Raw genomic sequence first — 243793 nt, forward strand, 5'->3', positions numbered from 1 at the left:
AGTAATAACAACGCAAGTCTATAGATACACTTTCCTACTCATTCATTACTGCTGTAGTGCTTGTTGTAGCGCTGAGTGGAAATAGGAAGAACGCGCATTTTATGGCTTATACAGTGCCTTGCGAAAGTATTCGGCCCCCTTGAACTTTGCGACCTTTTGCCACATTTCAGGCTTCAAACATAAAGATATAATACTGTATTTTTTTGTGAAGAATCAACAACAAGTGGGACACAATCATGAAGTGGAACGACATTTATTGGATATTTAAAACTTTTTGAACAAATCAAAAACTGAAAAATTGGGCGTGAAAAATGATTCAGCCCCTTTACTTTCAGTGCAGCAAACTCTCTCCAGAAGTTCAGTGAGGATCTCTGAATGATCCAATGTTGACCCAAATGACTAATGATGATAAATACAATCCACCTGTGTGTAATCAAGTCTCCGTATAAATGCACCTGCACCTTGATAGTCTCAGAGGTCCGTTAAAAGCGCAGAGAGCATCATGAAGAACAAGGAACACACCAGGCAGGTCCGAGATACTGTTGTGAAGAAGTTTAAAGCCGGATTTGGATACAAAAAGATTTCCCAAGCTTTAAACATCCCAAGGAACACTGTGCAAGCGATAATATTGAAATGGAAGGAGTATCAGACCACTGCAAATCTACCAAGACCTGGCCGTCCCTCTAAGCTTTCAGCTCATACAAGGAGAAGACTGATCAGAGATGCAGCCAAGAGGCCCATGATCACTCTGGATGAACTGCAGAGATCTACAGCTGAGGTGGGAGACTCTGTCCATAGGACAACAATCAGTCGTATATTGCACAAATCTGGCCTTTATGGAAGAGTGGCAAGAAGAAAGCCATTTCTTAAAGATATCCATAAAACGTGTTGTTTAAAGTTTGCCACAAGCCACCTGGGAGACACACCAAACATGTGGAAGAAGGTGCTCTGGTCAGATGAAACCAAAATTGAACTTTTTGGCAACAATGCAAAACGTTATGTTTGGCGTAAAAGCAACACAGCTCATCACCCTGAACACACCATCCCCACTGTCAAACATGGTGGTGGCAGCATCATGGTTTGGGCCTGCTTTTCTTCAGCAGGGACAGGGAAGATGGTTAAAATTGATGGGAAGATGGATGGACTCACTTCTGGAAGAAAAATGGAGTCTGCAAAAGACAGCTGGGACTTTGTCTTCTGATCCAAAACATAAAGCAAAATCTACAATGGAATGGTTCAAAAATAAACATATCCAGGTGTTAGAATGGCCAAATGTTATAAAAAAGAACTCTGCTGTTCAAATGTGCAAAACTGATAGAGACATACCCCAAGCGACTTACAGCTGTAATCGCAGCAAAAGGTGGCTCTACAAAGTATTAACTTAAGGGGCTGAATAATTTTGCACGCCCAATTTTTCAGTTTTTGATTTGTTAAAAAGTTTGAAATAACCAATAAATGTCGTTCCACTTCATGATCAAAAAAATACAGTTTTATATCTTTATGTTTGAAGCCTGAAATGTGGCAAAAGGTCGCAAAGTTCAAGGGGGCCGAATACTTTCGGTTGAATACAAAGTGTTTTGTCTCTGTAGTCATGATTTCTTATCAATTTTGCTGTAGATTTCTTATACCTGCTATGTTACTGCAGACACAGTAATCTGAGTCATCCCATTGGCCAGTGGTAGGCCTATACTTGATTTGCTCTCTGGGCCCGCCAGGAAGGCAGAGTTTGTACCTTCAGACACAGTAATCTGAGTCATCCGATTGGCCAGTGGTAGACCTATACTTGATTTGCTCTCTGGGCCCGCCGGGAAGGCAGAGTTTGTACCTTCAGACACAGTAATCTGAGTCATCAGATTGGCCAGTGGTAGGCCTATACTTGATTTGCTCTCTGGGCCCGCCGGGAAGGCAGAGTTTGTACCTTCAGACACATGAAATAGTTCAAAATGGCAAAATAACATTAACATACCGGTGTAGTGTAAACATTCTAAATGAACCTGCATTCTAGTTTCCTTTATTGTCATTTAATGAAATTGGGGTCAAAGTGGTCAAATCACAGTCTTTTATTTTCAATACATCGATATAGGGTTCAGTATGTACTGTATATAGATTACACATTTAAATGTTAATAGGAATTAGGCTAGCTGAGCAAATATAACATGGATTATGTTATCACAATAAATAAGGCCAGTATAAAAGACTAAAAAGAGCACACGACAGGTTATACCAGGGTGTGTAGGCTTTACTTTGCTGCTGCTTCAGTTAAACATTGTTTCCAGGACGACAGGATGGCCACGGAAATGGAAACCGGATTTCAGAAATCAGAGAATGCTGATGAGATCCCAGATCCTTTCCCTTTACGATTGGAGTAGTGTAGCCGCTATAGATGAGCGCCTCTCAGTCTGGTCTGGCCTCACCTTTGTTTAAACATGGACCTGCCTTCTGTTTTACTACCTATACTTCCTTGCTGTAAGTAAGTGTTAAAAATAAAAAAATAAAAAACTTTGTCTCATTTACTGTGGTAGTTAGTGGCTGTGTGTGGACAACTAGTCCATTGCATGCTGATTTTATTGTTGAATATGAAAAGATGAAGGTGACAAAAGTAGAAAGGGTTGTAGTAGAATTTGAGGTAATCATTAAGATGCTAGTTGTGGTCATAATACTCATAAACACTTTTTGGCTGTTAGAACTATTTCTCTATTTACTGGATCTGTTGTAATATCCTACTGCGTGGGACAATCATTTTGCCAACATACTGTATTTGCCACTGTCATTTTTATGTGGAGATGTTTATTACTGCATGTCATTTGTTAATAATTTGTTTGTAATTAGGATTCTAAATTAACAGAATAACACAAACATCTGGCGGCAGCAGGGCTGAGGTCCCAAAGTGGGTAGAGTAACTCAAAAATATCAGGGCTTCCTTTCCTGTGGCGGTCCTCATGAGAGCCAGTTTCATCATAGCGCTTGATCGGTTTTGCGACTGCACTTGAAGAAACTTTCAAAGTTCTTGAAATGTTCCGCTTTGACTGACCTTCATGTCTTAAAGTAATGATGGACTGTCGTTTCTCTTTGCTTATTTAGCTGTTCTTGCCATAATATGGACTTGGTCTTTTACCAAATAAGGCTACTTTCTGTATACCACCCCTACCTTGTCACAACACAACTGTTTGGCTCATACGCATTAAGAAGGAAAGAAATTCCACAAATGAACTTTTAGCAAGGCACACCTGTTAATTGAAATGCTTTCCAGGTGACTACCTCATGAAGCTGGTCGAGGGGATGTCCAGAGTGTCCAAAGCTGTCGTCAAGGCAATGGGGGGCTACTTTGAAGATTCTCAAATATAATTGTTTTTGTTTTTTGTTTAACACTTTTTTGGTTACTACATGATTCTGTGTTTTTTTAAACCCTGGAATGAGTAGGTTTGTTCAAACTTTTGACTGATACTGTACATGATGAGTAAACAGACAATAGTAAACATCTTCACGAGACAGATATTCACAGAAAAAGCACAAGGGAATATATTATTAAATCAAGGTCAGATTCAATCTTACCTCTAAGAGAACATAAGAGGGTACACTCTATGATGTCTACAGTGAAGCATGATTGATATTGACTGTGATTCTGTGCACTCCTGAGATTGGATTGTATTGATCCACAAAACATGTGCCATAAAACCCTATGATGCTGTCTTTATGAGTTGTGTGCTGCAGCAGTAACTGTTACTACCCTACACTCTCCCGGGGATGCCTTTGCACCCCATTCCATCGCATACATTGTATCAATAGTCAACTACAGTATACAGAATACTGGGTGCTCACAGCAACACATTGTAATAAGAGTTAAGTTACTTTCTTTATTTTGTCAATCTTTGTAACACCCTCCCCCCTTTTAATAGTTTAATAGTAATAGTAAGCTTTACATACGTGTGCAGTTTGTGTCACAGGCACAAACCTGATCTCACAAGACACAATAAACCAGGTCAGATATGGATTAGGATGCAGGAAAGGTATATGTCATTATATGATCTGGCTACGGTGGCCTCAAAAGTACAGTATACAGCAATATAATAGACTCATTGATATAAGGCAGCTCGACTTGACATCCATAAGAGTGTGCGTGTGCGTGTGTGTGTGGTGTGTGAGCGTGGTGAGTGTGCAGTCGTAAGTGTGTCTGTCTGTGTGTCTCTGTGTGTCTGTGTGTGTGCGCGACTGTGTATGTAAGTCAAGTTTATTAGCAGGTCCAGGAGACCATGGAGAGGTATCAGATTGTCTCAGCTGAAAATTATTGACGCTGAGCGCAAGTGCATGAAAGCGATACAGGCACCAAGCTCACAATGAGGGGCATTGTGCTGTGGTTCTGTGGCACAGCAATCTGACTCAAGCATCCCAGGGACCAAAGGCTAATCGACATACTTACATACTATACTGTACAGACACCTAAACACAGAAGCTTTTGTTCGGGAAGGAAGTGAGCTTACACATGAACCCATTTCTGTCTGCAAATGTTGATATGTATTTAATTTTTTAAAGAATGGAATCTAGGACAGATTTTGGGATGGCTGAACGACCTTTGTGAAACTAGTTTGTTTTAAACTATGCCAATGATATGGTGCTTGCTGAGCTACAGTCATGTTCTAGTGAGGGGAACGAAAGGAATAATTGAACTGGTGAATATCAGGTTTTCAACACATAGAATAAGGCCTACTGTATATCGATGGTTGGCTCTGCATTTATTTGGTAGTAATACAAATATGTATCTTTCTTGATAGTAGCAAGACACTGATCCCTAACCATGTACAGTGCATTCAGAAAGTATTCAGACCCCTTCCATTTTTCCACATTTTGTTACGTTACAGACGTAGTCTAAAATGTATTAAATAAGACATTTTTCTCATCACTCTACACACAATACCCCATAAAAAAAAAACAGAAATACCATAGTACCATAGTAATAACAAGTATTAAGACCTTTTGCGATGAGACTCGAAATTGAGCTCAGGTGCATCCTGTTTCCATTGATCATCCTTGAGATGTTTCTACAACTTGGAGTCCACCTGTGGTAAATTTAATTGATTGGACATGATTTGGAAACACCCGTCTATGTAAGGTCTCACAGTTGACAGTGCATGTCAGAGCAAAAACCAAGCCATGAGGTCGAAGGAATTGTCCGTAGAGCTCCGAGACAAGATTGTGTCGAGATACAAATCTGGGGAAGGGTACCAAAACATTTCTGCAGCATTGAAGGTCCCCAAGAACACAGTGGCCTCCACCATTCTTAAATGGAAGAAGTTCTGAAACACCAAGACTCTTCCTAGAGCTGGCGCCTGGCCAAACTGAGCAATCAGGGGTGAAGGGCCTTGGTCAGGGAGGTGACCAAGAACCCGATGGTCACTCTGACAGAGCTCCAGAGTTCCTCTGTGGAGATGGGAGAACCTTCCAGAAGAACAACCGTCTCTGCAGCACTCCACCAATCAGGCCTTTATGCTAGAGTGGCCAGAAGGAACCGAAAGGACTCTCAGACCATGAGACACACGATTCTCTGGTCTGATGAAGGCCTGATTGGTGGAGTGCTGCAGAGAGGGTTGTCCTTCTGGAAAGTTCTCCCATCACCGTGTTTTATATAATAAATCACTACCAATTCAAGGTGGACTGCTTTAAAAAAAAATGTATTACAAGTCTATCATCCAGATTTACAGTAATTGAGGAATCAAATTCTAGACAGGCATAATTTTTTTATATTGTGAAGTAGAGATATTGACAAATATCATAGCCGTATTGCATACCGTAATACCATGGGAGTGAGTTAATTACAGAAATCAAATTCCGTGAAACATAGCTACCCAGCTCATTAGCAGTTGTAATGTGCATCAATCCTACATTTTTAAGTGATGCAGCGGCATCTTTATGAAGCGATCCATATGATTAAAAATGAAGTTGCTGAACAGCACAACCACTAATTTGTCTCAAACATTTGTATAGTAACCCTCATTTGTGCTTAATCCAGATATCCATGCACAGTGATATGATACTGGTACTCCATATAGCTTAATTATTGTGTATTTTTTACCACTTGTTACTATACTCATCAAAAAAATAAACGTCCTTTCATTGTCAACTGCGTTTATTTTCAGCAAACTTAACATGTGTAAATATTTGTATGAACATGACAAGATTCAACAACTGAGACATAAACTGAACAAGTTCCACAGACATGTAACTAACATAAATGGAATAATGTGTCCCTGAACAAAGGGGGGTCAAAATCAAAAGTAACAATCAGTATCTGGTGTGGCCACCAGCTGCATTAAGTGCTGCAGTGCATCTCCTCCTCATGGACTGCACCAGATCTACCAGTTCTTGCTGTGAGATATTACCCAACTCTTCCACCAAAGCACCTGCAAGTTCCCAGACATTTCTGGGGGGAATGGCCCTAGCCCTCACCCTCCCACCCAACAGGTCCCAGACGTGCTCAATGAGATTGAGATCCAGGCTCTTCGCTGGCCATGGCATAACACGGACAATCCTGTCTGCCAGGAAATCACACACAGAGCGAGCAGTCTGGCTGGTGGCATTGTCACGCTGGAGGGTTATGTCAGGATGAGACTGCAGGAAGGGTACCACATGAGGGAGGAGGATGTCTTCCCTGTAACGCACAGTGTTGAGATTGCCTGCAATGGCAACAAGCTCAGTCTGATGATGCTGTGACACACCGCCCCAGACCATGACAGACCCTCCACCTCCAAATCAATCCCGCTCCAGAGTACAGGCCTCGTGTAACGCTCATTCCTTCGACGATAAACGTGAATCCGACCATCACCCCTGGTGAGACAAAACCGCAACTCTTCAGTGAAGTGCACTTTTTGCCAGTCCTGTCTGGTCCAGCGACGGTGGATTTGTGCCCAGAGGCGACTTTGTTGCCGGTGAGGACCTGCCTTACAACAGGCCTACAAGCCCTCAGTCCAGCCTCTCAGCCTATTGCGGACAGTCTGAGCACTGAGGGAGGGATTGTGCGTTCCTGGTGTAACTTGGGCAGTTGTTGTTGCCATCCTGTATCTGTCCCGCAGGTGTGATGTTCGGATGTACCGATCCTGTGCAGGTGCTGTTACACGTGGTCTGCCACTGTGAGGACGATTAGCTGTCCGTCCTATCTCCCTGTAGCGCTATCTTAGGCGTCTCACAGTACGGACATTGCAATTTATTGCCCTGGCCACATCTGTAGTCCTCATGCCTCCTTGCAGCATGCCTAAGGCACGTTCATGCAGTAGAAAGTCAGTAGAAAGGCCTCTTTAGTGTCCTAAGTTTTCATAACTGTGACCTTAATTGCCTACCGTCTGTAAGCTGTTAGTGTCTTAACGACCGTTCCACAGGTGCATGTTCATTAATTGTTTATGGTTAATTGAACAAGCATGGGAAACAGTGTTTAAACCCTTTACAATGAAGATCTGTTAAGTTATTTGGATTTTTACAAATTATCTTTGAAAGACAGGGTCCTGAAAAAGGGAATTTCTTTTTTTGCTGAGTTTATTTTTACTTTTATCAATGTATTATTTTTTTTATCTCTGCATCATTGGGAAGGGCTCGTAAGCAAGCATTTCACGGAAAGTCTACACCCGTTTTATTCGGCGTCTGTGACAAATCAAATTTGATATCACGGTCACTCTGCTTGCTTACTGACACTCTTTAATATGGTAGTAGATGATGGTCTTTGGTTGATGAATTACCTCAAGACTGGCATAGAACCCTAATAAAATATGCAGTCAGGCCTTGCTCTGCTCTGCAATCTCTGCTAATGTAATGACTCTGAGGCTTTGTTAGATTCTATAACCCTGCGTGGCAGAAGTGTAAACACTAAACAACACAGCTATGAATCCACGAAGGAAGGCCCAGCCTGCCTGTCCTTTCGGCAGAGTGCTTTACCACCCTGGAGAAATCTGTACAGACTCCAGCGACACCTGATAGCGCTCAGCGTGTCACAACAGAATGAATAGTTGGCCTAGTTCATGAGCCTCTCGTTTCCCCGTTATGTGATGATGGGGCTACTGCTGTGTGATGATGGGCCCACTGCTGTGTGATGATGGGTGTGTCGGCCAGGTGTTGTGTCATATGATTATGTTTCTTGGCCTTTTTAAATCTCTAACTTTGGTGGTTACATAAAGAGTGGTTACCATTGTGCCATCTTTAGAATGGGTATCCAAGGTAATTTGAAGTGTATCACCTGACATTTGACCATTTCAGTTTGCCAAATATACAGTACATACATTTCAAAGGAATTTGGAAACGTTATTGTGTTTGTACGTTGTATGTAGCGTATAGTAGGTATTGATTCGGGCACAGAAAACAAACTTTTAACCTAAATCCAATGACATGCTGAATTGTTTTATTTATTTCATGTCTAATTCACTTTAGTTGACAATTAAACCAACTGTAAATCAAAACTAGATGTTGAAAAGATGTCTTTGCCCAGAGTTCGGTAATCCAGAGTAGTGTGGCAAAGGTACAGGATGGCAGGCAGGCTCAGGTCAGGCAGAGGTCGGTAATCCAGAGTAATGGGGCAAAGGTACAGGATGAGTCAGGTCAGGCAGAGGTGGGTAATCCAGAGAAGGGGCAAAGGTACAGGATGGCAGGCAGGCCCAGGTCAGGCAGAGGTCGGTAATCCAGAGTAATGGGGCAAAGGTACAGGACGGCAGGCAGGCCCAGGTCAGGCAGAGGTCGGTAATCCAGAGTAATGGGGCAAAGGTACAGGATGGCAGGCAGGCTCAGGTCAGGCAGAGATCGGTAATCCAGAGTAGTGTGGCAAAGGTACAGGATGGCAGGCAGGCTCAGGTCAGGCAGAGGTAGTGGGGCAAAGGTACAGGATGGCAGGCAGGGTAGGCATCGGTAATCCAGAGTAATGGGGCAAAGGTACAGGACGGCAGGCAGGCTCAGGTCAGGCAGGTCAGGCAGTGGGTAATCCAGAGCACAGGACGGCAGGCAGGCTCAGTCAGGTCAGGCAGAGGTGGGTAATCCAGATTAGTGGGGCAAAGGTACAGGACGGCAGGCAGGCTCAGGGTCAGGAAAGGCAGAAAGGTGAAAACCAGGAAAACTAGAAAACAGGAACTATAGACAAGACAGGTGCAAGGGGAAAACCGCTCGTAGGTTTGATGAACAAAACGAACTGGCAACAGACAAACAGAGAACACAGGTATAAATACACAGGGAATAATGGGGAAGATGGGTGACACCTGGAGGGGGGGGGGGTGGAGACAATCACAAAGACAGGTGAATCAGATCTGGGTGTGACAGGATCAGGCTTCTAGCAAGTGGTTTGAGAGTGATCTGTCAGACAGGATACAATGTGGGATTTCTGATGGTGTTAAGTCTAGTTTCCTGGATGTTACAAAAGGTGTACCGCAGGGGTCGGTATTGGGACCTGTCCTCTTGACTACTTATATAAATAATTTTGGTCTGTTAAAATGTGTAATATTTATCTGTCTGCAGACGACACTGTGATGTATGCCATTGACCCAACTGTTGACCAGGCTATGCTAGAGCTACAATATGACCTTGTTGTTTTACATAAACCCTGGTTGGTTTAAAATGTGTACTTAATGTGGGCAAGACTAATACATGTTGTTGTTCAATTCTTGCAAAAATGTTCATATGGTCTACATATTTATTAATTGGATGGTTCTCAGATCGATCGAGTTTCCACCTAGAAATATCTGGGCATTTGGATTGACAAAAAAATGTATGAATGTACGAATGTACGAATGAGCTAGTTAAAAAGCTAAGATTTAAAGTGGGCTTCTTTTATTTAAATTGATCTTGCCTCCCCCTAAATAGCAGGAATCAGATTGCACAACTTTCCTGCCAGTTCTTGACTATGGTCCCACTGGGCACAGACATCAATTCAATGTCTATTCCACCATTTCATTGGGCCTCCTGAGTGACACAGTGGTCTAAGGCACTGCATTGCAGTGCTAGCTGTGCCACTAGAGATCCTGGTGTGTGGCCAGGCTCTGTCGCAGCCGGCCGCGACCGGGAGACCCATGGGGCGGCACACAATTGGCCCAGTGTCGTCCGGGTTAGAGGAGGGTTTGGCCGGCTGGGATGTTCTTGTCCCAACGCGCACTAGCTACTCCTGTGGTGGGCCGGGCGCAGTGCATGCTGACACGGTCGCCAGGTGTATGGTGTTTCCTCCGACACAGTGGTGCGGCTGGCTTCCGGGTTAATCGGGCATTATGTCAAGAAGCAGTGAGGCTTGACTGGCTTGTGTTCCGGAGGCTCTCGACCTTCACCGCTCCCGAGTCTGTACTGGAGTTGCAGCGATGGGACAAGACTTTAACTATCAGTTGGATACCACGAAATTGGGGAGAAAAGGGGTTAAAAAATAACTAAATAAATACAAATAAAAACAATTTAATTGAAATGACGTGGAAACAACATTGATTCAACCAGTGTGTGCCCAGAGGGTTGACACCATTTACCAGATTGCAGCAGCCACTACTCTTACATTTTTTGGATGCCGTCCAACATAGATCAGTTCGCTTTATCACAGGGGACATTTTTAATACTCACCACTGCATCCTGTATCAAAAGGTTGGCTGGTCATCCTGGAAGTCCCGTTGATCATTTCCTTTCTCCCTTTTTATTTACAAATCTCTACTTCTCAGGCTTACAACTTACCTACCTTCAATGCTAAAGTAGAAAAGAATGAGCTCGCAGTGTTGGTTAACTCTTGGTCTATTTGGTCTCGACCAATTTAGGTAAATCCTACTTTAGTTTTATTTATTTTTATTTTACCTTTATTTAACCAGGCAAGTCAGTTAAGAACACATTCTTATTGACAATGACAGCCTGGGAACAGTGGGTTAACTGCCTGTTCAGGGGCAGAACGACAGATTTGTACCTTGTCAGCTCAGGGGTTTGAACTCGCAACCTTCCGGTTACTAGTCCAACACTAACCACTAGACTAGTTGTTGGAATAACCTGCAAAATTACTTACATCTTGATTCCCTAGGGCAGTTTAGGACAGGTGTTAAATTAATTAATTGAAGATTGCAGTTGTTTATATTGATTGTAATGGTTTATTTGTTTAAATTGTAGTGTTGTAATTGTGTTTTATTTTTTTATTCTTGTTTTATTTGGAATGTTAATTTTCTAGAATGTTCAATGTTTGTACTCAGGTCACCATTGTCAATGAGACCTGGATGTCATTTGTGATCCTCTGAATAAATCAAAGTTAAATGAGGCATTTATATGTTATATTCTTCAAGAATCAATGGGGTATATATAATTAATTTATAAGTCCAGCTTTAAGGATTCCCATTTGTTTTAATATAATTGATCAGGTAATGATTGCTGGTAATGGACCCTGAGATTGGATATTGTTTTAATTATATTGGGAGAAGATACATAGTTGAGATTTTGCTGTATTTAGTCTTGTTGAATATTTCCCTAGCAGCCCATTCCGCACCCAAGCACTTTAACCACAAGGGGGCATGTGATCATCAGGGCATACAGACACAACACTACATTATGACTTCAGGCCTTCCTCTTCACTTTCTCTTCATTTATACACAACAACAACTTCTGGGGTGTCACTGTCATGTCAATGAATGTACCCTGACCTGAAAAAATAGGTTGTTGTTGGAGACTGGGTACCTAAGGTAAGACAAATAAACATAACATGTGTGTTGTTCATTTCTAGAAGACTGTGGGGTTTATACTGTTGTAGAGAGGGAGAGAGAGAGAGAGAGAGAGAGAGAGAGAGAGAGAGAGAGAGAGAGAGAGAGAGAAGAGAGAGAGAAAGAGAGAGAGAAAAGAGAGAGACAGAGAAAAGAGAGAGGAGAGAGAAAAAGAGGGAAAAAAGAGGGAAAAAAATTCTGAAAAGTAGTAAGAGAAAATACATGCCATCTTCAATTGGCTAGAGAGATAGGGAGTGTATTACTTGAAAATACCATATTTTGCCCCACCATTCTACTCACAGTTGAGGTGCTGATCCTCACAACCACATGACCCTGATAGTCTTTAAACTGAGTGCCATGACTGAGACCTCTGAGGGCAGCAGTCTCTCTCCAGTCTCCGGTCTCCACACAACCAAAAGGCCATACAACCACTCTAATGCACTCTTTATTCTGCCTCTGTTCTTCTCTAGCTTTGTGCTGCAGTGTACTTTTTCTACATTTCATTCCTTTTGTGCTAGGCTAAAAGTGCCAGCAGGCTCTTTTCAAATCTGGGGCAGAGCTTGTGTACAATTCACCCCAGCTGGTATCAGGACAGTGCTAGGCACAGGACAGGAGTAGAGCCTCAGTTGAGAAATGGATTATAATTATTCTGCCAGTTGTAATGCAATATTTCCATGGTCTTACATTTTTAGAAAGCAGTACATGTGAAAGAGGAGAAAAAAAGTGTAGTGAAGACCTGGAATCAAAATGTGATTCATTTTAAAGCAGCATAATTGATGACTGCAATATATGCCACTGAGCACCACAACAGATAATATCTGCTACTCACAAGTGTCCAGTGAGGTTAGATACACAGGATAATGAATAATGTCTTGACTGATTAAATGATCCTATATTGTTCAGATTAATACAGAAACATACCACCCAGTCATCTCTCCTGCCTCGGGACAAACGAAGACAAAGCGGTCCATTAGCTAATGTAGAAACATAAGTCATAGCTCCTGTATGGTTGAAAAGAGTCCTCCGGTTAATAGATGTCATCCTAGTCCTATCTAAGACAGTCTCAAATGTTTACAGCCATTCAGCACTGAAACCCATTACCACTTAAATGGGGCCCATTTCATCTTTCCCATTCATTGAAAGAGAGATGTTTTATTGAGAGAGAGAGAGAGAGAGAGAGAGAGAGAGAGAGAGAGAGAGAGAGAGAGAGAGAGAGAGAGAGAGAGAGAGAGAGAGAGAGAGAGAGAGAGAGAGAGCTACAGTAGCAATGTGGCTAAATTGAGATGAATAGCTCAAACACAGAGCCCTGTCAGTTTTGGCAGTGTGCACCTGGGAGAGCGTGGATGTACCTTAAAACATGGTGACATTTATAAGGCCTGTAAAAGACAAGGAAAAGGGGAAATTATGTGTCCTTTCGTGGAGCAGGGAGGGACACAGATTTGTCAGATGATATATATACACATGTCCTCGGGTGCAACTTTGGTTTTAAAAGTGGGGGGACAATTTATTATATATTTTTTGTCGGATAAACTCTCCAAACAGCCTACCTGACCGATCGGATGCGCCTGCACAGTCCTAAAGCACACCGTTGCCTGGTTTTGTTTCACATTCCAATGATATAACTGAAATGCAATGATAGAAAGAAATGCAATTTCAGATTGTGGTGCCTACTCTCAGACAGGGTGAAGATCAGGGAATGATTTAGGTGATTCAGATGAGCTGATGAATCAGACTACTGACGTCCCTCATCCTCCAGTTCTATATTTTCAGGCTGCATCTTACATTCCGACTGCGTCTCAAAGTCATACCTGTGCCCTATGCTGTTACTATCGTAATACCATCGTACTACACAGGTATAAGAACAACTTAATGTTACCCATATATCTTTATTTTATATCTAATCAAATCTAATTTTATTGGTCACATACACATATTTAGCAGATGTTATTGTGGGTGTAGCGAAATGCTTGTACACAGAGACTATAAGCAACAATGAGACATTATCCTTTAAAGTACTTTGGCCATTCTTTTAATTTTTCGCCTCGTCTCAACCTCTGTCCTTTTTGGAGCTGAGTAGATTTATCAAGTTACCCCTCGGAGGATTAGTGAGAAACTGGAGCACTTTAATCATGGTTCCCAACTGAACTTTGGGCTTCTGGATGCTGCCATCAAAGGGATGGGCTGCTTTCTTCTCAACCAGAGATATTGCTGATAACAGTACTTCTTGGTGCACATCTGATTGGAGCCTATTGACACACACAGTGACACACTCCACACAACCAACAACAAAGGCCTGCTGAAAATTCATGACACACATGTTATAGAGCAACTTGGTTCTTACCTACAGCCTTGAATGTGTCAGGAATCAAGGTAAGACCCAGATGCAGACTGTCGAAGTAACAATGTTTATTGCGGCAACAGAGGTAGGCAAAGACAGGTCAAGGCAGGCAGGGGTCAGAAATCCAGGGTAAGGCAAAGGTACAGGACGGCAGGCGGACTCAGGGTCAGGGACAGGCAGAGTTCAGTAATCCAGAGGTGGAGCAAAGGTACAGGGCGGTAGGCAGGCAGAGAGGTCAGGCGGGTGGGTACAGGGTCAGGACAGGCAAAGGTCAAAAACCAGGAGGACGAGAAAAGAGAGGCTGGGAAACGATAGGAGCTGACAGTAAACCACTGGTTATCTAGAACGAACAAGACAACCTGGCAACAAACAGAGAACACAGGTATAAATACACAAGGGATAATAAGGAAGATTTGCGACACCTGGAGGGGAGTGGAGACAAGCACAAGGACAGGTGATAAAGATCAGGGCGTGACAGAATGCTTCAATTCAATGTGATTAGCAGTATATTAACAAATGTGTATATCCATTTGTTAATACATGCTCTAGATTTTTTTTTTACTCGAGTCAAATTTATTTGTCACATACACATGGTTAGCAGATGTTAATGCGAGCGTAGCGAAATGCTTGTGCTTCTAGTTCCGACAATGCAGTAATAACCAACGAGTAATCTAACCTAACAATTCCAGAACTACTACCTTATACACACACGTGTAAAGAGATAAAGAATATGTACATAAAGATATATGAATGAGTGATGGTACAGAACTGCATAGGCAACATGCAGTAGATGGTATCGAGTACAGTATATACATATGAGATGAGTAATGTAGGGTATGTAAACATTATATTAATGAGTAAAGTTAGTTGGATTTTGTGTCAGCTGTCTGAAATGGAGTGCAGTGGCAATTGGGAGCGTTGGTGCTAATTTACAACTTGATTATGAATATGAATATGTGTCACTCGAATCTCACAGTGTGATGGGCAACAGTCATATGGATGGTGAGAAAATAGAATAAAAACAGCATCTTCAATGAGAGACAGTGAGGAGAGAGAGAGACACAAAACAAACCCACATGATGGTTTTAACAAGTCATGACAGGCTTGTCATGTTTGAATGTGGATAGCTGTCATCTCAATACCTCTTAACACGCCTCAACAGTCTCCTATCTATGTAGATTGAGATTTGAGGAGTATGTGTGATGCAGTCATATGTGACGCATGATGACAGTGGACAGGGGCAACGTCATGATCATAAAAATAACGTTAATTGGTACAAAGACTAGTAGTGAAACCTTTGACCTTTAGAGTACAGATGTGGGATCTTTATTTGACCTGTTGTCACAGTAAAATAATCTTGCAGGAACAGGATTTTAACGTTTTAGTCCGTAATGTTGCTTAATCGGTGGTTCAGCTATTAGCTGGCCAAAAGTAGGCTACATGAAAAGAGCAATACTGTAAATGTAACCCTGTGTTAAGGCTTAATTCAATCAAACTGACATTGCAGTATTTACACAGTAGCTCTTTTTCCAGTGGTCAAATGAACTCACGGACTGGTCTTGGGTACTGTATAGAAACCTACAACTACAACCAGTGCAACCCCCCTCACAGGCATGCTTTCACTTTTCAGAATTAGACGTCTGTGGGCACAGGATGAATATTGTAAATAAAGACACTGCGCAAACATTACTATAGTGGGTTTGAATGAATCCCGGCCCGAATGTGGGTATTCAGTGAATTTATGTAAATCCCAAAGCTCATCCTGCGGTGCAGGGAAATTCTCAGCAACAAAAGAGTAATCAAATTAAGGTCCTGCATCTGCAGATTTCACTCTATTACCTGGAGGACTGAGGAGCTCAGCAGGCTTATTCTGTCCTTAAATAACAGCTGAGTAGGGCAACAATATTTTGTTGAAATGTTAAAGAAATTTCCCACTATTCCTAATATTTCACACAGAATGCTTGAAAAGTTGCTCTGTCACAACTGTGACAACCCTGAGATGGTGCTGAAATGGTTTGGCTGTATTAGGATGGTAGCACGTGTGAGGAAAAAGTGACCAATCAATCTCTTTCAAATAAGCAATCAATCTCTTTCTCCATTCTCTAAATCACAAACTGTTTAACATTAATGTTGGCACTCAAAATCAACCTTAATCACAAATCCATCAAACATCTGTGAGGAAATGAGAGAAAAGAATGGAATAACTCTAAAGCTATCACGAATAGAGGAGTGTGAGCAGTTTTGACACTGGCTGGAGGGTGTGCAGTGAATTGGCTCATTCAGACAGAATCTTAAATAGACAGGGCAAACATTCTGAATATTCAATGCAGGCAGCACCCAAAGGAAATAAACTTTAAACGCTCTTCAAGTCCCATTGAATAAAAGCCTGGTGAGGTAATACACATGTATTTGTTCTTCTTGCTCTGGCTTGGATTACACACAGAGTATTACCTTTACATTCTAACTTGTTGCAACAAAACAAAGGAAGTCAGAGGCAACTCTGAATGGTTAGGACGACATTGTTCTTTGATCTAGCCAGGAAAAAGCTTTAAAGCTTCTGAGACTTTGTCAGGCAATAATACAAACGCCGTAAGCTCCAAAATCCATGACTTAGAGACTAAGACGATGTATATCAAAGGGAAACAATACTTATGAGTCCAGTAAGATCTACAGTCTCATCTACAGCTCCACTGACAGTCCTAGAACAAGTTGGCAGACCTGGGTTTAAACACTTGAAAAATCTGCTCAAATACTTCAAGCATTTGCTTGAGTCTGTTTGGAGTGCCAGATGGGTGAGGTTTGCAGTTTGAGGACTTTTCTATAGGTTTATTAAGCCGGGCAAGATCAAACAGGCACAGATATGTATGGAAGGAAAATACCTGATGGGATATTAGAGTACATTAGTCAGCATGATCCCAAACAACCCTGGATTACCTCATCCAATTCTACATGCAAGAGGTAGAGAGGGGAGGACAGTAGGAGAGCTATGAGCCTAGAGGGCCCTGGGGTGATGCAGAACTGCTATTTGTTGGAGTTTGTTATGTAAGAGCAGATGGAACAGGAAGCGTGATTTTATTGTGAGTCAGTGAGGCTAGACATGCACCATGTGGGACCTGAGCACTTAGAGAGAGGATGTCCACTGTCAAAAGGGCGTCAGAGAATAATCTGTAATATAGACTGTTTACTGTTTCATATAAACACTGATGGCTAGTCACTTACCGCTGAAGCCTAATACTGCAACTTTGGAGATATCCAACCAACGGCTTGACTGGGATGCTGAGCTCTACCCATTGGCAAAATTACCAATAGAACATTTAGTAGTTTTTAGTGTTTGCTCTCACAGGGGTAACCAGATGATTCAACAGGATATGGCAATCTCCAGTTCAAACAATAACAAAGCGTCACCCCAGCATTGTTTTGGTAAAAAGCTGAGGGATGGGACTGGAGAAATGTAACCACTCAAAAATGCATAGACAGAGCTATGGATGTAAGGATTGACCATCCATGATATCACAATTATAAACCTCTTCAGAATGGCATGGCTTCCAAAGTTTTTGTATTTATTCTCAGTAATGCCAATTACACTACCGAAGACATTCTTTAAAAAACTATACTCGATCATAACAGATTTTTTTATGGGCAAATAACATTCATAGACTAAAAAGAAGTTTTACATCTTCCTAAGTCTGCGGGTGATTTTAATTGTATCAACTCGTTACCCAAGGCTTTTTCTTGGGACATGTAGTTAAATGCATTAAAAAGGAACAGTGGTACCGGTACATATTGAAGATGCACATGCTCACCCCCAGAATCTTTTTGTGCGTCTATTTTAATAGTATAAATGCCATACAACATTCCTTCCGTGGCCTCCAACTGCTCTTAAACGCTAATAAAACCAAATGCATGCTTTTCAACCGTTCGCTGCCTGCACCCACACGCCCGACTAGCATCATCACCCTGGATGGTTCCGACCTAGAATATGTGGACATCTATAAGTACCTAGGTGTCTGGCTAGACTGTAAACTCTCCTTCCAGACTCATATCAAACATCTCCAATCTAAAATCAAATCTAGAGTCAGCTTTCTATTTCGCAACAAAGCCTCCTTTACTCACGCCGCAAAACTTACCCTAGTAAAACTGACTATCCTACCGATCCTCGACTTCGGCAATGTCATCTACAAAATAGCTTCCAATACTCTACTCAGCAAACTGGATGCAGTTTATCACAGTGCCATTCGTTTTGTTACTAAAGCACCTTATACCACCCACCACTGCGACATGTATGCTCTAGTCGGCTGGCCCACGCTACATATTCGTCGCCAGACCCACTGGCTCCAGGTCATCTACAAGTCCATGCTAGGTAAAGCTCCGCCTTATCTCAGTTCACTGGTCACAATGGCAACACCCACCCGTAGCATGCGCTCCAGCAGGTGTATCTCACTGATCAACCCTAAAGCCAACACCTCCTTTGGCCGCCTTTCCTTCCAGTTCTTTGCTGCCTGTGACTGGAACGAATTGCAAAAAAAAAATTGCTGAAGTTGGAGACTTTTATCTCCCTCACCAACTTTAAACATCTGCTATCTGAGCAGCTAACCGATCGCTGCAGCTGTACATAGTCCATCGGTAAATAGCCCACCCTGTCATGGTTTTCATATGGTGAAGGAGAGTCGGACCAAACTGCAGCATGTCGATTGCGATCCATGTTTATTTAAACAAACGTAAACACGACTAAACACGAACACTACAAAACAATAAACTAAACGAAAACCGAAAACAGCCTATACATGTGTCAACTAACATCGAACAAAGACATCAAGACAATCACCCACACCACAACCAAAGAATATGGCTGCCTAAATATGGTTCCCAATCAGAGACAACGATAAACACCTGCCTCTGATTGAGAACCACTTCAGACAGCCATAGACTAACCTAGAACACCCCACTAAGCTACAATCCCACTATCTACACACCACATACAAAAACCCATGTCACACCCTGGCCTGACCAAATACATGAAGAAAAACACAAAATACTACTACCAGGGCGTGACACACCCAATTTACCTACCTCATCCCCATACTGTTTTTTTAAATGTACTTTTCTGCTGTTTTGCACACCAGTATCTCTACCTGCACATGACCATCTGATCATTTCCAGTGTTAATCTGCTAAATTGTAATTATTTGCCTACCTCCTCATGCCCTTTGCACACAATGTATATAGACTATTTTTTTCTACTGTGTTATTGACTTGTTTATTGTTTACTCCATGTGTAACTCTGTGTTGTTGTCTGTTCACACTGCTATGCTTTATCTTGGCCAGGTCGCAGTTGTAAATGAGAATTTGTTCTCAACTAGCCTACCTGGTTAAATAAAGGTGAAATAAAAATAAATAAATAAAGCTAGAACATTAATAACTCCATAGTTAAGAACAGTATAACAATACGGAAGAAAATGAAACGTATTCTACAAGCAACAATATAACTCTCTAAATACACAACCTGATTTTGCAAACCTTAGATAGCTTCTCAGAATTCACAGATAAATTGGTTCACATGGAAAACTAAAGGCATAGAAACCGAGAATGACTTGATAACAGGAAATACATTTATTTCCATGACCGAAGTAACCCTTTCCTGTCAGTTAATGAGCAAAATGCTCCCTCTTTGGCCTCATGGGTTAATATTTATTAAATATATAATTTCATAATTAATAATGATTATTTCAACAAAAAAAAAACTGGTGTTTCTAATGTCAAAAAGTTTTGTTATTTCAGTCTTCTGTGATGTATATGAAGTGTAATATTCAAATCAAATCAAATTGTATTAGTCACATGGGTAAAATAACACAGATGTAGACCTTACAGTGAAATGCTTACGTACAAGCCTCTAAACCACAATGCAGTTTTAAAAAATACAGATAAGAATAAGAAATAAAAGTAACAAGTAATTTAAGAGCAGCAGTAAAATAACAATAGCGAGACTATATATAGGGGTGTACCGGTACATAGTCAATGTGTGGAGGAACCGGTTAGTTGAGGTAATATGTACATGTAGGTAGAGTTATTAAAGTGACTATGCATAGATGGTAACAACAGAGAATAGCAGCGGTGTAAAAGAGGGGGTTGGGGGGCAATGCTAATAATTTGAGTAGGTATTTGATTAGATGTTCAGGAGTCTTATGACTTGAGGTTAGAAGCTGCTTAGAAGCCTCTTGGCGCTCCGGTACCTCTTGCCTTGTGGTAGCAAAGAGAACAATTCTATGACAAGGGTGGCTGGAGTCTTTGACAATATATAGGGCCTTCTTCTGACACCGCCTAGTATAGAGGTCCTCGATGGCAGGAAGCTTGGCCCCAGTGATGTACTGGGCCATTCACACTACCCTCTTTAGAGCCTTACGGTCAGAGGCCGATCCATTGCATTACCAGACAGTGATGCAACCAGTCAGGGTGCTCTCAATGGTGCAGCTGTAGAACCTTTTGAGGATCTGAGGACCATTGCCAAATCTTTTCAGTCTCCTGAGGGGGAATATGTTTTGTCGTGCCCTCTTCACGACTGTCTTGGTGTGCTTGAACCATGTTAGTTTGTTGGTGATGTGGACACCAAGAAACTTGAAGCTCTCAACCTGCTCCACTGCAGCCCCGTCGATGAGAATGGGGCGTGCTCGGTCCTCGTTTTTCCTGTCGTCCACAATCATCTCCTTTGTCTTGATCACATTAAGGGGGAGGTTGTTGTCCTGGCACCACATGGCCAGGTCTCTGACCTCCACCCTATAGGCTGGCTCGTCATTGCCGGTGATCTGGCCTACCACTGTTGTGTCATCGGCAAACTTAATGATGGTGTTGGAGTCGTGCCTGGCCGTGCAGTCATGAGTGGACAAGGAGGACACAAGGGGATTGAGCACGCACCCCTGAGGGGCCCCTGTGTTGAGGATCAGCGTGGCGGATGTGTTGTTACCTACCTTTGCCACCTGGGGGCGGACCGTCAGGAAGTCCAGGATCCAGTTGCAGAGGGAGGTGTTTAGTTCCAGGGTCCTTAGCTTATTGATGAGCTTTGCGGGCACTATGGTGTTGAACGCTGAGCTGTAGTCAATGAATAGCATTCTCACATAGGTGTTCCTTTTGTCCAGGTGGGAAAGGGCAGTGTGGAGTGCAATAGAGATTGCATCATCTGTTTATCTGTTGGGGTGGTATGCAAATTGGAGTGGGTCCAGGGTTTCTGGGATAATGGTGTTGATGTGACCCATGACCAGCCTTTCAAAGCACTTCATGGCTACAGATGTGAATGCTACGGGTCTGTAGTCATTTAGGCAGGTTTCCTTAGTGTTGTTGGGCACAGGCACTATGGTGGTCTGCTTAAAACATGTTGGTTTTACAGACTCTGACATTGAGAGGTTGAAAATGTCAGTGAAGACACCTGCCAGTTGGTCAGCGAATGCTCGCAGTACACATCCTGGTAATTCGTCTGGCCCTGCAGCCTTGTGAATGTTGACCTGTTTGACCTACCAATAATTACTCTGTGTGACCATGATTTATCCCACTGAAGTAAAAGTTTAAAAAGCCATGTTGGACTGACCTTAAAACTTACATATAAAAAAATGTTGATTTCAGATATGTTGGACATCAGAGCAACCTTGAGGGAGTCTTTGAGTCAGAAGAGGATGTTCATATGATAGGTAAGACATACAAAACCTTGCAGAGAGCATATTCAACTGACATTCCTCTTTGAAAAAAATATAAACTATTGGAACCAAGACTTAAAAATAACTGATGTTGGCACAAGATGGAGGAAATGTTGGAGCATAACTAAAGAAATGACAGTTAATGAAAATGTATGCTTAAACAAGTATAAACTAATGTGTAGAATTTATTATACAAGAGACAAAATTCACAAATTATTCAGCACAACAGCAGAGTCATATCTAAAGTGCGAAACTAACAATGACTCAATAATTCATGCTTTCTGGGAATACTATAAAGTCCAAAAGTTATGGGCAGAGCTAGAAAGCTGGCTATCAGAAGTATTACAATGTAAACTTACCTTTCATTTGTCTGTCTGAATATTTCAAAGACATGGCATATGGGCAGTGGTGTAAAGTACTTAAGTAAAATTACTTTAAAGTACTACTTCAGTAGTTTTTTAACCTGCATAGACCAGGGAGGTTTTCCAATGCCTCGAAAGAAGGGCACCTATTGGTAGGTATTAAATAAAAAGCAGACATTGAATATGCCTTTGAACATGGTAAGTGTATGGTGTATCAAGATATCCAGTCACTACAAAGATTCAGGTGTCCTTCCTAACTCAGTTGCCGGACAGGAAGGAAACTGCTTGGGATTTCACTGAGGCCAATGGCTACTTTAAAACAGTTTAATGGCTGTGATAGGAGAAAACTGAGGATGGATCAACAACATTGTAGTTACTCCACAATACTAACCTAAATGACAGAGTGAAAAGAAGACGCCTGTACAGAATAAAACTGTGCAATAAGGCACTAAAGTAAAACTGCAAACAATGTGGCAAAGAAATTACATTTATGTCCTGAATACAACATGTTATGTTTGGGGCAAGTACAACACATCATTGAGTAGCACTCTTCATATGTTCCACTGCATCATGTTATGGGCGTGCGTGGCCACGCAGTCGTGGGTGAACAGGGAGTACAGGAGAGAGCTCAGAACGCACCCTTGTGGGGCCCCCGTGTTGAGGATCAGCGGGGAGGAGATGTTGTTGCCTACCCTCACCACCTGGGGGCGGCCCGTCAGGAAGTCCAGTACCCAGTTGCACAGGGCGGGGTCGAGACCCAGGGTCTCGAGCTTGATGACGAGCTTGGAGGGTACTATGGTGTTGAATGCCGAGCTGTAGTCGATGAACAGCATTCTCACATAGGTATTCCTCTTGTCCAGGTGGGTTAGGGCAGTGTGCAGTGTGGTTGAGATTGCATCGTCTGTGGACCTATTTGGGCGGTAAGCAAATTGGAGTGGGTCTAGGGTGTCAGGTAGGGTGGAGGTGATATGGTCCTTGACTAGTCTCTCAAAGCACTTCATGATGACGGAAGTGAGTGCTACGGGGCGGTAGTCGTTTAGCTCAGTTACCTTAGCTTTCTTGGGAACAGGAACAATGGTGGCCCTCTTGAAGCATGTGGGAACAGCAGACTGGTATAGGGATTGATTGAATATGTCCGTAAACACACCGGCCAGCTGGTCTGCGCATGCTCTGAGGGCGCGGCTGGGGATGCCGTCTGGGCCTGCAGCCTTGCGAGGGTTAACACGTTTAAATGTCTTACCCACCTCGGCTGCAGTGAAGGAGAGACCGCATGTTTCCGTTGCAGGCCGTGTCAGTGGCACTGTATTGTCCTCAAAGCGGGCAAAAAAGTTATTTAGTCTGCCTGGGAGCAAGACATCCTGGTCCATGACTGGGCTGGATTTCATCTTGTAGTCCGTGATTGACTGTAGACCCTGCCACATGCCTCTTGTGTCTGAGCCATTGAATTGAGATTCCACTTTGTCTCTGTAGTGACGCTTAGCTTGTTTAATAGCCTTGCGGAGGGAATAGCTGCACTGTTTGTATTCAGTCATGTTGCCAGACACCTTGCCCTGACTAAAAGCAGTGGTTCGCGCTTTCAGTTTCACGCGAATGCTGCACATCAATCCACTGTTTCTGGTTAGGGAATGTTTTTATCGTTGCTATGGGAACGACATCTTCGACGCACGTTCTAATGAACTCGCACACCGAATCAGCGTATTCGTCAATATTTCCATCTGACGCAATACGAAACATGTCCCAGTCCACGTGATGGAAGCAGTCTTGGAGTGTAGAGTCAGCTTGGTCTGACCAGCGTTGGACAGACCTCAGCGTGGGAGCCTCTTGTTTTAATTTCTGCCTGTTGGCAGGGATCAGCAAAATGGAGTCGTGGTCAGCTTTTCCGAAAGGGGGGCGGGGCAGGGCCTTATATGCGTCGCGGAAGTTAGAGTAACAATGATCCAAGGTTTTACCACCCCTGGTTGCGCAATCGATATGCTGATAAAATTTAGGGAGTCTTGTTTTCAGATTGGCTTTGTTAAAATCCCCAGCTACAATGAATGCAGCCTCCGGATAAATGGTTTCCAGTTTGCAGGAGGCTGCATTCATTGTAGCTGGGGATTTTAACAAAGCCAATCTGAAAACAAGACTCCCTAAATTGGGGCACCATGGAAAATGTTGGTTTACAGAGTCATAATTTTTTGAATATAACTCTTCAGATATTTTAATACAATTTTGGGTTATCTGCACGAACCCAGCATTTACTTATGAATCATCCATACAAATATTGGCTCAATTATTTATTTACTAACTAATTAAACAATTACAGAATATACAATACATAATAACGTTATACAGTAAATACCATCCCTACGGGACTAAACAAATACAGTTTGGTTATAACATGATAGATTCAGAGAGGAAGGGGGGTGGCATGGGTATCTATCGGACATTGGAAGCTATTCTCGCATAAATATGAATACATATGCACTTTAACACACACTCGTTCGGATAAAGGAATCTAATCAGTATTTACGACTGAGCTGGTGAGGCTCTGGTTTGCCCAGTCGCATTCACCATTGTCCTTTGTAGATTCTGCCGGGTCATTGTGGAGTGAAATATTCATCTCACTTGTGGTCTTCTGCGTTGGTCAATGTTCTTACTAGATTTGCTACCTTTCCAGCTGCAGTCTGTTAGACTGTAATCTAGGACTTACTTCCTCTTGTAATCTAGGACATACTTCCTCTTGAGTGATCAATAGTTCAGAGTTCATACCATTTCATGTGTGGAGCAAGCTCTCTTGTTTCCTGGCCTGTAGAGTTGAACGTTTTCAACGTGGAGGGAAAGTCCTCCCGTTATTTGGAACTTAGGGGACGTTGAGTCACGGGAGCTTTTATAGAAATGTAGAAAAGGGGTTGGTTCATCATTTCCAACCAATGTCTTTTCACTTGGGCGTGACTACTGTCTCAGTTAAACTTTACAGGGAAGACAATTTTCTCATTTTTAAGCTTAACATAACATTACATCATTTCGCAAATAGTTTCATCTTTACTCATTCCTTTTATACAAGAATTAGATGCAAGCCTCATAACTGAGGAACCTGTATAAACAGAGTTAGGGTAATGTGGCTGTATTGTCTTTCATGAGCTCACAAACATGAAACAAAATGGACCGAGTCATAGCTGGCTTCTCCACCAACCGTTTACACATTCTCCAAAATAGGAATATTGTTCAATTATCAAATTCTGGGATGTAGTAGAATTTGGTGGGCGAGTTCCTTTGTTCTATTGTGACCCTCTCTCTCCCATACTGCATGGTCAGGGAGACAAGAGTCTCTGCAAGGAATTTACGACAATTTTGTAAAGTCATAAAACTGCCCCCCACTGGAAGGGCTAGGTGCATGACATAAGTGTGTGAATTATATCATTTTCCTGTCCCTCTAAGCATTCAAAATGAACGAGTACTTTTTGGTGTCAGGGAAAATGTATGGAGTAAAAAGTACATAATCTTCTTTAGGAATGTAGTAAAAGTAAAAGTAGTCAAAAATATGAATAGTAAAGTACAGATACCCCAAACAACTAGTTAAGTAGTACTTTCAGGTATTTTTACTTAAGTACTTTACACAAATAAAGGTGAAATAAAAAATAAAAAAATGTAAGTTTGCCATAACAAAGGGGTTGAATATTTATTTACATTTCAGGTTTTGTTTTTAATTGATTTGTACAAAAATATATAAAAACATAGTTCCACTTTGACATTATGAGGTCTATAGGCCAGTTACACAAAAGCTCTATGTTATACATTTTTTACTCAAGCTGTAACACAACAAAATGTGGAAAAGTCAAGGGGCGTGAATACTTTCTGAAGGCACTGTAACCTATTCTGGGAGCCTATTGTTTGTATAGGGTTGTTATTCGTTGTTCACTTGTTTTTCAACCATGTCAGGTACAGGTAGGGATGACTGGGGACTTTAGCAAGTAAGAAATATAATAATAATAATATAATAAGAAATCATTTGAACATCACAGATATAAATTCCCACTGTGCCCATGATAAAGTTAACTACATTACTTTAGTTTGCTGCTTTGATCAAAACTTGTATGTAATATAACCTACTATGGGAGCCTGGTGTGTGTGTATGAAATATGTGGAATATTTTTGGAACATTGGCTTCCCTGAAAACAGGTACTGACAGGAGGAGAAATATGAGTCTGTCAGAGGTCGTCACACTGGACGGGGATGGTGGTCCACACAATGAAGAAGCAGATGTCCCTTCCAGTGATGTGCATCTGACCTTGGACCTGGTGCCAGGAATGATGGTATTCACAGAGGCTGTAAGACCCTCCCTCCTTGATATAGAAATCCTTAGACTTCACTGCCTCTTCAATGGTAAGGTCCCTTGCACTATAGGGACACTTGACCTCCACCACTGCTGTGGTGCCGACCAGACCATTCAGTGGGGCACCGAGGAACCCAGACCCCATGACCCAAAGCCCTGATGCTTGCACATCCATCCCTGTAGGCATTTGAATGCCTTGATGCCCTCCTCTTTGTTATCTTTACAGTTATCTGAGGACCATTTTAGAAGCAGCAGAGTAACGCGCTTGGCCCTAACCACTGCTCCATAATTGCTGTCTGTCAACCTCCCTCTCCTCATGATGTGCCAGTTAAGGTTGGTGCGCTGTCCAACTGTTGCCTGTCGTATAGCCTCCTGCTGCTCCACTGACAGCGCCATGCCAGCCAGGATGCCTGCATGCCCCAGGTGCCCTCGTTTTTTAACAATGTCCAGTAAACACAGGGATAACAGGGAGGGTAGCGTTTGTTCTGGCTCAGGTTCAAGGAGATATGCCATTCAACTGAACCTGCCCCGGAGACGGTTCCTTAGCCACTGAATATCCTCCTCTGTGGGATCTAGGGACGGAGGGTTGTAGTCTTCGGCCGGGGACATATCCATCACTGACTGCACTTGGTTGGGCACTGCTGGCTTCCTCCACTCACATTCCACATCCATACAGCTGATATTGTGAACCGCCAAATTAGGCTGCAGATTTGTTTCTGGCCATGAAACTACAATACAGGTTGGATGTCTATGTCACACCCTGACCTCAGAGAGCCTCTTATGTCTCTATTTTGGGTTGGTCAGGGTGTGATTTGGGTGGGCAGCCTATGTTCTGTTTTCTATGTTTTGGTATTTCTATGTTTTGGCCGGGTATGGTTCTCAATCAGGGACAGCTGTCTATTGTTGTCTCTGATTGGGAATCATACTTGGGCAGCCTTTTTCCCTGTTGTGTTTGTGGGAAGTTATCTTTGTTAGTTTCACTATAGCCCTGTAAGCGTCACGGTTGTTCATTTTGTTTCTTGTTTTGTTGGCATCATTCCATAATAAAGGAAAATGTACGCTCACAACGCTGCACTTTGGTCCACTTCTTTCGACGGCCGTGACAGTCTAAACAAAGTCAATTCTGAATGTCAATAGATTTTTAGATTAATTCTCATCAATGACAACATTCTAGAACTGAGTTATCTGGTTAATGATTATATAATTGGTTAAGTGACTCTTTCCTTGTAGAATGTTGACAGCTATATAGAACACATTGTATTGCTAAGATGCTCTAACTTAACTTCATAGCTACACTCACCGACACAGGATAAACTTTATCCCTCATGTTGGCCCTGACAAAACTGGTAAATTGCCCCTCGCTATAGCTGCACTTCTCCACATGACCAGACTTATAGTGGTCTTCTCCCCTTTTAATGCTCTTATGCTAATCCTTGAAAAATGCCATAAGGTCTGAAATAGACACCGAAGTCGACATACCGTACAAACAATTATCTAGGCTAAGTAATACAACATGATTTTTAGATCTACTTCTCTGCTAACTATCTAGCTGAAGTGTCTAGTGGCTAGCTAAAATAGAGAAAAGGGATGGAACAAGTTCACCACTTTATTCAATTAATTTCAATACAGCACATGGATTCATCATGGATTGGGCACAGATCTCTGATTGCGCTAGTGAGCGGTAGCTGACAGTGTTGGCTAGAGATGACATGCAGGAGCTTCCCGTAGGAATTTGTAGTCTTGCTGAGGTCTTCTCTGTTGCTACTTAGCATTTCACATTTTTGTGAGAAAATTGAGGTGATTGTTTCATTGCAGGCCACTGGAACCGGAATCTCCAGCAACAGATGCCTGTTCTAACAACCGACAAGTGGTCCGCAGACCATTGAATCATCCAGCATGACCAATGACAGGTTGATTTATCCAGGCCCCTGGCTACCGAACTGCACTTTCTCTCCCTCGCTCATTTTTTAATCTGAAAAGCTGTCAGTAGGCTGCGGAGAGGTTTTTTAAATGGTGCACAGTGTGCTGACAAATATGAACTTGGTGGAACTCTGCTGGTTCAGCTAAGAGTCCTGTGTGAATACACTTGAAAGCAAGGCTAATGCCAAGATACTGTAAAATATTGCTAATTCTTTGGACCTAAACACAGGACTGGGCTCTGCAACCTCCTTTTAGTTTCTTACTCTGCACTTGATTCACAGTTTCTGTCGAACAGAAAAGAAAAAGAGTTTTAGGGATAATGCAAAAGACATAACTGCAAGTTCTGTTATACCTCAGTAGTAGCCTTGTAGTAATTCAACTTCAAGGTCATTTTATTGCATATTTACAAGCATTTAACATTCAAAGTTTGATATTCTAACCACACATAGCACTTCTTTATACACCGCACCCATATGAACTCGGATAACTATTTTTGAAAAATGCCTATTGTGTCAGGCTGAAATGAGTTTGAGTGCGATGTCCTTTGGCACTGGATCAATATGTTGCAAGCTATCTGGTGCATGTTATCTCACAGGGTAGGATCCCCCATTCCCCATCTTTTCGAGGAACACTTTGGAAACAAGTGTTTTAATTAATACTTTTATGTGATATCCTCTGGGTCCACATTGTACATTTTGTTGCATATGTCTGTTACCCAAAAATATTGAGAGCCGCTTGCTTTTCTCTCTCCATTATTATGAAGAATCTCTCACTCTCTCTGTTTCACTCTTTCTCCCGCTCTTTTCCACTTTCTCTAACTCTCTCTCACACACTTTCACACTCTTTCCTGCTTTCTCTGTCTTTCACTTTCTCTCTTTTGTTTTCCTGATCTCCCTCGTGCTCTCATCCCCCTCTCCCTCTCCTTCTCTGTCTTTCTCTTTCTCTCTTTTGTTTTCCTGATCTCCCTTGTGCATTCATCCCACTCTCCCTCTCCTTCTCTGTCTTTCTCTTTCTCTCTTGTTTTCCTGATCTCCCTCGTGCTCTCATCCCCCTCTCCCTCTCCTTCTCTGTCTTTCTCCTTCTCTCTTTTGTTTCCCTGTTTCTCTCATCTCCCTCTCCTTCTCTGTTTTTCTCTTTCTTCTCATCCCCTCTGCTCTCATCCCCTCTCCCTCTCCTTCTCTGTCTTTCTCTTTCTCTCTTTTGTTTCCCTGATCTCCCTCGTGCTCTCATCCCCCTCTCCCTCTCCTTCTCTGTCTTTCTCTTTCTCTCTTTTGTTTTCCTGATCTCCCTCGTGCTCTCATCCCCCTCTCCCTCTCCTTCTCTGTTTTTCTCTTTCTCTCTTTTGTTTTCCTGATCTCCCTCGTGCTTTCATCCCCCTCTCCCTCTCCTTCTTTCTGTCTTTCTCTTTCTCTCCCTCTTGTTTTCTGTTTTTCTCTTTCTTTTTTTGTTTTCCTGATCTCCCTCGTGCTTTCATCCCCCTCTCCCTCTCCTTCTCTGTTTTTCTTTTCTCTTTTTGTTTTCTGATCTCCCTCGTGTTTTCCCCTCTCCCTCTCCTTCTCTGTTTTTCTCTTTCTCTCTTTTGTTTTCCTGATCTCCCTCGTGCTCTCATCCCCCTCTCCCTCTCTTCTCTGTTTTTCTCTTTCTCTTTTTGTTTTCCTGATCTCCCTTCTCTCTTTTCTCCTTCTCTTTTTTCCTGATCTCCCTCGTGCTCTCATCCCCCTCTCCCTCTCCTTCTCTGTCTTTAATCTTTCTCTCTTTTGTTTTCCTGATCTCCCTCGTGCTCTCATTCCCCTCTCCTTCTCTGTCCTTCTCTGTCTTTCCCTCGTGCTTTCTCTCCCTTTTCTCTGTTTTCCTGATCTCCCTCGTGCTCTCATCCCCCTCTCCCTCTCCTTCTCTGTCTTTCACTTTCTCTCTTTTGTTTTCCTGATCTCCCTCGTGCTCTCATCCCCCTCTCCCTCTCCTTCTCTGTCTTTCACTTTCTCTCTTTTGTTTTCCTGATCTCCCTCGTGCTCTCATTCCTCTCTCCCTCTCCTTCTCTTTCTTTCTCTTTCTCGCTCCCTCTATCTCCCCCTCTCACTATCTCGCTGCCTTCCCTTTCACTGTTTCTCTTCTTTATGACCTTTATTTCAGACACAATTCCCCAGAATTTTTTTTCTCAGAAACATAAAGCAACAATGCTGGTCTGGCACGGTTCCCATTATGCATTATAATTAGGGTTTATCATCTGAACTAGCGAGACCATACATCATCACATAACAAGACAAATTCCATTTCATAGGTGTAAGGGTTTTCCTCCTCTTCCTCTTCATATCGGAGGACCAATATGCGGCGTGGTAAGTGTCCATATCATTTTTTAATAACAAAAACACTGAACACTATGAATTACAAAAACAATAAACTAATACGTGAAATTACAAAACCGAAACAGTACCGTGTGGTGAAAAACACAGACACGGAAACAAACACCCACAAACAAACAGTGAAACCCACGCTACCTACGTATGATTCTCAGTTAGAGACAACTAATGACACCTGCCTCTGATTGAGCACCATACTAGGCCCGAAACATAGAAATGCCAAAATCATAGAAAAACAAACATAGACTACCCACCCCAACTCACGCCCTGACCATACTAAAATAACGACAAAACAAAGGAAATAAAGGTCAGAACATGACAATAGAAAAAACCTCAAACTTTATTTCAACTTATAGACTTGGCCTTACAGTAATTTTGGTTAGATGGATGGACTATTTGCTTCCAATTAATTCGAGAAAATAGACTGTATACTGTATTAAACAACAGAGAGACAGCAACATCTTGTCTTGTGATTCATGGTTAATTAACATCAATGTTGTATTTAACCTGATGAATGAATATCTTCCCACGGGTAAATTATTACCAGGCCGGCTAGCTGTTTGCTTTTGATTTATATGTTTAATATGTAGAAATATTACAGTAGAGATGTTTCTGCCAATGCCTTTAGCTCCTCTGTAAAAACAAATATTGTTGTAAAGTACTGTATTAAAGTACTGTATTAATTATATATTCTGTGTGATTTTATGCGTAACTGGTAAATGATACCGTGAATTCCAAAGAAACGTTTTAACAGTACATTACTGTAGAGAATGGTACTGTAATTCCACCCCACAGAATACAGTACTATACCATATTTATGGAGCATCAAAAACCTTTTGCATGGTATTGTCATGTTTTGTCTTAGATTGTCTTGTCATTTTTGCTTTTCCCTCTGTTCATTTTCCCCCTGCTGGTCTTTTTAGGGTCGTTCCCCTTTTTCTCTCTCCCTTCCTCTCTCTCTTCTCTCTATCGTTCCGTTCCTGCTCCCAGCTGTTCCTATTCCCCTAATCAATCATTTAGTCTTCCCACACCTGTTCCCGATCCTTTTCCCTGATTAGAGTCCCTATTTCTCTCCTTGTTTTCCGTTCCTGCCCTGTCGGATCCTTGTCTATTGTTCACCGTGCTGTGTCTATGTATTGCCCTGTCGTGTCGTGTTTCCCTCAGATGCTGCGTGGTGAGCAGGTGTCTGAGTCTGCTACGTTCAAGTGCCTTCCCGAGGCAACCTGCAGTTCTTGATCAAGTCTCCAGTCTGTTCTCGTCATTACGAGTAGTATTATGCCTTTTGATTGTAAAGTTGCTTTACTGGATTAAAGACTCTGTTTTCGCCAAGTCGCTTTTGGGTCCTCATTCACCTGCATGACAGGTATTGTTTTTTCTGTATCATTAACATAATTGTAAGTGTGCCTTATAAGAGGCTACATCTTTTGCACCTGTTAGTGAGAATGCTATACCAATTTAACTGAAAAGTGGTAGTAGTGTCCCAACAATTGAATGTGTATAGGGAACAGATTGGAGTGGCAGCAAGTCTTAAAGACATACACCAAGATTCTGGCAATTGAACCATTTGACTCTCTTTTTTTTCTTTTTTTTGTACTGTGTTATTGACTTGTTAATTGTTTACTCCATGTGGAACTCTGTGTTGTTGTCTGTTCACACTGCTATGCTTTATTTTTGCCAGGTCGCAGTTGCAAATGAGAACTTGTTCTCAACTAGCCTACCTGGTTAAATAAAGGTGAAATAAAAAAATATATAAAAAAAATTAAAGTAAGTAGAGACAAAGTACTTACCCAGAGTCAGATGAACTCGTGGATAAAAAGCATATGTCTCTGTGTGCAGTATGAAGGAAGTTAGAGATAGCCGAGTTTCATGAGCCAATGCTAACTAGCGTTAGCGCAATGACTGGACGTCTATAAGGAACACTAGCATATTCCAATTTGAGAGAGAAAAAGCATGTTTACAGTAAAGGTGGCGTTTATATTGTGTCTCTGTCGGTCAATTAAACTGAAACACACATTATAGATGTGTGTGTGAGAGTATATGTGTGCATGTGTGTATGTGTGCATGGGAGAAGAAAATTACAACCCAGTCCTCTTTCCTAATGTTGTACATTAATGTCTCACTTGGGTCCCTCCGCTCTGATTGCTCATTTTCCACCTGCCACCTTTTAATGTTGGGGCCGTCCTCTGAGATTGGACAATTGGTGAAATGCCACAGAGTGCCATTAATAAGACAGGATCAGTATTTTTATTTGAACTATTAGATCGCAAAAGTATAGCACAGCACTAATGTGGTTTTTGCACAGCAGGACAACAAATATATTTGATATTTAAATGTGCACATTTCTATGCACATTTATGCAGTGCTCATAAGTAGAACAAAAATAGTTTTAAAATTAATGCATGTTTACAAGTTGATCAGATGTGCTCAACTTCAACATTAAACAGTGAGTGCGGGCTGGTGCCTCCCAAGTGGCACAGTGGTCTAGTGGCACTGTATCGCAGTGCTAGCTGTGCCACTAGAGAACCTGGTTGGAGTCTATGCTCTGTCACAGCCGGTAGCAACTGGGAGACCCATGGGGCGGCGCACAATTGGCCCAGCGTCGTCATGGTTTGGCCAGCAGGGATGTTCCTGTCCCATCCTGCACTAGCGACTCCTGTGGCGTGCTGGGCGCAAGCTGACACAGTCGCGAGGTGTACGGTTCCTCCTCCTACGGTGCTTCCGGGTTAAGCAGGCGATGTGTCAAGAAGCAGTGCAACTTGGTTGGGTCGTGTTTCGGAGGAGGCACGGCTCTTGACCCTCGCCTCTCCTGAGTCCGTATTGGGGTTGCAGTGATGGGACAGGATTGTAACTACCAATTGGATACCACAAATTGTGGAGTAAAAAATAGGTAAATTAATCCAATCAAATAATTTAAAACATTGAGAGTGGAAAACATTATTAAAATGTTATTAATGCATAAGATAAATAAATGTTTTAAAACAAAAATATCTTTATTTTGTTTCAGCCAGTCAACATGGACTAGATATAAGTTACTTACATGTTCATTTCTGCTCCATTTTTTGTATTTACAAATTGGTATGTTGTTTCAGATATCCTTGTTCAGCTTATTTTGACATGGCCTATATAATTAAACTGTAAATCTTAAAGAGTGCATTTGCTATGTTCCCTTCAAAGCTAGAATTTGCAGTTGCTACATCAATTTTTGGACTTGTAAATTAATGATATTTACCCATTGATTATTGAAGAACATAACTTACATTTTATGAGCATAAATGCCTCATGAGCTTTGTTCAATTTTCGTACCCCATTAGAACCCAAAAGATAAGCTTGTTTTACTCCAATGTTAGTAAAGAATGTAAATGTAAACAAACACTATATATCCTCAAAATGTTTAAAACTATAATGTTGATATCATGGATGGTCAGTCCATGGATGGTCAGCTGGATGGCCAGCTCTGTCTTTGAATTTGAGACTGGTTACATTTCTCCAGGCCCATCCTTCAGCTTTTTCCCAAAACAGAGGCGGGTGCCCACTTTGTTAATGGACTATTAAAAGGGGGAGTGCTCTCTCAGATAATGTGAGAAGCTTTCTTTTTAATCTCTTACAACTTCAGTAGACCTGTAAAAACTAACCTGCTGTGTGTTCAAATTACTGGCTGCCAAATTGAAACATACATTGGTTCATTCTGATCTTGCCGAGGCAGAACTCTGCGACCGTCTGCTGTGCAAAGCATGTCATAGAAGCAGAGGAAAAGCATTTCATCAAATGGACTTTAAATTGGGATTTCTATCTATGTAGGCCCAATGCATTCTTCAAACACATCACACACATTCACGGAAATGTGAAATTTAAGTATCAATAAAAATGGCAGCCATTGCAGGAATGTCTTAAAACAGCATATGCTGTACCACAGTATATCAACTTTATATGTCGGCTCCAAAACCCATAAGAATGCTGTACACAAATCTCACCAATCAGGTCAGTATGCACTGCAGTATTCAGTGGGAAAAGCTACAGCTGGTTGGCCGGTTGGCAGAAATACAAAGACTTAACTGGGATACTTTGGATGAAGAAACTAAAGACTGTTGCTGCGGCTCCATCTGAATATGCCATGCAATTAAGGCAGGGGTTCTCAAAAGAATGTGGAACCTGGGAACCCTTTTGTGATTACAAATTCATCAAGGACCCCCTCATAATCAGAACACAACTCGAGGGCGATAAAAATAGCCAACAAGGAGTTTTATTATGGTGTCTGCAGTGCATGGCTAGACAAACCAAGACTTGGACCCGGGGAAACAACAGTTAAATGGCTCGCTTCTTGGCATCTGTGAGAACATTTTGCAGTTGTCAACAAATATCCTGCAATTCTACACATTTTACCATGAGGCAGAGAGAAAACATTGCCGTTCTTAAAGCTTACAATGCATTGGTGAAGTACTGTGGATACCAATATCCCTGTGAGCCTCCCAGGCCCTTGTTGTCCAGGGTTAAGAACATACATTTTAGATCAATATTGTATTGCATTGTATTGTATGACACAATTTACATTTATTCCACAGATCCCTTAGCCAAAAGTAGTTTAATCTGTTCTTAATAATATTCAAAAATGCCAAGGGGGTGAATACTTTTGCAAGCCACTGTATATGCATATATACATATACATATACATATACATATACATATACATATATATATATATATACAGTGGCTTGCAAAAGTATTCACCCCCTTGGCATTTTTCCTATTTTGTTGTCTTACAACCTGGCATTAAAATAGATTAAACAAGAAATAACACAACAAAAACTGAAAACTTCAACGTGCATTAACTATTCACTATTCATCTCTCTATAAGCTTGGCACATCTAGTCACTGGGATTTATGCCCATTCTTCAAGGCAAAACTGCTCCAACTCCTTCAAGTTGGATGGGTTCCGCTGGTGTACAGAAATCTTTAAGTCATACCACAGATTCTCAATTGGATTGTGGTCTGAGCTTTGACTTGGCCATTCCAAGACATTTAAATGTTTCTGTCATGTTTTGTCATATATTGTCATGTCTTGTCCCTGTGCTTTCTCTTCTATTCGTTTCCCCCTGCTGGTCTTATTAGGTTCTTTCCCTCTCTCTTTCCCTCTCTCTCTCTCTATCGTTCCGTTCCTGCTCCCAGCTGTTCCTCATTCTCCTAACTACCTCGTTTACTCTTTCACACCTGTCCCCTATTTTGCCCTCTGATTAAGTCCCTATTTCTCTCTCTGTTTCCGCTTCTGTCCTTGTCGGATCCTTGTTTGCTGTGCTGTGTTCTTGTTCCGTCCTGTCGTGTTTTTGCCTTCATCAGATGCTGCGAGTGAGCAGGTGTCTCTGTCAGCTACGGCCAGCGCCTACCCGAAGCGACCTGCAGTCTGTGGCCGCTTCTCCTGTTATTCCCCTCTACAGACTAGAGGATTTCAGTTATTCCCCGTTTGGACATTTCCTGTTAAGGATTCAGGATTTGTCGTTTTCTGTTTGGACTTGAATAAACTCTGTTTCTGTTAAGTCGCTTTTGGGTCCTCACTCACCTGCATAACAGAAGGATCCGACCAAGAATGGACCCAGCGACTACGGATTCTCTCTACTCTACTGTCGAGTTCCAGGGAGCGATGCTAGGCAGACACGAAAAGGAATTGTCTGCTGCTCGACATGCCGTTGAGACCCTGGCCGCCCAAGTCTCCGGCCTCTCGGAGGAGATTCACAATCTCCGCCTCGATCCACCGGTTACCTCCTGGGCTTCCGGGTCTCCGGAGCCCAGAATTAATAACCCACCGTGCTACTCTGGGGAGCCCACTGAATGTCGCTCGTTCCTTACCCAGTGTGATATAGTGTTCTCTCTCCAGCCCCACACGTACTCCAGGGGTATTGCTCGTATCGCCTACGTCATATCTCTCCTTACTGGACGGGCTCGGGAGTGGGGCACGGCTATCTGGGAGGCAAGGGCTGAGTGTACTAACCAGTATCAGAACTTTAAGGAGGAGATGATACGAGTTTTTGATCGTTCTGTTTTTGGGAAAGAAGCTTCCTGGTCCCTGTCTTCCCTATGTCAAGGTAATCGATCCATAACGGATTACTCTATAGAGTTTCGCACTCTTGCTGCCTCCAGTAACTGGAACGAGCAGGCGTTGCTCGCTCGTTTTCTGGAGGGACTCCACGCTAAGGTTTAGGATGAGATTCTCTCCCGGGAGGTTCCATCCAGCGTGGATTCTTTAATTGAACTCGTTATTCGCATAGAACGACGGGTAGATCTTCGTCACCGAGCTCATGGAAGAGAGCTCGCGTTAACTGTGTCCCCCCCTCTCCCCGACACTACCATCTTCCCCCACTGGCTCAGGTGTTGAGCCCATGCAGCTGGGGGGTATTCGCATCTCGACTAAGGAGAGGGAACGGAGAATCACCAACCGCCTCTGTCTCTATTGCGGTTCCGCTGGTCATTTTGTCATTTCATGTCCAGTTAAAGGCCAGAGCTCATCAGTAAGCGGAGGGCTACTGGTAAGCGCTACTACTCAGTCCTCTCCGTCAAGTTCCTGTACTACCTTGTCGGTCCATCTACGCTGGACCGGTTCGGCAGCTTCCTGCAGTGCATTAATAGACTCTGGGGCGGAGGGCTGTTTTATGGACGAAGCCTGGGCTCGGGAACATGACATTCCTCTCAGACAGTTAGGGGGAGCCCACGGCCATGTTCGCCTTGGATGGTAGTCCTCTCCCCAGTATATTATGTGAAACACTACCTTTAACCCTCACAGTATCTGGTAACCATAGTGAGACCATTTCTTTTTTGATTTTTCGTTCACCTTTTACACCTGTTGTTTTGGGTCATCCCTGGCTAGTGTGTCATAATCCTTCTTTTGATTGGTCTAGTAATTCTATCCTTTCCTGGAACATTTCTTGTCATGTGAAATGTTTAATGTCTGCTTTTCCTCCTGTTTCTTCTGCCCCCTCTTCACAGGATGAGCCTGGTGATTTGACAGGAGTGCCGGAGGAATATCATGATCTGCGCACGGTCTTCAGTCGGTCCAGAGCCACCTCCCTTCCTCCTCACCGGTCGTATGATTGTTGTACTGATCTCCTCAAGAAGCGTTTAACATCCGCTCCTATCCTTGTTACACCTGACGTCACTAAACAGTTCATTGTCGAGGTAGACGCGTCAGAGGTGGGCGTGGGAGCCTTTCTGTCCCAGCGCTCCCATACTGACGATAAGGTCCACCCTTGCGCGTATTTTTCTCATCGCCTGTCGCCGTCGGAACGTAACTATGATGTGGCTAACCGCGAACTGCTCGCCATCCGTTTAGCCCTAGGCGAATGGCGACAGTGGTTGGAGGGGGCGACCGTTCCTTTTGTCATTTGGACTGACCATAAGAACCTTGAGTACATCCGTTCTGCCAAACGACTTAATGCGCGTCAGGCTCGTTGGGCGCTGTATTTCGCTCATTTCGAGTTCGTGATTTCTTATCGTCCGGGCACTAAGAACACCAAGCCTGATGCTTTATCCCGTCTCTTCAGTTCTTCTGTAGCCTCTACCGACCCCGAGGGGATTCTCCCTGAAGGGCGTGTTGTCGGGTTGACTGTCTGGGGGATTGAGAGACAGGTAAAGCAAGCACTCACTCACACTCCGTCGCCGCGCGCTTGTCCTAGTAACTTTATTTTCGTTCCCGTTTCTACTCGTCTGGCCGTTCTTCAGTGGGCTCACTCTGCCCAGTTAGCTGGCCACCCCGGCGTTCGGGGTACGCTTGCTTCTATTCGCCAGCGTTTTTGGTGGCCTAATCAGGAGCGTGACACGCGCCGTTTCGTGGCTGCTTGTTCGGACTGCGCGCAGACTAAGTCCGGTAACTCTCTTCCTGCTTCTGCTCCTGCCCTTGCTGTGTCTCAGTCTGTCCCCAGCCACCGCATCTCTCCTGGTCCTGTTCCTGCACTTGCTGTGTCACAGTCTGTCCACAGCCACCGCCTCTCTCCTGTTCCTGGTCTTAGCCTTGCTGTGTCTCAGTCTGTCCCTAGTTGTTACTCTCCTGGCCTGTTTGGTCCTGATTGCTCTAACTCTTACAATTCTCTACCCGTGTCTCATTTTTATAATAGTAATTGCACTAGATTCCCTCTTCATCGTTTCCCGTTACGGTCCTGAGGAGAGGAGTTGGGTTCTTTCTCGGGACGTGCTGGACCGTTCGTTGATCAATGATTTCCTCCGTTGCCGCCAGGGTTCCTCCTCGAGTGCGCCAGGAGGCGCTCGGTGAGTGGGGGGGTACTGTCATGTTTTGTCATATATTGTCATGTCTTGTCCCTGTGCTTTCTCTTCTATTCGTTTCCCCCTGCTGGTCTTATTAGGTTCTTTCCCTCTCTCTTTCCCTCTCTCTCTCTCTATCGTTCCGTTCCTGCTCCCAGCTGTTCCTCATTCTCCTAACTACCTCGTTTACTCTTTCACACCTGTCCCCTATTTTGCCCTCTGATTAAGTCCCTATTTCTCTCTCTGTTTCCGATTCTGTCCTTGTCGGATCCTTGTTTGCTGTGCTGTGTTCTTGTTCCGTCCTGTCGTGTTTTTGCCTTCATCAGATGCTGCGAGTGAGCAGGTGTCTCTGTCAGCTACGGCCAGCGCCTACCCGAAGCGACCTGCAGTCTGTGGCCGCTTCTCCTGTTATTCCCCTCTACAGACTAGAGGATTTCAGTTATTCCCCGTTTGGACATTTCCTGTTAAGGATTCAGGATTTGTCGTTTTCTGTTTGGACTTGAATAAACTCTGTTTCTGTTAAGTCGCTTTTGGGTCCTCACTCACCTGCATAACAGTTTCCCCTTAAACCACTCGAGTGTTGCTTTAGCAGTATGCTTAGGGTAATTGTCCTGCTGGAAGGTGAACCTCCGTCCCAGTCTCAAATCTCTGGAAGTCTAAAACAGGCTTCCCTCAAGAATTTCCCTGTATTTAGCACCATCCATCATTCCTTCAATTCTGACCAGATTCCCAGTCCCTGCCAATGAAAAACATTCCCACAGCATGATGCTGCCACCACAATGCTTCACTGTGGGGATGGTGTTATCGGGGTGACGAGAGGTGTTGGGCTTGCGCCAGACATAGCATTTTCCTTGATGGCCAGAAAGTACAATTTTAGTCTCATCTGAGCAGAGCAAAGTGAGCAAAGTGTTTGCATATTTTTTTCTTTAAGCAATGGCTTTTTTTCTGGGCACTCTTCCGTAAAGCCCAACTCTGTGGAGCGTACGGCTTAAAGTGGTCCTATGGACAGATACTCCAATCTCTGCTGTGGAGCGTTGCAGCTCCTTCCAGGTTATCTTGGTCTCTTTGTTGCCTCTCTGATTAATGCCCTCCTTGCCTGGTCCGTGAGGTCTGTTGTGCCATATTCTTTCAATTTTTTCATAATGGATTTAATAGTGCTCCGTAGGATGTTCAATGTTCCATATATTTTTTTATAACCCAACCCTGATCTGTACTCCACAACTTTGTTCCTGACCTGTTTGGAGAGCTCCTTGGTCTTCATGGTGCTGCTTGCTTGGTGGTACCGCTTGCTTAGTGGTGTAGCAGACTCTGGGGCCTTTCAGAACAGGTGTATATATACTGAGATCATGTGACAGATCATGTGACACTTAGATTGCGCACAAGTGGACTTTATTTAACTAATTGTGTGACTTCTGAAGGTAATTGGTTGCACAATATCTTACTTAGGGGCTTCATAGCAAAGGGGGTGAATACATATGCAAGCACCACTTTTCCCCTTTTTTTTTTTTTTTTTTTTTTTAACAAGTTATTGTTTTCATTCCACTTCACCAATTTTGACTATTTTGTGTGTGTCCATTACATGAAATCCAAATAAAAATCGGTTTAAATGACAGGTTGTAATGCAATAATGTAGGATAAACGCCAAGGGGGATGAATACTTTTGCAAGGCACTGTATATTGAGATCTGGCCACGGCCTCCTTGCAGTACGGACCCCACTTTGAGAACCCCTGAATTAAGGGATTATTCTCCACTAGCTAGCTTCCAGCTGTGCTGTTATTATGCAAGCATATATTGGCTATGTAAATTACATTATTTAGTCACAGACGGGTGATGATGAGAGTCAGTCAGTCAAGAGGCGCTTCTCTCTGAAAGTTGTTTATTCGGCTTTGTCAACAAGCCGAGGTTCATTAATTTATAATTCTGCTTTGGGGAGCATCTCTAGTGTTGCCTTATTCATGTACAAGAGACTGAAGAGACAGCGTTTTCACCTTGTTCCAGTCCCATATAGTAATATCACATATGTTCAATTCCTCTCTCATCTTTTCTGGTTGAATTTATGATTAAAATAGAAGATCTGAGTGAGATGGTCTTGTAACTTCTTCAATATTACAATATAGATTAGTAACATACAGTAGTATACACGAAGGTAGCAAAACATTCCATGACATAGACTGACCAGGTGAATGCAGGTGAAGGCTATGATCCCGTACTGATTTTGGTGGGTATCCAAGATGGAGTAGCTGTCAGACGTCTTTGTCTTTATCCTGTCGTGTCCCTTGTATATATCTTTTTATATATTTTTCTTCTCGTATCTTTTCAAATTATTTTCCGAAACCTCAACCTCTAAATACTCTCCTGCAACCCGCCTCACACAATGTGGCGTGGATCTGTTTTTTCTTAAGTATTTCTATTTACTTCGGATCTGGAATCCCTCAACTGAAGCTAGTCAGCTAACTAGCTACCAGCTATCAGTCAGCAAACCACTGCTAGCGGTCATCAGCTAACCTTTAGTTCAGAAAGCTCTCGCCAGTTTGTACAATGTGACTCAAACCAGACCATAACGGACATATTTTGTTTCTCTCCATATCCCCGGATTCCTACCGCAAACTCTGAACATTTTCCTCTGGATCTTCGCAACTAAATCCCGGGTGACTACTCCTGGCTATCGTTTCTATCCTGGATCAAGCACCAATTAGCCTGTAGCTAGCCCGGCTAGGGCTCCTGGGCTACCACCGAAGCCCACTCCTGGGCTACAATATCCGGAACACCTCTACTGCCTGTACGGGCACGGAACCCTGCTGATCCTCTACGACTGGAATAGCGACATAATCTGCTCAAGGATTCCAACAGGCCCCTCAGGCGTGACGTCCGCTGAAGGCCCATTCTGCTAACCACGGACTGCTAGCTACATAGAGCTACTTGGAACCCTACTAATCCACGACTGGTCTATCGACGTCACCGCACGAAGAGGCAAAAACAGACTTACCTCCATCGCAACGTCCCCCAAAGGCCCTTCTGCTAACTCTCTAGACCCGGTCGGCTAACTGCTAGCTTGCTAGCCCCAGTCTGCTAACTGCTAGCTTGCTTGCCCCGGTCTGCTAACTGTTAGCTTGCTTGCCCCGGTCTGATAACTGCTTGCTTGCTAACCCCGGTCTGCTAACTTTTAGCTTGCTAGCCCCGGTCTGCTAACTGCTAGCTTGTTAGCCCCGGCCTACTAACTGCAAGCTTATTGTCCCCGGCCTGCTAACTGTCTGAATCGCCGTGTCCCCAGCCAGCCAAACCACTCATTGGACCCATATGATCACTTGGCTATGCATGCTTCTCTCTAATATCAATATGCCTCGTCTATTACTGTCCTGGTTATTGATTACTGTCTTATTTCACTGTAGAGCCTCTAGCCCTGCTCAATATGCCTTAACTTACCATGTTGTTCCACCTCCTGCATATGCGATGACATCACCTGGTTTAAACGTCTTTTGAGAATATATCTCTCTCATCATATCTCTCTCTCTCTCAATGCCTAGGTTTACCTCCAATGTACTCACATCCTACCTTACCTTTGTCTGTAAACTATGCCTTGAATCTATGCTATCGTGCCCAGAAACCTGCTCCTTTTACTTTCTGTTCCGAACGTGCTAGACGGCCAGTTTAGCTATACCCTTATCCTACTTCTCCTCTGTTCTTCTGGTGATGTAGAGGTTAATCCAGGTCCTGCAGTGCCTACCTCCACTCCCACTCCCCAGGTGCTCTCATTTATTGTCTGTAACCGTAAAAGCCTTGGTTTCATGCATGTTAACATTAGAAGCCTACTTCCTAAGTTTGTTTTACTCTCTGCTTTAGCACACTCTGCCAACCCGGATGTTTGAATCCTGGCTTAGGAAAACCACCACAAACCCTGAAATCTCCATCCCTAACTATAACATTTTCCGCCAAGATAGAACTGCCAAAGGAGGCGGTGTTGCAATCTACTGCAGAGATAGCCTGCAGAGTTATGTCTTACTATCCAGGTCGGTACCCAAACAATTCGAGCTTCTACTTCTACAAATTCACCTTTCCAGAAACAAGTCTCTCACTGTTGCCACTTGCTATAGATTACCCTCTGCCCCAGCTGTGCTCTGGACACCATATGTGAACTGATTGCCCCCCCCATCTATCTTCTGAGCTCGTGCTACTAGGTGACCTAAACTGGGACATGCTTAACACCCCGGCCATCCAACAATCTAAGCTTGATGCCCTCAATCTCACACAAATTATCAATGAACTCGACTTCGGCGATGCATCTATAAAATAGCCTCCAACACTCTACTCAACAAATTGGATGCAGTCTATCACAGTGCCATCCGTTTTGTCACCAAAGCCCCATATACATCAATGCGACCTGTACGCTCTCGTTGGTTGGCCCTCGCTTCATACTCATCGTCAAACCCACTGGCTACAGATTATCTACAAGTCTCTACTAGGTAAAGCCCCGCCTTATCTCAGTTCACTGGTCACCATAACAGCACCCACTCGTAGCACACACTCCAGCAGGTATATCTCATTGGTCACCCCCAAAGCCAATTCCTACTTTGGTCGACCTTTCCTTCCAGTTCTCTGCTGCCAATTATTGGAACGAACTGCAAAAATCACTAAAGCTGGAGACTCTTACCTCCCTCACTAGCTTTAAGCACCAGCTGTCAGAGCAGCTCACAGATCACTGCACCTGTACATAGCCCATCTGTAAACAGCCTGTCTATCTACCTCATCCCCATACTGTATTTATTTATTTATCTTGCTCCTTTGCACCCCAGTACATCTACCATTCCAGTGTTTAATTGCCATATTGTAATGACTTTGTCACCATGGCCTATTTTCTGCCTTAACTCCCTTATCTTACCTCATTTGCACTCACTGTATATAGACTTTTGTTTTTCTTGTTTCTACTGTATTATTGACTGTATGGTTCTTTTTCCATGTGTAACTCTGTGTTGTTGTATGTGTCAAATTGCTATGCTTTATCTTGGCCAGGCCGCAGTTGCAAATGAGAACTTGTTCTTAACTTGCCTGCCTGGTTAAATAAATGTGAAATAAAACAAAATAAAAAATAAGAATGTAAGCCTTGAGACATGGATTTAATGTGTGGCATTCAGTGGGCGAAGGAGCGAGGCAAAATGTTTAAGTGCCTTTGAACAGGGTATGGTAGTAGGTGCCAGGCGCACAGGTTTGTGTCAAGAACTGCTGGGTTCAGCGCTGCTGGGTGTCCTTTGGGTAGTGGACCATTCATGATACAGACATGAAACTATTAAGCTCAACAGTTTCCTGTCTGTATCATGAATGGTCCACTACCCTAAGGACATCCAGCCATTATGACATGGCCTTATTTCTATTACAGCACGACTGTCATACATATTCCATTCAACTGGCTCGATGCAACATTGATAGGTTTAGGCTACTACATGATACTCTAATATTCCCTATACCCATCATGATGTTGCTACAACCTAGCCTATGAATGACAGTTTACAGCGTAGGTGCACAGGTCGAGAGAAAAATTATAGTTGTCAAGGTGACAAACAGTGTCAAACAGTGACACAGTGATACAATACCGCCTTGTATGCTCTTGCCTGCATCTAGCTGATCTACAGTAGGGTGTAATCATTTGTCCAACAGTTGCAAACATGAGTTTCTATTGGACAAATCCGTTTGCTTTCGTTTAAGAAACACCTTTCAACAGAATAGGCATAATGAATACACCTCTGATCACACGCAAACAGAGTTCACTTTCATAGCAGCCACATACAAACAGCATAATCATTTTGCTCGTTCTAGAATTTATTCTCGCATCTACGTGCTCTCTTCCTCTCACCTTTTCCCTTCTCTTGTGGACTTCAGTGCACAACACATCAGCTGTTTGTGACTAGGCATATAAACCTTTCCAAGCCAAACATTCATATTGTACTGCTGACCGCTACACACAGCCTACATCGTTGTCACCATATTAGCTAACGGCATAGCTAGTCAACATAGCTACTAGAACTAATGGGTTAGTAAACCCGCTACAGTCGTGCAGTATAGTGTACAGTCAGCAAGCAGTTTAGCAGTTACACTGACGGGCCCCGGTGGCAATACATTTATAAAACCAAAAGCTTAGCATCCCTCTCTGTTTGAGCCAGGTGTCTCTTGCTTCTTTTAATTAAATGCATTTGTTAAAAACTGTTCAACTATTGTCTTTCTCTTTGAGTCAACTACTCACCACATTTTATACACTGAAGCTAGCTAGCTGTAGCTTATGCTTTCAGTACTAGATTCATTCTCTGATCCTTTGATTGGGTGGACAACATGTCAGTTCATGTTGCAAGAGTTATGATTGATTGAAGGATGTCCTACGAAAGTTTTCATAATACTGTGAAAGTCTATGGACGGGGGTGAGAACCATGAGCTTTCTAGGTTTTGTAATGAAGTCCATGTACAAACATATAGTATAGTTTTATCTAAAAAGGATAACTTTTTTAATGTTTTAAATTATTTTTAATGTTTTAAATTCACTGAGGAGGATGGTCCTCCTCTGAGGAGTCTCCACTGAATAACATACTCTAGATCGGCCTCCCGGGTGGCGCAGTGGTTAAGGGCGCTGTACTGCAGCGCCAGCTGTGCCATCAGAGTCCCTGGGTTCGTGCCCAGGCTTTGTCGTAACCGGCCGCGACTGGGAGGTCAGTGTGGCTGGCTTCCGGGTTGGATGTGCGCTGTGTTAAGAAGCAGTATGGCTGGTTGGGTTGTGTATCGGAGGACGCATGACTTTCAACCTTCGTCTCACCCGAGCCCATACGGGAGTTGTAGCGATGAGACAAGATAGTAGCTAACTACAACAATTGGATACCATGAAATTGGGGAGAAAAAGGGCAAAACATTTTTTTGCAATCAACAAAAAAAATAACATACTCTAGATCCAACCCAATGAGAATGGGTTGGCAATTACAGAAACTTGTGAGATGCTAGAAATGTAAAGTTATTGGTCATGGTGCATTCATATTTTGAGGCTCTAAATGTAATAAAAATAATTGCAGGCATTGACTATCTCTACAAGGAATTAGTTAATTAATTTCATCATATTTTTTCATTAGGGGTTTTCATCATGAGCAAACCCCAGTGAGGCTGCTGAGTATTAAGCATACTAATGGGGAAGTATCTCGTGCTAAAAACAATTTTTAAAAACATGTCCCAGCTATGTTTCATTTTGTCACGCCATGACCTGAGATATCTCTGTTTTCTTTATATTTTGGTTAGGTCAGGGTGGGTACACTAGTTTTTGTATTGTCTAGGGTTTTGTAGGTGTAGGGGGGTTTGTATGTTGGCCTGATATGGTTCCCAATCAGAGACAGCTGTTTATTGTTGTCTCTGATTGGGGATCATATTTAGGTAGCCATTTCCCTTTGGTGTTTGTGGGATCTTGTCTATGTGTAGTTGCCTGTCAGCACTCGTTTGTATAGCTTCACGGTTAGTTTTGTTATTTTGTTAGTTTGCTCAGAGTTTCATTCTTCAAATAAATAAGAATGTACACATACCACGCTGCGTCTTGGTCCGATCTTTATAACGAACGCGACAGAAGATCCCACCACAAAAAGACCAAGCAGCATGTTCAAGAGGAGTGGACATCCTGGGCTCGGGAGAAAGATGAGTGGAGGACATCCTGGACCTGGGAGGAGATAATGGCAGGGGACAAGACCCTGCCATGGAAGCATGTGGAGATAGCGCAGGAGGAACGGCGACGATACGAGGGGACACGGCTAGCTTGGAAGCCCGAGAGGCAGCTCCAAAAATGGTCTTTTGGGGGGGGTAAATGCTTTTTGGGTTAGACCTGAGCCAACTCCCCGTGCTTACTGTGTGGAGCGTGTGACTGGTCAGACACTGTGTTATGCAGTGATGCGCACGGTGTCTCCAGTTCGCATTCATAGCCTGGTGCGCTCTATTCCAGCTCCTTGCATTTTCCAGGCTAGAATGGGCATCCAGCCAGGACGGATGGTGCCGGCTCAGCGCTCCTGGTCTCCAGTACACCTCCTTGGACCAGGATATCCTGCGCCGGCTCTGCGTACTGTGTCTGTGGTGCGTCTGCACAGCCCAGTGCTTCCTGTGCTAGCTCCCCGCACTTGCCGGGCTCAAGTGAGCATCCAGCCAGGACGCATTGTGCCAGCTCTATGCTCCAGATCTCCAGTGCGCCTCCACAGTCCAGTACGTCCTGTGCCTGCTCCCCGCACTCGCCCTGACGTGCGTGTCACTAGCCCGGTACCACCAGTGCCGGCACCACGCACCAGGCCTCCAGTGCACCTCCACAGTTCCAGTACATCCTGTGCCTGCTCCTCGCACTCTCCCTGAGGTGTGTGTCTTCAGCCCGGTGCCACCTGTACCGGTCCCATGCACCAGGCCTCCAATGCGCCTCCACAGTCCAGAGCTTCCGGCGACGGTTCCCAGTCCAGAGCTTCCGGTGACGGTTCCCGGCCCGGAACCTCCGGCCACGGTCCCTGGCCCGGAACCTCCAGCGATGGTCAATGGTCCGGAGCTTCCAGGCAAGGCGTCCAGTTCTGTTCCAAGGCCGGAGCCTTCCTCTGCGCCGGTGCCCAGTCCGGGAGTGGCGTCCAACCCAGCTGCATGGCCGGAGGCTTCCGCTGCACCGGTGCCCAGACCAGGCACGGCGTCCAACCCAAGTCCATGGCCGGAGCCTTCCGCGCGCCGGTGCCCAGTCCAGCTCCATGGCCGGAGCAGCCACCGACACTAGTCACCCCCCTGCCCTCCCCACTTGATTTCAGGTTGTGCGGCCGGAGCCTGCAACTTGGATTCTCTATAGTGGTTTAGGTCAGGGTGTGACTAGGGGGGTGTTCTAGAATGTGTGTTTCTATGTTGGTGGTTTTGTATGGTTCCCAATTAGAGGCAGCTGGTTAATCGTTGCCTCTAATTGGGGATCATATTTAGGAAGCCCTATCTCCCACCTGCTTTGTGGGATATTGTTTGTGTTAATGTGTTTGGGCACTACGTCTTCACGTTCTTTGTAAGTTTTGGGGGTTTTGTTTCTAGTTTCACTTTGTATTAAAAAGATGTGGAACTCAATGCACGCTGAGCCTTTGTCCGCTCATTTTGAAGTTCGTGACAATTTAACCAGGAAAAGCCGATTGAGACCCAGAGTCTCTTTTTCAAGGGAGAACTGGTCAAGGAGGCAGCAACAATCAATACATTACAGTATGAAAACATACATGATCCAGCCTAAAAAAATGCATTTACACTCCTCTGTAACAGAGTCTCCCATCAATATTTTAAATTCCTTCAGTGGTACAAACATATCTAGATGAAGCATGGATTGTAGATTATTGCATGCGTCTGGTGCACAAGAAGAGAAGGCAGTCTTGCCTAATACTGTGAATGTCCTGGGGACTTTAAGTAGCAACCACCTAGCAGACCGGGTATGGTAACTGCTGGTGGTGAAGGAGACCATACTACAGAGGTAAAGAGGGCTTTGTAACACATACAAATGTATCAATCTGTGCATATAAAGTGAGGTCCAACCTACCATATGATGCAATAGAGGGTGAGTGACTTTGCATTTGTAATAAAGCGCAAGGATGCATGAGTCCAGTCTCTGTATGCTACCACTCACCCACCATTGCACATACCTAGGTATTTGTAGGATGAGACTTTTTCAATGGATAAACCACCAGATTTGACAATGCTAACATTCTCTGGTCAGAGTTCTAGGTCTGGTAAAGGTCATGAATTACATTTTTTGTACATTCTAGAACAGTTTGAGAACACAAAGGGAGGCCTGCAGTGACTGAAAAGCAGTGTGGAGCTCATCAGCAGCCTGAACCAGAGAAGGAGTACATTATCATCTGCATATAGATGGAACTTTGCTGGTTGTGTAACGGATGTGAAAGCAGTTAACCCACTGTTCCTTGGTCATCATTGAAAATAAGAATTTGTTCTTAACTAACTTGCCTACATAAATAAAGGTTTAAAAAAAAATCTTAAGAAAGCTCGACTTGTGATTGTCAGTATATACACATTATGTTCTGCCCCTTCACTAAGACTATTTTTTTGAGTCTAGCTAGCAATAATTCATGGTCAACTGAATCAAAGGCCTTTGATAAATCCACAAACAGAGCAGAGTCCATTAAGTCCATTAATGATGTCGTTTGCCACTGCCATAGCTGCAGTTGTGGTGCTGTGCCCCGATCTAAAGCCAGACTGAACCCCGCTCAGTATGTTCTTTTCAATTAAGACGTTTTTTAACTGTGAGTTCACTAGGGATTCATAGACTTTGGCCAGGATAGGGAGTTTAGAGATAGGACAATAGTTATTAGCATTTGAGGGATCTTCACCCTTTAGCAGTGGGAGGACATAATCTGATTTCCAGATGCTGGGTATGGAATTGGTCAAGAGACACAAGTTGAAAATGTGAGCCACAGGTTCAGTAATAATACCAGCTGCTATCTTTAAGAGGTAAGGTTGTCTGGACCTGCAGACTTTTTAGAGTCTATTGCCTTTAGTGCTTTATAGACCTCAGTATAAGAAACAGGCTCAAAGTTAAAATGGTTCACATGAGGGCCTATATCATAGTTGACTGTACCAGAGCTTACATTAAGCTGCACTACTCTGGACGGTTATGACTTAGAATATGTGGATGACTACAAATACCTAGGTGTCTGGTTAGATTGTAAACTCTCCTTCCAGACTCACATGAAGCATCTCCAATCCAAAATGAAATCTAGAATTGGATTTCTATTTCGCAACAAAGCCTCCTTCACTCATGCTGCCAAACATACCCTTGTAAAACGGACTATCCTACCAATCCTTGACTTCGGTGATGTAATTTACAAAATGGCCTCCAACACTCTACTCAGCATATTGGATGTAGTCTATTACAATGCCATCCGTTTAGTCACCAAAGCCCCATATACTACCCACCATTGTGACCTGTATGCTCTTGTTGGCTGGCCCTTGCTTCATATTCGTCGTCAAACCCACTGGGTCGTTGCTAGATAAAGCCTCGCCTTATCTCAGCTCATTGGTCACCATAGCAACACCCACCCGTAGCACACGCTCCAGCAGGTATATTTCACTGTTCATCCTCAAAGCCAACACCTGCTTTGGCCGACTTTCCTTCTAGTACTCTGCTGCCAATGACTGGAGCAAATTGCAAAAATCACTGAAGCTGAGACTTATATCTCCCTCTCAAACTTTAAGCATCAGCTGTCAGGGCAGTTTACTGATCACTGTACCTGTACACAGCCCATCTGTAAACAGCACACCCAACTACCTCATCCCCATATTGTTATTTATTTATTTTTTGCACTTTTGCACCCCAGTATCTCTACTTGCACATCATCTGCACATCGATCACTTCAGTGTTAATGCTAAATTGTAATTATTTTGCCTCTATTGCCTATGTATTGCCTTACCTCCCTAATCTTACAACATTTGCACACACTGTATATAGACTTTTCTATTGTTTTATTGACTGTGCGTTTGTTTATGTTTTTGTTTTTGTCGCACTGCTTTGCTTTACCTTGGCCAGGTTGCAGTTTTAAATGAGAACTTGTTCTCAACTGGCCTACCCGGTTAAATAAAGATGAAATAAAAAATATAAATTAATAAATAAAAACATTAGAGGCCTGGCCCCCACCATTATCAAAAACTGAACCAGCAGATATGAAGTGCTTGTTAAAAACCCCTACAATATGGGCTTTATCTTTCACTTCATTAGAATCCATCATTAATGGTCAGGAAGGCCAGGGGATACATTAGAACCTGACACTGATCTGATTGGCTTCCAGAACTTGGTAGGGTTGTTTAGGTTCTCTGTGACTGCATTTAAATAGTCATCTGATTTGGACTTCCTGATCAATCCTGTGCATTTGTTTCTTAGCACTCTGAAGGAGACCCAGTCAACAGGAGCATTTGTATGTCTAGCTTGTATGTCTACTTGTCAATATTATGGTACAGATCATGTAAGAAAGCTTGCTCATCAAATTGTCTACATTTTTTTTTTATATAATGTTTGGCTTCGGTCATTTTTGTATTTATAACACAAACAATTGCACAGTGATCACTGACATCATTACAGAATATCCCAGTCGATGTGTATTTGTGAGGGATATTCATTAGAAGAATGCCCAATAGAGTTGATTTGTTAGGTGCTCTGGGATTCGGTCTTGTAGGCGCATGAATTCATTGAGCAAGATTCAGAGAGTCACACAGTTCTTTAAAAGAGTCCAATACAGATGTAAGCATCTCCCAGTTCAAATCTCCTTAAATAATTCAGATTGGACAATTTGACAATACTTTGAAAGCACTGTTGCTATTCTGTCTGCACTGTTTGAGACAGGACTGTAAGTTGGCCGTAGTTGGTTAGCTAGCAAGCAAGGGATAAAAACATTGCCAGCCAGTATGGCAATAGAACATTTATAACGAACGACTGGGTCGCGTCCACAGATACAGAACAAAAAGACAATGACTGGGTCACGTCTCTGGCAACCGAACCAATAGAACGAACGACCAGCCGGCTTGAGTAGCAACCCTAGATTTGTTTCAGGACTATATCTTGTGGAATGATGAAATAGTATGAATATATTCATCAAAATATTTTTTTTATTAAAATATGTCAATCATTATTTGAAAATGTTGGTAACCCGCTGTATAAAAGTGATAATGACCTCGAAGTCAGTGTTTGGAGGATATATTGGCACGGTTTGCTGACCCTGGACTTCGTCTCGGACCTAACAACTCCCGTGCCAATATTCTCCAAATAACTGTCTTCTCGGGCATTATTACTTAAATAGCACTGGTGTCTCCATTCAAGTCAATGATGGCATAATGGGTGGACTGGTGACCATAGCGAGTGTATCCACAGGAATTTATACATGAGCTAGCAACTTTTGACAGACTGGTTTCGGCTGGACGAACAAAAAAATGGTTGCCGGTTGCAACCGAATACCAACTGTGTTCTGTGGAGAAAAAAAGTGTTCCAATAGCTGCATAATCATCCTGTTTGGAGGGTAGCTGTGAGGGTAATTGAATCTGGATCAAATCCTCTGTTGTTAATAATTATGTTATTAATAATGTTTGAACATGGCAGAAAGGCCAATCTCTTTTGGCACATGACATGGAGTACAGAGAGTGGATTAGCTAAAGAGACTGGTACCCAGGCTAATGTTAATATGATATCTGAGTGAAAGTGACTAACAAAATCAATGGGGGCCCCCTGGAGGTCAAGGCCCTGGGGCACGTGCCCTGTGTGCCCAGTCGGTAATTTGGCCATAATTACTACAAGTTTAGATAGCTGGCTAAACTAACTAGACTAATTAACCAATAAAAAATATGACAGGCTAATTGAGTGACTGTCACTACTGATGCACAACCAATTTTCAAAATTGCACCTTGTTTATTATAATATAAAAAAATGGCCAAGTCTGGACCTCAGTGTTCTCTTATGTAGCTACAACCATGCCCACATCCTTTGAGAGATGAAATTGTTCTGTCTGTTGTCTCACTCTCTACAGGTGAACGCAGTGTAACACTCTGGTGGCCTAATACATGGACTAGATATAATAATAACCACATGCATGTAAGGTCTGCATTCATTCCACTGTATGACCTCATTCTAGAACATAACCAGAACTGTGACTTACCTAATTCTATAACACAACCATGACTAACCCCTTTATATTGTTGGCAAATGAAATCACAGAATGCCATCTGAAGCCACGACCACGCATGTCTCTTGAATAATGCAGTGAGATGGTGGGCTGGCCAACGACTGTATCATACTATTTATGGGTGTGAATGAGATGTATGATGAACTGTGTCAAGTGTTGGAAGGAGGGAGGAGAGTCATGTGTGGAAATCTACACTATGCTGTGCCTTTTACAACATTGTACTGAACAGTTATGATACAGTGCCTGATACAGTGATTTATGCTGTTGTCTTGGACATCTAATTGTATCTCCCTATGTGCTTTTTATTGGATAATAAATTAGCCACAGCACATCAAATAAAATAAAATGTATTTATATAGCCCTTCGTACATCAGCTGATATCTCAAAGTGCTGTACAGAAACCCAGCCTAAAACCCCAAACAGCAAGCAATGCAGGTGTAGAAGCACGGTGGCTAGGAAAAACTCCCTAGAAAGGCCAAAACCTAGGAAGAAACCTAGAGAGGAACCAGGCTATGTGGGGTGGCCAGTCCTCTTCTGGCTGTGCCGGATGGAGATTATAACAGAACATGGCCAAGATGTTCAAATGTTCATAAATGACCAGCATGGTCGAATAATAATAAGGCAGAACAGTTGAAACTGGAGCAGCAGCACGGCCAGGTGGACTGGGGACAGCAAGGAGTCATCATGTCAGGTAGTCCTGGGGCATGGTCCTAGGGCTCAGGTCCTCCGAGAGAGAGAAAGAAAGAGAGAAAGAGAGAATTAGAGAGAGCACATGTGGGGTGACCAGTCCTCTTCTGGCTGTGCCGGGTGGAGATTATAACAGAACATGGCCAAGATGTTCAAATGTTCATAAATGACCAGCATGGTCGAATAATAATAAGGCAGAACAGTTGAAACTGGAGCAGCAGCACGGCCAGGTGGACTAGGGACACCAAGGAGTCATCATGTCAGGTAGTCCTGGGGCATGGTCCTAGGGCTCAGGTCCTCCGAGAGAGAGAAAGAAAGAGAGAAAGAGAGAATTAGAGAAAGCACACTTAAATTCACACAGGACACCGAATAGGACAGGAGAAGTACTCCAGATATAACAAACTGACCCTAGCCCCCGACACATAAACTACTGCAGCCTGAGACAGGAGGGGTCAGGAGATACTGTGGCCCCATCCTAGGACACCCCCGGACAGGGCCAAACAGGAAGGATATAACCCCACCCACTTTGCCAAAGCACAGCCCCCACACCACTAGAGGTATATCTTCAACCACCAACTTACCATCCTGAGACAAGGCTGAGTATAGCCCACAAAGATCTCCGCCATGGCACAACCCATGGGGGGGCGCCAACCCAGACAGGATGACCACATCAGTGAATCAACCCACTCAGGTGACGCACCCCTTCCAGGGACGGCATGAGAGAGCCCCAGTAAGCCAGTGACTCAGCTCCTGTAATAGCGTTAGAGGCAGAGAATCCCAGTGGAAAGAGGGGAACCGGCCAGGCAGAGACAGCAAGGGTGGTTCGTTGCTCCAGAGCCTTTCCGTTCACCTTCCCGCTCCTGGGCCAGACTACACTCAATCATATGACCCGCTGAAGAGATGAGTCTTCAGTAAAGACTTAAAGGTTGAGACTGAGTTTGCGTCTCTGACATGGGTAGGCAGACCGTTTCATAAAAATTGAGCTCTATACGAGAAAGCCCTGCCTCCAGCTGTTTGCTTAGAAATTCTAGGGACAATTAGGAGGCCTGCGTCTTGTAACTGTAGCGTACGTGTAGGTATGTACGGCAGGACCAAATCAGAGAGATAGGTAGGAGCAAGCCCATGTAATGCTTTGTACGTTAGCAGTAAAACCTTGAAATCAGCACATATAAGCAACATGTATTTTGTACCATCAGTCTGGAACGTTGTTCTCTCAGGACCGTCAGTTCAGGTCTTTGTAGGTCAAATGTTTACCGAGACATATTCTCGCAGGACCAGACCATGACACTGAATACTCGTTCAAGGATGGCTTGAGGTGAGATGCCTGTAGACCTGATGTAGACCCAAGACCCAATGCCCAGCTGCTTTTCAGACACTCCAATGGGTCCTAGAGCAGAGCATGGGCTGAACAGAGCAGAACAGAGCTAGGCTGGGTTAGGAGGGGATCATTCTGCCTCTGTGTGAGCTGTGTGAGAGTAAGCTTTGCTCTAAGGGCTTGTCGGGAAAGACAGCCACATTGTTTAAAGCTCCAGGAGATTACCCCAGTCCTAACTGCTGTGAGGCTGTGATATGAGGGCTGGATGGATTTACAGCAGGTTGGCTCAGGCTGAAGTGGGAGCTGAACTGAATTGAAGTGAGCCTGTTTTCTGTCTGACTACCCTGCGGCAGGTATTGGACTTGACAGACAGGTCTGTCTATACCAGTAGAGCGCAGGGAATATCAGTCAGGGACATATTGTTTAATCCATATTGCCAAGGTCTGCATCACTGTTATACCAGAGCGGGATTGGTCTCATTGAGAAGGTCTCTACCACTATAAAAGCAGAGAAGGATGGAGACAGAGGTGAGGGGCCTGTGGTGATGAACCTCCACAGCCTCACATTTAAAAGGCTCTCATTACACCAAGGACATTGCAATAAGAGACTGTGTGTTGTAAATCGTTTGGTTTCAATTTGTTTTGAATGATACTGACATTATATGTTACCCACATAAAAAGAACCACCAAATGCCAAAGCGTAGCCAATCAGATGAATACTAGGAATCAAATACCAAGGGACATACAATGTAATATAATATAAAGTGTCATGTATATCATATATGTAGGCTACACTACAGCGGGTATCTCACGCATCTACAGGGACATCCTGAGGTTCCCTGTAACAACCAATTAAAATGTCCGACCACATTAATGTCAGAACAGAAACGGTGCAAGGTGATGATTATAGAAGATGGAAGATCATCATTTGTCAAGATCGCACTTTATGTTATAATTATATAGTTAAAAATCAAATCAAATCAAATTTGATTTGTCACATACACATGGTTAGCAGATGTTAATGCGAGTGTAGCGAAATGCTTGTGCTTCTAGTTCCGACAATGCAGTGATAACCAACAAGTAATCTAATTAACAATTCCAAAACTACTGTCTTATACACAGTGTAAGGGGATAAAGAATATGTACATAAGGATATATGAATGAGTGATGGTACAGAGCAGCATACAGTAGATGGTATCGAGTACAGTATATACATATGAGATGAGTATGTAGACAAAGTAAACAAAGTGGCATAGTTAAAGTGGCTAGTGATACATGTATTACATAAGGATGCAGTCGATGATGTAGAGTACAGTATATACGTATGCATATGAAATGAATAATGTAGGGTAAGTAACATTATATAAGGTAGCATTGTTTAAAGTGGCTAGTGATATATTTACATCATTTCCCATCAAATCCCATTATTAAAGTGGTTGGAGTTGGGTCAGTGTCAATGACAGTGTGTTGGCAGCAGCCACTCAATGTTAGTGGTGGCTGTTTAACAGTCTGATGGCCTTGAGATAGCTGTTTTTCAGTCTCTCGGTCCCAGCTTTGATGCACCTGTACTGACCTCGCCTTCTGGATGATAGCGGGGTGAACAGGCAGTGGTTCGGGTGGTTGATGTCCTTGATGATCTTTATGGCCTTCCTGTAACATCGGGTGGTGTAGGTGTCCTGGAGGGCAGGTAGTTTGCCCCCGGTGATGCGTTGTGCAGACCTCACTACCCTCTGGAGATCCTTACGGTTTAGGGTGGAGCAGTTGCCGTACCAGGCGGTGATACTGCCCGCCAGGATGCTCTCGATTGTGCATCTGTAGAAGTTTGTGAGTGCTTTTGGTGACAAGCCGAATTTCTTCAGCCTCCTGAGGTTGAAGAGGCGCTGCTGCGCCTTCTTCACGACGCTGTCAGTGTGAGTGGACCAATTCAGTTTGTCTGTGATGTGTATGCCGAGGAACTTAAAACTTGCTACCCTCTCCACTACTGTTCCATCGATGTGGATAGGGGGGTGTTCCCTCTGCTGTTTCCTGAAGTCCACAAACATCTCCTTAGTTTTGTTGACGTTGAGTGTGAGGTTATTTTCCTGACACCACACTCCGAGGGCCCTCACCTCCTCCCTGTAGGCCGTCTCGTCGTTGTTGGTAATCAAGCCTACCACTGTTGTGTCGTCCGCAAACTTGATGATTGAGTTGGAGGCGTGCGTCGCCACACAGTCGTGGGTGAACAGAGAGTACAGGAGAGGGCTCAGAACGCACCCTTGTGGGGCCCCCGTGTTGAGGATCAGCGGGGAGGAGATGTTGTTGCCTACCCTCACCACCTGGGGGCGGCCCGTCAGGAAGTCCAATACCCAGTTGCACAGGGCGGGGTCGAGACCCAGGGTCTCGAGCTTGATGACGAGCTTGGAGGGTACTATGGTGTTGAATGCCGAGCTGTAGTCGATGAACAGCATTCTCACATAGGTATTCCTCTTGTCCAGGTGGGTTAGGGCAGTGTGCAGTGTGGTTGAGATTGCATCGTCTGTGGAGCTATTTGGGCGGTAAGCAAATTGGAGTGGGTCTAGGGTGTCAGGTGGGGTGGAGGTGATATGGTCCTTGACTAGTCTCTCAAAGCACTTCGTGATGACGGAAGTGAGTGCTACGGGGCGGTAGTCGTTTAGCTCAGTTACCTTAGCTTTCTTTGGAACAGGAACAATGGTGGCCCTCTTGAAGCATGTGGGAACAGCAGACTGGTATAGGGATTGATTGAATATGTCCGTAAACACACCGGCCAGCTGGTCTGCGCATGCTCTGAGGGCGCGGCTGGGGATGCCGTCTGGGCCTGCAGCCTTGCGAGGGTTAACACGTTTAAATGTCTTACTCACCTCGGCTGCAGTGAAGGAGAGACCGCATGTTTTCGTTGCAGGCCGTGTCAGTGGCACTGTATTGTCCTCAAAGCGGGCAAAAAAGTTATTTAGTCTGCATGGGAGCAAGACATCCTGGTCCGTGACTGGGCTGGGTTTCTTCTTGTAGTCCGTGATTGACTGTAGACCCTGCCACATGCCTCTTGTGTCTGAGCCATTGAATTGAGATTCCACTTTGTCTCTGTACTGACGCTTAGCTTGTTTAATAGCCTTGCGGAGGGAATAGCTGCATTGTTTATATTCTGTCATGTTTCCGGTCACCTTGCCCTGATTAAAAGCAGTGGTTCGCGCTTTCAGTTTCACGCGAATGCTGCCATCAATCCACGGTTTCTGGTTAGGGAATGTTTTTATCGTTGCTATGGGAACGAAATATTCGACGCACGTTCTAATGAACTCGCACACCGAATCAGCGTATTCGTCAATATTTTTATCTGACGCAATATGAAACATGTCCCAGTCCACGTGATGGAAGCAGTCTTGGAGTGTGGAGTCAGCTTGGTCTGACCAGCGTTGGACAGACCTCAGCGTGGGAGCCTCTTGTTTTAGTTTCTGCCTGTAGGCAGGGATCAGCAAAATGGAGTCGTGGTCAGCTTTTCCGAAAGGGGGGCGGGGCAGGGCCTTATATGCGTCGCGGAAGTTAGAGTAACAATGATCCAAGGTTTTACCACCCCTGGTTGCGCAATCGATATGCTGATCAAATTTAGGGAGTCTTGTTTTCAGATTAGCTTTGTTAAAATCCCCAGCTACAATGAATGCAGCCTCCGGATAAATGGTTTCCAGTTTGCAAAGAGTTAAATAAAGTTAGTTCAGAGCCATCGATGTGTCTGCTTGGGGGGGATATATACGGCTGTGATTATAATCGAAGAGAATTCTTTTGGAAGATAATGCGGTCTACATTTGATTGTGAGGAATTCTAAATCAGGTGAACAGAAGGATTTGAGTTCCTGTATGTTTCCTTCATCACACCATGTCTCGTTAGTCATGAGGCATACGCCCCCGCCACTCTTCTTACCAGATAGATGTTTGTTTCCGTCAGTGCGATGCGTGGAGAAACCCGTTGGCTGCATCGCATCGGATAGCGTCTCTCCAGTGAGCCATGTTTCCGTGAAGCAGAGAACGTTGCAGTCTCTGATGTCCCTCTGGAATGCCACCCTTGCTCGGATTTCGTCAACCTTGTTGTCAAGAGACTGGACATTGGCAAGAAGGATGCTGGGGAATGGTGCGCGATGTGCCCTTTTTCGGAGTCTGACCAGAAGACCGTCTCGTTTCCCTCTTTTTCGGAGTCGTTTTCTTGGGTCGCTGCATGCGATCCATTCCGTTGTCCTGTTTGTAAGGCAGAACACAGGAACCGCGTCGCGGAAAACATATTCTTGGTCGTACTGATGGTGAGTTGACGCTGATCTTATATTCAGTAGTTCTTCTCGACTGTATGTAATGAAACCTAAGATGACCTGGGGTACTAATGTAAGAAATAACACGTAAAAAAACAAAAGACTGCATAGTTTCCTAGGAACGTGAAGCGAGGCGGCCATCTCTGTCGGCGCCGGAAGGGCATTACAAAGACAAGCCTCCTTGACATCTCCAATATGAATTGATTCACTTTTACATCTCTTGTAAATAGAGTGTGTCTAAAAAGGGTGTGTGTCTAAAAAGATACCTGTTATCTATATACTGCAATCACTTTCAACTGGACAAATTAAGTGCACTATATAGGGAATTAGGCTGCCATTTTTGATGTAGTAGCCTATAGATGAACCCACATCCACTAACTTATTATAGGGGACTAATAGTGCTCTCTTTCCTACCTTTGTCCCTTCAATAGAGATTTGTGTCTCACCTAATGGAAAGCTGAGGCAGGTTCATGACTGGATATTTACAGCTGCTCCAGTCCACTATTTACATACTTTATGGCCTATCCAGTGAGCAGAGGGACAGTTCAACCCTCAGGGGAGAGAGAGGCTGACCTCTAACTTAGGTTAGAGACCAGTCGGCTGACAGGTTTACTAAGCTGGAGCAGCGATGGGAGCCCCATGAAACTATAGTACACTGTATGGGAAAGCAGAGAAGATAACCCATGGTGGTCACAAAGGTGTATATTTACAGACACAAATGTGTATATTTACAGACACAAATGTGTATATTTACAGGTACAATTCATAGTGATCAATATCTCAGAATTAGAAGTTAACATGGGGAAGTTAGGCTCATTTTTCTCTGTAGTCCCTTGGCATGGTAAATAAATACACACAGCTAATAGCTGACTGCTCAAAACACAACAATGTCCACAGTAATAAGCTAGTCTGTCAGGTGCGATATAATATACCTCTAAAATCGTCTTGGTTGTTATTAGATACTCACATGACTTTCCTCCTCTAGAAAAAACATGGGTCTGGGCTGTTAATAAAAACATGGGTCTGGGCTGTTAATCAAAACATGGGTCTGGGCTGTTAATCAAAACATGGGTCTGGGCTGTTAATCAAAACATGGGTCTGGGCTGTTAATCAAAACATGCGGTGGTGTCGTTGTGTCGTTGTGTTGTTGTGCAGAGCAATTGTTTTCTCCTGTTTAATGTCTTGTTAGTGGCACCTCACCACACTCAGCCAACCCAGTCCCTCCCCCATGTGATTTGAGGGGATTGTTTTCTCTATGAGTCATTGAGACGCTCCCAGAAAGCAATAAAGTGACAGAAAACACAGCAGTATGATGGGAAACAACCACAATGTCCCAGTCTATTCCGCACAGATGGGCAGTAGCATTATACAGTTTAGGTAGTGGGATTTAAACTTTCTGATGAACACCTTATTAGGATGGAGTTTGGGATGTTGTGTTGTTACTGCCCCCGGAACCATGTCGCATTAAATTTTGACAAGTTAACGTGATCAAACTTCTATAATGCAGTGAGTTGCTGAAATCATTCTTGTTTGTGTTCCAGTCTTCACTACAGTAAAGTAGGAGGCTGCGGTTGAATTCAGTTCTATCAGCACGAATAGCTCCTCGAGGCAGAGAGAGCTATATTTTATTCAGCACCGTATTCAGCATAAACAGATGTTAAAATTGTACTTTTCAGCAATAAGACTCAATGAGCTCTATTGGCAGCTGCAGATTGAGGTCACGGGTGGTCAGTGATTTAAATAACCCTGACCAATAACTTTTCTCGGATCTCATTCTCAAATTACAGCAGATTCTCCAGCAGTGTCACTCTCTTGATAGTCTCTCGTGACAGAAAATAATATAAAATAAAATAATAATAGTTGGCCAGATTTGGTTGTGGTACCAAGATAAGTCTCCAAATGAACCACTATGATTTGACTTAAACATATTGAATGGCATCTCTGCTACATTATGATATTTATTGAACCTTTAATTAACTGTTTTTCCTCTAGGTGCTCTTGGTCACACTTCCCTGCAAAAAGGAGGGATTGGGAGCCATAGAGATAGAATTATGGAACATTGTGTCACGTTCTGACCTTTATATCCTGTGTTTTGTATTTAGTTAGTATGGTCAGGGCGTGAGTTGGGTGGGCAGTCTATGTTTGTTTTTCTAGGTTTTGGGTATTTCTTTGTTTTCGGCCTTGTATGGTTCTCAATCAGAGGCAGGTGTCATTAGTTGTCTCTGATTGAGAATCATACTTAGGTAGCCTGGGTTTCACTGTGTATTTTTGGGTGATTGTTCCTGTCTCTGTGTTTGCACCAGATAGGACTGTTTTAGGTTTTCTCACGTTTGTTGTTAGCTATCTCATGTGTAGTTTCTTTATAAATTAAAGAACATGAATGACCACCATGCTGCTTTTTGGTCCGCTTCTCTTTCACCAGAAAACCCTTACAGAATCACCCACCAACCAAGGACCAAGCGGCGTGGTAAACAGAGGCAACAGCAGCAGCAGGAGAAGCGACAGGTGCAGCAGGAGCAGCAGCAGCAAAGGCAGCAGCAGGAGAAGCAACAGAGGCAGCAGCAACAGCAGCAGGAGCAGCAGCAGCAGCAGCAGCGGGAGAGGCTGCACTATTTGGATAAATGGACTTGGGAGGAGATCCTTGATGGGAAAGGACCCTGGGCAGAGCCAGGGGAATATTGCCGCCCCAAAGCCGAGCTGGAGGCAGCGAAGGCAGAGAGGCGGCATTATGAGGAGCTAGCACGGCAGAGCGGCTGGAAGCCCGAGACGCACCCCCAAAATTTTCTTGGGGGGGGGCACAGGGAGAGTGTGGCAGAGTCAGAAGCCAGACGTGAGCCAACTCCCCCTGTTTACCGAAAGGAGCCATGGATGTTATCCGAGCTGTCGGCGAAGCTGAGGGCTGAGTCTGAGAGGGTTGAGGAGTTATTGGACAGAATGGAGGAGAGTGAACGGATGGGAGATGAGGAGACACTCGAGGAGGTGTTAATAGAATTGGGGGAGTGCGAAGAGCGAGAGCAGTTGATTTTTTTATTTTTTATTTCACCTTTATTTAACCAGGTAGGCTAGTTGAGAACAAGTTCTCATTTGCAACTGCGACCTGGCCAAGATAAAAGCATAGCAGTGTGAACAGACAACACAGAGTTACACATGGAATAAACAATTAACAAGTCAATAACACAGTAGAAAAAAATGGGCAGTCTATATACAATGTGTGCAAAAGGCATGAGGAGGTAGGCGAATAATACAGTTTTGCAGATTAACACTGGAGTGATAAATGATCAGGTCATGTACAGGTAGAGATATTGGTGTGCAAAAGAGCAGAAAAATAAATAAATAAAAACAGTATAAAAAACAGTATGGGAATGAGGTAGGTGAAAATGGGTGGGCTATTTTCCTATAGACTATGTACAGCTGCAGCGATCGGTTAGCTGCTCGGATAGCAGATGTTTGAAGTTGGTGAGGGAGATAAGTCTCCAACTTCAGCGATTTTTGCAATTCGTTCCAGTCACAGGCAGCAGAGTACTGGAACGAAAGGCGGCCAAATGATGTGTTGGCTTTAGGGATGATCAGTGAGATACACCTGCTGGAGCGCGTGCTACGGATGGGTGTTGCCATCGTGACCAGTGAACTGAGATAAGGCGGAGCTTTACCTAGCATGGACTTGTAGATGACCTGGAGCCAGTGGGTCTGGCGACGAATATGTAGTGAGGGCCAGCCGACTAGAGCATACAAGTCGCAGTGGTGGGTGGTATAAGGTGCTTTAGTGACAAAACGGATGGCACTGTGATAGACTGCATCCAGTTTGCTGAGTAGAGTGTTGGAAGCCATTTTGTAGATGACATCGCCGAAGTCGAGGATCGGTAGGATAGTCAGTTTAACTAGGGTAAGCTTGGCAGCGTGAGTGAAGGAGGCTTTGTTGCGGAATAGAAAGCCGACTCTTGATTTGATTTTCGATTGGAGATGTTTGATGTGGGTCTGGAAGGAGAGTTTGCAGTCTAGCCAGACACCTAGGTACTTATAGATGTCCACATATTCAAGGTCGGAACCATCCAGGGTGGTGATGCTAGTCGGGCATGCGGGTGCAGGCAGCGATCGGTGGAAAAGCATGCATTTGGTTTTACTCGCATTTAAGAGCAGTTGGAGGCCACGGAAGGAGTGCTGTATGGCATTGAAGCTCGTTTGGAGGTTAGATAGCACAGTGTCCAATGACGGGCCGAAAGTATATAGAATGGTGTCGTCTGCGTAGAGGTGGATCAGGGAATCGCCCGCAGCAAGAGCAACATCATTGATATACACAGAGAAAAGAGTCGGCCCGAGAATTGAACCCTGTGGCACCCCCATAGAGACTGCCAGAGGACCGGACAGCATGCCCTCCGATTTGACACACTGAACTCTGCCTGCAAAGTAATTGGTGAACCAGGCAAGGCAGTCATCCGAAAAACCGAGGCTGTAGAGTCTGCCGATAAGAATATGGTGATTGACAGAGTCGAAAGCCTTGGCGAGGTCGATGAAGACGGCTGCACAGTACTGTCTTTTATTGATGGCGGTTATGATATCGTTTAGTACCTTGAGTGTGGCTGAGGTGCACCCGTGACCGGCTCAGAAACCAGATTGCACAGCGGAGAAGGTACGGTGGGATTCGAGATGGTCAGTGACCTGTTTGTTGACTTGGCTTTCGAAGACCTTAGATAGGCAGGGCAGGATGGATATAGGTCTGTAACAGTTTGGGTCCAGGGTGTCTCCCCCCTTTGAAGAGGGGGATGACTGCGGCAGCTTTCCAATCCTTGGGGATCTCAGACGATATGAAAGAGAGGTTGAACAGGCTGGTAATAGGGGTTGCGACAATGGCGGCAGATAGTTTCAGAAATAGCGGGTCCAGATTGTCAAGCCCAGCTGATTTGTACGGGTCCAGGTTTTGCAGCTCTTTCAGAACATCTGCTATCTGGATTTGGGTAAAGGAGAACCTGGAGAGGCTTGGGTGAGGAGCTACGGGGGGGGCGGAGCTGTTGGCCGAGGTTGGAGTAGCCAGGCGGAAGGCATGGCCAGCCATTGAGAAGTGTTTATTGAAGTTTTCGATAATCATGGATTTATCGGTGGAGACAGTGTTTCCTAGCCTCAGAGCAGTGGGCAGCTGGGAGGAGGTGCTCTTGTTCTCCATGGACTTCACAGTGTCCCAGAACTTTTTGGAGTTGGAGCTACAGGATGCAAACTTCTGCCTGAAGAAGCTGACCTTAGCTTTCCTGACTGACTGCGTGTATTGGTTCCTGACTTCCCTGAACAGTTGCATATCACGGGGGGCTATTCGATGCTATTGCAGTCCGCCACAGGATGTTTTTGTGCTGGTCGAGGGCAGTCAGGTCTGGAGTGAACCAAGGGCTGTATCTGTTCTTGGTTCTGCATTTTTTGAACGGAGCATGCTTATCTAAAATGGTGAGGAAGTTACTTTTAAAGAATGACCATGCATCCTCAACTGACGGGATGAGGTCAATGTCCTTCCAGGATACCCGGGCCTTGTCGATTAGAAAGGCCTGCTCACAGAAGTGTTTTAGGGAGCGTTTGACAGTGATGAGGGGTGGTCGTTTGACTGCGGCTCCGTGGCGGATACAGGCGATGAGGCAGTGATCGCTGAGATCCTGGTTGAAGACAGCAGAGGTATATTTGGAGGGCCAGTTGGTCAGGATGACGTCTATGAGGGTGCCCTTGTTTACAGAGTTAGGGTTGTACCTGGTGGGTTCCTTGATGATTTGAGTGAGATTGAGGGCATCTAGCTTAGATTGTAGGACTGCCGGGGTGTTAAGCATATCCCAGTTTAGGTCACCTAACAGAACGAACTCTGAAGCTAGATGGGGGGCGATCAATTCACAAATGGTGTCCAGGGCACAGCTTGGAGCTGAGGGGGGTCGGTAGCAGGCGGCAACAGTGAGAGACTTGTTTCTGGAGAGAGTAATTTTCAAAATTAGTAGTTCAAACTGTTTGGGTATGGACCTGGAAAGTATGACATTACTTTGTAGGCTATCTCTGCAGTAGACTGCAACTCCTCCCCCTTTAGCAGTTCTATCTTGACGGAAGATGTTATAGTTGGGTATGGAAATCTCTGAATTTTTGGTGGCCTTCCTGAGCCAGGATTCAGACACGGCAAGGACATCAGGGTTAGCAGAGTGTGCTAAAGCAGTGAGTAAAACAAACTTAGGGAGGAGGCTTCTGATGTTGACATGCATAAAACCAAGACTTTTTCGATCACAGAAGTCAACAAATGAGGGTACCTGGGGACATGCGGGGCCTGGGTTTACCTCCACATCACCCGCGGAACAGAGAAGGAGTAGTATGAGGGTACGGCTAAAGGCTATCAAAACTGGTCGCCTAGAGCGTTGGGGGCAGAGGATAAGAGGAGCAGGTTTCTGGGCATGGTAGAATATATTCAGGGCATAATGCGCAGACAGGGGTATGGTGGGGTGCGGGTACAGCGGAGGTAAGCCCAGGCACTGGGTGATGATGAGAGAGGTTGTATCTCTGGAAATGCTGGTTGTATTGGGTGAGGTCACCGCATGTGTGGGGGGTGGGACAAGGGAGGTAACAGGGGTATGCAGAGTGGATCTAGGGGCTCCATTGTGAACTAAAACAATGATAACTAACCTGAACAACAGTATACAAGGCATATTGACATTTGGGAGAGACATACAGCGTGGCATACAGTAGTCACAGGTGTTGAATTGAGAGAGCTAGCTAAAAACAGTGGGCGAGGCTAATCAGCTAGCACAACAAACAGCAGGTAAAATGGCGTTGACTAGGCAACTGGGCCGACAGATAAAACAAACAAGCAGAGTGGAGTACCGTGATTAATGGGCAGTCCAGTGTGCGTCAGCTATGTAGCCAAGAGATCAGTGTCCAGGGGGCAGCGGTGGATGGGGCAGGGGGGCTGGGCTGGCGAGTGTTATCCAGTTTTTATTTTATTTTAATAACAATGACTAAATAGCTTGTAGCTAGTTAGCGTCTGGAGGTTCTTGAGTGTGTCATAAAAATAAAATAAAAATTTTAAGTAACAGCGATTCCGTACCACAGTGGGTGAGGCAAGTTTCCGGAAGGTATAAACAAAATAAAAATCAAAAAGAGATAGAAAGTAAATGGGTTCAGAGAGTTTGGGATGCAGTGATTCAGATGGTTAGCAGGCCTGTGCTAACAAGCTAACAGTTCGTAGGCCCGGGCTAGACAAGCTAGCCGTTAGCAGGCCGAATTAGCAAGCAGGGAGATAGCGAGGGCTAGAGAGTTAACCTTTGGGGGGACGTCGCGATGGGGTGAGTCTGTTTATTCCTCTTCATGCGGTGACATCGACAGACCGGTCGTGGGCCCGGGTAATTGTAGCCCAGGAGTATGCTACAGGTGCTCTAGTACGCTAGGTGAGCTGGAGACACAGCGTTTCAGAAAGCTCGCGGGCCTTGGCCGGCAGATGGATCTTTGGCGATGTCGCAACGGAAAAGCCTGTTGAGACCACCTCGGATGATTATGTCGGCGGACCAGTCGTGATGGATCGGCGGGGCTCCGTGTCGGCAGTAAAGGGTCCAGGCCAATTGGCAAAAGAGGTATTGTTGGGCCTCTTCGGCTAGTCGGGAGATGGGCTTAGCTCGAGGCTAGCTCAAGGCTAATTGGTGCTTGTTTTGGGACAGAGACGTTAGCCAGGAGTAGCCACTCGGATTGCAGCTAGCTAGTTGCGATGATCCGGTGTAAAGGTTCAGAGCTTGCGGTAGGAATCCGGAGAAAAGCAGTCTGATGTGCTCTGGGTTGATGTCGCGCTGGTGTCCTAGTTAGCTTTGAAGACCGCTAGCAATGGCTAACTGAGTACTAGCTAGTAGCTAGTTAGCTGGCTAGCTTCTGATGGGGGTTCCGGTTCTAAAGTAAAGTATAGAAAAAGCAGATCCGTACCACATTGGGTGATGCGGGTTGCAGGAGAGTATATTCAGCTCTAGTTGGAAAGTGAGATTAAAATATGTACGAAATATATACAGAACGAAAAACAAATAAAACTATATTTACACTAGACAGGACGGGACAAGACTAAACACACGTCCGACTGCTACGCCATCTTGGCATTCGCCCTGAGGTGTGTGTCCCCAGCCCGGTACCACCAGTGCCGGCACCCCGCACCAGGCTGTCTCTCCGTCCCATCAACACAGGTGTTCCCTCCTGTCCGGCGCTGCCAGAGCTCCCACTCCTCAGTCCAGAGGCGCCAGAGCTTCTCAGTCCAGCACTGCAAGAGCCTTCCTCTCCAGCGCCGCCAGCGCCGCCTGTCTGCCCAGCGCCGCCAGTCTGCCCAGCGCCGCCAGTCTGCCCGGCGCCGCCGGGTCTGCCCGGCGCCGCCAGTCTGTCCGGCGCCGCTGCCGGAGCCTCCTGCCTGTCCGGCGCCGCTGCCGGAGCGTCCCGCCTGTCCGGCGCCGCTGCCGGAGCCCCTCAGCCCAGAGGCGCCGGAGCCCCTCAGCCCAGTTGCTCCCGAGCCCCTGCCCCTCTGTCCCGAGCCCCTGCCCCTCTGTCCCGAGCCCCTGCCCCTCTGTCCCGAGCCCCTGCCCCTCTGTCCTGAGCCCCTGCCCCTCTGTCCCGAGCCCCTGCCCCTCTGTCCAGTGGGGTCATTGAGAGGGGTTGCCATGGTGAGAAAGCCACGGAGGCGGACAATAAGGCGGACTAAGACAATGGTGAAGTGGGGTCCGTGTCCCGCGCCAGAACCGCCACCGTGGACAGACGCCCACCCAGACCCTCCCCTATAGGTCAAGGTTTTGCGGCCGGAGTCCGCACCTTTGGGGGGAGATACTGTCACGTTCTGACCTTTATTTCCTGTGTTTTGTATTTAGTTAGTATGGTCAGGGCGTGAGTTGGGTGGGCAGTCTGTTTGTTTTTCTAGGTTTTGGGTATTTCTTGGTTTTCGGCCTAGTATGGTTCTCAATCAGAGGCAGGTGTCATTAGTTGTCTCTGATTGAGAATCATACTTAGGTAGCCTGGGTTTCACTGTGTGTTTGTGGGTGATTGTTCCTGTCTCTGTTTGCACCAGATAGGACTGTTTTAGGTTTTCTCGTGTTTGTTGTTTTTGTTAGTTATCTCATGTGTAGTTTCTTTATAAATTAAAGAACATGAATAACCACCATGCTGCTTTTTGGTCCGCTTCTCTTTCACCAGAAAATCCTTACACATTGACTTGAATGGGGATTCCAGTTCTAGTAATTATATTTCTATGTTGGGAGCTGCCTGCCTCTAGTTCCTGTAGTGCTGTGAAGGCACAGGAGAGAGGGAGGCTGGCTCACAACAATTTACTGTAGATGCTCTTCAACGATATCTGCACCAGACACGCACATGCCTGCCTTGGCAAGAGTGCTAACACTGTAACTTGGTCTAGCTCATATTTTGGAATGGCTTTCCAACTGTACCCAGTGGATAATAGGCAGAATCTACCATACATCCAGAACTGATTAGTGAAGGTGCTGGAGGCAAAAGGGAAAACAGGAAAAAGTCTCTGCACACATTCAGTCAGATGCACATTTCTTATTGTGGCTGAGCTTTCAGTCAGTCGACCTTCATGCGAGCACTGTACCCAGTGGGAAAGCTAACATCAACCATGGAACACGGTTTTGTGAGTAAGATGGGAGGAAAGAAACTGCACAAAGATCTGTGTTGCATTAGGTAACAACGTGACTAAAAAAAGTTTTGAGACGTTGATTGACTGCACCAACTGGTAGCAAGAAATGTAGATCAAATAATGAGGGTTTTTGTTTTAATCACAATTCTAAGCATACTTTTGTATCAAAAGCTTTCAATACATATGAACACACATACACACACACCTATAATACAAAAGTACATGAACACACACTTTCACTATTCATGCACATTATATAAGTGACCAAGGTAGGGTTTTCTTTGATTTCATTAGTCGTGGATAATCAGTCTGACATCCCTTGGTCAGGCTGTTTAGTGTCTGGAAGAGACCTGATAGAAGCTCAATTTGTATCACTTAACAGTGGTTGACCGAAGGACTGGGACTGCTGTACAGAAAGGAAAGCAGCTCTGGTAAGCTCTGAGAGGAGACAGTCAGTGACTGACTGGAGGTGTAGCCTAGTGGCTAGATAATTGGGCCAGTAACCAAAAGGTTGTTGGATCAAATCCCCAAGCTGACAAGGTAAAAAATCTGTCATTCTGCCCCTGAGCAAGGCAGTTAACCCACTGTTCCCCAGGCACTGTGGATGTTGGTTAAGGCAGCCCCCCACACCTCTCTGATTCAGAGGACACATTTCAGTTGTACAATTGACTCAGGTATCCCCACTTTATACATGGGATTGGGGGTAAGAAACTGTTACATAAGTGCAATTTATCTCAAGCGCACACTCTCTCGCTCTCTCTTTATCTCACACACTCTGTTTCTCTTTCCCTCTCTCACTCTCTTACTCTCACTCTCTCTTTTTCAAAGAGAATATTAAACACTCATGCTTATCCAATAGAAACGCAACAGAAAAACACCCAAAGGGAAAATGGATCCATCCTGCTCTTTTGTCATATCTGTCTAAAACTGATGAAGCTGACAAGCTTCGTCTCCATTCATCATGACAAAATGACCAAAACGCTCATTTTTCTAAACTGTCATGGTTGAAAGGTGAGGAAGGCTTTATTGAATAGATGAGAAGGGAATATTCATGCTTGGTAATCACCCCATGAACCCCCTTTCCTCATGAATCATTAAAGGTGCACTATAGATTGGAAAACTAAACTTCAGAACGGAAGCATAGAAATATAGTGCCCACACTGTAGAACAGATCAACCGTTTCTTAGACTTGCTTTCAATGAGAATGATAGTTCTGTAACTAAGGTTGGGTCGCCCAAAAAGTTGCATAGTGCAGCTTTAACAAAGACACAAATGAAAGAATTTGACCTCAATTAGTGGGCTACTTTTACCTGACGGGCTCTGCAGCTCCATTCATGTGTCTCAATAACTCCCCCACAGCTCTGATGAAGAGACCAGTCAGACGGTCAGTCAGTCTTTGAGCCCAGTGTTATTAGTTATTGCCCAATATATACAGTGCATTTGGCAAGTATACACATATATTTTCCGAATGCACTGTATGTATATATATTTTAAAACAATGTTTCCTAATACAGTATTAGCAGTCGAAAGGTTATCTATACTGATGAAGTTCTGCAAAGATCAACTTTCTTCTTGTTTAGCGGGTCAACACCTTGACAACCACAAGATGATACGTCCAGATGATACGTCAACAATTAAGAATGCTTGATTACACAAGGCCATCATGGAAACTTTGAAATTGGCAGATGCATTTACATATCTGAATCACAGTTTCATTCAGAAGTGATTACAGTGCCTCTAATGCTGCCAGAGGAGATTAGCAAGTGCTTTCATAACAACATACATACGTAATCATAGCGCAGTGTCGCATAAGACGTTTGATGACCACATCAGTATTCCCCTCTTGTCCCTGTCAAGCTCTCCAGAACTGACATGTCACCCTGTGGGAGATGGCTGGCAAAATGGATATTTAGACGATCATCAGCCCCTCATTCTCAAGGACAGTCAAAAAGCTGCAATAATGGAAGGAAGGAACAAAGTAAGGAGGGTTGAGGGTTGAGCTAGGGTTAGGGTTATGGTTGAGCTAGGGTTAGGGTTAGGGTTGAGCTAGGGTTAGGGTTAGGGTTGAGCTAGGGTTAGGGTTAGGGTTGAGCTAGGGTTAGGGTTAGGGTTGAGCTAGGGTTAGGGTTAGGGTTGAGCTAGGGTTAGGGTTAGGGTTGAGCTAGGGTTAGGGTTGAGTTAGGGTTGAGCTAGGGTTAGGGTTGAGCTAGGGTTAGGGTTAGGGTTGAGCTAGGGTTAGGGTTAGGGTTGAGCTAGGGTTAGGGTTAGGGTTGAGCTAGGGTTAGGGTTAGGGTTGAGCTAGGGTTAGGGTTAGGGTTGAGCTAGGGTTAGGGTTAGGGTTGAGCTAGGGTTAGGGTTAGGGTGAGCTAGGGTTAGGGTTAGGGTTGAGCTAGGGTTAGGGTTAGGGTTGAGCTAGGGTTAGGGTTAGGGTTGAGCTAGGGTTAGGGTTAGGGTTGAGCTAGGGTTAGGGTTAGGGTTGAGCTAGGGTTAGGGTTAGGGTTGAGCTAGGGTTAGGGTTGAGCTAGGGTTAGGGTTAGGGTTGAGCTAGGGTTAGGGTTAGGGTTGAGCTAGGGTTAGGGTTAGGGTTGAGCTAGGGTTAGGGTTATGGTTGAGGGTTATGGTTGAAGCTAGGGTTAGGGTTAGGGTTGAGCTAGGGTTAGGGTTAGGGTTGAGCTAGGGTTAGGGTTAGGGCTAGGGTTGAGCTAGGGTTAGGGTTATGGTTGAGCTAGGGTTAGGGTTATGGTTGAGCTTTAGAGCTAGGGTTAGGGTTATGGTTGAGCTAGGGTTAGGGTTAGGGTTGAGCTAGGGTTAGGGTTAGGGTTGAGCTAGGGTTAGGGTTAGGGTTGAGCTAGGGTTAGGGTTAGGGTTGAGCTAGGGTTAGGGTTGAGCTAGGGTTAGGGTTGAGCTAGGGTTAGGGTTGAGCTAGGGTTAGGGTTAGGGCTGAGCTAGGGTTAGGGTTAGGGTTGAGCTAGGGTTAGGGTTAGGGCTGAGCTAGGGTTAGGGTTATGGTTGAGCTAGGGTTAGGGTTATGGTTGAGCTAGGGTTAGGGTTATGGTTGAGCTAGGGTTAGGGTTATGGTTGAGCTAGGGTTAGGGTTATGGTTGAGCTAGGGTTAGGGTTATGGTTGAGCTAGGGTTAGGGTTATGGTTGAGCTAGGGTTAGGGTTATGGTTGAGCTAGGGTTAGGGTTATGGTTGAAGCTAGGGTTAGGGTTATGGTTGAGCTAGGGTTAGGGTTAGGGTTGAGCTAGGGTTAGGGTTAGGGTTGAGCTAGGGTTAGGGTTAGGGTTGAGCTAGGGTTAGGGTTGAGCTAGGGTTAGGGTTGAGCTAGGGTTAGGGTTGAGCTAGGGTTAGAGTTAGGGTTGAGCTAGGGTTAGGGTTAGGGTTGAGCTAGGGTTAGGGTTAGGGTTGAGTTAGGGTTAGGGTTGAGCTAGGGTTAGGGTTAGGGTTGAGCTAGGGTTAGGGTTAGGGTTGAGCTAGGGTTAGGGTTAGGGTTGAGCTAGGGTTAGGGTTAGGCTTAGGAGCTAGGGTTAGGGTTGAGCTAGGGTTAGGGTTGAGCTAGGGTTAGGGTTGAGCTAGGGTTAGGGTTAGGGTTGAGCTAGGGTTAGGGTTAGGGTTGAGCTAGGGTTAGGGTTAGGGTTGAGCTAGGGTTAGGGTTAGGGTTGAGCTAGGGTTAGGGTTAGCTAGGGTTGAGCTAGGGTTAGGGTTAGGGTTGAGCTAGGGTTAGGGTTAGGGTTGAGCTAGGGTTAGGGTTAGGGTTGAGCTAGGGTTAGGGTTAGGGTTGGGTTAGGGTTAGGGTTGAGCTAGGGTTAGGGTTGAGCTAGGGTTAGGGTTGAGCTAGGGTTAGGGTTAGGGTTGAGCTAGGGTTAGGGTTAGGGTTAGGGTTAGGGTTAGGGTTGAGCTAGGGTTAGGGTTATGAGCTAGGGTTAGGGTTATGAGCTAGGGTTAGGGTTAGGGTTGAGCTAGGGTTAGGGTTAGGGGTTGAGCTAGGGTTAGGGTTAGGGTTGAGCTAGGGTTAGGGTTGAGCTAGGGTTAGGGTTGAGCTAGGGTTAGGGTTGAGCTAGGGTTAGGGTTAGGGTTGAGCTAGGGTTAGGGTTAGGGTTGAGCTAGGGTTAGGGTTAGGGTTGAGCTAGGGTTAGGGTTAGGGTTGAGCTAGGGTTAGGGTTATGGTTGAGCTAGGGTTAGGGTTATGGTTGAGCTAGGGTTAGGGTTATGGTTGAGCTAGGGTTAGGGTTATGGTTGAGCTAGGGTTAGGGTTATGGTTGAGCTAGGGTTAGGGTTATGGTTGAGCTAGGGTTAGGGTTATGGTTGAGCTAGGGTTAGGGTTATGGTTGAGCTAGGGTTAGGGTTATGGTTGAGCTAGGGTTAGGGTTATGGTTGAGCTAGGGTTAGGGTTATGGTTGAGCTAGGGTTAGGGTTATGGTTGAGCTAGGGTTAGGGTTGAGCTAGGGTTAGGGTTATGGTTGAGCTAGGGTTAGGGTTATGGTTGAGCTAGGGTTAGGGTTATGGTTGAGCTAGGGTTAGGGTTATGGTTGAGCTAGGGTTAGGGTTATGGTTGAGCTAGGGTTAGGGTTATGGTTGAGCTAGGGTTAGGGTTAGGGTTAGGTTGAGCTAGGGTTAGGGTTATGGTTGAGCTGGGTTAGGGTTATGGTTGAGCTAGGTTAGGGTTATGGTTGAAGCTAGGGTTAGGGTTATGGTTGAAGCTAGGGTTAGGGTTATGGTTGAGCTAGGGTTAGGGTTATGGTTGAAGCTAGGGTTATGGTTGAGCTAGGGTTAGGGTTATGGTTGAGCTAGGGTTAGGGTTAGGGTTGAGCTAGGGTTAGGGTTAGGGTTGAGCTAGGGTTAGGGTTAGGGTTGAGCTAGGGTTAGGGTTAGGGTTGAGCTAGGGTTAGGGTTATGGTTGAGCTAGGGTTAGGGTTAGGGTTGAGCTAGGGTTAGGGTTGAGCTAGGGTTAGGGTTGAGCTAGGGTTAGGGTTATGGTTGAGCTAGGGTTAGGGTTATGGTTGAGCTAGGGTTAGGGTTATGGTTGAGCTAGGGTTAGGGTTATGGTTGAAGCTAGGGTTAGGGTTATGGTTGAGCTAGGGTTAGGGTTATGGTTGAGCTAGGGTTAGGGTTATGGTTGAAGCTAGGGTTAGGGTTAGTGTTGACGCTAGGGTTATGGTTGAGCTAGGGTTAGGGTTATGGTTGAGCTAGGGTTATGGTTGAGCTAGGGTTATGGTTGAGCTAGGGTTATGGTTGATTGCTAGGGTTAGGGTTATGGTTGAGCTAGGGTTAGGGTTATGGTTGAGCTAGGGTTAGGGTTATGGTTGAGCTAGGGTTAGGGTTATGGTTGAGCTAGGGTTAGGGTTATGGTTGAGCTAGGGTTAGGGTTATGGTTGAGCTAGGGTTAGGGTTATGGTTGAGCTAGGGTTAGGGTTATGGTTGAGCTAGGGTTAGGGTTATGGTTGAGCTAGGGTTAGGGTTATGGTTGAAGCTAGGGTTAGGGTTAGGGTTGAGCGAGGGTTAGGGTTATGGTTGAGCTAGGGTTAGGGTTATGGTTGAGCTAGGGTTAGGGTTATGGTTGAGCTAGGGTTAGGGTTATGGTTGAGCTAGGGTTAGGGTTATGGTTGAGCTAGGGTTAGGGTTATGGTTGAGCTAGGGTTAGGGTTATGGTTGAGCTAGGGTTAGGGTTATGGTTGAGCTAGGGTTAGGGTTATGGTTGAAGCTAGGGTTAGGGTTATGGTTGAGCTAGGGTTAGGGTTATGGTTGAAGCTAGGGTTAGGTTTAGTGTTGACGCTAGGGTTAGGGTTGAAGCTAGGATTAGGGTTGAAGCTAGGATTAGGGTTGAAGCTAGGATTAGGGTTAGGGTTGAAGCTAGCGTTAGGGTTAGGATTGAAGCTAGGGTTAGGTGTGAAGTTAGGTGTAGGGTTGAAGCTAGGGTTAGGATTGAAGCTAGGTTTAGGGTTATGGTTGAAGCTAGGGTTAGGGTTGAAGCTAGGATTAGGGTTGAAGCTAGGATTAGGGTTGAAGCTAGGATTAGGGTTGAAGCTAGGATTAGGGTTGAAGCTAGGATTAGGGTTGAAGCTAGGGTTAGGGTTAGGGATGAATCTAGGATTAGGGTTGAAGTTAGGTGTAGAGTTGAAGCTAGCGTTAGGGTTAGGGTTGAATCTAGGATTAGGGTTGAAGTTAGGTGTAGGATTGAAGCTAGGGTTAGTGTTGAAGCTAGGGTTAGAGTTGAAGCTAGGTTTAGGGTTGAAGCTAGGTTTAGGGTTGAAGCTAGGTTTAGGGTTGAAGCTAGGTTTAGGGTTGACGCTAGGGTTAGGGTTGAAGCTAGGTTTAGGGTTGAAGCTAGGTTTAGGGTTGAAGCTAGGTTTAGGGTTGAAGCTAGGTTTAGGGTTGAAGCTAGGTTTAGGGTTGAAGCTAGGTTTAGGGTTGACGCTAGGGTTAGAGTTGAAGCTAGGTTTAGGGTTGAAGCTAGGTTTAGGGTTGAAGCTAGGTTTAGTGTTGAAGCTAGGTTTAGGGTTGAAGCTAGGTTTAGTGTTGAAGCTAGGTTTAGGGTTGAAGCTAGGGTTAGGGTTGAAGCTAGGGTTAGGGTTGACGCTAGGGTTAGTGTTAATGCTAGGGTTAGTGTTGACGCTAGGGTTAGGGTTAGAGTTGAAGTTAGGGTTAGGGTTAGAGTTGAAGTTAGGTTTAGGGTTGAAGCTAGGGTTGAAGTTAGGGTTAGGGTTGAAGCTAGGATTAGGGTTAGGGTTGAAGCTAACGTTAGGGTTAGGATTTGAAGCTAGGGTTAGGGTTGAAGCTAATGAAAATGGAGCAGGAGGAGATGGCCGCCGTTTTACGGTCTCCTTACCAGTTGTGCTATTATGTGTTGTTTTTCACGATATTTGTAAATTATTTTGTACATAATGTTTCTGCAGCCATATCTTATGGAAGAAAAGAGCTTCTGAATATCAGGACAGCGATCACTCACCTCGGATTAGACAAAGATTTCTTCAACAACAACAACAACATGCAGGACGATATTCTCCAAACACCCCACAGGGCAGACATCCCAATTATTGGCAAAAGGAATCGACGCAGAGGACGAAGAGCCGGATGCCTCGTCCGGACCCGCAGAAGGCAACTAGGAAAGCTGCCGTTACAGTCAGTATTACTAACCAACGTGCAGTCATTGGACAATAAACTAGATGAGGTACGAACATGAATATCCTACCAACAGGACATCAAACTGTAATATCCTATGCTTCACGGAATCATGGCTGAATGACAACATGGATATTCAGCTAGCGGGATACACGCTGCACCGGCAGGATAGAACTGCACACTCCGGTAAGACGAGGGAGGGCGGTCTGTGCATATTTGTAAACAGCTGGTGCACGAAATCTAAGGAAGTCTCTCGATTTTGATTGCCTGATGTAGAGTATATTGTGATAAATTGCAGGCCACACTACTTGCCTAGAGAGTTCTCAGCAATACTTTTCGTGGCTGTTTATTTACCACCACAGACAGATGCTGGCACTAAGACCACACTCAGCCAGCTGTATAAGGAAATAAGTAAACAGGAAACCGTGCACCCAGAGGAGGCGCTCCTAGTGGCCGGAGACTTTAATGCAGGGAAACTTAAATCAGTTCTACCAAATCTCTATCAACATATTAAATGTGCAACCAGAGGGAAAACAATTCTAGATCACCTGTACTCCACAAATAGAGACACGTACAAAGCGCTCCCTCGCCCTCCATATGGTAAATCCCACCACAATTATCCTCCTGATTCCTGCTTAAGGGCAAAAATTAAAGCAGGAACACCAGTGACTCAGTCTATAAAAAAAATGGTCAGATGAAGCAGATGCTAAACTACAGGACTGCTTTGCTATCACAGACTGGAACCTGTTCCGGGATTCTTCCGATGACATTGAGGAATACACCACATCAGTCACTGGCTTTATCAATAAGTGCATTGAGTACGTCGTCCCCACAGTGACTGTACGTACATACCCCAACCAGAAGCCATGGATTACAGACAACATTCGCACTGAGCTAAAGGGTAGAGCTGCCGCTTTCAAGGAGTGGGACTCTAACCCGGAAGCTTACAAGAAATCCCGGTATGCCCTGCGACGAACCATCAAACAGGCAAAGCGTCAATACAGGACTAAGATTGAATCATACTACAATGGCTCAAATGCTCGTCGGATGTGGTAGGGCTTGAAAACTATTACAGACTATAAAGGGAAGCACAGCCACGAGCTGCCCAGTGACACAGGCCTACCAGACAAGCTAAATAACTTCTATGCTTGCTTTGAGGCAAGCAACACTGAGGCATACATGAGAGCATCAGCTGTTCCGTACGACTGTGCGATCACGCTTTCCGTAGCGGACGTGAGTAAGACTATTACACAGCTCAACATTCACAAGGCTGTGGGGCCAGATGGACAACCAGGATGTGTGTTACGGGCATGTGCTGACCAACTGGTAGGTGTCTTCACTGACATTTTCAACATGTTGGTACTACAGACTTAATCAGGGACATGCTTCAAGCAGACCACCATAGTCCCTGTGCCCAAGAACACAAAGGCAACCTGCCTAAATGACTACAGACCCGTAGCACTCACGTCCGTAGCCATGAAGTGCTTTGAAATGCTGGTAATGGCTCACATCAACACCTTTATCCCAGAATCCTTAGACCCACTCCAATTTGCATACCACCCCAACAAATTCACAGATGATGCAATCTCTATTGCACTCCACACTGCCCTTTCCCACCTGGACAAAAGGAACACCTATGTGAGAATGCTGTTCATTGACTCCAGCTCAGCGTTCAACACCATAGTACCCTCAAAGATCACCACCAAGCTAAGGAACCTGGGACTAAACACCTCCCTCGGCAACTGGATCCTGGACTTCCTGACAGGCCACCCCCAGGTTGTGAGGGTAGGTAGCAACACATCTGCCTCGCTGATCCTCAACACTGGAGCTCCCCAGGGGTGCGTGCTCAGTCCCCTCCTGTACTCCCTGTTCACCCACGACTGCATGGCCGGGCACGACTCCAACACCATCATTAAGTTTGCTGACGACACAACAGTGGTAGGCCTGATCACCGACAACGACGAGACAGCCTTTAGGGAGGAGGTCAGAGACCTGGCCTGGTGGTGCCAGAATAACAACCTATCCCTCAACGTAACCAAGACTGTTACGCACGCCTCTATGAAGAGGGAATGCAACACCCTGCTACAACTCAACTCTCCGTGAAGTGAAAAAGGTATGGACTGTAGGTGCGAGTAAGGATGACAACAGACAGAATGTGGTACCGTTTACAAGGACTTTATTCCTTTACACGGTAATATGGGGAAAAGGGGCTGGACGGAACCAAAGCAAAGAAAGTCCATCTCAAAGCCCCCCCCCCTCCCTCCTATCTTACCTGCCTAACCAATACTTGCCTAATTTAGCACCACCTGGTGCCCTAACCAAAATACAGGGGTGGTCCGCCCAGGTCTTACCTAGTGTGCCTAGACAGTGAATATGCTACAGGTATATGTATGCCCGTGGGCCTCTTGCCTGAGCACTCCCTAGGTGCCTTCCCCTTCCCCCCTGGGAACAAATGAAACAGGAGAACAAATAATTTCTCAGACAAACTAAGAAACAAAGGACATCAAATAAGCTCTATCTGAGCAACAAACTCACAGAACATACCAAGTGCCACCAACAACTAACATAGTAAATTATCCACAGCCATCAGCCTCCTCTCTCAGCAATGATTCTCTATCACATTCAATCTCTCTGCAATGACCTCCCAGCAATGATCCCCAGCAAATAAATATCCTGAACAGAACACTGGCTTTTATATAGCTTCAGAATGAATGTGTAACTGGAGACAGCTGCGTCTTGACGAGGGAGTGGGGTCAGCTCTCCAATTAACCATGGAGTCGACCAATCAGCTGCTTGAGGGATTTCAGGAAGCCATTTCCTGAAATAAACACATGCAAATACAAACACATGCAAATACACAAACTACAACACAAACTGGGGAACGTAACAAAGACTAAGGAGATGATTGTGGACTATAGGAAAATGAGTACCGAGCACGTCCCCATTCTCATCGACTGGGCTGTAGTGGAGCAGGTTGAGAGCTTCAAATTCCTTGGTGTCCACATCAACAACAAACTAGATTGGTCCAAACACACCAAGGCAGTCGTGAAGAGGGCACGACAAAGCCTATTCCCCCTCAGGAAACTAAAAAGATCTGGCATGGGTCCTGAGATCCTCAAAAGGTTCTACAGCTGCAACATCGAGAGCATCCTGACCGGTTGCATCACTGCCTGGTACGGCAATTGCTCTACATCACTGGGGCTAAACTGCCTGCAATCCAGGACCTCTACACCAGGCGGTGTCAGAGGAAGGCCCTAAATATTGTCAAAGACCCCAGCCACCCCAGTCATAGACTGTTCTCTCTACTACCGCATGGCAAGCAGTACCGGAGTGCCAGGTCTAGGACAAAAAGGCTTCTCAACAGTTTTTACCCCCAAGCCATAAGACTCCTGAACAGGTAATCAAATGGCTTCCCAGACTATTTGCATTGTGTGCCCCCAACCCCTCTTTTAAGCTGTTGCTACTCTCTGTTTATCTTATTTGCATAGTCACTTTAACTATACATTCATGTACATGCTACCTAAAGTGGCCCGACCAACCAGTGCTCCCGCACATTGGCTAACCGGGCTATCTGCATTGTTTCCCACCACCCGCCAGGGGTTAGGGTTCGTGTTGAAGCTAGGGTTAGGGTTGAAGTTAGGGTTAGGGTTGAAGCTAGGGTTAGTGTTAGGGTTGAACCTGGATGTGGAAATGAAGCTAAAGTTAGGGTGAGAATAACAGTGAGAAGGGAAATTGATAATGAGAGATAAGTCTACATGGGGGTCTTTGGCAATGTAGCCTAATATGTGCAAAGTTGACTTTTCAAACTTGATGTTCCTTACTTTGCCAGTTGATAACTAAGATGGCGACTGGCATAAACCTTTATGCGGTGTAACGTCTTCATCTTTAACCCATCCTATTCTTTATTAAAGCACGCCTCTATAAGGCCTCTTAACGGTACCCGGAATGTTTCATCCCAGCAGATTGACAGGTATGATAATGATTTCCTGCTGATCCCAAAATGAATGTGGGCTCTCTCTCTCTCTCTGTCAGAGTCCCAGTGGGTTTCATCACGCACATGGATTGTCGATGACTGAAGCAAACCAAGTAGAATGCAATACCTCAGGTCAGGTCATCAGCACAATATGAAGTATATGATTTCTTTAATGTTTAACATAACAAAATGTGAGCATATAGAAATGCTATAATGAATACAGATTCTCAATTTATAATATTACTCAGAGTAAGATGTTGTATTGCATTAAAAAAAATCATGAATGGTTTTCAGTTGTCCTATCTCTTGCCTGGCCCTTGTTTATACACCGTAGGTACTGAGGCCATGGATATAGTCCACCCTTATTTAACAACCCTCTCACATGCTAGCCAAATCCACACACTGACTGCAATGCCCCCTTAATCCAACTGTCATTCCCGTAGTTCCTCATGAAGGAGATGTCTGATCTTGGCCTGGAACGCTTTTACATTTTCTTTGTTTCTTTGTTTCTCTTCTCTCGCTCTGCTTTCTCCTCTCTCTCTCTCTCTCTCTCTCTCTCTCTCTCTCTCTCTCTCTCTCTCTGTTTTCTCCTCTCTCTCTCTGTTTTCTCCTCTCTCTCTCTCTCTCTCTCTCTCTCTCTCTCTCTCTCTCTCTCTCTCTCTCTCTCTCTCTCTGCTCCCCCTCTCTCTTTCTGCTCTCTCTGCTTTCTCTTCTCTCGCTCTGCTTTCTCCTCTCTCTCTCTCTCTCTCTGCTTTCTCCTCTCTCTCTCTCTCTCTCTCTCTCTCTCTCTCTCTCTCTCTCTCTCTCTCTCTCTCTCTCTCTCTCTGTCTGCTCCCTCTCTCTTTCTGCTCTCTCTGCTTTCTCCTCTCTCTCTCTCTCTCTCTCTCTCTCTCTCTCTCTCTCTCTCTCTCTCTCTCTCTCTCTCTCTCTCTGTGCTCCCTCTCTCTCTCCTCTCTCTGTGCTCCCTCTCTCTTTCTGCTCTCACTGTGTGTTTCTGTGTGTGTTTCTGTGTGTGTGTACGTGCTCGCCTGTGTGTGTGTCCCTTAGTCTAAGTGAATGCTCTCTCTGATTCCTCATTTCATCGTTCCCAAGGTAATAGGGAGTTGGAAACCAGCGGATGCCGGGCTGATTGCCTCTTTGCTGTCCCAGAGAACGCTCAAGGGGCAAATGTAGATTTGGGATAGAGAGGGGTTGTTGTGCGTCAAAGGCATTGGTACACAGAACTTTATAAAATGGCTGTGTGGTTTGTCCTAAATATTGCTTAGTAAGACCTCCAAGGGATTGAAATGAGAAAATGAACCCAGACCTGACTTCTGGATTGAGACAGTGTCCTACACAAATGGCTTGAAATATGGTGCTAATTTTGACCAATTTTAGATAACAATCTTACCCTTAAGATATTACATTTATATCTTATTCAGTACGTAATAATCATGGTGGCTTGAACTGGGGTTATTTGTCTTCTGTCTGTCTGCAGGGGGATGGGTTCCCATAATGGGCTGTTGGCTAAATCAGTGACATCGGACATTATTCTCTGGCAGTCTGGTGCATTATCTTCATTAAAACCTCCTGGTGGTTTTAATCTGAGATAGGAGCTGGGAGAGCTGGAGGGGCTAAAGGGGAATGACATATTGAAGATAGAGAAATATCCAGCCTTCCCATAGTTCCTTTATAGTGTTCCTACAAAAGATGGACATTGCCATAATGTAATTTGGTATCATACTCAGAAAACATCTGCTAACTAGAACCAAATAGGGTTATTCGGCTGTCTCCATAGGAGAACACCTTGAAGAACCCCTTTTCGTTCAAGGTGGAAACATTTTTGGTTCCATGTAGAAACCTTTCCACAAAGGGTTCTACATGGAACCCAAAATAGTTCTACCTGGAAACAAAAAGGGTTCTCTATGCGGACAGCCGCAGCACCCTTTTGATTGCAATTACAGGGTCAGGGACCAACTGATGCACATACTCTCAAAGTTCTACTATAATTATAAACTGGGTGGCTAAAGCCTTGAATGTTGATTGGCTGCAAGCCGTGATATATCAGACCATATACTACGGGTATGACAAAACATGTATTTTTACTGCCCTAATTAGGTTGGTAACCAGTTTATAATAGCACTATGGCATCTCAGGGGTTTATGATATTTGAGTGATAATGCCCGGGAAGCCAGTGTTTGGAGGATATATTGGCACAGGTGTTGTTACCAGACCATGACAATATATCCTCCAAACACCAGCTTGGAGGGCATTATCACTTTTATACAAAATGTTCCAATAATGATTTACATATTTTCATAAAAAAACTACATTTTTATCAATTTATTCATACTATTTCATCCTTCCACAAGATTTAGTCCCGACACAAGCCGCCTGGTCATTCGTTGTATTGGTTCTGTTGCCAGAGACATGACCCAGTCATTCAGTCTTTTTGTTCTGTATCTATGGACGTTCGTTCTAAATGTTTTCTGTTGCCATAATGGCTGGCAGCATTCTTATCCCTTGCTTGCTAGCTAGCCAACTATTGCTAACTTACGGTCACATCGAACAGTGCAGCCAGAATAACAACAGTAGCTGCATTTGCATTTGTTTAAGCTGTTTTCTAGTGACATTTATTTGGATACATCCATAACAATGAGCTAATGATGCGCAATTTCTCCTGGCATAGAAAATGTGCTCTCTTGTCAGGACACTGTTCAGAGGAGCTAGCCAACAACACAGCTAACACAATCACTTCAAACTGAAGCTGGAAAGACTGCAAACTAGCTGCACTTCATTTCATTTGACCTGTTTTCTATTGACATTTCTTTGTATATATCCATAAAAATTATGTTGTTTCAAGATTTTGATTCGCTGAGAAAAGCTGCCTGCCTGTCTGTCTCATCCCGACTACTGACACGTTTATTACTATGCGACAACTGAAGATCGAATTTGAATATTGAAACACTGTTGCAAATGTTGGAGAGACGGGCAACAATGTTTATAGAAATCTCCTCTGTTGAAAACTAAATGATAGTCTAAAAGAAATGTGAGCTAATGTCTAGATGCTTTTTATAGTGGCGATCAAGTTTATAAATTGCCTGGCAGGGCTGATGAGACAGTGGATTGCGCAGTCAGATGGAACAGAGTAAATAGGCATTTGAACGTCATAGATTTAGCCGATGGTAACTTGTGGAATAGACACCGGCTGGAATATGGTTTTAACCAATCAAATCAAATCAAATCAAATCAAATTTATTTATATAGCCCTTCGTACATCAGCTGATATCTCAAAGTGCTGTACAGAAACCCAGCCTAAAACCCCAAACAGCAAACAATGCAGGTGTAAAAGCACGGTGGCTAGGAAAAACTCCCTAGAAAGGCCAAAACCTAGGAAGAAACCTAGAGAGGAACCGGGCTATGTGGGGTGGTCAGTCCTCTTCTGGCTGTGCCGGGTAGAGATTATAACAGAACATGACCAAGATGTTCAAATGTTCATAAATGACCAGCATGGTCAAATAATAATAAGGCAGAATAGTTGAAACTGGAGCAGCAGCACAGTCAGGTGGACTGGGGACAGCAAGGAGCCATCATGTCAGGTAGTCCTGGGGCACGGTCCTAGGGCTCAGGTCCTCCGAGAGAGAGAAAGAAAGAGAGAATTAGAGAGAGCATATGTGGGGTGGCCAGTCCTCTTCTGGCTGTGCCGGGTGGAGATTATAACAGAACGTGGCCAAGATGTTCAAATGTTCATAAATGACCAGCATGGTTGAATAATAGTAAGGCAGAACAGTTGAAACTGGAGCAGGAGCATGGCCAGGTGGACTGGGGACAGCAAGGAGTCCTCATGTCAGGTAGTCCTGGGACATGGTCCTAGGGCCCAGGCCAGTTGAAACTGGAGCAGCAGCATGGCCAGGTGGACTGGGGACAGCAAGGAGTCATCATGTCAGGTAGTCCTGGGGCATGGTCCTAGGGCTCAGGTCCTCCGAGAGAGAGAAAGAAAGAGAGAAGGAGAGAATTAGAGAACGCACACTTAGATTCACACAGGACACCTGAATAGGACAGGAGAAGTACTCCAGATAAACAAACTGACCCTAGCCCCCAACACATAAACTACTGCAGCATAAATACTGGAGGCTGAGACAGCCAATCAGCATTCAGGATTATAATGTTGTATACATGGCCAATATACCACGGTTAACGGCTGTATCCAGGCACTCCACCTTGCGTAAAGCACAACGCAACGTGGAGTGCCTGGATACAGCTCTTAGCCGTGGTATATTGGCCATTTACCACACTCCCTTATTTCTTAATTATACCACAGACCCATTTCAGCACATCCTGAGACATTAGGAACACCTGGTTCATTTGGAACACTTAAAATAACACTTTCACACAACAACCAACCAGCCTCTCCTCTCTTATCCAGGTTATTGATTTCATAATTAGTCCTCTTAGTGAGGCTAACGACGTCAGTGGAGGCTCTGACAGCAGCAAGTTAAATGGCCGTGTACAGTATTTGTCACCTTCCATCCTCCTATCTGTGCTGTGCCTAAAGGTCATCTAAAGGTTGCACTGTGGAGCCCAGTCAATGACGTACAGGTATATGAGCCTAGCAGGAAGAGGAAGTCCATAAAGGATGGACCCATATATCATGGCTGTGATGTTACGTAATATGTGTGCCAATGACGTACATGTACTGTGTATGTATATGACTACCAGCAAGAGGACCATATAGGATGAAACTATATCATGACTGTGTTGGTAATAGGTACACAGGAACACATTATAGCCTGCAGGTCAGTGGCGGCCGGTGCCATTTAAGATGAGGGAGGATGATTTATGTTTATTATGAGCATAGCCTTGTTTCTATTACGGCATATTGGATGACTCTCATTCATATTCCATTCACCCAGTTCAATGTAGCATTGATAGGTTTAGGCTACTACATGATACTTGAAATTTCCCTATACTCATCATGTGGTTGCTACAACCTAGACTACGAATGAAAGTTTACAACGTAGGTGCACACAGGTCGAGAGAAAAATTACACACTCTTACCTGCAACTACTGTAGCTGATCTAGTAATCATTATTCCACCACTTGCAAATGAGAGTTTCTAATCGACAAATTCAGGTATGTTTATCCCCGTTTTGGTCCGTTTAATTCCGTTTAAGAAACGTTTTTCAACAGAATCGGCGGAATGAATACACTGCTGATCGCGTCTAAACACAATTCAATTTCATAGCAGCCACTTTGTATTCCTTCTCACATCTATGCGGTCTCCTCCTCTCACCTTTTCCCTTCGCTTCTGGACTTCAATGCAAAGCAAGTCAGCTGTATGTGACCAGGCAAAAATAAATGTTCCATCAAAACCATATCATAACCGCTACACACAGCCTACATTGTTGTCACCATATTAGCTAGTCAACATATTTGATCGAACTAATACGTTATTAAACCCACTACAATCATGCAGTAACGTTACAGTGTACAGTCATTCAGTAAGCAGTTTAGCAGTTACACTGGCGGGCCCTGGTGGCAATAAATTAGTAAAGCCAAAAGCTGGAAAGAAGTAGAATTAGCCAACGTGAATACAGGTGTAACCTTAAAATGTGCAGACATCATTGGACAGGAAAAGGCGCAACGCTCGCTCACCATTAAAAATGTGTTGTTTTATTAGACATAGCCAGCTAGCTAACATAGCATCCCTCTGTTTGAGCAGGGTGTTAGTAGGCTAAACTAGCTAGCTGCATTTGCTAGCTAAGTAAGTGGAGTACTAGATTAATTCTCTGATTGGGTGGACAACATGTCACTTCATGCTGCAAGAGCTCTGATCGGTTGGAGGACGTCCTCCAGAAGTTGTCATAATTACTGTGTAAGTCTATGGAAGAGGGTGATAATCATGAGCCTCCTAGGTTTCGTATTGAAGTCAATGTACCCAGAGGACGGAAGACAGCTGTCCTCCAGCTACACCATGGTGCTACTCTACAGAGTGCTGTTGAGAATACTGTAGACCTTTTTTGCAAAATAGTTTGTTATTTGGTCACGTGAATATATTTAGTGTAGTTTTATCTAAAAATTATAACTTTTTTAAATGTAAAAAAAATATTTTTATGAAATTCACTGATGATGGTCCTCCCCATCCTCCTCTGAGGAGCCTCCACTGCTGCAGGTATAAGCATGTATTTATAATGTAGTATAACAATGCTTATAATACATTGTCTCTCTGTGTAGCAAGATTTTGTAATGTACTCAGCTACTTATTATAAATATTTATTCTGTATGAACAGACTTGTGGATGTGTAGGACAGTGCAGTTAATGTCTTTAAGAAGTGCATTACTTAAAACCAGCTCTATTAAATCTGAGGAAATGACGTTGCTACCACTGACTATTAATACAGACTGAAGAAGAAGATTCAAGGCTGTGTAATTTACTATGTCAGGATTATAAATTCAGCAGCACTTTCGCCATGCTTCGCTAAGCCACTGGAACAGTGCATTTAGGTGTACACTCACTATCCTACAAGAGAAAAGGGGGATATGAAATGTATTACCACTTTGTTGAACACAATGACTTAGCATGCATACTAAAGACTGTCTGGGCAGTGGTTGTTTATTTGGTATTTTGTATGTGTTATGATGAAATAACACCATAAAAGTTTCATGGCAGTAACTTACCCCTGGTTCTCATGAATTAGTCAATTGTATAGACTAGTTTGGCTAATGGTCAAGGCCAAAGGTTTTATGGGTTCTGAAATAGACACTGTCTAGTACAACTGCAGAACAGAACAGACTAGAAGAGACCCTGGGAGAATATACCACAGCCTAGCAACACATGAGTTATTTGATGTGTGTGTGTGTGTGTGTGTGTGTGTGTGTGTGTGTGTGTGTGTGTGTGTGTGTGTGTGTGTGTGTGTGTGTGTGTGTGTGTGTGTGTGTGTGTGTGTGTGTGTGTGTGTGTGTGTGTGTGTGTGTGTGTGAGAGAGAGCGAGAGAGAGGGGGTGAGAGGGTTTCTGACAATATGGAAGTATTCCTTCCTATTTCCTAAAGAGCCATTCAATATGCATCACAAGCTACTCTTTATTTGTCAGTTGTGTCACTGAGCCAAAGGCTTGTGGGAAGGCTGCATGATAATGCTAAATATTATAGTGATGCTTTTGACTGTAGTGATTAATTTCCTCTGTTGATGCTTCTCCTGCCTCTGGTTTTTGACAGCTTTGTGTAACAGAAAAACACAGGGCAGCTCATTTGCAACTCGCCAGGTGTGCAACTTTTTTTAGGATAACATTCTAAGAGATGCATGAAATGGAAAAGGAAGTCAGCTTTGCTAGATTGGAGATCAATGTGGTTGCATTATATCCAGTTTGTCACAGAATTTGACTTCCACATACATTCATTAAACTATAGATTGCTTTTCTTTTAGAATAAATGGGAAATGTAATATAATATGTCTGATTTGGTTCAAGGGCTAAAAACAATATATTCCCACACACATGCCCCCCCCCCCCACCCCCACCACTCCAGCCATATGAGCTTAAGGTCTCATCACCTTCCAGGTACCCCCCACCCGCCCAGCCATATGAGCTTAAGGTCTCATCACCTTCCAAGTGTCGTCGTCGTCGTCCCCCCGGGCTATGGCTCATTGAGCCACAATGTCCTGCCCATGGCACACCTTGTTCCCTCTCTGCTTGCTGGCTGATTAACACATTCTCCTAAGGCTCTTCCCTGGAAACCACAGGCGTGCAATTGCTGTGGAACGCTCCATTCTGTTCCCCCTCGCAGCAGGTGACGAAGATGTGCCTGGGGTGGTGTCACACTGACCTGAGCGTTGTTTACTGCATAACAGAGGGAGAGAGAAAGAGAGAAGGGGGAGAGAGAGAATGAGAGAGAGAATGAGAGAAGTGTGAGAGAGAGCGAAAGAAAGAGAATGACATAAGGGAGAGAGAGAGAGAGAGAGAGGGGGAGAGGGAGAGAGGAGAGCAAAAGAGAAAGAAATACTGGGGAAGTCAGGTAGAGAACAGCTGTGAGGGCAGAACAACCTCACCATGTCCTGCTCCCTCTCTGTTCTTATCTACTGCATGTGGGCAACACATAACACACCATGTGACCTGCCACTGTTTATACCGCGTGTTTCATTAGACTTCATGTTCATTAAGAACACCAGTCTCTGGTGGCTACTTTTCTGACAGAGATAGAGAGAGTGAGCCCCAGTATTCTGGAAGTCATCCATGATGTACCATGATCCACCTAGCCTGTTCTGCTGCCATCTGTTCCTGTTAGCTCTGTTTGGCTGGGAATGCACATGTTTACACAACACACAGTGTGGCTCCTCCTCTAACTGCATGTGATAGGCCCATGTCAGACATAGCACACTCACAAGACAATCAATGACAATGTAGCTTGAATTTTTTTTATTACTGTTTATCGTATAATGCATTTAAATCCCCCATATGATGGATAGAGTACAGATGGACAAATGGAATGTCACGTAACATATTCATGTATGACTTTGGAGGCTGCTTAGGGGAGGACAGCTCATAATAATGGCTGGAATGGAGCAAATGTTATGGCATCAAACACATGGAAACCATGTGTTTGATGTATTTGCTACCATTCCACTAATTCCGCTCCAGCCATTACCACGAGCCCGTCCTCCCCAATTAAGGTGCCACCAACCTCCTGTGATGTATGAATGCAATAAGACCAACAATGTTGCTTGAAGTATTACTATGTATCTGTATTTCGCAATACATCTGAAATTAGGCCTATCTACCGTATGTAAAACCAGGGCATCACACAGGGTAGGACGTGATGCCATCCTAGGGAAGAAATGTACAGACACAATTAACTCTTTTATTCTCTTTTGTATTTCACCAGGGTTCCCAGACTAGGCTATATTTGTTGTTTAGAGATTCCGTATTGTTTCCGTACAGAGGGGTGATCCTCTACCCTTTCAGAGGTAGTTTATTAGTAAAAAATATTGACAACAACGATTCCAGAAACTCTCCCCAAAGACCAATCCATCTAAATAATTTAAACCTGAGAAAATTGAACTGGCTCTGTGTTCTGCAACATCGGCAACTAACAAAGACAGGAAGCCTTCTGTATGGAGACTCTGCTCTGTCAAACATAACAGGTCTGTTTTTATTTGTTATGTAACAAAAGTCAGTAAATATTCTAGTTTGTGATGTGTTTTGAAATAGTAAATGGGAAAAGTGTGAATGTTATGTTGCATTACTATTTACCAAAAGCTGCAGGAACTGGAGAAATGTATAATTAATTCAATCTCCATTTGAGATATCTGATAAACCATTTAAAAAAACATCCCTGAAGAAAATCACATCACAAATCATTATCTGCAATATGGCATAATTTGGTCTGATATCCAGATTAGCATATCTTCAGTAAAATAGTTGCTGATTGTGACAACTTCCTGGTATCCATCTCAGTTCAGTTGGTTCTGTATCATTCTGACAGATAGCCCTCTTTTGCCTAGGAAGGTATTTTCTGTTCATTTCCCGAACTATTCAATTCTCTGATTAATTGGTTCACTCAAAGAAAAGGGCTGAGTGGCCAATACCATCCCAGCAGAAATGGTTCTGTCCGGTCTACATCTAACCAAGTGGCAAGGGCCAATTTAGATGTGGTGAAATGTGGCATGACTGTGGCGGACCAAGTCTTGTGGTGGTGGATATTAAAAAAGATCTTCGGTAATTGTGGATCTGAGAAGCTTTGTGTTTGGTTGATGTCTTTGTTGTTCCCTGTCTTGTTTTGACTAACTTCAAAATATACAATACTGTCGAAAGATGCATCAAATCAAGTTGTCAGATTTACCATAATCAGACAAACGCTCTATGCTCAGCTTTGATTGTCGCTAATTGTCTAAATGTGTCACTCATATAAATAAAATACACTTCTCTTACTAGGTAAAAGTGAGGGTATTTTATTCAACACATTTTGAAAATCACTTAATCTCATGTAGATCCCATGTAGACCCCGAACACAATTGTTAAATAGTAAAGGTTTTATCTTTATGAAATTTGATAAAAGAATAGCCAAAATATTTAGCAGTCTGGTCCATCCATCGGTAAAGAACAGATGGACCTTTCTGTCCTCAGTATCTCTGCCATTTTGGCAGTCAAGCAAACATACAGCCTTAATCCTGCTGATAGAAATCTAGTACACCTTCAGGGGAATGTAGCTCTGTTTTGTTCACATGAAAAACAACGGTACAAAAACTAGACATATTTCTTCATTCTCTCCTTGGTCAGAAATGCATCACAGTGTGGAGTTAGTGTATAGCATAACAACTTTGAGATCAAAGGTGTCCCATTAAGAAAGACAAAAGAGTAAGCGTTAAACATCACTGCTGACTTGTCATGCATAAATGATACACAGGGCTTTAACAAATGTCAGCAATAAACATGTCAACTCAATGGCTTGATTCCTAAATTATAGCCTAATTCATAAATCTGCAGAGGTTATACTGTAGTAACATTTTATTAAACTTCTCCTCAGGGTTACATGCACTCAGAAAGATCAAGTGTGGAAAATTACATTATACATATTGTCTTAGTAGAAAGTATACATATATTTCATACAAATAACCTCTGGAAAAAAAGTACAAGTTCATCGAAAATCATGGCAACCGACATTAATGTTACTGTACTTACAAAATATGAAGGAAAACAGAAGTAAACACACGTTGGGTTTAGGGTGCTGTGTACACCTGGCATGGCAATATTATGAGGAGCTCAGTCAGTGCTAGTTCTCTTAATAGTCTCTTAGATTATTCCCTTTACATTGTGCTATTATCGCTTTCTCGCAGCCCTCTTTGTAAATACTCTCACAAAATTGCTATAGTCAACTGAAATTGTCAAGCCAATGTCTGTCTGAGCCATCTGGAAAAATAAATCCTTTCCCAAACATACATTTTCTTTCTTCCTTGACCCAAAAGAGCAGTGGGGAAGAACTTTCCTGACAGACAGAATGTATCCTCTTCACACTGTGATAAAGCAGGATATAACCTGTAATAGAAAGGGACCAGGCAGTGAAGGAGAAGAGAAGGAATGTGGCTCTGTGATGATGTGATATGATATCCATGTCCATGTTCTGTCCTATCACACTAGAGAGCTGACAAATGTCAGTGTGTTGTTGTTGCTGTCGCTGATGTTGATGTTGATGTTGATATAACACTCGTCCTGTCCATCAAATATGTCCCCTAGGTTCATCTCACATGACCCATATGAATGAGTTAGGTCAGTGTCCGATAGAGTTTCCTCATCCGCCTCGTACCCCTCTTCCTCCACCTCCCTTTCATCCTCCTCCTCTACCTCCTCCTCCTCCTCTTCTTCCTCCTCTGCGATGGAGCAGAGACCGGTGGTACTGGGGCCTCCAGGGCTGTCGGCAGGTGGCCGGTAGTGGCACTGCCCATTGAGCAGCCTCCTCAGAGGCATCAACGGCACCATGTCCTCCCCCAGCAGCTGCTGTTGGCAGTGCCTGAAATCACTCTGCTTCTTCAGCCGCTTGAACTCACTGAAGGCTGAGGTGGACGTCTGGTAAAGACTGTGTGCTATGGCCCTGGCCTTCTCCGACTTGCTGACTAGAACGGCATGGCACCTGAGAACCACAGCCTTGTTCTTGACTTGATGTCTGTAGATCCAGGCTAGGATCTTGGGTCGGCAGGGGTCAGCTGTGCAGTAGGTGATCCGGTTCAGAGAGTAGAGGTGGGTGGGTTTCTTCTTGCCCGTCTTGTCGGTGCCCATCTGGATGCCCTGAGCTCCCACGGTTAATCTCATCTTGACGCTATGCTCTCCGTAGTTACTCCTTTGCCAGATCTTAGCCACTGGGTCCTGTGTACAGCCTCCTCCTTTAGCCGTGATGGTGACAATGCTCCCCAGGTAACGTACGGTGTAGGTGGGCTCCTCCTTGTTGAGTTCCACCTTCTGCCTCTTGGTCTGGAAGATGGAGCCCAGCCAGTCAAAAGTGGTCGAGTCGGGGAGCAGGTCGGGACAGGAGCGCATCAGGGAGGAGAGGATGGACTGGTAGGTCAGCCCAGCTATCAGTCTCTTAGGCTTGGTCTTGGCCTCATCCTGCACCAGAACAAACTTACTTCTTTTCCAGGGCAGCATGGTGCAGGCAGGGAGAGTTTGAGGGGGTGAGCCCTCCTACCTGCGTGTGTTTTTGTCAGCGAAATAGAGAGAGAGCAGAGAGAAATAGAGAAGCAGCTCTGCCAAGCACAGAGGAAAGACTGAGAGCTGCGAGCCTCAGCCAATATGTTCCACTGTTCGCTCCTCCTTCCTCTCCTCCTCCTCCTCCCTCCCTCCTTCTCCTCGTCTGTCTGCATCATGCAGCTCTGATCAGTGCTGAGGACTCAGCCCCGTGCTTCAGCACCCCCCCCTTCCCCCTCGCTTCTTCACTGTTTCTTTCCAAATAGCTCCCCAACCCCTTTCATTCATCCGGCCAGGTCTGAGATGGATATTGGGATTTCTCTGTGTTTATGTTCATCTCAACCCTGAGTACCCTGAGAGGGTTAACCTTTATTGATTTGTATTTGTCCTGTTGTTATATTATGATATGGAGGTCAAAGGTTGGAAAGATGTTCTAAATATTTTTGCTTCCTTCTTTTGGAGAGTGGTAGTAGTGACATTGACAATGTGTCAATGACCACAAACTATCATTACCAACGGAATGTCTAAGGACTCAACATGACCACATCGATGCTATTAAATGTTTCCCTATGGTAATTTTGGTCATTCATACTTGAATAACATAATATATAGTATTATTTTTGTTATATATGTGTCCATATTGTCCATTAGTTTCTAGTGGAATGACCATATAGTTCAAGAGAAAAAAGACGAATTAATGAAAAAAGCATCAATGGAATTATTTTCAATTAACTCTGAAACTCTTCCAACTATTGACTTTTTTCACAACTGCCAACAGAAATATTGACATATAGACATAGGAAAATAAATAAAAGTGTGTAAAAAACAGTACGGATATTTCATACTGAAACCCTCATATTAATCACCAATGGTATTCACCAAGTTGAGGGTTTATATTTAGGAAAATGTTTTACAGCTTTGTCATTCACGATAAATCCGTGATAATCGAAAACTTCAACAAGCATTTCTCAATGGCTGCCGCGGTCATCCCCATCTTCAAAGGGGGAGACACCCTGGACCCAAACTGTTACAGACCTATATCCATCCTGCCCTGCCTATCTAAGGTCTTCGAAAGCAAAGTCAACAAACAGATCACTGACCATCTCGAATCCCACCGTACCTTCTCCGCTGTGCAATCCGGTTTCAGAGCCGGTCACGGGTGCATCTCAACCACGCTCAAGGTACTAAACGATATCATAACCGCCATCGATAAAAGACAGTACTGTGCAGCCATCTTCATCGACCTGGCCAAGGCTTTCGACTCTGTCAATCACCATATTCTTATCGGCAGACTCAGTAGCCTCGGTTTTTCTAATGACTGCCTTGCCTGGTTCACCAACTACTTTGCAGACAGAGTTCAGTGTGTCAAATCGGAGGGCATGTTGTCCACTGGCAGTCTCTATGGGGGTACCACAGGGTTCAATTCTCGGGCCGACTATTTTCTCTGTATATATCAATGATGTTGCTCTTGTTGCGGGCGATTCCCTGATCCACCTCTACGCAGACGACACCATTCTGTATACTTCTGGCCCTTCCTTGGACACTGTGCTATCTAACCTCCAAACGAGCTTCAATGCCATTCAACACTCCTTCCGTGGCCTCCAACTGCTCTTAAACGCTAGTAGAACCAAATGCATGCTTTTCAACCGTTCGCTGCCTGCAACCGCACGCCCGACTAGCATCACCACCCTGGATGGTTCCGAACTAGAATATGTGGACATCTATAAGTACCTAGGTGTCTGGATAGACTGCAAACTCTCCTTCCAGACTCATATCAAACATCTCCAATCGAAAATCAAATCTAGAGTCGGCTTTCTACTTCGCAACAAAACCTCCTTCACTCACGCCGCCAAACTTACCCTGGTAAAACTGACTATCCTACCGATCCTCGACTTCGGCGATGTCATCTATAAAATATCTTCCAACACTCTACTCAGCAAACTGGATGCAGTTTATCACAGTGCCATCCGTTTTGTTACTAAAGCACCTTATACCGCCCACCACTGCGACCTGTATGCTCTAGTCGGCTGGCCCTCGCTACATGTTCATCGCCAGACCCACTGGCTCCAGGTCATCTACAAGTCTATGCTAGGTAAAGCTCCGCCTTATCTCAGTTCACTGGTCACAATGGCAACACCCACCCGTAGCATGCGCTCCAGCAGGTGTATCTCACTGATCATATCTAAAGCCAAAACCTCATTTGGCCGCCTTTCCTTCCAGTTCTCTGCTGCCTGCTACTGGAACGAATTGCGAAAATCTCTGAAGATGGAGACTTTTATCTCCCTCACCAACTTTAAACATCTGCTATCTGAGCAGCTAACAGATCGCTGCAGCTGTACATAGTCCATCGGTATATAGCCCACCCAATTTACCTACCTCATCCCCATACTGTTTTTATTTTATTTACTTTTCTACTCTTTTGCACACCAGTATCTCTACCTGCACAGGATCATCTGATCATTTATCACTCCAGTGTTAATCTGCTAAATTGTAATTATTCACTCCTATGGCCTATTTATTGCCTACCTCCTCATGCCTTTTGCACACACTGTATATACAGTAGAATCTTTTTTTTCTACTATGTTATTGACTTGTTTATTGTTTACTCCATGTGTAACTCTGTGTTGTTGTCTGTTCACACTGCTATGCTTTATCTTGGCCAGGTCGCAGTTGCAAATGAGAACTTGTTCTCAACTCGCCTACCTGGTTAAATAAAGGTTAAATAAAAATAAATAAATGAAAAATATTTTATTTTAAAATAATCTTAATGTATTATTTTATATATTTTACATGTGATACGGCCACACACAAAGTTTTTTAAAAATGTAAATTTGAATGTTACCAAAATTCTGGTTGTTTACTGGTAAACTGCTAAAGTTTCCAGTAATATACCCTCCCTTTGCAAACCTAGTAATGTTATGTGACCATGACATTGCCCTCTATCCAACGTTATTGTGATGTGTGCTACTGTATGTCTATTGCTTGACTGACTGACTGTCTTGGGAGAGCACATCACAGGGCACTGTTTCTGGTGGACAGATTTCTAGCAATGAATCATTGTGAGGATCATTTCTATCTGCCACTGAGGGTGTCAGGGAGTGGGACTACATTTGTCATGTGTAGATGAAGTCCTCTTGTGAGAAAATGAATCAAAAGATGAGCTGTGTAGTTATATGGACAAAAGTTCTAGTTTTGGCCTTGTGGGCTTTGCGCGGTAAATGAGAAGAAAGTCCATGACTATGTTACATGCAGACTAAAGTAATAAGACACTATAAAATGTTCAAATATAGGAAAAGCTCATTTAGATTATTCAATTAGTAACGGAGCCATGTAGATTATTACAAGCACTATTTGGGGATCCAGAAGAAAAGCCCTCTACATTCACTAAGCCCCTTTTACAGTACATATTTTGCAACCCAAGACATTCTCAATTGAAAAGAGCCCTTTTCAACACAAAACAAATCCATAGTAAATAACCAACTTCTAGACTTATTTTGTGGATTGAGAAAGTTTCTGAAAAAAAATTAACTGCAATTTCCCATCTACACTCAAAAGATGCTATCTAGAACCTAAAAGGGTTCTTCGGGTGTCCCCATATGTGAACCCTTTGAAGAACCCTTTTTAGTTCTAGGTAGAACCCTTTTGAGTTCCATGTAGAACCTTTTACACAGAGGGTTCAACATGGAACCCCAAATAGTTCTACCTGGAACCAAAAAGGGTTCTACCTGGAACCAAAAAGGTTCTACCTGGAACCGAAAAGGGTTCCCCTATGGGGACAGACGAAGAATGTATTTTGGAACCCTTTTTTCTAAGAGTATAATGTTAAGAGGAGAGGAGGAGGATGTTCTGGATTCTTTAGGATAGGAGACACACTAACAGTTTGCTCTCATGAGCAGCTCAAGAGATTTTTAGTTTAACCTCAAAATAGATAGTTGCATGTGCAAATAACCACCCACTGGGCACAGACGTCAGTTCAACGTCTACTTTTGATTTGCATTTGGCTGGGTTGTAAACTAACATGAATTCAACATGAATTCCTTTACGTTGATGATTTTTTTTCCAAATTGAATCAGTTTTTGAACGTTGATTCAACGTCATCACATTTAATTTTGAGGTTGAAATGACATGGAAACAATGTTATTTCAACCCGTTTTTGCCCAGTGGACAAGGCCTACTGAAATCTGACCCATTATGAGTGTGTATCATGCCTTCTCTTGTCTCTCATGATTCAGTCTCAAGGGAGCTTGACTGAGTGGCTTTTTCAGAACATATGGGGCTCCATAAATCCCAGTTGAGATTTGAGACAGCTTCTCCTCTCAGCCTCAGGAGATTAACACAGAGATCACGCAGCAGCACTGGTCATCCATGATCCATCACTGCTTCCTGAGATGGATGTGTTCAGTAGTGACTTATCTGATGCCACCAGGGTTATCGCTCTATTGGAGAGTCGGTGAATTCAATTAGGAAACGTTGGCGGGAAGATCAACTCCTAAACCTTGTTCAATTTCCCTTTTAATCTATATCAGTCTTTTTTGTTTCCGGAATTGGACTCTGCTCATTGTGAGCCTAAAATAATGGATCTCTCTAGAATAATTTTGTATGTGAGGGCAAACTTCTGAAAGTTCTTCTATATGATAATAAACAGGAGGAATGAGTAGCTGCAGCTATACTATATGATTCAGCATAATGTATTAGTGTTCTACTGTTCTAACACCTGTCATACTCCCAGGAGAGAGAACATAATGTATTAGTGTTCTACTGTTCTAACACCTGTCATACTCCCAGTAGAGAGAACATAATGTATTAGTGTTCTACTGTTCTAACACCTGTCATACTCCCAGGAGAGAGAACATAATTACATTTACATTTAAGTCATTTAGCAGACGCTCTTATCCAGAGCGACTTACAAATTGGTGCATTCACCTTATGACATCCAGTGGAACAGTCACTTTACAATAGTGCATCTAAATCTTAAAGGGGGGGGGGGAATACTTATCCTATCCTAGGTATATTAGTGTTCTACTGTTCTAACACCCGTCATACTCCCAGAAAGAGAACATAATGTATTAGTGTTCTACTGTTCTAACACCTGTCATACTCCCAGGAGAGAGAACATAATGTATTAGTGTTCTACTGTTCTAACACCTGTCATACTCCCAGGAGAGAGAACATAATGTAGTAGTGTTCTAACACCTGTCATACTCCCAGGAGAGAGAGAACATAATGTATTCATGTTCTACTGTTCTAACACCCTTCATACTCCCAGGAGAGAGAACATAATGTATTAATATTGTTCTACTGTTCTAACACCTGTCATACTCCCAGGAGAGAGAGAACATAATGTATTAGTGTTCTAACACCTGTCATACTCCCAGGAGAGAGAGAACATAATGTATTCATGTTCTACTGTTCTAACACCCTTCATACTCCCAGGAGAGAGAACATAATGTATTAATATTGTACTGTTCTAACACCTGTCATACTCCCAGGAGAGAGAGAACATAATGTAGTAGTGTTCTAACACCTGTCATACTCCCAGGAGAGAGAGAGAACATAATGTATTAATGTTCTACTGTTCTAACACCCTTCATACTCCCAGGAGAGAGAGAACATAATGTAGTAGTGTTCTAACACCTGTCATACTCCCAGAAGAGAGAACATAATGTATTAGTGTTCTACTGTTCTAACACCCGTCATACTCCCAGAAGAGAGAACATAATGTATTAGTGTTCTACTGTTCTAACACCTGTCATACTCCCAGGAGAGAGAACATAATGTATTAGTGTTCTACTGTTCTAACACCTGTCATACTCCCAGAAGAGAGAACATAATGTATTAGTGTTCTACTGTTCGAATACCCGTCATACTCCCAGGAAAGAGAACATAATGTATTAGTGTTCTACTGTTCTAACACCCGTCATACTCCCAGGAGAGAGAACATAATGTATTAATGTGTTCTAACACCCTTCATACTCCCAGGAGAGAGAGAACATAATGTAGTAGTGTTCTAACACCTGTCATACTCCCAGAAGAGAGAACATAATGTATTAGTGTTCTACTGTTCGAACACCCTTCATACTCCCAGGAGAGAGAACATAATGTATTATCTTGCCCATGTGATTTGTGTTGTCTGCATTAATATTAATAAGAGAACAGTAATAAATATTATCCACTTTTCATTCAGATGTTCATCATAATTAAGACAGAATGTGCCATCCTATTTCCGTTTGTATGCACTTGACCATAATGTTAACTTCTAAACAGGCTTCATTTGTTTTGGAGAATCAGTGATGTCCCCGTGGCATGGTAAAAACAGTCATTACGCTGTGTAATTTAGTGACATATATTTGTGTCCTCTGTTTATTAGACTATCGCACTGGAACAAAATGTCAATCGAGGAAAATTTGGCAACTACATCACTGCTTTATTAGAACTCGACTGTGACAGAGAGCGAGGAGTTCTGTAGGCTCCTGCTATTAAAGGCAACCATCCACTTTGCTAAATGAGCTGCCGTTTAGGTTTGTTTACAGGAAGCTGGAGCCTTGGGTTAAAACTGGAATGGCATCCTATTCCCTATATAGTGCACTACTTCTGACTTAAGCCCGATGAGGCCAAAAGTACTGCACAGCTTCAGCTCCAGCCCCGCCTGACACTTTCTGGCACCCTTAGCCATTTGTTATCAGCTCTCGCCCCAACCCGAGGTGCAGACCGCTCCTTTAGCAATCCAATTACTCTTATCTGTGTGCACCCCCTTCCTCTCCAGTATCCAAAAGGAAAGGAACCCATTCTTCTTTCTTATTACCTTTATTAACTTTGTTCTGGGAGCCCTTGCCTTGTCCAGAGGACTGTATGCTACATATGTCTACCTGGGCAAGCTAATTAAATTGAGCTCCTTCTTCAGCACGCTACACTTACCCTACAGACTGTAATCAAAGAACGAGAGGGGTCTAGCAGAGAGAGAGAGAGAGAGAGAGAGAGAGAGAGAGGACCCTGCCTGCTGTCTGATTTATGGAGCTCCATGAGGGCAGCTAGCAGAGAGAGAGGCAATGAGAGACAGGGCTCTGCTCACTGTAAAGACTGCCAGTGAGAGATGACAGAGCATGGGCTGCTATGTTATTCCTCTATCAGACTGCAACAGCCAACTACCCTTCATGCTGAGGAACCAAGAAAATGAATACAAATCAGAGTGCCTGGAATGGGATGACTGAGGGCGGGGAGGAGACAGAGGCTACATCCCAAATTGTACCCTCTTCCCTACCTAATGCACTACTTTTGACTAGAGCCTATATGCTCTGGTTAAAAGTAGTGCACTATATAGGGAATTGGGTGCCATTTGTGAAACAGACAGAGTATCATCCATAACTATTTAGAAGTATAGTACATGTATTTCCTTTGTTTGCAAAAAGATAATCAGGGATGGAAATCAATAATGGGTGCATTTATTTGCACAGTGCCATATACTCCCCATAGGCATAGCCCTTACATAACAATGTTTAGACATATCATCATTTCATGAACAGCGGAATTGCAGGAGCCAGAAAGACTTTTGGACTGTGGGTCCCTCCTCCTGTGATAAACGAATTGATATGGCCACAGGGGATGGCGAGGTGAAGTCCCCTGCATTTACACTCTTCGGGAAAAAAAGGTGCTAAGTAGAAGAACCATACAGGAGACTTCTTTTGTCCCCTTAGGGGAACCTTTTTTGGTGCTGGTTAGAACCCTTTGCAGAGTGTTCTATCTAGAACCTTCTATGAACAGTTCTGCATAGAATCCTCTATGAAAGTGTTCTACCGAGAATCAAATTTAAGCAAAAACCCTTTTTACATCAGCACAAAGTACTATACAGAAACCCAGCCTAAAACCCCAAACAGCAAGCAATGCAGGTGTAGAAGCACAGTGGTTAGGAAAACTCCCTAGAAAGGCCAGAACCTAGACAGAAACCTAGAGAGGAACCAGGCTATGAGGGGTGGCCAGTCCTCTTCTGGCTGTGCTGGGTGGAGATTATAACAGAACATGGCCAAGATGTTCAAATGTTCATAGATGACCAGCAGGGTCAGATAATAATAATCACAGTGGTTGTAGAGGGTGCAACAGGTCAGCACCTCAGGAGTAGATGTCAGTTGGCTTTTCATAGCGATCACTCAGTTAGAGACAGAGTCCAAAACAGCAGGTCCGGGACAAGATAGCACGTCCGGTGAACAGGTCAGGGTTCCAAAGCCGCAGGCAGAACAGTTGAAACTGGAGCAGCAGCATGTCCAGGTGGACTGGGGACAGCAAGGAGTCTTTTCATCAAAGAAGTTCATGAATTTATCACTGCTGAAGTTAAAGCCATCCTTTCTTGGTGAATGCTGCTTTTCAGTCAGCTTTGTGACAGTATCAAAAATACATTTTGGATTGTTCTTATTCTCCTCAATTAAGTTGGAAAAATAGGATGATCAAGCAGCATTGAGGGCTCTTTGATACTGTACGGGACTGTCTTTCCAAGCTGGTCTGAAGACTTCTAGTTTGGTGTTCCAATTTTCTGGAAACTTGATTCAGGGCTCGGGTATTTTCTGTATACCAGAGAGCTAGTTTCTTATGACAAATGTTTTTTGTTTAAAGGGTTGCGACTGCATCTATGGTATTACGCAAGGTTACATTTAGTTCCTCAGTTAGGTGGTTAACCGATTTTTGTACTCTGGCATCCTTAGGAGGGAGTCTGGAACGGCATCTAGGAATATTTGGGTTGTCTGAGAATTTATAGCTTTTGATGATCCTTGTTTGGGGTCTGAGCAGATTATTTTTTGCGATTGCAAATGTAATAAAATGGTGGTCCGATAGTCCAGGATAATGAGGAAAAACATTAAGATCCACAATATTTATTCCAAGTGATAAAACTAGGTCCAGAGTATGACTGTGGCAGTGAGTAGGTCCGGAGACATGTTGGACAAAACCCACTGAGTCGATGATGGCTCCGCAAGCCTTTTGGAGTGGGTCTGTGGACTTTTCCATGTGAATATTAAAGTCACCAAAAATTTGAATATTATCTGCTATTACTTGCTACAAGGTCCGATAGGAATTCAGTGAACTCAGTGAGGAACGCTGTATACGGCCCAGGAGGCCGATAAGCAGTAGCTATAAAAGTGATTGAGTAGGCTGCATAGATTTCATGACTAGAAGCTCAAAAGACGAAAATGCTGTCTTTATTTTTGTAAATAGAAATTTGCTATCGTAAATGTTAGCAACACCTCCTCCACCTTTGCGGGATGCGCGAGGGATATGGTCACTTGTGTAACCAGGAGGAGAGGCCTCATTTAACATTTTAGTAAATTCATCAGGATTAAGCCATGTTTCAGTCCAATCACATCAAGATTATGATCAGTGATTAGTTCATTGACTAACTGCCTTGGAAGTGAGGGATGTAACATTAAGTAGCCCTATTTTGAGATGTGAGATATCACAATCTCTTTCAATAATGGCAGGAATGGAGGCAGTCATTATTCCAATGGATTGCTAAGGCGAACACCGCCATGTTAAGTTTTTCCCAACCTAGATTGAGGCACAGACACCGTCTCAATGGGGATAGCTGAGCTGACTACACTGTCTGTGTTAGTGGTGGACTCCACTAAGTGTGAGTCCCGGGAAGAGGGCCAATTATCTACAAATTCTATATTTTGGGAGGGGCAGAAAACATCTTTGGAGTGTTCTTCCTAGAACCCTCTATGAAAGGTTCCACCGGCCTTATTAGCCTTTAAAATGTAAGTATTCTGAATAAAAATATAAACGCAAGATTCAACTATTTGAAAGATTTTACTGAGTTACAGTTAAGAACATCAGTTAATTTAAATAAATAAATTAGGTCCTAATCTATGGATTTCATATGACTGGGAATAAAATAAGAACGTAGGGGAGTGGATCAGAAAACCCGTCAGTATCAGGTGTGACCACTATTTGCCTTAAACAGCGCGACACATCTCCTTCACATAGAGTTGATATGGCTGTTGATTGTGGCCTGTGGAGTGTTGTCGCAATCCTCTTCAATGGCTTTGCGAAGTGGAGGATACTGGCAGGAAATGGAACACGTTGACGGACAGGTAGATCCAGAGCATCCCAAACATGCTCAATTGGTGACATGTCTGCTGAGTATGCAGATGATGGAAGAACTAGGAAATGTTCAGCTTCCAGGAATTGTGTACAGATTTAAAAACATGTTTGTTTTTGTTCACCTTTATTTAACCAGGTAGGTTCGTTGAGAACAAGTTCTCATTTACAACTGCGACCTGGCAAAAAATAAAGCAAAGCAGTTCGACACAAACAACAACACAGAGTTACACATGGAATAAACATACAGTTCATAATACAGTATAAAAGTCTATATACATTGTGTGCAAATAAGGTAAGGTAAGGGAGGGTGCAAAGGAGCAAGATAAATACATAAATAAATACAGTATGGGGATGAGGTAGTTGGATGGGCTATTTACAGATGTACTATGTACAGGTGCAGTGCTACCTGTACTCTGACAGCTGGTGCTTAAAGCTAGTGAGAGAGATATGAGTCTCCAGCTTCAGTAACTTTTGCAGTTCGTTCCAGTCATTGGCAGCAGAGAACTGGAAGGAAAGGATGCCAAAGGAGGAATTCGGTTTTGGGGGTGACTAGTGAGATATACCTGCTGGAGCGCGTGCTATGGGTGGGTGCTGCTATGGTGACCAGTGAGCTGAGATAAGGCAGGGCTTTACCTAGCAGAGACTTGTAGATGACCTGGAGCGAGTGGGTTTGACGACGAGTATGAAGCGAGGGCCAGCCAACGAGAGCATACAGGTCGCAATGGTGGGTAGTATGTGGGGCTTTGTTGATGAAACGGATGGCACTGTGATAGACTGCATCCAATTTGTTGAGTAGAGTGTTGGAGGCTATTTTGTAACTGACATTGCCGAAGTCGAGGATCGGTAGGATGGTCAGTTTTACGAGGGTATGTTTGAGAGCATGTGTGAAGGATGCTTTGTTGCTAAATAGGAAGCCAATTCTAGATTTAATTTTGGATTGGAGATGCTTAATGTGAGTCTAGAAGGAGAGTTTACAGTCTAACCAGACACCTAGGTATTTGTAGTTGTCCACATATTCTAAGTCAGAACCGTCCAGTGTAGTGATGCTGGACGGGCGGGCAGGTGCGGGCAGCAATCGGTTGAAGAGCATGCATTTAGTTTTACTTGCATTTAAGAGCAGTTGGAGGCAACGGAAGGAGAGTTGTATTGCATTGAAGCTCCTCTGGAGGTTAGTTAACACAGTGTCCAAAGAGGGGCCAGAAGTATACAGTATGGTGTCGTCTGCATAGAGGTGCATCAGAGAATCACCAGCAGCAAGAGCGACATCATTGATGTATATATAGAGAAGAGAGTTGGCCCGAGAATTGAACCCTGTGGCACCCCCATAGAGACTGCTAGAGGTCCAGACAACATGCCCTCCGATTTGACACACTGAACTCTATCTGAGAAGTAGTTGGTGAACCAGGCGAGGCAGTCATTTGAGAAACCAAGCCTGTTTAGTCTGCCGATAAGAATGTGGTGAATGACAGTGTCAAAAGCCTTGACCAGGTCTGACTACGGCTCTTAATGTTTCTTATCGATAGTGGTTATGATATCATTTAGGACCTTGAGCGTGGCTGAGGTGCACCCATGACCAGCTCTGAAACCAGAAGCATTTATATTGTTTTTCTGTGTATTTATGACAATTAGAACCCTTTTCCTTACAAATGACACTTGTCTTTCAAAAAGGGTAATTCTGATCAAAGTGGTTCTTGGTAGAACCCTAAAACTCAACACGCAAAGAACCCCTTTTTGAACCCTTTCTTCTAAGAGTGTATGGGCATCATGCTATAGGGGATTTATTAGATGGAGTAGTGGGATGTTGATCAAAGGAATGAATAGGAAGAAAGATAATAGTTGTGACAACTTCCTTAGAACTCATGGGAAGGTTTGGAATTTATGGAAATTGTGTTCATCATGTTCCCCAACATGACATTTATCGAGAGCTGTCACAGAAACATCTGACTCACTGCATTCAATTTATCCTGAATAGCAGAGCCTTATGAGCAATATGAGGCTCTGCTGTAGCCTACTCTAATACAAATGTTTTGTACAGTGTGTTCTGTACAGTATACAGAAGATGTTCCGTACAAATCTTCCATACAGTATGCCCAGTTCTACAGGACCAAACGTACAGCTTCATACAAAAAAATCATTCAATGCTCCTCCTTGGATGTCAAATATTTTCCTACACTCCCTACCCTGTTGCTGTCTCGGCTCAGTTTGGCAGTGGTGTCTCTGGTCAGTTTAGCAGCTGTGTCTCTGGTCAGTTTGACAGCTGTGTCTCTGCTCAGTTTGACAGTGGTGTCTTGGCTCAGTTTGACAGTGGTGTCTCTGCTCAGTTTGGCAGCTGTGTCTCTGCTCAGTTTGGCAGCGGTGTCTCTGGTCAGTTTAGCAGCAGTGTCTCTGATCAGTTTGGCAGCAGTGTCTCTGATCAGTTTGACAGCAGTGTCTCTGGTCAGTTTAGCAGCAGTGTCTCTGATTAGTTTGGCAGCAGTGTCTGATCAGTTTGGCAGCAGTGTCTCTGATCAGTTTGACAGCTGTGTCTCTGATTAGTTTGGCAGCAGTGTCTCTGATCAGTTTGACAGCGGTGTCTCTGGTCAGTTTAGCAGCAGTGTCTCTGATCAGTTTGACAGCAGTGTCTCTGATCAGTTTGACTGCGGTGTCTCTGATCAGTTTGACAGCAGTGATCAGTTTGACAGCAGTATCTCTGATCAGTTTGGCAGCTATGTCTCTGATCAGTTTGGCAACAGTGTCTCTAATCAGTTTGGCAGCAGTGACTCTGATCAGTTTGGCAGCTGTGTGGAAGATGAACATGTGCTTTAAGATTTACTGGATCTTTTTTTGGCAGTTTTATTGAAGATCACAACACAACTCATACAGTGCAGTGCTGTTGTTCAGCAGCAGATGATGTGCTGTCAGCCACTGGCTTGTCATTCCCACTCAGCATCGAATGGACTCAAGCTAGCCACAAGTTCTGACTGAGTTCCATTGTCATGAAATGCAAATACAGCGATAAGTTTCTCTCTCTTGGTTTAATACAGACTTTGAGAAATAACGAGGACAATGTGTTTTGTGCATGGAAGTGCTTAGTAAATGTGTCTCTCAAAACGAACAAATTAAAATGACAGGTCCTGACCAAACATCCACAGCATGATGCTAAACCCAGGGAGTTCTTTCAGAACAGGGCAGAATGCTTCAGGAAACAGTTCTTCGACAGTGGAAAACTAAGTCAGCTAGCAAGGCACTTCTGTCATAAGGGAGCACCATCTCTCATGGTAGTGAGTTTCTCTTTCAAAGAATCCCCTTGTACACAGCCAATAGCTAGCTAGCTAACGTTAGCCAAAGCCAGCTACTGTATCTAGATACTGATAGTGCAACCCTAAGTAACAGTATAGATGAAACTGTTGCTGTTAAAATACAAGCAATCATTTTTATTCTCAACTGGAATACACTGATTGACGCAAGATGCTTTGTGAGGCTGAGAAACTGACTGAGAAAGCAGTAGATGTTCTGATGCAGTTTGGCACCACATACCTGTGCGAGTCAGGGTTCTCAACTGTCAAAAAAGGAGCCCAGAATAGACCTGCTTGTTGAAAACTTCAACCTGTCACACACCAATCATTAGGACTGTGTGTGTGTGTGTGTGTGTGTGTGTGTGTGTGTGTGTGTGTGTGTGTGTGTGTGTGTGTGTGTGTGTGTGTGTGTGTGTGTGTGTGTGTGTGTGTGTGTGTGTGTGTGTGTGTGTGTGTGTGTGTGTGTGTGTGTGTGTGTGTGTGTGTGTTTTTTTCTGGTCTACATCTGTGTGATGTGATCAATCAGTTTATTCCAGTTCAGAATAAAAATTATTTAATGTAGTTTAACAGCAACATTTCCAACCTAGACAGAGATGTTACAGTTTTTAATGGGGACAAATAAACAAATAGATATTTATATGGGTATTGTTATTTGTCTGTGTTGCATGTGTTAATGGGCGTAAGGGCAATGAAATGTACCGATATTTACATATACAGTGGGGAGAACAAGTATTTGATACACTGCCGATTTTGCAGGTTTTCCTACTTACAAAACATGTAGAGGTCTATAATTTTTATCATAGGTACACTTCAACTGTGAGAGACGGAATCTAAAACAAAAATCCAGCAAATCACATTGTATGATTTTTAAGTAATTAATTTGCATTAGGGTCAGGGCAGGCAGAATGGTCAAACACTGGGAAAACTAGGAAACAGGAACTATTGAGATACAGGAGCAGAGGGAAAACCGCTGGTAGGCTTGACGAAACAAAACGAACTGGCAACAGACAAACAGAGAACACAGGTATAAATACACAGGGGATAATGGGGAAGATGGGCAACACCTGGAGGGGGGTGGAGACAATCACAAAGACAGGTGAAACAGATCAGGTTGTGACAATCTCATATTTATATACTGTATATACTGGCGACAGGTAGCCTAGTGGTTAGAGCGTTGGGCCAGTAACCGAAAGGTGGCAAGGTCAAAATCTGTCATTCTGCCCCTGAACAAGGCAGTTAACCCACTGTTCCTAGGCCTTCACTGTAAATAATCATTTGTTCACTGACTTGCCTTGTTAAATAAAGATATGTTTTATACCATCTATTGCATCTTGCACGGCCGTCAGTCATCCATATATTTATATGTACAGTGCCTTGCGAAAGTATTCGGCCCCCTTGAACTTTGCGACCTTTTGCCACATTTCAGGCTTCAAACATAAAGATATAAAACTGTATTTTTTGTGAAGAATCAACAACAAGTGGGGCACAATCATGAAGTGGAATGACATTTATTGGATATTTCAAACTTTTTTAACAAATCAAAAACTGAAAAATTGGGCGTGCAAAATTATTCAGCCCCCTTAAGTTAATACTTTGTAGCGCCACCTTTTGCTGCGATTACAGCTGTAAGTCGCTTGGGGTATGTCTCTATCAGTTTTGCACATCGAGAGACTGAATTTTTTCCCATTCCTCCTTGCAAAACAGCTCGAGCTCAGTGAGGTTGGATGGAGAGCATTTGTCAACAGCAGTTTTCAGTTCTTTCCACAGATTCTCGATTGGATTCAGGTCTGGACTTTGACTTGGCCATTCTAACACCTGGATATGTTTATTTTTGAACCATTCCATTGTAGATTTTGCTTTATGTTTTGGATCATTGTCTTGTTGGAAGACAAATCTCCGTCCCAGTCTCAGGTCTTTTGCAGACTCCATTAGGTTTTCTTCCAGAATGGTCCTGTATTTGGCTCCATCCATCTTCCCATCAATCTTAACCATCTTCCCTGTCCCTGCTGAAGAAAAGCAGGCCCAAACCATGATGCTGCCACCACCATGTTTGACAGTGGGGATGGTGTGTTCAGCGGGATGAGCTGTGTTGCTTTTACGCCAAACATAACGTTTTGCATTGTTGCCAAAAGCACCTTCTTCCACATGTTTCGTGTGTCTCCCAGGTGGCTTGTGGCAAACTTTAAATTACACTTTTTATGGATATCTTTAAGAAATGGCTTTCTTCTTGCCACTCTTCCATAAAGGCCAGATTTGTGCAATATACGACTGATTGTTGTCCTATGGACAGAGTCTCCCACCTTAGCTGTAGATCTCTGCAGTTCATCCAGAGTGATCATGGGCCTCTTGGCTGCATCTCTGATCAGTCTTCTCCTTGTATGAGCTGAAAGTTTAGAGGGACGGCCAGGTCTTGGTAGATTTGCAGTGGTCTGATACTCCTTCCATTTCAATATTATCGCTTGCACAGTGCTCCTTGGGATGTTTAAAGCTTGGGAAGTATTTTTGTATCCAAATCCGGCTTTAAACTTCTTCACAACATTATCTCGGACCTGCCTGGTGTGTTCCTTGTTCTTCATGATGCTCTCTGCGCTTTTAACGGACCTCTGAGACTATCACAGTGCAGGTGCATTTATATGGAGACTTGATTACACACAGTTTGATTGTATTTATCATCATTAGTTATTTAGGTCAACATTGGATCATTCAGAGATCCTCACTGAACTTCTGGAGAGAGTTTGCTGCACTGAAAGTTAAGGGGCTGAATAATTTTGCACGCCCAATTTTTCCGTTTTTGATTTGTTAAAAAAAGTTTGAAATATCCAATAAATGTCGTTCCACTTCATGATTGTGTCCCTCTTGTTGTTGATTCTTCACAAAATAATACAGTTTTATATCTTTATGTTTGAAGCCTGAAATGTGGCAAAAGGTCGCAAAGTTCAAGGGGGCCGAATACTTTCACAAGGCACTGTATATATTCTTATTCCATCCCTTTACATGTGTGTGTATTAAGTAGTCGTTGTAAATTTGTTAGATTACTTGTTAGATATTACTGCACTCTCGGAACTAGAAGCACAAGCATTTTGCTACACTCGCATTAACATCTGTATGTGACAAATAAAATTAGATTTGATTTGCTTTGAATAAGTACAGAAAAAAGAGTGAGTCCTTTAAGTGAGTGCTTTGAAGGCTTTCTAAGGGTGTTTAAAGTCTCCAGCTGTGATCTATAATAAAATATGTAATCATTGTAGTATCGTCAATAGTCAGTACAGTCCATCAAATTTGAAATGGCCAAGCCTCAAAGTAGTTACAATACTGTAACAGAAATATCAGACATCAACTAAATGAGAGTATAGGTATCAAAGAATCTTGGCAACATGTAAACAAGAGACTTCGGCAATGACATTACTACTCGTTCTCCTAAGAACCATTTTCCAGAACTAATTGATTACATTCTATCATCATGTAATTGCTATATCATTCACAAACAAAAACAATTGCAACATGCTTTCACAATCTGCATAATTACATTACCTAAAATGCTTTCATAAATTTGATTTCCATAGTCTCTCATTTTCTTTAACGTGTGTGTGTGTGTGTGTGTGTGTGTGTGTGTGTGTGTGTGTGTGTGTGTGTGTGTGTGTGTGTGTGTGTGTGTGTGTGTGTGTGTGTGTGTGTGTGTGTGTGTGTGTGTGTGTGTGTGTGTGTGTGTGTGTGTGTGTGTGTGTGTGTGTATATATATATTGGGGTGATGTCTGTTCAGGTAACATCTGATCCTGAAGAAGTGTACTAGGTGTAACGTACATGAAGACACATCTGCATCAGTCATAGCCATGTTTCCATGCCTCCAGTGATGTTCTCCACAGCATTGAGACGGACTCATCTGGTTCCATCCCTGCCTCCCTGCACTCCTCCCACAAAATGTCTTCCTTTTTCTATCTTCCATCTGCCTGCAAGGGCTATTTCTGTCTATACCTCCACATGGATGGGTGGATGGGTAGATGGGTGCAGGCAGGCATCAGGAAAACATACAGAGACATGGGAGTTAGAGAGGTTAGCTGTGGAGCGCTGTCTGTCTACAGGAAGGAAGGGACACTTTCCACTGAAACTCGATCAAATCAAACTTGATTTGTCACATGCACCGAATACAACCTTACAACCAACCTGTCGACCTTACCGTGAAATGCTTACTTACAAGCCCTTAACCAACAGTGCAGTTCAAGAAGAGTTCATATAAAGTAACACAATAAAATAATAAAGAGGATATATACAGGGGGTACCGAGTCAATGTGCAGGGGTACAGGTTAGTCAAGGTAATTTGTACATGTAGGTTGGTGGTGAAGTGACAATAATAAACAGTGAGGAGCTGCAGGTAACAACACAAATGGGGGGTCAATGTAAATAGTCCAGTGGCCATCTGATGAATTGTTCAGCAGTCTTATGGCTTGGGGGTACAAGCTGTTAAGGAGTCTTTTGGTCCTAGACTTGGCGCTCCGGTACCGCTTGTAGTATGGTAGCAGAGAAAACCGTCTATGACTTGGGTGACTGGAGTCTCTGACAATTTTTGGGGGCTTTCCTCTGACACCGCCTATTATATAGGTCATGGATGGCAGGAAGCGCGGCCCCAATGATGTACTGGGCCGTACGCACTACCCTCTGTAACGCCTTATGGTCAGATGCCGAGCAGTTGCCATAGATGACTGCATCAATGTGACTAATATTGAGACAAAGCCCTCAGGCATGTTCGGTTCCCTTTTTGAATTGATATGGAAGGGTTTACACTGCCTACACCTCCTGTATTTGGAGTTTGGTAGCTACAAGTTCTCTCATAATATCAGCTGTCAGTTGAATGATATCAAAGTCTGATTCAGCCTCCTGATTCAGCCTCCTGATTCAGATTCAGCCTCCTGATTCAGCCTCCTGATTCAGCCTCCTGATTCAGCCTCCTGATTCAGCCTACTGATTGTGACTATTGTATTTCATTGCATTACTTATTTAACCACAAATAATTGTTGGGAAACCAAGTCTGGGACAACTTGCCCTGCCAGCTCATTCCATAAAACCTGAAAAACACTATCCTGTAACTAAATATGAAATTGACAGTGACTGTTCAGTGTGGAAAATGAACTGACGAAGCAGGGAGATAGTATGCTAATCCTGTATCCACTGACTGACTGTCACCCACTCCGCCCAGCCCCACAGGCAGCAGCCATTCACTTCTTTCTAACTGGGTCTGTGTCTCAAATGACACCCTATTCCCAATAGTGCACTATGGTTAGAAAGAAGTGGATGGTTGCTGCCTGTGGGGCTGGGCAGAGTGGGTGACAGTCAGTCAGTGGATTTGTGAGACTGAGATTACACAACAGGCTCAATTGAATGTTTCTGAACTGAAGCATGCTTTTCCCACTGCTGCATGCTGACACCATATTTCACCTCAAATCATTTCATCCTCTTCATCTTTATGGCCACTGCACTTCTCTATTGCATTATTGTTTATATAAAGAGTGTATTCATTCCGTCGACCAGTAAAAAAAATCATGTGACGTGTCTCAGTTTGATATCAAGTATTTTTGTGTCTGTGTTCTTATTTTATTCTCCTCTTGTGCTTGTTCAGCACAAGGCCACCCTACCTATTCATGCAGGCCACCCTACCTATTCATGTAGGCCACCCTACCTATTCATTTAGGCCACCCTACCTATTCATGTAGGCCACCCTACCTATTCATGTAGGCCACCCTACCTATTCATGTAGGCCACCCTACCTATTCATGTAGGCCACCCTACCTATTCATTTAGGCCACCCTACCTATTCATGCAGGCCACCCTACCTATTCATGTAGGCCACCCTACCTATTCATTTAGGCCACCCTACCTATTCATGTAGGCCACCCTACCTATTCATGTAGGCCACCCTACCTATTCATGTAGGCCACCCTACCTATTCATGTAGGCCACCCTACCTATTCATTTAGGCCACCCTACCTATTCATGTAGGCCACCCTACCTATTCATGCAGGCCACCCTACCTATTCATGTAGGCCACCCTACCTATTCATTTAGGCCACCCTACCTATTCATGTAGGACACCCTACCTATTCATGTAGGCCACCCTACCTATTCATGCAGGCCACCCTACCTATTCATGTAGGCCACCCTACCTATTCATGCAGGCCACCCTACCTATTCATGCAGGCCACCCTACCTATTCATTTAGGCCACCCTACCTATTCATGCAGGCCACCCTACCTATTCATGTAGGCCACCCTACCTATTCATTTAGGCCACCCTACCTATTCATGTAGGCCACCCTACCTATTCATTTAGGCCACCCTACCTATTCATGTAGGCCACCCTACCTATTCATGCAGGCCACCCTACCTATTCATGTAGGCCACCCTACCTATTCATTTAGGCCACCCTACCTATTCATGTAGGACACCCTACCTATTCATGTAGGCCACCCTACCTATTCATGCAGGCCACCCTACCTATTCATGTAGGCCACCCTACCTATTCATGCAGGCCACCCTACCTATTCATGCAGGCCACCCTACCTATTCATGTAGGCCACCCTACCTATTCATTTAGGCCACCCTACCTATTCATGTAGGACACCCTACCTATTCATGTAGGCCACCCAACCTATTCATGTAGGCCACCCTACCTATTCATGCAGGCCACCCTACCTATTCATGTAGGCCACCCTACCTATTCATGCAGGCCACCCTACCTATTCATGCAGGCCACCCTACCTATTCATGCAGGCCACCCTACCTATTCATGTAGGCCACCCTACCTATTCATGTAGGCCACCCTACCTATTCATGTAGGCCACCCTACCTATTCATGCAGGCCACCCTACCTATTCATGTAGGCCACCCTACCTATTCATTTAGGCCACCCTACCTATTCATGTAGGCCACCCTACCTATTCATGTAGGCCACCCTACCTATTCATACAGGCCACCCTACCTATTCATGTAGGTCACCCTACCTATTCATGTAGGCCACCCTACCTATTCATACAGGCCACCCTACCTATTCATGTAGGCCACCCTACCTATTCAGACAGGCCACCCAACCTATTCATGTAGGCCACCCTACCTATTCATACAGGCCACCCTACCTATTCATGTAGGCCACCCTACCTATTCATACAGGCCACCCTACCTATTCATACAGGCCACCCTACCTATTCATGTAGGCCACCCTACCTATTCATGTCGGCCAACATCTTTACAAGAGAAGGGGGTAACAGAAAACATTGGCAGCAACATAAAGTGCAGTGATGCTTCATACAATTACTTAAACTCCCCCCTTCTTGTTTCCTGTAGCTGCTTGTAATCAAATCGAAATCAAATCGAATGTTATCGGTTGCATACCAATATTTAGCAGATGTTATTGCAGGTGTAGTGAAATGCTTGTGTAATACTAAGGTCTCCACACAATACTATGCACAAACCTGCCCTAGGCTATTCTTTGACTTTATTTGTATGTTTCAAACAGACTTTGGGCTCCCAAGTGGCGCAGGGGTCTAAGGCACTGCATCTCAGTGCAAAAGGCGTCACTAAAGTCCCAGGTTTGATTCCAGGCTGTATCATAGGGCAGCACACAATTGTTCCAGCATCATCCGGGGTAGGCCGTCATTGTAATTAAGAATTTGTTCTTAACTGACTTGCCTAGTTAAATACAAATAAAAACATTGTGTTATTAAGAATAAAAAGGCTTCTCTGTGTTTATGATCCATTGCTTCTTTTATTCTGTACACCACTAGTTAGACAACACATTTTGAAGTTAAATACATGTTTCTTTACACAATGTTGTTCGTCATGAAATCAATGGTTGTTCATCATTCTAACAACCAAAACTGAATATAAACATGTGATTTCATATCACAGAGCCCATACGACTATAATAACAAATCTATGATGTGCTTTTCACTTGGGAGTCAGTCAAATTGTTGGAAAGAAAGACGGCGGAAGCGGACGCTGATGTGCAGCATGACTGTAATGGTGGGGGAATCAAGGAGAGTCAAGGAGAGAAGGAGCGGGGGAATGGCGGGGGAATCAAGGAGAGAATATAAAGTAGCATACAGTGATGAGAATGTCCATTCTTATCTTGTAGGAGTATGTTTTGTTAATGAGGAGCATCTGATTGGATTACCAATTTTGAAGAATCCAGGATCATGAGACACGGGCTTGTTTAGATTTTTTTGTTCTTCTGAGGATCAGAATGAGCGTGTGTTCTGTCTCGCCCGATTTGAGAAGTTTGATGTGTGCTGTGTGTCTCGTCGGAACAGGGGACCCCTCAAGGGGGTTATATCTGGCGTTTTGTGGAAAGTCGATGTTGCAAAGATTAAAAACATTCATGGAGTGATTGATGCTCGTCGGATGAATCGTGTGGTGAAGACTACAGTATCTGTCATTTTGTTCTTTGTTATGTAATCTGTCCCTACTCTTCTTTTGATATGGAATCTCTCCATACTCTTCTTTTGATATGGAATCTCTCCCTACTCTTCTTTTGATGTGGAATCTCTCCCTACTCTTCTTTTGATGTGGAATCTCTCCGTACTCTTCTTTTGATATGGAATCTCTCCCTACTCTTCTTTTGATGTGGAATCTCTCCGTACTCTTCTTTTGATATGGAATCTCTCCATACCCTTCTTTTGATGTGGAATCTCTCCCTACTCTTCTTTTGATGTGGAATCTCTCCCTACTCTTCTTTTGATATGGAATCTCTCCCTACTCTTCTTTTGATGTGGAATCTCTCCCTACTCTTCTTTTGATGTGGAATCTCTCCCTACTCTTCTTTTGATATGGAATCTCTCCCTACTCTTCTTTTGATGTGGAATCTCTCCCTACTCTTCTTTTGATATGGAATCTCTCCCTACTCTTCTTTTGATGTGGAATCTCTCCATACCCTTCTTTTGATATGGAATCTCTCCCTACCCTTCTTTTGATATGGAATCTCTCCCTACTCTTCTTTTGATGTGGAATCTCTCCCTACTCTTCTTTTGATGTGGAATCTCTCCCTACTCTTCTTTTGATTTGGAATCTCTCCCTACTCTTCTTTTGATGTGGAATCTCTCCCTACTCTTCTTTTGATGTGGAATCTCTCCCTACTCTTCTTTTGATATGGAATCTCTCCCTACTCTTCTTTTGATGTGGAATCTCTCCCTACTCTTCTTTTGATATGGAATCTCTCCCTACTCTTCTTTTGATGTGGAATCTCTCCATACCCTTCTTTTGATGTGGAATCTCTCCGTACTCTTCTTTTGATATGGAATCTCTCCCTACTCTTCTTTTGATATGGAATCTCTCCCTACTCTTCTTTTGATGTGGAATCTCTCCATACCCTTCTTTTGATATGGAATCTCTCCCTACCCTTCTTTTGATGTGGAATCTCTCCCTACTCTTCTTTTGATGTGGAATCTGTCCCTACTCTTCTTTTGATATGGAATCTCTCCCTACTCTTCTTTTGATGTGGAATCTCTCCATACCCTTCTTTTGATATGGAATCTCTCCCTACTCTTCTTTTGATATGGAATTACTCCCTACTCTTCTTTTGATATGGAATCTCTCCCTACACTTCTTTTGATATGGAATTACTCCCTACTCTTCTTTTGATGTGGAATCTCTCCCTACTCTTCTTTTGATGTGGAATCTCTCCCTACTCTTCTTTTGATGTGGAATCTCTCCCTACTCTTCTTTTGATGTGGAATCTCTCCCTACTCTTCTTTTGATGTGGAATCTCTCCCTACTCTTCTTTTGATGTGGAATCTCTCCCTACTCTTCTTTTGATATGGAATCTCTCCCTACCCTTCTTTTGATATGGAATCTCTCCCTAATCTTCTTTTGATATGGAATCTCTCCCTACTCTTCTTTTGATATGGAATCTCTCCCTACCCTTCTTTTGATATGAAATCTCTCCCTACTCTTCTTTTGATATGGAATTACTCCCTACTCTTCTTTTGATATGGAATCTCTCCCTACCCTTCTTTTGATATGAAATCTCTCCCTACTCTTCTTTTGATATGGAATTACTCCCTACTCTTCTTTTGATATGGAATCTCTCCCTACTCTTCTTTTGATGTGGAATCTCTCCCTACACTTCTTTTGATATGGAATCTCTCCCTACTCTTCTTTTGATGTGGAATCTCTCCCTACTCTTCTTTTGATATGGAATCTCTCCCTACTCTTCTTTTGATGTGGAATCTCTCCATACCCTTCTTTTGATATGGAATCTCTCCCTACCCTTCTTTTGATGTGGAATCTCTCCTTACTCTTCTTTTGATGTGGAATCTGTCCCTACTCTTCTTTTGATATGGAATCTCTCCCTACTCTTCTTTTGATGTGGAATCTCTCCATACCCTTCTTTTGATATGGAATCTCTCCCTACCCTTCTTTTGATGTGGAATCTCTCCCTACCCTTCTTTTGATGTGGAATCTCTCCCTACCCTTCTTTTGATATGGAATCTCTCCCTACCCTTCTTTTGATGTGGAATCTCTCCCTACCCTTCTTTTGATATGGAATCTCTCCCTACCCTTCTTTTGATGTGGAATCTCTCCCTACCCTTCTTTTGATATGGAATCTCTCCCTACCCTTCTTTTGATGTGGAATCTCTCCCTACCCTTCTTTTGATATGGAATCTCTCCCTACTCTTCTTTTGACATGGAATCTCTCCCTACTCTTCTTTTGATGTGGAATCTCTCCCTACTCTTCTTTTGATATGGAATCTCTCCCTCCTCTTCTTTTGATATGGAATCTCTCCCTAACCTTCTTTTGATGTGGAATCTCTCCTTACTCTTCTTTCGATGTGGAATCTCTCCCTACCCTTCTTTCGATGTGGAATATCTCCATACTCTTCTTTTGATATGGAATTACTCCATACCCTTCTTTTGATGTGTAATCTCTCCCTACTCTTCTTTTGATGTGGAATCTCTCCCTCTTCTTTTGATATGGAATCTCTCCCTCCTCTTCTTTTGATGTGGAATCTCTCCTTACTCTTCTTTCGATGTGGAATCTCTCCCTACCCGTCTTTCGATGTGGAATCTCTCCATACTCTTCTTTTGATATGGAATTACTCCATACCCTTCTTTTGATATGGAATCTCTCCCTACCCTTCTTTTGATATGGAATCTCTCCCTACTCTTCTTTTGATGTGGAATCTCTCCCTACCCTTCTTTTGATATGGAATCTCTCCCTACTCTTCTTTTGATATGGAATCTCTCCCTACTCTTCTTTTGATATGGAATCTCTCCCTACTCTTCTTTTGATATGGAATCTCTCCCTACTCTTCTTTTGATATGGAATCTCTCCATACCCTTCTTTTGATATGGAATCTCTCCCTACCCTTCTTTTGATGTGGAATCTCTCCATACCCTTCTTTTGATATGGAATCTCTCCATACCCTTCTTTTGATATGGAATCTCTCCCTACTCTTCTTTTGATGTGGAATCTCTCCCTACCCTTCTTTTGATATGGAATCTCTCCCTACCCTTCTTTTGATATGGAATCTCTCCCTACACTTCTTTTGATGTGGAATCTCTCCCTACTCTTCTTTTGATATGGAATCTCTCCCTACTCTTCTTTTGATGTGGAATCTCTCCCTACTCTTCTTTTGATATGGAATCTCTCCCTACTCTTCTTTTGATGTGGAATCTCTCCCTACTCTTCTTTTGATGTGGAATCTCTCCCTACTCTTCTTTTGATGTGGAATCTCTCCCTACTCTTCTTTTGATATGGAATCTCTCCATACCCTTCTTTTGATATGGAATCTCTCCCTACTCTTCTTTTGATATGGAATCTCTCCCTACTCTTCTTTTGATGTGGAATCTCTCCCTACCCTTCTTTTGATATGGAATCTCTCCCTAACCTTCTTTTGATGTGGAATCTCTCCCTACTCTTCTTTTGATATGGAATCTCTCCCTACCCTTCTTTTGATATGGAATCTCTCCCTACCCTTCTTTTGATATGGAATCTCTCCCTAACCTTCTTTTGATGTGGAATCTCTCCCTACTCTTCTTTTGATATGGAATCTCTCCCTACTCTTCTTTTGATATGGAATCTCTCCATACCCTTCTTTTGATGTGGAATCTCTCCCTACTCTTCTTTTGATGTGGAATCTATCCCTACCCTTCTTTTGTTGTGGAATCTCTCCCTACCCTTTTGATGTGGAATCTCTCCCTACTCTTCTTTTGATGTGGAATCTCTCCCTACTCTTTTTTGATGTGGAATCTCTCCCTACCCTTCTTTTGATATGGAATCTCTCCCTACCCTTCTTTTGATGTGGAATCTCTCCCTACTCTTCTTTTGATATGGAATCTCTCCCTACTCTTCTTTTGATATGGAATCTCTCCCTACCCTTCTTTTGATGTGGAATCTCTCCCTACTCTTCTTTTGATATGGAATCTCTCCCTACTCTTCTTTTGATATGGAATCTCTCCCTACCCTTCTTTTGATGTGGAATCTCTCCCTACTCTTCTTTTGATATGGAATCTCTCCCTACTCTTCTTTTGACATGGAATCTCTCCCTACTCTTCTTTTGACATGGAATCTCTCCCTACTCTTCTTTTGATGTGGAATCTCTCCCTACTCTTTTTTGATGTGGAATCTCTCCCTACCCTTCTTTTGATATGGAATCTCTCCCTACCCTTCTTTTGATGTGGAATCTCTCCCTACTCTTCTTTTGATATGGAATCTCTCCCTACTCTTCTTTTGATATGGAATCTCTCCCTACCCTTCTTTTGATGTGGAATCTCTCCCTACTCTTCTTTTGATATGGAATCTCTCCCTACTCTTCTTTTGACATGGAATCTCTCCATACCCTTCTTTTGATATGGAATCTCTCCCTACCCGTCTTTTGATGTGGAATCTCTCCCTACTCTTCTTTTGATGTGGAATCTCTCCCTACTCTTCTTTTGATATGGAATCTCTCCCTACTCTTCTTTTGACATGGAATCTCTCCATACCCTTCTTTTGATATGGAATCTCTCCCTACCCGTCTTTTGATGTGGAATCTCTCCCTACTCTTCTTTTGATATGGAATCTCTCCCTACTCTTCTTTTGACATGGAATCTCTCCATACCCTTCTTTTGATATGGAATCTCTCCCTACCCGTCTTTTGATGTGGAATCTCTCCCTACTCTTCTTTTGATGTGGAATCTCTCCCTACTCTTCTTTTGATATGGAATCTCTCCCTACTCTTCTTTTGACATGGAATCTCTCCATACCCTTCTTTTGATATGGAATCTCTCCCTACCCGTCTTTTGATGTGGAATCTCTCCCTACTCTTCTTTTGATGTGGAATCTCTCCCTACTCTTCTTTTGATATGGAATCTCTCCCTACTCTTCTTTTGATATGGAATCTCTCCCTACCCTTCTTTTGATGTGGAATCTCTCCCTACTCTTCTTTTGATGTGGAATCTCTCCCTACTGTAAGGGTTTTCTGGTGAAAGAGAAGCGGACCAAAAAGCAGCATGGTGGTTATTCATGTTCTTTAATATATAAAGAAACTACACATGAGATAACTAACAAAAACAACAAACGTGAGAGAACCTAAAACAGTCCTATCTGGTGCAATCACAGAGACAGAAACAATCACCCACAAACACACAGTGAAACCCTTACCTTATGATTCTCAATCAGAGACAACTAATGACACCTGCCTCTGATTGAGAACCATACTAGGCCGAAACATAGAAATTCCCAAAACCTAGAAAAACAAACATAGACTGCCCACCCAACTCACGCCCTGACCATACTAACTAAATACAAAACACAGGAAATAAAGGTCAGAACGTGACACCTACCCTTCTTTTGATGTGGAATCTCTCCCTACTCTTCTTTTGATGTGGAATCTCTCCCTACACTTCTTTTGATGTGGAATCTCTCCCTACCCTTCTTTCGATGTGGAATCTCTCCATACTCTTCTTTTGACATGGAATCTCTCCCTACCCTTCTTTTGATATGGAATCTCTCCCTACCCTTCTTTTGATGTGGAATCTCTCCCTACTCTTCTTTTGATATGGAATCTGTCCCTACTCTTCTTTTGATATGGAATCTCTCCATAACCTTCTTTTGATGTGGAATCTCTCCCTACCCTTCTTTTGATGTGGAATCTCTCCCTACTCTTCTTTTGATATGGAATCTCTCCATAACCTTGTTTTGATGTGGAATCTCTCCCTACCCTTCTTTTGATGTGGAATCTCTCCCTACTCTTCTTTTGATATGGAATCTCTCCATAACCTTCTTTTGATGTGGAATCTCTCCCTACCCTTCTTTTGATGTGGAATCTCTCCCTACTCTTCTTTTGATATGGAATCTCTCCATAACCTTCTTTTGATGTGGAATCTCTCCCTACCCTTCTTTTGATGTGGAATCTCTCCCTACTCTTCTTTTGATATGGAATCTCTCCATAACCTTCTTTTGATGTGGAATTACTCCCTACTCTTCTTTTGATATGGAATCTCTCCCTCCTTCTTTTGATGTGGAATCTCTCCCTACACTTCTTTTGATGTGGAATCTCTCCCTACCCTTCTTTTGATGTGGAATCTCTCCGTACTCTTCTTTTGATATGGAATCTCACCCTACTCTTCTTTCGATGTGGAATCTCTCCCTACCCTTCTTTCAATGTGGAATCTCTCCCTACTCTTCTTTTGATGTGGAATCTCTCCCTACTCTTCTTTTGATATGGAATCTCTCCCTACTCTTCTTTTGATGTGGAATCTCTCCCTACTCTTCTTTTGATGTGGAATCTCTCCCTACTCTTCTTTTGATGTGGAATCTATCCCTACTCTTCTTTTGATATGGAATCTCTCCCTCCTTCTTTTGATGTGGAATCTCTCCCTACACTTCTTTTGATGTGGAATCTCTCCCTACCCTTCTTTTGATGTGGAATCTCTCCGTCTCTTCTTTTGATATGGAATCTCACCCTACTCTTCTTTTGATGTGGAATCTCTCCCTACCCTTCTTTCAATGTGGAATCTCTCCATACTCTTCTTTTGATATGGAATTACTCCATACCCTTCTTTCGATGTGGAATCTCTCCCTACCCTTCTTTCAATGTGGAATCTCTCCATACTCTTCTTTTGATATGGAATTACTCCATACCCTTCTTTTGATATGGAATCTCTCCATACCCTTCTTTTGATATGGAATCTCACCCTACTCTTCTTTTGATATGGAATTACTCCATACCCTTCTTTTGATGTGGAATCTCTCCATACCCTTCTTTTGATATGGAATCTCTCCCTACTCTTCTTTTGATATGGAATCTCTCCATACCCTTCTTTTGATATGGAATCTCTCCCTACCTTCTTTTGATATGGAATCTCTCCATACTCTTCTTTTGACATGGAATCTCTCCCTACCCTTCTTTTGATATGGAATCTCTCCCTACTCTTCTTTTGATATGGAATCTGTCCCTACTCTTCTTTTGATATGGAATCTCTCCATAACCTTCTTTTGATGTGGAATCTCTCCCTACCCTTCTTTTGATGTGGAATCTCTCCCTACTCTTCTTTTGATATGGAATCTCTCCATAACCTTCTTTTGATGTGGAATCTCTCCCTACCCTTCTTTTGATGTGGAATCTCTCCCTACTCTTCTTTTGATATGGAATCTCTCCATAACCTTCTTTTGATGTGGAATCTCTCCCTACCCTTCTTTTGATGTGGAATCTCTCCCTACTCTTCTTTTGATATGGAATCTCTCCATAACCTTCTTTTGATGTGGAATCTCTCCCTACCCTTCTTTTGATGTGGAATCTCTCCCTACTCTTCTTTTGATATGGAATCTCTCCATAACCTTCTTTTGATGTGGAATTACTCCCTACTCTTCTTTTGATATGGAATCTCTCCCTCCTTCTTTTGATGTGGAATCTCTCCCTACACTTCTTTTGATGTGGAATCTCTCCCTACCCTTCTTTTGATGTGGAATCTCTCCGTACTCTTCTTTTGATATGGAATCTCACCCTACTCTTCTTTCGATGTGGAATCTCTCCCTACCCTTCTTTCAATGTGGAATCTCTCCCTACTCTTCTTTTGATGTGGAATCTCTCCCTACTCTTCTTTTGATATGGAATCTCTCCCTACTCTTCTTTTGATGTGGAATCTCTCCCTACTCTTCTTTTGATGTGGAATCTCTCCCTACTCTTCTTTTGATGTGGAATCTATCCCTACTCTTCTTTTGATATGGAATCTCTCCCTCCTTCTTTTGATGTGGAATCTCTCCCTACACTTCTTTTGATGTGGAATCTCTCCCTACCCTTCTTTTGATGTGGAATCTCTCCGTACTCTTCTTTTGATATGGAATCTCACCCTACTCTTCTTTCGATGTGGAATCTCTCCCTACCCTTCTTTCAATGTGGAATCTCTCCATACTCTTCTTTTGATATGGAATTACTCCATACCCTTCTTTCGATGTGGAATCTCTCCCTACCCTTCTTTCGATGTGGAATCTCTCCCTACTCTTCTTTTGATATGGAATCTCTCCATAACCTTCTTTTGATGTGGAATCTCTCCCTACCCTTCTTTTGATGTGGAATCTCTCCCTACTCTTCTTTTGATATGGAATCTCTCCATAACCTTCTTTTGATGTGGAATCTCTCCCTACCCTTCTTTTGATGTGGAATCTCTCCCTACTCTTCTTTTGATATGGAATCTCTCCATAACCTTCTTTTGATGTGGAATTACTCCCTACTCTTCTTTTGATATGGAATCTCTCCTCCTTCTTTTGATGTGGAATCTCTCCCTACACTTCTTTTGATGTGGAATCTCTCCCTACCCTTCTTTTGATGTGGAATCTCTCCGTACTCTTCTTTTGATATGGAATCTCACCCTACTCTTCTTTCGATGTGGAATCTCTCCCTACCCTTCTTTCAATGTGGAATCTCTCCCTACTCTTCTTTTGATGTGGAATCTCTCCCTACTCTTCTTTTGATATGGAATCTCTCCCTACTCTTCTTTTGATGTGGAATCTCTCCCTACTCTTCTTTTGATGTGGAATCTCTCCCTACTCTTCTTTTGATGTGGAATCTATCCCTACTCTTCTTTTGATATGGAATCTCTCCCTCCTTCTTTTGATGTGGAATCTCTCCCTACACTTCTTTTGATGTGGAATCTCTCCCTACCCTTCTTTTGATGTGGAATCTCTCCGTACTCTTCTTTTGATATGGAATCTCACCCTACTCTTCTTTCGATGTGGAATCTCTCCCTACCCTTCTTTCAATGTGGAATCTCTCCATACTCTTCTTTTGATATGGAATTACTCCATACCCTTCTTTCGATGTGGAATCTCTCCCTACCCTTCTTTCAATGTGGAATCTCTCCATACTCTTCTTTTGATATGGAATTACTCCATACCCTTCTTTTGATATGGAATCTCTCCATACCCTTCTTTTGATATGGAATCTCTCCCTACTCTTCTTTTGATATGGAATTACTCCATACCCTTCTTTTGATGTGGAATCTCTCCATACCCTTCTTTTGATATGGAATCTCTCCCTACTCTTCTTTTGATATGGAATCTCTCCATACCCTTCTTTTGATATGGAATCTCTCCCTACCCTTCTTTTGATATGGAATCTCTCCATACTCTTCTTTTGACATGGAATCTCTCCCTACCCTTCTTTTGATATGGAATCTCTCCCTACTCTTCTTTTGATATGGAATCTGTCCCTACTCTTCTTTTGATATGGAATCTCTCCATAACCTTCTTTTGATGTGGAATCTCTCCCTACCCTTCTTTTGATGTGGAATCTCTCCCTACTCTTCTTTTGATATGGAATCTCTCCATAACCTTCTTTTGATGTGGAATCTCTCCCTACCCTTCTTTTGATGTGGAATCTCTCCCTACTCTTCTTTTGATATGGAATCTCTCCATAACCTTCTTTTGATGTGGAATCTCTCCCTACCCTTCTTTTGATGTGGAATCTCTCCCTACTCTTCTTTTGATATGGAATCTCTCCATAACCTTCTTTTGATGTGGAATCTCTCCCTACCCTTCTTTTGATGTGGAATCTCTCCCTACTCTTCTTTTGATATGGAATCTCTCCATAACCTTCTTTTGATGTGGAATTACTCCCTACTCTTCTTTTGATATGGAATCTCTCCCTCCTTCTTTTGATGTGGAATCTCTCCCTACACTTCTTTTGATGTGGAATCTCTCCCTACCCTTCTTTTGATGTGGAATCTCTCCGTACTCTTCTTTTGATATGGAATCTCACCCTACTCTTCTTTCGATGTGGAATCTCTCCCTACCCTTCTTTCAATGTGGAATCTCTCCCTACTCTTCTTTTGATGTGGAATCTCTCCCTACTCTTCTTTTGATATGGAATCTCTCCCTACTCTTCTTTTGATGTGGAATCTCTCCCTACTCTTCTTTTGATGTGGAATCTCTCCCTACTCTTCTTTTGATGTGGAATCTATCCCTACTCTTCTTTTGATATGGAATCTCTCCCTCCTTTTTTGATGTGGAATCTCTCCCTACACTTCTTTTGATGTGGAATCTCTCCCTACCCTTCTTTTGATGTGGAATCTCTCCGTACTCTTCTTTTGATATGGAATCTCACCCTACTCTTCTTTCGATGTGGAATCTCTCCCTACCCTTCTTTCAATGTGGAATCTCTCCATACTCTTCTTTTGATATGGAATTACTCCATACCCTTCTTTCGATGTGGAATCTCTCCCTACCCTTCTTTCGATGTGGAATCTCTCCATACTCTTCTTTTGATATGGAATTACTCCATACCCTTCTTTTGATATGGAATCTCTCCATACCCTTCTTTTGATATGGAATCTCTCCCTACTCTTCTTTTGATATGGAATCTCTCCCTACTCTTCTTTTGATATGGAATCTCTCCATACCCTTCTTTTGATATGGAATCTCTCCCTACTCTTCTTTTGATATGGAATCTCTCCATACCCTTCTTTTGATATGGAATCTCTCCATACCCTTCTTTTGATATGGAATCTCTCCCTACCCTTCTTTTGATATGGAATCTCTCCCTACTCTTCTTTTGATATGGAATCTCTCCATACCCTTCTTTTGATATGGAATCTCTCCATACCCTTCTTTTGATATGGAATCTCTCCCTACTCTTCTTTTGATATGGAATCTCTCCATACCCTTCTTTTGATATGGAATCTCTCCATACCCTTCTTTTGATATGGAATCTCTCCATACCCTTCTTTTGATATGGAATCTCTCCATACCCTTCTTTTGATATGGAATCTCTCCATACCCTTCTTTTGATATGGAATCTCTCCATACCCTTCTTTTGATATGGAATCTCTCCATACCCTTCTTTTGATATGGAATCTCTCCCTACTCTTCTTTTGATATGGAATCTCTCCATACCCTTCTTTTGATATGGAATCTCTCCCTACTCTTCTTTTGATATGGAATCTCTCCATACCCTTCTTTTGATATGGGATCTCTCCATACCCTTCTTTTGATATGGAATCTCTCCCTACTCAAGTGCTTTGTAAACTATGGAGTCAGAGCATTTGTTCCAAGACCAATGCAGTGTGATCACTGTAAAGCTTGTGGACACGTTTCAAATGTTTGCAGAAGGGCGAAGCCGAGACGTCCAAGTTGTGGAAAAGATCATGTCGTGTTTTAAAAGTGATGAAAATGTGACATGTTGCAGTTGTGGTGGAAACCATGAAGCCAAGTCTTTGGAATGCCCAACGAGGGTGGAAGAGATTGAGGTGGCCAAAGTCAAGGCTGTCCAGAGCATTTCATATGCAGCAGCTGTATAAAAGGGTTAAGGGTACGAACGGTGCTCCTGAAGAGTCCATGGAGCCTTCACTGAAGGATACAGGGGTTGCCGTTCAACAGCTGGACCCAGATATGTTAAAGGTTAAGAAGGTGGACTTCATGGCCTTTATTGCTATGGTGATCAATGGCACTGCCAAGGTGGAGAGGAAGTCCAGGAAAATAGATATCCCTGTGGATGCAGTGGAATGGTTCCTGGGACTAAATGACTTCTCGGTGGTGGAGTTGCATGGAGTATTGGCACAAGCCGTACCACCCTCAGGTAATAGAGCCTGAGAAGGGAGCTATTATTATTATTTTTTACCTTTTATTTATTATGGAGATTTGAAGGAAGGAAGAAGTGGGAGTTTTGGGATTTTAGTTTCATCAATGTGTTTTTTTAAATTGATTTATTTTGGGTGGATTAAGTTAGTTTCCCTACCTTGGTTATTCAACCCTGTCCAGTTGGTAGCAGTAATAGACCTTTTTGGGTTGCCGTCTCCCATAAAACCCACAGAAGTAGAAGCTTTTCATTTGATAAATGATTGAACACTGTCACCTGCTGGTCAAATGACCACATTGAAATAACTTTTATTTTGAAGTGAGAAAAGGAACCCGGAAATAGTGTTTACTGTGAGAAAGTGGAGGGTGAGTGCTAGCTACTTGTGGCTGTATTTATGTAATCTTGGAACGAAATCGATCCTTTTTTAAATATAAACGTAATTTGCTGGGTGAGAGATCTGTGTGTTTACAAACTATCTACATCAGTGAAGGGCTAAATTACAGAGCCTCTTAGCTAGCGCAATGTCAACAATCTTGCAAGCTACTGACAGGTTTTCATGTTCAGTAAATATATTCTGTATGATGCCAAATGTTTTAATATGTTTTGTATTTTGGCGAGTGCGTTGTTGTCATTAGCTCAGCATTTGAAATGGCCACTCGCCTCCAGAAGGTCAGTCAACCCAAATAGATTTTTCCTCGATTACGTTAGCTACAGTAATACTTAGCTGGGTCATTCTCACAAAATTTGACCCAAAAATGATCCAGTTTCATTTTTAACGAAATGTCCTCTTTGATCACTGAGATTAGGATCTGTACTTATCTATACTGAACAAAAATAGAAAGGCAACATGCAAAAAAATTTAAAGATTTGACTGAGTTATGGATTTCACGATTGGTCATAGATGTCTACAAAACAAAAAAGTAGGGCTGGATCAGAAAACCAGTCAGTATATGGTGTGACCACCATTTATTTGCCTCATGCTGCACGACACATCTTCACATAGAGTTGATGAGGCTGTTGATTGTGGCCTGAGGAATGTTGTCCCGCTCCTCATCAATGGCTGTGTGAAGTTGCTGGATATTGGCAGGAAATGGAACAAGCTGTCGTACATGTTGATCCAGAGCATCCCAAACATGCTCAATGGGTGACCTTTCTGGGGAGTATGCAGGCCAGAGGAAATGGGACATTTTCAACTTCCAGAAATTGTGTACAGATCCTTGAGACATGAGGCTGCGCATTATCATGCTGAAACATGAGGTGATGGCGGCGGATGAATGGCATGACAATGGGCCTTCGGATCTGGTCACGGTATCTCTGTGCATTCAATGTGCCATCGATAAAATTCAATTGTGTTAGTTGTCCTTAGCTTATGCTTGCTCATACCATAACCCCACCGCCACCATGGGTCACCCTGTTCACCACGTTAAAATCAGCAAACTGCTCACCCATACGACGCCATACACATGGTCGGGAGGCCGGTTGGACGTACTGCCAAATTCTCTTAAATGAGGATGGAGGTGGCTTATGGTAGAGAACTGAACATTCAATTCTCTGGCAACAGCTCTGGTAGACATTCCTGCAGTCAGGATGCCAATTGCACGCTCCCTCAAAACTTGACAATTTCCACAAAATTCGTATTACCACAAAAGTCCGAAAAAGTAATAATGAAATCAATGTCTAATACATTTTCTACTTTGCTCCCCTAATGAAAAGATGTGAGTTAAACATAACACTGAAACTAAAAATCTAATCAAATCACATGTGGTTAGCAGATGTTAATGTGAGAGTAGCGAAATGCTTATGCTTCTAGTTCCGACAATGCAGTCGTAACCAACGAGTAATCTAACCTAACAATTCCACAGCTGCTACGTTATACACACAAGTGTAAAGAGATGGATATGTACATAAAGATATATGAATGGGTGATGGTACAGAACAGCATAGGCAAGATACAGTAGATGGTATCGAGTACAGTATATACATATGAGATGAGTAATGTAGGGTATGTAAACATTATATTAAGTGGTATTGTTTAAAGTGGCTAGTGATACATTTTTTTACATAAATTTCCATTATTAAAATGGCTGGAGTTGAGTCAGTATGTTGGCAGCAGCCACTCAATGTTAGTGGTGGCTGTTTAACAGTCTGATGGCCTTGAGATAGAAGCTATTCTGAGTCTCTCGGTCCCTGCTTTGATGCACCTGTACTGACCTCGCCTTCTTGATGATAGCGGTGTGAACAGGCAGTGGCTCATGTGGTTGTTGCCCGTGATGATCTTTACGGCCTTCCTGTGACATCGGGTGGTGTAGGTGTCCTGGAGGGCAGGTAGTTTGCCCCCAGTGATGCGTTCTGTAGACCTCACTACCCTCTGGAGAGCCTTACGGTTGTGGGCGGAGCAGTTGCCGTACCAGGCGGTGATACAGCCCAACAGGATGCTCTCGATTGTGCATCATCTCCTGAGGTTGAAGAGGTGCTGCTGCACCTTCTTCACAACGCTGTCTGTGTGGGTGGACCAAAAATATTTCTAATTAAATGATAAAATTATCATGAAATTAAATCGGACTCAAATTTCTGAGCTTTTTAGCCGTTTCGTTAGTGAGAAGGCCAAGGGGGGTAAAGGGGCTGTTTGAGACTAAGAACCTAATTCTGAAGACATACAAGCAAATAAATGTACTTCACTTATACTACTCACCTAGATGATGCATCATGGGTGAATAAAACTTTGTTTTTAAAGGAACTTAAAAAGTGTTACGGAAATGAGACACATGCCATCAGACACTGTGTTTGCACGTAATACATATTGCAGTTTAATGTCAACTTCAACTAGTATACAATTTTTATGATTTGTGGATAACCTGCAGCAAAATATTCGGTGTTTTATTCAAATAAGCAAGTTTTTCTAAAGTAAAATCTTATAAAATTACCAGAGTTTAATCCGGACGCATTTCGATAATCAGATATTGGGGTGAAAATGTACACAATTCAGGAAATAAAATATTTAAAATAAGACACTTAGCCAAAAAGTACACATCTTAGTCCTCAGAACGATAGTTGATTTTTGCAGATGCATCATGGTTTTTGTATCTCAATGTGATACATGGTTCATAAGAATCACCCAGCTAGGTGGCAGTCAGTCAAGTCTCTGTAAATATGGATTAGTAGGCTGACAAACCAAATGGCCAAGTATCATTCTGTAGTGTAATTACATTCATATATTCCATCAAGGTCCAACTAACACATGAGCATAGCTTTATAGAATGTCGTCTGACTCCCAATCCAGGTGGGGTTACACCTGCCCTTGTGTTCTCTGAAAAGATGGATTCTACTGGGAAACCCTCCACAGCTCAAGTCCTACTATTAACCACCAGCTCAGCACTGACTGCAGTCTTCTACTCTGTGTACAGGAGGAGGACAACAATAGTAGCCAGATTAAAGGTAATCACATTATAGGCTTGTCTCATCTATCTTTCTTATCTCTTTAAATCTGGTAGGATTGTGGTTAGGCTAATCATTGACAAATGACACATCTTGAGGGGAGTTTAAAGACATGGTCCGGAACGTTGGCGACGTAAGTATTTTGTAAACCTCTCGCTTTGAGCTGGATTTGTCCATGTGTAGTTCGTACAGTACATACATAATCTATGAGTAGAATTACTGTGTTACCTCAAGTAGCCACGAAATCCCTAGTTTGAAAGCGACAGTTTACTGGAGGCTGCGCAGTGCCATTTTCCCCCACGTGGGCCAGCCCCTTATCAATTCGAGTTCCAGCCAATGAGCTTTAGCCCCTCGCCATTTCAGTGACAGCTAGCAAGACACACACACACACACGGCAGAGCGAGATACGGTGAGCACAGATATGGTATAGTGCGCAATTTTGGGGGACCACTTTTGGCTTGTGAGCACTACTTTCTGAACTACTGGTTAAAAAGTATACAAAAGTGTCAATCTCTTTTAAATTGTTTCGTTTGCAATTTACCAGAGCATACAGCAGCACTGCACTCAGAAATCCAATGTGATATTATCAATAGTTCAGACATACTGTCATTTGCGTTTTACCAGGAAAGAATTTCACTTCATCATAATGATCATTGGAAGTTTTTGATTGTTCTTCAATATGCTTTATGTTTTACAGGGAGCCAAGAGAGTGTCTATTGGTCAGGATCTGAAGAACATCCTGACAGCACTACCAGGAAAATGTGTCCCGTACGCTGTGGTCGAAGGTGTTGTGAGATCTGTGAAAGAAACCCTGAACAGCCAGTTTGTGGATAACTGCAAAGGGGTCATCGAGAGGTTAACTCTAAAGGAGAAGAAGATGGTGTGGAATCGCACCACTCATCTCTGGTAGGTGCTAAAGTATAGTTGTGGCCAAAAGTTTTGAGAATGACACAAATATTCATTTCCACAAAGTTTGCTGCTTCAGTGTCTTTAGATATTTTTGTCAGATGTTACTATGGAATACTGAAGTATAATTACATGCATTTCATAAGTGTCAAAGGCTTTTATTGACAATTACATGAAGTTGATGCAAAGAGTCAATATTTTCAAGACCTCTGCTATCCGCCCCGGCATGCTGTCAATTAACTTCTGGTCCACATCCTGACTGATGGCAGCCCATTCTTGCATAATCAATGCTTGGAGTTTGTCAGAATTTGTGGGGTTTTGTTTGTGCACCTGCCTCTTGAGGATTGACCACAAGTTGTCAATGGGATTAAGGTCTGGGGAGTTTCCTGGCCATGGACCCAAAATATCGATGTTTTGTTTCCCGAGCAAGTCCTGGCGCTTGCTGGACTTCCTTGGGCGCCCTGAAGCTTTCTTCACAACAATTGAACCGCTCTCCTTGAAGTTCTTGATGATCCGATAAATGCTTGATTTAGGTGCAATCTTACTGGCAGCAATATCCTTGCCTGTGAAGCCCTTTTGGTGCAAAGCAATGATGATGGCATGTGTTTCCTTGCAGGCAACCATGGTTCACAGAGGAAGAACAATGATTCCAAGCACCACCCTCCTTTTGAAGCTTTCAGTCTGTTATTCGAACTCAATCAGCATGACAGAGTGATCTCCAGCCTGGTCCTCGTCAACACTCACACCTGTGTTAACGAGACAATCACTGACATGATGTCAGCTGGTCCTTTTGTGGCAGGGCTAAAATGCAGTGGAATTTTGGGGGGATTCATTTCATTTGCATGGCACAGAGGGACTTTGCAATCACTGATCACTCTTCATAACATTCTGGAGTATATGCAAATTGCCATCATACAAACTGAGGCAGCAGACTGAAAGTTAATATCAGTGTCATTCTCAAATTTTGGCCACAACTATACATTGAATTGCTATGATGTATTCTTGCACGCTCTCTTACTGATGGCTGTTAGGAGGCTCAGTTTGTGTGGATGTATGGTTTGTGTGTAAAGACACTCACACACCAACGATGACCCAACAGTTAACTTTTGTTCCTCTTATGTTTATTTATTCATTCAAGGTAACACAAAATCATTTGTAAACACAAGCAAAATGTATGAAAATAATGTTATGCTCTACACCACATATTTCTGTGGATACACATCTCTCTAGATATCTCTAATATTTTCTACCTGTCAGGAATGAGAGTGAAAAGGTCATCCACCAGCGCACCAACACGGTGCCCTTTGACCTGGCATCCCACGACATGGCCATGGCCGCCACCATCCGGGTCATCCGTCCCCTGGACTCCTCGGAGCTAGACCTCGAGACCACTTACGAGAACTTTCACCCCACGGTCCAGTCCCTGACCAATGTCATTGGCCACTTCATCAGCGGGGAGCGCCCTAAAGGTATGGTCCTTTTGTGTGGTCCTGTGTTGCTCAGTTAAGCCCAGGGCTAAGGTCAACACTGCTTTAGTAGAGCATGGCACCAGCAAAGACAGCGTTGTGGGTTACATTGCTGCTGGGACCACCCATACTAAGATGCATTCATGCATGTACGTCTTTAAGTCACTTTGGATAAAAGCTAAGTGGCATATGTTGTTGTTGTTATTATTATAGGTATCCATGAGACGGAGGAGATGCTGCGTCTGGGGGAGAGTGTGACCGGGGTCGGGGAGCTGGTGCTGGACAACAACCTTGTGAAGCTCCAACCTCCCAAGCAGGGCCTGAGGTACTTCCTCAGCCGACTGGACTATGACTCCCTGGTGGAGAAGCAGCAGAGCAGCGTCAGAGTCTGGAGGGTCCTGACTGCGTTGTTTGGTGTGGTAGCTTCTACGACGCTCCTCTTCATCCTGTGGAAGCAGTGGGTTTACCACAGACAGAGGAGAAAGGAGAAGAACGTCCTGGAGGAGTTCAAGGAGCATCAGAGGAAGAGGATGAGGGAGCTGAATGTAGAGGAGACCAGTGTTTCCCCTAGTGCCTGTACGGTGTGTCTGAGCCGGGAGCGTTCCTGTGTGTTCCTGGAGTGTGGGCATGTCTGTGCCTGTGACCAGTGCTACCAGGCACTTCCAGAGCCAAAGAAGTGCCCTATCTGCAGGGCACCGATAGAGAGGGTAGTACCGCTTTATAACAGCTAATGGACAATGCCATGGCGATTGTAACTGGACTAATCTAATGTTACTGAAAATGTCACTGAAAAAGGATTTTGTATTTGTTTGTCTTTTTGTTTGTCTTTTTTTGTGTGACAGGAAAATGACTGTATAATTTTAAGTGGTACTTGTAGCTTTAACATTTCATTGAAAGATCAACCTTACTTGTAATGCTGTGTTGTTGTTATTATGCATATGTTGATTTGATTTATATCAGTTGAGGAAAATATGTCCTTTTTCCATAGAGAGTTGTAGAATCAACTCAGAAGTTGAATGTCTTCACCTCAATGTTTCTCTAAAGCACATCAAAGCCATTTTGAATAAAGAATGAAAAACACAAAACAAATCCTCAACTTATTTTGCAAAGTTGGAGTGTACATTTACATCTGTATAGTAACTATCCACACAGTTGTGAAAATATGTATTGCTGCCAGGACAGAGTGACTTCTGCCTTTCATACATGTTTTCAACAGTGATATTTTATGTTTTGCATAAGCCATTGAATTTGATATGAGCAGTGAAAGTACAGAAATAAAACATGTGCAAGATAGAAACATTTGATAATTTAAGAAAAGTATCAAGTATCAAGCTCTACTATCCCCATTGAGACCGTGTCTGTGCCTCGACCTGGGTTGGGCAAAACTAAACATGGCGGTGTTCGCCTTAGCAATCTCACTAGGATAAAGACCTCCTCCATTCCTGTCATTATTGAAAGAGATCATGATACCTCACATCTCAAAAAACGGCTACTTAATGTTACATCCCTTACTTCAAAGGCAATTATAGTCAATGAACTAATCACTGATCATAATATTGATGTGATTGTCCTGACTGAAACATGGCTTAAGCCTGATGAATTTACTGTGTTAAATGAGGCCTCACCTCCTGGTTACACTAGTGACCATATCCCCTGTGCATCCCGCAAAGGCGGAGGTGTTGTTAACATTTACGATAGCAAATTTCAATTTACAAAAAAGAAAATGACTTTTTCGTCTATTGAGCTTCTAGTCATGAAATCTATGTAGCCTACTCAATCACTTTTTATAGCTACTGTTTACAGGCCTCATGGGGCATATACAGCGTTCCTCATTCAGTTCCCTGAATTCCTATCAGGTTGTAGTCATAGCAGATAATATTCACATTTTTGGTGACTTTAATAATAATATTGACATGGAAAAGTCCACAGACCCACTCCAAAAGGCTTTCGGAGCCATCATCGACTCAGTGGGTTTTGTCCAACATGTCTCTGGACCCACTCACTGTCACAGTCATACGCTGGACCTAGTTTTGTCCCATGGAATAAATGTTGTGGATCTTAATGTTTTTCCTCATAATCCTGGACTATCGGACCACCATTTTATTACGTTTGCAATTGCAAAAAATTATCTGCTCAGACCCCAACGAAGGAGCATCAAAAGTCGTGCTATAAATTCACAGACCACACAAAGATTCCTTGATGTCCTTCCAGACTTCCTCTGTCTACCCAAGGACGTCAGAGGAGAAAAATCAGTTAACCACCTAACTGAGCAACTCAATTTACCCTTGCGCAATACCCTAGATGCAGTTGCACCCCTAAACACTAAAAACATTTCTCATAAGAAACTAGCTCCCTGGTATACAGAAAATACCCAAGCTCTGAAGCAAGCTTCCAGAAAATTGGAACGGAAATGGCGCCACACCAAACTGGAAGTCTTCCGACTAGCTTGGTAAGACAGTACCATGCAGTATCGAAGAGCCCTTACTGCTGCCTGATCATCCTACTTTTACAACTTAATTGAGAAAAAAGAACAATCCGAAATGTATTTTTGATACTGTCGCAAAGCTAACTAAAAAGCAGCATTTCCCAAGTGAGGATGGCTTTCACTTCAGCAGTAATAAATTAATGAACTTCTTTGAGGAAAAGATCATGATTATTAGAAAGCAAATTACGGACTCCTCTTTAAATCTGCATATTCCTTCAAAGCTCAGTTGTCCTGAGTCTGCCAGGACCTAGGATCAAGAGAAACACTCAAGTGTTTTAGTACTATATCTCTTGATACAATGATGAAAATAATCATAGCCTCTAAACCTCCAAGCTGCATACTGGAACCTATTCCAACTAAACTACTGAAAGAGCTGCTTCCTGTGCTTGGCCCTCCTATGTTGAACATAATAAACGTCTCTCTATCCATCGGATGTGTACCAAACTCACTAAAAGTGGCAGTAATAAAGCCTCTTTTGAAAAAGCCAAACCTTGACCCAGAAAATCTTTTAAAACTATCGGCCTATATCGAATCTTCCATTCCTCTCAAAAGTTTTAGAAAAGGCTGTTGCACAGCAACTCACTGCCTTCCTGAAGACAAACAATGTATACGAAATGCTTCAGTCTGGTTTTAGACCCCATCATAGCACTGAGACTGCACTTGTGAAGGTGGTAAATTACCTTTTAATGGCATCAGACCAAGGCTCTGCATCTGTCCTCGTGCTCCTAGACCTTAGTGCTGCTTTTGATACCATCGATCACCACTTTCTTTTGGAGGGATCGGAAACTCAAATGGTTCTACACGGACAAGTTCTGGCCTGGTTTAGATCTTATCTGTCGGAAAGATATCAGTTTGTCTCTGTGAATGGTTTGTCCTCTGACAAATCAACTGTAAATTTTGGTGTTCCTCGAGGTTCTGTTTTAGGACCACTATTGTTTTCACTATATATTTTACCTCTTGGGGATGTCATTCGAAAACATAATGTTAACTTGCACTGCTATGCGGATGACACACAGCTGTACATTTCAATGAAACATGGTGAAGCCCCAAAATTGCCCTCGCTAGAAGCCTGTGTTTCAGACATAAGGAAGTGGATGGTTGCAAACGTTCTACGTTTAAACTCGGACAAAACAGAGATGCTTGTTCTAGGTCCCGAGAAACAAAGAGATCTTCTGTTGAATCTGACAATTAATCTTAATGGTTGTAAAGTCATCTCAAATAAAACTGTGAAGGACCTTGGCGTTACTTTGGACCCTGATCTCTCTTTTGACGAACATATCAAGGACAGCTTTTTTCCATCTACGTAACATTGCAAAAATCAGAAACTTTCTGTCCAAAAATTATGCTAAAAAAATGAATCCATGCTTTTGTTACTTCTAGGTTAGACTACTGCAATGCTCTACTTTCCGGCTACCCGGATAAAGCACTAAATAAACTTCAGTTAGTGCTAAACACGGCTGCTAGAATCCTGACTAGAACCAAAATATTTGATCATATTACTCCAGTGCTAGCCTCCCTGCACTGGCTTCCTGTCAAGGCAAGGGCTGATTTCAAGGTTGTACTGCTAACCTACAAAGCATTACATGGGCTTGCTCCTACCTATCTCTATATGATTTTGTCCTGCCGTACATACCTACACTTACGCTAGGGTCACAAGACGAAGGCCTCTTAATTGTCCCTAGAATTTCTAAGCAAACAGCTGGAGGCAGGGCTTTCTCCTATAGAGCTCCATTTTTATGGAATGGTCTGCCTACCCATGTGAGAGGTGCAAACTCGGTCTCAACCTTTAAGTCTTTACTGAAGACTCATCTCTTCAGTGGGTCATATGATTGAGTGTAGTCTGGCACCGGAGTGTGAAGGTGAACGGAAAGGCTCTCCCTAGGAGGGGTGCGTCACTTGAGTGGGTTGAGTCACTGATGTGATCTTCCTGTCTGGGTTGCCCCCCCCCCCCCCCCCCCCCCCCCCTTGGGTTGTGCCGTGGCGGAGATCTTTGGCCTTGTCTCAGGATGGTAAGTTGGTGGTTGAAGATATCCCTAAAGTGGTGTGAGGGCTGTGCTTTGGCAAAGTGGGTGGGGTTATATCCTTCCTGTTTGGCCCTGTCCGGGGGTATCATTGGATGGGGCCACAGTGTCTCTGACCCCTCCTGTCTCCGCCTCCAGTATTTATGTGTCGGGGGGGCTAGAGTCAGTTTGTTATATCTGGAGTACTTCTCCTGTCTTATACGTTGTCCTGTGTGAATTTAAGTATGCTCTCTCTAATTCTCTCTTTCTTTCTCTCTTTCTTTCTGTCTCTCAGAGGACCTGAGCCCTAGGACCATGCCTCAGGACTACCTGGCATGATGACTCCTTGCTGTCCCCAGTCCACCTGGCCGTGCTGCTGCTCCAGTTTCAACTGTTGTGCCTGTGATTATTATTATTTGACCATGCTGGTCATTTATGAACATTTGAACATCTTGGCCATGTTCTGTTATAATCTCCACCCGGCACAGCCAGGAGAAGACTGGCCACCCCTCATAGCCTGGTTCCTCTCTAGGTTTCTTCCTTGGTTTTGGCCTTTCTAGGGAGTTTTTCCTAGCCACCGTGCTTCTACACCTGCATTGCTTGCTGGTTGGGGTTTTAGGCTGGGTTTCTGTACAGCACTTTGAGATATCAGCTGATTTATGAAGGGCTATATAAATTGATTTGATTTGATTAGATCAAGTATTTCCCCCAAGTTAGCCAACAAAGTGACTGAATCAGTTATCTCTTAAGGAAATTAGATGAGGCAGTATGCAATGATATTTCATTATTAATTCATAATGGGTTGACTAACGGGATTCTCATTGAACCACGAAGGTACAAAACATGTAACATAAGGAGTGTGTCGTGGTGAGACTGGTGGATGGATAAGGAAAAATGTACCTCTTTCGGTGAAGTGTATTTTCTACCAGTTCTTGGGATTGTTTTGCATCGCACTCCTTATCAGATTTAGCCTAATATTTTACAACGGTGTCATGTTATTATGTAAATGTACTGTACTCCATTGATACATGGCCCGTTTATTCGTAAAGAGGACAGAAAACTTTGAATACATTATTTTTAATGTTAACGATATTAGGCAATATCATTTTCAGTGTGTTATGATATCTACTTTTTCACCAGCGTATTTCAGTATCGATTATTGACTAACCTTGTACTGTGAAGATCTGTCGGGCGTATTGCTTTTCAACGAGAAATATTATGGTGTTGATGGCGCCGTGTGAAAGGTCTCCATCACGTGTTGCCTGCAGGATACCCGCAACTTCTATTGTGCTGCACTGACTAAAATACCACCTAAACCCGGACAGATTGGGAGAGGTAAACGAGGTGAGAGACGATTGTCAACAAAGGACTTTTTAAATAATCATTACAATAAATTAAATAAACACTTTTGAAAATAGTGTGTGTGTTCAAAAATACAGAGTTGGGCTCTTTCATTGGAAAATGTTAATATTTTCCTGTGGCTTGACTGGACACAGCATGTATAATATGAACTTTTCCATGAGTAGAGATATAGAGGGCGTTGTATGAAATCCATCATCTTAGTTTGACTGACAATCTGAGTGAATCCTCGCAATTTTGTGTTTTCTTCTAATCGCCAGTTGTCATTGAAGATGACAGAATAGAAGATGAGCCGGACAGATTGGGAGAGGTAAACGAGGTGAGAGACGATTGTCAACAAAGGACTTTTTAAATAATAATTACAATAAATTAAATAAACACTTTTGAAAATAGTGTGTGTGTTCAAAAATACAGAGTTGGGCTCTTTCATTGGAAAATGTTAATATTTTCCTGTGGCTTGACTGGACACAGCATGTATAATATGAACTTTTCCATGAGTAGAGATATAGAGGGCGTTGTATGAAATCCATCATCTTAGTTTGACTGACAATCTGAGTGAATCCTCGCAATTTGTGTTTTCTTCTAATCGCCAGTTGTCATTGAAGATGACAGAATAGAAGATGAGCTGAAAGACCCAGCAGAAAAAACACCTGCCTGTGTCTAGAATATCCCAAAAGAAGGTTGGAAGCTGTAGGCCTACTATCCTTGCTCAGCAAAAAAATCACTTTGGTATGTTCTCGTTTTGTTTTGATTTCAGTGATGCCTATTAGTCCATGCTTCCAAACAGAAAATAACTGTGAAATTAATTCACTTGGTCATTTGCTTTTAAAGCACATGTTATAGAACTTCATTAATTGATCCATTCTAAATGATTGATTAATGATATGGAAATGATTCCCCAATGCAAAGGCTGGTAAAATGCAAAGGATCCTAAACTTGATCCTAAACTTGCTCATGTTTTTACTCTATCTTGACTGTTTATTTTGCTACTGTACTGTACTGTTCAGTCTTGCAAGGTTTCAGTACTTTTGTACAAAATGTTAAAACTGTGTTAATGTGTTTTTCACCTTTAATAGCATACATAAATAACTTTTGAATACCCTTTTGGTAGTGATGACCACTTGTTTTTTTACAGAATGACAATTGAAGGACTACTGTTTTAAATCAGGCACTTTTGGGTTTTGCCATTTGTACTTATGTTGTTGCTGCAAACTGCCTGCCTATTCAAATGTGAAAAAACGTGTGCTGTCATGGGGAATATGATCAGAACTCTGCCAAATATCTCAGAAGATGCCATTACATACATGTATTGTCAGTGATTTGTCCAATGGCCCAATGTGCATTTCTGATCATGTTTGTTTGAGGGCTTATTTGTCAATATCTGCCCTTGCATGGAATAGTCTGAGCAGAAGTGTCTCTGTGTCAATATCTGCCCTTGCATGGAATAGTCTGAGCAGAAATGTCTCTGTGTCAATAACTGCCCTTGCATGGAATAGTCTGAGCAGAAATGTCTCTGTGTCAATATCTGCCCTTGCATGGAATAGTCTGAGCAGAAATGTCTCTGTGTCAATATCTGCCCTTGCATGGAATAGTCTGAGCAGAAGTGTCTCTGTGTCAATATCTGCCCTTGCATGGAATAGTCTGAGCAGAAATGTCTCTGTGTCAATATCTGCCCTTGCATGGAATAGTCTGAGCAGAAGTGTCTCTGTGTCAATATCTGCCCTTGCATAGAATAGGCTCTGTGTCAAAAGAAATGACTGGCATACATATTGTTTGCAACTTGGAATGACATATTTATTATTGAAATATTGTGTACGTTGCACCCCTTTTCACTGAACAGGACTATGTTTGTAATGTGCAGTCAAGTATTACAATGTGAAAATGAATTGTGTACCTTGTTTCCCTTCTCCCTTGCTGACCCATTATTTGCATCACTTTGCACTATTCTACCACTAAACAAACCATTATTGCTATACTCTGTTAATTACAGTTTCATACATCAATAATGACCTAAAGTAGGCCCTGTTACTACATTGCCACTGTCAGCCACTAAGTGCCACAGCACTACACTCAGGGTGCTGTGACTTCAGAAGATGTTTTCACTGACTCTGAGGATACCAGATTATTCTCAGGTAATCAAGCATATATGTATATGTATATGGTGGCTGTAGCTTTGAATTAGGAGCGTCTTTACTGGCATTCCATCAATGGATATAACTCCTATTTAGGATATTGTTTTTCCTTACTGCTATAGGAAGGAATATATTAAAGTGAATACTAAGGTGATACAAGCGGTCAATTTTTTTCCATATCAAATAATGACTCAACTGCCCTCATGTTTGGTTTGTATAATAGTATGTAAGCAGGTGAACTGGTCTCTTCCTTGAATATATTCAACTTAATTTGTTTTCATAAGAAAAACAGTTTTGACATTGTCAGTGTCTGGTGGTACAATCAGTGTGTTTGTGGCTATAGCTCTGTTTGGCCAGTAGGAAATGCCAGCCGTTATAGATAGATCATCTGAAATCATGGATTCGATCAGTGGAGGCTGGAGGGAGGAGCTATAGGAGGAAGGGCTTATTGTAATGGCTGGAATGGAATAAATGGAATGGTATCAAATACATCAAACATACGGAAACCATATGTTTGACTCCGTTCCATTATGCCATTCCAGCCATTACAATGAGCCCTTCCTCCTATAGATCATCCCATCAGCCTCCACTGGATGTAAGGTCGACATCACTAATAGTTAGTAGGATATAGCCTACTATGAACTACTAGATTATATTACACATAATCTAGCATTTATATTTTAACCCAGTATCATGTCATATTTGTTATTTCAGCACTCTACGCCTGCTTCAACTAATCAAGGGCTTGATGATTAGTTCTGTACTGGAATTAGGTGTGCTAGTGTTGGAATAGGACACATTTGTGCAACGACTAAGTATCCCAGAGGAAATAGACATCAACTGAACAGAGTCAGCATCTCAATTTGAAAGATCACCCTCCAACTGAAGTGACTGCAGGAACAAAAACACACAACGCATAATCATAACAAGCCCTCACCTGCAAGCATCTTATATGCCGCCAATCAACATGTACTACATGTGCATCATGAATCAGTAGGACTTGAGGTTTTGTATAATAGAGGCTTTGTTAGAAGATGAGAAAGAGAAACTCACAGTCCTGGTTTCATACTGAAGACATTTCATACTGAAGACACATTATATACAGTACCAGTCAAAGGTTTGGATGCACCCATTCAAGGGTTGTTCTTTATTTTCAAAACTATGAAATAACACATGGAATCATGTAGTAACCAAAAACCCGAAGGTGGCTCCTCTGCCTGTTCGGGCGGCGCTCGGGCGGTCGTCGTCGCCGTTCTGCTAGCCGCCACCGATTCCTCCCCCTCCCTGGCGCCCTCGAGTACCAGGGAGGGGAAGTGGGAGCAGGCGTGACACTATTATTCTACAATGTAGAAAATGGTAAACAAAGAAAGAAAGAAAAACCCTTGAATGAGTAGGTGTGTCCAAACCTTTGGCTGGTACTGTATGTCCACAGAGGAGCCATTTACCAAGAGGTTTCTTTGTATGGGAGCTTGTTTCTCAGGTTTCAATGCGCAGCACATATGGTACAGCTGATTCAAAGCATCTTCACCATCATGGTTCACATTTCTTTTGACATTGTGATGGTGTTTTTCTGTCTGAATTTAACTCCACCTCACAGCAGAAAGCATCAACACATTATTATAATAACTGAATGAAAGTGACATATTGTGGTAACATTACAGGGAAATTATAGCAATGAATACAAAATCTGTTTGGACAAAAGTTGTGAGCCACCGAGTGTAAGATACAGTATTTACATGGTCCACTGGTGGATAGCTTTCCATTTTGAGGTTTTGGGCTGATACCATTAAACATGTGGAAGGAAACATCATGCTAGACACCCTGGGGTTCAGTGATTTCCCCAGGAAACAAGGGTAACATATGGCGGAACTCTTGGTATGACAACCGTGAGCTGGGAAAACACAACACACCACGGATTGCCAAAGCCAGGACTGTTGCCTTAGCAACTGCTCAGAGCCTCTAGCTCCTGCTCCCAGTACAGTTGTTGCTGTTAACTTCTTATGGCTGCAGGGGCAGTATTGAGTAGCTTGGATGAAAGGTGCCCAGAGTAAATGGCCTGCTCCTCAGTCCCAGTTGCTAATACATGCATGTTATTATTATTATTGGATAGAAAATGCTCTGAAGTTTCTAAAACTGTTTGAATGATGTCTGTGAGTATAACAGAGCTCATATGGCAGGCAAAAACCTGAGAAGAAATCCAAACAGGAAGTGGGAAATCTGAGGTTGGTCGATTTTCAACCCAGCCCCTATTGAATACACAGTGGCATATTGGTTATGTTGCACTTCCTACGGCTTCCACTAGATGTCAACCGTCTTTAGAAATTTGTTTGAGGATTCTACTGTGACGTGGAGGCTCATAAGGGCTGGTCTCTGGCAGATTGCCACAGGCTCTGAGGCGCGGTCACGAGAGAGCTCTCGTTCCATTGGTTTTCTACAGACATAGGAATTCTCCGGTTGGAATATTATTGAAGTTTTATGTTAAAAACATCCTAAAGATTGATTCCATACATCATTTGTTTCTACGGACAGTAACGGAACTTTTTGGCATTTCGTCTGAAACTAGGGAACGCGCTTCATTACTTTGGATTTGTTTACCAAACGTGCTAACAAAAATAGCTCTTTGGACATAAATGATGGACATTATCGAACTACATCAAACATTTAATGTGGAACTGGGATTCCTGGGAGTGCATTCTGATGAAGATCATCAAAGGTAAGTTAATATTTATAATGCCATTTATGACTAATGTTGACTACCCAATATGGGGGATATCTTTTTGGCTTCTTTGTTGTCGAGAGCTCTACTCAGATTATTGCATGGTTTGCTTTTTCCGTAAAGCTTTTTTAAAATCTGACACAGCAGTTGCATTAAGGAGAAGTGTATCTGTATTTCCATGTCTAACAATTGTATTTTCATTGACATTTATAATGAGTATTTCTGTAAAATCATGTGGCTTTCTGCAATATCACCGGATGTTTTTGGAACTAGTGAACATAACGCGCCAATGTATACGGAGATTTTTTAAATATAAATATGCACTTTATCGAACAAAACATATATGTATTGTGTAACATGAAGTCCTATGAGTGTCATCTGATGAAGATCATCAAAAGTTAGTGATTAATTTGATCTCTATGGTATAAGATGCATGTATGTTTGAGGAATTTTAATTATGAGATTTCTGTTGTTTGAATTTGGCGCTCTGCACTTTCACTGGCTGTTGCCTTGGGATTGCTTAAACTGAGACTATGTAGGATTTTTTTTTTTTTTTTTTTGCACCATGAGACCTCTCTTTGGACTGCTGTTTGGAGCTAAAACCCATAATTACTTGGGTTTGGTTTGTGTGTGTGTGTGTGTGTGTGTGTGTGTGTGTGTGTGTGTGTGTGTGTGTGTGTGTGTGTGTGTGTGTGTGTGTGTGTGTGTGTGTGTGTGTGTGTGTGTGTGTGTGTGTGTGTGTGTGTGTGTGTGTGTGTGTGCGTGCGCGTGCGTGCGTGTGTGTGTGGTGGACGTTAAGCTGTTATGATATACAGTAATGGACTAATATATTACATATCAAAATATCAAATCTCCCAAGACTAGACTATTGCATGAAGTGGTCAAGTGGCTATACATAACACTGAAAAAATGTCATTGAATTTATCTATAGTATGTGTGGGCATAACTTTTCTGGCTGATATAGAAAACCAGTTAATAGGTTTGAAAAACATTCCAGAGAGTTAGAAAATTCACATCCCAGTTCTACTATTTCAACTAGCACATTGTAACCATTGAAAAGATCAATGAGCTGTACCACATGATGAGGTGAATAGTGCTCTTCTCTGATATCATTGAGGACTGTACTGCATCTGCCCTTTGCCTGTGAAAAGCGAAATAACTGTCACTACGCCCTTGAATAAATGATTATCTCTGAAATGATACTGAACCCAGGGTTAATTGCCTACAGCTACATGGCACCCTATAGGACAGCCACCGTTACCTCTGCCATGGTGACTCACATGCAGGGCCAGATTACTGAATTGGCATGCAGGACACATGCCCCGGGGCCCCAGACCTCCAGAGGGCCCCCAAACAATTTATATATATACATTTTTTAGGGGGTTGTGGACTCAATTTTTAGAATAGCAGGAAATTTGCTTTAAAACTGCAACATTTTATCTTAGCCTCATGACAGAATAGCATTATAAAACTGCATTTTTTTTCAAAGATCAGGGAAAATATCAGAATTAGGATTCCTGTGTAACCACAGCCTAAGCAGTGGGGTTATCTGAGCCTCCTTTACAGGTGTAGATCTTAATTTGAGCCAGCTTGCTACAACATGAAAATAATCCTGCAGCAAAAAGAAATGTGAATTATTATGTGGATAATAATGAATGGACATTTTTGCAGGGAATGATACATTTTCCAAACCACTCAGGAGACAGAAGCCTCAAATACACTACAAGTTTCAGATTTCTTCAGCAACAGAGTGATCAAATGAAGATTCTACACCTGTACACAAATAGAACAATGAGACAGATATTTCACCTGATGTATAAATGAGAAGCATCCGGTTGGTGTTTCCACTCACTACTAAATATGGGGATGAGAGGAAGCCCAGTGATTGGCAGTGGGAGAAGATAGGGTGAGATGGATTTTGGCCGACATTCTACTAATTTTCTTATTGATGAAACATTTGATCTCAATACAGTTTTCTGTTTCCAAAACAGGAATCTGTTATGAACATATTTGACTAAGTTTTGTCATCTTTACTCTTTGCCAAAGTAAAAATATGCGTTCTTTAGAAGGAGTGCAAGGGCGAATTGAGTTTTGCACAAGCGCATTTCACAGAGTAGGCGTTCCCTAAAGGAAATATGCAAATACATGCTAGCTCGCGCCAATAGGATCTCGCTAGCTTGTGCTTGGCTCTTCACACCTTGCTTGTTGGCCCACTATAATTAATTTGTTCCCATTGGAAACGACAGGCTCTGGTCTATCTTGAGTTAGTTATAGAAATCGTGGACCTGTATGTCAACCGTGAACTTGGAGCCAAATTGAGTCATTCATGTGTCAGTCATTATTAATTCAGACAGAGCTGCCATGGTTGCATCGTTGCCATGCCTTCATGGTTTAATACGGCTGTTTGTGTCCCTTTATTCAGGGTGTACATCTTTAATATGTGCCTTGAATTTAACTAAGGCATGTTTTACATGGCAGTTACAACAGGTGTTGTGTAACAGTACAGATACACATTGCTGCACTGTGCTTACAGCTGTTACACCCGTGAACAGCTGGAGTTAACAGGTTTATGTCACTGTCGCATGTACCAGGATTGGGGTCAATTCCAGTTCAATTCCAGTCAATTCAGGAAGTACAATGAAATTCCAACTCCAATTCCAGGAAAATGTGTAATTGTGTAATTGTAATTTTATTTACTTTCTGAATTGATTGGAATTGACCCCTCACTGGCATGTACCTTCATGGCTAGATTCAGAATGGGGACACCATGGCTAAAGACTTGGTAGCCAAACCACATAAAAAAAGCTAAAAACAAAGGAACAATCTACTAATCAGATTGCAGTCAGAGAAGAGGGCATGTGGTGTGAGTGAGTGACTGGGCCTGTGTTGTGCTGCTGTGTGTATTGACCTGCCTGTAACCCCTGGAAAAAAAACAGAAAAAAACAGTGATAAGAACACTACCCTTTTCTGATTGTCTTAAAATTAACAGTTTAGCCTGTACTGCAGCGCCAGCTGTGCCATCAGTCCCTGGGTTTGCGCCCAGGCTCTGTTGTAACCGGCCGCGACCGGGAGGTCCGTGGGGCGATGCACAATTGGCCTAGAGGCCGTCCGGGTTAGGGAGGGCTTGGTCGGTAGGGATGTCCTTGTCTCATCGCGCACCAGTGACTCCTGTGGTGGGCCGGGCGCAGTGCGCGCTAGCCAAGGTTGCCAGGTGCACGGTGTTTCCTCCGACACATTGGTGTGGCTGGCTTCCGGGTTGGATGTGCGCTGTGTTAAGAAGCAGTACAGCTGGTTGGGTTGTGTATCGGAGGACGCATGACTTTCAACCTTCGTCTCTCCGGAGCCCGTACGGGAGTTGTAGCGATGAGACAAGATAGTAGCTACTACAACAATTGGATACCACGAAATTTGGGAGAAAAAAGGGTTAAAAAAAATGAACAGTTTAAACGTTCGAGAAAGATCTTTCAGGAGAAATCTGCATGTTTTCTTCTTAAGTTAATAGTTCTTCTCGGTGCTGAGCGTGAACTCAATAGCAACCCTTTTCCCAAAAGATCCATCCACTCTCATCTTGCCATAATAAAATAACCCTAAAGCTTCATGAAACCAAAGAGTATCTGTATACTCTACCCTTTTCCTCTACGATTAAACTCCTGGGAGGTTTAGAACAGAACATTTCAAAAATATCATTTCTAACAGGGAATTATGTAACACATGGCCTACTTATTCATATTTCCATAGCAACTTTTTTGTAAATCGAGTCAATAGATACCTGTATTCTAATGGAAGAGGAGGTTCCGTTCCTCTTGGTACATGAATACAACGTACCATAGAGAGTTAACTGCTATTCTCATATTTAAAAGAGCCTTCACAGAAATATAATCTTATCTGCAAACAAAGAGCTTTTGGAGGATTTATAAATATAGGTTGATAAAACTCATTCCACAGGCCAACGCTCCAAACAGCAATGGCAGAGACATTAGAGAAAGCTTGACAACCAGTATTTTCTTCCCAAAAGACCTTGGTTCATACATTCTCAAAGCAACATCATGTCATTTGAACAAAACCTCCATTCTAATAATATATATGTGGGTTGCTGCATTGTATTTATACTGTATACAGTAGCCATCATCAATTAAGTGTTTGCCACACAATCCTGTATGTTGTCATGAATAGCAAAAACCAAACTATTTTTAGAACAAAATAAAAGTTTTGTTAATGTCACAATACTTACCTTATATTTCATTTTGCCTGAGATGGGTGTGCCTTGTTAAAGCTCTAACACATCTCGACCAATAGGCTCACAGCTGTCATTAGTGACATACAGTGCCTTTGAAAGCTATTCAGACCCCTTGACTTTTTCCACATTTTGTTACATTACAGCATTATTCTAATGGATTAAATCAAATAAAAATCCTCATCAATCTACACACAATACCCCATAATGACAAAGTGAAAACATATTTTTTGTTTTTTTTGTTTTTGCAAATGTATTCAAATTAAAAAAGCAAAAATAGTATTCAGACCGTTTGCTATGAGACTCAAAAGACTGAGACTCTGAGACTCTGGTGCATCCTGTTTCCATTGATCATCCTTGAGATGTTTATACACCTGTGATAAATTCGTTTGATTGGACATGATTTGGAAAGGCACACACCTGTCTATATAACGTCCCACAGGTGACAGTATATGTCAGAGCAAAAACAAAGCCATAGGTCGAAGGAATTGTCCGTACAGCTCAGAGACAGAATTGTGTCGAGGCACAGATATGGGGAAGAACATTTATGCAGCATTGAAGGTCCCTAAGAACACAGAGGTTTAGAACCAACAAGACTCATCCAAGAGCTGGCCGCCCGGCCAAACTGAGCAATCAGGGGTGAAGGGCCTTGGTCAGGGTGGTGACTAAGAACCCGATGGTCACTCTGACAGAGCTCTATAGTTTCTCTGTAGAGATGGGAGAACCTTCCAGAAGGACAACCATTTCTGCTGCACTCTAACAATCAGGCCTTTATGGTAGAGTGGCCAGATGGAAGCCACACCTCAGTAAAAGGTACATGACAGCCCACTTGGAGTTTGCCAAAAGGCACCTAAAGACTCTCAGACCATGAGAAACAAGATTCTCTGGTCTGATGAAACTAAGATCGAACTCTTTGGCCTGAATGCCAAGCGTCACATCTGGAAGAAAACTGGCACTATCCATACAGTGAAGCAGGGTAGTGACAGCATCAGGCAGTGGGGATGTTTTTAGAATTTTCTGACTAGTCAGAATTGAGGCAAAGATTCATGGAGCAAAGTACAGAGAGATCCTTGATGATAACCTGCTCCAGAGGGCTTAGGACCTCAGACTGAGGCGAAGGTTCACCTTCCAACAGGACAACGACCCTAAGCGCACAGCCAAGACAACGCAGGAGTGGCTTTGGGACAAGTCTCTGAGTGTCCTTGAGTGGCGCACCCATAGCCCGATCGAACATCTCTGGAGAGACCTGGAAGTAGCTGTGCAGCAACGCTCCCCATCCAACCTGACAGAGTTTGAGAGGATCTGCAGAGAAGAAGGGGAGAAATTCGCCCAATACAGATATGTCAAGCTTGTAGCGTCATACCCACGAATACTTAATGCTGTAATTGCTGCCAAAGGTGCTTCAACAAAGTACTGAGTAAAGGGTCTGAATACTTATGTAAATGTGATATTTACATTACTAATTTTGTATAAATGTCTAAAAACCTGTTTTTGCTTTGTCATTATGAGGTATTGTGTGTAGATTGATGAAGGGACTTAGAATAAGGCAGTAACAACAAAATGTGGAAAAGGTCAAGGGGTCTGAATACTTTCCAAAGTCACTGTAAGTGGTTTACTAGGCAAGTCAGTTAAATTAAGAACAAATTCTTATTTACAATGACGGCCTACCCCAGCCAAACCCTACCCTAACCTGGTCGACACTGGGCCAATTGTGCACTGCCCTATGGGACTCCCAATCACGGCCGGTTGTGATACAGCCTGGAATCGAACCAGGGTCTGTAGTGACTTCTCTAGCACTGAGATGCAGTGCCTTAGACTGCTGCACCACTCGAGTGGTGATTGGATCCTTTTTCAAGCAGTATTCTTACTTAGGCTTATTCATTGGTAGGCCTGTAGAACAACTGTCATATTATCGATGGGCCTATCAGTATCTTGACCACCGAGTTAGCCCTAATTAGGGTGTAGATCTTAATTTGAGCTAGCTTGCTACAGCAGTATAAAATAATTCTGCAGCAAAAGGAAATGTGAATTATTATGTGGATTATAATTAATGGACATTTTTGTAGGAGGTGATACATTTTCCACGGCACTCAGGAGGCAGAAGCCTTTTTAAACCTCAAACAAATTTTAGATTTTTCCTGATCATTGCTGCTCAATCGACTCAGAAACCTTGTTAAACAGCATAAAGATGCTCCAATAGCCATGTTAAATATAGACAATGTTAATTTGTTCATGCAAAGAGACACAGCAAAACATGGGTTGGTCTGTTCTAACACCTCCCTTACACAGGTATTTTCTCTGAATATAGAAGCAGTAGCCTAGTAACAATATGAACATCAGAAGTCCTTATGCAGATCCTTTCTCTGACTAAGAAAGTAGGAAAATTATTATGAGGGAAGCCTAAAGTGGCAATAAACTAACTGAAAACCAAACTGTCATTCAGTGCTGTGCCTCTAATCGCTGAAGCCACAGTCAGTTGCTTGCACAAAAACTCTCCAGCAGAGTTGAAGTGTTGCTGAGATTTGAGGGGCACAGTCAAATCCCTTGTTGGGTACTGGCTTTGGAGGATTGCTCTTCAAAACACTGTGTAGTGTGTACCATGTGCCCTGTGTAGTGTATACCATTTGCACCATGTAGTGTGTACCATGTGCCCTGTGTAGTGTATACCATTTACACCATGTAGTGTGTACCATGTGCCCTGTGTAGTGTATACCATTTACACCATGTAGTGTGTACCATGTGCCCTGTGTAGTGTATACCATTTGCACCATGTAGTGTGTACCATGTGCACCATGTAGTGTGTACCATGTGCCCTGTGCAGTGTGCAGTGTGTACCTCGTGTACCAGCAACATGAGCATTTGTAGCTCTGTGTATAAAGGAAGGGTCAAGATGTATCACCTGTCACACTAATGAGCCATGGTTCCTCTTCATTCATGCTCTCTCTCTCAATACTTCTATCTCTCTCTTTCTCCATACCTCAATATCTCTCACTCTCTTTCCCCTACCTCCATCTCTCTCTCACTCTATTTCTCCAACCCCCCACGCTTTCTCTCTATCACCTACCTCCATCTCTCCTTCTCTCTCCTACCTCAATCTCTCCCTCTATTCCTACAACTCTCTCTCCCCAGTCCTCTTTCATACAGTATCTCTAACAGAGAGAGAGACAGGTATGTGCTTCCAGGTCGTGGTGTTACTAGCATGGCTAGATCTTTGTTATCCTAATGGGCTATTTGCTTTCTCTGAGTCGTTGCTCCTTCCTACACTTGTTGTTAATGAGGCCCTCAGACAGAGTCAGGTATGGCTTACCACACCAATTTACCACACCAATGTCTGTACAATAGAAAGAGATTTAATTTTGTCAAGTTCAATGAGAGACCTTCTTAACTTCATGGTGTTTTGAAGTGTGGTGCATCATCTACTGGCTATGAATAGTACTGCCTATGGGTGCAATTCTGTTTAAATGCCAAGCATCATTAATTGAACATAAAACCGGACCTAAACCACTATTGCACCATGCAGGGTAACATCTGTTATATTGTTTATGTAATGAACAGGACTAATAATTTTATCTTTGTCTTGATGCAAACTTGTACGGCTTCATGAGGGGAAATATTTTATTACATGCAGTTGCATAGTCATGCCACTGACATTTAGCAAACTGAGACTATGGAAGCTTTTAACAGCCTCAAAACAGTCAACAATCATATTTTCAAAACACTCAGCAACAATCGAGTTGTACACAAGTAAAACCAGCCGCCACAATCACTATAAGTTTACACAGATCACAATTAAATTACAATATTTCTAGAGGTATGTTCCAAATGGCACCTGACTCTCTATAGTGCACTACTTCTGACCTGGGCCAAATGCAGCAGGACAGGTTGGCTGTGGGGGAATTGCTTTGCTCCCACTGTTGATACATATTATAACACAAACATTGGTTTTCCATGCAGCAGGATGGATGAAATTTCAAAGCCTTAGGAAAATAATACTACCTGAGAAAAATGAACAACATTTTTGAGGAAATATGAGAGCAGAGTACAATGTCTTACAAAAGAGACAAATTAATGGAAAGGACCAAGGAAGTAAAAGGAAAAGGGAAAGGACAAAGGAAAGAAAAGGACAAAGGAAAGGAAAGGACAAAGGAAAGGACTAAGGAAAGGAAAGGACAAAGGAAAGAAAAGGACAAAGGAAAGGAAATGACAAAGGAAAGGAAAGGACAAAGGAAAGAAAAGGACAAAGGAAAGGAAAGGACAAAAGAAAGGACAAAGGAAAGAAAATGACAAAGGAAAGGAAATGACAAAGGAAAGGAAAGGACAAAGGAAAGGAAAGGACAAAGGAAAGGAAAGGACAAAAGAAAGGACAAAGGAAAGAAAATGACAAAGGAAAGGAAATGACAAAGGAAAGGAAAGGACAAAGGAAAGGAAAGGACAAAGAAAAGGACACAGGAAAGGAAATGACAAAGGAAATGAAAGGACAAAGGAAATGACAAAGGAAAGGACAAAGAAAAGGGCAAAGGAAAGGAAATGACAAAGGAAATGAAAGGACAAAGGAAAGGAACTGACAAAGGAAATGAAAGGACAAAGGAAAGGACAAAGGACAGAAAAACTCATTTCTTTCATCCAACTTGAAAGTTTCTATCACATTATTCAGAATACCTACAAAAGAAAACACGCTGAGCATTTTTTATATGGAAACACATTTGATATCAAACAATAACAACGGAGAAACATCTAAATACGTGTTTCTGATAACCAATCTTTGTTTTTGTTTAATCATTGTTAGGCACTTATGGCTGATGAATACAAAATAAACAGCGATAAAAGGACGGTTTCTGAACCAATACGGAGACATCAAACATGAGAAGAGGAATTGGCCATAGTTGGCAAGACACAAACAGATCTGGGACCAGGCAAATTTTCATATATCACAATATTGATTTTGAAATGATTGTGACGATCAAACACATTAGATGCAATATAAATAATTGTAAAAGTCTCATAGGAATTGTTTTGGCATATTCTCTCATCATTGGACATCAATATGATGGAAATATTAAACATAAATAAAACAATACATATATTTTCATAAACTTCTATTTTTTAGAATATGTACGTTTACTCTTACACTTCTGATTTCCTTCACCATGTGAATAGAATCATGTTTAATCAGACCCATAGCTGGTGAATGTATCCACCCAAAGGGAGACAACAAGCAAGTTTGTGCCTCTGGGAAGCTTCTGACAGGTTTAGAAGTTATCATAAAACAGAATCAATTCTACGACACAATGCTCACAATAGCTGCACTAACAAATTCGGCAATACTCAAAATGGCAAATAATAAATAGTAAATAAAGCGTTAGTCAGTTAGCATAGCATGGTTGGATATGTCCGGATGGAGGACGGTGCATGCGATGCAATCAGCCTCAGACACTGTTGGGGTTGTAGCAGAGCATGTTGAGCTGCAGGTTCTCGTCCCAGTGTCTGAGGATGATAAAGAGCTGGTTGGCAGCAGACTTGACTGAGGCTAAGTCCTTTCCTTCAGGGATGGTCTGGGCACTGAGCCACATGCTAGCCTTAGCTGCTATCAGCTCCCACTCTATGAAGTAGCTGGCTGAGCTGTGCTCCAGCCAGGCCAGGGCTACAGCCGTGGCCCACACCATGCCCTCTGTATTCAGCCTCATCCTGGACCCCGGGCCACCTCTTCCGCTGTCTGTCTGGGAGTGAGGGGAGAGAGGGTGCTCGGCGTAGGTGGAGGAGATAGGGGTGGAGGGGCCGCCTAGGAAGGAAGGAGAAGACCCATGCCGACCCTCAGTCCGTGGACTCCTGGCCAGATGAGAGGGGCTGTGCCCCCCTTGTCTGTGGCTGCTGACAACCAGGTCTCCAGGCTTGTGCTGGTGGTGGCCTGCCAGGCTGGTTTCTGTCTCCTTAGCTGAGCTCTCAAACGGAGATGGAGAGGTGGACCTGTGGCTGTTGTCTGCAGCGATGCTGTTTGAGCGGTGGCTGGCTGAGTGGGAGACGTGGTGACCCAGACTGACCCGGTGGCTGGTGAAGGGAGACGTCCACTTCAGCTTTTCCATGGACACGTTGATGGCCTTACACAGAGCGATGTCCAGACAGAACGCACCACATGCCAACTGTAAGGACACCTGTACCAGAGAGAGGCAGTTTAACAAATTGTGACATATATTTTCCTTTATTATGTTCCCCTAACCCTCACCTAATTGGAGTAAACTAATGGTAAACTAACAACACAAAGGCTTCTACTCCAAGTTTATACATACTATATACATGTATTTTATAATAGGTATCTTTTGTTTGTTTTTAATCCCATCCGTCAGCTACTCTCAACCCCTCCCATCTATCTCTGAAGACCATCCAGTTTTTATATTTTTCAACTCTGCTGTTATCATAGTTTCTACAGATTGTAAACTAAAGATAAAATGTTTTGCTAAAACTATTATAATATTATTGATCGATTGACTATGACTTTTCAAATCACCCAGCAGTGCTATTGGCAGAGTTAGCTCCAGGTAAATGTTGTAATTCTTCAGCCATTTCTGAACCTGCAGAGCTAGGATGGTTCTATCCCCCATATACAGTACCCTGCAAAAGTATTCACCCCCCTTGGTGTTTTTCCTATTTTGTTTAATTACAACCTTAAATTGATTTTTATTTGGATTTCATTTTTTTGGACATACACAAAATAGTCCAAATTGGTGAAGTGAACTAAAAAAAAATTTAAAAACAGAAAAGTGGTGCGTGCATATGTATTCACCCCCTTTGGCTATGAAGCCCTTAAATAAGATCTGGTGCAGCCAATTACCTTCAGAAGTCACACAATTAGTTAAATAAAGTCTACCTGTGTGCAATCTAAGTGTCATATGATCTGAGTATACATACACCTGTTCTGAAAGGCCCCAGAGTCTGTAACACCACTAAGTAAGGGGCACCACCAAGCAAGCAGCACTATGAATACCAAGGAGTTTTCTAAACAGGTCAGGGATAAAGTCCACAGTGAATCGTGGTGGTGGCAGCATCATGCTGTGGGGATGTTTTTCATCGGCAGGGACTGGGAAACTGGTCAGAATTGAAGGAATGATGGATAGAGTTAGGGGGTCCTGTGTAGCTCAGTTGGTAGAGCATGGCGCTTGTAACGCCAGGGTAGTGGGTTAGATCCCCGGGACCACCCATACGTAGAATGTATGCACACATGACTGTAAGTCGCTTTGGATAAAAGCGTCTGCTAAATGGCATATATATATATACATATATATACATATATATATACATATACATATACAGTTAAATACAGGGACATCACATTGCCTCCACCATGCTTGACAGATGTCAACAAGCACTCCTCCAGCATATTTTTTTTTCTCTTCTGCATCTAACAAATGTTCTTCTTTGTGATCCGAACATCTCAAACTTAGATTTGTCTGTCCATAACACTTTCTTCCAATCTTCCTCTGTCCATTGTCTGTGTTCTTTTGCCAATCTTAAACTTGTATTTTTATTGGCCAGCCTGAGCTATGGCTTTTTCTTTGCAACTCTGTCTAGAAGGCCGGCATCCCGGAGAAAGCCCTTTTGCAATTATGTTAGCACAGCTGAAAACTGTGATTCTGATTATTAAAGAAGCAATAAAACTGGCCTTCTTTAGACTAGTTGAGTATCTGGAGCATCAGCATTTGTGGGTTCGATTCCAGGCTCAAAATGGCCAGAAACAAAGACCTTTCTCTTCAAACTCATCAGTCTATTCTTGTTCTGAGAAATGAAGGCTATTCCATGCAAGAAATTGCAAAGAAACTGAACACGTACAATGCTGTGTCAACTCCCTTCACAGAACAGCGCAAACTGGCCCTAACCAGAATAGAAAGAGGAGTGGGAGGCCCCGGTGCACAACTGAGCAAGAGGACAAGTACATTCGAGTGTCTAGAAACAGATGCCTCACAAGTCCTTAACTGGCCGCTTCATTAAACAGTACCACAAAACACCAATAGTGAAGAAGCGACTCCGGGATGCTGGCCTTCTCGCCAGAGTTGCAAAGAAAAAGCCATATCCCAGACTGGCCAATAAAAAGAAAAGATTAAGATAGGCAAAAGAACACAGACACTGGACAGAGGAACTCTGCCTTGAAGGCCAGCATCCCGAGTCGCCTCTTCACTGTTGACATTGAGAGTGGTGTCTTGCAGGTACTAATTAATGAAGCTGCCAGTTGAGGACTAGAGTCAGAATAGAGGATTGCTAAGGATTGTTCCCTAGAACCAAGATTGCCATTTCAAAAACATTTTTGGCAAGCAATTGTTATTTTGGCAAACAATTATTGGAATTCATCCTATATTGTCCTTAACATCATTACTCCATAGCAACACACACACACACACACACACACACACACACACACACACACACACACACACACACACACACACACACACACACACACACACACACACACACACACACACACACACACACACACACACACACACACACACACACACACACACACACACACACACGATATCAGATGTTCAACAGTTGTTCTATCCCTGAGCCCAGTTGAAGCTGTTTGAGAGGCATGCAAAATTGAGCAAGAATGGCGAGATTTGATTAACCAATGTCAAGTCCTAGCTGATGGATCTCAGATACACACACACATTGGTCCCCCATTGTGACCATTTCCCCAAGTATCTGTGCAGTTAGACCTTTGTATATTTTGTGCCACCAGGGCCACAATAATTTCCCCCCTCTGTGATTGTCTGAGTTGTGACCCCCTCCCCATCGGTTACTGCAGCTAGTGTTGCCAGCACTGCCACTACCTGGGTAGGTGCACTTCACTGGAATTCCCACCGGCTAGGTACACGGTCGTTAAGGTTCTCATGAGCAGCTCTGAAAAATTCCTTGTATATTATGCTCATCCATCCGGGCGCTTTGGCTTTGTAAGACCAACCCTGCCAGGCAGACTCAGAATCTTGAGGGGGCGGTGCTGCTGACCATACTGCATATACTTGCAGTAGACCTATAAAACAGACTTCCCCTTAGTGTATGGGTTGCTCAGGTGGGTGTCTAGGGTATAGGGTTGGGGACCGTTCCATCATGATAGGACAATAAATAAATACACTATATTCACAATTTATACAATTTATATAAAAATGTATATCTTTGCACCGTTCTGCAATTTCCTTTGGGAACTGCTCATTCCTGCTTATTTTCATGCCAGCAGTTATTTTATCTTTCATATTCTATCTTTAAAGAATGCAAATTTGTCAACATTTGGGTGCTCATATCTCTGTCCCAAACAGTGTACAGGTTTGAGTTTGTCGCCTGAGATCGGTAGTGCTTACAGAAATAACTATTTCCCTACACCTTAACATCTTCGCCCTCATTTGCTTTGATACCAGTAAGTACCAGATTTTCTCTCATTGTTGCATCTTTTTTGTCTTCAACTCCTTTATATATTTACTGACTAGTTCAATTATGCCCAGACGAGACGGCCTACAGGGAGGAGGTGAGGGATCTCGGAGTGTGGTGTCAGGAAAATAACCTCACACTCAATGTCAACAAAACAAGGGAGATGATCGTGGACTTCAGAAAACAGCAGAGGGAGCAGCCCCCCATACACATCGACGAGACAGTAGTGGAGAGGGTGGAAAGTTTTAAGTTCCTCGGCGTACACATCACGGACAAACTAAAATGGTTCACCCACACAGACAGCGAGGTGAAGAAGGCACAGCAGCGCCTCTTCAACCTCAGGTGGCTGAAGAAATTCGGCTTGTCACCAAAAACACTCACAACCTTTACAGATGCACAATCGAGAGCATCCTGTCGGGCTGTATCACCGCCTGCTACAGTAACTGCTCTGCTCATAACCGTAAGGCTCTCCAGAGGGTAGTAAGGTCTGCACAACGCATCACTGGGGGCAAACTACCTGCCCTCCAGGACACCTACACCACCCGATGTCACAGGAAGGCCAAAAAGATCATCAAGGACAGCAACTGTTAAACAGCCATCACTAACATTGAGTGGCTGCTGCCAGCATACTGACTTAACTCTAGCCACTTTAATAATGGAAAAATTGATGTAATAAATGTATCACTAGCCACTTTAAACAATGCCACTTTATATAATGTTTACATACCCTACATTACTCATCTCATATGTTCATATGTATATACTGTACTCTATACCATCTACTGCTTCTTGCCTATGCCGTTCCACCATCACTCATTGATATATTTTTATGTACATATTCTTATTCATTCCTTTACACTTGTGTGTATAAGGTAGTTGTTGTGAAATTGTTAGGTTAGATTACTTGTTAGATATTACTGCATGGCCGGAACTAGAAGCACAAGCATTTCGCTACACTCGCATTAACATCTGCTAACCATGTGTTTGTGACAAATAAAATTTGCTTTGATTTGAGTTTATCATTTAACTTTTATATTTTCAAAAACATGCCCTTTTGTCAATGGTGAATTACAGTAAACATGCTTAAAATCTATGTAGAACATATGGGCAGTTGGTTGTATTTAGATCCAGCGAACAGTCTTTTAACTAAAAACTAATGGTGGACCTGTGCAGCAACGCACCAGAGGAATGTAGTCTTTGTTCTGGTTCTCACTCTCCCCCACAGAGTCATTGGTTTTGCTGTGTGAGCGAAACATGAAGCCCCTGGCGGCCCGGGTCAGGAGTCTCGTCCGGTTGAGAGTCAGCCTGTAGAGTAGAGGAGAGGAGAGGAGAGGAGAGGAGAGGAGAGGAGAGGAGAGGAGAGGAGAGGAGAGGAGAGGAGAGGAGAGGAGAGGAGAGGAGAGGAGAGGAGAGGAGAGGAGAGGAGAGGAATGCAACACCTCGAGTTCAACTTTACCTTTCATTCATTACCATTTGTGAGTACAAGTACATACATTGGAATTTCTCTGCGACGTAAAGGAGCATACACAGCCCTTATTATGGTCTCACTATGACCCTGCCATTTTCAGCACATACATATAGCTCAATAAAATAACAACGGAACTCAAACACCAAATGCGTCTTCCGTTTGTTATTTCATGACAAAAAAGGACGCTCCAGGATAAGTGGTCAATGCGAATTTTAAGATCTTTCCTTCAATAGAACTCAATAGCATCCTAAAGAATATAATGGACCTCAAGGGCCCTGGCACACAGTGAAGTGGTTTTCATTTTGTTAAAGGATGGGAAAAGGGCCATTTTTCCCTCACACTGAGCGATGCATGAATGGTGCCTAGCGGACAAAAGCACCCGAGTGGTAATGTGTGCCTCAGAGATAAAGGTGATATCGGGGTGAGCTGAAGAATGGAGATGTATAAAGGATTCTGTTGAGCTGTGTTGTTATTAAAGCTCTACCTCCTCACAGAGTAATTATAGACCTCTCTCTAAATGTATTTTTTTATCCAAGATTTAAAAAAAAGTTGATTTCAAGCAAATGGTGGCTTGTCGGGCTTGCATTCACTTCACAGCACAGAAACTGATTTATTGAAAGTCAGTAATGACCTTCTGTTGGCTGCTGATGCCGGTGAAAGCTATATTCTAGTTATTTTGGATCGCAGTGCCGCGTTTGATACTATTGATCATACTGTAACATCCTTGTTGACCAGCTGGAAAGGTGGGTGGGAATCTCCAGTGTTGCCCTCGACTGGTTCAGGTCATATCTATGACCTGAACCAGTCGTTTCTCGGAGAGCATGGGTGGTGCAGTATTGTCTCCAGCACCTATTCACTATGATGTTAGCAGCCCTTACTGCTGCTCGATCATCCTATTTTTCCAACTTAATTGAGGAAAATAAGAACAATCCTAAATGTATTCCTGATACTGTCGCAAAGCTAACTAAAAAGCAGCATTTCCCAAGTGAGGATGACTTTCACTTCAGCAGTAATAAATTCATGAACTTCTTTGAGGAAAAGATCATAACTATTAGAAAGCAAATTACGGATGCCTCTTTAAATCGGCGTATTCCGTCAAAAATGTTAGAAAAGGCTGTTGCGTGGCAACTCACTGCCTTCCTGAAGACAAACAATGTATACGAAATGCTTCAGTCTGGTTTTAGACCACATCATAGCACTGAGACTGCACTTGTGAAGGTGGTAAATCACCTTTTAATAGCAGACCGAGGCTCTGCATCTGTCCTTGTGCTCCTAGACCTTAGTGCTGCTTTTGATACCATCGATCACCACATTCTTTTGGAGAGATTGGAAACCCAAATTGGTCTACAAGGACAAGTTCTGTGAATGGTTTTTCCTCTGACAAATCAACTGTTAATTTTGGTATTCCTCAAGGTTCCGTTTTAGGACCACTATTGTTTTCACTTTATATTTTACCTCTTGAGGATGTCATTCGAAAACATAATGTTAACTTTCACTGCTATGCGGATGACACACAGCTCTACATTTCAATGAAACATGGTGAAGCCCCAAAATTGCCCTCGCTAGAAACCTGTGTTTCAGACATAAGGAAGTGGATAGCTGCAAACTTTCTACTTTTAAACTCGGACAAAACAGAGATGCTTGTTCTAGGTCCCAAGAAACAAAGAGATCTTCTGTTGAATCTGACAATTAATATTAATGGTTGTACAGTCAGTCGTCTCAAATAAAACTGTGAAGGACCTCAGCGTTACTCTGGACCCGGATTTCTCTTTTGACGAACATATCAAGAATGTTTCAAGGACAGCTTTTTTCCATCTACATAAAATTGCAAAAATCAGAAACTTTCCGTCCAAAAATGGTGCAAAAAAATGAATCCATGCTTTTGTTACTTCTAGGTTAGACTACTGCAATGCTCTACTTTCCGGCTACCCGGATAAACCACTAAATAAACTTCAGTTAGTGTTAAATACGGCTGCTAGAATCCTGACTAGAACCAAAATATTTGATCATATTACTCCAGTGCTAGCCTCCCTACACTGGCTTCCTGTCAAGGCAAGGGCTGATTTCAAGGTTTTACTGCTAACCTACAAAGCATTACATGGGCTTGCTCCTACCTATCTCTCTGATTTGGTCCTGCCGTACATACAGTACCTACACATACGCTACGGTCACAAGACGCAGGCCTCCTAATTTTCCCTAGAATTTCTAAGCGAACAGCTGGAGGCAGGGCTTTCTCCTATAGAGATCCATTTTAATGGAATGGTCTGCCTACCCATGTGAGAGACGCAAACTCGGTCTCATCCTTTAAGTCTTTATTGAAGACTCATCTGTTCAGTGGGTAATATGATTGAGTGTAGTCTGGCCCAGGAGTGTGAAGGTGAACGGAAAGGCCCTGGAGCAACGAACCGCCCTTGCTGTCTCTGCCTGGCAGGTTCCCCTCTTTCCACTGGGATTCTCTGCCTCTAACCCTATTACAGGGGCTGAGTCACTGGCTTTACCGGTGCTCTTTCATGCCGTCCCTGGGAGGGGTGCATCACTTGAGTGGGTTGAGTCACTGATGTGATCTTCCTGTCTGGGTTGTGCCGTGGCGGAGATCTTTGTGGGCTATACTCGGCCTTGTCTCAGGATGGTAAGTTGGTGGTTGAAGATATCCCTCTAGTGGTGTGGTGGCTGTGCTTTGGCAAAGTGGGTGGGGTTATATCCTTCCTGTTTGGCCCTGTCCGGGTGAATCATCGGATGGGGCCACAGTGTCTCCTGGCCCCTCCTGTCTCAGTCTCCAGTATTTATGCTGCAGTAGTTTATGTGTCGGGGGGCTAGGGTCAGTTTGTTATATCTGGAGTACTTCTCCTGTCTTATCCGGTGTCCTGTGTGAATTTAAGTATGCTCTCTCTAATTCTCTCTTTCTCTCTTTCTTTCTCTCTCTCAGAGGACCTGAGCCCTAGGACCATGCCTCAGGACTACCTGGCATTATGACTCCTTGCTGTCCCCAGTCCACCTAGCCGTGCTGCTGCTCCAGTTTCAACTGTTCTGCCTGCGGGTATGGAATCCTGACCTGTTCACCGGACGTGCTACCTGTCCCAGACCTATTATCATCTTGGCCATGTTCTGTTATAATCTCCACCCGGCACAGCCAGAAGAGGACTGGCCACCCCTCATAGCCTGGTTCCACTCTAGGTTTCTTCCTAGATTTTGGCCTTTCTAGGGAGTTTTTCCTAGCCAATGTGCTTCAACACCTGCATTGCTTGCTGTTTGGGGTTTTAGGCTGGGTTTCTGTACAGCACTTTGAGATATCAGCTGATGTACGAAGGGCCATATAAATACATTTGATTTGATTTTGATTTGATGTCCTTCAGGGGTCAATTCTGGGCCACATCCTTTTTTCCCCTGTACATGCTTCCCCTTGGTGACATCATCCTCAATCATTGTGGCGTAAATCCAATGAAAGTCAATGGTACCTATATTAAGTATTTTCATGCTTCATCTAAGAGTATTTAAAATTGATGTGTAGCTCAATAGTCACTTTTTGAGATTTAGATGTTTTACTAGCTGTTCTAACATAAGATGCATCATATGGATTACTTTATTCCTGCTGTGGAGATTGCATCACAAAACCCTCTGTTATAAAAAAAAACAATAAACTGTGGTCACTAAACCTATCATGTACCCTCTCCAGAATATACAGTGAGCTCCAAAAGTATTGGGACTGCGACATATTTTTGGTTGTTTTGGCTCTGTACTCCAGCACTTTGAACAATGACCATGAGGTTAAAGTGCAGATTGTCAGATTTAATTTGAGGGTATTTCATTCATAACGGGTGCATAATCCCCCCATTTTAGGGGTCCAAAAGTATTGGAACAAATTCACATGTGTATTAAAGAAGTCAAAAGTTTATTATTTGGTCCCATATTCCTAGCATCATCAAGCGGTGACTTGTTGGATCTATTTGTTGTTTGTTTTAGTTGTGTTTCAGATTATTTTGTGGCCAGTAGAAATGAATGATAAATAATGTATTGTGTATTTTGGAGTCACTTTTACGGTAAATAAGATTAGAATATGTTTCTAAACATTTCTATATTAATGTGGATGCTACCATGATTACAGATAATTCTGAATGAATCGAGTGAGAAAGTTACATCTCACCACAATAACAGGGCAGGTTAGGGAGGTATTTGTGCATCTGTAACATTCTTCATTATTCACGATTCATTCAGGATGATCTGTAATCATAGTAGCATTCACATGAATGTAGAAGTATTTAGAAACATATTATATTGCAATTTACAATGAAAGTAACTCCAAAATGATACAATACATTTTCTACCATTCATTTCGGGCACAAAATAATCTGAAACACAACCAAAACAAACAGAAAATGCATCCAACAAGTTTGTAGATTCACAAGCTTGATGTAACCATTGTGTGCTAGGAATATTGGACCAAATACTTGTCATGCCCTGACCATAGAGAACCATTGTTTCTCTATGGTATAGTAGGTCAGGGCGTGACTAGGGAGAGATTTAGTATATGTATGTCTATGTTGTATTCTAGTTTATTATTTCTATGTGGGTATTCTAGTTTTCATATTTCTAGGTTGGTGTGCTTGATATGGTTCCCAATTAGAGGCAGCTGGTTATCGTTGTCTCTAATTGGGGATCATATTTAAGACACATTTTTTCCACCTGTGTTGTATGGGATATTGTTTTGAGTTAGTGCAAGTAGCACCGCTGTAGTCACGGTTCGTTGTTAATTTCGTTTGTTCTTTCTTTATTGTTTTGTGTTTCACTAAATAAAGATGTGGAACCCAGATGAGGCTGCATGTTGGTCCGAGTATGCTTCAAACGATTGTGACAATAATAAACCTTTGACTGCTTTAATACACATATAAGTGAAATTGTTCCAATACATTTGGTCCACTAAAATGGGGGGACTACAGAGAAAGTCGGAAGTTTACATACACTTAGGTTGGAGTCATTAAAACTCATTTTTGAAAAACTCCACAAATTTCTTGTAAAAAAACTATAGTTTTGGCATGTCGGTTAGGACATCTACTTTGTGCATGACAAGTCATTTTTCCAACAATTGTTTACAGACAGATTATTTCACTTACAATTCACTATCACAATTCCAGTGGGTCAGAAGTTTACATACACTAAGTTGACTGCCTTTAAACAGCTTGGAAAATTCCAGAAATTGATGTCATGGCTTTAGAAGCTTCTGATAGGCTAATTTACATCATTTGAGTCTATTAGGTGTACCTGTGGATGTATTTCAGGGCATACCTTCAAACTCAGTGCCTCATTGCTTGACATCATGGGAAAATCTAAAGAAATCAGCCAATACTTCAGAAAAAAAATTCTAGACCTCCAAAGGTCTGGTTCCTCCTTGGGAGCAATTTCCAAATTGGAAATTTCTCAATTCATCTGCACAAACAATAGTACGCAAGTATAAACACCATGGGACCACGCAGCCTTCATACCGCTCAGGAAGGAGACGCGTTCTGTCTCCTAGAGATGAACATACTTTGGTGCGAAAAGGGCAAATCAATCCCAGAACAGCAGCAAAGGACCTTGTGAAGATGCTGGAGGAAACGGGTACAAAATAATCTATATCCACAGTAAAACGAGTCCTATATCGACATAACCTGAAAGGCCGCTCAGCAAGGAAGAAGTCACTGCTCCAAAACCGCCATAAAAAAGCCAGACTACAGTTTGCAACTGCACATGGGGACAAAGATCATACTTTTTGGAGAAATGTCTTCTGGTCTGATGAAACAAAAATAGAACTGTTTGGCCATAATGACCATTTGGAGGGAAAAGGGGTAGGCTTGCAAGCTAAAGAACACCTTTTTTAATTTTACCTTTATTTTACTAGGCAAGTCAGTTGAGAACAAATTCTTATTTTCAATGAAGGCCAAGGAACAGTGGGTTAACTGCCTGTTCAGGGGCAGAATGACAGATTTGTACCTTGTCAGCTGAGGGATTCAAACTTGCAACCTTTCGGTTACTAGTCCAACGCTCTAACCACTAGGCTACCCAACCGTGAAGCACGGGGTGGCAAGCACCATGTTGTGGGGGTGCTTTGCTGCAGGAGGGACTGGTGCACATTCTTAAAATAATAAAGTGGTGACGCTAACTGACCTAAAACAGGGAATTTTTACTAGGATTGTCAGGCATTGTGAAAAACTGAGTTTAAATGTATTTGTCTAAGGTGTATGTAAACTTTCGACTTCAACTGTATGTACAAAAAGGGCTGTAATGTCGAAACGGTTCACCCGATATGGATGAAAATACCTTCAAATTAAAACTGACAGTCTGCACTTTAACCTCATAATTATTGTATAATTTCAAATCCAAAGTGCTGGAGTACAGAGCCAAAACAACCAAAGATGTGTCACTGTCCCAATAATGTTGGAGGTCACTGTATAGTAACAGGAAGGGAAAATAAGATCTAGTAGGTCCCTAAGTAGCAGAGGTGTGAACTCGAGTCAGAAATATGATGACTTGCAACTCGACTTTGGCACCAATGACTCGTGACTTGAGCCTTTTGACTCGACCTGACTTGATACCCCCCCCCCCCAAAAAAAAAGTGTGCAGCTCTTCATTTAACGGATTACAGTTTGAATCGGCATCAGCCAATCAAATTGTGCCAGCTGAGAATCAGTTGTGCATGGCAGTGCAGAGGAACATTGGCGGGTGAATTCAGATGGAGCCCTTGGAAAGATGATACCCCAAATTATTATTTTGGTTATAAAGACGACGCTGTATCAACAAAAAACAGATTGCAACTTTCAAAACATGCGGGAAGAAAATTACAGACGGAGGCGCAACAATTTCCCACTTTGTTCGTCATTTGAGGCTGCACAAAGAACGGTATGTCGTGGCTATTATAGCCGACAGCTATATAATTTATAACTTTACTAGTGTAGCATGTAGGCAACGTAACGTTAAATCAATGAGCCTCCACACAGTCAGTCAGTGCGGGAACGTGATCATTGCACCCAAGATTGAGCTACAATTGGCTAGGCAGTTGGTAGCCTAAATCCTGCCTGATGTTACTGCTGTTCCTAAAACCATTGACATACTTTAGCCTACTGTAACCACACATAGTGTGTGTGTGTGTTAAGGTTGGGAGATTGTGTACAAGCCTACATCGCCCGATTGAGCCCCCATAGCGATCCTCGATAGTCGATCACTATTGGGGGAGGGGGGGTATAATGTTTATTTGGAAAGTAATAAATATATAGATATCTTTAAAAGCATTCATTGTTTGCGTAAATGTAATATACTAACTATTACTCTTGTTAAAATATGAAATACTATTACATTTGGTGAAGAGCACATTATGACTTGTTTAGGACTCGAAACTCAAAGTTTAGGACTTGAGACTTGACTTGATACTTGGTCTTGACTTGATACTTGACTCGGACTTGCCTGTCTTGACTTGGGACTTGACTTGGGACTTGAGTGCGAAGACTTGAGACTTACTTAGGACTTGTAAAACAATAATATATAATAATAATATATGCCATTTAGCAGACGCTTTTATCCAAAGCGACTTACAGTCATGTGTGCATACATTCTACGTATGGGTGGTCCCGGGAATTGAACCCACTACCCTGGCGTTATAAGCGCCATGCTCTACCAATTGAGCTACAGAAGGACCACACAATGACTTGGTCCCACCTCTGCTAAGTAGCATCACATCATGCAAACAATCATTATAACTGCAAAAGTGTATTATGCATGCCGATTACACAAAACAATGTAACTCAGTGAATTATCAGTTGGCCATGAAACAGCACTAGCGGTACAGTTGGTATGTTATTGTCCCTGACAGTCTCCAGCCTGGCCCTCTCCATCACCCACTTGGCTGAGAAGAGGCTCTCCACCGACTTCTGGTCTGAGGTCACCGACGGGCTCCTCTGAGAGGCTGAGAGAGAGGCTGAGACAGAGAGAGAGAGAGAGACGGGTCACGCTAGTTTTCCATTTAGCTATTTTCTCTCTCCCCTGAGCTCAAGACTCCACTCCACACAACACCGCCACAGAGATCACAGATAAAAGACACCTATAGAGGCCTGGCAGCCACAACAGAGGACACACACAATCTAGCAGGTGTGTGTATGTGTGTGTGTGTTGATGACATCTTATCAATGTAGACCATAAGAAAACAAATGCGCTTTACTCAGTTGCTCGATTTGGAAGCCAGTCATTTAACCTTGAAAGCAAAACAGGACAGATAAAAACTCACCATCTGTAAAGCTGCATCTTTCCCAGGTAGAGGATGAGGGGGTGCTACATGGAGAGGTCCCATCTTCTAAACCTAAAACCCACCAAAAAGATAGGTCAATGCCATTTGAAAAGTATCACTCTGGACAACATGAACAGTATACTATATGTGTAAAACATTAAAAGCATCTGGATATTAAAACCTGTCAGATCTGTCTGTTTGGCAGGCAGATGACCTCTTCAAACTATCACTTGTTAAAATGGCGATGGAGAAAAAGGCAGACGTTTTACCCGTCCCCAACCGACCAAACTTATTTTGTAACTTATTTTGTACATAATGTTGCCGCTACTGTCTCTTATGACTGAAAATAACTTCTGGACATCAGGATTGCGATTACTCACCACGGACTGGCAGAATCCTTTTTTTCCCCTTTAAAGAGTCTGACAAGTCCGACGTAAATAATACACTGCTTTCTCGGGAACAGACCCAGATCCCTGTGATTTGCGTGAAGAGGAGGCGGAGAAAAAGGGGCCAGAGGGCGGGCTGCCTTCTGAGAATCCGTAGGCGATCGAATAAACCCTCACTTCCTTCCATTCTGCTAGCAAACGTGCAATCTTTGGGTAATAAAATCGATGTCCTACGCGCAAAATTAAACTACCAACAGGACATTCAAAACTGTCGTGGCTGAACAAAGACAATATCAACATACAGCTGGCTGGTTATACGTTGTGCTAGCAGGATAGAACAGCGGCGTCTGGTAAGACAAGGGCAGACTATGTATTTTTGTAAATAACAGCTAGTGCACAAAATCTAAGGAAGTCTCGAGCTATTGCTTGCCTGAGGTAGAGTATCTCATGATAAACTGTAGACCACACAATCTACCTAGCGAGTTTTAATCTGTATTTTTTTGTAGCTGTTTACATACCACCACAGTCAGAGGTTGGCACTAAGACAGCATTGAATGAGCTGTATTCCGCCATAAGCAAACAAGAAAACGCTCACCCAGAGGCGGTGCTCCTAGTAGCCGGGGACTTTAATGCAGGGAAACTTAAATCCATTTACAGAATTTCTATCAGCATGTCAAATGTGCAACCAGAGGAAAAGAACTCTGGACAACCTTTACTCTACACACAGAGACACATACAAAGCTCTCCCTCGTCCTCCATTAGGCAAATCTGACCATAATTAATATCCTCCTGATTCCTGCTCACAAACAAAAATTGATCTAGTGACTAGATCAATAAAAAAGTGGTCAGATGAAGCAGATGCTAAGCTACAGGACTGTTTTGCTATCACAGACTGGAATATGTTCCGGGATTCCTCCAATGGCATTGAGGAGTACACCACCTCAGTCATTGACTTCATCAATAACTGCATCTACCCCCAAGCCATAAGACTCCTGAACACCTAATCAAATGGCTACCCAGACTATCTGCATTGCTCCCCCCCCCCTCCTTTACTCCGCTGCTACTTTCTGTTGTTGTCATCTATGCATAGTCACTTCAATAACTCTACCTACATGTGTAATATTACCTCAACTAACCGGTGTCCTGCACATCGACTCTGTACCGGTACACCCCTGTATATAGTCTCGCTATTGTTATTTTACTGCTGCTCTTTAATTACTTGTTACTTTTATTTCTTATTCTTATCCCTATTTTTTAAACTGCATTGTTGGTTAGGGGCTCGTAAGGTCTTCTCCCGTTTTATTTGGCGCATGCGACTAATGAAATTTGATTTGAGTTGTCACACATTTTCAAACATTCTTCCTCTCACATACAAATGTTGATTAGTATGTAGTATGGTGAAGATCTTACTGGTGGGCAGGTGTCCGACCTCAGCCTCCTCTGACATGCAGCCAGACTGGGAGCGTCCCAGTCCGATGGAGTAACCCCGGTTCTTCCTGTTCCCAGAGTGAGAGCCCTTTTTCCGACCTTTACCTGAAACACCCAACAGCAGCTTTCAACACAGACATCATTGATTTCCTAACCAACAGTGCTAGTATGGTCTTAGAACTCTACCCCTTTGTGCTATTAAAGGACAAAGTTACGTTATCTTTAATAAAGGTCAGAAGAAGTGTCATGACAATGGGTCAAAAAATATATAAAAACTCAATGCCATACAATGTGCATGTATGCATACCATGAACAGGAGTGTCTCACCTGGGTTGACGTAGTCGATATAGGTCTGTAGATATTCATTAGTGTCCAGATCAACGGGCACAAAGGCAGTGTATTTGCTGAGAATGTTACAGGCCTTGCTGGTGTGAATGGCATATAACCGGTATCTTCTGCCAGAACCTGAGAAATCACATGTTGTCACTTCATCATCTCATGATTTACATAAATTCCATAAAATAAATATTTGGAGAAATCCGCAATCCGATTTCTCACCTGAAATCCTCATCATTAGTACAAAGTTGTCACTATTTGATACAGCAAACTATTACCAAAACAAGATGATAAAGACACCAATCAACTACAAAAGATATGATCTGAACATTAAGATATTATGTCTTACATACCATGCTCAATCTCACACTCCTGATCTACCATGTGCTCAAAGTCCTGAATGATGGAACGTCCAGCCAGGTGATGGAACGTTTCATTCCAGAGTTCCTCGTGGACCTTCTCTTCCCGCTCTCTGCCCTTCAGGTATGGCTCTATGTCAAAGGTCACCTCCCACTTGACTGGCTTCCCACAGAGCAGGCCAGACACCACAACCTTACAGAACCCCTTCCCCAAGTCCCTGTCCTGAGGGGCTGAGATCAGGTCTGGGGTGGCTGGAGACTCCTGGGGGGTTATGATCTCACACAGCTGATTAGGGTAGCAGTCTGGTAACACAACAATAAGGAGTAGTTAGGCTGTTTGTCTGGATATTAGTTGTTGAATATATTAGGTCACTACTAGTCAAATGCAGTGACGGGCTGAATTTAATTTACTGTGCTTATCAGATAATTACCCATCATTAATAACCATCATTAAAACTATCCATAATTAAAACTACTTTACTTGAAGATAATTTTAATGTTTGAGGGACTGTATGTGTCTACCACGATCTTTAGGGTGAGTAGGAGGGCTGTGGTTGTGGACCTACCTGCGTCTCCGAAGCTGCTGACAGAGGGGTCAGTGGAGGACGAGCCGTCCTCCCCAACGGTGCTCCTGGCTCCTCCTAAGGCGTGCTCTGTATAAGCGCAGCTCCTGGTGGCTCTGGCCTGCAGCTTGGAGCCGGGGGAGTGGGCCTGCTCTGGCGCCGCCTCCTGGGGAGCCCCCTCCTGCTGGGGGGAGGACCTGTGAGAAGCCCCATTGGTAGGGCACTCCCTGATGGCCGTGGCAGATGTGGCACACAAGCTCACCAGCTGTGGCTGTCAGGTGTTAGACATAAAACGCCAGATACATTCTGAATATCTGTTATACACTACAATTTGCACTACAATTTAAATGAGTCGATGTCAATTTGTATCAAATGTTTTGTCATAGAGTACCAGTCAAAGTTTGGACACACCTACTCATTCAAGGGTTTTTCTTTATTTGTTACTATTTTCTTCATTGTAGAATAATAGTGAAGATATCAAAACTATAAAATAACACATATGGAATCATGTAGTAACCAAAAAAGTGTTAAACAATTCTAAATATATTTTATATTTGAGATTCTTCAAAGGAGCCACCCTTTGCCTTGACAGCATTGCACACTCTTGGCATTCTCTCAACCAGCTTCATGAGGTAGTCACATGGAATGCATTTCAATTGTGCCCTGTTAAAAGTTCATTTGTGGAAGTTATTTCCTTCTTAATGTGTTTGAGCCAATCAGTTGAGTTGTGACAAGGTAGGGGTGGTATACAGAAGATAGCCCTATTTGGTAAACGGCCAAGTCCATATTATGGCAAGAACAGCTCAAATGAGCAAAGAGAAATGACAGTCCATCATTACTTTAAGACATGAAGATCAGTCAATCAGGAAAATGTCAAGAACTTTGAGAGTTTCTTCAAGTGCAGTCGCAAAAATTATCATGCGCTATGATGAAACCAGCTCTCATGAGAACTGGCACAGGAAAGGAAGAACCAGAGTTACCTCTGCCGCAGAGAATAAGTTCAATAGAGTTACCAGACTCAGAAATTGCAGCCCAAATAAATGCTTCCCAGAGTTCAAGTAAGACACATCTCAACATCAGCTATTCAGAGGAGACTGCGTGAATCAGGCCTTTATGGTCAAATTGCTGAAAAGAATCCACTACTTATGGACACCAATAAAAAGAAGAGACTTGCTTGGGCCAAGAAACATGAGCAATGGACATTAGACCAGTGGAAATCTGTCCTTTGGTCTGATGAGTCCAAATTTTTGATTTTGATGTGATGGTGTAGGGGTGCTTTGCTGGTAACATAGTCAGTGATTTATTTAGAATGAAAGGCACACTTAACCAGGATGGCTACCACAGCATTCTACAGCGATACGCCATCACCATCTGGTTTGAGCTTAGTGGTACTATCATTTGTTTTTCAACAGGACAATGACCCAAAACACACCTCCAGGATGGAGAGTGAATGAGCGTTGCATCAGATGGCCTGGCCTCCACAATCACCCAACCTCAACCCAATTTAGATAGTTTGGGATGAGTTGGCCCACAAAGTGAAGGAAAAGCAGCCAACAAGTGTTCAGCGTAGGTGGGAACTCCTTCAAGACTGTTAGAAAATCATTCCTCATGAAACTGGTTGAGAGAATGCCAAGAGTGTGCAAAGCTGTCATCAAGGTAAATGGTGGCTACTTTGAAGAATCTCAAATATGAATTATATTTGATTTGTTTAACACTTTTTTGGTTACTACTGTACATGATTACATTTGTGTTATTTCATAGTTTTGATGTCTTCACTATTATTCTACAATTTAGAAAATAGTAAAAATAAAGAAAATCCCTTGAATGAGTAGTTGTGTCCAAACTTTTAACTGGTACCATAAAACCTGTTTGTTTTAATAAGCAGATCAATAATCTTAACACTCAGTACCAAATCACTGGTAACTATCACAGTTTGCAGATCAATGTCAATTCCCAAGTAATGTCAGATGTGTGCGTACTGGTAGCGAAGTCAGGTGCAGGAGAGTAGAGATTTGTGAACAGGCGCACACTTTAGTTAGGCAAAAGTGCAAAACAGTCACAAGAATTATGTTTAACAATAAACATCATAGTGAAAAATAACATGAAAAAAACAAGCCAGCCTGGCGCGTCAACAATACACACAAACAATCTTAGACAAAGACATGATGGGGAACAGAGGAATAAATACATGTAGATTGATTGGGGAATGAAAACCAGGTGTGCAGGGAACAAGACAAAACAAATGGATACATGAAAAATGGAGCGGCGATGGCTAGAAAGCCGGTGACGCCGACCGCCGAATGTAGCCCAAACAAGGAGAGGAGCCGACTTCGCAGGAAGTCGTGACAAGTAAATAATTTGTACAAGGACAGGTACCATTGAGAGACAGGTGAGCCTTGTCTTGATTTTGCCAATAGTCTTCGGGCAACTTTCAGACCGCATATTGGCAATCGTGAAATTATTGTGGCCCTCATTAGTGATGAGGGCACGTTCTTCTTTTGTACTCTTGATTACACTCCAACTCATCCCAAGGTCAGATAGCTTTCTCCCAGACCTTTTGTACTTCTCGAATGCCACTGTAATATCAACATTGACTGCTTGGGTTGTTTTGCTGCCAGGCATAGTGAAAGAGAGTTGAGATTTTAATATCCGTGTACATGCACAACCAAAACACCCGATGCAGAAATATCAACCTATAAAAACCAAACTCGTTCCTACTCTCCCTATGAAAGCATATTATTTTTGCTCCAATGTCTTTCGTATTCTGTAATGTTCTCAAATGGCTTTTGTGTGGTTAAGAATTAATAATAAATTGAACTGTCCTTAAAGGATTCCATTTGAAGATTGAACCGTGGAACAAATTAAGTCTGGTTTCTATCGTATCCTATACATGTTTTTATTTTCTAGAAAAATTCCCCTCATAGTCATTGTTCTTCAAATTAAAAGTAGAGTGGAAGATTGACAAAGAAGAGAGAGACACAGTGGGAACAGTGGACACAGGGATCGAACCCCAGTCTCCAGAGTCGAGAGCCAGATCTGTTGCCAGTGCAACAAGATTACAGACTCTGCACTCACCTGGCATTCAGTCTTCCACTGTGCTCCATAGTCGGGGCTGGTCTGTCCATTCAGCTCCTGGACCTTAGCTCTCCTCAGCGGGTGCTTCCCCTCTACAGAGCTGGGGTCACTGGGAGTGTAGGTCTTCTTCATGTTGGGGTTGTAGTCCACTATCTGGTTGGTGCTATACCTACGTCTTCTAGGTGAGGTTTTACTGTCCATTCCTATGGGTTTGTGAAAAGATGTGATCATGTCTCTCAGGTAAGAAAAATGGCAGGGGTGTATGCCTTATGATTAACGACTCATTGTGTGATCATAACAACATGACTGTTTTGTTCACCTGACCTTGAATTCCTTCCAATCAAATGCCGACCACATTATCTTCCAAGAGAATTCTCTTCGATTATAGTCACAGCCGTGTATAGCAGATACCTCAACGGCCCTGAAAGAACTTCACTGGACTCTGGACTATGTAAACTGTAAACCATACATCCTGAGGTTGCATTTATTGTAGCTGGGAATTTTAACAAAGATAATCTAAGAACAAGGCTTCCTAAATTCTATCAGCATATCGAATGCGCGACACGGGCTGGTAGCATTTTCGACCATTGCTACTCTAACTTCCGCGACGCATACAAAGCCCTCCCCTGCCCTCCCTTTGGCAAATCTGACCATGACTCCATTTTGTTGCTCCCAGCCTATAGACAGAAACTAAAACAGGAAACGCCCGTGCTCAGGTCTGTCCAACGCTGGTCTGACCAATTGGATTCCACGCTTCAAGATTGCTTCGATCACGTGTGGACTGGGATATGTTCCAGGTAGCCTCAGACAACAACATTGATGTACAGTGCCTTGCGAAAGTATTCGGCCCCCTTGAACTTTGCGACCTTTTGCCACATTTCAGGCTTCAAACATAAAGATATAAAACTGTATTTTTTTGTGAAGAATCAACAACAAGTGGGACACAATCATGAAGTGGAACGACATTTATTGGATATTTCAAACTTTTTTAACAAATCAAAAACTGAAAAATTGGGCGTGCAAAATTATTCAGCCCCTTTACATTCAGTGCAGCTGTCACGCCCTGGTCGTAATATATTGTGTTTGTCTTCATTTATTTGGTCAGGCCAGGGTGTGACATGGGTTTATTGTGGTGTGTTTTGTCTTGGGGTTTTGTGGGGTGTTGGGTGTGTGGCTTAGTGGGGTTATCTAGCAAAGTCTATGGCTGTCTGGAGTGGTGGGTTTTAAATATTTAAATATATCTAAATATTAATATTGGGTGGTGGGTTTTAAATATTTAAATATATCTAAATATTAATATTTTTAAGGGGGGGGGTAGAAGGATTACTTTATCCTATCCTAGGTATTCCTTAAAGAGGTGGGGTTTCAGGTGTCTCCGGAAGGTGGTGATTGACTCCGCTGTCCTGGCGTCGTGAGGGTATAAGGTAGTCATTGTGAATTTGTTAGATTACTTGTTAGATATTCACTGTCAGAACTAGAAGCACGAGCATTTCTATACACTCGCATTAATATCTGCTAACAATGTGTATGTGACCAATACAATTTGATTTGATTTGATGTCTGACTGAGTGATCGTTACTGTGTGCATTGGACGACATTTAAACCAGTGGAAATGCAGAGATGATCAAACCTCTGGATTCTTACCCATGTCGTTATGCTTTGTGAGGCCAGGGCTGCTCTCTGACATGGAGTCTTGGTAGGAGTCAAACAGAGGGCTGGAGTGTATGTCCCTGTGGGTTCCCTGACAGTCAGAGAAGCCTGTAGTCGTCCCTGGGTCCTCCTCTTGAGAGTGGTAGAACACGGAGCTGGCTGAGTCATTGGAACGCATCATACTGTAGTGCTTCCTCTTATCCTGGTGGAAGAGTTGAATGGGAAATGTGTGAGTCCTGTATATCTACACCACTTGAGAGACAGTAATTGACAGTTGCTGATAGAGACATTCATTTCAAGATATTGTTTTTCAACATATTTTCAAAGAGGATATACAATTGTCGGAAGTATACATACACTTAGGTTGGCGTCATTAAAACTCATTTTTCAACCACTCTCCAAATTTCTTGTTAACAAACTATAGTTTTGGCAAGTCGGTTAGGACATCTACTTTGTGGATGACACAAGTAATTTTCCAACAATTGTTTACAGACAGATTATTTCACTTACAATTCACTGTATCACAATTCACAGTGGTTCAGACGTTTACATACACTAAGTTGACTGTGCCTATAAACAGCTTGGAAAATTCTAGAATATGATGTCATGGCTTTAGAAGCTACTGATAGGCTAATTGACATCATTTGAGTCAATTGGAGGTGTACCTGTGGATGTATTTCAAGGCCTACCTTAAACTTGACATCACGGGAAAATCAAAAGAAATAAACCAAGACCTCAGAAAAATAATTGTAAACCTCCACAAGTTTGGTTCACCATGGGACCACGCAGCCGTCATACCGCTCAGGAAGGAGACATGTTCTGTCTCCTAGAGATGAACGTACTTTGGTGCGAAAAGTGCAAATCATCCCAGAACAACAGCAAATGACCTTGTGAAGATGCAAGAGGAAACGGGTGCAAAAGTATTTATATCCACAGTAAAATTGGTCCTTATATCGACATAACCTGAAAGGCCACTCAGCAAGGAAGAAGCCACTGCTCCAAAACCGCCATAAAAAAGCCAGACTACGGTTTGCAACTGCACATGGGGACAAAGATCATACTTTTTGGAGAAATGTCATCTGGTCTGATTAAACAAAAATAGAACTGTTTGGCCATAATTACCATGGTTATGTTTGGAGGAAAAAGGGGGAGGCTTGCAAGCCGAAGAACACCATCCCAACCGTGAAGCACGGAGGTGGCAGCATCATGTTGTGGGGTGCTTTGCTGCAGAAGGGACTGGTGCACTTCACAAATAGATGACATCATGAGGTAAGGAAAATTATGTGGATATATTGAAGCAACGTCTCAAGACATCAGGAAGTTAAAGCTTAGTCAGAAATGGTTCTTCCAAATGGACAATGACCCCAAGCATACTTCCAAAGTTGTGGCAAAATGGCTTAAGGACAACAAAGTCAAGGTATTGCAGTGGCCATTACAAAGCCCTGACCTCATTCATATAGAAAATTTGTGGGCAGAACTGAAAAAGTGTGTGTGAGCAAGGAGGCCTACAAACCTGACTCAGTTACACCAGCTCTGTCAGGAGGAATGGGCCAAAATTCACCCAACTTATTGTGGGAAGTTTGTGGAAGGCTACCTGAAATTTTTGACCCAAGTTAAACAGTACCAAAAAGGAATTGAGTGTATGTAAACTTCTGACCCACTGGGAATGTGATGAAAGAAATAAAAGCTGAAATAAATCATTTCTCTGCTATTATTATGACATTTCACATTCTTAAAATAAAGTGGTGATCCTAACTGACCTAAGACAGGGAATTTTTACTAGGATTAAATGTCAGGAATTGTGAAAAACTGAGTGTAAATGTTTTTGGCTAAGGTGTATATAAACTTCCGACTCCAACTGTCAGGATTTGGCCAGGGTTGTTCCGGTTTTTGGTCACTAGATGCCCCCATTGTGCCTTTTGACCTTTTGTTTTCCCTTGATCCCCATTATTATTTGCACCTGTGCCTCGTTTTCCCTGATTGTATTTAAACCCTTTGTTTTCCTCAGTTCTGTGCTTTGTGTTTGTATGTTAGCACCCAGCCCTAGTACTCTGTGAACTTTTGTTGATCCCGGTGGACTCTCTTGTGGAATTCTGTTTTTTTGTTCTTGTTTGTTTGTTTTTTGAGTATCTTTTGAGGCTTTTTGTGCTATACCTTCCACCTTGTGGATTTACCTTTTTGTCTTGGAGGATTACCTTTGTTCTTGTGGAATTCCTTTTGAGGTTGTGGAGTTACATGTCTTCCTGAAGAACCTCACTTTTTATTTCATTAACTACACCGTCTCAAGTACTGCTGTGTCTGCCTCATCTTCTGGGTTCATGCTGACTATTCGTGACTCAGTTGGTTAAGTGACTGTTTCTCACTCCGGAGACCCGGGTTCGTAACCGGGTCCTGACACCAACTGTATATATAAAAATGATTGGCATCCTTAATTAATAAATGAATAAATTAATTAAATCATTCAACATGTTGGGCTCTATTTTAACAAACCTAACGCAATGGTCAATCTAAGCGCTGGCGGTAGCACTTTGGGTTCTGGGGTGTGGCAGAAATATTTGTGCTATTTTCACAAACACATTTAACGGTGTAGTTGGTGCGAAAGGGCTTGGTTTTGATGAATAAACAAGTTGTGGGTGTGTCGAGGCTTGGCTGCTCACTGGCCAATCAGAACGTGCTTCATGGCTAAATATGTGGTTGCTCAAAGTTGTGTATTTACGGTCTTTTATGTATTGCCTTGGACTCAAATTCCAATTTTAGTCCGTTATAGTTTGTTAAAAACCATACAGAAACAAAATAACAAACTGTAGACCTATCCCCTCATTGCTATGCTGACAATGTAAACAATCTGCCACTGAACAAGGCCATTAACCGACTGTTCCCTGGTAGGCCGTCATTGTAAATAAGAATTTGTTCTACCCTTTTGTGACTAGGGGGCAGTATTTTTTTTTTTTAAATAACGTTCCAGTAGTAAACGGGATATTTTGTCAGGACAAGATGCTAGAATATGCATATAATTGACAGCTTAGGATAGAAAACACTCTAAAGTTTCCAAAACTGTACAAATATTGTCTGTGAGTTTTACAGAACTGATATTGCCGGCGAAAGCCTGAGACAAATCCAATCCGGAAGTGACTCATCTTTTGAAAGCTCTGCGTTCCAACGCGTCCCTATTGAGCAGTGAATGGGCTATCAACCAGATTACGTTTTCTCCATATTCTCCAAGGTGTCTACAGCATTGTAACGTAGTTTTATACATTTATGTTGAAGAATACCCGTAATTTGGAATATTTTTCGGCGTTTTCCTGACTGCAATTTCCGGTTCTCAGCCAAAGGTGAAGAACAAACGGAGCTATTTCGCCTACAAAAATAATATTTCTGGAAAAAATTAACATTGGCTATCTAACTGAAAACATCCGAAGCTCATCAAAGGTAAACCATTTAATTTGATTGCTTTTCTGATTTCCGTGACCAAGTTACCTGCTGCTAGCTGGACAAAATGCTATGCTAGGCTATCGATAAACTTACACAATGCTTGTCTAGCTTTGGCTGTAAAGCATATTTTGAAAATCTGAGACGACAGGGTGATTAACAAAAGGCTAAGCTGTGTCTCAATATATTTCACTTGTGATTTTCATGAATAGGAATATTTTCTAGGAATATTTATGTCCGTTGCGTTATGCTAATTCGTGTCAGTCGATGATTACGCTCCCGGAAAAATGACAAATTCCAAAAATTCCAGAGTTACAGGTCATGTTGAAATGAATTAATTAGGCCCTAATCAATGGATTTCACATGACTGAGAATACAGATACACATCTGCTGGTCACATAATAACTTTTAAAAAGGGTAGGGGCGTGGGATCAGGAAACCAGTCAGTATCTGGTATGACCACCATTTTCCTCATGCAGTGCAACACATCTCCTTCACACAGAGTTGATGAGGCTATTGATTGTGGCTTGTGGAATGTTGTCCCACTCCTCTTCAATATGGCCGTGTGAAGTTGCTGGATATTGGCAGGAACTGGAACGCGCTGTCGTACACGTCGATTCAGAGCATCACAAACATGCTCAATGGGTGACATGTCTGGTGAGTATGCAGGCCATGGAAGAACTGGGACATTTTCAGCTTCCAGGAATTGTGTACAGATCCTTTTGACATGGGGCCATACATTGTCATGCTGAAATATGAGGTGATGGCGGAAGATGAATGGCACGACAATGGGTCTCAGGATCTCGTCACAGTATCTGTGTGTATTTGTTGTCCGTAGCTTATGTCTGCCCATATCATAACCCCACCGCCACCATGGGGCGGTGACATCAGCTAGCCACTCACCCACACAACACCATACACGCTCGCTATCTGCAATCTGACCCGTACTGTTGAAACCGGGATTCATCCGTGAAAAGCACACTTCTCCAGGGTGTGAGCGGCCATCGAAGGTGAGCATTTGCCCACTGAAGTCGGTTACGATACTGCAGTCAGGTCAAGATTCTGGTGAGGACGACGAGCACGCAGATGAGCTTCCCTGAGACGGTTTCTGACCATTTTTGCATACATTTTGTAATTGAGAAAATCCAGTTTCATCAGCTGCCAGGATCGCTGGACTCCCGTAGGTGAAGAAGACGGATGTGGAGGTCCTGGGCTGGCATGGTTACACGTGGTCTGCGGTTATGAGGCGGTTGTGAGGCCGGTTGGACGTACTGCCAAATTCTCTAAAACGACGTTGGAGGCAGCTTATGGAAGAGAAATGAGCCTTCAATTATATGGCAACAGCTCTGGTGGACATTCCTGCAGTCAGCATGCCAATTGCACGTTCCCTCAAAACTTGAGACATCTTTGGCATTGTGTTGTGTGACAAATTGCACATTTTAGAGTTGTATTTCATTGTCCCCAGCACAAGGTGCACCTCTATAATGACCATGCTGTTTAAATCAGCTACTTGATATGCCACACCTGTAAGATGGATGGATTATCTTGGCGAAGGAGAAATGCTCATTAACAGGGATGTCAACAAATGTGTGCACAAAATATGAGAGAAATAAGCTTTTAGTGCACATTTCTGGGATCGTATATTTCAGGTCATGAAACATTTTACATGTTGCATTTCTATTTTTGTTTAGTGTACATATTGGAACCATCTTACAGATTGTAGTCACACCTCCAGAAGCTGCATTGCATACATGCCAGCAACATTTTCAACATAAAACTAGGACAGTGAATCATTCTAATAAGTTTGGTTTGATCAAATTCAACAGAAAATAAGCAATCTGTTTGTTTTTCAACAATAAATAAATAAATAATATCATGAAATCCCCATCATAAAAAAGACAGGATGCATTGCTGTTGAACCAGCCTTTATAGTAGGTCTAGGGTAAGGGTAGTCTACAAAGAGCTTTGGTTTTAAAAACATTAAAACGAAAAACAAACACTGAGGTTTTCGTCTCTTGTTTCATGATGGGCATGGAAACACGTAGCCTACATCATGGAGCGGGTTTTACACACGTCCAAGGCATGGCTAAAATAATGTAGGCATGCCTACAATACAGATAAAAAGGTAATGTCAAGTCACTATTTTGCTCATCTCAAACTTTATATTTTAATAAAGCTTTGGTGATTAAGATTTATTTCCAAGCAGGCTCATGACGAGCCAAACACTTTACTGGTGGTCTTAACTAGTCTACATGATTACATCAGGCAGGACACAAATAAGAAAATACTTAATTGAAAGAAGGGGAGGCTATGTTTGGTTTTTAATCAAATAAAATGGGGAAAAAACAGTGTTTTATGGTTCTAAAATTTAGAAACATAAAACACTAATGTTTTTTTTCCCCATTTTATTTTATTTTATCTGGGCACAAGCGTGCTGATGTTTGACAGGTAAATTGCTGAACCTGGCGTTAGGGGTGGAAAATGCCATTGCGCCAGTTTTTACGTGACAAAATTACAAAATAATGTGCACCTTAATGTCAGCTGAAAATAGAGCCCAGAGAATACCTACTGAATTGAAATACAGGGGAACAGATACAGTCACATTCAGGAGTGAGAAGACTCAATATGTTAAACACACTATATGAATACATATTACATAGCCACTTTATGTCAAGGCGTAGGCCTACTTACAGACTTGGGGTTGGGATGGTAGCGTGTGGTGTCACAGACAACACTGTAGCCAATCAGACGGTCCCCAGGGAACAGGAAGGTGGAGCCTACAGGGGAAAGCAACACTTCCTTGGTCTCAGGGAACAACCAGTCGATGGCAATGTCACTCAGCACTGGGGCCATGGTCTTCTTCAGAGACTTGATCATCTGGGAGAATATAAACAGAGAGATATACAGTTGAAATAGAATAGAAAAAGAGATCTATTGAAATTCTTATTATGTTTTGATAATAATTTGGTGGGTACTTATATTTGTCCCATTTCACACAATTCAGACTCTAACCGCTAGGCTACCTGCTGCATATAGACAGAGAAATGCAGGTAACAAAGCCTTGAGTTCCAGCGTTATAGAAGTTCAGTAGGGATTGCAAAAACACAGCATTGCGTGTCTGGGCTCGTGAGACTACAGATGGCATAGAATAGAGATCTATTGAAATTATTACGACATAGCCAGAAACCCTCTGCCTGTACAATACAATTGTGACATTGTATGTCTGCATGTCTCTGTTGCCTTGAGTTTTACATACCGGTAATGAGAAAACAAGCCTGTGAGAATAGAATAATTAATTATTTCAAAAGTATGCTGTGAAGCAGACTGATTCTAATGGGTGTTTTGCTCAACAAAATGAATTGTTAATTGGTAACAGTAGTTTTGCATCCACTGCATAATGACCCTCCTCTATGACATTCAGAATAGCTAGTTGTCGCAAAGAGGAGGATAAACATGTCATTGGAAATGAAGACCTTGGGCTGCAGTCTCTCGCCTTCTGCCAAGAACTCTGCCGTTCCTTTGGAAACAGTAGCCAGTCCAGTCACCAGTCTCCTGCAAGCACTCTGACCGATTCCGAAAGTGTAGCACCTGCCAAAACAAGATACACATCTCCTCAGCTCAGGCTTAGAGAAAGACCTGAAAAGATCTATAGCTATCTGAGTCTAATAAAAGTCACACGCCTTATCTCTCAGAGAGACATGCATTCCCTCAAGCCCTATCGAGATGGTCCGGTGGTACATAGAGGTGATGCTATATTACAAAACAGCCCCCTCAAAGTATTGGGTTATATCAGTAATGTAATTTGTTGCACATCGTAGCAGAAAACTAAGATGATGCCAAATTGGAAATTGATGTGCCTGGGGAGTGAGTTTCTTGAAAAGGAGCGAGAGAGAGAGCGAGAGAGAGCGAGAGAGAGCGAGAGAGAGCGAGAGCGAGAGAGAGAGAGAGAGAGAGAGGGTCGGACTTGGCTGATGGTCTATTTTCATCATCCAGTCTAATGTTGTGTCTCATCAGTTTTCTCATTAGGTTTGTCAATTACACTTCACAGCTCATACTGAGGATGAATTAGAGATGTCTGAGATGATCTCCGTCTCAACACCAGCAGATACACCAGCGATGGCTCCTCTGCATATTTGATGAGGTCAAACAGTGGGGATTAAAAAGGAAACGCAACATTTAGCATAGCTACATGTCTGATGTAGACTCCTGGGATATGTCCCAAATAGCACCCTATTCCTTATAGTGCCCTACTTTTGACCAGGACCCATAGGGCTCTGGTCAAAGGTAGTGCACTAGGTACGGAATAGGGTGCCATTTGGGATGCAACCCTGGTAGCAGAGATTCATTAGTATTTGCTCTGTCCACTGACCGGGGGTGTGCTGATTTGTAAGAGTGGAGCGATAATCAATCTGGACGCGTGGACGGATTGGCCAGACCACTGTGTATCTAATCCAATCATCTAGTGGCATTCATCCATTAAAAAGGAGAAGACTTAAAGTCATTAAATCAGGAGTAGTTCAGGAGAGGATGACTGCAGACTGAGATTGCAGATGCAACAAACAAAGTGAAACAATATCCCATTCCCTGCAGAGAGTACTGTGTTATTGCCTTTCTTGGTCCATCAACAGCTGGTGTTTTGATTCTGTAGGGGCATGTTCAGAGTGCCAGCGTATTGCAGTGTTTGAAAATATTACTATTACCAACACTATATGACATTGTTGACACAGCGAGTTGATTTGACTTTACCATAACCAATGCCAATTTAGTTTTGTAGTTACACCTAATAATATCAAGAACTGTGCAAATATTAGGTGCATATTTCCAAGCTTCATTTTAAAAGGATTACTGAGCAATAACAAGGTTTTCCACTTAAGCTCCCTCCAATCCTCTAGCCTTGATTACATGTCTGAATAGCTTGTTGTGCAAATGCTGTGAGCATAATAATCATTAACAAGAGAGGGCATGCATTAGCAGGCTCCATCATATTGAATGGGCTAATTGCAACCATCGGAAACCACCAGATTATCGCCATCTGATCTCTTGTTTAACCATTAATACGCTCTGAAATAACTCGCACAGCTGATCTCAATTGCAAACAACATTGTCCAGTCATTTACAGCTCCCTAACGGATGTCTAAATTCTCTTTAAGTCTTGATTGCAGCCAACATTTTTCAAGACTATTTCGCCCTCTGGTTGGAATTATTATCGGAACAACAGTCATTTTTTGAGCAGACTTCCATACAAACCTACTGTGGTAATTTACCTAACACGTTGTATGAATGGAAAACTAATGTTGATGGTAAACCAGGGGTATGTGCCAGGGGTCTGTGCCCCCCTAGGGGTCTGTGAATGTACTGCAGGGGGTCTGTGAAAAAAAAAAAAATATATATATATATATATATATATACATACAAACATACAGTGGCTTGCAAAACTATTCACCCCCTTTGGCATTTTTCCTATTTTGTTGCCTTACAACCTGGAATTAAAATACATTTTTGGGGGGGAGGTTGAATCATTTGATTTACACAACATGCCTACCACTTTCAAAATGAAAAATATTTTTTATTGTGAAACCCCCAAGTCTCTTGGGGTATGTCTCTATAAGCTTGGCACATCTAGCCACTGGGATTTTTGCCCATTCTTCAAGAAAAACTGCTCCAGCTCCTTCAAGTTGGATGAGTTCCGCTGGTGTACAGCAATCTTGAAGTCATACCACAGATTCTCAATTGGATTGGGGTCTGGACTTTGAATAGGCCATTCCAAGACATTTAAATGTTCCCCTTAAACCACTCGAGTGTTGCTTTAGCAGTATGCTTAGGGTCATTGACCTGCTGGAAGGTGAACCCCTGTCCCAGTCTCAAATCTCTTGAAGACTGAAACAGGTTTCCCTCAAGAATTTCCCTGTATTTAGCGCCATCCATCATTCCTTCAATTCTGACCAGTTTCCCAGTCCCTGCCAATGAAAAACAGCATGATGCTGCCCACACCATGCTTCACTGTGGGGATGTTGTTATCGGGGTGATGAGGTGTTGGGTTTGCACCAGACATAGCGTTTTCCTTCATGGCCAAAAAGCTCAATTTTAGTCTCATCTGACCAGAGTACCTTCTTCCATATGTTTGGGGAGTCTCCCACATGCCTTTTGGCGAGCACCAAACGCATTTGCTTATATTTTTCTTTAAGCAATTACTTTTTTCTGGCCACTCTTCAGTAAAGCCCAGCTCTGTGGAGTGTATGGCTTAAAGTGGTCCTATGGACAGATACTTTGTAGGGTTATCTTTGGTCTCTTTGTTGCCTCTCTGATTAATGCCCTCCTAGCCTGGACCATGAGTTTTGGTGGGCGGCCCTCTCTTGGCAGGTTTGTTGTGGTGCCATATTCTATCTATTTTTTAATAATGAATTTAATGGTGCTCCGTGAGATGTTCAAAGTGTCTTATACTTTTTTATAACCCAACCCTGATTTGTACTTCTCCACAACTGTATCCATGACCTGTTTCAAGAGCTCCTTGGTCTTCATGGTACCGCTTTCTTGGTAGTGCCCCTTGCTTAGTGATGTTGCAGACCCTGGGGCCTTTCCGAACAGGTGTATGTGTACTGAGATCATGTGACAGATCATGTGACACTTAAATAAAGTCCACCTGTGTGCAATCTAACAAATTATGTGACTTCTGAAGGTAATTGGTTGCACCAGATCTTATTTAGGGGCTTCATAGCAAAGGGGGTATGCACCACTTTTCAGTTATTTTTTTCATTTCCCTTCACCAATTTGGACTATTTTGTGTATGTCCATTACATGAAATTCAAATAAAAATCAAATTAAATTACACACACTGCTCAAAAAAATAAAGGGAACACTAAAATAACATATCCTAGATCTGAATGAATGAAATATTCTTATTAAATACTTTTTTCTTTACATAGTTGAATGTGCTGACAACAAAATCACACAAAAATATCAATGGAGATCAATTTGATCAATCCATGGAGGTCTGGATTTGGAGTCACACTCAAAATTAAGGTGGAAAACCACACTAAAGGCTGATCCAACTTTGATGTAATGTCCTCAAAACAAGTCAAAATGAGGCTCAGTAGTGTGTGGGGCCTCCACATGCCTGTATGACCTCCCTACAATGTCTGGGCATGCTCCTGATGAGGTGCCAACTCCTGCACAGTCGGTGGTGCAACAGACTGGTGGATGGAGCGAGACATGATGTCCCAGATGTGCTCAATTGGATTCAGGTCTGGGGAACGGGCAGGCCAGTCCATAGTATCAATGCCTTCCTCTTGCAGGAGCTGCTGACACACTCCAGCCACATGAGGTCTAGCATTGTCTTGCATTAGGAGGAACCCAGGGCCAACCGCACCAGCAAATGGTCTCACAAGGGGTCTGAGGATCTCATCTCGGTACCTAATGGCAGTCAGGCTACCTCTGGCGAGCACATGGAGGGCTGTGCGGCCCCCCAAAGAAATGCCACCCCACACCATGACTGACCCACCGCCAAACCGGTCATGCTCGAGGATGTTGCAGGCAGTAGAACGTTCTCCACGGCGTCTCCAGACTCTGTCACGTCTGTCACGTGCTCAGTGTGAACCTGCTTTCATCTGTGAAGAGCACAGGGCGCCAGTGGCGAATTTGCCAATCTTGGTGTTCTCTGGCAAATGCCAAACGTCCTACACGGTGTTGGGCTGTAAGCACAACCCCCACCTGTGGACGTCGGGCCCTCATACCACCCTCATGGAGTCTGTTTCTGACCGTTTGAGCAGACACATGCACATTTGTGGTCTGCTGGAGGTCATTATGCAGGGCTCTGGCAGTGCTCCTCCTTGCACAAAGGCGAGGTAGCGGTCCTGCTGCCGGGTTGTTGCCCTCCTACGGCCTCTTCCACGTCTTCTGATGTACTGGCCTGTCTGCTGGTAGTGCCTCCATGCTCTGGACACTACGCTGACAGACACAGCAAACCTTCTTGCCACAGCTCGCATTGATGTTCCATCCTGGATGAGCTGCACTACCCATTTACATTACATTACATTACATTACATGACACCCGAGCCACTTGTGTGAGTTGTAGACTCCGTCTCTTGCTTCCACTAGAGTGAAAGCACCGACAGCATGTGACATTTATTGTCAATCAGTGTTGCTTTCTAAGTGGCCAGTTTGATTTCACAGAAGTGTGATTGACTTGGAGTTACATTGTGTTGTTTAAGTGTTCCCTTTATTTTTTTGATATATATATATAAAAAAATATATATATAAAAAAAAAATATATATATATATATATATACATACATAAAGTATATAAGTTTATAAGTTACACCTACTCATTCAAAGGTTTTTCTTAGTTTGGACTATTTTCTCCATTGAAGAATAATAGCAAAGACATAAAAAAATATGAAATAACATGGATACAATAAAAATGTTCCTCCTCAATCTACACACAATACCGCATCAGGGAGGTGACCAAGAACCTGATGGTCACTCTGACAGAGCTCCAGAGTTCCTCTGTGGAGATGGGAGAACCTTCCAGAAGGACAACTGTCTCTGCAGCACTCCACCAATCAGGCATTTATGGTAGAGTGGCCAGACGGAAGCCACTCCTCAGTAAAAGACTCATGACAGCCCACTTGGAATTTGCCAAAAGGCAGTTGAAGGAGTCTCAGACCATGAGAATCAAGATTCTCTTTTCTTATGAAACTAAGATTGGACTCTTTGGCCTGAATACCAAGCGTCACGTATGGAGGAAACCTGGCACCATCCCTACGGTGAAGCATGGTGGTGGAAGCATCATACTTTGGGGATGTTTTTCAGCTGGAATGCAAAGGTTCACCTTCCAACAGGACAACGACCCTAACCACACAGCCAAGACAACGCAGGAGTGGCTTCACAACAAATCTCTGTCCTTGAGTTGCCCAACCAGAGCCCAGACTTGAACCTGATCGAACATCTCTGGAAAGGCCTGAAAATAGCTGTGCAGCAACGCTCCCCATCCAACCTGACAGAGATTGAGAGGATCTGCCTAGAAGAAAGGGAGAAACTCTTGTTTTTTTGTTTATTTTATAAAATTAAAGTGTGGTCTATAAAGATATTTCGAATGGCATATATTATATTATTTTTCCATTGAATTTGAAATGTTTGAATGAAATATAGGTCTACTACTTCTATATTCTTATATTCTAATAAGTATTTTTACATTCATCAACCTTACAGTTTCCGATGCTCCTGATGGTTTTCAGAGGCAGGGACTGGGAGACTAGTCAGAATCGAGGGAAAGATGAACGGAGCAAAGTACAGAGAGATCCTTGTTGAAAACCTGCTCCAGAGCGCTCAGGATCTCAGACTGGGGAGAATGTTCACCTTCCAAAGGACAACAACCCTAAGCACACAGCCAAGACAACGCAGAAGTGGCTTTGTGACAAGTCTCTGAATGTCTTTGAGTGGCCCAGCCAGAGCCCGGACTTGAACCCAATCGAACATCTCTGGAGAGGCCTGAAAATAGCTGTGCAGCAACGCTCCCCATCCAACCTGACAGAGATTGAGAGGATCTGCCTAGAAGAAGGGGAGAAACTCCCCAAATACAGGTGTGCCAAGCTTGTAGGGTCATTCCCAAGGCATCTCGAGGCTGTAATCTATGCCAAAGGTGATTAAACAAAGTACTGAGTAAAGGGTCTGAATACTTAAATGTAAATGTCACATTTAGGTTTTTTATTTATTAGAATACATTTGCAAAAATGTATTGGGTATTGTGTGTAGATTGATGAGGAAATTTAAAAATATAATATATTTTAGAATAAGGCTGGAAACCTAAACAAAATGTGGAAAAAGTCAAGGGGTCTGAATAGTTTCAGAATGCACCGTAACTAAATCAGTTCAATCGTAATCAATTAATCTTTGGACTGACCAAAATACAACTACTTGCCGGTTGGTGCTCAGTGGGTAAGACTGTTTTAATGGTTTGACCACCAGACAACAGAAAGAGAAAGAAAACATGAGCTGAACATAACAGTATGCCAGTGGAAGGGAGGACAGTAGCAGGAGACACTATGAGCTGAACATAACAGTATGTCAGTGGAAGGGAGGACAGTAGCAGGAGACACTATGAGCTGAACATAACAGTATGCCAGTGGAAGGGAGGACAGTAGCAGGAGACACTATGAGCTGAACATAACAGTATGTCAGTGGAAGGGAGGACAGTAGCAGGAGACACTATGAGCTGAACATAACAGTATGTCAGTGGAAGGGAGGACAGTAGCAGGAGACACTATGAGCTGAACATAACAGTATGCCAGTGGAAGGGAGGACAGTAGCAGGAGACACTATGAGCTGAACATAACAGTATGCCAGTGGAAGGGAGGACAGTAGCAGGAGACACTATGAGCTGAACATAACAGTATGCCAGTGGAATGGAGGACAGTAGCAGGAGACACTATGAGCTGAACATAACAGTATGCCAGTGGAAGGGAGGACTTTCATTATCCTCCCACCTCACGAGGGAGAGAAATTAGACAATATCTTAAAGATATGTGGATTTCTGGTAACGGAATTTCAAGGCACAAGGTAATGTTTCTTAAACTTACAGATGGCAAACATTTGTGTTGATATTAGTTGGCAGGGGTATCTACTTAAACATTATTGTGTTTTGAAGTATTTCTAATACCTTTTAAGACTTTTTCTGGTAGATGTTATCTAAGACCCCTTTTTCTGTATGTTTATCCAGAAATCAAAAGCTTTTCTTAAGATGGAAAATGGTTGGAAAATGTATCTTAATTTCCCCAAAATATAGACTCTTAGCTTTTATTTGACACCCGCTTTAATATGCTCCTATGAACTTCACATGTTGGTGCTCATGGGATCTTTTACATAGAAATGTCATAATTTTGAATACGGTAGTCTATAGCAATTGGAGACAACAAAGTTCAGTAAGTTGATGGTGTGTTAACCTGGTGTAGCGGGCATGGCTGCGGACCAGCTCGATGACCTTCCCTGTGTTGCTGACGGCCCCATCTGTGATCAGGAAGAGCATGCGTGGATGACCCACGTGCATGGGTTGCCTCAGGATCCAGTTAAGTGGTGCCAGGATGTTGGTGCCGCCCATGTCAGCTCGGATCTTCCTGATGTACTCACAAGCCATGGTTACTGTTTCCTGAATCATGGAGCGACAGGGGAGAAGCATATTACTAGTCTTGAGTCTCTTGTTACAGACACTTGTAGCTGCCCAGAGAAAAGACAGGGGGGAAGCATATTATAGCAGCATTTATTATAATAATACACAAAATAACATTTAGTCATCTAACAGAGGCAGACAAGTGTGTCTGTGAATTATACTTGTACTCCAACTACATTTACAGTTGACCTTTATTGTCATATAGCAGACGCTCTTATCCAGAACGACTTACTGGAGTAATTAGGGTTAAGTGCCTTGCTCAAGGGCACATCAACAGATTTTTCGAACCAGCTGTTTTTTGGGATACTGGCCCGCCGCTCTTCATCAGTATGCTACCTGTCACCCCTACCTGTACTACCTGTAGCTGTGAAATCTGTCACGCAAGATTAAGCATTTACTAATAGAGATTTTATCACTGACATGCAGTTCAATAATATTGACCTGAAAAAAGAAACTATGTTCTGCTTTCCTCATACCTCATCATAGCTCTGACTGGTAGAAAACAGTGTTTTGAATGTGGAGCCAAAGCCGATGATGTTGAAGAGACTGGCAGGCACAATGCTCTTCAGGATCACCACCATGGCATCCTGGGAACAGAACAGAAATAGAAACACAAGGTCAATACGAAGGAGAGGAGAATGAGAAAAGAGGGAAAGAGATGGAGAGAGATGGAAATGAAAAGGAAAAAGAACAAGACAGGCAGACAAGGTGGTCAATCATTAAGAGACTCTAACAACCAGCCTTGTTCACCTGGCTGCAAGTGTTATTCTTGACGTTTAAACATTTTCGGCTGCGGCAGTATGACCAGATTACAATTTTATCTGTCAGCAGGCTAGTTACTATACACTGGAGAGCGTCTTTGTGGTGCACTAGAGAAGTGCAACATAATCCATTGTATTATTATTATTATCTCTGTGTGACAGAGGGACGGGCCAGTGTATTATTAGAAAGTGTATGCTCAATAACAACCATTAATTTCAAGTTTGGCTGTAATCATATTTCACTGTATTATGTTGTTGTTGTTTTTTTACACCAAACTGTGTATTTAATACCCTTTCTTTGTGAATGTTTCATTTATTTATGACTGAAAAAAATCTCATCAAATCAAAGTTTATTGGTCATTTCAAGAACTGAAAATTTCTTCAAGTGCAGTCGCAAAAATCATCAAGCGTTATGATGAAACTGGCTCTCATGAGGACCTCCACAGGAAAAGAAGGCACAGAGTTACCTCTGCTGCAGAGGATAAGTTCATTAGAGTTACCAGCCTCAGAAATTGCAGACCAAAGAAATGATTCACATAGTTCAAGTAACAGACACATCTCAACTAGAGGTCGATTTCAAGTGGGGCCGATTTCAAGTTTTCATAACAATCAGAAATCGGTATTTTTGGGCGCCGATTTGCCAATTATTAAATATTATATATATTTTTTACACCTTTATTTAATATTTATTTAACTTGGCAAGTCAGTTAAGAAAACATTCTTATTTTCAATGATGGCCTAGAAACGGTGGGTTAACTGCCTCGTTCAGGGGCAGATCGACAGATTTTCACCATGTCAGCTCGGGGGATCCAATCTTGCAACCTTACAGTTAACTAGTCCAACGCAATAACGACCTGCCTCTCTCTCGTTGCACTCCACAAGGAGACTGCTGTTACGCAAATGCAGTAAGCCAAGGTAAGTTGCTAGCTAGCATTAAACTTATCTTATAAAAAACAATCAATCATAATCACTAGTTAACTACACGCGTGTCCTGCGTTGCATATAATCTGACTGAGCATACAAGCATACAAGTATCTAACTGAGCGGTGATAGGCAAAAGCAGGCGCATAAAAATTCATTCAAACAGCACTCTCGTGCGTTTTGCCAGCAGCTCTTCGTTGTGCGTCAAGCATTGCGCTGTTTATGACTTCAAGCCTATCAACTCCCGAGTTAAATGGCTGGCTAGTTAGTGCGCTAATAGCGTTTCAAAATTCACTCGCTCTGAGCCTTGGGGTGGTTGTTTCCCTTGCTCTGCATGGGTAACCCTGCTTCGATGTGGTGGCTGTTGTCGTTGTGTTGCTGGTTCGAGCCCAGGGAGGAGCGAGGAGAGGGACGGAAGCTATACTGTTACACTGACAATACTAAAGTGAGGGAAATAGTCCTATAATTCCTGTAATAACTACAACCTAAAACTTCTTACCTGGGAATATTGAAGGCTCATGTTAAAAGGAACCACCAGCTTTTATATGTTCTCATGTTCTGAGCAAGGAACTGAAACATTAGCTTTCTTACAAAGCACATATTGCACTTTTACTTTCTTCTCCAACACTATGTTTTTGCATTATTTAAACCAAATTGAACATGTTTCATTATTTACTTGAGGCGAAATTGATTTCATTGATGTATTATATTAAGTTAAAATAAGTATTTATTCAGTATTGTTGTAATTGTCATTATTACAAATACATGATTTAAAAAAAAATAATCGTCAGATTAATCGGTAGCGGCTTTTTGGGTCTCCCAATAATCGGTATCGGCGTTGAAAAACCATAATCAGTCTACCTCTAATCTTAACATCAACTGTTCAGAGGAGACTGTGTGAATCAGGCCTTCATGATCAAATTACTGCAAAGAAACCACTACTAAAGGACACAAATAATAAGAAGAGACTTGCTTGGGCAAAGAAACACGAGCAATGGATATTAGACCGATGGAAATCTGTCCTTTGATGTGATGAGTCAGAATTTGAGATTTTTGGCTCAAACCGCCGTGTCTTTGTGAGACGCAGAGTAGGTGAAAGGATGATCTTCGCATGTGTGGTTCCCATCGTGATGCATGGAGGAGGTGTGATGGTGCTTTGCTGGTGCCTCTGTTAGTGAATATTTTTTTTAAATTCAAGGCACACTTAACAGGTATGGCTACCACAGCATTCTGCAGCAATACGCCATCCCACCTGGCTTGCGCTTAGTGGGACAATTATTTGTTTTCAACAGGACAATCACCCAAAACACCTCCAGGCTATGTAAGGGCTATTTGAACAAGAAGGGGAGGGATGGAGTGCTGCATCAGATGACCTAGCCTCCAATCACCCAACCTCAACCCAATTGAGATAGTTTGGGATGAGGTGGACCGCAGAGTGAAGGAAAAGCAGCCAACAAGTGCTCAGCGTATGTGGGAACTCTTTCATGACTGTTGGAAAAGCATTCCAGGTGAAGCTGGTTGAGAGAATGCCAAGAGTGTGCAAAGCTGTCATCAAGGCAAAGGGTGGCTACTTTGAATATTCTCATACTGCATACTGTTTTGCCCATTTACCCTCTGAATGGCACACCTACACAATCCATGTTTCAATTGTCTCAAGGCTTAAAAATCCTTCTTAAACCCATCTCCCCCCCTTCATCTACACGGATTGAAGTGGATTTAACAGGTGACATCAATAAGGTATCATAGACTAATCAGGTGAATTCAGATAAAAGCTATGTCATGTTTTGTACACTCAGTGTATAATGGTGAAGAGAAAGTAAATCCTGTCATTTCTGTGTTGCTATGACAAAAAGTTGACAGAAATGACATGATTTCCTTTCTTTTACTCTCTAAAATAAAGAAATACAACCCTCCTCTGACCCATTGAGGAACAGTAATGGCATTTTCTCTGTCATAAAGCATGCACGTATGAAGCAGTTGTTATATGTAATGGACTTTCTTCATGACATGCAACAATACAGAGAAAGTTAATAGAGAATGTTATTGCAGAGATTGATTAGAGAGTCTGCTCACAGGAAACTTCAATGCTTTTTGTCAATTTCAAGTCATTGTGTCATAGAAAATCTCCACTGCTCTTTCTCCCACTTTCAAAGGTGCTATCAAATTGGTGCTCGCTAGCATTTTGGGGTCGCTGGCATTTTGGTGTCATAGAAATCTCTCTTTCTCCTTATATTCAGTTAAAGATGCTATCAAATTGGGGCCTGGCATTTTGGGGGAGTTTCTGGCAGATCAAAGAAACCGAGGAGAAATGATTTCCTCATCATCGGCCTGACCTGGCTGGGTCAGGTCAGACCGATCCCCCCTCAGGAGAGTGAAAATATTTGTCATGGGTCCTCAGATCCTCAAAAGATTTTACAGCTGCACCCGAGAGGATCCTGACGGGTTGCATAACTGCCTGGTATGGCAACTGCTCGGCCTCCGACCACAAGGCAATACAGAGGGTAGTGCGTAAGGCCCCGTACATCATCGGGCCAAGCTTCCTGCCATCCAGTACCTCTATACCAGGCGGTGTCAGAGGAAGGGCCTAAAAATGGTCAAAGACTCCAGCCACCCTAGTCATAGACGGCAAGCAGTACCGGAGCGCCAAGTCTAGGTCCAAGAGGCTTCTAAACAGCTTCTACCCCCAAGCCATTAGACTCCTGAACAGCTAATCAAATGGCTACCCAGACTATTTGCACCCCCCACCACCACCACCACACTGCTGCTACTTTCTGTTATTATCTATGCATAGCCACTTTAACAACCCTACCTGTATGTACATACTTATCTCAAATACCTCGACACTGGTGCCCCCGCACATTGACACATTAACTCTGTACCGGTACCCCCTGTATATAGCCCCGCTATTGTGTATTTACTGTTGCTCTTTAAAAAAAAAAAAAATCTTCTCTTACTTTTTATTTGTTAGGTATTTTCGTAAAACTGCATCATTGGTTAAGGGCTTGTAAGCATTTCACTGTAAGGTGAAATGTTGTATTCGGCGAATGTAACAAATAAAATGATTTGATTGAGTTGATTTAAGTCAGGCTTTGGGGTGTCAGAGGGGGAGGATGCCCCTCTCTCCCCAATCAGAAGATTTCTGAGTATGAGTCATGCTGCCCTGCTGTGCATGACAGACCAACAGGGGTTAGTCAAACATCACCACTCTCAGCCCAGTCCAATCATGTAACATTACAGTCAGATGCACTGGAAATAAAGGCCGAGCTGAGATGAGTTTCCATTGACCTTTCCATCAAATGACCAGTGAGTCATTGAGTCATTAATAGCACATCTTACATATATAATTAGTAAACTATGTTATTCCTTCGTAATTCATTCCATTACTTTAGTTGCCCTTAAGTCTCCATCCTCCAGGTTTAGTTTTGCCAAACTAATCTGTTTATTATGTTTATGCCCTTATTAAGAATAGATCACGAATGGGTTTTCAATGTGTTATGAAGTCATGACAGTACCTTGACGCAGCTGATGTTGACCCCGCTCATGCTCCCACTGCGGTCGATGAGGAAGATGAACTCTCCATGCACCTTCCTCAGGTCAGAGGTCATGGACTTGAGGTCTGGGCAGAAGTTGAGCATAACCGCAGGGTTGTGGAGGATGTCCTTGTGGAGACGCTTACGAATGATATCCACCTTCACTTTGCCACATTGCCAGAGGATAACATGGTGAGAGAAGTGCTTGAGATCTAGTCTACACATGATCAGAGGATAACATGGTGAGAGGATATCATGGCCACAGGATAACATGGTCAGAGGATAACATGGTCAGAGGATAACGTGGTCAGAGGACAACATGGTGAGAGAAGTACTTGAGATCTAGTCTACACATGACCAGAGGATAACATGGTGAGAGGATATCATGGCCAGAGGATAACATGGTCAGAGGATAACATGGTGAGAGGATAACATGGCCAGAGGATCACATGGTCAGAGGTTAACATGGTCAGAGGATAACATGGCCAGAGGATAACATGGTCAGAGGATAACATGGTGAGAGGATATCATGGCCAGAGGATAACATGGTCAGAGGATAACATGGTGAGAGGATATCATGGCCAGAGGATAACATGGTCAGAGGATAACATGGTGAGAGGATATCATGGCCAGAGGATAACATGGCCAGAGGATAAGATGGTCAGAGGATAACATGGTGAGAGGATATCATGGCCAGAGGATAATATGGTCAGAGGATAACATGGTGAGAGGATATCATGGCCAGAGGATAACATGGTCAGAGGATAACATGGTGAGAGGATATCATGGCCAGAGGATCACATGGTCAGAGGATAACATGGTCAGAGGATAACATGGCCAGAGGATAACATGGTGAGAGGATAACATGGTCAGAGGATAACATGGTCAGAGGATAACATGGTGAGAGGATATCATGGCCAGAGGATAACATGGTCAGAGGATAACATGGTGAGAGGATATCATGGCCAGAGGATCACATGGTCAGAGGATAATAATAATAATAATAATATATGCCATTTAGCAGACGCTTTTATCCAAAGCGACTTACAGTCATGTGTGCATACATTCTACGTATGGGTGGTCCCGGGGATCGAACCCACTACCCTGGCGTTACAAGCGCCATAACATGGTCAGAGGATAACGTGGTCAGAGGATAACGTGGTCAGAGGATAACATGGTGAGAGAAGTACTGGAGATCTAGTCTACACATGACCAGAGGATAACATGGTGAAAGGATATCATGGCCAGAGGATAACGTGGTCAGAACATAACATGGTCAGAGGATAATATGGTCAGACAATAACATGGTCAGACAATAACATGGTCAGAGGATAACATGGTCAGACAATAACATGGTCAGACAATAACATGGTCAGAACATAACATGGTGAGAGGATAACATGGTCAGAGCATAACATGGTCAGACAATAACATAGTCAGACAATAACATGGTCAGAACATAACATGGTCAGACAATAACATAGTCAGACAATAACATGGTCAGAACATAACATGGTGAGAGGATAACATGGTCAGAGCATAACATGATCAAAGGATACAGTAAGAAAATAATGAAATAAAGAGAATGAGATCCCAATCACATCATGTAAGCTTTGAATAAGAGCCATATTCACATACAGCAATGACTTTGTACATGTCATTTTTTTATACATATCTTACATGTCACATCTGATAAGAAAATTATTATAATTTTATTAAAATTAGTTATAGCTCTACAAGGCAGCGTTCCGCTAAACTACAACAAAGCTTTTTCCTGCATGCTAAGATCCATTAGATACGTAGATCTAACAATAAAATATTCTCCATATGGAACGTTTTTGATAAGCTGATTTCAGCTATGCTTCTTAAAGGAAATTACGGTTGGGAATTTGTTTAAAATGACACCCAGATGATTTGAAAGAGAAAGGAGACTCAATCAACTGGTACATGTGTTCTTGCAGGTAGAAATTCCAAGCAGAACACTGAGGACTTTTTGTGGTTTCCATAGTAACCCCTTTCTTTCCCACACATCATTTTAGGCTAAGTGTCCTCTCTCTCCCTCCCATTGAGGTCTACTGGTCATTTAAGGATGTAATTGTATCTACCACCGTAGTGCCATTCAGACATGTGGAGAATAAGGTACAATCTGTACCGACACGATTTCACCTCAAGAAAAATAATAAACTCACCATTCAAACAACATACTGTAACTCCAATGTGTATCATTCATGTGCGGTTTTAAAATGATCTCAGAGAGGTTGAAATAAATCAATTGCTTTCATATAATAATAATGGACACGGGAATACTGGAATGCACTACTAATACAGGCCAAACCAGGTCTAACAAATCACACAAAACTGGCAAAAGGTGTGGATACGCAGCCCTTACGAAAATAAATTGCAGTCAGAGTGCATTATAACTGCCGTACACTGTAGTATAACTGCAGTACACTAGTATAACTGTAGTACACTGTAGTATAACTGTAGTCAGAGTGCAGTATGACTGCTGTACACTGTAGAATAACTGTAGTCAGAGCGCAGTATGTCTGCAGTATACTTCAAGTACTGGGTCCAAAATAACACAGTTTATTTTGCAGTATAACCGCAGTACACTGTAGTATAAATGTAGTTAATGTGTAGTATAACTGCAGTACGCTTCAAGTACTGCGTCGAAAACAACACAGTTTATTTTGCAGTATAACCACAGTACACTGTAGTATAAATGTAGTTAATGTGTAGTATAACTGCAGTACGCTTCAAGTACTGCGTCGAAAACAACACAGTTTATTTTGCAGTGTAACTGCAGTTCAACTGCAGTACATTGCAGTTATTCTGCAATTACTGCATCCAAAATACCCCAGTCGACTGCAGTTACTGCACTTTTACTTTAGTTTCAGAACTGCTATCTTTTCTTATAAGAGAGGTCTCATTATCTGTTGTTATTGAATATTCATGATGCTATATGCTTTTCTTCTCTAATTATAAGCAGCATCTTGCCATTTTACAAAGCCTCTTTAATCTATATGAATCCTCTCAGACAGCTGCTTTTTGTCACTCAATAAGGCTACTGGGTAAAACGCAGATCACATCAGATCAGATACAGCACTCACTTTCTTTTCATTACTGGAGTCCTTCTTGATGGCCTTGATGTAGTCACTCTTCCCTGTGAGGTGTTCATCGTACTCCTCCAGTGTCATGTCTCCATCCTCAATCAGCACAAGAGGCAGATGAGGATCTAGTAGGAAACAATGGGCACTAGACTAATATGGTACAGTATCACCTTGACAACAAGCAGGTTTCAGTATGAGCCATAACACTGATAGAAGGGTACAATATGCAATTCCTGCAAACATCTGTCAGAGAAAAGGCAGACGTGGCCAAGTAGTATATATTTCTGTCACAGACTAATCTTGGTTAACCCATAACTAAAGTCTTGCATAATTGGTCAGGTGCTCAATTAAAGTTCTGGGTGTTAAAAGAAGTGATATAATGAGGAGCGGAACCGTAACGAAGAGCTCCTCCCACTCTCGTTGCAAGTTACAGGCAAGTCTATAGGCCAAATGTCACCTCCCCTTCCATAATTTAAAAACATGCTATTACTTGCGAAATTGTGATTTGTCCTGAGCACAGGAACTAATGCTGCTTGCTATCTCACTCATCCCATTTTATCATGACTGATACAGTGGGGCAAAAAAGTATTTAGTCAGCCACCAATTGTACAAAGTTCTCCCACTTAAAAAGATGAGAGAGGCCTGTAATTTTCATCATAGGTACACTTCAATTATGACAGACAAAATGAGAAAAACAATCCAGAAAATCACATTGTAGGATTTTTTTATGAATTAATTTGCAAATTATGGTGGAAAATAAGTATTTGGTCAATAACAAAAGTTTATCTCAATACTTTGTTATATACCCTTTGTTGGCAATGACAGAGGTCAAATGTTTTCTGTAAGTCTCTAATTATACTTCTTTTAACACCCAGAACTGTTTTGCTAGCACAGACTGGAATATGTTCCGGGATTCATCCAATGGCGTTGAGGAGTATACCACCTCAGTCATCAGCTTCATCAATAAGTGCCTCAACGACATCATCCCCACAGTGACTGTACGTACATATCCCAACCAGAAGCCATGGATTACAGGCAACATCCGCATTGAGCTAAAGGCTAGAGCTGCCACTTTCAAGGAGCGGGACACTAATCCGGACACTTATAAGAAATCCCGCTATGCCCTCAGACAAAGGCTGATGACTCAACTCCCGTGTGATCTGATTAACTGTCCACATATAAATAACAGGGCGAATTGTTTGCAGCAGATAGTCAATGATTTTCCCACAAGCACTGTCTTTGCTGATGAATACTTTGTTGAGGGATGATACGATTGTGATGTGTCATTATCTCACTTAGCTATCCAGTCGCTCTGTATAAGAGCATCTGCTAAATGACTAAAACGTAAAATGTAAAATGTAACACTGGCCTATTCTGTGTATGTGATATTGTATTTGAGTAATGTGAGTAATGGTAGTCCCTGGCAGGCTGAATGGTGGGTGGTGTGTCCACAACAGTACAGTACCCACCACTGGGGTAGATGATGATCTCCACAGGGCAGTCGTAGGTGTACTTGTCAGCGAGTGTGATGACGACGCTGGTGGCTGAGCGGGCCAGGGGATCTGCGTCGGCCCGGATGGCATGAGAGGGGCTTTCCACACCTGCACAAAGACACCTCTAAAGCATCTACAGTGTAGAATAAACAGTGGAATCACATGAAAATACTAGAACAAGATATCACAAAAAAAAACTCAAATTAATCTTGTTTGTGTGAACAGAGGTAGCTTTGTACTCATAGAGGAAAGATGTCTGTTAGTCAGTGGAACATACATTGTATTATAATACAAATAAACTGCAAAGTGTAGATGGTTGTATGTTGTGTCTCTGACCTGCAAGGAGATACGGGGCTCTGATCTCCAGCTGGAAGCTAAACTCATAGTCAATAGAGTTGATGGCCTCTTCCTCCAGCAGCTGGGCCATGTACAGCTGGGGGGGTGATAGGAGTCTGCTCATTTGGATCCAGGTCACAATTATGCCTGCTGCCCCTCCTGTGCAAGAAAATACCACAATAGAAAATCATAGTAATTTAATTCATAGTCCTGTTGTCACATCTACTCCCGCTCCTCCCCTCCGGCTTCAATGTTGCCGGTTTACTAACCACAGGTCCTGGGAACCATCATTATGCGGACCTGGCATTCATCATTAAGCACACCTGGACTCCATTACCTCACTCATTACCTCCCCTTTATCTGACACTCTCTTAGGTTCTTTCCCCAGGCAGGCATTTGTGAACACAATACAAGAACGGAAAGGAACGGATCACAAAGGAATAAATGGGACTCAAGGGAAAGGATCGTCAGGTGTTAAATGAGATTAGGGGAATAGGAACAGCTTCTGTTGTTCATGTCTAAACGCTCCTCCTATGTTGTATCGTTCCATGTTTTTTATATTAAACTTACCACCTGCTTCTTGTCCACCAATCGGCTATCTCTCTGTCTGTGTTATTTTTATATTTTTAATTTGACCTTTTTAACTAGGCAAGTCAGTTAAGAACACATTCTTATTTACAATGATGGCCTACACCGGCCAAACCCGGACGACGCAGCCCTATGGGACTACCAATCACAGCCGGCTGTGATACAGCCTGGATTCGAACCAGGGTGTCTGTAGTGACGCCTCTAGTACTATGATGCAGTGCCTTAGACCGCTGCACCACTCGGGAGCCCAACATTTGAAAAATTTATGTCTGATGCAGGCATGGTGTGAATAACTTAACCTCCAAGTTACCAGTTAAAGTTAAAGTTTCCTTTAAAGATCAAAATGGCACTATAAAATTTGGACAAGACAGCATTGACATTCAGCTGTGGCACAGTGGTGACATTCAGTTGTGGTTATGATGATGACACTGTCACGGTATTCTTACGCTCTGTTGTGGAAGTTTGGGGAGAGTCCCTGCTCCTCGTTGATGGTTCTCTGGACCCTGGGGGTGCACACGGTGGGTGAGGTGACCCGGATACCCCCGTTGGGAAGGGTGGGCAGCTCAGAGGAGGTGCTGACCAACACGTTGACCGTCTCCAGAGGGGGGATGACCCCCAGGTTCACCACCAACACTGTCCTCTCCAAGTCCTCATCCAGCACAATATGTCCTGGAATACCATAGCAGAACAACTCACATAAATGGTAATGTTTTATATTTTTCAGAGAAATTTTATCCTTATTGATTACACTAGGAATCAAGATAGTTGGACCCAAAACCACAAGCCTGGTCTCTGTTTGTGCTGTCTTTCCATCTCCTATTGTCATTGTCACACAAATGATCATAGGAGTTGGCAAGACAGTGCAAACAGATCTGGGACCAAACTACACAACCACTGACCACAGCACTTCACACGAGACCCATCCTACCACTGCCACTCTGAAGGGCACCATTAGTTGTAGTGCAGCAATCAAAGTAACAGTCATCAATCTTGGACTTGTCTTTGATTTGCACGGTTATTATCTGGTTGGAGATCATAGCTTCAAATCCCACCACGGTAGAGCATTCTTCCAGTGGGTAAATGAAGACTCCTACAACAAATACAGTTAACATTAACCAAAACAGGCAATTAACCAAAACAGGCAATTAAGTAAAACCAACTAACCAAACTAACTAAAAGTAATGAGACTACCTCAGAGACAAGGGAAGGAAATTCAGAATCATAATTCTAAACACACTTGTATAAGGCCCCCAGAGAATGTTCATGATAACTTTTATATTTGTAACAACAAATGAGGTTCTCACCCTCAATTGGATTGTCCTCAAAGTTATTGTAGGTCATGGATGCTGTCAGGGCCAGGGTGTAACCTCTGACACAGGAAGTGATCTCGCAGACACTGAGAGGCAGAGCATTCTGACTCCCCTTGTTGATCAGGCCTGGCATGGTGAGTTTCTTTTCATTGCCAATCATAGACAAAGGGTAAAAAACATCATGTTCATAATCTTTTTTAATAACTTGTACAATAATTCAACAAACAAGCAAACATCAGTATAAGTCTAGCTCTGATATCCTCACCCTTGCATTGTTGTCCAGCAATAACATCAAAGACAACAGTAAGGGCCTTTTTAGTGCCTTTGAAGTAGAATCATGTCTTTTGCTGTCCAGAATTATGATCAGCAAAAACATTACATCCCTGCAGAGCAGGCCCAGATAATAAAACCACAAGAGAATTCAAACTATATGTTCAGTCCTTGCATGCTTAGACTACAAAGGCGATTGGTGAAAATGAAAACAAAAACATTAGAGAGAGATTTTTTGGGGGCCTCTGGTCTACTGAACATTGTCATGACGTTGCCCTCTTTGGGTACAGCAAGCCTCATACCCCTCTCCCTACCTCCCCCTTGCTTCCTTCAACTAGGATGCTGTGGTCAGAGAGAGGTCGTAAATTCCTGAGGAGAAGACCCTGCCTCGTGGCCACACAGTATAAGAGACAGAGTGAATTTTCATAGAGAACAAAGGAATTTCTTCCACCTCATAGAACTTGAGGTACGAACAAATTTCATGTTCCAGAGAAAGTATTAAAGATCGGCGAAGAATCCAGCTACGAACTGGTCCGTTTGTTACAACTTGGGGAAACTCATGGGAGATGGTGTGGCCACATTACCATAACACTGTTTATATAATAGCCTCAGATATGAGGTTTACATCTAATTGTTGTATAAGATGAATGAGTATGATACTGTTTGTAAAATTGTGTAATGTGATTTTGGACTGTTTAATGAAGGAAACTCCAATTACCGTTTGAGTTGAACTAAATCAGAGGACCTCCCCTGAGCCCAGTTAGGGTCAGGTATCCTGGGACAGCCCCTTTTCTGCAATTCCGAATAAAACTTCTCAAGTAGATCATGTTTCTCTCAATCACGGGAGTACAAAGGTTGCAGACCATTGCTGAATCTTTTAACCATACCACGTGGTCAACTTTTTATGGCTGCAGGGGCAGTATTGAGTAGCTTGGATGAAAAGTGCCCATATCAAACGGCTTGCTCCTCAGTCATAGTTGCTATTATTTGCATATTATTATTCGTATTGGATAGAAAACACTCTGAAGTTTCTAAAACTGTTTGAATGATGACTGTGAGTATAACAGAACTCATATTGGCAGGCAAATCAAAATAGGTCAGAAATCTGAGCTTGTATGTATTCACCAGAGTCCCCAATGAAATCCCCTTGAGATATGAATGATGTTGCACTGCCTAGGGGTTCCGCTAGATGTCAACCATCAATAGCAATTATAATGAGGCTTCTATGTTGTTGTGGGAGTGAATGAGAGCAGAATATATCAGTTGTCCATCATGCAGCCATTTTGTGATCACATTTTTTCCTCCTGGTATCCACTTGCGTTCCACGGCTCACGAAGACAAGAAGGAATACTCCGGTTGGAACTTTATTGAAGCTATATGTTAAAAACATCCCAATGATTGATTCTGTACTTAGTTTGAAATGTTTCTTTGACCAGTAATATCACTTTTTGAAGTTTTTGTCCGATATAACGCTGACCAGAATTAGCGGTATTTGGACATAAATAACGGACATTTTCGAACAAAACAAACATTTATTGTGGACCTGGGATTCCTGGAGTGCTTTCTGATGTAGATCATCAAAGGTAAGGGAATTTTTATCATGTCATTTCTTGTTTATGTTGACGCCATCATTGCGGCTGTGGTGTTTTTAAATTGAGCTCCGTCTCAGATTATTGCATGCATTTCTTTGTCCATAAAGTTTTTTCGAAATCTGACACAGCGGTTGCATTAAGGAGAGGTATATCTATAATTCCATGTGTATAACTATATTATCATCTACATTTATGATGAGTCTTTCTGTTGAATGATGTGGCTATGCAAAATCACTTGATGTTTTTGGAACTGGTAATGTAAACTCAGATTTTTACAAATATAAATATGAACTTTATCAAACAAAACATGCATGTATTGTGTAACATGAAGTCCAATGAGTGTCATTTGATGAAGATAATTCAAGGTTAGTGATTAATTTTATCTTTATTTCTGGTTTTTATGAAGGCTATATTTTGCTGGAAAATGGCTGTGCTTATTGTGGGTTGGTGGAGACCTAACATAATCGTTTGTAGTGCTTTCGCTGAAAAGCCTATTTGAAATCGGACACTTTGGTGCGATTAACAACTAAAATAGATTTAAAATTATATAAGACACATGTATGTTTTAGGAATTGTAATTATGAGATGTAATTAATTACAGTTACATGATTAATAATTTGATCACGTAATACTAATTACAGAGAATCTTTGAGAAAAACTAATTCTTCAATTTAATGATAGTAAAGACACGACAACATGCAAGGCAAAGGCAGCAAGTGAAGACCTATACAGTTTTCAAGGTTATATTCAGGACACAACATTTCAAATTCCCACTATAGAAAAAGCATGACTCATCCATCAAACAGATGATCAACACCAAGGTGGACTGGTCTGGTAGAATATTGCATGAATGAGGGTGCAAGATGAGATTGGGCTGTGAGAAGTGGCCAATGCTTATGGCCGACCTGTATTTTCATGCAAATGTCATCCTACAGTGAATTCAGGAAGTATTCAGACCCCTTTACTTTTTCCACATTGTGTTACATTACAGCCTTGTTCTAAAATTGGTAAGATCGTCCCCCCCCCCCCCCCATCAATCTACACAGAATAACCCATAATGACAAAGCAAAAATAGGTTTTCAGACATTTTTGCAAATGTATATAAAAAAAAACTGAAATATCACATTTACATAAGTATTCAGACCCTTTACTCAGTACTTTGTTAAAGCACCTTTGGCAGCGATTACAGCCTTGAGTCTTCATTGGGTATGACGCTACAAGCTTGGTACACCTATATTTGGGGAGTTTCTCCCATTCCTTTCTGCAGATCCTCTTAAGCTCTATCCGGCTGGATGTGGAGCGTTGCTGCACAGCTATTTTCAGGTCTCTTCCAGAGATGTTCGATCGGGTTCAAGTCTGGGCCACTCAACGACAGAGACTTGTCCCGAAGTTACTCCTGTGGGAAGGTGAACCTTCGCTCCAGTCTGAGATCCTGAGCGCTCTGGAGCAGGCTTTCATCAAGAATCTCTCTGTACTTTGCTCCATTCATCTTTGCCTTGATCTTGACTAATCTCCCAGTCCCTGCCGCTGAAAAACATCCTCATAGCATGATGTGGCCACCACCATGTTTCACCGTAGTGATGGTGCCAGGTTTCCTTCAGATGTGACGCTACGCATTCAGGCCAAAGAGTTGTCATGGTCTGAGAGTCTTTAGGTGCCTTTTGGCAAACTCCAAGTGAGCTGTCATGTGCCGTTTTTACTGAGAAGTGGCTCCCGTCCGGCCTTGGTCACCTCCCTGACCAAGGCCCTTCTCCCCCGATTGCTCAGTTTGGCCGGATGGCCAGCTCAAGGAGAGTCTTGGTGGTTCCAAACGAAGGATGGAGGCCACTGTGTTCTTGGGGACCTTCAATGCTGCAGAAATGTTTTGGTATTCTTCCCCAGATCTTTGCCTCGACACAATCCTGTCTCTGAGCTCTACGGAAAATTCCTTCAACCTCATGGCCTGGTTTTTACTCTGACATGCACTGTCAACTGTGGGACCTTGGTTAAGGGCGCTGTACTGACAATTGGCCTAGCGTCGTCCGGGTTATGGAGGTTTGGCCGGTAGGGAAATCCTTGTCTCATCGCGCACCAGCGACTCCAGCCGCGGGCCGGGCGCAGTGCGCGCTAACCAAGGTTGCCAGGTGCACGGTGTTTCCTCCGACACATTGGTGCGGCTGGCTTCCGGAGTTGGATGGCGCTGTGTTAAGAAGCAGTGCGGCTTGGTTGGGTTGTGTATTGGAGGACGCATGACTTTCAACCTTCGTCTCTCCCATTTACATTTACATTTAAGTCATTTAGCAGACGCTCTTATCCAGAGCAACTCTCCCGAGCCCGTACGGGAGTTGTAGCGATGAGATAAGATAGTAGCTACTAAAAACAATTGGATACCACGAAATTGGGGAGAAAAAGGGGTAAAATAAAAATATATATATATAAATATATATAATACTAAATCGATTGTAGAATAAGGCTGTAATTTGATTTGATTTAACTTAACAAAATGTGGGAAAAGTCAAGTGGTCTGAATACTTTCCAAAGGCACTGTATATTGCAACCCAGGTTTTTTAAATGATGTTGTGGTGTCCTGGGTTTCTGTTGTGTTCAGAGAGCCATAGCCTGAGCCTCTAACACAGCCTTTATGCGTGGTGTTATGACGACAGCAAATTTCCATAGAGACTGAGCCGTTGCCTGCCTGCTGATGATACTGACCAGTGTCTCTCCAAACTAATGTGCCAATGTTAGTGGCTATAAGACTACATACAGTACAATACTTAGAGTGAAAAACTCCAAACTGCTCCTTCAGCCAAATAGTATTTTTGTGAATTATCTACATGATGGATCTCAAGATCATTGGTCTTCCTGACTCCCTGCTTGGACAAGATTACTGTCTGCTATCATAATGCATCCACAATTTACAAGATCCATAATTAATTTAAAAAATATATTTTAAGTGTGCCGCCTCCTCATACTAATTCATCAAAAAAAGGTTTTGGCTGGCCCGGCACAGGGTTGTCATTTAGTGAAAAGGAATATGCCAGACAGATGCACCCACAGTGCTCACTGCGCACACCTGCTCTGCAATCAGTGTCAACAGTGCCACCACGTGTCCTAAGGGACACAAGATGGGAACAAGCAGAGATGCAGATGCAGTGTCTTGTTCCTCTAAAACACAACATCTCTCACATCACAATGCCATTATTCTTCCCTTATTCTAAAAACATTGAACAGCATAACTGGACTGTAAACTGTTTTAGCTGTGACAATACAGAAATGCATTGTGCAATCAGATTATTCAACCTCATTGATTAATAACCTATAATTAATAACTGTGATTAATAACCTAAATCCACTTTAAAAAATAATATAATATATCCAAAAATTAGAAGAGGAACAAAAATGTTGGGGCAAAATCATAAAATGTTCACAATTAAGTTGATTGATATTATGCCCATTCCAATAATGGCAAAATCCTAAAGGTAATCCATTAGTGTTTCTCTCTTAATGGGAGTTTCTTTTTTCAGTCTGACAGGCTGTGATAATGAGTGTGTCCAAGTGACAGACCCCATGAGACCCTCTCCTTGTCGTATGAATTGTCTTGAGCTCTTCAGAAAGGCTCATCCAAACATAGCCTAATATCATCCACATAGTCACCATCCATACAGTACAGTCATTAATAACACCACAATAACAGCAGCTTTCCAAGGAAACAGGTCAGAAATAACCATCTGTTGATAATACAGAATGGTTTGTATTGCAGGATTACATTGCTGGCTGATATAATTACAAACATATCAATGCCAATATACAATATACATGCACAATATTCAGCAACAACTACTGAAATAATGAAGTCTTACCTTTTCATTTGTGTAAACTGGGGGTGAGATGATGATTTCTGTCTTTTGGAAACCCACTTTTCATGAAATATGTCCTTTTCGCCTCTATTTCTTTTTCATCCTTTTTTCTTTCCTCTGGAGTATGTGGCAAATGCCAGCTACCAGAGGTGGGTAGAGAAACTATTAATTAATTGTCTCTGGCTTTTCACAGAGGAACTAAACAAAAACAGAGAAGGACAGTGGACACTAGGCAGCAACCTTGTCAGCAATATAGTCAGCACAGCAACATGTGGTTATACAAAGTATATCAGCTAAGACTCTCCCCCCTCCCTGTGGCTGGAGTTAGGTTTTCACTGACGGGGAAAGAAAGGGAGAGAGAGACAGACAGAGATACCAGCCCAGCCACAGAGCGAGAAACCTGTGCAACAGATTAGCATTTTCCGCCCTCCCTTCCCATACTACCCCTCCCCTCTGCATTCATAGCATCAGCACCACCCACTCTCCTTCTTCCCTGCAATCGATGACGAGAGACCCCATTCATGCATCGTTTTTGATAGCTGGGGGATCAGACTAAATGAAATGAAACGCCAGGCGTGGAGAACAAGAAATAGTGGGAGGGGGAACATAAAACTCGTCTCGCCTCCATCCAGTCCAGTGCTCTGTCTCTGCTTTATTGCAAAGCCAATAATGTTTAGATTATAATGTGGGTGATATGATTTTGGCTGTCTGCGTTGTGACCAGTTAATCTGATCTGGCTTTTTTTGTATTTTTTTACTGAGGACGTAACCATGACAAACGATGTAGACCTCTAATGGCATCTTAAAATATATTTGTGAGGGAGGAGTGATGTGGGTGGGGGTTATTGGCTGAAGCTGCATCCGCTCCACAATTAAACAATCCCCTCCCCTCAGCCTCACCCCCCTCTCTTTTATGTGGACTGACAGGTCTCTCTCTACCTGGCTGGGTCACTCATCGGGACCGCCATCTCTTCTCCTACTCAGATTTTCTGGGACCAGATGACAAATAAAAAAGAAAAGGCCAAATTAGCTAGAAATTACACATCCTTTATAGCTGTAATACGTGGACGATTAATAAACAAAACAATAGCCAAACCTGTATCTGATAGCAGATTGTATTATTCTAATAGAGCCTGTAGTATTGCACATTTTCAACGAAGGCCTACACAAACTAATGGGGTAAACAAAGTTGATGGGAACTCAGAATACCACTTCCGAGTTCCCATCAGAAAGAGTGCAGCCTAGGTGCGCAACAGCGGCAGCTTCTTTTGCTTAGCAGGCAGCAGCATCCCTTTCGACGCACAGCTCAATTTCATAGTTTGCTGTGTAGCTGAACATTTGTGTAAAATAATATACATTAAACGTGAACAATGGCTACTGACTCCTGGGCTCTGGCTGTCGATAAACAGGAATCTACGACGGACTCTGTAAGTTTAAATATTTCGCTAGCTCATTAGCTAGCTGAATTCCCAACCATGCATGACGAAAAGCATCAGACTTTATGCTGCTACCTAGCAAGCTTGCTAGCGCAGCCAACTGTAGCCGAGGCAATTTGTGGCTGAATTGTCAGAGGTTAGCTAGCTAACCATGTGCTGATGGTGTGCCACTGTTAACTGACACACCTTCTGAATGACTGTAGCGATGTTTGTTATGCCTTTGAAGTTGTTGGCATAATTTGAGCTTCAGTGCAGACACGTGCTTGCCAATATTTGATGAGGGGAAATTTGATATTTGCGTACTAACAACATGTTTCTTTCTCTTACAAGTTCGGCTCCTTGGTGATAAGATCTCCACCTCGAGTTGGAGGTGATGCTGCACCTAGAAAGGCAAAAGGTAAAATCACTGTGGTGTCAATAATAAAACTTTGCCCGTGATATCCATGTATTATTGTTTATGACCTTTGTGATAAAATGGGGTGATGAGTTTTTGTTGTTCCTTCAGGTACCACAAAACAAGTGGAGAATGGCACCAACGTGGAAGAAAAAGGTGTGTGATTTCCCAGGGTTTATTTTAATCTCCCCCCATCACCATGTCTCCATTCAGTTACTACAACAGGCCATTCACCTGTCATTCTTGCCTTGTAGAGGACAAAGCGGCCCAGTCGTTGTTGAATAAGATGATCCACACCAGCCTTGTGAACACTACCAATCAAGTAGAGGTTCTTCAGAGGGATCCAAAATCTCCTCTTTACTCGGTCAAGACATTTGAAGAGCTGAGACTGTATGTCATCTCAGTGTTCAAATTCACCATTGCTTACTAATTTACAAATGTGTATAGGCCTACCTCACATGAAACCTACACTATAACGTGTATTTTAACCTGAGTTAGGATCTACAACATGACTTTTTTCCCAGTATTGTGTGTGGTGTTCAACATGTTTGGTTGGCATTTTTTATATGTGGAAACACTTATCTCCCTCACTAGCTTTAAGCACCAGCTGTCAGAGCAGCTCACAGATTACTGCACCTGTACATAGCCCACCTATAATTTAGCCCAAACAACTACCTCTTCCACTACTGTATTTATTTATTTTGTTCCTTTGCATCCCATTTTTTTTATTTCTACTTTGCACATTTCTTCCACTGCAAATCTACCATTCCAGTGTTTTACTTGCTATATTGTATTTACTTTGCCACCATGGCCTTTTTTTGCCTTTACCTCCCTTATCTCACCTCATTTGCTCAAATCGTATATAGACTTGTTTCTACTGTATTATTGACTGTATGTTTGTTTTACTCCATGTGTAACTCTGTGTCGTTGTATGTGTCGAACTGCTTTGCTTTATCTTGGTCAGGTCGCAATTGTAAATGAGAACTTGTTCTCAACTTGCCTACTTGGTTAAATTTAAATAAAGGTGAAATAAAACTAAATAAATGTGGTGTTTTAAACGTTCTTCCATCTCAGGAAAGATGAGCTGCTAAGAGGAGTGTATGACATGGGTTTCAACAGACCCTCTAAGATCCAGGAGAATGCCCTGCCCATGATGCTGGCAGAGCCGTGAGTACCCATTTAATTTAGCTCAATGCTCCTTGTGATTAAGCTCAATAATAGAGGAAATAGCCTAGATATTTTGCATATTTGAATGGGTTGTGTGTTCTGATATTAAACATTTCATTTTAACCTTCAGTCAGATGTAGTCAAACTAGTTATTAACCATTATCACGTTTATGTATACAGTAATATAGTTGTTTGATTGGATTTTGATGTGAAATTAATGGAATCTACACGATCTACCTTTTAGTCCCCCATTGTTCTCTCTTCAGCGTGTATTATCCCTCTGGTTCCAGACCTCAGAACCTGATTGCCCAATCACAGTCCGGCACAGGTAAAACAGCTGCCTTTGCGCTGGCCATGCTCAGCCATGTTGACCCAGCTAACAAATGGACTCAGGTGAGTTGACATCTCCACCTTCAGCACCGATATATACTGGAGCCATTAGCACTACTCAGGCTATGGTCTTGAACTTAGCTTTAAGAAGCTAGACCTCTGATACAGGTACTCAGAGGTCAGGTAATCAGCAAGTTCAGAAATAGTTTTTATGGGTTTGTTTGTTTTATTAAGAGCGACTGCAGATCAGGGTAGCAGGTAAAATGAAAGTGCCTTGGTATAGAATACTTCCATCAGTGTGTTGCTTTTTTAGTTGGTTGATTTTATAGATAAAAGCCTCATATTACTGAAACTCTTTATTTTGCCCCCTCAGTGTCTTTGCATTGCCCCAACGTACGAGCTAGCTTTGCAGACTGGTAAAGTCATTGAACAGATGGGGAAATTCTATCCTGAGGTCAAATTGGCATATGCCATTCGTGGCAATAAATGTAAGTGTCAAAACATTCATGCTTTTTTATTCTGAATACAATCTGTAATGTTATGGTGCATAATTTTACTGGGGAAATTGTAATCAATGCCGGTGCTCTCACACAAATGTCATGGCGGAAGCATAACTTTCAATAAGTTGTATTATAAAATGGATGTTCTGTAAAAGATGCTAATGAGAATCATAATTAACTGTCCTATATGTCTCTGGTTGCTGAGCAGTGGACCGAGGGACGAAGCTTCAGGAGCAAATTGTCATCGGGACACCTGGCACGGTCCTAGACTGGTGCTCCAAACTGAAAATCATCGACCCCAAGAAGATCAGCGTCTTCGTCCTGGACGAGGCTGACGTCATGATTGCCACACAAGGTCACCAGGACCAGAGCATCCGGATCCAAAGGTGAGTTTTCTCATAAATTGTAAATGTACAGTACTCTCATCTAGCATAACCTAAGTCCTACAAGACAAGCTTGTCTTGCAGGCCAGTAATTACATGAGTGTTGCTATTAAGTATTGTTCCCGAGTGGCGCAGTGGTCTAAGGCACTGCATCTCAGTGCTAGAGGCTTCGCTACAGACCCTGGTTTAATTCCAGGCTGTATCATAACCGGCCGTGATTGGGAGTCCCATAGGGCGGCGCACAATTGGCCCAGCGCGTTAGGGTTTGGTCGGGGTAGCCCGTCACTGTAAATAAGAATTTCTTCTTAACTGACTTGCCTAGTTAAATAAAATAAAACATTAACCTCTTGAATGATAGGGCACAACCTCAAGTACATAGTACAAATATTAGGAAAATATGAAAAATCTATTTTTTCTATTCAACAAAAGTGGGGCAATAGGGCTTGAAATCATACTTTCTAAATAAAGTACTTTGTAAAAAACTTACTATAGATTTCACCTTTCTTATAACTCATATAAATATGATCATACTTAGTGACAGTACAATATTGGCACTATTTTACATAACTGACGAGAATTCTTAACGTCCACTGAGCGGTGCAGAGACGCCATTCAAATTTGTGCAGAATCGTTACAACTTCAGCTTGTCTGTGACCTATAGAAAGTGGTCTTGTTTAAATTCTATGATGATGACATTATTTTTTAAAATTTTTTCATGTTGAGATCTCAATCCGTCTGAGAATATCACAGCGAGATAGAAGTTCTATTGTATCCGCTAGTCTCCCTCTTCATATGTGCTATTGCAAGCATAGCTGTGAGTTTCACAGACACAGGAAATTGTTCCTTTGCCTGGATAGGCCAGAAAATGTGACGTGTCACTCCCTATAAATGTAGGGTCTGAAACCTGAGTCTTCAAGTCATCTGTATGAGAGTGGTAGCAGAGAGCAGACCAGTCGGAAGCGGTTCAGAACCACTCAAAGTCCACCATATAGGGGACTTAACATCTTTGTTTACAAACACCTGTAAAAGGGCTCTTAAAGACATAGTTGTCACCAAAGTTCCAGATCACGTATTTTTTTAAATGTCCTGCTTTGGCTGGATGTGTCAATGTGTAGTTCATACATACTTAATCTATAAGCAGAAATATTGTCTTACTCAATTAGCTGCAAAATCCCTAGTTTGAAAGCGACTTTTTCTGGAAGCTGTACTGCACATTTTTCCAACATTTTGCCCCATGTCGGGCAGCCCACTAGCAATTAAAGTTCACCCAAAGAGCTTCAGCCCCTCGCCATTTGAGTGACAGCTAGGAAAATGCACCCACAGTAGAATGAGAGGGAGAGCAATGACGTGGCGCACATACTACATCTGCACATGTGTGACTTAGTAAGCAATTTTCGGGGTCCACTTTTATCTTGTGAGCACTACTTTCAGAACTACGATCTGAAAAGTATACAAAAGTACTGGAGCATCGGCTTCCGGTGACGCAAATTAGGAAATGGTTGCCTAGTTTTTCGTACTGCATATCAGTTGGGTATTTCCCCCCCTAAATTCAAGTATTTACTCTGAGCATTGTAATAACTTAAACAAAATGGAAAGGGGGAAAATAGGAAAAGGTTGCGGAGCTACAACAACAGCCCGTAACAAGACAGCAGAAGATATAATCGTTGATGAACCCGAGATGGCTAATGCTAGCGCAAATAAGATAGCAGCAGCAAAGGAACCCTCATTTCGTGAGGTGATAAAGGAGGAATTGAGCGAGGCGCTCACAGGCTTACGAGAGGAACTTCGAGAAGATGTAAGAAAATAACTCAATGAGTTCAAGAAGGACATTAACCAGAAACTTGAAGAAAACAAAGAGAACTTAGCGTACACTGGGCGCAGTGTACGCTAGCCAAGGTGGCCAGGTGCACGGTGTTTCCTCCGGCGCATTGGCTGGCTTCCGGGTTGGATGCGCGCTGTGTTAAGAAGCAGTGCGGCTTGGTTGGGTTGTGTATCGGCGGACGCATGACTTTCAACCTTCGTCTCTCCCGAGCTGAGTTGTAGCGATGAGACAAGATAGTAGCTACTACAACAATTGGATACCACAAAATTGGGGAGAAAAAGGGGTAAAAATTCAAAAAAAAGAGAAAAAAAGAATGGAGAACATAATCCCAGAATTGATTGACGGAGATCAAACTGGTTTCATACAAAATAGGACAATATAAAGAGAACACTACATGTCATGGACCACATTACTCAGAATAAGACAAGTGCAACATTAATCAGTCTAAATGCAGAAAAAGCACTTGATTCAGGGATGGGATGGGATTATCTGTTCCAAGTTATGGAAAGATTTGGTTTCAACAAAGTGATACAGTGCATCAAAACACTGTATTCATATCCGACCGCTAGAATAAAGATAAATGGAAATTTGTCACGAACTATAAAATTAGGGCGAGGGGCAAGACCAGGCTATAATCTTTCACCCACGCTCTTCTCCTTGTACTTCAAACCATTAGCACAGGCAATAAAACAGGACCCAACTTTCGAGGGAATAACAAGAGACAGTGAACATAAGATATGCTGATGATGTTCTTTTATTCCTTAAAGACCCAGGCTCAAGTGTACCTAGATTGATGGATGTTTTACAAACATTTGGAACATATTCAAGGTATGTGCTTAACGTACACAAGACCCAAGCCTAGTATATAATTATAGCCCTCAGGAAGAGCTGAAGAGTAGGTATAACTTACACTGGACCTCTTCATCCATTAAATATCTTGGAATATATCTACCAAAAGATAGACCCAAACTTTATTGCATGAATTACGATCACATCAACAAGAAAATAAATGGTGACCTAGACAGGTGGAATTCACTTCGCTTAGATCTTAGTAGTAGAATTGAAACAATCAAAATGAACATCCTGCCGAGGTTACTGTATTTGTTCCAATCATAGAAATCCCACCTAATCATAGAAATCTCACCTAAACAGTTGAGTGAATGGAATAAACAGATAAAAATAGGTTTATCTGGAACAGTAAGAGACCAACAATTAGATATACAACATAACAATTATCAAACTGTGGGGGTGTGGCCTTGCCAAACCTAAAATATTATTATGCATCAGCCTAATTGAGACCTCTGGTGTGTTGGTGCAATCCAGAGTACGAATCCAAATGGAAAGACATTGAGACTACTTTGACAGAGATACCCATACAGTCAGTTTTGGGAAATAAGGACATGGTAATAGAAATATACAGTAGACAAAATCAGTGGATTAATTTCTCTCTGAAGACATGGTTTAGGGTAGTTAAGCAAAATAATTTAGACAGAGAGATCAAACTGCTGAGTTGGCCCGCATACGAACCCAGGTTCATCCCTGCAACTCAGGACAGCAGATTTAAACAATGGACACAGAAAGGCATCACATCATTCAGTACAATTATAAGGAATGGGGACCTAGATAACTTCCAGGACCTAAGTAAAAAACATGGCTTGGATAAACAAGCAAAAAACAAACATGTTTACAGATACCTACAAGTTCAACACTATTTCTTAAGGGAGATAAAAGTGACTGACCCTCGCACCTCAAAGTATTCACTAACGCATACAACTTGGGGTAACAAAATAACTATTTTAAATCTCTACTTGGGCATTCAATCCTCAAAGAAACATTCTACAAACTATATTAAAAAGAAATGGGAGGAGGAACTTAACATTGAACTGATGAAACATGGTTGAACATATTAGAAACTCAAGGTCATGGATAGAATTCTGTTTGAAGAATGTTATGTTTCTTCATGACACCTAAACTGAAATCAAAACAGACTGGCTCCCTACATCCTTGTTGGAGAGAATGAGGTTTATTGAGGGTGGATCAATCTCATGTCTTTTGGACTTGCCCCGCAATCAAAACTTAACTGGATCTAACATTGGAAAAATAATGGGATTTGACATAGAACAAACATTAATTTCTTTGTACTTGGGTGAAATACCTGATAACTTAAATAGAGAAAAGTACCTCTTGAAGGTCCTACTGGCAGCCATTAAAAAGGCTGTCACTAGGAAATGGCTACAAAAAAGACCCTCCCACAGTGACACAATGGATAGACATTGTAAAAGAAATACACCACATGGAGCCGTATGACCTTTGCTTTAAGAACACAAGAGGAGAGAGGTCAGGAGTACTGGGAAAAATGGGTTTTGTACTTGAAAAAGGTCAATGAATGTCAATGTAACTAATATGATGAAGGTGCACTAACTGCCAGATCTTTTTTGTTCTTTATTTGTACGTACTTTGTGTTCCTACAATAAAAAAAAACTTTAAAAAAAACTGGTGCATCTAATTAATGACCACTGATGGTGATTAGTTACCTTAGCTTCTTCAGCTGGTTATCTTGAGGACTTTTCCTGTTGTGATGTATTTTTCTGATGCTAATAAACTGTGTTCTTAGCTAACTAAATGATGACGGCTAATACTAAGCATTCATTCATTATCCACCTGGAGAAACTCTGACTTTTCCCTCCCCCACCCCACGCAGAATGTTGCCAAATGAATGTCAGATGCTGCTGTTTTCAGCCACGTTTGAGGACTCAGTCTGGAAGTTTGCCGAGAGAGTTGTGCCAGACCCCAACATCATCAAGTTGAAACGTGAAGAGGAGACTCTGGACACCATCAAGCAGTATTACGTGCTCTGCAATGATAAGGACGAGAAGTTCACAGCCCTCTGTAATATCTACGGAGCCATCACCATCGCCCAGGCTATGATCTTCTGTCACGTGAGTCTGTCCTCCTTCTCAACGTATCATAGGAATTACATTTCTGGGGGATTTGGGTTGATATGGTACATAAACTAGCCTAATATAGTAAAGAAATAAAGGTGTTTGTATGGTACATAAAGTAACAGAGAATTAATCAATGGTTTTTGCCTTTTAGACCCGAAGGACAGCTGGCTGGCTGTCTGCTGAGCTGACCAAAGAGGGCCATGTGGTGGCACTGCTGAGTGGGGAGATGACTGTTGAGCAGAGAGCGGCCATCATTGAACGCTTCAGGGAGGGCAAAGAGAAAGTCCTAGTGACCACCAACGTATGCTCCAGAGGTGAATATCAAGAAAATTAAAGCATGATAAATGTAACCAATTGTATTTATGTAGCATGATGATTGTGTTTCGCTTTGACATTGAACATTTATTTTTCAATAGGCATTGATGTTGAGCAAGTTTCCGTGGTGATCAACTTTGACCTGCCCATAGACAAAGACGGAAACGCTGACAACGAGACATACCTTCACCGGATTGGCCGAACAGGACGTTTCGGCAAGAGGGGGCTTGCCGTCAATATGATTGACAGCAAACACAGCATGAACATTCTCAACCAAATCGAGGAGCATTTCAGTACATTTCTGTCTCTATACCAATTAATTACAACATTGTACATATTGATCTATATAATAGTGTTCTCATTAGTAACCTAACCTTTCGTCTCGTTTTTTCCACACAGATAAGAAGATAAACAAACTTGACACTGACGATCTGGATGAAATCGAGAAAATCAGCAACTGAAGAGGATGCTATCCTTTATAAATCATAATTGAATGCATCTAATATTTCTGCAGGTGGGACTGTTGCCTCACATTAATAATATTACTACACAGATTATACACTTAGGGTTAGCTAGCGAGCCAGCCAGCTAATGTTCGCTAGCTAGTTAACAGTAAACTTTAACTTGAAATGAAAACAACTTTCTGACAAAATTAGAAATAATTATATCTGAAAATATAACTAGCTAGACTCTTACCCATATACATGGATGGACACTTCTCCCTCTCTGTCATGGATGCCATGGTTGCCTTAGTTTGAAGATGTAATCCGGAGACAGGTGTTTTACACAACAGCCTTCTGTGTATTCTCGTTTATACTCCATCTTCATATTTGCAACCATACGCCAGAATTTTCTCCATCTCCTTAGCGATCATACTCTAATTCTACTGATTTCAAAACTCGACCCTCCAGAAAGTGGAAAGCAACTCAATGCAGTTCTACTGAGATAACTTATCAAAAAAAGCTGGCAGACCAATATGAACTCATCTCTTTGCATGTCCAGCCCACCCGTTATCTCAGCCAATCACATCTAGTGGGAAGGTTCCTGTCTTTTTCTGTGGCTAAACCAACTAGGCTCGTAATTTTAACAATATTATTTGTATACACAGATGGCATACAAGTTTTATCAAGGCACATGAAAGTTCATGTTCCAGAAGGCATTTTGATAATAATAACAGAAACAATAGTTTACATTCAAATGGCTCTCCTGTGAAGTGGTGACCCGTGACATATGCCTAGTTTCTTGAAATGAGTCACATTTATGCTTTTGGACTTAAGTCACTTTAAGGATTTATTTGAATGTTTACATGAAATAACAGTATGTTAGCCATGCCTTAATAATATGCAAAACATTTAGATTGCATAGATTCTGCTATTTGAAACTATTAGGATTAGTTGGTTTTCATTTGCTATACTTTTTATCGAGTGGTTACACTAAACTAATATTTTACCCTCTTGATCGGGTGCTCTCCTCAGAGGAATGCATAGGTGTACGCATTGGCCATATGGTTGTTTGCAGCATTATTCAATATATTGAATAAAACGGAGAACACTTTGCAAAAGTTAGGCTAATGGGGGAAGTTTGCTGTGCTGATTTGTCTTAAAACCCCTTATTTTATAGAATCATAAGAGTGAAAAGGTAATGTGATTTGAAGTTGAGCAAATGAGAAGTACTATACTAACTAAACTGGAGCAATGTCCCTTCCTTATTAATGAGAAGGAACTCATGATCAATCTAGTCTAGACTAATAATGCTTGAGAAATTTACAGCATTTCAGTATTGCAACACTAAATACATTCTTGATAGTTTGGATACACTGGTGTTTCACGGTAATCCTAAGATTCCATTGTAATATTACTGTGAGTATTAGAGCGGTTGCACCATCTTGTATTTTAAGTTTTCCCAATAGGGCTCTGCAAATCTCTGATGGGAGTTTGTTTCGGTGAACAAAACTTGTTTCCAGTCACATTCAATTAGTTTGAAACTAACATGAAGGTTTGAGTCAGAATTGATTGGTTAATATTTTCCTTAAACTATTGGTATACTTATTCTGTCAACTGACAAAAATTGGGCACTTTTACGAAGTAAAATAAGATTGTATGGAATGTACCTAAATGGTTAGGAATATATTTAGAGAGAATCTTTATTGAGCAAAACACCATTTAATAATGTTTTTTTGTACCTTAGTGAATGTTATTTATATTTGGACTGTGCTTGAACTAAACTTGTTAAGTGTTTAGAGTGTTTACCTTGGCTATGGAAGCAATACATATCCTCTGCTGAATCTATTCTCTTATACTTGTCTGCACTTTTTGGTTTTGTTGTAATAAAGATTACCCTACCTAATGTCTGTCTGTCTGGTAATTATTGAGGTTTGTTTCCCCTTGTAATATACATGGTTGATTGAAAATACAAAACATACCTTGCCAGACCCAATCGAGCCAAAGGTTCTTTACAAATTGCCATTGAACAATGGAAATGAGCACTATTTTAGTAATAATAAAAAAGAAAAATACAATATAAGTATTAGTCAAAAGTTGAGACACCTGCTCATTCAAGGTTTTTTTTAAACTTAAATAACATGGAATCATGTAGTAACCAAAAGAGTCAAACAAAATATATTTTATATTCTTCCTTGCCTTGATGACAGCTTTGCACACACTCAACCAGCTTCACCTGGAATTATTTTCCAACCATCTTGAAGGAATTCCCACATGCTGAGCACTTGTTGGCTGCTTTTCCTTCACTCTACGGTCCAACTCATCCCAAACCATCTCAATTGGGTTGAAGTCAGGTGATTGTGGGGGCCAGGTCATCTGATGCAGCACTCCATCACTCTCCTTGGTCAAATAGCCCTTACACAGCCTGGAGGTGTGTTTTGGGTCATTGTCCTGTTGAAAAACAAATTATAGTACCACTAAGACCAGATGGGATGGTGTATTGCTGCAGAATGCTGTGGTAGCCATGCTGGTTATGTGTACATTGAATTCTAAATAACTAAATCACTGACCGTGTCACCAGCAAAGCACCCCACACCATCACACCACCTCCATGCTTCACGGTGGGAACCACACATGCGGAGATGCCACAAAGCCATCCGTTCACTTACTCTGCGTCTCACAAAGTCGGTGGTTGGAACCAAAAATCTCAGATTGGACTCCACCGGTCTAATGTCCAGTGCTCGTGTTTCTTGGCCCAAGCAAGTCTCTTCTTATTGGTTTCCTTTAGTAGTGGTTTCTTTGCAGAAATTGGACCATGGCCTGATTCACGCAGTCTCCTCTGAACAGTTGATGTTGAGATGTGTGTGTTACTTAAACTGTGTGAAGCATTTATTAGGGCTGTTAGAAGCTGGTAACTCTATTGAACTTATCCTCTGCAGCAGAGGTAATTCTGGGTCCTCCTTTCCTGTGGCGGTCCTCATGAGAGCCAGTTTCATCATAGTGCTTGATGTTTTTTGCAACTGCACTTGAAGAAATGTTCCAGATTGACTGACTGACCTTCATGTTAAGTAATGATGGACTGTCATTTCTCTTTGTTTTATGAGCTGTTCTTGCCATAATATGGACTTGGCCTTTTACCAAATAGGGCTATCTTCTGTGTACGACCCCTTCCTTGTAACTTTTTATTTTTATGTTTTATTTTTATTTCACCTTTATTTAACCAGGTAGGCTAGTTGAGAACAGGTTCTCATTTGCAACTGCGACCTGGCCAAGATAAAGCATAGCAGTGTGAACAGACAACACAGAGTTACACATGGAGTAAACAATTAACAAGTCAATAACACAGTAGAGAAAAAAGGGGAGTCTATATACAATGTGTGCAAAAGGCATGAGGAGGTAGGCGAATAATTACAATATTGCAGATTAACACTGGAGTGATAAATGATCAGATGATCATGTACAGGTAGAGATATTGGTGTGCAAAAGAACAGAAAAGTAAATAAATAAAAACTGTGGGGATGAGGTAGGTGAAAATGGGTGGGCTAACAACACAAAGAATTACACAAATTAACTTTTAACAAGGCACACCTGTTAATTGAAACGCTGCCTCATGTAGTTGGTTGAGAGAATGCCAAGAGTATGCAAAGCTGTCATCAAAGCAAAGGGTGGCTACTTTGAAGACTCAAATATAAAATATATTTTGATTTAACACTTCTTTGGTTACTACGTTATTTCATAGTTTTGATGTCTTCACTATTATTCTACAATGTAGAAAATAGTGAAAAAGCCTGGAATGAGTAGGTGTCCAAACTTTTGACTGGTACTATCTATATATATATATATATATATATATATATATATATATATATAGACCTGATATAGAGACCTGATATATGTATATATATATATATATATATAGTATACAAAACACCTGCTCTTTCCATGACTGACCAGGTGAAAGCTATGATCCCTTATTGATGTCACTTGATAAATCAACTTCAATCAATTTAAATGAAAGGAAGGAAGGAGAGGATAAAGAATGATTTGTCAGCCTTGAGACATGAATTATGTACAGTATGTGTGCCATTCAGAGCGTGCATGTGTAAGACAAAAAATACAAGTGCCTTTGAACGGGGTATTGAAGTAGGTGCCAGACGCACCGGTTTGTGTCAAGAAGTGTAATGCTGCTGGGTTTTTCACACTCAGTTTCCTGTGTGTATCAAGAATGTCCCACTACCGAAAGGTCATCCAGCCAACTTCAAAACTATGGGAAGCATTGGAGTCAACATATGACAGTATCCCTGTGGAACACTTTCAAACACCTTGTAGACGAATTAAGGCTGTTCTGGGAGGGTCCTAATGTTTGGTATACTCAGTGTATATTTTTCGGATAAAAACACTGTCGTTTGTTATTCTGTCTTTCATCTGAGCTTAGGCTGAGTTCATATCCTCCTGAAAGATGCACAGTACTGATCTATTCAAGATGCCATGTTCAGGTCCTTGAATGTTTTGCGAAGGAGTCAATCTACACCGGTCTCGATGTAACCATCCAGGTACATAAATAAGTTCTACCAAATTTCTATCAACATATTAAATGTGCAACCAGAGGGAAAGAAATCTAGATCACCTGTACTCCACACACAGAGACACGTACAAAGCTCTCCCTCGCCCTCCATCTAGTAAATCCGACCACAACTCTATTCTCCTGATTCCTGCTTACAAGCAAAAATTAACGAACCATCAAACAGGCAAAGCGTTTGACGAACCATCAAACAGGCAAAGCGTCAATACAGGCCTAAGATTGAATCATACTACACCGGCTCTGACGCTCGTCTTATGTGGCAGGGCCTGCAAACTATTACAGACTACAAAGGGAAGCACAGCTGCGAGCTGCCCAGTGACACAAGCCTATCAGACGAGCTAAATCACTTCTATGCTCGCTTCGAGGCAAGCAACACTGAGGCATGCATGAGAGCAACAGCTGTTCTGTACAACTGTGTGATCACGCTCTCTGTAGCCGACATGAGTAAGACCTTTAAACAGGTCAACATACACAAGGCTGCGGGGCAAGACGGATTACCAGGACGTGTGCTCTGGGCATGTGCTGATCAACTGGCAGGTGTCAACTGGCAGGTGACTTTTTAACATGTCCCTGATTGAGTCTGTAATACCAACATGTTTCAGGCAGACCACAATAGTGCCTGTGCCCAAGAACACAAAGGCAACCTGCCTAAATGAGTACAGACCCGTAGCACTCACGTCCGTAGCCATGAAGTGCTTTGAAAGGTTGGTAATGGCTCACATCAACACCATTATCCCAGAAACCCTAGACCCACCCCAATTTGCATACCGCCCAAACAGATCCACAGATGATGCAATCTCTATTGCACTCTACACTGCCCTTTCCCGACTGGACAAAAGGAACACTTATGTGAGAATGCTATTCATTGACTACAGCTCAGCGTTCAACACCATAGTACCCTCAAAGCTCACCACTAAGCTAAGGATCTTGGTTCTAAACACCTCCCTCCGCAACTGAATCCTGGACTTCCTAACAGGCCGCCCCCAGGTGGTGAGGGTAAGTAGCAACATATCTTCCATGCTAATCCTCAACACTGGAGCTCCACAGGGGTGCGTGCTCAGTCCCCTCCTATACTCCCTGTTCCCCCCGACTGCATGGCCAGGCACGACTCCCAACACCCTCATTAAGTTTGCAGACGACAACGATGACACAGCCTATAGGGAGGTCAGAGACCTGACCGTGTGGTGCCAGAATAACAACCTATCCCTCAACGTAACCAAGACTAAGGAGATGATTGTGGACTTACAGGAAAAGGAGGACCGAGCACGCCCCCATCTCCGGGTTGCTCTGGGATGATGCCCGGGTCCTCACTGAGGACAGTTGGTTGTCGGAGAGACTGAGCTTGGATTTCTTCTCCTCCACAACACTCAAAGACACCCTCCTTTGTCTGACGCCTTCTTCTCAATTGAGGGGAGGGGCTTGTATTTGTTCCAAGGGAAGGGAAGAGAGGGTAGCTCAGGAACATTATCTAGGTAGTATGGGACTTCGTCCACACTCAGCTGGCTGTGATAGTGGGAAGGAGGCAGCGATCTGACCTGTTGTAGCCCATTGAAGGAGGTTTGGGGATCATTGGTGTGTCGTGGAAGCTGGCAGCCACATCCACGTTTGGAGTGAGGCTCACAGCCCTTTGAGAGCCTGGTCAGAGTAGAATGGTTTATATGCAACTCCAACTCTGAAAGATGGAGATAGTCTGAAAATACATTGACTTTCTCATCACACTGTGATCACCTCGATCCCTCCGATGTCTTCAAGGGCGAGGTTGCACCCCTTCTGAAAAAACCTAGACCATGTCATCCCAGTATCCCTTCTTTTTTTCTCTCCACGTGTCCTTGGTCAGCTCTCCCGCTTATCTCTCTCAGAATGACCTTCTTGATCCAAATCAGTCAGGTTTCAAGACTAGTCATTCAACTGAGACTGCTCTTCTCTGTATCACGGAGCGCTCCGCACCGCTAAAGCACCATCTCCGGCGTGGCCCACGCTTGCTGGGTCGACAACGCCCTTTCGAGGACTTTGGCCTGGTCAAATGCATTCTTCTCCACAGGAGTAGAATGGTTTATATGCAACTCAACTCTGAAAGATGGGAGATAGTCAAGAGAGACCTGAAAATACATTGAAGTTTTTCCTCTACATTCTTTCTCATCATAGTCACTGTGATGGCATTCTTGCAGAAAGCCACTGGGTGTGCACTTTTGTACCATCAGTGGTGAAATAAATCATGGCTAGCTAACTAACTATATGTCTGCTCATCGGGGTTGGAGCAAAAGCCTTCATACCCGGTAGCTGCTCAGGAGGAGACTGGCCACCCCTTTTGAGAGCACTGGCCAACTGAGCTAGCTAATCGTATTGACATGCCAGTGAGACAACATGTAACGTTGCTGCACTTGATTTCCTTGTTGACCAGTTACAGTAGCTAGCAAATTAGCTAGTGTTAGCTAGCTAAGCTGTCAGATCCAAGTAGGTAACAAAGAGAGGACATACTTGCCTCTAGAATAACCGAGCAAGATAAGAATAATAGCAAACATATCTGCAGCATACCTTGCATTTTAGCAGATAGATAAGTCTCGCTTATGTTTGTCAACACTCCAGCGGGAAGTTGAGGCTTTTTCAGCAGGCAGCGTCACTCAAATTATCAACGTAGCATACCTTGCATTTTAGCCGATAGAAAAGTCTCGCTTTTGTTTGTCAACACTCCAGCGGGAAGTTGAGGCTTTTCCAGCAGGCAGCGTCACTCAAATTCTCAACACAGCTATCGTTACCTTGACAACGCTGCTCGCCTCGCACGCTCGCACATCAACAGATGCCCCCTGGTGCAAGCAAAGGAGCGTGCAGAATCAGTAGCATCCATTTCATTTCACAACTGCCTCCAGTCCAGATAGAGATGTTTTGCACTGTGCAAGAACTGTAATTGAAACATTACACCAGATTTAACACTAATATCCTTCTTCAATCTTAGGTTATATAACATCACGACAAAATGATAGAGATGCATAAATCATTGCAGAAATAGAACAAAAACAACATAGCTTAGGCCTATCATGTCACAGTGTATAATGTTTAACTTAATTCATAGTCAACAGAAAACATTTAAAACTGTAAAATAACTGGTTTATATTTCAAAAAATAAAATGTCTATCTTGAGATTTAACAAGACAGGCACACAACCTTTAAATCTGCTAGTGCATTTGTAATGATACACAACCTACTTTGAGAGTTAAATAAACTATGATGCTTACTTAAAGTACATTAAGGAGAAGATGTAATGCCAGAAATGTGTGTTGAACAAAAACAGCACTGGAAGCCATAGAATTACATTTAGAAAGAAACCTATGGGTAATGTTGCCCTATATCATAATGTATAATGTGCATATTATATACAATAATAATCCCCTCCTTATACACCATAAATGGTCACCAAGAAAAGATCCAGAGCAGCATGGCTTGCCAGCATTGATGTGCTGGTTGGACCACTAGAGCTACAGTAGCTTGGTGGTCACAGATCGGTTCATGCAGTCTTACCAACTCCTATGAACAATTCCATTGGAGTTGTTAAGACACAAACAGATCAAGGACCACCAGGCTACTACTACAGTACTTTCTGCCTACTAGGGCAACTCCAGTATGTTGTTCTGGGCATAGAGGTCCTCTGTCACTTGGTATACCTCAGAGATGAGAGGCAGGGTGTCCCCTAGCACAGCCATCACCTGCTCTGGGCTACCTACATTCATCACATCAAAGAACGTAGCACGACCTGGGAGAGCCCAGAACGCTGTGCCGGCAGCCTTGCGGATGATCCATGCATGGTGCTGGGCGAGGGACTCATTATAGGCCTCAGAGCACATGACCGAGGTATTGCTGTCCTCAGTGCTGGTTTGTAGCCTCTCCAGGAATAGCTCCAGCCAGCGTAGGGCACGGTGCAGCCTCAGGAGGGTGCGGCAGCCGGACTCTGGGAAACTGCCTCTCTTGGTCAGGTCCACCAGTTGGTTGTCCAGTTCATACTTGACCATAGACTGGATGGTGACGTAGTGGGCCCCATTCTCACCATTCAGATGGTTGACCAGGATTTGGATCTTGTTGACAGCATCCTTGGAGATGAAGGAAAACACACTCCCCAGGCAGTTCATGAATCTGGAAATAAAGGACAATAAACACATTTTAATCATACACATAAAAGCCATTTTATTGGACTACCATGATGCATTCATATATAAGCCTACCCAACCCAAGTCTTCAAATATGTCATTATTCTAAATAACTTTATTTTGAAACAACCAGAATCATTTACAACTGAGATAAATGATGACTTTTTTTTAAGGATACCTAACTAGATTATGTGCATAAACTGATTAGTACAGCTTGCCAACTATGCCAGACTCAAGGATTTATTTACATTAGCCCAATGCCAAGGCTAAATCAAATTAAAGTGTATTGTGTGTATAAACAGTGTAACAAAAATGCAATGTACAGTAGTAGATACAGTATATTAAAATTAGCTATGTGAGAATACAGTAGACATATATGAATATACTGTATAAATTAAACTGGAAATCAAAGTTTATTGGTCACGTACACAGTTTAGTAGATGTTAAAGCAGGTGCAGCAAAATGCTTATCTTACTAGCTCCTAGCGAAGCAGTAAAATGTAAACAAAGTTTTTTTTCATACAAAAAATTAACATCAAGAAACGTAAGAATGAATCAAATTAACAACCCAAATAGCACTGCAACAGTAATCCAAATGCAATCTATACGTACAATGAGGGACAAAAAGTATTTGATCCCCTGCTGATTTTGTATGTTTGCCCACTGACAAAGAATTTATCAGTCTATAATTTTAATGGTAGGTTAATTTGAACAGTGAGAGACAGAATAACAACAAAAAAATCCAGAAAAACGTATGTCAAAAATGTTATACATTTATTTGCATTTTAATGAGGGAAATAAGTATTGGACACCTCTGCAAAACATGACTTAGTACTTGGTGGCAAAACCCTTGTTGGCAATCACAGAGGTCAGACGTTTCTTGTAGTTGGCCACCAGGTTTGCACACATCTCAGGAGGGATTTTGTCCCACTCCTCTTTGCAGATCTTCCCCAAGTCATTAAGGTTTCGAGGCTGATGTTTGGCAACACGAAACTTCAGCTCCCTCCACAGATTTCCTATGGGATTAAGGTCTGGAGACTGGCTAGGCCACTCCAGGACCTTAATGTGCTTCTTCTTGAGCCACTCCTTTGTTGCCTTGGCAGTGTGTTTTGGGTCATTGTCATAATGAAATACCCATCCACAACCCATTTCAATGCCCTGGCTGAGGGAAGGAGATTCCCACCCAAGATTTGACGGTACATGGCCCCGTCCATCGTCCCTTTGATGCGGTGAAGTTGTCCTGCCCCCTTAGCAGAAAAACACCCCGAAAGCATAATGTTTCCACCACCATGTTTGACGGTGGGGATGGTGTTCTTGGGGTCATAGGCAGCATTCCTCCTCCTCCAAACACGGCGAGTTGAGTTGATGCCAAAGAGCTCCATTTCGGTCTCATCTGACCACAACACTTTCACCCAGTTGTCCTCTGAATCATTCAGATGTTCATTGGAAAACTTCAGACGGGCATGTATATGTGCTTTATTGAGCAGGGGGACCTTGTGGGCGCTGCAGGATTTCAGTCCTTCACGGCATAGTGTGTTACCAATTGTTTTCTTGGTGACTATGGTCCCAGCTGCATTGAGATCATTGACAAGATCCTCCCGTGTAGTTCTGGGCTGATTTCTCACCGTTCTCATGATCATTGCAACTCCACGAGGTGAGATCTTGCATGGAGCCCCAGGCCGAGGGAGATGGACAGTTCTTCTGTGTTTCTTCCATTTGCGAATAATCGCACCAACTGTTGTCACCTTCTCACCAAGCTGCTTGGCGGTGGTCTTGTAGCCCATTCCAGCCTTGTGTAGGTCTACAATCTTGTCCCTGACATCCTTGGAGAGTTCTTTGGTCTTGGCCATGGTGGAGAGTTTGGAATCTGATTGATTGCTTCTGTGGACAGGTGTCTTTTATACAGGTAACAAACTGAGATTAGGAGCACTCCCTTTAAGAGTGTGCGCCTAATCTCAGCTCGTTACCTGTATAAAAGACATCTGGGAGCCAGAAATCTTTCTGATTGAGAGGGGGTCAAATAGTTATTTCCCTCATTAAAAGGTAAATCAATTTATAACATTTTTGACATGCATTTTTCTGGATTTTTGTTGTTGTTATTCTGTCTCTCACTGTTCAAATAACCCTACGATTAAAATTATAGACTGATCATTTCTTTGTCAGTGGGCAAATGTACAAAATCAGAAGGGGATCAAATACTTCCCCCCTTCACTGTACAGTATATACCCCAGATTAATTTACACAAGATATACTAAGAATGATATGTACAGCAGTAGACATATAACTGTCATGTCAAGAATCATGTATATAAATAAATATGTGGTGTGTATAAACAGTGTAACTAAAATGCAATAGTAGTAGAAATATTAGAATGAGCTATGTCGAGAATACAGTACTTAAATACACAATACAAAACCCCATGGGAAAATGTTTTGAACAAGAATAGACTTGACAAGTTTCAGATTTTGAGTCTGTAATCAAAACCAAATGCTGATGCTCCAGATACTCAACTAGTCTAAAGAAGGCCAGTTTTATTGCTTCTTTAATCAGAACCACAGTTTTCAGCTGTGCTAACATAATTGCAAAATAGTTTTCTAATGATCAATTAGCCTTTTAAAATTATAAACTTGGATTTGCTAGCACAAAGTGCCATTGGAACACAGGAGTGATGGTTGCTGATAATGGGCCTCTGTATGCCTATGTAGATATTATTCCTTTTTTAAATTTATTTTTCATTTTTAAATCGGCCGTTTCCAGCTACAATAGTGATTTAGAACATTAACAGTGTCTACACTGTATTTCTGATCAATTTGATGTTATTTTATTGGACTATTTTTTTGGCTTTTCTTTCATAAACAATTACATTTCTAAGTGACCCCAAACTTTTGAACGGTGGTGTAAATGTATGCGAAAAACCAGTATGTGAATAAAAAGGTGTGGATAGAAGTAGTTATATAGGATGAGTCGTGAATAGAATACAATATATACATATAAAGTGGGTAGAACAGTAGGTAAACATGATTAAAGTGAGCAGTGTTCAATGGCTCTAGGTACATAGGGCAGCAGTCTAAGTTCCAGGGTAAAGTACAGGGTAGTAGATGGTTAGTGAGTGTCTAAAGTGCATGGCAGGTTACTGGGCACAGACTGGCTTGTGGTGACTGTTTAACAGTCGGATGGCCTGGAGGTAGAAGCTGTTTATCAGTCTTTTGGTCTCCGCTTTATAAATGATAGCAGAGTGAACAGACCATGGCTCGGGTGCCCAAGGTCCTCCTTAGGGGTCTTCTAGGCCTTGCTGTGACACCGGGTGCTGTAACGTTAGATGTTCTGGAGGGTAGGTAGTTTACCAGCTACCAGTAATTACCTGAGTATCTAGGCTTACTGTAGCATTTAAAAGACTTACCTTACGAGACCACGCCACCCTCCTACGTAATGCTCAAGGAATACTTCTTTGTGTTCAGAGAGGCATGACTTAAAAGTGTCAAGAACCTCTTGTAAAGTGAATTTCAGATCCTCCAATGCTACAGCCATGGCTACCCGGAAGTACGTCTAAAAATGAACAATAATTAAAGTAGCGATTTTAGAAGCTTGACTGGGTTCTATTTAACCTCTGATCTTTGATAACCGATCATAATAACACATTTCTACCAAAAGTATGCATTCTGATAACCCCTTGCAGACCCTGTTTGTCCAGATAGCCAAACCACAGTGCGCAGGTCTGCGCCGGTCCGAAGCGCGTGAGAACTGCAGTTCCAAAGAGAGTCGATAATGGCGCGTGAAGTGCGTTGTAAAAACAGTAGAAGAACCGTCACTAGTAGCACTAGCAAAAACACACGCTGCTACCCCATCGTTCAAAAACAAAACAGCTTCTAGCAGCCATTTTCCAGCGAGCTAAATATTTTTTTATTTTCTTTACATAGGCTTTATCCACCACAATTTAGCCGCTAGTGTTACCTAGTTGGCACGTCTACGTTTTAATTTCTAGTTAACTAATCAGCTAGCTAGTAGCTACTTGAACTAGCTAACGCTAGTAAAGTTAGCTAACTTTAGAGTTCTAGGGAGCTACTTTATCGACCACATTTAGTTTGAATACCCAGCCAGGATGCCTGAGATAAAAGTGACACCACTGGGTAAGTATCAAATTTTTATCTGCATGCACGGGCAGACATTTCTCCCAAACATGAAATAATGACTGTTGCGCATGCATAGGGTCGTTACAATATCTTAGAGCAGATAAATGATGGTAACGTTACTCTCTTTGATTATAACGTAACATGAAGAACTTCCAATCTTGAAGGTCAGCTAAACGACATGTTGTGAAATTAACATGGATGAGATGTTCATTTGTGTATCTCATCCTCTTGTTTCCTCTCAGGTGCTGGACAAGATGTTGGCCGTAGCTGCATCCTTGTCTCTATTGGGGGCAAAAACATTATGCTTGACTGTGGGATGCACATGGGCTTCAATGATGACGTAAGTAGATCCACAGGGTGCTAACAAGTATGCAATTATATGTCAGTAGATCCACTGTTCTCAATTTGACAGTCAAATACACTTTAGGTTCCTTTGGTGTTCTGTTATTGTGCCATTGTTCTTTTCAGAGAAGATTCCCAGATTTCTCTTACATAACACAACAAGGACGCCTGACAGAATTCTTGGACTGTGTAATTATCAGGTTTGTGGTCTTTATATGGCACTTAGATATATCTAGGTACTACTCTTCTCTTCAGCAAGAGAAACAACCTTATCAGGCTCAACACAAAGAGAAAGAGCTTTCTCCCGCTCAAGGGCATTCTATCTTTTGATTGATTTTATCTTCTATATTTTAACTGATTACTCACACTAACTCTCCTAGTCATTTCCACTTGGACCACTGTGGTGCTCTGCCGTACATGAGTGAGATGGTGGGCTACGATGGCCCAATCTACATGACCCATCCCACCAAGGCCATCTGCCCTATCCTGCTGGAGGACTTCAGGAAGATCACTGTGGACAAGAAGGGCGAAACCAACTTCTTCACATCCCAGATGATCAAGGACTGCATGAAGAAAGTAGTCCCTTTGAACCTCCACCAGACTGTCCAGGTATACAGTCCTGATATGTACCTTTTTAATTGATAAAGTCAGGTCTGAGAAGTACTCCAAGTGTAGCCTGGTTCCATATCTATTTGTGTGGTCTTGCCAACTCCCATGGTCATTGTTTGGTATGACAATGATCATAGCAGTTGGCAAGACAGAACAAACAGACCTGGAACCAGGCTACTCCAAGGGTATAATGCATTACTTTCTCAATGATGGCCAAGAAGCCACATTTGGAGGTAGTATTAGTGTATGGAATGATGTATTGCGTTCATTCTGTCATGGTTTCTTAGGTGGATGATGAGCTGGAGATCAAGGCTTACTATGCAGGTCACGTCCTAGGAGCTGCTATGGTGCAGATCAAAGTAGGATCTGAGTCTGTGGTCTACACTGTGAGTATTAGCCTATTAATAGAACTGGGCTTATTACTGATCAATGCATGAATCATGTGATTTCTTTGAAGTAACTTATCCTTACTTGCTTTTACAGGGTGACTATAACATGACGCCAGACAGACATTTAGGGTAAATGGTGATTTATTGTGTGTTTCGTGCAGCATGATTTAGATCCATGCCTATGTGTTCTATAATAAACCATTTGTATTTTGTTGTCATAGGGCTGCGTGGATCGATAAGTGTCGGCCAGACATCCTCATCTCAGAGTCCACCTACGCCACCACCATCCGTGACTCCAAGAGGTGCAGGGAGAGGGACTTTCTTAAGAAAGTACACGAGACAGTGGAGAGAGGGGGGAAGGTGAGGGCCACCACACAGGTTTTTTCTGTCCATATACATTCTGTCACTCCAGTACTTGTGTCCTAAAGGATTAAATGTTGTGCTCTCAGGTTCTGATTCCGGTCTTTGCCTTGGGTAGAGCTCAGGAATTGTGCATTCTATTGGAAACATTCTGGTAAGGTTTCTTTTCCAAATTCGATTAGCATTAGTTTAGCTAGTGTTCTTTTTTTAAGATGATGTTCATTTTGTGTCTTGATGACTGGATAAGCAATCGGGGAATGATGTAAAAGCCTCTCCTCTCCTTCCACAGGGAGCGGATGAACATGAAAGCGCCCATCTACTTCTCCACGGGGCTCACAGAGAAAGCCAATCACTACTACAAACTCTTCATCACCTGGACCAATCAGAAGATCAGAAAAACCTTTGTACAGAGAAACATGTTTGAGTTCAAACACATTAAGGCCTTTGATCGCTCCTACGCAGACAACCCTGGACCAATGGTGGAGAAACATCATCATCATATTTGCATGCTACTACTAAAACCTTGTTTACAGTTGGAACCGTTTAATGTTTAGGCATTGATATGCTTTAGATAAAGACAAGTCCAATGATTTGTCCATTATAGAAGCTATTCTTCTTACCCCAGTGAATATTCTACATAGTCACTGGAGACCCGTTGTCTAAAAAGTAAAACATCTGACGCGCACCCAAAAATGTTTGTGAGGATGCTGACTAATGGAGAGTAAACTATATAAAAATCCAGAGCATACTATATTCTCCCAAAAATGTCATGGGTAAAACTTCTTTTTTTTTTTTTTTACAGGTGTATACAGGTGAAAGCTATGATCTGTTATTGATGTCACCTTTTAAATCCACTTCAAGTAGTGTAGAAGAGAGGTTAAAGAAAAAAATGAGACATGGATTGTGTGTGTGCCATTCAGAGGGTGAATGGGCAACACAAAAGATTTAAGTGCCTTTGAACGGGATATGGTAGTAGGTGCCAGGCGCACTGGTTTGAGTTTGTCAAGAACCGCAACGCCGCTGGGTTTTTCACGTTCAACAGTTTCCCGTGTGTCAAGAATGGTCCACCACCCAAAGGACATCCAGCCAACTTGACACAACTGGGAAGCATAGGAGTCAACATGGGCCGTCATCTCTGTGGAACATTTTCGACAGAGTTCATGTCCCTACGAAAGGCAAAAGGGGGTGCAACTCAATATTAGGACGGTGTTACTAATGTTTTCTACACTCAGTGTAGAGTGTGCAACTTTATTTATTTTATAGTTTTTATGAATGGCATTGTTGAAATAACACTACTGAAATGTGTGTGTTCCCTCAGGTGGTCTTTGCCACCCCAGGAATGCTGCATGCTGGCCAGTCTCTACAGATATTCAAGAAGTGGGCTGGCAACGAGAAGAATATGGTAAGTCCCATTTGAGATATGGAATTTACGGAGCAGTGTGTTTTTTGTGAAATTGGGCGAAAATCAATTCTACTTTAAATTTTCTGTTACTCAGATCATCATGCCTGGGTATTGTGTGCAAGGCACCATCGGACACAAGATCCTGAATGGTCAAAAAAAACTGGAGATGGAGAATAGACAAACGGTAATGCAAGATAGTATTTGATTGTATTTAATCATGATTTTACTGCAGTAATAGATATCAAATGGACAAAGTGAAATTGAGAGATGTGAGCCGGGCTTTTGTCGTTTGTCTGCTGACCCTTGACCTTTGCCATCTGTGACCCCTGCAGTTGGAGGTGAAGCTGCAGGTGGAGTACATGTCGTTCAGCGCCCATGCAGACGCTAAGGGCATCATGCAGCTCATCCGCATGGCAGAGCCTCGCAACATGCTGCTGGTGCACGGAGAGGCCAAGAAGATGGAGTTCCTCAAGGACAAGATCGAGCAGGAGTTCAGTGAGTGACACCTGGATGTCCTTGTAACAATATTTACTTCAAGAATGTTAGGGCTTCAGAGAGAAGGATATATATACTGTACCAGTGGTTCCCTAACTTTTTATAGTCCTGTACCCCTTCAAACATTCAACCTCCAGCTGCGTACCCCTTCTAGCACCAGGGTCAGCGTACTCTCAAATGTTTTTTGCCATCATTGTAAGCCTGCCACACACACACTATACGATACATTTATTAAACATAAGAATTTGTGTTTTTGTCACAACCCAGCTCGTGGGAAGTGACAAAGAGCTATAGTACAAATAATAATATCATAATAATCAATAATTTTGCTCTTTATTTAACCATCTTACATTTAAAACCTTATTTGTTCATTGAAAATTGTGAATAACCACAGGTTAATGAGAAGGGTGTGCTTGAAAGGATGCACATAACTCTGCAACATTGCTGCAATATTGTATTGGAGAGAGTATCTTAAATAATTTTCTACACACAGTCTGTGCCTGTATTTAGTTTATGCTAGTGAGGGTTGAGAATCAACTCTCACATAGGTACGTGGTTTCAAAGGGCATCTGTGTCTTAACAGCGCGATTTTCCAAGGCGGAATACTCTGAACATAACATTTTCACAGAACTGCTTGTTTCGATGAGTCTCTCTTGTTCAGATATCGGTAAGTGGACTCGAGGCAGGGCATGAAAGGGATAACGAATCCAGTTGTTTGTGTCATCCATTTCGGGAAAGTACCTGCGTAATTGCGCACCAACTCACTCAGGTGCTTCACTATATCACATTTGACATTGTCCAAAGCTTGAGTTCATTTACATACAAAATCATACAATAATGGAAAATCCTGTGTTTTGTCCTTGTTAATGCAGACAGAGAAGAGCTCTAACTTCTTAATCATAGCCTCAATTTTGTCCCGCACATTGAATATAGTTGCGGAGAGTCCCTGTAATCCTAGATTTAGATTGTTCAGGCGAGAAAAAACATCACCCAGATGGGCCAGTCGTGTGAAAAACTCATCATCGTGCAAACTGTCAGACGAGTGGAAAATGATGGTCCGTAAAAAGAACTTGAAGCTTGTCTGTCAATTTAAAAAAACATAAAAAATACTTTGCCCCTTGATAACCAGCGCACGTTGTAAAATGTATGTTGTTAAAGTGCTACATGGCCACTTTCCATATCATTGCATAGTGCAGAAAATACACGAGAGTACAGGGGCCTTGCTTTAACAAAGTTAACCATTTTCACTGTAGTGTCCAAAACGTCTTTCAAGCTGTTAGGCATTCCCTTGGCAACAAAAGCCTCTCGGTGGGTGCTGCAGTGTCCCCAAGTGGCATCGGGAGCAACTGCTTGCACGCGCGTTACCACTCCACTATGTCTCTCTGTCAGATACCAACACTTCTTGACCACCAAAGTCCATTTGATGTCACAAAGCTGTCCAGTACTTTAAAAATATTCTCTCCTGGTTTGCAGAAGAGGATGTCTACCTTAATTGACCCCCCATAAACATAACAGACATATACCAGGAGCTGTGCCAGGCCTGCCAAGTCTGCTGTAAATGCATAGAATTCACTGGCTTGTATGCAAAGCAGTAATCGTTTCAAAACATCTCCTGCCATGTAACTGATGCATTGTGAAACAATAGTATGGGGCTTGCCTGTCCAAGCCACTCGGTAGCTCACCATATAAGACGCTTCTAATCCCTTCTTATTCATGATATCTGTTGCTTTTATACATGTCTTAATTCTCGCTCCAAAAACTCTTGTGGCTTGTTTTTCAAATTGGCATGTTTTGTTTCTAAATGTCTGCACAAGAGTGATTTTTTTATTTTTTTTTATTGAGTTGTGAGATAATACTTTTCCACATATAACACCATGTGGCTGAGAAAAGGCACGACTCCCAATATAAGTGTACCCCAAATCAATGTAGTTCTCATCATATTTGCGCCTCTTCGATGGTCAAACGTCCCTGTCTATTGTCCGTTGCTTTCCTGGGTAAGGGGGCAGTAGCTCTTTGACTGCATCAGATTCACTGTCAGTGTCCATGCTAGCTGGGCTAACAGCAAATGTAGAATTACTGATGCTAGCATTGGATGTTCTGCTTCCACGAGCACAACTTGTGTCGTCGACAGGTGCAGGTCTAGTACTGTAGTACTGCTGGTAGTACTTTTTTAAAATCCATTTACGAGCAAACGGAATGAGCAGCAGCTACATTTGGCTTCATTGGTGCGTAACCCTGGGGATATTATTTATTATTATAATTTAAAACCTTTTTTAAACTAGGCAAGTCAGTTAGAACACATTCTTATTTACAATGGCAGCCTAGGAACTGCCTTGTTCAGGGGTAGAATGACAGATTTTTATCTTGTCAGCCTGGGGATTCGATCTAGAAACCTTTCGGTTACTGGCACAATGCTCTAACTACTAAGCTACCTGCCGCCCCATGACATTGTGCTGTTATTTCACATGACTGGGCAATGGGCGCAGCTGTGGGTGGGCCTGGGAGGACATGGGCCCACCCACTTGGGAGCCAAGCCCAGCCAATCAGAATGAGTTATTCCCCACAAAAGAGCTTTATTACAGAGAAATATTCCTCAGCTCCATTTCCCCCTTTATGGTAGAGAAATTAACATACAATTCTCTGGCAACAGCTCTGGTAGACATTACTGCAGTCAACACTCCAATTGCACACTCCCTCAAAACATCTGTGGCATTGTGTTATGTGACACAAATTCACATTTTCGAGTGGCCTTTTATTGTTCCCAGCACAAGGTGCACCTTTGTAATAATCATGCTGTTAATCAGCTTCTTGATATGCCACACCTGTCAGGTGGATGAATTATCTTGGCAAAGGAGAAATGTTCGCTAACAGGGATGTAAAACTAATTTGTGCACAAAATTGGAACAACATGTCCTTTATTTCAGCTCATGAAACATGGGACAGACACTTTACATGTTGCGTTAATATTTTTGTTCAGTGTAGAATTGCATTATGTGCCAAATAGGTTTGAGGATCTTGTTAGGAGCACTGGCTAGTGTTCAGTAGGACACAGTGTAGCAAAGTGTTATGCAACAGAAAATGAAAATCTGTATTCTTATTGGACAAGTAAGTGCATGTTCAACCTCCCTCTTTAACTCCATTTGAAAAAAAGATATCTCCCTACTGAACACATCGCTGGTATTATGCCTCATTCGTCTTTCTTTGTGAATGACAGCCATCAACTGCTTCATGCCAGCCAACGGTGAGACGACCACTGTGATCACCAACCCCAGTGTCCCAGTAGACATCTCACTCAACCTGCTCAAGAGGGAGATGGCCCTTGGAGGTATTGTTCAGTACATCTTAGTCAATCTTGATCTAGCTCACTCTCCCAGTTGATGTGTCTGTTATTCACTGTTTGACTGCTATGCTCCACAGGCCCCTTACCTGACCCGAAAAAGCCTCGTACCATGCACGGGACCCTGATCATGAAGGATAATGTAAGTTCTGAATTCCACCAACTGCCATTCATACAACGTAGTGATACTCTGATTTATATATGTATGATAGAAAACTTAACTATGGCCTTGCCTAGCTAATTCAGATATGCTAGTAATTCAAGTTGTTTTTTCTCTGCCTTTGGCCTTGCATTGTGAGTGACCTCTTGTTGCCCTGTGTTCCGCTCCTCTCTCTCTCTCTCTCTCTCTCTCTCTCTCTCTCTCTCTCTCTCTCTCTCCCCCCCCGTGTTCTACCCTTTCCCTCCTGTGTTTCCCCTGGGTGTAGAGTCTTCGTCTGGTCTCTCCAGAACAGGCTCTCAAGGAGTTGGGCCTCAACGAGCACCAGCTCCGCTTCACCTGCCGAGTACAGCTCCAGGACCCACACAGTGACCCCGACACTCTCAGCAGAATCTACACACACCTCAAGAGGTACCGTAAGACGGAGTTTACCATTTTTATTGTGTTTTCAAGTTCTTATTTGGTTAAAGCTTGGCTGTAAAAGGCACATAGTTGTTTGATCTTCTTCCAAAAAAATGTATAATTTGTATTATAATTTGTACTCAGGTCTGATCCACTAACACACCTTCATATAATAATATTAATTACTATGTCTTCTCTGTCTCTGTTCTAGTGTGTTGAAAGGTTATACCATCCAGCACCTCCCAGATGGGACCGTCATGGTGGAGTCCATTGTGATCAAGGTGTCCTCCTCAGCTGAAGAGCCCAACACCAAGGTGCTGCTGCTCTCCTGGAGCTACCAGGTAAGGAGGGCGGCTGTTGAAAATGAATGTGAGCTATTGTGACGGACCACAGTGTCTGCTTAGCAGTATAGTTTCCTCCCTGTCTGGGTACACTGTCCGTAAAACGGATCGAACTAGGGTCCTCTGCCTCACAAACGCACGTGTCTACACATTCGACAACGTACTAGCCATTTACGCCACTGAAAAGCTAGCAATTCAGTGATGAGGGGGGACATTTCAAACTGTGGAGTGAGCTTACGGTCCAATCTGAACGACAGTATGTAACACTGTACACACTAAGGTGTAGGCCACAACCTTGGAGGGCCTGTGGGTGGGTTTCTATACTGTATGGCACAAGTCACTGTCACTATGTCTTGTGACGCACTTCTAGTTAACCAAAACCAATCCAAATCCTTTTATCCTATGTTTATTTCAACACAAATTATGTGTTATTTGTAGGATGAAGATCTGGGGAGCTTTCTGTCTACTCTGCTGAAGAAAGGACTTCCATCAGGGCTGTCTTCAATGTGACGTAGTTCAGATCGGTGGCAGGGAGCAGAGTGTTGGGCCAGTAATCGAAAGGTCGCTGGTTTGAATCTTTGAGCCGAGTAGGTGAAACATTTTTCTGTGCCCTAATTGCTCCTGTAAATCGCTCTGGATAAGAGTGTCTGCTAAATGACTAAAATGTAAATGATCCCAATGTGTAGCTTACTGTAAAGGTTAGTTTCAATGTTGTACAAAGCTGATTTGAATAAATCTTTTTATAAGAATAAAGTGTTACTGAACTTTATTTATATTGATATAATCCAAGTCACTAATTGTTAATACGCAACAATCAAGTAATTGCATTGTCATTTTGTGAGCTCTTAAAGGTCCAGTGCAGCAGTTTTTATCTCGATATCAAATCATTTCTGGGTAATAATAAAGTACCTCCCTGTGAATGTTTTAAATTAAAAGGGTAAAAAAATAAACAAAAATAGCTTATTAGCAAAGAGCAATTTCTCAATCAAGCAAGTTTAGGGTCACTTAGAAATGTCCTTGTTTTTTAAAGAAAAGCAAATTTTTTGTCCATTAAAATAACATCAAATTGATCAGAAATACAGTGTAGACATTGTTAATGTTGTAAATGACTATTGTAGTGGGGAAACGGCAGATTTAAAAAAATTAATGGAATCTCAATGTCAACAATGAAGAGGCAACTGGGATGCTGGCCTTCTAGGCGGAGTTGAAAAGAAAAAGCCATATCTCAGACTGGCCAATGAAAAGAAAAGATTAAGATGGGCAAAAGAACAGATACTGGACAAAGGAACTCTCCCTAGTAGGCCAGCATCCCTGTGTTGCCTCTTCACTGTTGACGTTGAGACTGGTGTTTTGCGGGTACTATTTAATGCACCTGCCAGTTGAGGACTTGTGAGGCATCTGTTTCTCAAACTAGACACTGTGACGGGAGTAGTACACAGCGTTGTATGAGATCTTCAGTTTCTTGGTCATTTCCCGCATGGAATAGCCTTCATTTCTCAGAACAAAAATAGACTAACGAGTTTCAGAAGAAAGTTATTTTGTTTCTGGCCATTTTTATTCTGTAATCGAACCCACAAATGCTGATGCTCCAGATACTCAACTAGTCTAAAGGACAGTTTTATTGCTTCTTTAATCAGAACAACAGCTGTGCTAACATAATTGCAAAATGGTTTTCCAATGCTCAATTAGCCTTTTAAAATGATAAACTTGGATTAGCTAAGACAACGTGCCATTGGAACACATGAGTGATGGTTGCTGATAGTTTCCAGCTACAATAGTCATTTACAACATTAACAATGTCTACACTTTTTTTTATTTCTGATCAATTTGATATTTTAATAGACAAATGTGATTTTCTTTCAAAAACAAGAACATTTCTTAGTGACCCCAAACTTTTGAACTGTGTCAGTTAAATATCACACACACAGTACCAGTCAAAAATTTACACACCTACTCATTCCAGGGTTTTTCTTTATTTTTACTATTTTCTACATTGTAGAATAATAGTGAAAACATCAAAACTATGAAATAACACATGGAATCATGTAGTAAACAACAAAGTGCTAAACAAATTCTTCAAAGTAGCCACCTACCCAGGTGTGCCTTTTTAAGTTAATTTGTGGAATTTCTTTCCTTAATGCATTTGAGCCAATCAGTTGTGTTGTGACAAGGTAGGACTATCTTCTGTATACCCACCTATTTGGTAAAAGACCTAGTCCATATTATGGCAAGAACAGCTCAAATAAACAAAGAGAAACGACAGTCCATCATTACTTTAAGACATTAAGGAAGGTCAATCCGGAAAATTACAAGAACTTTGAACGTTTTTTAGTGTAGTCGCCATAACCATTAAGCATTTATTTAGAATTCAAGGCACACTTAACAAGCATGGCTACCACAGCATTCTGCAGCGATACGCCATCCCATCTGGTTTGCGCTTAGTCCCACCATCATTTATTTTTCAACCGGACAACGACACAACACACCTCCAGGCTGTGTAAGGGCTATTTGACCAAGAAGCAGAGTGATGGAGTGCTGCATCAGATGACCTGGCCTCCACGATCACCCGACCTCAACCCAATTGAGATGGTTTGGGATGAGTTGGACTGTAGAGTGAAGGAAAAGCAGCCAACAAGTGCTCAGCGTATGTGGGAACCCCTTCAAGACTGTTGGAAATGCATTCCTCATGAAGCTGGTTGAGAGAAGGCCAAGACTGTGCAAAGCTGTCAAGGCAAAGAGTGGCTACTTTGAAGAATCTCAAATATATTTTTATTTTTTTAACACCTTTTTGGTTACTACATAATTCCATATGTGTTATATCATAGTTTTGATGTCTTCACTATTGTTCTACGATGTAGAAAATATAAAAAATAAAGAAAAACCCTTGAATGAGTGTGTCCAAGCTTTTGACTGGTACTGTACATGAAGGAAAATCACAGTTTTTAAGTGCACTGGGTCTTTTAAAGCGATGAACATAAGGGAAGATGTAAATGCTATATTTACATGGCATACATGTAAAGGTATACAAAATAATTGGTGGTTGACAGTACACTGTAAGGAAAACAATGCTTCACCACGAGCCTTCAGAGTTTGAGTGGAACATAAAATTAATGTCATTTCATTAGTAGTCAGAGCAAGCAAAATGCATCACGGTCTCACAGCGATGGTGTAGACTCCCATGGTCCTCCTATCCCACAGCCATCTGAACCTGGCCTTGGAGGGACTCCACTTACAGTGACTGGTGGTGAAGTAGTAGAGCAGGGGGTCCAGACAGCTGTTGAGGCTGACGAGGGCCATTGTCACTCGCCGGGCATTGTAGATGGCGTTTGCATAGGGACAGTGCTGGATGACCCCTAGTCGGCGGAGCAGATGCAGGAAGTGAACCACGTGGTAGGGCAAGAAGCAGAGTAGGGTGATAACTAGGATTGTGTAGATGACCCTCAGGGCTCCGCGGGCTGTGTTGGTCCGGATGAGAGCGATGCGCCGCGCCACCAGAGGGTAACACACCAGGATGACCACAGAGGGCAGTAGCGAGCCGACGACGAGACTGAATATGCTGTATGGCACCAGACGCCTGTCCCACTCTTTCTGGGAGAAGTTTTCAAAGCAGCTACGGTGCTGGCTGTCCAGAGGTCCCACTAGGATGAAGGCCAGAACAGCTGCCCCCGCCACCACCCACACTGCTGCACTCACCAGTACAGTGCAACGTGAGTTCCGGAGCCTCAGATAAGTGTGAGGATAGGCGACGGCCACATATCGATCCACACAGATACAGGTCATGAAGGCGATGCTGATGTAGATGTTGGCGAAGAACAGTGTTCCTGTGATGCTGCAGGCCACATCTCCGAATACCCAGTCATTGCTGTTGCGGTGGTAGTGGATCTTGAAGGGCAGGGTGCAAAGGAAGGTGGTGTCAGCGAGGGCCAGGTTAATGACAAACACGTTAGAGGAGGTGCGGGGAGTTATCTTGAAGATGAACACATAGAGGGCTCCCACGTTGCCTGGCAGGCCCAGTGCCATCACCAGACTGTAGATGGCTGGGAAGAAGTAGAACTGGTAGTCTCTGGGGGTACTACAGTTGTCAGTTCCATCTTCAACAGATGTATTCATTGTTTCAGGTCTGGTTTGGTTATCAAAAGGAGCTTGTATGTGACAGAACCAGTGGGAAAGTATATTTCTGCTTTCCCTAGCTAATGATGCAACCTGTGGGGGAAGTGTTCAGTCAGATTATTAAGCTGTTCTGTAAAAGTTGCAATATCACTGTTGCTGTTTTACAGGCAATGTTTATCACATCCTATCATCTGCTTGCTTGACACATGCAATAACTTGCCAATATAATCAGAATTGTTGAAGCTTCCATTGTAAGAAAAAAAAGTTGCTGTTTGAATTATCTAAATTCACTTATGGTAATGTAATTGAAATGATCAAGATGTTTTTCCGCTTATGAACCTCATGACTGTTCTGTGACTAGGCTACAATTCTTTAACTATGACCAAATAATGTAAAGTGTGTTGGTAAAAGATGGTATGTTTAAAGAAAAAAGTACTTACAAAGTTTGTGAAGAACTCTTCAAAAAAGTCAAACTACTACAGTAGGCTACTTCACGTGAACACTAATCAAACACATTGTCTGTTTTCCCCCCTTCGCCTTCATATATGAGCTGATGTCAAAGGGGTTGGAAAATCTTTGTTAGCTCTGGGGGCGCTGCTTGGTGCCGAATGAAGGCACACAGGAAACTGTCAGTATATGCAATTTGCTCTTCAGTGTGGTTTGTATCAGACACCCACCATCCTGTCAAGGAAAGTGTTGCTCTGTTATTTTAAGTTGAAGGTGTTATAAGAGACATCGTTTATAACAGTATATTGCTAGCTATCAACACATAGAAGCAAGCCTTTGTCACAAAGTCAGTTTAAGACTGACAATCTGAGTTTGTTTTTCCTTGACATAATATTAAATCATCTTCTTGGAGAAATGTTTTAACTTGCATGCTACTAATGATAGTTTATTGGTTCCTTGATACGTTACTGTACTTCACTAGAGGTTGTGTCCTAACTAAATTATGCTAAGCTTGCCAAATAGATTTTTAGGTTTATTTCAACATCTTGGTACATATGTAGAAACATAAATAAAGTGTGATGTCACACTATAGAACAGGTGAGAAATGATCAGCCTAACTAGATGGACAGTGCACCATTAAGTCATGAACAACAAACTGGCATACAACTAAAGCCTTATTTATGTATTAAGTGATAAAGAGTGTCCGTTTGAGAGCTCTTGCCAAGAAAGGTGACTTGTAGAGTGGCTTTTCAATAAAAATATTGTCTTGGCTTTAACTCAGTGTAGTGTGTTTGTTATGATGCTATTCTGGGTGTCTTGACTCTTCTTTAACGCTGGGGGGCGCTTAACACAAACCAAATGTCCCTTACTGCTGGTCATATCATTGCCTGCAGCATAGCAACAAGCCATATCTACAGATTGATCCCAAATGTATTTGCTGTTAGGGGCTTTATGGGTGCTAATGTGTTTTAGTTTTTGTATTGTCTAGGTTTTTTTGTATATCTAGCTGTTTATGTCTATGGTTGCCTAGATTGGTTCTCAATCAGAGGCAGCTGTTTATCATTGTCTCTGATTGGGGACCATATTTAGGTAGCCATATTCCTTGGGTATTTTGTGGGTTGTTATTCTATGTTTAGTTGACTGTTCTGCACTAGCCATATTAGCGTCACTGTTTGTTTTGTTCAGTACCACGCTGCGCCTTGGTCTCCTGATTATGACGACTGTGACAGATTGACTCTAAAGCAGGTGCCAAAAATAAACACCTAATCAAATTGGGGGGGGGGGGGGGGGGGGGGGGGGTTGTCTGAACTACATTTACTAACCATTTCCTTCCCTTGTTGATCTGTAAACGTGTCTCTCTCCCCGTTACAAATACCTATGTATCTGACATTTGGGGAGGCTACTTGGGTTATCTGTCCTTCAGTCAGAAAGAGGATAGAGGAATGTGTTCTACTGGAGCAGGTGTTATGGAGTTTGTTAGTCTTTCACAAAAGTAGCATCCCTGCATGCTGCACCCCCATGTGTCTGTCTTACATAAGCGTCCTCCATCGCTTCATGGCCTAAAATTAGACTTGCTCAAATCAAGGCCTCTCTCTCTCATCCCTTGCTCTGTTTCTTCCTCTGAGATCAAAGCCTTTCCTGTCCTTCCACATGCAGAGCTTTTTGAAAGCTGTTGAGTCAGCAGACTGATTTGAACACTTGGGGTGAGATATTAGAAGGACACTTCTTGCATGATGAGACCATGCAGAGAGAGAAATCCCTGCACCTCTGGACATACTGTACATAGATCCATAGGCACAAAGCAGTATTGTAAAGTACTTAAGTAATAATACTTTAAAGTACTACTTAAGTCGTTTTTGGGGGGTATCTGTACTTTATAATTTGACAACTTTTACTCTACATTCCTAAAGAAGATAATGTCATTTTTACTTTATATTTCCCCTGACACCCAAAAGTACTTGTTAGCAGGACAGGAAAATGGTCCAATTCATGTACTTATCAAGAGAACATCCTTAGTCATCCCCACAGCCTCTGATCTGGCGGACTCACTAAACTCAAATACTTCATGTCTGAGTGCTGGTGTGCCCCTGGCTATCCGAAGAAAATACAAATAACGTGCCGTCTGGTTTGCTTAATATAAGACATTTGAAATTATTTATACCTTTACTTTTGATACTTAAGAATATTTGAGCAATTATATTTGCTTTTGATACTTACAGAGCAACTGCCTTTAAAAAGCAACAACAAATCGATTTGACGATGTACATTCGCCCACTAACATGGGGTGAACAGCTGTGGTGATTGCTCTCAATCCAATAGTATAGACAGTAAGACAGACCTGCCCAGCATCCCGACTTTGTTACATACATGACACATACGTCGCAGATTTTTTTACTTGAGACATACTGCACCAAACACATTAATTATATGTAAAATTGCGAAACTAAAACATCATCCGCAAAAAATGTCAAGATTAATGACAGATTTCTTGAGTAATCTTAGATTAATTTTGGGGATTTTGAGAAAGTGAACAAAACTTTTAAGTCTAGTGTCTCATGGGGGACAAACATCATTAACCAAACGCGGAATGGATCAGGAAACACACCTCCAAGTCTGAAATCTCGTATCTCTAATGACCAACAGAAAAATACACGTGCCAATCGGCATGTTCCGTGGCTCTTTAAGTATATTTAAAATCAAATATTTTTAGACTTTCACTTAAGCAATATTTTACTGGGTGACTCACTTGAGTCATTTTCTATTAAGATATCTTTACTTTTACTCAAGTATGAAAATTGGTTACTTTTTTCACCACTGACAAAAAAGATCATAGTGAGCTGACATTTTATGTACATCATCAGTTCATTAGGTCCTTTTATTCAGACAACGGTAAGAAAAAAGTGGTACTAACATGAAATCTTGGCCTCCGAGTGTAGTGGATAGACAAATAAGACTGTCTATGCATAGGTTGACTTCCACTATACTGTACTGCACTACTCAAGACCCGTCCACTACTCAAGACCCGCTGCTGTTGTCAGTGACTGCGTGGCACCAACCACAGAGAGTGCAGATGTAAAATGTATGCCTCTGAATTGTGAGAGGAAGGGTAGCTGTCGGCTCAATTTTTTAAACATTTTTGATGGCCCTCTCATGGCAGACACAAGCACTGCTGCAGTGTGGAATTATCGTGAGATGTGGGTGTCTGGGAAGGAGACCTAGTTTGGCTCTCTCCTTTCTACTATCCTAGTACAATGCCTACATAAAGTATCACACCCCTTGACTTCTTCCACATTTTGTTGTGTTAGTTGGAATTTAAAATGGATTAAATGTAGATTGTGTGTCACTGATCTACACACAATACCCCATAACATCAAAGTGGAATTATGTCTTAGAAATGTTTACAAATGAATAAAAAATGAAAAGCTGAAATGTATTCAACCCCTTTGCTATGGCAACCTTAAATAACTTCAGGAGTAAAAATGTGCTGATCAAGTCAGACAATAAGTTGCATGGACTCTGTGAGCAACAATGGTGTTTAACATTATTTTTAAATGACTACCCATCTCTGTACACCACACATACAATTATGTGTGGGGTAGTTATTTAAAAATCATGTTAAACACCAGCGAATTTCAAGCACAGATTCAATGGCAAAGACCAGGGAGGTTTTCCAATGCATCTATTGATGACCCACCCGCCCGACTAGCATCACTACTCT

At 42.6% G+C, this 243793-nt stretch overlaps 7 protein-coding genes and 1 long non-coding RNA gene across 12 annotated transcripts; 4 read left to right on the forward strand and 4 right to left on the reverse strand.

Moving 5' to 3' along the window:
• Positions 1–87931: 87931 nt before the first annotated feature.
• Positions 87932–91773, reverse strand: LOC124022862 (protein FAM43B-like). Its single transcript, XM_046337550.1, has one exon. It carries the CDS (start codon positions 91666–91668, stop codon positions 90658–90660), a length of 1011 nt encoding a protein of 336 aa, XP_046193506.1. The 5' UTR covers positions 91669–91773; the 3' UTR covers positions 87932–90657.
• Positions 91774–125430: 33657 nt separating this feature from the next.
• On the forward strand, positions 125431–132064 carry LOC124022871 (mitochondrial ubiquitin ligase activator of NFKB 1-like). Its single transcript, XM_046337561.1, has 5 exons — positions 125431–125468; positions 128384–128538; positions 129236–129444; positions 130702–130913; positions 131124–132064. Exons 2-5 carry the CDS (start codon positions 128419–128421, stop codon positions 131639–131641), a joined length of 1059 nt encoding a protein of 352 aa, XP_046193517.1. The 5' UTR covers positions 125431–125468; positions 128384–128418; the 3' UTR covers positions 131642–132064.
• Positions 132065–136276: 4212 nt separating this feature from the next.
• On the forward strand, positions 136277–137661 carry LOC124022879. Its single transcript, XR_006836644.1, has 3 exons — positions 136277–136739; positions 137015–137073; positions 137348–137661. It is a non-coding gene; the product is annotated as an uncharacterized LOC124022879 (long non-coding RNA).
• Positions 137662–150319: 12658 nt separating this feature from the next.
• Positions 150320–199156, reverse strand: LOC124022884 (von Willebrand factor A domain-containing protein 5B1-like). Its single transcript, XM_046337581.1, has 19 exons — positions 198542–199156; positions 197508–197666; positions 197148–197279; positions 195679–195803; positions 192551–192727; positions 187833–187943; positions 187133–187335; positions 179669–179783; positions 178887–179072; positions 172761–172968; positions 171117–171319; positions 168045–168312; positions 167473–167781; positions 167111–167248; positions 166766–166888; positions 164970–165041; positions 164588–164663; positions 156435–156558; positions 150320–151985 (listed from the first exon to the last, which is right to left on the reverse strand). The coding sequence occupies exons 2-19, from the start codon at positions 197629–197631 to the stop codon at positions 151263–151265; spliced, it is 3417 nt and encodes a 1138-aa protein (XP_046193537.1). The 5' UTR covers positions 197632–197666; positions 198542–199156; the 3' UTR covers positions 150320–151262.
• Positions 199157–206062: 6906 nt separating this feature from the next.
• On the forward strand, positions 206063–216740 carry LOC124032182 (ATP-dependent RNA helicase DDX19A-like). Of its 4 annotated transcripts, none has more exons than XM_046344364.1 (12): positions 206063–206529; positions 206869–206935; positions 207044–207088; positions 207187–207322; positions 208007–208099; positions 208366–208492; positions 208803–208917; positions 209138–209315; positions 213836–214073; positions 214231–214393; positions 214496–214687; positions 214794–216740. In XM_046344364.1, the coding sequence occupies exons 1-12, from the start codon at positions 206473–206475 to the stop codon at positions 214853–214855; spliced, it is 1473 nt and encodes a 490-aa protein (XP_046200320.1). In that variant the 5' UTR covers positions 206063–206472; the 3' UTR covers positions 214856–216740. The 4 variants fall into 4 exon arrangements, with proteins under 4 accessions (XP_046200320.1, XP_046200322.1, XP_046200319.1 ...); XM_046344366.1 differs by having other exon boundaries at positions 208390–208492; XM_046344363.1 differs by having other exon boundaries at positions 214496–216740.
• Positions 216741–222247: 5507 nt separating this feature from the next.
• On the reverse strand, positions 222248–227289 carry LOC124032184 (ceramide-1-phosphate transfer protein-like). Its single transcript, XM_046344369.1, has 2 exons — positions 226955–227289; positions 222248–223541 (listed from the first exon to the last, which is right to left on the reverse strand). The coding sequence occupies exons 1-2, from the start codon at positions 227080–227082 to the stop codon at positions 223019–223021; spliced, it is 651 nt and encodes a 216-aa protein (XP_046200325.1). The 5' UTR covers positions 227083–227289; the 3' UTR covers positions 222248–223018.
• LOC124032183 (integrator complex subunit 11) lies at positions 226768–236267 on the forward strand. 2 transcript variants are annotated; one of them, XM_046344367.1, is made up of 17 exons: positions 226768–227681; positions 227927–228024; positions 228153–228226; positions 228407–228635; positions 228923–229021; positions 229119–229153; positions 229246–229384; positions 229474–229538; positions 229674–229863; positions 230703–230786; positions 230881–230970; positions 231119–231281; positions 234496–234606; positions 234699–234760; positions 235044–235186; positions 235389–235518; positions 235957–236267. In XM_046344367.1, the coding sequence occupies exons 1-17, from the start codon at positions 227654–227656 to the stop codon at positions 236026–236028; spliced, it is 1812 nt and encodes a 603-aa protein (XP_046200323.1). In that variant the 5' UTR covers positions 226768–227653; the 3' UTR covers positions 236029–236267. The 2 variants fall into 2 exon arrangements, with proteins under 2 accessions (XP_046200323.1, XP_046200324.1); XM_046344368.1 differs by lacking the exon at positions 226768–227681 and having other exon boundaries at positions 227928–228024; positions 228158–228226.
• A 2089-nt stretch (positions 236268–238356) lies between these two features.
• On the reverse strand, positions 238357–240223 carry LOC124022894 (lysophosphatidic acid receptor 6-like). Its single transcript, XM_046337590.1, has 2 exons — positions 240069–240223; positions 238357–239721 (listed from the first exon to the last, which is right to left on the reverse strand). Exon 2 carries the CDS (start codon positions 239626–239628, stop codon positions 238666–238668), a length of 963 nt encoding a protein of 320 aa, XP_046193546.1. The 5' UTR covers positions 239629–239721; positions 240069–240223; the 3' UTR covers positions 238357–238665.
• Between the last annotated feature and the right edge of the window lie 3570 nt (positions 240224–243793).

This window comes from Oncorhynchus gorbuscha, linkage group LG03 (genome assembly GCF_021184085.1).
Source record: "Oncorhynchus gorbuscha isolate QuinsamMale2020 ecotype Even-year linkage group LG03, OgorEven_v1.0, whole genome shotgun sequence".
Taxonomy (NCBI): domain Eukaryota; kingdom Metazoa; phylum Chordata; class Actinopteri; order Salmoniformes; family Salmonidae; genus Oncorhynchus; species Oncorhynchus gorbuscha.

Excerpts from the sequence above, each read along its gene's own strand:
- LOC124032183 (XM_046344367.1), top strand. The coding sequence starts at position 227,654 with ATGCCTGAGATAAAAGTGACACCACTGG. Across the intron at positions 229,539-229,673 it reads ATTCTATTGGAAACATTCTG|GGAGCGGATGAACATGAAAG; the intron begins GTAAGGTTTCTT and ends CTCCTTCCACAG. Across the intron at positions 231,282-234,495 it reads CAAGATCGAGCAGGAGTTCA|CCATCAACTGCTTCATGCCA; the intron begins GTGAGTGACACC and ends TGTGAATGACAG.
- LOC124022862 (XM_046337550.1), bottom strand. The coding sequence starts at position 91,668 with ATGCTGCCCTGGAAAAGAAGTAAGTTTGTTCTGGTGCAGGATGAGGCC.
- LOC124022894 (XM_046337590.1), bottom strand. The coding sequence starts at position 239,628 with ATGAATACATCTGTTGAAGATGGAACTGACAACTGTAGTACCCCCAGA.
- LOC124022871 (XM_046337561.1), top strand. The coding sequence starts at position 128,419 with ATGGATTCTACTGGGAAACCCTCCACAGCTCAAGTCCTACTATTAACC. Across the intron at positions 128,539-129,235 it reads CAATAGTAGCCAGATTAAAG|GGAGCCAAGAGAGTGTCTAT; the intron begins GTAATCACATTA and ends TATGTTTTACAG. Across the intron at positions 130,914-131,123 it reads CAGCGGGGAGCGCCCTAAAG|GTATCCATGAGACGGAGGAG; the intron begins GTATGGTCCTTT and ends TTATTATTATAG.
- LOC124032182 (XM_046344363.1), top strand. The coding sequence starts at position 206,473 with ATGGCTACTGACTCCTGGGCTCTGGCTGTCGATAAACAGGAATCTACG. Across the intron at positions 206,936-207,043 it reads TGCACCTAGAAAGGCAAAAG|GTACCACAAAACAAGTGGAG; the intron begins GTAAAATCACTG and ends TTGTTCCTTCAG. Across the intron at positions 207,323-208,006 it reads ACATTTGAAGAGCTGAGACT|GAAAGATGAGCTGCTAAGAG; the intron begins GTATGTCATCTC and ends CTTCCATCTCAG.
- LOC124032184 (XM_046344369.1), bottom strand. The coding sequence starts at position 227,082 with ATGGCTGTAGCATTGGAGGATCTGAAATTCACTTTACAAGAGGTTCTT. Across the intron at positions 223,542-226,954 it reads GGGTGGCGTGGTCTCGTAAG|ATTCATGAACTGCCTGGGGA; the intron begins GTAAGTCTTTTA and ends CTTTATTTCCAG.
- LOC124022884 (XM_046337581.1), bottom strand. The coding sequence starts at position 197,631 with ATGAGCAGACTCCTATCACCCCCCCAGCTGTACATGGCCCAGCTGCTG. Across the intron at positions 168,313-171,116 it reads AGTGGAAGACTGAATGCCAG|CCACAGCTGGTGAGCTTGTG; the intron begins GTGAGTGCAGAG and ends AACACCTGACAG. Across the intron at positions 164,664-164,969 it reads AAGATGCAGCTTTACAGATG|CCTCTCTCTCAGCCTCTCAG; the intron begins GTGAGTTTTTAT and ends TCTCTGTCTCAG.